At 52.3% G+C, this 253,855-nt stretch overlaps 6 protein-coding genes and 1 pseudogene across 37 annotated transcripts; 4 read left to right on the top strand and 3 right to left on the bottom strand.

Moving 5' to 3' along the window:
- Positions 1–11,467: 11,467 nt before the first annotated feature.
- On the top strand, positions 11,468–100,993 carry PPP1R13B (protein phosphatase 1 regulatory subunit 13B). Of its 5 annotated transcripts, none has more exons than XM_080808375.1 (18): positions 11,468–11,619; positions 46,242–46,389; positions 55,081–55,200; positions 60,180–60,256; positions 81,781–81,882; positions 83,670–83,844; positions 84,582–84,778; positions 87,035–87,175; positions 90,360–90,540; positions 91,684–91,788; positions 93,579–93,748; positions 94,106–94,607; positions 95,623–96,398; positions 97,024–97,164; positions 97,241–97,374; positions 98,002–98,168; positions 99,121–99,320; positions 99,990–100,993. In XM_080808375.1, the coding sequence occupies exons 1-18, from the start codon at positions 11,611–11,613 to the stop codon at positions 100,029–100,031; spliced, it is 3,387 nt and encodes a 1,128-aa protein (XP_080664501.1). In that variant the 5' UTR covers positions 11,468–11,610; the 3' UTR covers positions 100,032–100,993. The 5 variants fall into 5 exon arrangements, with proteins under 5 accessions (XP_080664501.1, XP_080664498.1, XP_080664500.1 ...); XM_080808372.1 differs by having other exon boundaries at positions 11,509–11,619; positions 97,027–97,164; XM_080808374.1 differs by lacking the exon at positions 91,684–91,788 and having other exon boundaries at positions 11,509–11,619; positions 97,027–97,164.
- LOC308346057 (single-stranded DNA-binding protein, mitochondrial-like) lies at positions 71,865–73,346 on the top strand (annotated as a pseudogene). Its single transcript has 2 exons — positions 71,865–71,912; positions 72,888–73,346. The product of its transcript is annotated as a single-stranded DNA-binding protein, mitochondrial-like (transcript).
- Positions 100,994–101,250: 257 nt separating the features above from the next.
- ZFYVE21 (zinc finger FYVE-type containing 21) lies at positions 101,251–112,889 on the bottom strand. Of its 2 annotated transcripts, XM_080808378.1 has the most exons (8): positions 112,704–112,889; positions 105,817–105,867; positions 105,343–105,511; positions 104,896–104,971; positions 104,722–104,813; positions 104,158–104,211; positions 101,987–102,129; positions 101,251–101,809 (listed from the first exon to the last, which is right to left on the bottom strand). In XM_080808378.1, the coding sequence occupies exons 1-8, from the start codon at positions 112,839–112,841 to the stop codon at positions 101,774–101,776; spliced, it is 759 nt and encodes a 252-aa protein (XP_080664504.1). In that variant the 5' UTR covers positions 112,842–112,889; the 3' UTR covers positions 101,251–101,773. The 2 variants fall into 2 exon arrangements, with proteins under 2 accessions (XP_080664504.1, XP_080664503.1); XM_080808377.1 differs by lacking the exon at positions 104,158–104,211 and having other exon boundaries at positions 101,254–101,809.
- A 289-nt stretch (positions 112,890–113,178) lies between these two features.
- On the top strand, positions 113,179–125,975 carry XRCC3 (X-ray repair cross complementing 3). Its single transcript, XM_080809354.1, has 9 exons — positions 113,179–113,205; positions 114,944–115,058; positions 115,482–115,737; positions 117,531–117,668; positions 118,034–118,246; positions 122,324–122,478; positions 124,654–124,866; positions 124,987–125,033; positions 125,133–125,975. Exons 3-9 carry the CDS (start codon positions 115,683–115,685, stop codon positions 125,359–125,361), a joined length of 1,050 nt encoding a protein of 349 aa, XP_080665480.1. The 5' UTR covers positions 113,179–113,205; positions 114,944–115,058; positions 115,482–115,682; the 3' UTR covers positions 125,362–125,975.
- Positions 123,411–185,043, bottom strand: KLC1 (kinesin light chain 1). Of its 22 annotated transcripts, none has more exons than XM_080809349.1 (17): positions 184,776–185,043; positions 160,190–160,451; positions 157,578–157,808; positions 154,743–154,821; positions 154,041–154,266; positions 150,130–150,217; positions 149,430–149,531; positions 146,800–146,973; positions 146,560–146,659; positions 144,207–144,256; positions 144,060–144,127; positions 142,044–142,152; positions 140,218–140,379; positions 133,498–133,628; positions 129,841–129,907; positions 124,042–124,114; positions 123,411–123,842 (listed from the first exon to the last, which is right to left on the bottom strand). In XM_080809349.1, exons 2-16 carry the CDS (start codon positions 160,448–160,450, stop codon positions 124,079–124,081), a joined length of 1,884 nt encoding a protein of 627 aa, XP_080665475.1. In that variant the 5' UTR covers position 160,451; positions 184,776–185,043; the 3' UTR covers positions 123,411–123,842; positions 124,042–124,078. The 22 variants fall into 22 exon arrangements, 21 of the variants coding, with proteins under 21 accessions (XP_080665475.1, XP_080665477.1, XP_080665479.1 ...); XM_080809351.1 differs by having other exon boundaries at positions 140,245–140,379; XM_080809353.1 differs by having other exon boundaries at positions 140,245–140,355.
- Positions 185,044–205,154: 20,111 nt separating this feature from the next.
- Positions 205,155–233,279, bottom strand: COA8 (cytochrome c oxidase assembly factor 8). 3 transcript variants are annotated; one of them, XR_013967118.1, is made up of 6 exons: positions 233,114–233,279; positions 220,672–220,869; positions 219,892–219,955; positions 215,317–215,669; positions 210,065–210,155; positions 205,555–205,940 (listed from the first exon to the last, which is right to left on the bottom strand). XR_013967118.1 is itself a non-coding variant. In XM_080808429.1 (5 exons), exons 1-5 carry the CDS (start codon positions 233,234–233,236, stop codon positions 205,823–205,825), a joined length of 594 nt encoding a protein of 197 aa, XP_080664555.1. In that variant the 5' UTR covers positions 233,237–233,279; the 3' UTR covers positions 205,155–205,822. The 3 variants fall into 3 exon arrangements, 1 of the variants encoding a protein (XP_080664555.1); XR_013967119.1 differs by lacking the exon at positions 215,317–215,669 and having other exon boundaries at positions 205,555–205,653; positions 205,711–205,940; XM_080808429.1 differs by lacking the exon at positions 215,317–215,669 and having other exon boundaries at positions 205,155–205,940.
- Positions 231,654–239,388, top strand: BAG5 (BAG cochaperone 5). 3 transcript variants are annotated; one of them, XM_080808428.1, is made up of 3 exons: positions 231,654–231,859; positions 231,947–232,090; positions 235,236–238,872. In XM_080808428.1, exon 3 carries the CDS (start codon positions 235,264–235,266, stop codon positions 236,605–236,607), a length of 1,344 nt encoding a protein of 447 aa, XP_080664554.1. In that variant the 5' UTR covers positions 231,654–231,859; positions 231,947–232,090; positions 235,236–235,263; the 3' UTR covers positions 236,608–238,872. The 3 variants fall into 3 exon arrangements, with proteins under 3 accessions (XP_080664554.1, XP_080664553.1, XP_080664552.1); XM_080808427.1 differs by lacking the exons at positions 231,654–231,859; positions 231,947–232,090 and adding an exon at positions 232,584–232,806 and having other exon boundaries at positions 235,236–237,402; XM_080808426.1 differs by lacking the exons at positions 231,654–231,859; positions 231,947–232,090 and adding an exon at positions 233,530–233,609 and having other exon boundaries at positions 235,236–239,388.
- Positions 239,389–253,855: the final 14,467 nt, after the last annotated feature.

The raw sequence follows: 253,855 nt of genomic DNA, 5'->3' as shown, positions 1-253,855 counted from the left end.
AGCGACTGAGCCGCCCAGGCGCCCTGCACAAGGGTTCTTTTCTCTCCACATCCTCGCCAACATTTGTTCTCTCTTGCCTTTTTGATACCAGCCATTCTGACAGGTGTGAGGTGAGATCTCATTGCGGTTTTGACTTGCCTTCCCTGATGCGGAGTGATGCCGAGCGTCTCTCCGTGGCTGTCTCTCCGTGGCCGTCTCTCCGTGGCCGTCTGCGTGTCTTCGCTGGAAAATGTCTGTTCAGGTCTTCCGCCGTGTTTTAACTGGACTGCTTGTTTGTTTGGTGCTGAGTTACGTAAGTACTTCATGTATTTTGGGTATTAACCCCTTATCAGATATATGATTGCAAATATCCTCTCCCATTCTGCACGTGGCCTTTTTGTTTTGCAGATGGTTTCTTTTTCTGTGCAAAAGCTTTTCAGTTGGCGCAGTCCCAAGTGTCTATTTTTGCTTTTATTTTCCTTGTCTGGGGAGACATACCTGGAAAAAAAAGTGTTGCTAAGGCTGATGTCAAAGAAATTATTGGGGCGCCTGGATGGCTCAGTTGGTTAAGCGTCTGCCTTCGGCTCAGGTCATGATCCCAGCATCCTGGGATCAAGCCCCGCATTGGGAGTGGGGGGGGGGTGTGTCCCTGCTCAGCGGGGAGTCTGCCTCTCCTTCTCCCTCTGCCCCCCTCCCCCCGCTCACGTTCTCTTTTTCTCTCTCAAATAAATAAACTCTTTAAAAAAATAAAAGAAATTACTGCTAAGGCCCTCTTTTCAATTGTTGGCATATTTGCCCCTGATGACTTCAAAACTTTCCCACACTGGGAACATTCGTCCATGAGCAGGAGAGTAAGACGGCTCAATTCTCACCCATCAGAGTAGACAGCCCGCCAAGAGTGTCTAGAACTGAAAGTCAACCAACAACTGTCTGAGCGTAATATTTACAAACATGATGGTTCCACACACGCACACAGACGGTGGGAGAGTAGAAGGCATCGCCCCCAGGGCTCATGACGCAGAGATGGGCCTGGACCTGCTGTCTTATCTCAGAAGTCTTTGCAAACCATTTGTCTGGTTAAGAATCGAGACCATGGAGGGGCACCTGCGCCGCTCAGTCGGTTAAGCATCCAACTCTTTATTTCGGCTCAGGTCAGGTCCTGGTCTCAGGGTCGTGGTCTCAGTCTCCTGAGAAGGAGTCCCAAATCGGGCTCCGTGGTCGGCATGGAGTCTGCTTGAGATTCTCTCCCTCTCCCTCTGCCCCTCCCCACACCATTTGTGCTCGCTCTTTCTCTCTCTAAAATAAATAAGTAAACCTTAAAAAAATAATCAAGTCCAGGGACGCCTGGGTGGCTCAGTTGGTTAAGCAGCTGCCTTCGGCTCAGGTCATGATCCCAGCGTCCTGGGATCGAGTCCCACATCAGGCTCCTTGCTCCGCAGGGAGCCTGCTTCTCCCTCTGCCACTCTGTCTGCCTGTGCTCACTCTCTCTCTCTCTCTATCTCTGGCAAATAAATAAATAAAATCTTTTAAAAAAATCAAGTCCAGGGGCACCTGGGTGGCTCAGTGGGTTAAAGCCTCTGCCTTCGGCTCAGGTCATGATCCCAGGTCCTGGGATCGAGCCCCGCATCGGGCTCTCTGCTCGCCAGGGAGCCTGCTTCCTCCTCTCTCTCTGCCTGCCTCTCTGCATACTTGTGATCTCTGTCTGTCAAATAAATAAATAAAATCTTTAAAAAAAAAAAAAAAAAAATCAAGTCCATAGATTATTTCTATAAGCATAAGAACTACAGGGGCGCCTGAGTGGCTCAGTTGGTTAAGGATCTGACTCTTGATCTTTCAGGTCTTGATCTTGGGGTTGTGAGATCAAGCCCTGAGTTGGCCTCCATGCTCAGCATGGTGTCTGCTTGAACATTCTCTCTCCCTCTGCCTCTGCCCCCTCCCTGCTGCTTGCCCTTGCTTCCTCTCCCTCAACATAAATAAATAAAATCTTAAAAAAAAAAAAGAATAAGAATTACAGTTGACCTTTGAACAATACAGGTTTGAAATATACAGATCCCTGGGACGCCTGGGTGGCTCAGTTGGTTAAGCCGCTGCCTTCGGCTCAGGTCATGATCCCAGGGTCCTGGGATCGAGTCCCACATCGGGCTCCTTGCTCAGCAGGGAGCCTGCTTCTCTCGCTGCCTCTGCCTGCCTCTCTGTCTACTTGTGTGTACTCTCTCTGACAAATAAATAAATAAAATCTTTAATTTAAAAAAAAAAAGAAATATGCAGATCCTTTTTTTTAATAGATACAGAATAGTACTGTTAACGTATCCTCTCTTATGATTTTCTTTAAGTGTTTTCTCCAGTTTTCTTAACTGTAAGAATACAGTATATAATACATACAACAGACAAAACATGTGTTAATTGACATTTTATGTTATTGGTAAGGCTTCCGGGCAACAGTAACTATTAGCTAGTAGTTATGTTTTGGGGGAGTCAAAAGTTACATGCAGATTATCAACCACATGAGGGTGTCAGTGCCCCTTCCATCCGTGTTATTCAAGGATCAACTGTATTTTTTTTTAAAGATTTTACTTATTTATTTGACAGAGATCACAAGTAGCAGAGAGGCAGGCAGAGAGAGAGGAGGAAGCAGGCTCCCCGCTGAGCAGAAAGCCCGATGCGGGGCTCGATCCCAGGACCCTGAGACCAGGACCTGAGCCGAAGTCAGAGGCTTAACCCACTGAGCCACCCAGGCGCCCCCAACTGTCATTTTAAACATAAAGAGAATTGGGTGTTTGGTCCCATTTTGTCCCCACTTTTGCATGTTTGGGTTTTGACTTGGAATTTGAATCAGGCCTTTCTGACTCTGATCACTAAGTTACACGTAAAGAGCATTAGAAGCCCATTTGGGAGGAGACAGGAAGGGAGTGCGGGGGCTGCATCCTATACGTGCGCGCACGTGCGCCCACGGCCTGATCTCCCTCGTGGCCCAGCCACACCCATCTTTCAAGAGCAGCATTCTCCAACAAGGCTCCCGCATGACCTTGACATACCCATCCCACCTCAATCGGCTGCCCCTCCCGCCTTGCTCAGCCAGGCAGGCTAACAGGTGGGCATTTCCCAGAGGGGGCACCGGAAGGTCTGTCTGGTGCCGTCCCCGTTCACTTGGAGGGGTTTCCTGAACTTGCCCGTAACTGTCTCAGGCACCCCAGTACAAAGCACTGTAACCAGCCACGTTGTCTCCACATGCCGGGAGGGCCAGCCCCACTGCCGGCTGGCTTCTCTGGTGCTGGCAAAAAGGACAGATCACCCTGTTCTAGCTTGTGTTCACGTCTGCATGGAGGAGGCTGCGGTGGGCGAGTGAGAGAGGAAAGACACTGCCACGCAGCCGGTCTTTCAGCTGTGGGCATTTCAAGGTCAGGCTGGCATGCCTGAGCACCTGAGGCTGCACATCAGTAGCTGCTGAGCGTGGTGCCTCATCCAGGGATCAGGAACCCTCCCTGCCTGCCAGCAACGTCTCACCCGGGACAGGGGAACAGTAAATGCCCGCCTGCCCTTCCCTGTGTGCCACAGCGATCGTTTCCTGTAATCCAGGCAGAAATCCTTGCAGTAGACCCTGTTATCCCCATTTTACAGAGGAGCAAAGTGAGGCACAGAAAGGTTGTGTAACTTGGCCAAAATCACACAGCTGAACTAAGTAGCAGGTGGTCTAGCTTCACAGTCCAAGCTCACAGGTACTATGTGAAAGCATATTTTGTTAACTTCTAGCTACAAAATATCTAATGTGTTATAGCAAAATGGATTCTAAGTTCATAGAACAATGGGAAGTGTGACAGAGGGCAGGATTTAAAGTGATAACTGGGTTTCAAATTTGGATCCCTGCCTGGGGAGCCCATCACCATGAACTGCATGCATCCACAGACCCACAGACCCTCCAGGTAGGAGGGCGGGGAACAGACCCCAGCTCCTCCCAGTGGGGGGCCTTGGACAGGTCACTTGCTCTCAAGGTCAGGCCTCCTCTTGGGGACTCCTTTGCTGGAGATCTCCCCTTCCACTTCCCTCCAGCCCTGGGGGAGGTAACTGCCCCCCCCGCCCCCCCCCCCCCCCCCCGTGCTGGCCCTGGAGTCCTGCCCTCTCTCTATGGTTCCGTTACTCCCTCTTCTGTAAGCAGTGCCCCTTTGTAAATAACCCTCCTGGAATTTCCCTAATTTGCGGAAGCCATCTGTTTTCCCACGGGACCCTGACTGATGTGACAGCATCATGAATAATGGTGGAAACTGGAAGCACCTGAAATATAGGAGAGCACAGTGAGGGGGTGGGGGCCGTTTAGGACTCCCTGTAGCGGCTTGCCAGGAGGTGATGCAGCCCGCAGAAAGGCAGGCGTTCGGACAAAACCATTACGGTGGAGTGGGGGAAGGGCATGCCTAGGGTAGGACGCTTGGGGAAGAACAAAAGACCCGGGACTAAACTGCTTTTATGGCAAGACCTCTGACAGCTCCGTGCGGGCAGGGAATGCAACTTGGTAGCCTCAAGATCAGAAATCAATGAATCAACAGCAAAGGCCTCTCTCCTTCCCATCAGAGCCCCAGGAGGATCCCAGGAGGAGGGGAAGATGTGGTTTAGGCCTCAGACCAGGACAAGGATGTATGTGTGTGTGTGTGTTTGTACCTGGCCTCAGACCAGGACCGGGGTGAAAGTGTGTGTGCACACATACATGTGTGTATGTGCATGCGTGTGTGTGTGTGTACGTACCTGGCCTCAGACCAGGACCAGGGTGTGTGTTTGTATGTCTGTATCTGCATGTGTGCACGCGTGTCTGCATACGGGTGTGTGGGGGGTGTATATGCGTGCGTGTGTAACTGGCCTCAGACCAGGACCAGGGTGTGTGCGCGCGCGTACACGCACCTGGCTTCGCCGAGGGGAAGCCCCGTCCCTCCGAGGACGCCCCGCCCGTCCGGGGCGGAGCCGGCCGCGCGGAGGGGAGGAGCGCGCCCCGCGCCGCCGCCCGGACTCCGACCCCGCGGGGCTCCGGTTCCCGCCCCCGCTGCCTTAGGTTCCCGCGGGGTGGCCGCGGACGAGTGGCGGTCCCTCCCGGGGCTTCAGGGAGACCGGCCTCACGCAGTCCCCGCAGGGAGGCGTGGAGGCCCCCGGGTGCTGAGCCACTGCCGTGTCCCCCACAGGCCGCACCCCGCACCCCGGGGCGGTGACCCGGCAGCTCGGCCCCGGCGGCGGCCACTCTCCTGGGTGGGCGCACCCCAGCTCCCGAGACCCCGCCCGCGGCCCCCAGCTCCTGGCGGGGGGCGGCGGCCGGGGCGCGGGGCCGCGCGTGCAGGCGCAGCTCCCCGGTGGCGGACCGCGGCCCCCCGCGGGCCGGGCGCCCCCCCCCCTGCCCGCCGCTGGGGCCCGGGGGCCGCCCCACCCCGCCCGGCCCCGCGAGCCCCGAGGAGCGCAGGGCGCTGGCCGTGTTCTCCTCTTCCAGCCTTGACGACGGAGGGGTCACTTCAGGCGCCGGCAGAGAAACGGAACCGCGGCTGGTTCGCGGCCGACACTCGTGGAAACAGGTTTCCCCGGGAACCGGGAGGGTGGAGCCCGAGCCTCCCCGCGCCGCCCCCGCCTCCACCCTGGGCGGGAGCGGGATGGGGGCCCTCGGGCTGCCCGCGGGCGGAGCGCGAGCGGGAGGGGTTGGCCCGGGGTGGGGGAAGGTGGGCGAGGGTCTGGCAGGGGAGCCGGACAGGCTGGGCTGCGGGAGCTCCCGAGCCCCCCCCTCCCCCGCCCCGGGGCTTTAACTACGCTAGCAGGGTGTGGGGAGCCCTGAGGGCTGCGGGGAGCCACTGGGGAGGCGGCCGCTGTGATTTCCACTTTGGAAACCCCCTTCTGGCCCTAGAGCCGCTAAATCAGCGAGAGCGGCTCAGGTTGGGGTGCAGTGGGAAACAGGGTTGGCTGGCCCAGACGGAGAGAGGCCTAGGCCATGCCCAAAGTCTGGTTGGAGGAGGGCTGAGTAGATGGCAAGGGGGGGTGGCCCAAGCTGGACAGAGGAAGGGGGTCCCGAAGTGTGGCCCTCCCCAGGGACAGCATGGCAAAGTAGGACCCCAGCACTGCACTTTCCAGTGCCAGTTCCCTAGGCCTGCATGGAGCTCTGCGCATGGGGCAGGCTGGTCGCCACCCCCCCCCCCCCACCGGCAATGGGCCGAAGCTTCCGGGGCCATCCCAGGTCCTTTCTTAACTATCTAAGAACCCCCTCTTCAAAGCACATCCGAAAGGAGGTCCCTTCCCCAATCTGCCACCTCCACCTTGGTTCTCCTAAGGGGTTTCCCTCCTCCAGTCTTGCCACCCTCCCCATGGTAGCCACTGGGCATTGGAAAGCCTAAATCAGGTCCCTCTACTCCCCTGGAAAACCACTAATTTAAAATCCAGACTCTCCTGGCCCACAAACCCAAACTGGACCTCATCTCCCTTCACTCTCCCCGGCTCCACCCTTAAGCCCCCCAGTGCTTTGCCCCCAGAGTTGCCCCAGTTCGTGCCTTTCTCACCTGCTCTTTAGCTTTCTTGACATGGTCTACCTCCTGAGTGTTTGGGTCTCAAATGTCACCTTCTTCTAGAAAAAGCAGTCACATTATCGGACTTTACTGGTTTTTTAATACACTTAACCGGTGTTTGAAGTCATTTTCTTTGTGTTCTTGCTTAGCATCTTCTCCCCTGACAAGAATATAAGCTCCATGGATTTAGGAGCCGTGTTTGTCTTGCTCGAGTTTCTGTCCCCACAGCCTAGACCAGGGCTCGGCACCCAGGAGAAAACCAGTCAACTTCTGTTAGCTGAGGGCACTGACCCCTAGGCCAAATAGGTGTGTTGCCAGCTCTAAGGCGACAGGTTGTGACAGGTGACGTAGGACTGAGCAGTCTGGGAGAAGGTGGTCGAGAGGAGTTCTCCTGGAGGGATCTGGGAAAACCTTGAAGAGGAGGACGGATTTGAATTGTGACAAACAAGTAGCACTTCGGGAGGAAATGGACAGAGTGCTTCTGCAGGCACGGGAAGGTGGGGAGGGAATGGCTAGGGTTTGGGGTGGCAGGGGTATACAAATCCCTGCTGGGAGGTGCTAGGGGCATGGGAGGTTAACTTGAAAAAGTGGGTTGTGGCCCTACTGAGGGGTCTTGTTATAGACTGAATTATGCCCCTACCCCCCCCCCCCAAGATTCATATGTCGAAGTCCTAACCCTTCCAAAACCTCCCGATGTGACTGTTTGGAGATAGCGCCTTTACAGAGGGACTCAAGTTTAAAGAGAGGACATACGGGTGAACTCTACTCCAATATGACTGGTGTCCTTACAGGAAGAGGGAAAGACAGCAGGGATGTAGGCACAATGAGAAAAGAGCCAGCAAGGGAATGGCCATCTGCAAGGAGAGAGACCTTAGAAGAACCCAACCCTGCCCCCACTTGATCTGGGACTTCCAGCCCCCAGGATGGTGAGAAAATAAATTTATGTTGTTTAAGCCCCCCATTCTGTAATCTTTCATTTTGGCAGCCCCTGCAAACTCATGTAGGTCTTAAGATCTTTATATTTTAATTTTAAATCATGGTATATTCATCTAGTTCCAGAATCCAACATAAAAAGTAATAATGAGGGGCGCCTGGGTGGCTCAGTGGGTTAAGCCTCTGCCTTCGGCTCAGGTCATGATCTCAGGGTCTTGGGATGGAGCCCCATGTCGGGCTTTCTGCTCAGTGGGGAGCCTGCTTCCCTTCCTCTCTCTCTGCCTGCCTCTCTGCCTACTTGTGATCTCTGTCTGTCAAATGAATAAACAAAATCTTTTAAAAAATTTAAAAAAAAAGTAATAATGATCAGAAGATCAAGGTCATGAACGGTGATGCATCATGTTGATAGCGTGTGCCCTTGGTACGATGTGGTGAAAATGGCACTTTACCCATGTGGCCTTCCCCCAAGAATCCCCTAAGCTCAGTCTAATGATAAGAAAAACATTAGGTAGGGGGCCCGGGTGGCTCAGTGGGTTAAGCCTCTGCCTTCGGCTCAGGTCATGATCTCAGGGTCCTACAATCGAGTCCCACATCGGGCTCTCTGCTTGGCAGGGAGCCTTCTTCCTCCTCTCTCTCTCTCTCTGCCTGCCTTTCTGCCTCCTTGATCTCTGCCTGTCAAATAAATAAATAAAATACTAAAAAAAAAAAAAGAAAAACATTAGGTAAATCTCAAATGAGGAATATTCTACAAAACACCCAACTTATACTCCTCAAAACTGTCAAGGTCACTAAAAAAAAAAACAAAGAAACTCTGGGAAACTGTCACAGCCCAGAGGAGCCTAGGGATACACGACATCTGAGGGTAACGTGGTATCTTGGATGGGGTCCTGCAACAAAGGACATTGGGTAAGACTAAGGAAATCTGAATGAAGTATGGACTTCCGTTATCGTGCTGTATTGACCTAGGTCCGCTGGTTGTAACCAACGTAGCATCCTCATGCAAGATACTGATGAGACAGAAAACAGGGAGGCGAGGGAGGCTATGAGAACTGTTTATATTATCTTTGAAATTTTGTAAATTTAAAATGGTTCTAAAAATAAAGTCTATTTTTTAAAAACAGTGAAAAGTCTCGCTCAGATTTCTGTCCATTGTCTGTGTAGTGCCTGTTCCTACCCACAGCCTCTACTTCAAGAATCCTTCATGCAGGGGCGCCTGGGTGGCTCAGTCGTTAAGCGTCTGACTTCAGCTCAGGTCATGATCCTGGGGTCCTGGGATTGAGCCCGGCATCGTGCTCCCTGCTTGGCTGGAAGCCTGCTTCTCCCTCTCCCTCTCCCCCTGCTTGTGTTCCCTGTCTCGCTGTGTCTCTCTCCATCAAATAAATAAATAAATAAATAAATAACTTTAAAAAAAAAAGAATCCTTCATGCAGATACGAATCTATACTGCTTTTCTTCCAAATGGCCTTTGTGTTTGCTTTAAAGAGCACTGAATCATTTTTACTATGAAGTATTCCAAACATAGCAGATAGAGGGACGAATACAATCCCCCCCGTATGCCCACCGCCCATATTCAGCACTTACCAGGAATTTGCCTGTATGCTTCAACCATCCCTCCCTGCCTCGCCCTCCCCTTTTTGCTCAATTGTTTCCAAGCAAATTTCAGCCCTCATACATATATATGCTAGTGTGCATCTCTGTGTAACCTGCCCATCTTCTTATATTACACTAAAGCCCATACCCACCCCCCCATCAGGAGTGGTTCCTGAAGGGCCTCTTGTGAACTTGAGTCTTGGTGACAGAAGAGCTTTATAGGGCAGGCATGTGTACATATGACCTAATTATGTCTGTGTGGGGGATGATTTGGGCGTGGAGGTCGGAGCAGGGAGGCCAATTATCGACACATTTGGTCTGGATGCGTGGCGGGTGCAGCAGGGTGGAGAGAAAGAACTAGCCTTCTGGGGGACTGGGAGGGGAGCCTCTGAGGAACGGGGTCACTAAACAGCCTGGCCTGGGAGGCATGCCTGCCTAGAGGATAGATGGGGCCTTGGATGGAGGCGGGGCAGATGCCACTCTCTGTACCTAAGGGTCCTACAGGCAAGAGTGGGACCCCAATGGCTAGGCTTTCCTTCTCAGAAGACTGGGCTCACTTTGACTCCCTCCAGGCAGGGGCCACATCTTCGCAGTGCTCTGGCAAAGCGCGTCCCCTTACCTGGCTTGGTGGGCCAGCACCCTCCCCACCATTCATGAACATTAGCATGGCAGAGCTGGAAAGGCATTGGATACCACAGAAGCTAATCCCTCTCTGGTTACGCAGAGAGAAATGGAGCCCCAGTGGACCGGGTGCCAGTTGCTTAGGACCACGCACAGAGTGAGAAGCAGAGCTGGGATTAGAATCCGGGTCCCGACTTCATCCCATTACCCAGAGCTTTCTCTTCTCTCTCCAAACCCTGGTCCCAGAAGAGATGTGTCACTAGCCATTACTGCCCACGTGTGTAACTTTAAAACTTCCTGGGCAATCCCTCTCCCAGGGACATAGGTACAATAAGCCGGCCTGCTAATGATAGCGTAACTACAGGAAACTATTTATGGAGCCCTTACCACCTACCACAAACTGTGCTAGGAGCTTTTCATACCTCATGTCTGACCCTCCCCAAATCCCATGAGGCAGCCACCATTATCTCTGTAATGGCCCATTATAGGGATGGGTAAACTGAGATTTAGAGAGAAGATGTAGCTTGTCTAGGATTGTGCAGTGAGGGCGTGGCAGAGGCTGTCTGTCTAACTGGAAAGTCTACACTCTTAAATACCAACCGCTGTGGCCTCTGAAGACCAGGGGTGGCTTCCCATGAAGGGGACAGCGCTTACTGCCTGGCCTTCTCCCTCCTTGCCCCCCCGCAGCCCCACCCACCGGCCTTGAGCCTCTCAGAGGACGGGACAGGCTACAGATGAATGGCCCCCGGGACCTGCTGCCGTCTCCACGCAGCCGGGCCCATGGCAGGGCGGCTGACGGCCCTTTCTGCGGCCTTCGCTACACTGCGCGTGCCATGCCCTGCGCCGGGCTCTGGACGCGGGGCCCTGGTCTCCGTCCCCCAGGCGCTCAGGCCAGAAGGAGGTGTCGGGGGAGACAAGGCTGTAGGAAGAGACCCGGGCCCTACAGATGGGGCCTGGGCTCGAACCCGGGTCGTCCGAGCAGCACCGACGCTGGCACAGGTGGGCACAGGCGTTCGAGGCCGAGGGTATCGCGGGCGTGAAGGCCGCGAATGGAGTGCGGGCACGAGCCCCGGGAAGCCGGCGGGAGCAGGGCGCCGCGGGCCGCTGAAGCCGCGGGGGCGGGCCGCGGAGCGGGGCCCCGGGGGCCGGAGCGCAGGGCGGGTCCCGGGGTCCATCCCGAGCGCCGCGGGGCCGAGTCACGCGGATGTCTGGGGGCGCGCCACGCCCCTCCGACCGGGACCCCGGCTACAGCCGCGCCCGGCGCGGGGAGCCCGGGGTCAGGCCGCGGTCAGACGCGGCCGCGCGCCGTCGCCGCGGGATGCGCCCCGCCCCGCGGCGGCCATCTGGAGCCCAAGGTTCGAGTCCCTGCGGAGCCGCGCCCGGGCCCTGCCCTCTTCCCGCCTCCGTTTTCCCTTTCCCGAGGTCTCGGAGAACCCGCGCTCTCGGTCGCGCGCGGCCCGGAGCCCGCAGGCCTCCACGCGGGGCGGGGCAGCGGCGAGGCGTCCGCAGCGCGCCCGCCCTCGGGAGCGCGGACGCGCACGGGCGCGCTCTCACCTGGCCGCCGCGAGAGCGGCTTTGGGCGGGCGGGGCCGGGAAGCCCCGCCCCCGGCCCCGCCCCCGGCCCCGCCGAGCCAATCGGAGGGGGTGGCTGGCCCCGTGTGGGGCGACGCGCTGGGGGCGGGGCCTGCGGGGGCTGAGGAGAGAGCCCGAGGGCCGGCGGCGCGAGGCGGTCGGGCGGAGGCGGCGGCGGCGGCGGCGGCCGCTCCCGGGACAGCGACGCAGCGCGCCGGCGGCCGCGACAGGGCCGGTCAGGCTCCGCAGCCCGCCGCAGCCGCAGCCGCCGCCTCGCCGCTGAGGGCCCGAGAGCGCGGCGGCGGGCGCGCGGCCTGCGAGGACGGCCGGAGCGGCGGGCGCGGCGCGGCGCCGAGCGTCCTGTCAGGCGGCCGAGGGCGCCGCGGACCCGCGCCGAGATGATGCCGGTGGGTGCGGGCGGCGGCGGCTTCCTCCGCGGGCGGCCGGCCAAGCCTCCTTCCTCCCGCGGCTCCCCGCCCCCGGGGCCCGCGCGAGGCCGGGCGGGCGGGCGGGCGGGGAAGGAAGTGGCCTGGCGGGCGCGCCCCGGCCCCGGCGCCCCCCGGGCGGGCAGGTGGGGGCGGCGCCGGGGCTGTCAGCGCGGGCCGGGCGGGGAACCGGGGCCCAGGGCCGGGGGTCGGCGGCCGGGGCCGCGGCGAGGATCGCGGCGGGCCCCTCACCTCCGGCGCCCCCTCGGCCGCGGCTCGGCCCTTCCTGCCGACCCTCCGAAGCTGGGGGCTGCCCGGGAGGGGAGGCCCGTCCTGGCGGGTGGCCCGACGGGGGGTGTCGTTTGGCGCCCGCTCGGTTTCGGGGTCTCGCGGCGCCCCCGTGACCCCCCTCCCGCCTGCCATTCGCTGGGCTCGCGTTCGGAGCCGGCGGTGTGGACTCCCCGTGTGGCGTTCCCACGCCGGGCGCCCCACGGATCTCCGCAGCCCTGCCCGGGGTGGGAAATTCGGTTGTATTTAGGAATTGACCCAGGGCATGGACGCGGGGGGCCATCTTGGGAACCCCCTCGCGCGCGGCTCGGGGGCGGGTGCGTTTCGCGTTCCCCGGCCTGCGGTCGCTGTGAGCCCCGGAGGTGGAGCGAGGTTCGTCCGCGGCGGTGCCGCCTTTGTCCTGTCCTCCAAGACGCGCTCTGCCGGGGGGTGGGCCCTTGCCTTCACCTGCGGTCCGGACCGCGGAGCGCGCCGAGTTACCGGGTTTCCGATCGCGCTGCTTGGGGGGTGGACGTCAGGACCTACGAAGAGATGTAGGACTGCCGGTGTCCGGCGCGATGTCCTGGTTTCCTGAGCGCCTTCATTTTACGTGAAATCCTCGAACGCGCTTATAGCAAACTGACGACAGAATCACTGCTTTAAGCGACAGCTTCTGCCCTGGAAGTCACGTTTCTGACGGAAAGCGCCGTTTCTCTGCATTTTCTGCTTGAACACTGCTCTCGTGCGGTGCTGCCCTCAAGGACGTTTAGATTAGACACCCCCCCCCCATCTTTCAAGTCATTTCCTGTCTCTTGATAATCTCTTCTCCCCTTTTTGAACTCGGTCCAGCACATCGTGTTTACAGAGTCTTAAGCTTTGACCTCATTGATCCTTAGATCCTTCTTTGGCATCAGGGCCTGTTGGGTTTCTGAGTATTTGGTTTTAAATGCGTGCTCGTCTTGTCGTGGAAGGAGAGCTGGAGGAGCATCCGAAGATGCGGAGTGCTGCTTCTGCTACTTTTTAGCTGTATGACCTTGAACAAGTCAAGGTCTCAAGCCTGGAATTACCTCTGAAATAGGAATAAAAACGGACCAGTGTCTGAGGGCTGTCCTGAGGATCAAAAAGGGTGATGTGTCCAAAAGTGCTGTCAAACAGAATGCCGTGCCAATATTTATTATTGTTAACATGGCTCTGAATTGTCAGTTTCTAATTTTAACGTCTGCAAGATAAGGCATTTGGAAGCTGTTCCCGCTCTAATTCTCGCTGGCTAGATTTGGAAAATCTAGACTTGGAATTCTGAAAGCCGTGTTAGTTAAATCACGTGATAGTTGATTTCACTATGTACTACAGTAAGTAATACTGAAGGGCAGTTATAAAATTTTGATTGGTTTCATCATTGTGCAGTGTTTAATTGTGAATACCCTGTTAAGGAACTGGCTTACATTTTCCATATGGTACACTCAGACGTTTTACCTCTGTTGCACACGGTTAGTGTTTCTAGTCTCCTCTTTATCAGGTTTCTTTTTTAAGAAGTTTGCTTACAGTTGGGAAATTTCTTCATGATACTCAAAGTAATCAAATACCACTTTAGAAAAAACAGATAAGTCTATTAACTATTTAAAACACACTGCTTTTGTTTTAAAATGCCTTCTAGAAACAGATGGTATTTCTCTTGGTCTCTCTTTTGTGGACTTTGGGGCTGTATTTCTTCTAGATCCCTAAAAAATTCTACTTGGAGGATTGAGTCCTTCCTCCATTAACACAGTTGAGGCTGGTTGTAGATCTAATACAGTTCTAGGGACATGCCATTCTTTCTTGGTCCTGTCTTAAACTGTGTATCCAAGATATAAATAAGATTTTTCTTATTTATTTGATGATGAATCATCAAAGGAAGATTAACTCATATTTTGCATACTTTATATAGAGCAGTACTTCTTAATAGGAATGTAACGTGAGCCACACAAATGTGATTTTAAATTTTCTAGAAACTACGTAAGAAGATGATATTTTAGTAATGTCTTTTATTAACTCATTATATCAGAAGTATTATTTTAACAAGTAATCAACAGGAAGAAGTTTACTAATGTGGTGTTTTACTTTTTTATTTTTTAACACTAAATCATTGAAATCCAGTGTGAAACTGGTGAAGTTTTACATTTATAGTACACCTCAGTTTACAGTAGCATGTTTCAAGTACTCAGTAGCCACATGCGGTCAGTGGCTACCATCTTGGGCAACATAGGTTTAAATTTTTTTTTTTTTAGTTATTTGCAAATTGGTAGTTAGTGTGTATTGTCTGTGGTAACTTTTAATTGATCAGATGGTTTACTGTAGCACCCAGTCTCTCAGCTGTTGGGAATAAATGGGAGTATCCTGCCACGTTTTCATCTGACACAATAAAGTCTTTGTAGAGGACTTCAATTTGCCTGTTATGGGAAGTTCCGTGACTATTTACTTTTTTTTTCTTTTAAGTGGGCTCCATGCCCAGCATGGAGCCCAGTGTGGGGCTTGAACTCGTGACCCTGATATCAAGAGTCGGTCACTTAACAGACTGAGCCACCCAGATGCCCCTGGGACTATCTACTTTTAAACAAAGTTATATTTTGGAATTTTCCCTTATTAAAATAGTATTGCGTTCTGATGTCCATAGTCATTCACCTTTTTGTCAGTGGATGACATTTTAACAATGTTTTCCCAAGAAGAAAGTGGGCTGTACTTTAAAAAGATTATTCGTTGGGTCCTCCCCAAGATCCGGACCTGAAAGCATTTAGGCCATGCCTCGATAACTTTGATAGAAGTAAAAATATTAATAAAAATAGCCTGATTCAGACCATGGAAGTATGAAAACTGCCTTGCTCATTGGTCAGCAATTGGCCACGCTCTTTTCAAAAGAGAGCGAGCACTTCGCAGCTGGCAAAACTTCCCGTGCAGAGGCGAAACATGTATCCGGGGAATGGCGCTAAGGGTACTTTCTTCCCTTCCAAAGGAGTGTTAACGTGAGTAAAGGAAGTTCAGTGGTTCTACAGTGTGTTTTGTTCATACGACAGGCACTCTGTTGGTAGTGTTTCTGTCATGTTGGTAGTGACTTCTTACCTGCAGTGTACACCACGTACGTAGTGTGACCAGCTGATTCCACTCCTTTCTGTCCCGGGAGCCGTTTCAGCTAGGGGTTAAATGAATTTGTACTTAACATTTAGTTCTCATTAAACAAACGTTCACTTATTTTGGGTATTCATTTCTTCCCAACTATGAACAAAGATATCTGAGGTACTAGAATAGGTCTTTCTTTTCTTAACCCATCAGCTGTCCTGTAATTGATACAACAAATTAGAAGTAGGGAGATTCAGGTTCTAGTCCCCACTTCTTAGTAACCTTGTGACCTTTGGACTTAATTTGTTTGGGCTTCAGTTTCTCACCTGTGAAGTGAGTTGGTCTTGGTGATTTCCAGCTGTTTATGGTTGGTCCGGCAGTTGATACGTAGCAGATACTTTCATGAAGTGCAATAATCAGGCTGCATCAGAGGCTGAGGCAACCGGACACTTGTTTTGACAGCCCTGATAGTAAGCTTGTTCACTGCCCAAGTATCTTTGTACCATAGAGCAGATAAGAGCTCCGTAGGTGTTCACTATTATTGTGAATTAATAATTTAGTCACTTGATAGGCTTGAATGTGTAGCCTAATGCAGTAGCCAAAACCCTGAAGACTGGAGATTTTCTTTTTAACTCTAGTTTCTTTCTTTATTTTTTTTTTAAGTTTTTATTTTGCCAAGAGAGAGAAAACCAGCTGGGGGGAGGGGCAGAGGGAGAAGCCTACTCCTGGCTGAGCAGGGAGCCCCAGGCCGGACTGGATCCCAGCACCCTGGGATCATGACCAGAGCGGGAGACAGCTCTCAAGCCGCTGAGCACCCAGGTGCCCTTTTTTTTTTTTTTAAGATTTTATTTTTGCAAGAGAGAGAAAACTAGTTTCTTTAAAACAAAAATTACAGGCATAATATTGTCATTTAACGTAATTCTAGCCTTTAGATTGCCCAGAAATTCATAAAAGGGAAAGCAAAGCCTTGGTCATACAAAGATGTGTATTTAAAAGCTTGCATTATTACGACTTTATTGAACTTAAAAATCGTCTTTGTGGACGACTCTTCTGAAGGCTGCAGTGTGAAGTGGAGCCATAAAGTGGCAGCTCTGGCTTCTTCCTGCAGCTCAGTCTGGTGATCGTGAGTAGCTTTGGTATTTGTCATTAGGTGCTGAGGCCCTGTGTCACAGGTTTTGTGGCGGTATCTCTGTTTTTTATGGAGAACTGAGGCTCAAGAGGTAGAGAAACTTGGCTAAGGTCCTCCAGCTGGTAAGCAGTAGAGCAAGGTTTGAAAACAAACAAGCTGACTCGAAGCCTTTGCTCCTAATCTTTGTGCCAGTCACTTAGGGAAGTTTATTGTAGTCCAAGCACTTTGCGGGGGGTGCTAGTGAATTGAATTTGGCAAAATTTTTCCTGTTATGCTCAGCTCAAACAGAGCTTATTATTTAAAAGAATCCTGAGGTGAATTTTTTTAAAATTCCGGTATAGTTAACATACGGTGTTGTATTAGTTTCAGGTGTACAGTAAGTGAGTCAACAATTCTCACATTATTCAATGTTCGCATAAGTATACTCTTCTTCACCCGTTTTATTCACCCCCTGCCTCTGGTGACCATCCGCGTGTTCTCTCTAGAGTTAAGAGTCTGTTTCTTGGTTTGTCTCTTTTTTTCGTTGTTCCTTTGTTTTGTGTTTTAAATTCTACATATGAGTAAAATCATTTAGTATTTGTCTTTCTTTGACTTATTTCACTTAGCATCATATCCTCTAGCTCCATCCATTTGTTGCAAAGGGCAAGATTCCTTTTTTTGGCTAAGTAATATTCCATTTTGTGTGTGTGTGTGTGTGTGTGTGTGTACACACACACACACAGCATCTTCTTTATTCACTCATCTATTGATGGCCACTTGGGCTGCTTCCATAATTGGCTATGGGCAGATAATGCTGCAGTAAACATAAGAGTGCATGCATCTTTTCAAATTTGTGTTTTCATATTCTTTGGGTAAATATCCAGGGGTAGAATTTTTAATCATATGTTAGTTCTATTTTTAATTTTTTGAGAAAACTCTGTAGTGTTTTCCAGAGTGGCTGCCCAGTTTACATTCTCACCAACAGTGTTTAAGGTTTCTATTCTTAACATCCTCACCACCACTTGTTGTTTCTTGTGTTTTTTATTTTAGCCAACTGACCGGTGTGAGGTGATATCTCATTGTGGTTTGGATTGGCATGTTCCTGATGCCAAGTGATGCTGAGCATCTTTCCATGTGTCTCTTGGCTGTCTGTGTGTCTTTGGAGAAACGTCTGTTCATGTCTTTTGCCCATTTTAAATTAGATTATTTGGGATTTTTTTTTCCCCCTTTGGTGTTACGAAGGTAAATCTTATTGATAAAAAGTGATAATTTCCATCATCTTGAGTTTGGGGACAATTCTTATTTGAATGTAAATGTAATTTTCCTTTCTTAGCATCCACTTTGAATAGTCTGTGCCAATATATATGCTTAAGAGTTACTTAGGATTTTTAGCATGACAGGAACTTAAATTGTCATCATGTTATTGTGTTGAAGTTATATAACTGGTTGTGGACATGTATTTTTGTGTGTGTTTGCACAGATGGGCAATGGTTTTCAGCAAAATTCGGTGGTATTTTGGTGCCCTGAAGTGTTGTTGCCATAGTTATTTCACAAACTGTGGTTCTGGAAATGAACTTAGGAATGGTGGTAATCAAGTTCTATTGTGACACTTTCTTGGCTTAATTGCTTTGTTTTATTTTGCTGCAAATGTAGCTGTATGATTGTTCATACTAATTGGTAAGCAAAATCTACTGTTACTGGATTTTGTAAAATAAAAATCTTTGTATGGTGACATCATGTAGAACAATAAAAGACTGGGAAAATGAGGTTGTTTTAAAATTAATGACATTCAAAATATTAGTGTATAGTTCAGTACAGGATCTTGCTAGTACTATTGTTAGTATAGCTACAGAAAATGTTAACTGAAGATTTGGCAGAATCATGATTTAAAATATATGTCATGGGGCGCCTGGGTGGCTCAGTGGGTTAAAGCCTCTGCCTTCGGCTCAGGTCATGGTCTCAGGGTCCTGGGTTCGAGCCCCACATCAGGCTCTCTGCTCCATGGGGAGCCTGCTTCCTCCTCTCTGCCTGCCTTTCTGCCTACTTGTGATCTCTGTCTGTCAAATAAATAAATAAAATCGTTTTTTTTTTAAAGATTTTATTTTTATTTGACAGACAACACAAGCAGGCAGAGAGGCAGACAGAAAGAGAGGGGGAAGCAGGCTCCCCGCTGAGCAGAGAGCCCGATGCGGGGCTCGATCCCAGGACCCTGAGATCATGACCCGAGCTTAAGGCAGCGGCTTAACCCACTGAGCCACCCAGGCGCCCCTAAATAAATAAAATCTTAAAAAAATATATGTCATGATTGTAATCATCATAGCTCAGGCAGATGTAAAGGCTCTGTGGCAGGACCAGGCCCAGCATACTGGAGAAAGGAAAGGAGGCCTATATGGCTGGAGCAGAGTGTGTGAGGGAGAGAGGGAGAGATATAATCAGAAAGGTGATGGTGGTGGGAGAGTTGAGGATCTTGTAGGACTTTACAGTTTATTCATTTAGGCTTCTTTTTTAAAAGATTCTTAAAATTTATTTGAGAGAGAGTGAGTGTGAGCAGGAAAAGGGGGAGAGAATCCCAAGCAGACTCCCTGCTAAGCTAGGAGCCCGACACCGGGCTTGATCTCAAGACCCTGAGCTCATGACCCGGAATCAAGAGTCAGGCGCTTAACCGACTGAGCCACCCAGGCAGCGTTCATATAGGCTATTTTAAAGATAGAAGTTATGATAAATTTCTACTGAAGGGAATGAAACAGTGATTTATTTTTTATATCATAAGTAGTTCTGAGTAGTAGGCATTGCCTAGATATAGCAGGTAGGAGTGTGGGTCATGGTGTCAGTTGGCCTGAGTGTGGATTCTGTCATCACCATTCGGCTCTCTGACTTGGGTAAAGTTACCTGGACCTTCAGTTCTTAAACTGAGGGTAATAGCAACTTTGTAGGGTAGTCAGGAGGATCAGGTTGATTATTCCAGTGAAAGGGGCCTGTTGTGTAGTAGATGCTCTGTAAATGTTAGTTATTTGTGGTAAGTTTTGTTTTTTTTCTGGGAAGCTTTCACCATCTGTGCGTTGGCCAGATATACCAATAGAGGTATGCAACCCAGTGCATCGTCTTCTCTTAAGCTATAATTTATATGCCATAAATTCACCTCGTAACCTGTACAGTTCAGGGGGTTTTAACATCATCATAGGGTTGTCCAACCATCACCACTGCCTCCTTCAGAACACTTTGCCTGATGTGTCTTTGTGGTACTTGCTGTAGTTGTAGTGTTAAACACTCGTTCGTGTGACTGCTTAATGTCTCTTCTTGTCTTAGACTGTAAGTTTCATGAGGGCAGAAGCTGTCTCCTTTTATGCCACTTACCACCAGCGCCTGTGCCAGGGATTGATCACACAGTTGGCGTTCAGTGACAATTTGTTGAATGAAAGAAGATGTAATGTGGAGAGTAGCAAGGGATCCCTGGTGAAAAGGGTTGTGTGTGATGTAGTGGGGTTCACACGTGATCCTGTAGGTCATCAAAAACCACCAAATATTTATAAAAAGTGGAATGGTGTGATCAGATTTGTTTGAAAGAGGGATAATTCGGAAGCCAGAGAGAGTGGACTGTGGAGTAAGCGAGATTAAAAAGAAGCAGGAAGAGCGGGTAGGAGACCAGTTGGTGCAAACCAGCTTTGACCTGCAGAAGAGAATGATCCAGTCAGTAGGTAAAACAGATCGGATGGGCTGTGTGATTGCTTGTGCGCGCATGTATGTGTGAGTGTGTATGCAAGTTGAGAGAGGCAGGAAGGAAGTCCAGCGGCTGGCGTTGAGGATAACCAGTTTATTGCTTCAGCAGCCAGGCTTGTCTTTCCTTTAAGATAAAGGCCACTTGAGAAGGAATAGGTTTTCAGGGCTTAAGGGGACCATTGAGTTTTATTTTGGTTGTATGGAGCTTGAGATGCCTGCTGTACCGAGAAAGAGGTTACTCTTAGGTCTTAGGGTAAAATAAACACACCCAGTAAAAAAAAAATCACTTGCCCAATATTAAGTGGTTTTTAATGCTGTGGTTGAGGCATTCTAGGTCGCTGCCTGGCATCTGTGGCATACCACACACATCGTGCCCTGTACTTGTCAGTCAGCCGCACCCTAAGCCCCCACTAGACCCGATGGAGCTTCCGGGGGCGGGGGCTGGCCGGATCCTCCGTCTTTGTGCTCTCAGCACCTGGAAGGCTTCACATGCGCATGCACACTGTGTGTAGCTGTGTGATCTGTCTTTGCACTGATACTTTGGATTCTGCTTTCTACTCTAGGCTATGTGTACATTTCTAATGGCAGTCTTGAAAATAAAATTAGTAAGTAATCAACCTCACAAATGATCAACATATAAACAGAGATTTTTGTGGTAGGCCCGGAAATGAGAAATGAGGTTTGGGCAAAATGTGAAGAAAGATGAAGACAAATTTGACAATTTTAGGATTAACAAGAAAACAAACCCACCCGACAGTAAGAACAAAGTGTTTTGTTATAGGAAATACTTGTGAAACAGACAGCCTAGTGGTTGTCATCTCAGACTCTAGAGCCCAGGTTTCACATTCTGGCGTTGCCACTTGCTAGTCCATGACTTCTGACAGGTTATTTAACCTCTTCATGCTTATTTTCCTCTTTAAAATGAGTCTAATAACAGGATGTTTCAAAAAGCCATTGCGAGGATTGTCAAATGCTGAGAGCATTCTGTTAACAGACAGAATAAGTACTCAATAAATGTTCTCTTAAGTTTTCTCTAGCAACCAGAAGGCTTCACGGTGGGCAGGATTCAGTCAGAAAAGGACCCTAAGTGCATTTTATCCCACTGAGGTGGAATGCTTATGTTCTTCATGCTGAGAGAACGTGGTAGTAATGGCAAAATCTATCAAGTTGCTAGGACAGAGAGGGGATGATTGGCTTGCTTTTCTTGGAAATTAAAGTTTACCTTCTCTTTCCAGTACCTTCTGCTTTCTAGACCACAGTTTAGAACCAGGATAAGTTTCAGTTCACTCGTGTTCTACCAGTGAGCTGAAAAAAACCCCTTCTTTCTGGTCTGTACTTAGAAGGCACCTTCCAGACCACCCCATATAAAATGCCACTCCCTTTGCTTTATTTTCTTTATAGTACTTATGTCCCCCTGGCCTTTATGGCATTTGTGGGATGTCTTCATGCAAGCAGGGTTTTGTTTCCACTGCAGTAGCCCCAGTGCTTGGGATGGGGCCTCCCTGATAAGCATTCAGTAAGTACTTGTTTACTGAATGGCCTCAACAGGCATTTAGGGCAGCGCTTATATGCTGGCTCTGTGCCAGGGCAGGGCATGGGCCTGCTCTCCATGAGCTCCCAGTGGGGAACAGTCATGTAAACAGAAGTGTCATTCCAACAAGGTAAAAATCGTTAAGAGTGGTGGAGCACAGGGTACAGCAGAGCACAGCAGCAAGAGGAGTCCTCCCAACCTTGGGATGTCGGGGGGAATTTTCAGAGAGGAGGTGATGTTTGCGTGGAATTTCCAAGGATGAGGGAGAGGGGTAGAGATGATGGGGAAAGGCTTTAGGTAGGAGTTGAACACGTGCAAGGAATTGAGATCTGAGTCTGCATGCATGATGTGTTGGGGGAGATGGCCTGGAGAATGAGGCCAGTTGAAATGAGGGAGGCTAGAAAGGTGGGTACAGGTCAGTTTCAGAGGGCCATGTGTGACCTGCATAAGAGTTTGAACTTGATCTTAAGAGAGATATGAAACTGTTGTGGGTTTTTTTTAAATTGTGGTAAAATACACATAACATAAAATTTACCAGTTTAGCCGTGTTTAAGTGTGCAGTTCTGTGGCGTTAAGTACATTGACAGTGTTGAGCAACCGTCACCACCGTCTGTCTCCAGAATGTGCTCATCTTCTCAAGAGGAGACCACTGTTGCGGGACTTTGAGCTGAGCTGTAAAGTCCTCCATTCTAAGTTCAAGTTGGTACTACTACGTGTGTAGAGCCTTTGCGAGGACTCAGGTAGTCGAGGCAGAAAAGGGCCTCTGCTCAGTCAAAAGAGTCACGGAAGAATCTAGCACTGAAGCCGGTGTGTGGGAGACCCTCTTCAGGCCTTCCCGCACTCGTGTTGCACAACCCTGATTCACCTGGCTTCTCAGTCTTCAGACGCTGTATCTGAGGTTGCTGGGGGGAGTGTAGCTGAGGGCAGTCTGCTGGGAACCATAGAAAGACACACTTTAAGCACAACCTACGGTTGTGGTCTGAGGGTGGGCAGCCTGACCTCCGTCAACACCAAAGATAATCACAATTACAGATTACAGATTACACACAGGGTGGTGGTTAAAGTTCCTCCTGATGACTGAGTCATCAAGAAAAGAGTAAATAATACCAGTGATGTAGACAGCGGCTGGGTACATTTTACGTGAGCTCTCTCCAGTAGAAACATATTGGGAGCCACAAGGCGATTTTTAAATTTCTAATAGCATGTTAAAAAAGTGTAAAGAAACAAATATAACTTGCTATATCCAAAATTGTGTAAGCATGTAGTTAATATTAAAACCTTATTAGTGAGAGACTTTACATTCCTTTTTCATACAGAGCCTCTCAAATTCAGAACATTTTATACATCCAGCACATTTCATCTCAGACCAGTCACCTTTCAAGTTCTCAGTAGCTCTGTGGCTGGCTGGCTGGTGTGGCCATTTCATGGACAGGCTCGGATTCAGATTTGACCTCAAAGGAACTAGACTCTCAGTTACTCAGAGTGCCATCATTCAAAACATACCTCAAGGATTATAGGTGGCTGGTGTTTCATTGTAATTTTTATTTACTAGTTTTTGGTTTCATATTTGAAGAACTGTTGAGAGGCAATATAGTGCAGGAGTTCGCAGGATTTGGGGGCAGACCGTCTGGCTCCGCGCATTTCCTACCTGTGTGATCTTGGGTGAGTTCCTTAACGTGTCTGTGTCTCAGTGTCCTCATCTGTAAAGTTGGGATTGTCGCAGTGCCCACCTCATCGGGTTTTGTGAGCACTACATGAGCTGTTCTGTACAAAGAACCTATGACAGTGCCTGGCGTACGCGAAGCCGTATGGGTGTGTGCTGTTATCCCCGAAATGTTAAATGATTTCCATGCAGTACATTTTAAAGACATTCTTGCTTTGGAGGCTGCTTAACTTCAGATAGACATTTAACATTTTTCACAGTGAAGAAAAAAATGTGAATTGCAGTTTGGTGGGGATACTTTCTAATTGATGTCTTTGAGTAACTTTCCTGTTTGCTGCAACATTGAGGATGCTTAATAACCACAGAAATGGTGTCATAATAATTAAAGAATTTTAGGATTGCAGTCAAAATTAGGAAAATGTGAAGGGATGATTTTAGTATTGTTGTAATTAAATTCTCTTGAAAATACTTCATGAACCGTACTATGTCTGGGGAGACTACCTAGTTCTAATTTTTTTCCCCTTGGTCTTTTGCAACACTGGATTATTTTGAGAGTTTTACCTTATTGCTATTATTTGTAAGTAGAGTGGAAGGGTAACAAAAGTAAAACCAAAATATGAAAAGATCGTTATGTAGAAAGTCGAAGGCATTTAAGAGGAGGTCCTTTATCACCTTCTAGAGTAAAGTGCAACTGGAAACATAACCAGATTATGGTTTGGGTATTTAAATGTCAAGTTCCTGGCATAGAAGAAAACAGTGCCTGATGAGGGGGTTCCTTAATCACAGCTGTTTTCATCTTCCTGCCCAGTCAGTGGGACAGTTAAACAGATTCTCTCCATTTAGAACCATTTAGAACACAGTCAGTCTACCCATATCCTGGCTCCCATACCCATTTGCCACTCCTCTCCACGGCGAACTCCTTTGTCTCAGCCTACATGTTGCTTCCTTTGGGAAGTATGTGCTGACGCTGGCATCTGGATCAGGCAGTCCTTCCGTGGAACCTCCTGGCGCTCTGCAGTTTCCCGCTGTCTGTCTCTCAGGGCACGCGTAGTCAACATCTCCACTGTCACTGAACTTGGAGCTGAGAGAGACAGAGGGCCAGGGCCAGGTTGGGCTGTGTAAAATGCGCTAAATGAATGAGTGATTCTGTAAATGTGTGCAATTTGTGTTCTTTACAAAGTAGCACTTTGCTTCACAAGATGGGATTTGGCTTCTTGTGCCTCTTCTACTGCAGTGTTTTGTGGTAAAACAAGCCAACCTGAGAGCCTAATTCTAATGTCTTTATGTGGTTGTTGGCCTCACGAATTAAATCCTCGAATATCATTGTTAATAGAAAATACCGTATGGTCCAACCGTGTCTCATATTCCTTTTGGGGAGTTGCTAGTAATTAGATTCTAAAGTTTATATGGGGTAACTGGGAGGAGAAAATGGGATATTTTAATTTTTTTTAAGATTTTATTTATTTGACAGAGAGATCACAAGAAGGCAGAGAGGCAGGCAGAGGGGGAGGGAGAAGCAGGCTCTCTGTGGACATGGGGCTCAGTCCCAGGACCCTGAGATCATGACCTGAGCCAAAGGCAGAGGCTCAACCCACTGAGCCACCCAGGTGCCCCGAAAATGGAGTATTTTTATAGTAGCAGTAATAGTAGGTGTTCATGCTTTTGGTAGTAAAGTCAAAGTAGCTAAGTTCTATGACTAAATTTAATGGAAAAATGAACTTTTGTTTTTACTTTGCCTGCTTTTTTATTATGCAAAAACTGTTATTAAAGTCTTCTAATCTGAAGTTCTGTGATTAATGATACACAGAAGAACCTGTTTCTAGCAGTTTATGAGGTATTGGCTAATAGAGGAGAAATCTGGTGCTAGAGTTTACCAAGATCAAAATTCTGCACTGCTGTGGAGTCAGGCAGGACAAGACTGTAAACTCAGGATTCTCAGTTTTTCCAGACTCAAACTGACATGTAGATCTTTGCAAAATTTCACTGCTTTCATATCTTTTCTCCCTCTCCCAGTAATATCTAGCATAATCTACACTGAAGTGCTTTAGACTTCTGTTTCGAAAATTTCAATTTCTTGTGGGTTGAAGCCTTACTTGTTTGTTATAAAATCATGGTTTACAATCTCTGTTACTATAAAGTAAGAGGGGGTCAGACAAGTAACTTTCCTAGGGCTGACTTCTCACGATGTGAGCTTAGAGCTGAGTTAGAGGGCATATGAAAGGGAAGCTCCTAGAGAAGCAGGTGGGCTCGGAGCCTGAGTTGCACATGAGTTCTGAGAATGAGAGAGGCCAAGGGACCAGGCCGAGAGTGGGGGGCAGTTCTGTGCTGGTGTTGGGCCTAGACTTTCAACAGATACGGTTGTGTCCCATTGTATGCCAGGGCACTGTGAAGGATATGAGTGATACAGTAGGGAAGCTAAACATTGTACAAAACAAGTGACACTCAGCAGATAATTATACACCAAATATTAACCTTTATTATTTGCTGACACAGTGCTAGGCACTACACACTTAGAAAAACTGATCTGCTGCCTACAGGGGGTTCATCGTCCAGCTAACGGAAACTCGCAGAACAGTTAGGCTGTGGAACAGGACTGTGAGTACACAGACTGTGCCATCAGGCCTGGTTTCGACCCTGAGCCTACCACTCACTGGTTGTGTGACCTTAGGCAGGTTATATAACCTGTGGGAGCTTGTCTACTCATTTGTAAAATGAAAGGAACGATGCCTGTCTTTAAATAAATTATGCTATAGCCATGTAGAGAAAATAATATATAACCTAAAAAAAGAGTGAAGTAGAACTGTGTATATTCTTATGGAAAAATGCCCAGAATATAGTGCTGGCTGAAAACCCAACACTCTGCTTACTGTGGTCTTACTGTAAGAACAGAAGAAGAGAGTTTTATGGTGTAGAAAACATCCGAAGGGATATATACCAGTTGTTTCAAGTGCAGGTCCTTAGGAGGACTATTTTTTATTTCCTCTGTTGTTAGACTCACAAAAAATTATATGTTAATTTGCCACCCCCAAAACAATAAGGATAATAGTTTAAAAAGAACAAAAACCTTCTTTTTTTTTTTTTTTAAGATTTTATTTATTTATTTGACACAGAGAGAGAGATCACAAGTAGGCAGAGAGGCAGGCAGAGAAAGAGGGGGAAGCAGGCTCCCCGCTGAGCAGAGAGCCCGATGTGGGGCTCGATCCCAGGACCCTGGGATCATGACCCGAGCCGAAGGCAGAGGCTTAACCCACTGAGCCACCCAGGCGCCCCAGAACAAAAACCTTCTTGCCAGGATTCTGGCAGGCTTGAGTGATACGCATGGAGAGCGCATGAGGTCTGACACATACTGTCGGGAAGTAGGTGCCATTACTGTCACTGGTAGACGTGGCAGCTGAGGAGGAAGAAGACAACAGAATCCTTGAAGGTTGAATTTGGGTTCTACAGTTTGAATTGCCAAGGTCAGTTGATTCCTCAGGGTAGGATCTTGGTTATCCTGTGGAGCCACATCGGGGGACCAGAGTCGTCGTGATCCATGACCTCTTGCTGTCCTTGGGTGAAAGAGCCAAGACCTGCAGCTGGACCGAGTGTGCTAAGTGCCCGTGAATACCTCTCCGTCCGTCCCTTCCCTCGTCCTCCCTTGAGAGTAGGACCGTTGTCCTCCATTTCCCGAAGGCAGGGAGAGGTGGCCTGCCAAGTTGTGATGCCTGTTCCAGAAGAAACCTGGGATTTTCATGGATGGGCAGTGTGCTGTGGGAGGCGTTTGGAGTCATCCCTGGGTTTGGAATCAGACCTGGAGCAAGCTATCAAGCCTCTCTTGGACCCTGTTTCATTTGTAAAATGGGGTTAATGCACCCGCCTCTTTCACTTGCATAAATGGTTCTTTTCCTTGACCCTCTTGGGTGAAGGATAGGACAATCCTTTTTTTTTTTTTGAGGTAGGATTGGTAGGTCATAAGGTTTACTTTTCATCTTGCCAGTAAAATAGATAGTTGGAATGAATCTTATTGGGAAAAATAATCTATTCTGTGGGGTTTTATTTTCTCTTTAGATCTGATTTTTTTTTACAAATTTTTTTAAAAGATTTTATTTATTTGACAGAGAGAGAGGGAACACAAAACAGGGGGAGTGGGAGAGGGAGAAGCAGGCCTCCCGCCCAGCAGGGAGCTCCTCATGGGCCTCTATCGCAGGATCCTGGGTTCATGACCTGAGCCACCCAGGCGCCCTCTTTAGACCTGATTTTTAAAAGATTTGTTGCTTTGTCGTAACTTGTCTCTTGGGATTTTGTTGTGTATTAAACAATGTACTTTTTCTCAGGAATGACTTATGTTGGACGCTTATACATCCGGATATGCAAGGGAAGGTCTTGGTTTTTGTCTGTTGTCCTGGTTGTCTGTCTCATTAGCTCCTTTTTTCACTCAGAGTGGCCATGTTTGGTTCTTAATTATATGGTTACCTCAGTTACATCCCAATTGAGTCCTTGGACTTATTTATTTATTTATAAAGTGTTTTTTTTTTTTAAGATTTTATTTATTTGACAGAGAGATCAGAAGGAGGCAGAGAGGCAGGCAGAGAGAGGGAGAAGCAGCCTCCCTGCTGAGCAGAGAGCCCGATGTGGGGCTTGATCTCTGGACCCTAAGATCATGACCTGAGCCGAAGGCGGAGGCTTAACCCACTGAGCCACCCAGGCGCCCCTGTTTATAAAGATTTGTATTTATTTATTTGACAGAAAGACACAGCAAGAGAGGGAACACAAGCAGGGGGAGTGGGAGAGGGAGAAGCAGGCTTCCTGCCGAGCAGGGAGCTGATGCCCGATGTGGGGCTTGCGTGACCTGAGCTGAAGGCAGATGCTTAACAATTGAGCCACCCAGGTACCCCAGACTTATTTTTAACAAAATCATGTCACTTAGCTTACATTTTCCAGGATCGCATTGATATTTAGGGAGCCCTCTTGTAATATTTTCAAGGTGTATTATAGGTCTGTGTTATGATCAGCTACCCTTTATAGTTTACATTTGATTATGTGTTCCTATGTGTTGATTTTGTTTCATGGTTCTCTTTTGTGACTTAATTTTAGTTGATTTCTATAATTTTAAAAGTTCTGGGGGTTTTCCTAACCTTTTTAGTGCCCCAAATTGGTATCAGGTATTTAAATAAGAGAGGGAGGAAATTAGATTTGAGAGAATATTGTATGTCAGACTTCTTACTGGACCTTTTTCAGACCTTGTCATTTAATATTATGTAAACAGTGTAATGATGACAAAAACAACAACAAAACAGTGGAATGAGATCAAGCGCTGAGAGGGAGGCAGCCTGCTGAGCTGAGAATCAGGAGAGCTGATTTCAGTCTTGGTTTTGTTACTCATAAGATTTATTAACCTAACAAATTAGTTCCTTTCCTGGGCTTCTGCTTCCTCATCCATAAAATGGGAAAGAATGGTGGTTAGATGATATTCCTTCTGGCTCTAAGATTTGATGACTGATCTTTATGATGCCTTAAATGTGAATCTCTCAACATGCCCCTTTTAGTTGAATGCTTACGAAAGGATTAAGAAGCAAGTGGTCACTTAATTTAAAATAACTCAAATTACCACAAAAATTTTCTATCTTTTCTTTTTTCCCCAAACAACTTTAGTGACTGTTGAAGAAAAAAATACGAGGCCCTTATGTACTGTCATCTCAGATTTGCAGCTTAAAATCTATGCTTTTAGTAGGACTAATATGAATGTTACCTTAGAGAAACACTATTTTATTTTTGTGTTAAAATATGGATCCTTGTGAGAACATCCTGAGTGCTCAACCAGCAGTAATACACGAGCTGTTTTTGAGATCAGAGGGGAAAGAAAACTGTTCTGTGGTGGTATGGGCAGACCGTAAGACTACAGGAAAGATGGTCTGTCAACCTGAACTCCTTTTTCCCTCCTCGTTGGTAGAAACAGCCAGAGCTTTCAACTTGGTCCGGAGCTGAGACTTCCCCATGTTTGCCAAACGGAGTTGCTGTGGTTCTTGACCCTATGGGATGGGGGGAGAAGAGAGGCGTTCTTCTAGTGGGGGACCCCTGCTTCTCCTGCCTGGTGACGTGTTGGGCCTGCAGGCGCGTTCTCGCTGACCTTTGCTCCCCCGCACCTGCCCTGTTGCTTTTGTTTTAGGGTTAAGCCCTCTGTGCCTGCTTGCCGCTGGAGGGGACCGGGTCACGGCCGGGAGCCCCTCGGTGTGGTGGAGCGAGCAAGGCTTCGGAGCCAGTCATATGTGCGTTCATAGGCGGTCTCTGCTACCTGGTAACTGGTGCCTTGGAGGAGAGCCGAGCACTTTCTCTTTCTTCTCTTCTTTCTGAATAGTTGATTTTCAGGTTTACCAAATATCAAACTAACACTTCGATTTTTTTTTTTTTTGACTAGTTGATGAGTACGGAACCTTTCTCTACCTCAGGCTTCTCATTTGTGAAATGATCATCATTTTAGTAATTAAGGTCATTTTGGTTGTAGGTGGCAAAAACCCAACTCTTGCTTTCAGCATCTTAGAAAAGAGGGGCTTTATCGGACGGACGTGATGGGAGCGCTGAGCCGCTGACCTGGCACAGGCCTCCTTGCCGGGGCACAGCCTCTGTCTCCTGCCGTCCACGTCCATTCTGTCAGCAGGTCTTGTCAGAGCACCCTCGCGGTCCGCCAGCTTCTGTTCCGCACCACCTCCACGACGCTCACCGTCTGCGGGATTCTGACGTTTGCCTCCCGAGCGGCCTTCTTAGTTCTGTGCTCTTTCCCCTCCGCGTGTTGTCGGCAGAGCAGCCAGGGTGCGCCTGCAAGTCGCTACGGTAAAACATGCCGCTTCGCAGCTCCCAGCCCTCTGAGCTCGTTGTGATCTTCCTCTGAGCAAAAGCCTAATTAGTAGTTTCCCTGTGGTCCCCCACTCTCCTCGCTTTGATTTCTCTGCTCCAGCCGAGCTGACTCCTCGATTCTGAACCTTACCGAGCATTCCCTCCGCCCTGGGGCTTGTGCGCTCTTTCCTCCGCCTGCTTGCTCTTCCTTCGGGCTTTCCGCAGGCTTAGGACTCCCTCACCCGCAGGGAGGCCTTCTCTAACACCTTATTTAAGATTGTCCTCTTCTCTGTCTCCTTTGGCTATTTTGTTTTTCTTCAGAGGGTATATCACAGCCATACTATGTTTTAGATCTACTTATTTTGTCTCCGTCCCCAGACTATAATCAGATCCCCCCAAGTGCAGGAACCCTGTCTGCTTTGTCAGCACTGAATCTCCAGCATGAAGTGGGTGCTCAGTGATACTCGTGGAATAAAAAACATTTTCTGTCGTGTTTTCCTTCATTGAGCCCGCAGTGGCAAGAGAGATGGGCATGTAAAATAACTGTGCCCCCCTGGCAACTTGCCCAGGTGTAGGCCCCAGAGAGGAGGGGAGGGAATTGCCGCCTGAAAACTCTCGCAGTTGTGAGATTGAGTCCCCCATCCATGCCCAGCATGGAGCCTGCTTAAGACTCTCTCTTCCTCTCCAGCGACGCCACGCCCGCCCCCCGTCCAGGGAAAAAAATTGGTGTATGATTGTCTAGTAGGTGCTGAGAGAGTGCTCATTCTTTTCCCTTTTTGAAAATGCATAACTTCCTGACAATATGAACATTCAGAAATTGAGTCATTCTCTAAAATAGAAGTTATTGATATTGTTTGGAAAGGTAAAAATTATAGTCCTATAATAAGAAAACTCCTCTGCAGCCTGATGTTTTTAGTGAGTGATGGAATACACAATTCTGTCTTCAAAAGGAATGCTATTGAAATTTTGCAAATTGTCCTCATGTTTTTGTAAATGCTCTTCTGGTATCTGAGCAGACCCAAACCTCAGGTGAATCGTCATGATCCACATCTTTTTTTTTTTTTTTTAAAGATTTTATTTATCCATTTGACAGAGATCACAAGTAGGCAGAGAGGCAGGCAGAGAGAGAGAGAGAAAGGAGGAAGCAGGCTCCCCGCCGAGCAGAGTGCCTGATGCGGGGCCCAATCCCAGGACTCTGGGACGATGACCTGAGCCGAAGGCAGAGGCCTTAACCCACTGAGCCACCCAGGCGCCCCATGATCCACATCTTTATGAACCCATGCCAGGTTCATAAAAGAGGTGAATTCATATGAGTGCCAAGGCATCAAAGTTTTCCTTTTAGCCTTTATTCAGTAAGGTTTTTTTTTGTTTTTGTTTCTGTTTTTGTTTTTGTTTTTGGCCTGGTGGCAGTTCAGGCTGTTGAGTACATTCATATTGGTTTTTTTTTTTTTTTTAATTTTTTATTTCTTTTCAGCGTAACAGTATTCATTGTTTTTTTCACCACACCCAGTGCTCCATGCAATCCGTGCCCTCCCTAATACCCACCACCTGGTTCCCCCAACCTCCCACCCCCTGCCCCTTCAAATATTGGGTTTTACAATGAATCTCTACAATTCACCCTGAAATTCATACTTAATAATGTTTTGCTTTTCAAAGGTACATGTAAATTATATGTATGAAGTGAATTCTTCCATTATAAAAAGTAGTTGGAGTTTACGTTCTTATCTGATAACTTTTGGATAAAGATTGTTTCTTACACTTTCATCAAGATGAAGAACTCAAAAAGTGTGTGTGTGTAAGTGTTCATGAATTTTAGCACTGTTTTATTCTTGAACTATTAGAGTAGAAACTTAAGCTTTGGAGTCAGACATTCCTGGGTCAGACATTCTGGCTCTTCTTAGTCATGTGTCCTTGGGCAATCCTTTGTTCTGTCTGCAGTGGCAGGATCATCTTAGCACCCTGCTCTCTAGGTCTGTTGGGAGAATCGAAAGATATAATATGGGTAAACAAATGGTGTGTCCATGAACATAGTAAGCATGGAAATAATAGCTGTTCTTATTATCAATAAGTTGTTGAAGTCTTGTATGTTAAATATCTTGTTATAAACCTTATTCTCATTTTAAGCATCTAAAGTATGTCAATATCAAAAACTTGTGTACCATATGCTGGCTAATTGAACATAAGTAAGTAAATAAATAGTCAATACTACGGGTGCCTGGCTGACTCAGTCAGAAGAGCGTGCAACTCTTGATCTCAAGGTCATGAGTACAAACCCTATATTGCGTATAGAGATGACACAGATAGATAGATAAACAAACTTTAAAATAGGTCAGTACTGGGACGCCTGGGTGGCTCAGTTGGTTGAGCATCTGCCTTCGGCTCAGGTCATGATCCCAAGGTCCTGGGATCGAGCCCCACATCAGGCTCCCTGCTCTGCAGGAGCCTTCTTCTCCCTTCCCTTCTGCCTGCTGTTCCCCCCTGCTTGTTCTCTCTCTGTCAAATAAATAAATTAAAAACAAAACAAAAGGGCGCTTGGGTGGCTCAGTGGGTTAAAACCTCTGCCTTCGGCTCAGGTCATGATCTCAGGGTCCTGGGATCGAGCCCCGCATCGGACTCTCTGCTCAGCGGGGAGCCTGCTTCTCCCTCTCTCTCTCTGCCTGCCTCTCTTCCTACTTGTAATCTCTCTCTGTCAAATAAATAAATAAAATCTTAAAAAAAAATAGGTCAGTACTTGAGGGGCACATGGGTGCCTCAGTTAGGTGTTCACCTCTTGATTTCAGCTTAGGTCATGGTCTCAGGGTCATGAGATTGAGCGCCGTGTCAGGCTCAATGCTCAGCAGGGAGTCTGCTTGAAATTCTCTCTCTCTCCCTCCACTGTGTGTGTGTGTGTGTGTGTGTGTGTGTGTGTGTCTTTGAAAAAATAAATCTTTTAAACAATATTTTAAAATACTAGTAGAATTTGAAAAAAGAAATGTGTAGCTCTGTGTGTTTACCCTACCTCCAACAAGCAATTTTTCTAAACATAAAATATGAGCAAGGCATTTATTGTGCAAACTTAAAATGTTGAGGTTTCACTTTTTAAAGTTGTTAACAGAGCTTCAGCAGTCTTTTTTATGACAAGCTTTATATGGAGATTAGTAAATTAAGTTCAGTTTTCCTTTTCATAGTGATTTCTAGGTCCTGGTTACAGTTGTTATTGAACAATGCTAACACTGAACTTTTCTTCCTTGGAACTCACCAAATTAGGTGAAACTTTATCTACCGTCTCACTGTGCTGTAACAACGGTGGTCTGTCTTGTCTCATTAGGACGTCTTATCATGGCTCATGTCATTACTGCCTGGATTTAGATTCCACAAAGCCCAAGGGACATCTATTTAAGTATTTTTCCTTTGTAAATGGCATAGATAATCTCTAGGCAATGGGACTTTTGTTTTCCACACTTCACTTTTGCTTAGTTTTCTTAAGATGAGAAGAAACATTTCGAGAATGGTAACTCAGAGCATTATAAGCAAATTCAAAGTAGGATCGTGGTATTCAAGAGCTGGCTCAAACCTGAAAGAGAAAATGGATAGTCATTTGTAGAAGGATAGGAGTATTATTAGAGTTGTGTTTCCTTTGTAATCTGTATTCTGATTTTATATCATGAGATGAATAGAATTGACTGTGGTACATCTATACACATGATTATATTAAAGTGTTCTCCAGACACCTTATTTTGCTAAATATCTTTGTTTTAAGCTTTTTTCCCCTATTAACAAAAGAATTAGTACTTTTGATATTGATAGATTTGAAAAAACCATTTGTACAAATATAAATGTTTATTAGTCAAGAAAAGAAAAATATAGAGAGATAATGTGTTTATTTAAAGTTATTTCCATTGGTAAAAATATTTTACTGATTGTATAGGTTATATAGGTTGGATAATTGGCATAGCTAGATATGTTTTCCCCCCTTAAATAGCAACTAGACTGATATATAATTCACATACAATAAAATTCACCCTTTTAAAGTGTACAATTCATTTGTTTTAATACATTCACAGAATTAGGTAGCCATCATCATGCCTAATTAGAGCACATTTTCATTGCCTCAGAAAGAAGAAACTCTGTACCCCTTAGCAGTCCCTCCCCATTTCTCACTGCCCACCCCCACCGCCAGCCCCAGGCAAGCAGACTGTTGTCCTTTCTGCCTCTGTAGATTTGCCTAGTCTGGACGCCTCATGTAAATAAAATAATCTGTGATTTTTGTATATGGCTGCATCCATTTGGCATTATATTTCTAAAGTTTATCCATGTTGTAGCACTCTCTTCATACCTTTTTATGCCCGAGCAGTGTTCCATTCTATAACTACATCGCATTGGCTTATTCATTCTTCAGTCTGGACTGTTTACACTTTGTGGCTATTGTGAATAAAGCTACTGTAAACATTCCTGTTCAAGTTTTTGTGTGAGACAGTTTTTAATTCTGTTGGATATGTACCTAGGAGTAGATAGATATGTTTTAAGAAATACATATAAGAATGTATTTTCTTGAACTTCACAAAGCAATATAGAGATGGAAGAAATCGTATTCTGAAAATTTAGGGTATACCTAATTTAAATTTTTGAAAGCTTAAGAAAATTTAGTTAGAACATTTACATGGTTTTAACCAGATACTCTATACAGTTAGTTGATTAATTAGGGGGGAAAATGCATGATTCTTTGTTCTGGTTCCCTTATATAATGATTAACTTTGCGTTTCAGAGAGTTTCAAATATAAACAGTAGGTAAAACATAGTTAATTGAGAAATTATTAAATAATGGGGAGTATATTATAAGTAGGAAGGTATTTATGAAAACATTTGCTCTTTCCTTCTGTATTTTATAGCAAGCCATTTAAAGTCGTGGTTCAGAGCAGAACTTGAGAGTGAGACCAGGGTCACTTCTCACCCTGGTATTAATTAGCTCAGTGATCTTGGACAAGTTATTTAACCTCTGCACACCTCGTTGCCTCGTTCTGTAAAATGAAGGGTGGTGTCTGTCTTGCAGAGTTGGTGTGAGAATTGAGAATGTGTGAAGTGCATATCAGAGCCTGATAATAAGCACCGATAAATGGTGATGGCAGTACAGACAGTGAGTGTTCATGTAGTTGGGTGTTGTGAGGCCCTGAGAGCAGTATCTTTTAATCTTCTTCTACCATGACCCACCTTCGACCATGACCCACAGTACCCAGTCTTACACACACACACACACACACACGCACGCATGCATCTCTCTGTGTAAATATATATAGTTGGAAGTTTAGGAGACCACACTTACCTTACCATGTGTGGTGTACTGTTTCACTTTGTATTTTATGCTAATAGACTTTTTTTTTTTTAAGAAAAATTGAGCCCCAACAGTTTCCTGTATTTTTTTTTTTTACAGATTGCATTTATTTATTTGAAAGAGAGAGTGCATGTGCACAGTGCAAGCTGAGGGGAGGGAAAGAGGGAGCGGGAGAAGCAGACTCCTATTTGAGCAGGGAGCCTGATGAAGGGCTCGATCGCAAGACCCTGAGATCATGATGTGAGATGAAGGCAGATGCTCAACTGACCGACGCACCCAGGCGCCCAAGTTTCCCCTGTTATTACTATCTTGCATTAATGTGCTACATTTGCTATAATTGATGAACTCATGTTGAAAAATTATTATTAACTAAAGGCCAAAGTTTACATGCGGTTCACTCTTTGTATCGTATAGTTGTGTGGATTTGGACAAATGTTAATGTTATCTGTCCACCGTTACAGTATCATATGGAGTATTTTCACTGCCTTAGAAACCCTTTACGCTCTGCTTATTCATCCCTCCCTGTCCCCCAAGCCCCTGGCAACCACTGGTCTTTTTACTGTTTCCATAATTTCTGCTCTTCCAGAACTGTCATATAGTTGGAACCGTACAGTGTGTAGCCTTTTCACACTGGTGGTTTTCACTTAGCAGTATGAGTGAAGAGTCCTCTGTTTCTTTTTGTGATTTGATACCTCATTTCTTTTTATTGCTCAATAATATTCCATCATCTGGGTGAACCACTGTTCCTTTACCCATTCACCTACTGAAGGACATCCTGGTGGCTTCCGAGTTTGGACTGTTATGAATAAAGCTGCTATACACGTTCCTGTGTAGGTTTTTGTATGTAAGTTTCAAACTCATTTGGGTAAACATCAGGGAGCTCCACTGCTGAATCATATGGTAAGAGTATGTTTAGTTTCGTAAGAAACAGCCAGGCTGCCTTCCAGAGTGGCTGCATCATTTCACATTCCCACCAGCGAGCTCTTGTTCTGCCTCCTCACGGCATTTAGTGCTGGCAGCGTGCTGGGGGGTGGCCTTTCTAGTAGGTGCGTGGTGCCATTATTGTTTGAATGTGGAGTTCCCTGGTGATCTGTGATGTTGAGCATCTTTTCTGTTTGTTTGCCATCTGTATGTCTTAATTGATCTTTTGTCCATATTTTGATTGATTTGTTTTCTTATTAAGTTATAAGGGTTCCTTGTATATTTAGGATGTAAGTCCATTATCAGATATGTATTTTGTAAATATTTTCTCCCAGTCCATGGTTTGTCCTTTTGTTCTCTTAACACTGTTTTGCATCGTTCTGTTATATTTCATTAAAAACCAAAACTGGCCCTTGAGGCGCTGATTGATTTTACAGCCTACTAGTAGGTCACAGCCTGTGGTTTGAAGATCTGTGTTTTTCTGCTTCCCCAATGTCCACGTGGACAGTGTCAGTAAAGCAACCACCATTCTGGGCAATGAGTCCTACACTGATCAGCAGGAGCTCAGAGCTGATACTGTCCTTGCCCTGTTGGGCCCTTAACCGCTTAACCAACTGAGCCACCCAGGTGCCCCTGGACATTTAACTTTGAATAGATGCTACTCAGATATTCAAATATATCTGTCCTCTCAAGAGAGTTAAATATGTACCCTTGCAGTTTTATACTTCTCATTTATTAGAAAAAAATTTCATTGCTCTCCAAAGGCCAGTTCTGGTTCTTTTCCAAACTAATGCAAATCCCAGTTTTGGAAATTGAACTTAACATGATCTTATTAAACTATTCCTCTGTTTTCTTTGGAGGTAATCTTATTCCTCCCAAATCTGAGAGGGGCAGGAAGTCACTCCCTGGTACTCTGCAGTGCCACCTTGTGGTAGGAGGGAAGCTTGAGCGAGGGCCGCCCATGCATCTCCAGGTTTGAGTGAAATCTGCCAAGGCAGTATCACGTGTGTGTATAGGCTCCAGACTTTCACACTAGCATTTTTCAAAGATCTTTTTTCCTTCTCTCTGATGTCGACTAACTCACTGATTAGAGGGGTAAACTATTGTCAGTCTCTTTCTGAAGAGACCTTGATGAGAAGGCAGGCGCCTACCCTTCATAACTCAACCTATTGAAAAAAATTTTATATATAATTGGAGAAGTTTATTGCATGCCTACTGTGATCTGAGCAGTGCTGCAGGCACTAGTGATACAGCAGTAAACTAAAATTTCTGTTCTCAGGCAGCTTGTGTTCCAGTGGAAAGAGACATAAGAAGATAAACATAAATATATAACATAGTTTAGGTGGTGGTGAGTGCTAATAAGGAAAGTAAAAGCAGAATAGTAAAGGGACTGAGTGATAGAATAGTGTTGTGTTAAATAGATTGATTAGGGAAAGCTTCTCTGATAAGGTGACATTGGAGCCGAGGCCCGAAAGAGGAGAGAGAATAATACAGCCATGCTAGTAGCTGAAGGGAAGCATGGTCTAGGTAGAGAACAGCCGGTACAAAGGCCCTGAGGCAGGAATTGGCTTCCTCTGTTGGAAGAACAGTGAAAATGTGTTCTTCCCCTGTGGCTGGGATAGGGCAGTGAAGGGTGAGGTGTGGTGAGAGGTAAGATCCATGTGGTGTGTATGTGATGCAGATCGTGTAGGACCTTGGAGACAGGATTTAGGACTTTAGATTTTATTCTGAGAAAGGTAGGAAACCACTTGAGGGCATTGAATGAAGTGATGTATCTGAAGGGCGAGAATGGGAAAATGGGCCAGTTCGGGTCCTCTGGCAGCTGTCCGGCGGGGTGGTAGTGATGGCGTGGGCCAGGGGAGTCGCGACAAACAGGAGCAGTCAGAGTCTGGGCATGCTTTAAAATTAGGGTCCACAGTGTTACTGATGTGGTGTTTGTGGAGGGTCAGAGAGAAGGGAGTCAAGGGCACCTCCCTGGTCTGTTTCATTTTATGTTCCTTCCTCTGTGTGAGTGGGCAAGGGACCCCTCACATGTGTTTTTCAGTCTTTGAGAGGCTGACTTAAGGAAGTGGGATGAGACATTCAAGGGGAGGTCTTCGACTTAGTTTTCCCTACAGCCCTAATGTTTCTGAGATTCTTAACTGGTGAATTGGTGAACAGTGTTACAATATGTTAGGGTCAGAAGGGAGCAAAGGTTGATTCTCATAGTGGGGCACATAGCCCACTGGAAAACGTGAAAGGGTCTTCTGATGTTCCTTTACCCCCACTCCAGCTGGTGCTTTCTGTGACTTTTATGAGCTACTTACTTGTAAGCTCCTGGGTGAGGTCTTGATAACCTACAGTAGCTGCAGGGTGGTATAGCTCTTGTCATTTTATTCCTCCTGTTATCTTTGTTGTCTCTGCATTCTTTTTCCACTAGATATGAAAGTAGGTGGGGTTGGTGGGCTAAGGGATCTAAGGTTTTTCCTGAGTGGGTGAGGGCCAGCAAATTCGGAGAAACATGTCCTAAAGGGTATATCCTATCCGTATTGTCTCCTGAGTTGCTGGTGAGAAGCCATGGCCCAGAGAGGCAGGAGGGGGTGCTTCCGCAGGCAGTCACAGCAAAGGCAGTGGTAGAACCAGTGACAGGATTTCATTTATTTCAGGCTTCTTTGTAGCACATAAGTAGAATTTCCCATTTCCTTTTCTGGATGCTGATAGTTTTGACATTTCCTTTATCTGGGGGCATAATTTATATACCATAAAAATGAACAATTCAGTGATCTGTAGTAAATTTACAGAGTTGTGCCACCATCACCACAGTCTAATTTTAGAACATTTCCGTCACCCTAAAAAGAAATGTTGTGCCTGTTTAAAATCTCTCCATTTCACCTAGCTTCTATCTCTGTGGGTTTACCTGTTACGGAGATTTCACATAAATGGAGTCATATAATATGTGATTTTTTTTGTGTAATCATTGTTTTTTTTCACGTAGCATAATGCGTTTAAGGTCCCTCCATTTTGCAGCCTGGTTAGGTCAGTACTTTGTTTATTTTTATGGCTGAATAATATTCCATTGTACAATAATACCACGTTTATTGGCTGATGGACATTTGGATTGTGTACTCTTTTTTTTTTAAGATTTTATTTATTTATTTGACAGAGATCACAAGTAGACAGAGAGGCAGGCAGAGAGAGAGGGGGAAGCAGGTCTCTGCTGAGCAGAGAGCCCGATGTGGGGCTTGATCCCAGGACCCCAAGATCATGACCTGAGCCAAAGGCAGAGGCTTTAACCCACTGAGCCACCCAGGCGCCCCTGGATTGTTTACTCTTTTCTGGTTATTATGAATAATGCTGCTTAACGAACATTTCCACACAAGCCTTTGTATGGACATATATTTTTATTCACTAAAGACAGGTATCTAGGAGAGGAATGGCTGGGTCCAGTGGTAGATCTGTGTTTCACATTTTAAACTGAACGAATGGTTTCTCAGAATGGCTATACTAGTTTATATTCCCATACTAGTGCGTGAGAGTTTCCGTTTCTCCACATCCTCCACACTGGTTATTACCTGACTTTTCCATTATAGGATAGTTCCTTTTTTGTTGTTAAGGATCATTTCTCCCCCAGCTTTACTGAGACACAATTGACGTAGAATATTGCATCATTCTATAATGGACATGTAACATTGTATAACATTGTGTACATTGTATAACATTGTGTACAGTGTGATAATTTGATACATATGTATATTGCAGGTAGTTCCTGTTTTATAAAGTCTTATACATCCCTACTTTGTGCTTTGTTTGATTTCCTTAGGCCAGGAACATCCTTTAAATACCAAGTTTGTAAACATTTTAAAGGATATATGTAGATGTATGTAGATATATAAATTTGTGGTTATTAGTGATTTGTTGATTTTCTTTATGTAGCACCAGTGTTCTTGAAAGGGTACAGCGGCCTCTCAGATTACTCACGACGGTTATGCAGTTCCCTGCCTGCCGGCCTGTCCTCACTCACCGAGCACGTTTATGAGGCCCCCATTGTATTCGGGCTCTGAGTTCCAGCACACTAGTCCTGCCATCACTGGCCTTATGGATATTTCTGGGGGTTTTGATTAAAAATAATAATAAGGGGCACCTGCTTCCCCTTCTGTCTCTGCCTGCCTCTCTGCCTACTTGTGATCTCTGTCAAATAAATAAATAAATAAATCTTTAAAAAAAAGAATAATAAGTATACATGCAGCTTGATTTCAAAACCTGGCAATGGGTTACAAGTCACTCCCATGAGTCACAGTGTTCCAGTAGAGGATGTAATCAAGAAAACACCCATTATGTAGTGTAAGAATGCGGCACTGGAAATAGCTGCAGTCTGTCATCAGCAGAATAGGAGGCTCTCGCTCAGGTTGGTTCAGGAAGGGCAAACATTGGTGTCGGAAAAGCTTCCAAGAGGCGGCGGACGTGTGTGGGTGATTGAGGAGGGGAAGCAGGGCGCGCAGGGTCTGTGAGCCGTGGCTCGTCTGGGCTGAAGGGGTGGTTGGGGCCGGTAGGTGTCTGGTCCTCACCTGCTGTTTGTATTACCGCCACAGTATGAAAACCTTTGCAGGTTTCTCTAAGCGTGGCTAACCAAATCTCTTTTTTTAATTTAAATATGTTATTTATTTATTTGACAGAGAGAGGGAGCACAAGGAGATGGAGCGGCCGGCGGGGTGGGGGGTGGGGTGGGAAGCAGGCTCCCTGCTGAGCAGAGAGCCCGATGCTGGGCTCAATGCTGGGCTTGATCCCAGGACCCTGGGACCATGACCTGAGTCGAACCTAGAGGCTTAACCCACTGAGCCACCGAGGTGCCCCTGAAATCTCCTCTTTTCAGCATACTCATCTTTAATGAAGGATAAGCTTTAACTTCTTTTCTTTTTCTCTGTACTTGTTTTCTTTTAAAGATATTTTTTATTTATTTGACAGAGAGAGAGAGAGAGAGAGGTCACAAGTAGGCAGAGAGGGAGGGGGAAGCAGGCTCCCCACCGAGCAGAGAGCCCGATGCAGGGCTCGATCCCAGCACCCTGGGATCATGACCTGAGCCGAAAGCAGAGGCTTTAACCCACTGAGCCACCCAGGCGCCCCTGTACTTGTTTTCTTTAGTTCCCCAATCCTATTGCGTTTCTTCTTTCTGTCTTATAGTTATTATTTTTTTAAAGATTTTTATTTAATTAACAGGCAGAGATCACAAGTAGGAAGAGAGGCAGGCAGAGAGAGAGAGAGGGAGAAGCAGGCTCCCCGCTGAGCAGAGAGCCCGACATGGGGCTCGATCCCAGAACCCTGGGATCACGACCCGAGCCGAAGGCAGAGGCCTTAACCCACTGAGCCACCCAGGCGCCCCTGTACTTGTTTTCTTTAGTTCCCCAATCCTATTGCGTTTCTTCTTTCTGTCTTATAGTTATTATTAAGAGAAAAAAAATAACACTACCTGTCAGATTGTGACATGCTATCAGTTCTAAGGTATGTTGTGGTTTCAGAGATGTTAAAATGTAAACAAAACAAAATGTGCTTCTAGGATCCATAAAAAATAATATTTTTGTTGGAAATATTTAGTTGTTTTTTTTTTAATTTATTTGAGAGAGAGCGAGAGCAGGTGAGGGAGAGATCATGAGCAGGGGGAGGGGCAGAGGGAGAAGCAGACTCCCCGCTGAGCAGGGAGCCCATTGGGGCTGGATCCCAGGACCCCGGGATCATGACCTGAGCGGAAGGCAGACGTTTAACCCGACTGAGCCACCCAGGCCCCCCAAGATGTTTGGTTTCTTAAGTGAAGGAAATCTTGCTAGAATAATGGCAGTCACAGGCCTTTTCAGTTTAATTTTAGGTGATGGTTTAGGGAAGTCTGTACCATCCAGGTCAATGCCAACTTCGTTTATCTGGAAAGCTTCTAAATCTGTCATGATTGTAATGAAATTAGCTTTGATTGGATAATTGGAGATTAGAGGAAATGAATTTTGCTAAGATTAGAAAAGATAGGGTTTACTAAAGATTATAACAGAAAGCTTAAAAGCTGAGGTAATGCTTAGTGAATTTTGGATGAATTAGCTTTTACAGTTAAATGTCCAGCCTCCTAACTGTGCCATTCTGCCTCTCCTCCCCCACCCCACCATGTTGATCTTACTCGTGAGCTGAAAAGTCTGTGTAATTCAAAAGTGTCCCAAAATAGCGTCGTCCCATCCTTCACTCTGACAGCAGGTTCGTCGGGGACGGTGCTGCTCAGAGCAAGTGAGCCCGGGCCCTGCGCGTGCTGACGGAGCCGCGTGGCGCCCGTGGTCTGTGCCCATCCCAGTTCTTGCTGTCTTCCAGAAGCAAATGATGGTGTCAACACTCCCTGCCTCGTGGTGTTGCGAACACAGCACTGGGCGCTGCAGCTGCAAGGGGGTGAGGAATCAGTGCTCTGAGGAGCTGAGGGAAGCAGGGCACAGACTCTGCCGCTTGCCAGTGGGCAGCGGTGTTAGCGTTTAAAGAGAAGGTAGTAGAGAAAAGAAAAAAATAGTCTCACTAATTCAAAGTTTTGATTTATAAAGCATGATTTAGGAAACTATATTATTAGATCTTGAAAACCATTTTCTCTAAAATGATGGAATGTATCATTAGAAGTATAAAATATGTGTAAACAAGAGCAAAAATGCATTCCAATTCTGTTGAAACTGTGAAAGCATTAAGGCCCTTCAGTTGTGGACTTGTTTGTACTGGATCGAGGAATTACTATTTTATTCCAAATTCTATAGATTCCAGGCCGTTTATTTCAGTATTCAGAAGCCCCCAGTTTAATCATTTCCTCTTATGGGTTAGTGAGCAGAAGTAACTATTTAACTGCTTGTAAAAATTGAAATACATGTGTAATATGCGAGAGGAGCCGGCAGGGCAGTGCTTGCCTACTGAACAGGCGACTGGAGGTTACCGGCCGCAGTGCCCCATCATCCGGTGCGGCAGGGGCTTTGTATTCCATGTGGTTCGTGCAGTCAGCGGGATGTTCGTGTGCCGACCGCCGGGCTCGGGTACTGCGTAGGCCCTGGGAAATGACGGGTCCCGAAGTGGGTCGCTTGGAGCCTGGTGAGCAGGGGGGAGACCTCGTAGTGCTGTGATGTAATAAAGATAGGTGTGAGAGTAACTGGGTCACAGAGGACAGAGCACGTCGTCTCCCCGGTGAGAGGAGGTGGTGAAGGGAGGTTTTGCAAAGGCGGTGGCCTGTGAACTGAATTTTGGGGGGTGAATTGGAGTTTGCAGGCGAGCAGGTGGGGCCTCGGGCAGGGACAGCAGCCGGAGAGAACTTGGACTGGAGTTGAGGGAGCAAGGCTCAGCGTGTGTAGGAACAGGACCTGGGAGGCCAGGCAGGTTTGTACAACCGGGTCTGCTCTGCTGGGAGCCGGAGCTTAGCCGGTAGTCTGGAGGCCTTCTCAGAGGGCATTCCACGGAAATCCAGGCCCCAGAAGAGTCTCTGGGGGGAAAAGTCCAGATACACATGAACATTCAACTCCTAAGTGCTCAGTAAAGAAACCTGTTTCCTGTTTATATACTAGAAAAAAACTTCTTTGGGAAGGGCTGCTGTTTAGCCTTATGGAGCTCCTGAGTATTTTAAGCTGGGGGATGACTTCATTTGATTTACATTCAGAAAGTGAACCGACAGAGCCAGAGGCTAGGCTGGACTGAGGGGAGGTTTGTGGCAAGGAAACCAGTTGAAAGCTGTTACCAATTTCGGTTATGTACCATCTGATCATCAATCTAAAGATGTTTAATTTCAAAATTTAGGAATTTGGGACACTGCTAAGAAAAAAACTACTTGAACAATGAACTAAAATACTTAACTGACGGCTGAGATTTTTTATTTTTTTATTTTTTTATTTTTTTTTATTTTTTAAAGATTTTATTTATTTTTTTATTTATTTGTCAGAGAGAGTGAGCACAGGCAGACAGAGAGGCAGGCAGAGGCAGAGGGAGAAGCAGGCTCCCTGCTGAGCAAGGAGCCCGATGTGGGACTCGATCCCAGGACGCTGGGATCATGACCTGAGCCGAAGGCAGCCGCTTAACCAACTGAGCCACCCAGGCGTCCCAAACTGACGGCTGAGATTTTAAGTGAGAGGAGGATTTGGGGACAAATGGAGCTTTTGTTTCTGACTTTGAACAAAGAATAAACAAATATTTCATAATGCTGATTAAGAAAATCTTTGGTTTAAATTGTATTTTAGGAGGGGCGCCTGGGTGGCTCAGTGGGTTAAAGCCTCTGCCTTCGGCTCGGGTCATGATCTCAGGGTCCTGGGATCCAGCCCCACATCAGGCTCTCTGCTCAGCAGGGAGCCTTCTTCCCCCCACCCCACTCTCTCTCTCTCTCTCTGCCTACTTGTGATCTCTGTCTGTCAAATAAATAAATAAAATCTTAAAAAAAAAAAAAAAATTGTATTTTAGGAGTAATGTTTTAAAGAAATCCCATTATGATTGCTTTAGATCTTAGGTCAAAATGGTAGGATTTTTTTTTTAAAGATTAAAAAAAAAAAATACTAGCCGCCTGGGTGACTCAGTCGGTTAAGTGTCTGCCTTTGGCTCAGGTCATGATCCCGGGGTTCTGGGATCGAGCCTCCCATCGGGCTCCCTGCTCAGCAGGAAGCCTGCTTCTCCCTCTCCCCTTGCCCTTCTACCCTGCATGCTCTCTCTCTTGCTCACTCTGTCTCTCAATAAATGAAATCTTTTTTTTAAATGTTGGACAGTTTCTTTTATTTTTTTAATTTATTTTTATTTTTTTAAAGATTTTATTTATTTATTTATTTGTCAGAGAGATTGAGAGAGAAGTGCACAAGCAGGCAGAGTGGCAGGCAGAGGCAGAGAGAGAAGCAGGTTCCCCGCAGAGCAAGGAGCCGGGTGCAGGACTTGATCCCAGGATCTTGGGATCATGACCCGAGCCGAAGGCAGCGGCTTAACCGACTGAGCCACCCATGCGTCCCGGACAGTTTCTTTTAATACATGATACTATATTTTCATGTTTAAGGACCATTTGCATTTTATTCTGATATATTGTTGTAGTTTCCCAGACAGTTTTTTAAACTTTTTTTTTTTTTAATTAGACTCTATTCCCAACATGGGGCTTGAACTCATGACCCCAGGATCTAGAGTTACAGGCTCCACTGATGGAATCAGCCAGGCGTCTCTTCCTCAGCCAATTTTTAAAAATAAATTGGATATTTGGTCTTTTTGTTATCAATTTTTAGGAGCCTTTATTTATTTTTAAAGATTTTATTTATTTATTTGACAGAGCACAAATAGGCAGAGACAGAGGGAGAGGGAGATTCAGGCTTTCCGCTGTGCAGGGCTCAGGGCTGTGCTGGATCCCAGGACACTGAGATCATGACCCAAGCCAAGCACAACCAACTGAGCCACCCAGGGCCCCCTTGAGGGGCCTTTTATATGTTAAGGAGGTTAGCCTGTTATTTGTAACATGCACTGCAGAAGTTTTTCCCTCAGTTTGTCTTTTTTGCTTGAATATATCAATCTTTTTTTTATAGTGCCTTGTTTTTGAGCTGTAGCTAGAACAAGCTTCAGTACTCCAAGGTTATAAAAAGGAATTTACCTGATTTTATTCTAGAACTCTTATAAATTTATGATTTAGATTTAAATATTTGATCTTGTAGGAGTCTCTCCTGGTAAATGATATGCAATATGAATCCAGTTTTTTTCCCAGATGGGAATATTAATTGTTCAACGTCACTCATTGCAGTCTTTTCCTTCCTCAATTCTGAGGTATCTCCTTCGTCATTTACCATTTCCTGTTTCTGGACTTCATATTTGTTCCATTGATATATTTATTTACTACTGCGATACCGTTTTGAGGCTTTATTGTATCTGGTAATGCTAGTTTCCTTCTAATGTTATTTTCTTTTGGAATATTCCTGACTTGTTTTACATTTTAATTTTTCTACATGATTTTTTTAATTTTAACTTTATTTCTTATTTGTGTAAGTGGTCTCTACACCCAGTGTGGGGTTTGAACTCACAGCCCCAAGATCAAGAGTCGCTGCTGTTTCAGCTGAACCAGCCATGATTTTTAGAATTAGCCTGTTTCCCAAAACTGATCCTGTAGGCATTTTGGTGTGCATGGGGGGAGAGGGAGGTAGAGGGGATTGCTTTAAATTTACAGACTTATGGTAATGACTCAAAGTTGTATCTTTAATCTTTTCTCTTACAGATGATATTAACCGTGTTCTTGAGCAACAACGAACAGATTCTAACAGAAGTTCCTATAACACCAGAAACAACATGTCGAGATGTTGTAGAATTTTGCAAGGAACCTGGAGAAGGCGGTTGCCATTTAGCTGAAGTGTGGAGGGGAAATGGTACGTATTAAGCTCTGTGGGGATGACACGTACATAAAACGTAGTATTTATCCAATGCAAAATTTTGCTTCTGGTTCTTAGTTATCTGTGGTAATGAGGAACTGACTAATTAAAATCACATTACATGGGGATAAGATTTTAGATGCGTTTCGTAAAAGATGCATAATCGGACCCTCACTGGTGCGGTCTGAGATAAGCAGGAAAATAGACAGGGCCCTCCCGCGAGACCTTTCTTGACTCACTGCGAACCACGCAAGTTCTCTGTCCTCAGATTGTACAGTTGTGCTTGATATGTACCGAGTTGCTCATCAGCTTTCCCCCGGCACTTCAAGGCAGAAACACTGTTTTCTTTCCCTCCGTATAAAACCCGTTAAACAGTAGGCCCTTGGTAAATATTTATTAAATTGTGAAGAGCAAATACAGTTGACCCTTGAATAACACGGATTTGAACTGCTGGGGTCCACTTGTATGTGGATTTTTTTTTTCAGTAAATATATTGGAAAATTTGGGGGCATTTGCAACAATTTGAAAAAACTCGCAGATGAACCACATAGCAAATACCAAAAAAATGAAGAAGTTAGCTATTGCTGTAAGAACACAGTATGGAATACCTGTAACATAAAAAATACGTGTGAATCAGCTGTTTATGATGTCAGTAAGGCTACTGTCCACCAGTAGGCTGTTAGCAGTTAAGTTCTCGGGGAGTCAAAAGTTACATGTGAATTTTTGACTGCACACAGCGTCAGCGTTCCTAACCTCTGTGTTGTTCGAGGGCTGACTCTACTGGCTCTTACTCGAAGCTGGGCAGAGAAGATCAGCATAAATAATATGATTACTGAATACAAAAAATTCTGCAGAATAACTTGGATTCTAAAGGAGAGGTTGAATGTAGATAGGCCCTACTCAGCAAGGGAGGCGACGGGAAGGAAGGACGAGGGAAGAACGCAGACATGGTGTGCTTCTTAGGTAGCTGAGGGACTGGTAGCGAGAGAAGGTAGGCTGCAGGGAAGAGCCTAGAGCTAGCTTGCACAAAGACCTTCAGTACCGGCGGATTTCTGTGGTAGGAAAACAGGTGGTGGGCATGGACCGGTCTGAGTTGGAAAGGACAAGAGTGATCACCTGGAACACGCTGAGTCTGGGGTGATCATGAGAGCATCCAAATGTTAGAGTTTAAAGGGGACTAGGAACAATCACTGAAGGCTTACACTTCTTTTAAGTAGCTTTATTAAGATAAAAGCCACATACCATACTACTCACCCACGGAAAGTGTGCAATTCAGTCATGTCAGTGCACTCAGAGTTGTGAGCAGTATCTCATTGTGGTTCTGATTTGCATTTCCGGAGTGACTAGTGCTATGTAGTATCTTTTCACGTGCTCATTGGCCATTTGCATATCTTCTTTAGAGAAATGTTTATTTAGAACATTTGCCCATTTTTTAATTGTTGTCTTTTTTTTTTTTAAGATTTTATTTATTTACTTGACACAGAGAGGGAGAGGGCAAACACAAGCGGGGAGAGTGGCAGTTAGGGGAGAAGCAGGCTCCCCACTGAGCAAGCAGCCTGATATGGGGCTCGATCCCAGGACCCTGGAATCGTGACCTGAGCTAAAGGCAGACACTTACCCAACTGAACCACCCAGGCGCCCCAATTGAGTTGCCTTTTTATTACTGAGTTATAAGAGTTTTGGGTTTTAATTGAGGTATAATTCATATATAACATATTCGTTTCACATACCTAATGATATTTGTATATATTGTGAAATGATCACTTCAGTAAGTCTAGTTAACACCCATCACAACACAGTTACAAAAAAATTTTTTCTTGTGATGAGAACTTTCAAGATCTATTCTTTTAGCAACTTTCAAATATGCATCACATTATTAACTAAAGTCACCATGCTGTACAGTACATCCCCAGTAAGAGTTCTTTATATATTCTAGACACAAATCCCTTATTGGGTATATGATTTTTAAATATTTTCTTCCAAAGTCTTGTGCTTTTAATGTTATCCTTAGAATTCAGAGCAAAGATTTTTTTTTGTTAATTTTATTTATTTATTTATTTATTTATTCGACAGAGAGAGAGACACACAGTGAGAGAGGGAACACAAGTAGGGGGAGTTGGAGGGGGAGCAGCAGGCTTCCCACCAACCAGGGAACACAATGCGGGGCTTGATCTCAGAACCCTGGGATCGTGACCTGAGCTGAAGGCAGACACTTAATGACTGAGTCACCCAGGTACCCCCAGAGCAAAGATTTAAGGGCACAGTGAGAGGAATTTGACTTTGATAAATGTTGGAGTATTACTAAACCAGAGGTAGGAGGGTAGGTCCTCAGTTATCAGTGATAACACTGATAACAGTGACAGGAAGCTGGCCATGGGGAGTGGGAACAGTTAAGTAATGACAGTTTGTTGGGGGACCGCTATGAGAGCCTAATCATTGTCCCACTGTTGCTTCTTCCCCAGCCTCTTAGCACTCTTGTTCGTTGTTACTTGTTACCACTTCTAAGTCTTCACCTCCCTCTCCCCTTCTTTTGCCTTCTCTGGGAGGGAATAATCTCCTTCAGAGTGTCATTGCCCCAGAAGGTCCCCGGCCATCGAGAATGCTGGTCGCTCTCAGAGGAGTCTTTTGGTTGGTGCTCTCCTTGTCCCCAGGCCCACCTGAAATCATAACCGTGTTGTTTTACGTCATCAGGAATGAGGACTAGCACCTCACAGCAGAGGGTCACGGCATGCTGGCCTACTGTATTTGCCTTGGCTTTTGTGTAAGCTCTTGTCATTGTCTAGAACAATCCCTAGCACCTGCCTCCCTTTGCTTGCTAACTTCTGTTCATTCTTTGCCTCTCATCCTTCCTTGAGTCTCAGCGGGTGTTAAGTGTACCTCCCCTGTGCTGCAATGCTGTCATAGTATTTATCAGAACAGAACACGGTAGTTTTCGTATCTTTCATTGGACTACAGTTCCTGGAGGCAGGAACTTGTCCTTGGCTTCATATTTCCCTCAGTAAATTCATAAATCACTGAGTAAAACAGACGGCAAAGCTGGGTCTCAAAGAGGTACTTTCTGGTGGGTAAGAGTCAGAGGAAGAGGGAAAGCACTTAGAATAGCCATTCTCTATCTTTTTACCCTAGAGAAACCCTTACAGAAATTTTCAGGTTTCAGAGAATCCTTGCATGAAAATTCTCACATCTACAGCTCGTGGTGTATGAGTGTGATCAGTGTGCCAGAAGTATATGCTCCACTGGCATTGTCCGTGCATTGGAGAAGGGACTGTCTGCGGATCTGTAGAGTTGTTCGCTAGCGCTGCGGTAGCGCGGTACTACAGCCTCGGGGACTTAAACACCAGGCGTTCACTCTCCCGTCTGAGGTCAGAGTGTTGACAGGCTACGTTTTTCCTGAGGCCTCTCTCTTTGGCTTACAGATGCCATCTTCTCTCTGTGTCTTCCCTCTGTGCATGTCTGCATCTCAATCTCTTCTAGTCTCTTCTTCATATGAGGACACATTGGAATCAAGCCCACCCTGGTGACCTCATTTTTACTTATTACGTCCTTAAAGATCCAGTCTCCAGAGGATTGCATTCTGAAGTTCTGGGGTTAAAACTTCTGCATATGGGGCGCTTGGGTGACTCAGTGGGTTAAGCCTCTGCCTTCGGCTCAGGTCATGATCTCAGGATCCTGGGATCGAGCCCCCCATCGGGCTCTCTGCTCAGCGGGGAGCCTGCTTCCCCCCACCCCCGCCTGTCCCTCTGCCTACTTGTGATCTCTCTGTCAAATAAATAAATAAAATCTAAAAAATTAAAAAAAAATAGAGTTCTGCATATGAATTAGTGGGGGGACACAGGTCAGCCCATCACAATCTGTCAGGTTGGCTAGCTTATCATATTAGCCTGCCATACTTGTGCTTCTCTCCCCACACAGGGCCAGCTCTATTGTGAAGTAGGTGTGGAGGTAGAACCTTCAGCTTTTCCTTTTGTTAAGTTTCCTACTCGATTTTATTTTTGCCTTATCCAAGAATGCCTGAAAGTCTTATCATAGATTCCCATTATGTGAGAAACTGTTATGTAGAATGCATAGGGCAGTTTTGCTTCCCCTTTCACTTGAGCATGATGTTGTAGGGAGCCTTTATTATTTAAAACAAGGGCAGTGAAGCTTAGCTTACTTTTCTTGAAAATAATCTTTTCTTTGAAATTTTTAATTCATAAATGGAACCAACAAATTTGTTAAATAACTGACTTAGGACAAAATTGGATTTAATTGTTATAAAGTGATCCTCAGGGGTGTCTGGGTGGCTCAGTGAGCTGAGTGTCAGAGTCTTGGTTTCAGCTCGGGTCATGATCTCAGGGTCCTGGGATCAAGCCCCATGTCAGGCTCTGTGCTCAGTGAGGAGTCTGCTGGAAATTCTCTTTCTCTGCCTCTCCCTCTGCTCCTCCCCCTTCTCATGTGCTCTCTCTCTAAAAGAAAGAAAGAAAATCTTTAAAAAAATCTTTTTTTATAGGCCTGTATACATTAAAAGTGTTACTTTTTTTTAATAAAGATTTTATTTATTTGACAGAGATCACAAGTAGGCAGAGAGTCAGGCAGAAAGAGAGCGGGGGAAGCAGGCTCCCCACCGAGCAGAGAGCCCGATGCGAGGCTCGATCCCAGGACCCCGAGATCATGACCTGAGCTGAAGGCAGAGGCTTTACCCACTGAGCCACCCAGGCGCCCCTAAAAGTGTTACTTTTAAAACTAATTTACTTCTTTAAAGTTTACTTTGTGCTTGGGGTTTTTGTGCAAATAATTGTGTGCAGAACTTGAGCTAAGCAAACACAGATAGCATCTTCAACTGAGATGAGACCATTTCTGTCTTTGCCCTGACGTTTGAGGAACAAGACATCGCTTGCCTGCACGTGCAGGACGGTGTGAGTTAGCAGCACGGTACGTGTTACATTGCCGGGGATGGCAGGATCCTTTATAGAAATGTTGAACTTGTCTGGGGCAGAGCAGTACATCACACAGTGAAGTTTGATTAGGCTACAGCCCGTAAAGTTCTCTCTCTGTCTCAAAGTCCACTTCTCGGGGTAGATTTAGAGAAAGTCCACTTCTCAGAGCACATTTAGAGAAAGGTTTCTTGTGCAGCCGTACGCTCATGTTGACAGTGAACCGTGCTGCTCACTGTCCCGCCACGCTCCCGAGTCACTGCCTGGGAGCCCCTCGTCTTTCTGATATCCTTCCTCATGTCCAAGCACAAGCAGCAGTGGGAATATTTCAGTATTTCCTTTTTCCCCTTCAACTTGAGATAAAATTCACACATCATAAGAATCACTATTTGAAAGTTGTGTAGCCATCGCCAAACTCTGTTCCTTTCCATTCCTTCCTCCCCTGGGCACTGGCAACCACTGTATGGCTATCTGGCCCTCGGTGTTTGACTATTCTTGGTACCTCCTATTTGGAATCATGTAATATGTGGCTTTTGGGGCTAGCTTTTCCATAGCATAATAGTTTCAAGGTTCATCCATGTTGTAACATGTCTCAGTACTTAATTTCTTTCTTTGGTTTAGTAATACCGATTGCATGATAGACCATGTTTCATTTATCCATCAGCAGGTGATGGACGTTTGGGTTGTTTCCACTTTCTGATTGTGAGAATGCTGCTGTGAACATTCACATGCAAGTGTTTATGTGGGCACATGTTTTCACTTCTCTTCAGTGTGGACCTACATTTAGAATTTCTCTTGTTGGGTGCCTGGGTGGTTCAGTGGGTTAAACCTCTGTCTTCAGCTCAGGTTATGATCTCAGGGTCCTTGTCTTCAAAAATTGCTGCTTTGGGCTTCCAGGAATGTTTGTAAAACACAGACATTAATAAAATATAAAACAGAAAGGTATAATTAATAATTAAGCAAGAAATTACCCCAAAGGGGCACCTGGGTAGCTCAGTTCTTGTACGTCTGCCTTTGGCTCAGGTCATGATCCCAGGTCACGATCCCATGATCGACCTGGGATCGAGCCCCGCATCGGGCTCCCTGCTCGGCAGGAGGCCTGCTTCTCCTTCTCCTACTCCCTCTGCTTGGGTTCCCTCTCTTGCTGTATCTCTCTGTCAGGTAAATAAAATCTTAAAAAGAAAAAAGAAATTACCCCCAAAATATGAAAATTTCACAATACAATTTACTTTTCATCTACACAAACCACATTTGTTAATGTTGGTAACAGCAAACAGTGGGGGTGGGGATAGCTCCTGAGGTATTAAACTCTTGAGAATGAGAAATTCCCTCCCATTTCCTATTACAGAGCTAGAGGATATAATAGGTCTCATGAATCAGTTGTTGGCATGTAAGGAAGTGTTGGGGGAATGTTTCTGGAGAAAGAGGCTAATGTCCTCAGCTGCAGTCCTCCCCTCCACACATCATAGCACTCAGCATTTGCCAACTGCCTGCTTGAGAATCGGGTAGTTGTTGGGGTGGGGGGTGCCTGGCAGACACCACCACAGCTCAGTGGTCGAGCCCAGCATCACAGTCATCTGTCATGGTGATGGCACGCACACCCTGGTGTGGTGAAAGGAGAAGGTACCTCAGCTCTGTGGAGTTCCCCCCAAAACCCGTCACCTCAGTCTAACCATGAGAGAAACATTAGACAAGTCAAAATTAGGGACTTTCTATAAATTACCTGACCAGAACTCAAAACTGTCAAGGCCATTAAAAAAAGGGCGGAGGGGAAGGAATGAGCTGTCATTGACCAGCAGAGACCCAGGGTTTCAGACAAATAAATGCAGCGTCATTTTCTGGTTCTGTTCCTGGAACAGAAAGAGGACATTAGGGGAGAAACTGATGGAATGCAGATAAAGCCTGGAATTTAATTAACAGTAATGTACCAGAGTCAGTTTCTTAGTTTTGACAAAGATACCATAGTTGAGATATTAGCATTAAAGGGAATGGATGAGCTCTATACGGTCTTGGCTACTTTTCTAGAGGATGGCAATCATTCTAAAATGAAAGTTATTTTTATATATTATGTAGACCAAAAAAAATCTGTAAGGTACAAAGGAATAGATTAAGATTTCTAGACCTTTAGGGGCACCTGGGTGGCTCAGTGGGTTAAGCCTCTGCCTTCGGCTCAGGTCATGATCTCAGGGTCCTGGGATTGAGCCCCGCATCGGGCTCTCTACTCAGTGGGGAGTCTGCTTCTCCCCCTCTCTCTGCCTGCCTCTCTGCCTACTTGTGATCTCTGTCTCTGTCAAATAAATAAATAAAATCTTAAAAAAAAATAAAAATAAAAGATATATGAGAGCAAAGGACCGAGCAGTGCCAAGACAGTTTTATTTTAAAGATAAGCCATGTGAGGGGACCTCAGCTAGCAGACGCAGTGATAAAGCAGTAGCAGTGAAGATCGGCATTGCACCGAGAAGGAGTGATAGCTCACAGAACAGAACAGAACAGAACGGAAGAGACTGGGGCCACTGGAGCCTGAGCCGGCCAGAGGTGGCGATCACCAGTCTCCAGGGGAAGCAGACTCAGAGTGAGCGTATGATGCTGTAACAATTGACGATTCAAGGATGAAACACAAAATCAGATCAGTTCCATAAAGACAATGAAAAGCAATACTTTATAATTTGTAGGAAAAAAATATGGACTATACTTTTGACCTTGGAGTAGAGAGGATTTATTGTACAAAAAAATTCAAAATCAGAAAAGATTGATAATTGCTTACATTTAAAATTTTTAAACTTCTGTCTAACAGAAGACACCAACGAAATTAAAAGACAAGCCTATTTTCTTTTTTTTTAAGATTTTATTTATTTATTTGACAGATCACAAGTAGGCAGAGAGGCAGGCAGAGAGAGAAGGGAGGAAGCAGGCTCCCTGCTGAGCAGAGAGCCCCATGCAATGCGGGGCTTGATCCCAGGACGCTGGGATCATGACCTGAGCTGAAGGCAGAGGCTTTAATCCACTGAGCCACCCAGGTGCCCCGACAAGCCTATTTTCAATATAACCAACCCAGGATTAGTATCCAAAATATAAATAGTTCTTCAAATACCTAAGAAAAAGGCAAACAACCCAGGTTTTTGGCTTCTGTTTGTACGTGATGCGGTTCTAAGCGGCCTAGTGTGAAACCTATGAAGTGGTGCCTCATACATTTAACAGCTGTGTTCGTGCCCTTCTCAAGTGACGGGTGTCACTGCTCTGTGAGCGAGGGGGTTTTTAGCTTTGTTTTACTATTTGAAGTACATTAGTGCATTTGATTCTGTAGAATTTCATTTTTATTATCAACTGGGTAATTTTTGGTCTCTGCGGGTGCTGGCCACACTCACGACACTGGTACCTGAGCTGCCAGCAGGTGCCCAGTCCATCCTGCGTAGGTCTGACCGCCACACGCAACCCTTTAATGAATGGCGAGGCTGAACCACTGTGTTAATGTGTTTCTTTGAAGAGTGGGAGGCACAGTTCCTCCTGATAAATAAATATTATAGAGGCCGTTTTTCTGTGTTCCCAATTTAATGTTGCAAAATCGCTTTTATGTACACTTCCTATGCTTACGTGTTACCTAAATTATTTCCCAGGAACTCATACTCCTGCTTTCACTTCATTAAAGTTAAAATTTAATGCTTACAATATCTTTGAGTTCTAATACATGTGTATACACTTATTTAAATCTGTATTTTTTACTTGTGGTTGGAGTCATTTTGTTTCTGGAATAAGTAAAATGTGTTTTTTTTTCTAGAGCGTCCCATACCCTTTGATCACATGATGTATGAACATCTTCAGAAGTGGGGGCCGCGCCGGGAGGAAGTGAAGTTCTTCCTCCGACATGAGGATTCCCCCACCGAGAGCAGTGAGCAAGGTAGATGAGCGCTTTCCCCGTTTGTTAATTCCCGCCATAGAAGTTCATTTAAATAAAATAGGAATAAATGTTAAAATAAATTACATCCTTGTTTTCCCTTCACTCCCAAGTGGTGGGAGGGAGAGTTGGCGTCCCGCGGTTCTGTGACCTTGGCTACGGCGGGCCGCAGCTGCTCTACACTGTGTGGCCGTCCCGGCCTCGCTTGGTTCCCTGGGCCGCAGGCCGGTCAGGCGATAGACTCAGACACGTGAGGAGGCCTGCTGATTAAAGACATTGTTTTATTGCTTTTAACAAATATTGGATGGATCAAATATTGAGATTTTAAGAATAATTAAAACCATGAAAGGATTAGAAAAATTCTGAGAAGTATTTTTTAAAAAAAATTCTTGGAGTGAACAAGACCTTTCTAAGTATAACACTAAGCTGTAGAAGACTAGAAAACCAAATTATTGAGAAAAGAAGAAACCCCCCCCCCAAAAGAAAACCTGTGTGGCAATAACTACCCTAAGCAAAGTCAAAAGACAAAGTATAACCTGGGAAACAGCATTTACAGCTCGTAGTGCAAGGGCTAACTACATTTATATATGAGTTCCTAAAAATTGATAAGGAAAATCAGTTTTTTTTTAAAAAGGTCACAGAAAAGCAAATACACTTGGCCCTAGGTTATGTGAAAGGATGTTCAGCCTTACTCCTAGTGAAAGAAATGTAGGGAAAACAGCGAATCTGTTTCACCCGTTGTGCTGGCGAGCACGAGCGCATTGACTAACGCGGTGCTGGCGGGGAGGTCCGTGATGCTGCGGTAGTGCCAGTTGGCAGCTGCTGCGGAGAGGCAAGTTAGCAACCTCTGTTAAACTCCCCAAAGAACCAAACCTTTCACCTAGCAGTCTCACTTCTGAGAACTTACCCTAAAGCTACGCCTGCACACGTGCAAAATGAGGCCAACGTAACGTTGCTCGCAGAGCACGGCCGCTCTCTGAGCACTGCCAGGAGGGGTGGCCTGATGCCCGCCGTGGGCGCCGTGGGCATCAGGTTAAAGAGGAGGCGGTGCGTGCGTGTGGTAGGCTGCCGCCCAGCCCGAAGTAAGGAAGCGCCTCTGTGCCCTGACCCGCACCATCTGAACAGCTAAGTGAATAAGCACAGTGCAAAACCTCGTGCCCATTGTGCCGCCTTCTGTGTGACGGAGACAGAAGCCTAAGTCTGTGCGCCTATTTTGGCTCGTACATGGGTTAAATGTCTTTGGAAGCGCTTGTAAGAAACTGGTTGCATTGCTAGCTTCGGGGGAAGGTTGCAGGGGAGGGAGGGCAAATTGTTAATTGTATACTTATTTGTTCCTTTGGAATTTTAAACCATGGGAATATGCTACCTATTTCTGAATTAGAATTTAAACAAAATAAGAGAATCTTTTTGTAAAAGCCTGTATATACATTGTGCGCTTAAGACCTTTAACTTGTTATTTAACTGTGATTGTGGCTTACTTCTGGTATTTAAAAAAATAAACAGGGACATCCTTTTGTAAAAGGGTTCCTTTATTGCAAATTATCCCCTTTTATTTCTATTTTATCATAAAGGACATTTTGCCCCTAGGATGAGCTACTAGCTACTTTAAAACCATCTTTCCATAGTAGTAAATATTGTTCCGGTGCTGTTTTTGACAGCGTATCACTACTTCTGGCTCTTAGCCCATCCGCCGGTGGTCTTCCTGGGTCAGGAGGCCGGGCTCCAGGTCCAGCTCTTTATCTCCCTTTACCTTAGACAGGAGCCCAGCCTCGCAGGACAAAAGCCCCCCGGGGAGGAGGGCTAGGTGAGCTGACCGCTGAGTGCTATTCTAGCGCCAAGAATGTATTTTAGCTCTCTGCCTGAGCTCCCCAAGTACTTTACCCCTCCTGTACCTAGCTATTTTTTTTTTAAGATTTATGTATTTATTTGACAGAGAGAGACAGCACAAGCAGGGGGAGTGGCAGGCAAAGGGAGAAGCAGGCTTCCCACCGAGCAGGGAGTCCCATGCAGTGCTCAATCCCAGGACCCTGGGATCATGACCGAAGCTGAAGGCAGATGCTTAATGACTGAGCCAGCCAGATGCCCCGTACTTAACTATACTTAAATTAAAAGTTTTATATTTTACTTTTACTGATACAATATGTGTGCATAACTGTTAATGTCCTGGGTGGTGGGCTGGGAGGAAGGTCTTATTCTCACTTTATAATGTTTGAAAGTGTTAGGGATACTTAGAACCGTTCAGAGTCCTGAGGAAGGTGACAGCGCTGACCTTCCCGGTTCGGCCGCGGCCTCCCCGCGCAGTGTGGCTCCGCCTTGCGGTGCTGACACAGCAGGCCCCGCGGATCCTGCGCGGAGGGGATGCTGAGCTGCGCGGTGCCGAGAGGACCACTGTCAGCACAGAGCCGCGTGTTTGCAAAAGGTGGACTGGGGACCTTGAAGGGTCGAGCAGGATGTGGAGGGAGTTCCCAGGAAGGAGACTCTTAGGGACCATCAGTCAGGACTGAAGAACCAAATTCATCACAGCTTGCACTGATTTGTCGAACCTTCCAGTAAAGTCCCTGCCTCCCTGCTTGACCCTCCTCAGCCTGGCTTAGATGGCATTTGTAATAGGACCCTACCATCTCTTCAGCCTCCTCGTCCCTTCTTTTTCCCTTCAGTCCCGTCCCTTCTCGCACCTTCATATTCTGTGGGCCCCGACTCACAAGAGACCCCCACAGTGCTCTCCCCTCTGCCGGGTTTCCTCTGCCTGTGCTTATGTATACTGCACCTGTGTCTCAGAGCCCAAGGAGTAAGGTGGTGGGTCCTTCGGGGGGCGCCTGGGTGGCTCAGTCAGTTGGGTGTCCGGCTCTTGTTTTCCACTCAGGTCATGATCCCATGGGCCATGGGATCGAGCCCCGAGTAAGGCTCCACTCTCCGTGGAGAGTCTGCTTAAAAGATTCTCTCCCTCTGCCTCTCCCCACTGCCCCAACCACCCCACCGTCTCAAGTAAGTAAACCTTTTTTTTTTTCAAGGGTGCTTTGTTCCCTCCTTTGTTCGCTGAGCTTCTCCGGTTCACAGCCAGAGTTGAGGATCCAAGAACATGATTCCTCTGTGCTTCCCACAGAGCTAAGTGGAAGGCAGTTGTCACCGACTGATAGTATTTGAAGGGGATGACATTGGAGTGTTTATTGTGTAGAACTGTAGGACACATCGCGAGAAGGGAAGGAGCCCCCCTCGCCAGAGTGATGAGAATTCTGTATTTGGAAGCTAGAGGAGAGCATAGAGGACGTTCACTTCGGTCACCTCCTACACTTGGGGGAGCAAGCTTGGAGTGTAAAGTACCTCAGTGAGGGCCACGGCCAGAGCATAAAGCAGGACCCGGGAGCCAGCGTGCTGGAGGTGGGGGCGAGGCTGCCTTCTTGGTGTGCGTCATGGGCAAGTGACTTCCCAGCCCTCCACCCCCGTGTCCTCCTCGGCGCGCTGCATGGGGTCGTGACTGCAGCTGGTGAGGTGTTCCGGTGAAGGGTTCAGTGGGGCTAATGCCCCAGGAGCACTCGCCAGATGTCACCCCTTACTGTTCGCTGTCTGCTGCCTCCAAACCGGAAGGCCGTCCGTACCGTGGAGACGGAGCAGCACTCGGTAAAACTCTGATGTTGGACGTTTCGTAGTACTCTAACTGCTCGGTAGCTTGTTGTTGGGAAGGGGCAGACATTCTAGAACATTAAATTAGCCTGAATACCTTATTCCTTAAAAATACCAAGAATAACTAAGAGTTTAATTTACCTTGTGAACTGACAGATGCCATAGTCTAAGGGAAGCCTGTGGCTGTGTGTGTGTGTGAGAGAGAGAGAGAGAGAGAGAGAGAATGAATCCTGCTACTAGGAAACTGGACTCTGTAAAGAGGCTGTTGTGGCTGTAGGACTATGCTTGGCCGCACGCCATGCCCCTCACGTCTGTTTAACTCCTTTTGAATTTTCTCTCTCTTTTTTCCAACATTCTGTTCTTGTCCGTCATCTTTCCCCATCAGATGTACCATGTATTTGTTTATGCACTGTGCATCTTTGCTGTGTACATAAAAAGAGTAAGATATTTTCTATTCCCTAAGGACCAGTCTTTGCCCCTTGGGGACAATATCACTGGCTTTGAGAATGCATGCCTTAAGGTGAAGCAGGCCATACTTCCATTATAGCATTTTTCCTCAAATGTTTCCGAGTAATAGGAAAGAGAAGAAAAAAGTGTTTTCCTGTGTTTTATTTTGTTTTTTTAACATGAAGTTCTTGTGCCTTTGAAGTCAGGGATTTCAGGTAGTAAGGCAGGCTATGAGGTGTGATAATTCTCAGATGACATTAGGTAATGGCTGTAGAGATGAGCAGGCTGGGGCGGGCGCTGCGCACATCAAAGGCTTCGGCTGCTGTGACTTCAGAGTCACCAGGTGCACCAGCGTGCAGCACACTTCATTTTGTTTAAAAAATACGACAGGGCATATAACTTCTACAGTTTAAGTCTGAAGCCTTTTTTGGGCAGTATTTTAATTTTTATGGAGCAAGGGAGAATTCTTAAGACTGCCTGATTTGGGTTGATGCCCCATGTCAGTTGTGAGCCTGCCAGTGAAGACCAGTTCTGCGCACCGATGTTTTTACTGCTGGATTTTAAGTTCTGTTTTAGTCCCTGCTATAATAAAAAAAAGTCTTTTTAAAATGTTTAATAAAAATTCGTTGTGGTAAAATACATGTGATATAAAACTTGCCATCTTGGCCATTTTTAAGTCTTAGAAATCTTTTGATATAAGTCAGTTTCAAGATTCTGAAACAGAAGAAGAAATTTCATTTAAACAACTTTATAAAAATTAACTATAAAGCATTTTTTCAACTGTATCAAGGGTTGAGTTGTTCAACCTGGTATATTGTACTTGTGTTGCATAAATAATTAAATAAGTGAAGAGATGGGAGGGTGTCCTCTTACTAGCCTGTCTCTTAGTAAGTCTGGCCCTTTCATTTCTCTAGGCGGCCGTCAGCCCCAAGAGCAGAGAACTCAGAGGAATGTAATGAATGTACCTGCAGAGAAACGCACAGAAAATGGCGTAAGTACTAGTGAATCTAGGTGAAATTTTGGAATTGCTTTTTATGGTACCAATGAGTTTGGGTTATAATTTATTTTTGAGGTCTTATTTTGGGGGTAGATTGGCATTTCTGTTGAGTATTTCACAAGGTTCTGTGAAGTTCTGCAGGCCACAGAGTGGTTCTGGCAGTCTGCAGTCTGGCCCACACCCTGGCTGGTCTCTGGTCCCCGGCCTAGCCCCGGCCTCGGCACCCTCCGCAGGCTGTGGCCTCAGCCTGTCCCCACGCAGCAGCTGCTCACCTTGTGCTCGGGGCCCGGCCCCCAGAAGCCGGTGGTCTCAGTCTAGACTAAGAGATGAGCAGGCAGGCTCACCACGCGTCTTGTGTGGATCTCTTCATCCTTCTGTCGGGTCTTGAAAGACAAAATGGCTGGGGGGTGGGAGTCTTCATAGTTGCCTCCAGCAGAGAGAACTTGCTCTGTCAGCTGGTGTAGCTCTGGAGAACAGGCCTGATGTGGAGGGGAAGGGAGGAAGTGGGTCTCAGTAGAGGAGCTCCTTTTAAGAAGCGGCGTGTGTGTGTGAGAGAGAGAGAGAGAGAAAAGAAAGAGCAGGAATGAAGGAATGAACGAGGAGCGAATGAGAGAAATTTTCAACATGGTCTTTCCTGGAAATTTTAGGAATAACTTTTCCAAATAATTTTTAGGCTAGAGAATTAGTTTCTTTTCTTTTTTTCTTATTTTTCTTTTAAAGATTTCATTTATTTGAGGGGGAGAGAGGGTGAGAGAGCACGAGAAGGGGAAGGGTCAGAAAGAGAAGCAGGCTCCCCGCCGAGCATGGAGCCCGATGCGGGACTTGATCCAGGGACTCCAGGATCATGACCTGAACCAAAGGCAGTCGCTAAACCAACTGAGCCACAGAGGCGTCCCGAGAATTAGTTTCTTTTTCTGGCTCTGCTGCTAAGCAGGTGTGTGACGTTGGGCAGGTTACTTCCTGGCACAGTGCTTGGCACAGTCCGAGGCTGGAGCGTGCAGGACCCGTAGTCACATCTCCTCGCTGGCTAAACTTGAGCAAATTGACTCTGCCTCTCTGCTTCCCAACTTCGTATTATTGAACTGTGAGTTTATTTCTTTTATTGGCTACTGTTATGACTTTAAATGTTACCTTATATCTCTGTTTCTTTGTACTATCAACTTTAAACCGGATCTCCAGGCCTCTCTCCTTTTAAGAGGAGGGTGTTAGCACCCGTCCCCTTTATCCACTTCCTCATTCCCTCCTACCTTCCAGTTCTTTCAGTTGTACTTTTATGTTAAGTTTAATAATATCTGTACTACTACCTGACTAATTAAGCCTTCTGAAAACCATTCAGTAGGGTTTATAATTTTAGACTTTGCAGATATTATTCACCGCATAGGCAAGTGGCGCACTAAGTTATACTTTCTTCTCTTTGGCTCCAATGTCATAGTCCTTGTGCCACTCAGGACTATTTGTGATGTCAAGATTGTGAATTCTCCTGGGACAGCTTGGTGGCTCAGTCAGTTGAGTGTCTGCCTTCAGCTCAGAGAGCCTCAAATCGGGCTCCCTGCTCAGCGGGCAGCCTGCTGCTCCCTCTCTTCCCCATGCTCTCTCTTGAGATCTCTCTCTCTCTCTCAAATAAATAAACAAGATCTTAAAAAAAATAAAAATTAAAAAAAGAGGGGCACCCGGGTGGCTCAGTCAGTGAAGTGTCTGCCTTTGGCTCGGGTCATGGTCTCAGGGTCCTGGGATCGAGCCCCACGTCGGGCTCCCTGCTCAGCGGGGAGTCTGCTGCTCCCGCTTCTTGTGCACTCTCTCTCTCTTTCTCTCTCTCTAACAAATAAATAAATAAAATGTTAAAAAAAAAAAAGATTATGAATTCTCATTCCTTAGCCTCGAATTTCTAAAGACCATTCCACAAGTCCTCTTCACCTGCCTGCCTTGTGACATGCTTGTTCACACCAAATCTAGAGCCTCTGTGGGGTTCTGCCAGGCATATCTGCTTCAGAAAGTCAAGAAAAAAAAGGCCCACACGCCACTGGCAGGACTTTTGATTCAGTGAGTCTGGGCAGGCCTGCAGAACTCCCCATCTGCCCTCCCGTGTTGCCCTGCCAGGTTTGGGGACCTCCAGGTCACATGCACACACTGTCCTGAGCATTCAGAACGTACTTGTCCAACTGAATTTTGAAGATTCTTTTGAGTTCTAAGATTGCCCATGACCTGAGGGGCCCTCGGGAAGGTGAAACAAGTATATTGTTACAGGACAGTGCCATGTGCTGGGGGGCGGGGGGTACAGGGAAGGGGCTCAGGAGGAAAGGATGCCAGTCATAAGGTGAGTTCTTTTTAAAAAAAAAAGATTTTATTTATTTATTGGATAGAAAGTATGCAAGAGAGAGCATGAACGGGGAGGGGCAGAAAGAGAGGGAGAAGCAGACCGAGGGAGCCCGATGCAGGGCTCAGTTCCAGGACCCTGAGATCATGACCGAGCCGAAGGCAGACGCTTCCTCAGCTGAGCCGCCCAGGCGCCCCTGTAAAGTGAGTTCTGATGTTTAAATGTGAGGTGTCTGTGATCTTTCCCTGATGAAGTTATTTATTTTATTTTTTTTAAGATTTTATTTATTTAATTGACAGACAGAAGATCACAAGTAGTCAGAGAGGCAGGCAGAGAGAGAGAGAGAGGAGGAAGCAGGCTCCCTGTGGAGCAGAGAGCCCGACGTGGGGCTCGATCCCAGGACCCTGGGATCATGACCCGAGCCGAAGGCAAAGGTCTTAACCCACTGAGCCACCCAGGCACCCCTGATGAAGTTATTTCTTAACATGGAGATAATACTTATATCTCAAGATCAACAAAGCTGAAATCTGAAACCAAAGTTAAAAGTGTGCCTGTAGCCTTTATGTGAGTTTTTAATTAGAGGAGGGCAGAGAGCTGTCAGGAAGTGTAACTTTGCCCTGGAAGCATCACATCAAAGACACTGCTGTATTTTATGGTGCACACATCTGCCTGTTAAGCCCAGTAATATAGTATGTTCGTAAAGTTCTTAACATCTACAAGGCACTTTTACGTGCATGTTTAAAGTTCATAAGATACTAAAAACATCTTTCTAGGGGCGCCTGAGTGGCTCAGTGGGTTGGGCCTCTGCCTTCTGCTCAGGTCATGGTCTCAGGGTCCTGGGATCGAGCCCCACATTGGGCTCTCTGCTCAGTGGGGAGCCTCCTTCCTTCTCTCTCTCTGCCTGCCTCTCTGCCTACTTGTAATCTCTGTCAAATAAATAAATAAAATCTTTAAAAAAAATCCTTCTCCAACACTGTTTCTTTATATACCCTAGATATAGAATAATGGCACTGAACCTGGTTTGTGGGCCCCAGCAGCAAGGACTGGACCAAGCTGCAGCCGAGGGAGGAGGGCGTGTATGGGTTGGAAGAGGACAGGAAGCTGAGCTGGTGTGATTCATGCCCATTAGCAGCTGCTGGGGCAAGAAGTTCAGGAAGTCCTGCTCTACGACAGTTGCAGGTCAACAAGTCAGGTTTTCTAAGAAATAAATGCCCAGCTGGGGCGCCTGTGTGGCTCAGTGGGTTAAAGCCTCTGCCTTCGGCTCAGGTCATGATCCCAGGGTCCTGGGAGCCTGCTTCCCCTCCTTCTCTCTCTGCCTGCCTCTCTGCCTGCTTGTGATCTCTGTCTGTCAAATAAATAAATAAAAATAAAAAAGAAATGCCCAGCCACTGGCCGAACTTTTGGATGCAGTGAGTCTGGGGTGAGCCTGGAAACTCCCAAATGCCCGTGTTGCCCTGCCAAGTTTGGGGGCCTCCGGGTCACATGCACACACTGTCCTAAGCATTCAGAACGTACTTGTCCAGTAGAATTCTAGGAATCTGGTTTGACCATATTCTACCAAAAAGCAAATGGATTTCTCTTAGTATATAGTTGCGGCATGGGTCCTCAGGACCACCCCTAGTTTCAGCGGTTTTATTTATTTGTTTTCTTTTTTTAAGATTTTATTTATTTATTTGACAGAGATCACAAGTAGGCAGAGAGGCAGGCAGAGAGAGAGAGGAGGAGGAATCAGGCTCCCTGCGGAGCAGAGAGCCCGATGTGGGGCTCGATCCCAGGACCCTGGGATCATGACCCGAGCTGAAGGCAGACGCTTAACACCTGAGCCCCCCAGGCGCCCCTAGTTTCAGTGATTTGCCAGGAGGACTCACAGGACTCAGGAGCTGGTTGTACTCACAGCTCTGCTCGACCGCCGTGAGGGGCTATGGGGCGAGCTCAGCGAAGGGGAAAGGCGTGTGCGGTGAAGTCTGAGGACCCCAGGCACCGGCCTCCAAGAGGCCTTCCCCAGTGGAGTCACACAGGACGTGCTCAGTCTGCCACAACCGGCTATGACAACAGGTGTGACATACTGTCGGCCGGTGCAGCTCAGTGGAGCCCCAAGTGCACAAGTTCAGGTTCAGCGAGCTTCTCTCATCACTTCTGGGAATGGTGGGAACCCTCCCAAAATCTGAGTTCCCAGAGGACAGCCCAGGGCTTCCCTTCAAACCAGTCTGTAAGGAGAGGGTGTCAGGTCTGCCATGCAAACGCTTCTGCGCGGCACCACTTTCCTTGGGTGTCCTGGAAGTGCTTTTCCTGTTTTCTCAGCCAGCCGCACTAAGCTGTGAGTCAGTTCCTGCTTTATTCCTGCTTGCGCAGTCAACTGCCAAGGCCAGTTAATCCGGCCCCTCTGCTTTCTTCTAAGAGCTTTATAGTTGTAGCTCTCAACGACTGGGGCTATGATCCATTGTGAGTTGACTTTTGGTTTTGGTATGAAGCAGGGATCCAGATTTATTCTCTTGCCTGTTAATATCTAGTTATCCCTGCAGCATTTGGTGAAAAGACTATTCCTCGGATGCCTGGGTGGCTCAGTGGGTTAAAGCCTCTGCCTTCGGCTCAGGTCATGATTCCAGGGTCCTGGGATCAAGCTCCGCATCGGGCTCTCTGCTCAGTGGGGAGCCTGCTTCCCCCCCCACCCGCCTGCCTCTCTGCCTACTTGTGATCTCTGTCTGTCAAATAAATAAATAAAATCTTCAAAAAAAAAGATTATTAAAAGAAAAGAAAAGACTATTCCTTCTCCATTGAATTGTCTTGGTACCTTTGTCAGAGCAACTGGCCATAACTGTGAGAGTTTCTTCAAGAGTTTGTTACTAATATGGGGACTTGGTCATGCTGTTTAACATATGGTGCCTGCCCTCAGCTGTGCCTCCTGTCTCCAGATCAGGTAACGTTTCAAGTGTCTGGAGAATAAATATGTAGAATTCTGCTGCTTCTAGAATCAGAAAGTGTTGCCAGTTCTCAAGACAAATACTCTGTGATGTGCCAGGGCTCATCGAGTCGTAGCTCTTCTAGCTTGAGGTAGTCACAGGCCCACTCGAGTGCCTTTCCCATTCATTTTCTTTTCAGCTCCAAACATTTTTGTGGTCTCCTCTCCTGCTAGTTCATTTCTATGATTTTCTATTATTCAATGTCAAAATGGCTTTACTGTAGTTTAGTGGTTTGGGGTTTAATGAAATTAGGATTTTTTTTTAAGATTTTATTTATTTATTTGTCAGAAGTCACAAGTAGGCAGAGGGGCAGGCAGAGAGAGAGGGAGAAGCAGGCGCCCCGCTGAGCAGAGAGCCCGATGCGGGGCTCGATCCCAGGACCCTGGAATCATGACCTGAGCCGAAGGCAGAGGCTTAACCCACTGAGCCAACCAGGTGCCCCTGAAATTAGGATTAAATAATCCTCCACTATAAGAAAAAAGGAGATGTGGATTTCTTTAACTTTCCCCTGTGGTATTTGTTGAATTTACCGATTGTGAGGATCAGCATTTATCAGCATGTCTGAAAAATTCTCTGCAATTATCTGTACAGGTATTTCTTTTTCTACATTCTTTTTATTTTTGCCTTCTGGAGTGCTTATTAGACATATGCTATATCTTTCATTTTATTCTCCTTGTCTCTTAATTTCTCTTTTATGCTTTTACTTTTTTTATCTCTTTGTACTCTGTTTTGCATGGTTTCTTATATCTTTCAGTTAATAAATTCTGTCATTAGCTCTGTTTGGCTGTTTAGTACATATAATATGCTTTTTAAATATTATTTGTTATAAAAAGACAAGACACAGTCTGGGAGGAAGGTAGAAGCCAGACCACGGAGTACGTACTGCTTGATTCCCTCTGTATAAAACTCTAGGAAACGTAGGGGCGCCTGGGTGGCTCAGTCGGTTAAGTGTCCGACTTGATTTTGGCTCAGGCCATGATCTCAGGGTCGTGACATCAAGCCCCTTACCAGGCTGGAGCCTGCTTAAGATTGTCTCTCCCTCCCCCTCTGCCCTTATCACCCTTTACCCTTAAAAAAAGAAAAAAAAATCCTCTAGGAAATGTAAACTGACTAGTAGTAGCAGAAGGTAGACCAGCAGTCGCCTGTGTACCTGGGAGCCAGGCACAAGGAGGTGATAGGGCCGCAGAGGCACAGACCTACAGGACGGCGCAAGCCAGCCGCAGCATTCCCTTGTGACCCAGAACTTCTGGTACCTGCCCCTGGAACTTCCTTACCATTGTGGCAGCCCAGTGGCGGTTTAAAAAGTAGGTGTTTGTGTTTTATCTTGCCTCGTAGATGTTATGATCAGGAGCATAGTTCTGTGTGTCTTGGGGGCTGTACTGTGGGAAACGGCAGTTCCCACGGTGTTTTGCTTTGTAGCTCTTGTGGTGGATGTGGTGGTTTTTCCCTTAGTGTTATCTGTGTTCATCCATAGCCCTACTTTCCTCCTGGTCTTTCCAACCCTCATCGTTCTTAGCCACTTGCTTTGGGTATAAACATGGGTCAAACCAAACTTTGACTTTATATGGGTGAATTTTATTTATTTATTTATTCAAACAGAAGAGAGGAAGTTCTTTTTTTTAAAGATTTTGTCAGAGAAAGAGAGAGAGAGATCACAAGTAGGCAGAGAGGCAGGAAGAGAGAGAGAGAAGCAGGCTCCCTGCTGAGCAAGGAGCCCAATGTGGGACTCAATCCCAGGACCCTGGGATCATGACCTGAGCTGAAGGCAGCCGTTTAACCCACTGAGCACCTAGGTATCCCTATGGGAGAATTTTAATCATAAGAGTAATTCACTTTATCAGATAAAATAGCATATTATAGTATTATTACAGGTATTGGGGAGTATTTTGGATACTAATTGACTCCTATTTGTGAGGCTTAATAATTGTTGGAATATGAAATGTTGGACTCAATTTTACTGAGTATTTTTTGTGATACAAATAAGTCTCCATGTTTATAATCTATCTTGACATCATTATCAGGTGTTTTCTTTTGTTTGCTAATAAGTAAGCTGGTAAAAATACTCTCCAAACCTGAACATTTCCAACTGTGGTGAGATATGCAAAAAGAGGAATGACTAAAGGATCTAGACTATTATGTGGGGATAAATAGATCTTATCCTAATTATTTTGTCAGTTTCATTTTTGACATGTTTGTCATTTTTGGAGTGATGTCATACTGAGAATCCTGTTATACTTTAAAAAAATCAGTTATACCAAAAAAATAAAAATAAATAAAACAATAGTTATAGTTTTAAACAAATATCTTGTTAAATTACCAGAAAGGATCCTGGCTGATTGATCTAATTCTTTATTTTTTTACCATTGTAGTGTGAAATATACAGAGAATGTGTGAAATATGCACAGGTTAAAGAATTACTAAAAAAAACCCACTCAGATAACAACTACCTAGGCTTAAAATTTCTTTCTTTATTCTTTTTAAAACAATTCTATCCAATTTATTTTGGTTTTAGACCAAAGACATACAAGCAAAGTGTTCGGTGGTGGCTACTTGAAGTCTGATTCACATTCCACAGTGAATGAAAGGGTGTTTTTAGAGATAGGTGGGTAAACAAATCACAGTACAGCGTGAGAAGTGCAGGAAAAGTAGAACAAGACACCGAAATAATCGGATTTGATCTGATTAACTTCCTGAGGTGGCTCTTAGGAGAGATTTCCGGGAGCTGGAGATCAGAGGCATCTGCTAGGGACAGGGAAGAACGTGAAGCGCTGTGGGTGGCAGAGAGTGGAAAACACGTTGGTAACAATGGAGCGTAAGATGTGGGGACGAGGAGGGCACCTGGGCGGCTCAGTGGGATAGGCCTCTGCCTTCGGCTCAGGTCATGGTCTCAGGGTCCTGGGATCGAGCCCCGCATCGGGCTCTCTGCACAGCTGGGAGCCTGCTTCCTCCCCTCTCTTGGCCTGCCTCCCTGCCTGCTTGTGATCTCTGTCAAATAAGTAAATAAAATCTTAAAAAAAAAAAGATGTGGCAACGAGGAACGTGGGGGTGACGCTGAGCGGGGACTAGAGCTGACCTCTACTGGTCAGGGGAAGGGCCGGGTCCTCACTGCGCTGAGCCTGGACTTATTCTTGCAGGGTAGTAAGCAAGAGAAAGGATGAGCTGCATTTTAGAGGGAGCCTCTGGTGCTGATGTGAGAGTTCGGTGTCTGGCATAGGGCCGGGAGTGAGACTGGAGACGGGGAGGCCTGTGCGGTCACTGCGGAATGTATACTTGACAGTAGACTCACAACTGGGGTCCCAGAGAGAGACTTACTTCCAAAGGAAATATCGGAAAAGAAGAATTTCAAGGTCATGGAGACACAAGCTCAAAAGGCATACGTCTGTAATACAATTTAGAAGAAAGGAGGTTTTAATTCATTCCTTCTTTAAAAAAAAAAGATTTTTTTAAAAGATTTTATTTATTTATTTGACAGAGAGAGAGATCACAAGTAGGCAGAGAGGCAGGCAGAGAGAGAGGAGGAAGCAGGCTCCCCGCAGAGCCTGATGCAGGGCTCGATCCCAGAACCCCAGGAACATGACCTGAGCTGAAGGCAGAGGCCTTAACCCACTGAGCCACCCAGGCGCCCCCCAAAAAAAAGATTTATTAATTTGAGACAGAGCATGAGCAGGGAGAAGGATCAGAAGGAGAGGGAGAGGGCGCCTGAGTGACTCAGTGGGTTAAAGCCTCTGCCTTTGGCTCAGGTCATGATCTCAGGGTCCTGGGATGGAGCCTCACATCTGGCTTTCTGCTCAGCGGGGAGCCTGCTTCCCCCTCTCTCTCTGCCTGCTTCTCTGCCTACTTGTGATCTCTCTCTGTGTGTCAAATAAATAAAATCTTAAAAAAAAGAGGGGGGGGGAGCAGACTCCCCACTGAGCAGGGAGCCTAACACAGGGCTCAGTCCCAGGACCCTGGGATCATGACCTGAGCCAAAGGCAGACGCTTAACCGACTGAGTCACCCAGGTGCCACTAATTCATTCCTTCTTATAATTCACATGTATCTGCTTATATGAGATTATCCCAAGAAAGTCAAAGACAGGCTCTCTGAGACTTTCTCTGGAATAATTTAAGCAGTGATTAGCAAGCCGCCTCCAGGAAGCCTTCCACTGTTGCTGGTAAGGTGGCATTATCTATTTGGTCATTTCTCATAATCTTCCAAAACTAAAGAGTAGCCTAGAGTTCTCGTTCTTCTCTTTATTTTCTTTATTATTAATGCTACAATCAAATTATCCTTAGCTTTTGTGTTTTTCAAGGGGGGAATCAATCTTTTCCTGTTAGGTTGAACCATATGAAGTTGTTGATGTTTGGCCATTTTTGATGTACAAAAACAGCATTTTTTAAAGACTTTTTATTTATTTATTTGACAGAGAGAGAGACAGTGAGAGAGGGGACACAAGCAGGGGGAGTGGAAGAGGAAGAAGCAGCCTCCCTGCCCAGGTGGGAGCCCGACACAGGGCTCAGTCCCAGGACCCCAGGATCACGACCTGAGCTGAAGGCAGATGCTTAACAACTGAGCCACCCAGGCGCCCCTAAAAACAGCATTTTCATCCGATTCAGACTAATAATCAGCAGATGGCATCTGGTAGAACATTTACCCTTTGAAACACTAGACGACTGGTAGTCGGAGCAGTCCTCTGTGTGTGTGCTGCAGCCTGCGCTGAGAGCAGCGGGGGCCGGCGCGTCCCATGCAAGGGGACAGCGCGTCCCATGCGAGGGGACAGCATCCACTAAGCCGCAGCCCCGGGCTGAGCTGCTGGCGCTGCTGCTCCTGCACCGCTGGAGTGGAGAGCCCCTCAACCAGCTGCCAGAGCTCAGCTCTCTCCTCTGTGCGGCTGCGGAGCTTCCCCCGGAGGGGCTGGGTACGCGGTCAGTAAGATAGCCACCAGCTCGGGTTAACTAGACGACGTGCGAGTGCGTGTTCCATGCGGTTGCATCTCTAGAATACGGAACTCGTTAGGAAAGAGTTCTCTCACGTCTCTGGAAGTGATGTCAGATCCTGAGGGTCAGAACAGTTGTAGGAGAGATTATCTGTAGAGGATCAGGAAAAGCTTCGGGAAGCAGATGGCATAGCCACAGAGCCTGGAAGCACAGGTAGAGTTTAGGAAGTGGGGGGAAGGGCTTTGCAGCCAGAAGGAATAACGTGGGCAAAAATAGGAAGGTGGGAAGTGTCAGCTCTGGAATGGAGAGGAAAGCTGGATATGAGAGCGATCAGGAGCCACGTGGGCTGAAATCACAGGTGAGGCCAAGGTTCTTGGGGGAAATGTTGTAGCCATTGATGACAGTAAGACGTTGAGGGAGGAAGCTGGGGTTGGAGGGAAGGGAGAGTTTGGTTTTAGACATGCTGGGGAGAAGTGCTGGCATGGCCTACAAATCAAAGTGTGAATCTGTCTCATCATGACTTGAAAGCTTGGGGAATTTTCTTTGCCCAAGTAATAGTACAATGACATTCTTGTCTGTTATAGCCAAGGGTGAAGTTACTTAGTTGAGTATTAAAATCAGCATATCAGGATTAGGGCTGACATCTGAGATGACCCAGTAGCCAATAGGTGTTTAATTGCTGACAAAATCCACTAGTCTTTTCTGTTGACTGACTGCCAAGGAATTTAGGTTAGTCATTGAGGATAAAAGCAGCATTTATTAAAAAAAAAAAAAAAAAAAAAGCAGCATTTATGGTTAAAACCTCTACTGATTGCATTGTTAGCTAGTTCCCTGAAACATAGACCCATAAACGTAAATATTCCCTCTCCTTGTAGGGGACAGTACTGTTGGGAATAACAACCGAACTCCTGCAAGTAGCCAGTAACAGAATGAGAGAAGTATAGAGTAGAAGTATAGAGACTTTACAGTAAATGGATGTGGCAGTTTTAAAAATATGTCTGCAGATTCTTTAAAATGCCTCTCTTTGGGGTGCCTGGGTGGCTCAATTGATAAGCGTCTGCCTTTGGCTCAGGTCATGATCCCAGGGTCCTGGGATCGAGCCCCACATTGGGCTCCCTGCTCAAGCTGGGAGGCTGCTTCTCCCTCTCCTGTTCCCCCTGCTTGTGTTCGCCTCTCTTGCTGTCTCTCTGTCAAATAAATAAACAAAATCTTAAAATAAATAAATAAATAAATAAATAAAATGCCTGTCTTCCAAAGATGGAGTCTAATTCCCCTCTTCTCACAGACATAATGACTTGCTCCTAACAGAATTTGGAGGAAGGGATACTATGTAACTTCTGAGGCTAATTCATTTAAGATAGCTTCCCGTGGCGTTCTCTCTTGGACTGTTTGCTCCGGGGGACATCAGCCACCATGTTGTGGGTGCACTCAAGCAAGCAGCTCTTTGAAGAGGTCCTCTTGGTAGCCATGTGAGTGTGCCATCTTGGAACAGATTCTCCAGCTCATCAAGCCTTAAGCCCTAACATTCAACTCAACCTCATGAGAAATCTTTTTTTTTTTTTTTCCAAGATTTCATTTATTTATTTGACAGAGAGAGACACAGTGAGAGAGGGAGTACAAGCAAGGGGAGAGGGAGAGGGAGAAGCAGGCTTCCTACCGAGCAGGCAGCCTGATGCGGGGCTTGATCCCAGGACCCTGGGATCATGACCTGAGCCAAAGGCAGACGCTTAATGACTGAGCCACCCAGGCACCCCGAGGAAGAGAATCTTAAGCAGGCTCTATGCCCAGCACAGAGCCTGATGCAGGGCTTGATCTCGCAACCCAGAGATCGTGACCCGAGCAGAAATCAAGAGTCGGATACTTAACCAAATGAGCCATCCAGGAGCCTCAGGCTCATGAGAAATCTTAAGCCAGAACTGCCCACCCAAGCTGCTCCTTGATCCTTTACCCACAGAAACTGTGAGCCATAATGACTATTGGTTGTGTTTTAAGCCCCTGAATTTAGACGTGATCTAGTATCAGCAACGGAGAACTACTAATACATAGCCTTGGAATGAATAACGTGGGCTCTTGACTCCCAAATCGTTTTCACAAGTGTACAATGTATGAATTGAACAATGAAGATTTTCTTACATAAATAGTAAACAACACATAGATACATTTGAAAACTAAAATGTCATGTACTGAGAGTGTGTTGTACTTGCCAAAGGAGGTGAAGAAGGCTTCATGGCATGGGTGGTGGAGGTGGGGAATGTGAAGGCGTCCCTCTGGGGAATGGCTTTGAGGTGTAAGTTTTTCCTTTCACATCATTTTCTTCACCAGTTTTTCAACTTTGGGGGAGATTGCACTCAAACTGATCTTAAAAATAAAGTTAGGGAGGGAGGGAGTGAGCCGGAAGTTCCTTGCTACGTGGAAAGACCAAAGACTAGATTGTAGGAAAAGCAAATAGAAGCCATATTTCGAAAACCTGTCTTACAGGTGTTTCATCAGTTTGTAAGACATGAGTCTGAAATACTAGCAGCTTGGTTCTTGAAAGATCTCTGAACTGTGTGCAGCTGCTGGGGCGAGTGGGTCAGGACCCCGTCATGAGACAGGTGGAAGGGAAAACCCAGTCACAATATTTTCTCTAGCGACAAATGAGACGCGGCGGTCCGGGGCGAGTGAAGCATACCAGATGGGTGATGTCAGTCAAAAGACAACGTGGCGCAGAAGATCAGTATTTGGCCCAGGCCTCAGAGATGCGGCGCACCAGTATGTGAGAAAGGGCTCCCGGGTCTATGTGGAAGGGAAAGTGAACCACGGTGAATACACAGGTAGAAATAACACGAGGTGGCAAGCAACAGCATCATAGCTGGTAACGTGTTTCTGAGTGACCAGACCAAAGAGAAGGCATAGAGTGGAAGAGTCTCCTTTGGCCATTGTTTGGTACAGTCTCATTTCCAAATCCTGTATGGTCTTTATAGTTCCTAAGGACAAGAATTAAAATATTTTATATTAAAAAAAATTAAGTTACAGTACAGGAACGCATCATTAGGGTAGCACAAGCCAAACGAGAGAGCACTTCAAACCGACAGAGTTAACCCACGAGCGCAGTGGACCAGAGGGGCAGAGGAGACGGCCACCCTTTGTCCCCTCACAGCACAGCACTGGGGCTCGTCTGGGCAAGGCACGTCCTCTCCTCTGACGAGCGGCTGGGTTGAGTAAATTGGCGGCTGTTTGCCTGAAACTGTAATGTCAAAATATGTCTCTTTAGAGGACATTTAGTGAGTTTTTTTGTTTGTTTTGTTTTTGCATTTAGTGTGTTTTTGAATGAAAATCATTTATACCAGAAAAAAAAGTCTGGCAAAAGCATAATTTTTCAGGAACTGCTGTGTGAAGTCATTAACAGAAGGGACACCGTGCCAGGTGATTGAGTCCTTTTGTTTCCATAAATAAAATCGCCGCCTCTGATAAGTTCTTTGCACATGTTAGAAAAAGACACCGGGCACCTGTTGACAGACTGCATTGCTGGTGCGTGGGAAGACACAGCGAGGTCTTCCCAGTATGACTGGCGTGGGGCGGGAGACGTGCATGTATCGCGTAATTGTCCGCAGTGGCTTGTTTGTTTTTAATGCCTGAGTCATTGTATCACCAGTTTCAAAGTTCTATTTATAACATTACCTGAAGAGACAAAAGAATACCTTTGATTAAAGCCGTGTTACCTGTTGACTTGTGATCCAGAGATTTCAACCGTAATTATCAAGTGAGACATAGTCTTTCTGAGTATCTTAGTTGTGACAGCCTGGTTTTCAGGCATATGGTAGCTTCGGGAGCCATGGCTTAGTACAAATGAGATATTAGCCTGGGAAATAAGCCCCTTTCCCTTATCTACCTTTTTTTTTTAAGGTTTTATTTATTCATGAGAGACAGACAGAGAAGGGGAGGGCAGAGGGAGAAACTGACTCCCTGCAGAGCAGAGAGCCCGATGCGGGACTCGATCCCAGGACCCTGGGATCATGACCTGAGCCAAAAGCAGTTAACTGACTGAGCCACCCAGGCGCTCTCCTTATCTAACTTTTGACTAGTCTTATTTATTGTTAGCTTATTTATTAAAAATCTGGTCACAGTATGTTTGGAGTTGATCACTTTTTTGGACATTTTTATGCTTTTTAAAATCACTTATCTAGGGTCACCTGGGTGGCTCAGTGGGTTGGGCCTCTACGTTCAGCTCAGGTCATGATCTCAGGGTTCTGGGATTGAGCCCCGTATCGGGCTCTCTGCTCAGCAGGGAGCCTGCTTCTCCCTTTCTCTCTGCCTGCCTCTCTGCCTACTTGTGATCTCGGTCAAATAAATGAATAAAATCTTTTTAAAAATAAATAAAATCACTTATTTAGGGGCGCCTGGGTGGCTCAGTCGGTTAAGCATCAGGCTCCCTGCTCACCAGGGAGTCTGCTTCTCCCTCTGCCCTTCCCCCTGCTTGTGCCCTTTCTCTCTCAGATAAATGAATAAAATCTTTCTAAAAAATTAAAAAATAAAATTACTTATCAAAATGCTATTTATGGAACACTTTCTTTGCCAAGAGGTTTTTTTGTTTAAAAAGAGGATAATTAAAATGTAAACATTGACACCACCAAGTGTTGGGTAAAGATGTAAAGAACCTAGAACTTGCCTTGTGCCTGTAGGGTTATAAAATGGCAGGCTTCACTTTGGAAAACAATGTGGCAGTTTCTGTAAGTCAAACACACAAGTACCACGCAGCCCACCTGTTCTGCTTTCTTGACGCTGGTTACCCAAGAGAAGCCAGAACACTTGTCCACATAGATACCGGCACGGGAATACTCAAGACAGCTTTATTCATCCCAGTCCAAAAGCAGGCACAGCCCACATGTCCATTAACAGGTGAATGGACTGACAGAGTGTGGTCTATCCAGACAGCAGGATCTTACCCAGCAGTAAAAAGGAACAAATTACTGATGCGTGTAGCAACATGGATGAGACCAGAAGCACTGTGGGGGTGAGAGAAGCCGGCCCACAGCAGCACACTGCCCAGTCCCTTTGTGCGGAATTCTCGGGCACACAGACGAGGCTGTCAGGACACAATGACAGGCCCCACATCTGTGCTTGCGGGGGCGTGGGGAGGGGTTGGTGGTGTGAGGAGTGCAGGGGACCAGACGGTGTCAAAACTCATCCAGTGGTGTACCTCACGCGGGTGTGTTTTATTGTCTGTGAGCTGTACCTCAATAAAGCTGATAAAAAAGTGAACATAGGGGCATCTGGACGGCTCAGTTAAGCATCCAGCTCTTAATTTTGGTTCAGGTCATGATCTCAGGGTCTTGATTTGAGCCCTGTTGGCCTCTGCACTGGGCATGGAATGTGTTCAAGGTTCTCTCTCTCCCTCTCCCCTGCCCCCCCATGATAATAATAATAATAATTAAAAGTAAACATTGGTTTCACTGTGTATTTGTTAAACTGGTTAGTCGTCATTTCATTTTGTTTACCTCTCAGTATGGATAGTTTGGGTTTGTTTTTTTTTAAGCCCAACATTGGGACAGAAAATACAGTATGGATATTTTTGAAGCTTTGTGTATGAAATGGACTAGAATATGCTTATCAATTTTTTAAAGTTGCTAATATCTTAAATTTAAGACCATAAAAAATGAAACGTTTTTATTATTTTTGCTTTTTTTTTTTTTTAAGATTATTTATTGAGGGGCGCCTGGGTGGCTCAGTCGTTAAGCATCTGCTTTTGGCTCAGGTCATGATCCCAGGGTCCTGGGATCCCGCCCTGGGTCAGGCTTCCTGCTCCATAGGAGTCTGCTTCTCCCTCTCCCGCTCCCTCTGCTTGTGTTCCCTCTCTTGCTGTGTCTCTCTCTGTCAAATAAATAAATTTTTTTAAAAGTCTTTATAAAAAAAAAAAAGATTATTTGAGAGAGCATGAGTGGGAAAGGGCTGAGGACCAGGGAGAGGGACTCCCCACTGAGCAGGGACTGGACCGGGGCTCAATCCCAGGACCCCAAGATCATGACCTGAGCCAAAGGCAGACGCTTGACCACCCACGTGCCCCTATGTTTGGTTATTTGGAGTGCTATGAAATAACACCTTTATTTGAAATTTTCGTAAAGTCAGGAATAATGTACAGAGGGCTTAGCTGCTTGCTTGGGTTCGTTGTTTGGGGAAGGGAGGTCTTAAGAGAATCCTTTTATCTGCAGCCTCACGGTTCCCATATTTTAGCCCCTCGGTTCCCGCGAGGACTCGGCCAGTCGCGGGGGGGGGGGGGGGGGGGGCGCTGCCTGCGGCGGCTGCGAGCTCCCGCGGGGCGGGCTCGGCCGCTCGGGGTCAGGGTCCTCGTGCGCCGGGTCGGGCGCGAAGCTGTCGCGGCGCGCGTGTGAGTATAAGGGGGGACTGGGCTCGGGCTCTGGCGCTCGAGGTCGATCTGAGGAGCGACCTGATGGCTTCCGTTGCGAGATCGTTTCTCCGTCGGTCAGACTCCCCGCGAGCAGCGAGAAACCGCGCTTCACTTGCCTCCGACGTGAGCCTCCGCGGCCGGGACGGCGGCGGGCGTGGCGAGGGCCGCGCGTTGTCCTGGCCGGTGGGGCACGTGCGCCGCGTCCGGACGGCGCCAGCTCGCGGGAGCCCGTCGCACGGCCCTGCCGCGTCCCCGTCCCCCACTCGCGCGGGTGCCCCGGCCGAGCTGCTGCGTGGCCCGCTGCTTCCGGCCGCCCGGGACCGCGGCCCGCGGGAAGGCGGGAAGGGCCGGGCGAGGCGGGGGCGCCGCGGTGGAGAGGGGAGGCGGGGCGCCGGCCGGCGCAGTGCGGGCGCGGGTGCGGGAAGGGGGAGGCAGCCGCGGGGGGGTTTATAAACCCGGTCCGGAGACCGTGGTCGTTGTCGCGGCTGGGGCTGGGGCCTGGGCGGGGGGGGGGGGGGGGGGGGGGGGCCTGGGCGCCGGGTGCGCAGGAGCCGCCATGGGCCGGGCCACGGGGCTCTCGAGTCTCTCATCAGGGAGAGGGAGCCTGGGAGAAGCCTTCCGTCCGCTAGATACTTGGTGGGGGCGCCGGGCAGGTCATGGCCCCGGGGTCCTGGGATCGCGCCCCGCTCAGCAGGGGGCCTGCTTCTCCCCCACCCCGCCTGCTGCTCCGCTTACTTGTGATCTCTCTCTGTCAGATAAATAAATGAGTAATCTTTAAAAAAAATTTGTGTGTAAAAGCACTGTAAGAGCGGTCTCTCGATGTATCCTTTTGTGAGTAGATTGTGGAAGTTTGGAGACAGAAACGGACACGACCGGTGAAGCGATCGTGGGCGCGGGGCGGCAGAGGCTTCGGTGTTTCTCTGCTTTTGGGGGGCGGGGGGCGCTAGATGGGGAGGTGGGGGGCCACGTGTGTTGGGGGCGATGGGAGCGCGGGGGAACATGGACCCTCTCCCCGGAGCGCGGAGCTGACGTGCAGTGCTGCGGGAGGGCCTGCGCCCCGGCCGGTCGCGACCCGGCGGACGGACGGCGCCGGCGCGGGCTGCCGCTGCCCGGGGCGTCCTCTGCGCCGCGTTGGTCGCCGCCCGCGGGGCTGCCCCCAGGGAGCGCGCGCCGCGCTTCTGCCGCTCGCGGAGGCGGCCGGTCCTCTCGGGCGCCTGGTGCTGAACTCACGAGGTGACTGCGGGACGCACTCCGTAAGCCCGGGGAGCGCCTTCTGACTTCTTACTCCGTGCGGCGAAGAGAAAGCAGCAGGGAATTCGGCCATAGGTTTGAAGCCCGAGTGCGTCCGCGGATCGAAACTCGCCGGGAGGCGCGCGTTGGCCGGGGGAGAATCCACCGTGATCAGCCCCTGATAAAAGGATTGAATTTGCACTAAGGTTTTCGTTTTCTTAAATAACTGAAAAGGAGCTTTTGGCTTAATTTTCACATTGGACAGTTAAGGAGTACATGCTAACAGGTTAAATGTTGCATATTTGTTGACTTATAAGTTGACGGCGGCTGGTGCTTTTCTCACCCGTTGGAAGGACAGGGAAGTCGCGCAGGCTGGTGCTGGTTTTGGCGGCGCGTCTGCGGGGAAGAGCGGAGCCATCCAGAGACCGGCGTGGGCCCTGGAGGACATGCGGACGCGTGAAGCCGTCCTTATTTTTTATGTTAATTGTTACTGGAGCTAAAATGAAATATTAAATAAAAAACAAAGTTACACAGGGATGTTCACTTTGAAAGGATTTATTAAGCTATACAATATATAGTTTTCTGTATGTAAGATCTATTCAATACAATATTTTTAAATTACAGTGTATAGGGGCGCCTGGGTGGCTCAGTGGGTTAAGCCTCTGCCTTCAGCTCGGGTCATGGTCTCAGGGTCGTAGGATTGAGCCCGGCATCGGGCTCTTTGCTCAGTAGGGAGCCTGCTTACCCCTCTCTCTCTGCCTGCCTCTCTGCCTACTTGTGATCTCTCTCTGTCAAATAAATAAATAAAACCTTTAAAAAAATTATAGTGTATATTAGCATATATGGAAGATATTCCTGAATTATTACAGCAGTTTAGTGTTGCCATAAACAACACAACACGAGCATTTGAATGTCTCCTTGTGATCTTTTCGTTGTTACTATAAGCCACTGGCATAGGGAGGAGAGCCCAAAGACTGTTTAAGTTGTAAAATTATGAAATTAATGTAAATTGAAAGAGTTGGTGAATGGACATAGCTTTTTTTTTTGTCAGAAATACTTCTAACAAGTAAAAGTTCTGGAGGTTTCTAAAAATACCTTCTGTTATAGTGATTAGAAAATCTAGTAGGTGGAAATTAGCGACCCATTATTAGAGTTAAAACAAAGTTCAGGTATTTTGATGGTTCTGCCGGGGCGTTGGTTTTTTGTTGTTTTGTAGAATAAACAAATTTCTCATCACATGGAACTCTCTGTATTGGGCAGTTTGCAGTGTCTGGTCTTGAAAAGGGGCAGGGGGTTCCAGTAGAGATTGTTGAACAAATGCTGATTCCGTTTTTCAAGAACGTGCTTGAGCATCTGAAGATATGGGGACGCCTGGAGTCAGCGAAACGGGGGTCACCAGAGACCGGAAGGGGAAAGAGTTGTGAGAGCGCAGATGAACCTGGAAGCAAGAGTGGTGGTCTGGGGACGGACTGGCGCCCCCACGGTTCGAGCGGAAGGGGCTGGGGGAAGAGAAGCGCGGCTGGGACCACAGCTCGGCCCCCTCGCGGTTCTGTGCCCCATGCGTGTCCCTTCACCTTCCCCCATGATGCGTCACCCAGCGTAGGGCTCCTCCTGTCCCCACACGGACGTGTTTAAAACCAGGCCATACACTTTGTGTAACGCGGGGAGTTCCGTGCAGGTAGTGTGCGCGGTCAAGCGGAGCGTGCCGCCCTGTTGGTGGAGAACAAGGGCTCTGCGTCCTGCTCGGCCAGGCGGGCCGTCACACCTGTGACACACGGGGCGAACTTCTCTCTGCTTGTTCTCTCGTCTCTAGTGTGGGCCTACAGTAGTGCTTCCCTGAGAGTGTCCCTGTGAGGCTCACGACAGGCTCATTAATAGAGGGTACCTAGTCCGGTGTGTGACACAGGATGAACATGGTAAAAACGCCTGATGTTATGGTTTGTCATCATGAACAGAGGACAGGGACATGCCGTCCAGTTCCATCAGCCACCACTCCTCTAGATCTTACCTTTGTGTATTCATTTCACAGATATAATTCTGTCAATAATGGGTCAGTCCTTGGCTTAAACCGGATATATGGCATTTTTAGTGAGGTATTTGTATTTTTAGAATGTTCCGTATATTTCGGCTTCTCAAGACCAGGCTGCGGTGAAGATGACATTTGTCCTCAGGAGTCACCTGTACTCTTTTTAGGTTGTGTTTCCTCAAAACATTTGACATCCCCATTTATTCAAATATATCCTTAAATAATCAGTCCAAAAAGAGGAGAAGAGGGCGCCTGGGTGGCTCAGTGGGTTAAGCCTCTGCCTTCGGCTCGGGTCATGATCTCAGGGTCCTGGGACCGAGCCCCACATTGGGCTCTCTGCTCGGCGGGGAGTCTGCTTCCCCCTCTCTCTCTGCCTGCCTCTGTGCCTACTTGTGATCTCTGTCAAATAAATAAATAAAAATCTTAAAAAAAAAAAAGGAAAAGAAATGTCATTTTTAATACACATTTGCAAAGTTTGCTTAAAGTTGGGTCCCTTTTTTAAAAATCCAGTATAATTAACATACAGTGTTATGTTAGCTTCAAGTATATGATACAGGGGTTCAGCAGTCCTGCCCGTGACCCAGTGCTCATCAGAGTAACTGCACTCTTACTCCATCACCTGTTTACCCCTCCCCTCTGGTAACCACCAGTTTGTTCTCTATAGTTAAGAGTCTGTCTTGGGCTTGTCTCTTTTTTTCTTTGTTCTTTTGTTTCTTAAATTCCACATATGACTGAAATCATAGAACATTTGTCTTTCTCTGACTAATTTTACTTAGCATTATACTCTCTAAGTCCATCCATGTTGTTGCAAATGGCAAAGTTTCGTTCTTTTTTATGGCTGAATAATATTCCATTATGTGTATACCACAGCTTTATGCGTTCCTCTGTCAATGAACATTTGGGCTGTTTCTATATCTTGGCTGTTGTAAATAAAGCTGCTTTAAACATAGGGGTCAATATATCTTTTTGAATTAGTGTTTTCATATTCTCTGGGGGATTACACAGTAGCAAAATAGTATGTATGTACATATGGATGGATGGATGGATCATATGGTAGTTCTATTTTTATTTTTTATTTATTTTCTTAGCATGAGATGGGGGGCAGGGAGGGGCAGTGGCAGAGGGCAAATCTTTTTTTGTTTGTTTTTGTTTTTGTGGTGGGCAGCAAAGCAAGGTTTATTGAGTGCTAGCAAAGTGATAGTACGAAGCTCCCAAGGAGGGAGGGGACTAAGAATGTTGCCTGAGAGGGAGACTCTAAACAGGCTCCATATTTAGCCCAGAGTCTGATGCAAGGCTCAAGCTCACAATTTTGAGATCATGACCTGAGTGGAAGTCAAGAGTTGAGACACTTAACTGACTGAGCCATCCAGGTGCCCCAATGGTGATTCTATTTTTCATTTTTTGAGGAAACTCCACACTGTTTTCCATAGTGGCTGTACCAGTTTGCGTTCCCACAAGTTGGGTCCCTTTTTAATACAGTATCTGGCGTATTTTTAAAAGCTGCTATTTAATAGAAGCTGAACAAGTAAGAAAAGTTCTCTGTACAATTAATTTGTATTATCCTAACTTCTAGAAGGGAAGCTGTTTTAAGATCCTGATGTGTACGTGTTCTGACACTAGAGAAGAGCGGTTATGCAGATCTGCAGGTAAACCTCCATTCCAGCCTGAGCGCGTTTTGTTCCCTGTAGGTTGGAAACCCACGTGTAGAGCTTACCCTCTCCGAGCTCCAGGATATGGCAGCCAGGCAACAACAGCAAATTGAAAATCAGCAGCAAATGTTGGTTGCCAAGGTGAGTTGCAAAAGCAGAGGTGGGAAATTGTTCAAAAAGGGTGTTCTTTAATGGTGGTTTTTGATTGGAGTTACTGCATTCATGGGTATCACTTGTAAGTAGGACCGTATCATGGGAAGTGTTGAAAATAATGTCTTTCTGTCTCTGTGACCTCTTCTGTAATGAGAAATGGATATTGTAGCTTCTTAAAGTTGGGAAGGTATCAGAGCAAGACCCTTCACATGCTCATTCAGACAACCCAGAATAGGAAACGGTTGACCTTCGTTCTCCAACTGGTGATGAAATTTGGGTGAAGACACTGGTCGGGGGCCCCTGAGAAAATGACAGTTGGTTATCCAGGCTTCCCCTCATGCCACTCTACACGCACTATGTTTGGTTTATTATGATACCAAGCAGTTAATGCTTTTTTTATATACTGAGTTCTGCATTTTTCAGGGAAATGCTATAACCAGATTTGAAATTTTTCTTGTCATGGACTAAAAAAATCAGATCTGTCACTCGTGCGTGCTGGAGAATATTCATGTTGTAATGATCTCGAATGTTCTGAAACTGCTATGAAAAACTGCGATACAAAGAGAATATGAAAACATTTCTGCCTGGGTTCCTGTTGCTTTCTCATAGAGAGATTGACCTGAAAGCCACATGTTCTCACTTATCAGGCGGCCATATGTACTTCATTGTACTAGCCACTGTTTTGTGGGTATGTAACAGCATCAGTTGGGCATGTTTTTAGAAGTTGTCTTACAAGGTTTATTGGATTTACAATAAAAGACAAGAGTTAAGTAAATTGGGAAGTATCTCATCCCCTTAACAAGATTTCTAAGATGAAATGTACATAGTATTACACAATTATAACATTTTCTAGTTTGCCTTTTAATTTCCTTTTCAAATATTGATCCAAGAGTATTACTAATAAAAAGATTCTTGGGTATTTTCAGCAGTGTGTATTACAGGTTAATGCTAGCACAAGTGTGTGTTTTACATATCAGGTATGTGTTTCCTGACTTTAGAATCCTGTCACTCCTGTATTATCACACTTAGTCCCCTCCTTACTTAGGTCTGTTCTATGCATACGTGTAGGACCATGAGTATTTCCTGTCAACTCTTAGCCTCAAAGTGGGTCTTCACATGAATTGGGAAAGACTATTGAAGAGTATTACACATATTCTTATTTTAGGACTGTCCTGTTCTTATTTGACTGTGGAGTGCTCCATTAGTTTTGAAGAAACTATCTGTAAAGAAAACAGGCATTTCTTGACTGTCCATTGTTAACTCAGGAAATCAGAGGGTTATTTCCTTACCGATCACCTTGTCTGTTTTCGATACAAGACCCTGTGCTGGTCAGTGCCCATTTCCTTTCAGAGGTAACTAAGGGACCTTGGGAAGCTGCTTTCTGGCAGCAGGAAACGTTAACCTGACAGCAGGAAACGAGGGCTGGACGGGGCTTCCCACCCAGGAAGGAGAGGAAGTTGTGTGAGCGCAGGGGACACGCAGGCTTGACGTTCTCCTGCTGGGAGATGTTCTGAGGATGCGTCTGTGTTAGCTGAGCGGTGTAGTCAGCGTGCATGGTAAATGGCACCTGGAAACATCTTCACACACTCACCACCGCTCACCGATGTGTGCCCAGCAATGTCGGTTCTGTGTGGGCTGGTGTTTGCAAGGTGGCGCAGGCATTTCTCTAATATTCATTAAGATGGGTGGTCCTGTGGGAGCCGCACAGACCTCTCTCGTGTGTGACGGTGATCGTGTCTTCAGTTCTCGCAGTGCCCTGTTTCCTCTTTTGCTAGGAGCAGCGTTTACATTTCCTAAAGCAGCAGGAACGCCGCCAGCAGCAGTCTATTTCTGAGAACGAGAAGCTTCAGAAATTGAAAGAACGAGTCGAAGCCCAGGAAAATAAGCTGAAGAAAATTCGTGCCATGAGAGGACAAGTAGACTACAGCAAAATTATGAACGGCAATCTGTGTACGCTTGCGCGGCCTTGCTCAGCACCCACACTCGGGCACGGATAGAATGAAAGAGTCCAGCTCCGGACACTTTCACACAGACCTGTGTCCGGTCTTGCTATAGGAAGTGCCCTGAAGCTTTGCTCTGTTACCTGCATCTAAAAGGACGGGGTCAGTTAGGTCAAATAGTCTGGGAAGATCCTTGGTGACATTTGTCATTTATTAGCTGCCCTCTGGACTAGGGCTGCAGGGCCACAAGACTGCGCTCATTACGAAGGTCTGTTGTAATTGAACAGCTTAACCTTCATCTGGGTAGTAAGATAAACCATACAAATGCTCACTTTTTTTTTTCTGAGCGTATAGATTTTTTGTTGTTTTATCAATTCAGTTAGTGCCTACTTTGTGTTATGTTGACAGGCAAGACAGACTTGGATTCCTGCCCTTACGAAGCCTTTGCTTGTGGGTGCTCTGAGATTCCTAAGTGGCCTGGCCAGGCTAGCCTCTGGACTGGTCGTCAGTGCACCTGGAGTCGGCCAAGTGGGCAGTCACATCATGTGCTCCAGAGGCGTGTTGAAAAGTGTGTTGGATTTTGCATATCACAGTTCTCCCCCAAGGTTTGGCCATAGATGTTGGTAGAGCTGAGTTGAACGTATAGAAATGAAGACGAAATCACAGAGCCAAAATGACAGAATGCTACAAAAACAAAGCATATTAACTAAATGATGTTTTTTATTCTTTATTGCTGGAAAATTGTAGCTGCTGAGATAGAAAGGTTCAGCGCCATGTTCCAGGAGAAGAAGCAGGAAGTACAGACTGCGATTTTACGAGTTGATCAGCTCAGTCAGCAGCTGGAAGATTTAAAGAGAGGCAAGCTGAGCGGGCTCCCTGCGTACAGCGGCAAGCTGGCGGGACCGGCGGCGGCGGAATTGAAGAGACTGTGCCAGGAGCTACAGGTGACCTGCTGGGTATGGGGAGCGGTGACGTTAAACATCTCTCAGGCTTTCTTCCCAGTGTGGGCGGAAGCCTCAGAAACTGAAAACAAGCGAATGGATCCTAGGGTAATAGTAGGCACAAACTGTACTCAGTACAAGGAATTCTTAAAACCACTTTGAGAAATAATTTACGTAGCATGGTTCGTCCGTATGCCGGGTACCATGAAGCGGGTTTTAGTGTCTTCACTGGAGCTCTGCATCCACCACCACGATCAACTTTAGAACATCTTCATCATCCCCAAAAGAAGCCACGTGCCTCTTTGCCATCACTGCACTACCCCTCCCCCTAAGCAACCATGAATCTTTCTGTCTCTCTGGATTTGCCTATTCTGGAAATTTCATGTGAGCAAACCATGCAATATGTCATTTTTTGTGACAGACATTTTTCACCTAGCATGTTTTCAGTACAGAAATTCAGTACAGAATTTAATTGGCATTGCAATGAACTAGGGAAAAAATTAAGCTTTAGATGATATTCAGGGTTTCTGTGTACACTGTGTTTTGATGAGATGGGTGTCTCTGTCCCACTCAGCTGGGGCTGCTCTAACAGACCTCACAGCCCAGGAGACTGAAGCACAGACGTGGATTTTTCACAGCCCCAGGGGCTGGGAGTCCCAAGATTGGGTTCCTGGTGAGAGTCTGCTTCCTGGCTTCTTGCTGTGTCCCCACAGCTTGCTTTCTCTCCCCCTTCTTACAAGGGTGCTAATCCCGTCACGAAGCGCCGCCCTCAGGACCTCACCTTGGCCTGATCACCCCAAAGGCCCCACCTCCCAGACGATCACCTGAAATGTTAGAGCAACATACGAATTTTAGGGAGGACACAAGCATTCAGTTCAGAACAGTCCTCAAGATTTCCATTTCTCAGAAGTTGTCATTTAGCAGGTGATTTTTCAAGCCAGGAACAAGTTTTTGGAGTTATATTAGCACTTGCTAGAGAAATTATTATATCATTTTGTGAAATGAAAATATATAATTACAGGGCTCCTGGGTGGCTTAGTGGGTTAAAGCCTCTGCCTTTGGCTCAAGTCGTGATTCCAGGGTGCTGGGATCGAGCCCCGCATTGGGCTCTGTGCTCAGCAGGGAGCCTGCTTCCTCCTCTCTCTCTCTGCCTACTTGTCTGTCAAATAAAATCTTTATATATCTATATATGTGTGTGTGTGTGTGTGTGTGTGTGTGTGTGTATGTATATATAATTACAAAGAGTAAAATTGCTTTTGTTGCTGTTAAGTTCTCTAACATAAATGCATAGAAATAAAATACAGGAACTTAAGACTTTCACATTTTAAGCAATTGTTAGAAGTGCAGAGTTTTTAAGGATATCTTGGGTGATGAGAGTGGTGAATTTACTCATACGAGTCCATTTGCTAGGCTTTCTGACTGCAGCTTGGACCTCACAGTGCACTGCCTCCAGTCTGGTGCACACACGCAAATGCATGTTCTAGCACACATGTGCACCTGGGAGAGCTTCTCAAGACTTAACCTTGTGTGTACAGTGCATGCTGATGCCTTCTGTAGTTCTTTTTTTTTCTTTTTAATTTTTATTTATTTTTAAAGATTTTATTTACTTATTTGACAGAGAGATCACAAGTAGGCAGAGAGGCAGACAGAGAAGGGGGAAGCAGGCTCCCCACTGAGCAGAGATCCCAGTGTGGGGTTCCATCCCAGGACCCTGAGATCATGACCTGAGCCGAAGGCAGAGGCTCAACCCACTGAGCCACCCAGGCGCCCCTGTGCTTCATTTTTTTAAGTGCTGGCTGCAGTCCGCCAGAATGATAGCCATACATCCCAGTGGACGAGCAAGGTCGTCCTTCCTGAATTTCCTGCTGCCTCCACCTAAGGCTCTCATTCAGTGGACTGTGTTTGATGGGGCACACACCTGTGCTTGGGTCCTGGAGGATGTGCCCGGGGTGGGGCTGGGGGGTGTCCGTGACACACCATTTCCAGGGTCTCTCGCAGTCATCACAGGCACGAGTTGCTCCAGGTGCTCCTGAGAACGTGTGTGTGCAGATACAGAAGAACTCTGTCCTGGCCCCATCTGTGCAGTACCCGTGAACTGCTCTGTGCGTGGGCGACAGCGCACACACACGTGCATAAATACACATAAGTACTTGATGTTGCTTTTTCTTCTTTCCTTTTTTTTTTTTTTTTTGCTTTCTCTGGGAATGAGCATATGACTGTTTAATGCAAATCATAAAAGTTGTATTTTTTAATTTGCAGATTCGTAACCAGCTTAACCAGGAACAGACTTCAAAGCTCCAGCAGCAGAAGGAACTCTTGAATAAACGCAACATGGAGGTGGCCGTGATGGACAAGCGGATCAGTGAGCTGCGTGAACGTCTCTATGGGAAGAAAATTCAGGCATGTGAGAAAGAAAATATTTGTGTGAGATAAACTAGGAATGATTGGATGTGCGGGGGCACATCTTCACTGTGATGGCATTTTGCGGCCCTCATTTGCCACAGCTGATGAAACATACATAAAAATGACAGCAGCTAAAGGCTCTCCTTCCAAGCCACGTTTGTTTCCTGGTGGGTGGAATCCAAACCACCCCTGTCTGCAGCCACAGCTGGTGTTCCCCGGCCCCCGCCCCCTGCCCTGTGCAGTTCTGTCCCCTCCATGGAGGGGTTATGGCTCTGGCATTGCAGCCCCGGCTTGTCCCGCTCTGCCACTGTACGCTGTGCCATGTGGGCACACTCCCTGACCTGTGTAGACGCGTGTCCTTGCTGTAAACTGGTATGTCCTGCCTGCCCCAGCAGTCATCATGTGGAATCTTAGAATAACCCTGTGGGAGGGCTTTGTAAACTTTCAAGCAAAGTGCTATGTAAAGGATTAGTGCTTGTTTTTTCAAATTGAAATTCAGCTAATTAACATGTATTTGTTTCAGGGGTATAGATCTGTGATTCATTAGTCTTATGTAACACCCAATATTCATTACAACACCTACCCTCTCCAATGTCCATCACCCAGTTACCTCACCCCTCCAGCAGCCCTCTCTGTCTGTTAAGCAAAATAAGTTAATCAGAGAAAGATAGTTATCATAGGATCTCAGTGATATGTGGAATTTAAGAAACAAGGAGGCAGAGGATCATAGGGGAAGAGAGGAAAAAATGAAAGAAGATGAAACCAGAGAGGGAGACAAACCATAAGACACCTTTTTTTTTTTTAAGATTTTGTTTATTTGACAGAGGGAGACAGAGGGAGAGAGGGAACACAAGCAGGGGGAGTGGGAGAGGGAGAAGCAGGCTCCCCACGGAGCAGGGAGCCTGACGCTGGGCTTGATCCCAGGAGCCCGGGATCATGACCTGAGCCAAAAGCAGCCACTTAATGACTGAGCCACCCAGGTGCCCCTATAAGACACTCTTGATCATAGGAAACAAACTGAGGGTTAGTGCTTTTTAAAAACCTTTATTTGGTATTTCAAAGGTATAAATACTCTGAAAAATTAAGACAGTACAGAAATACTTGAAGGAAACTATGAAAGTCCACCCTGCGCTCATTCTCCAAGGATGATAGTTTTAAGGATTCTAGTCTTTTTCTTGATACAGACAATAAGGTATTTAATTTTTCATTGAAAATGGAATTGTAGGAATGATATCATTCACACCGTTCTCCTCCTCTTTTGTTTTAACTGCAACATGGGTATCTTCCCAGGCCATAACCTCGCTCCTTTTGCAGCTTGAGTAGAACACACATGTCCCAAGGCCTGCGGCCCCTTTCCCCAACCCCCTTACCGGGCCGGGTGCCCCCACGTCCTGCCATCGCTCTCGGCACTAGAGTGAGCATGAGCATCCCGAGAGCTTGTGGGAGAAGGGACCCCTGTGCGCCAAGTCTGGCTGGACGTGGCACCTCGTCTGCCTTCCACGGGTGGCATCAGGATTGGAAGGAGCAGGCTGTCAGCTAGCTGGGACGTTGCTCCCCACCCACGCTCCATAATTAGCGCTTTCGCAGGGTGACAGGTGGCCTCTTGTCAGCCGCTGCTGCACTGAGCGGCTCTCGGGAAGCGATTGTGGGCTCTGGGGCTTAGCCAGGGCCAGGGGCCTGGTGGGGGCCTGGTTAGGAGGCGCCGAAGGAGGGCACTGCCCCTTGTTTGAGTGTCCTATTCAGTGGTGGCAGGTGAAAGCTCTTCTCTGAAATCAGTCTGATCTTGTTCCTAACCAGAGGGTCAGTGGGTAATCCGGGTAACTCTGTTTTCCAGATAATGGTTTTCCTTTTTGTCTCGGTGAGGAAAACGAGGCTGTGGGAGAGGAAGTGTGTGTGCCGTCTGTGCCTGCTCAGCCGGCACTCTCCAGCTGCGTGCTCTGGCGGTCGGGGCTCTCTGGGGAAGCGAACGAGGGGGCACGGGGAGAGTGATGGGCGGGTGTGGAGATGGAGTCGGAGTGATGGGCTCCCAGAGGGCGCGCACCTGCCGCCCGCAGCCTGGACACGTGGGACCACACGTGCCACCGCTCCCGTTGGCAGGCCACCTGCAGGCCCGGTTCCCTCCTTGTCCCAGCACCTCAGTCGTTGTCTCCCAAGGCCTTTCACCGAAGGCCTGTGTTATGGAGAGCGATCGCTTCCCTCGGAGTCTGTCGCTGTAAATGTCTCAGCTGAGCGTATCCTCACAGCAACCTTCAGACACGTTTACCTAAACCTCTGGGTATCCTGGCCTCGGCAAGCTGACACACAAAGTTGAGCGTCACAGACGGCTGGGTACATGTTCCTTCTTGCCTCCCACGGGACACTGCAAGTGATCGTGAAGAAGGTGGTGCCTCGGCATACATGCGTCTCCACCCAAAGTTCCTAGGCACCTTTGGGCAGTTGGGAAAGTCCTGGACCCTCTCCCCGAAATGGCGCATGCTCACGTGTGCAGAATTTTGCAATCATAAGAGATTATGGATCTCACAGCCTATTTGGGGGCCCCTGAGGCGTCAGTGACTCCAGTGCAGTCCCTGTTATGGACCCTCATGTTGTCAGCCTCACGTGATCACTGTTGTTGGCTGTAGCGCCGTGTCCTTGCTGAGAATGGCAGAATCGTCTTCGGGGCTGGCCAAAGCCTTGCCTGGTGCCAGGCCCAGTCATTGTGCCCAGCATGGCTTGTTCAGTCCTTACAAGAAGCCGTGTCTCAACTTTACAGAGGGTTAAAGAGGCCAAGTCATTGCACTGGCCCAGGGCAGCACAGTGAGTGGCAAAGCAGGATTTGAAGGCAGCTCAGAGTCCAGGCTGTGACCGTCGCCTCTGCCCGCCTCGGGGACAGAGAGTATCTCCCAGTAGAGAGGGCTCCGTGGAGATGTCCTGGGAGGCTGCGCTGTCCTGCCGTCAGCTGCTGTCTCTCCTCGCTCACAGGTGGTGGGGGAGCTCAAAGAGCGGATCGCTCACATGGGACTGGGGGGTGTGGCCCTCCTTTCAGCACTTGCCCGTTGTAGATACCGGTGGCTCAGATGACGGGGCTTCCTCAGTTGGGCACATGATTCAGTGAGTGGTTCACATGAGAGCAGACTGTCCCACTAGGCTTGTGATTTCTTTTCATTTAGAACCTTAACTCTTGTTTCTTCCCGTTCTGCAGCTGAGCCGGGTGAATGGCACGTCGTCGCCACAGTCGCCGCTGAGCACACCTGGCAGGGTCGCCGCGGTGGGGCCTTACATCCAGGTGCCCAGCGCCGGCAGCTACTCTGTCCCGGGGGACCCCATAAAGCCCCAGTCTCTCACTATTGCCTCGAGCGCTGCCCACGGAAGATCCAAATCCGGTGAGTGGCCTGCGTCCTCGTCTTGGGGGAGAGCCCTGGAGGTCAGCAGCCTCGGAGGAGGTCCCCACAGTGCACCCCGGGCTCCGCCCACACTCTGTCTCCCCCAGGGCACTTTGTCTTCTGGCCGGTTTGGGAGCTGTGTGCCACCCTAGTAATAATATGACCCTAAACTGAGCCAAACGTCTTTACTCCGTGGCTTTTCAAAACACGAATTACTTAAGACCGGATCCTCTGCGCCACGGGCAGACCTGCTGCTCCCCCGGCGGAGGGGCACCTGTCCGTAAACCGTGCACGAGGGCTGCCCTTGCTTCCCCGCTCAGCACCGTCATAAGCGATGCAGAAGCCGACAGACCGTCGCTTTGGCCCTCGGCGTGACCGGCACGTGCTAGCGTAGCTCTCCTGCTGGGCTGCTTCCCGGCCAAGGGCAGGTCAGGCTCCCCCGTGAGAGTCTTTCCCAGCAGCGCACGGAATCCCGGGGCGCGGTCCCGACGGGACGGCGCTACTTCGCTCAGTGCCGGGGGCTGACGTCGGTACGTCTGTGCAGTCTTCAGTGTGCCCGTGGCCTCTTGGCCGGCACCTGGTCTGCGCAGCAGCAGCTCTCCCACGCTGGCTGGGGGCCGCGGGGCTGCTTCTGACCCGGGCAGGAGGGGCCGCGCACCCCGGCTCGGCTCTGTCCGGGGCCGTGTCTCGGCGGACGCTTGGGGCGCCTGGTCCGTGCGAAGCGCTAATGGCAGCTTTCCTGGGGAAGCTGTGATTTGGAGTTCGGACCACTCTGTGGTGGGAGTGGAGGCGTGTCTGTTTCCGACGGTGGATAGTGAGCACAGCTGGCTCTTTCTCTGCTGACTCCCCTCTGAACACTTCCGAAGCCGAGGACATCTCCCGATCCCCGCTCTTTGTGGGGGTGTGCCGGGCCCCCTCACAGGGGTTGCCGGGGGGAGACACCCTTACAGGACCTGGAGAACGAGTCCCTCAGAAGTTTAGCCGCAGCCTAGGTCTTTTCCGCTGCCGTGCAGGGTGACCGGACACAAGCTGTGCCGCCCACGCCGGGGAAGGTCAGCCCAGGCGCGGAGCGGGGAGGAGCGGTCTCCCCCCGGGGACTCGGACTCACGCTGTCGACTGTCCTTGTGGTTCCGTGTCACACAGATGGCCACGGGAAGCCCAAAGTGACCAGCTTGTGGACAGTATCCGACCTCGACGTCGGGCCCGACTGCAGCTCCTCAGGGCGCTCTGCAGACCCGTTTGCAAACCGTACGTCGGCTGGCCGGCCCGGTGGGGGCTCCGGCTTCTCTGATGCCGCTAACCCAGCAATCATTTGTTTTCCAAACTGATGAAGGTCTGCTCGTCCCATCTAGATTTGAGGAAAATGCCACACTTCCTTCCACAGGCAGGTGTGAGGTTTGGGCTGGGCCTCGCACGCTGGCTCCTCCTCAGGTCCGGTTCGCCCGAGGCCAGCACAGCAAGGCCTTGTCAGTTTGGTTTGGAAGAAATTAAGATGATTTCCCGAGTTCGTTAAAGACTCTAGATTTAACTCCTATACAAGAACCTCCTGTCATGCTTGAAGGGAACTGTCCCTTTAGAGTCCTTCATAAGGAAAACAAAACTTACAGAAAAACAGGAAGGAAAGAAGGAAAAAGGCGCCCCTGCCTCATCCTGAAGAAGCAAGTTCCCGGTTCTGTCCGCAGCGCCTCTGCGGCTGATTTCCCCCCTGCTCCCGAGTCTGCTGGGGCGCGGTTTGTTTCCCCATCAGCCCAGCGTGGCCACCGCTGAGTGTCCTTGACCCGTGTGCTTCTGGCCCACATATCCCCCATTGCTAAAGTACATGACATGAAGGTACACGTGCTTCTTGCCTGGAAGAGGCTGACCAGTCACGCAGAGCGAGGGGGTGGTTTGGACCGGGGCCTTGGAAGGCCTCACCAGCACCCTTGCAGCCTGGTCGGAACTTTCTGGACCCTGCTGCCTGGAGCCACAGGAGGGCACCCCTGACTGGGTGCCACAGGGCGCCCGGAGGCTCTGCCCCCCTCACTGCACAGGAGCCACCGTCCGCACCTGCGGTCAGAGCGCACGGGAGCGTTGACTCCTCCTGCCTCATGAGTCACAGCTCTTCTCGGGCACCGTCCTGAGGATGAGTTTTCTCCCGCTGCTTCTGCCTTGTCCCCACCTGCTTGCGCTGGCGGGTGGGGTGAGGAAAGAGGTGCCGTTCCTGGTAGAAGGGCCCAAAGCAGTCCCTTCTGACTTCTCTCTGTCCTGTGTGGCTGATAGCTGGGGTCTCTCCCACTTCGGTCCAGTCCCACACCACTGCCTGCCCTGGAGACGAATGGAAGCCCGAGTCAGAGGCTATAACCCGTCCCCTGCAGATGCTGTCACTTCTTTATGCCACTGTGACTGCTAGGAGAGATTGCTTCTGCAGCCTTTCTCAGTTTGGAAAATGCTTTAAGGAAAAAAAAAACTTTTCAGTGGCTTTCCTAAAACATGGGTTCTGCTAGCTTTCCAATCACTGCAATGGGATGATGGCTTGCTGCTCCAATCAGTTGGAACTTGTACTGGCTTCTTGTGATCTTGAATTATTCTAACAGATTAAAATCAAATTTTTCTTTTACCATGCAGGTGGTACAGGTCAAACCTGTTACAAAGTCAGAAGACAAAATTTTTCAATTGCTGTATGTAATTGGTTTTATAAGTCAAGTTGGAAAAGTGGTGATGCTTACTTATTGGTGTCGATGTAGCAGATTTGACCTGTATTTAGATAGGGGCCTAGGAAGGTTTCCACGGTCCTCTGGCCCCTCGCCGGCGTCGCAGCAGCCCCGTGCACAGCCATCGAGTCTCTGCACGTGAGAGCGATGCTGGCCAGCACACGCCACCCTCGGGCTTGCCGTGTGCCCACCCGTGTGTGGGGAGGGGTGCTCTGCCACCTGGCTCGTGGAACCCCCAGCCAGTGTGGTCTCCCAGAAGGTGACCTTTGCTTCTGGCAAGGGGTTATTCTTAGATTAGTTCAGCTGATCCCAGGAAGACTTGCACTCAAATGCTGTGTTCTCTTCAAGCCAATGATGGAAGCTGGCCGGCACTGAAGCCGAGCTCGAGCTCTTCAGCGAAGCCCACGCAGGTTGCCGGCGCGGACTGGAAGGACTCAAGTGTGGAGGGTTCTCTCAAGCAGGGGCCCGTTTCCAGCCAGCCAGCGCCCTTGTCAACTTTAGGAGCCACGGAGAAGCTGGTAGGCTGTTTGTCTTTATCACAAAACACCAGTAAGATCCTCACGATGCCCCTGTTCAGCCTTCAGTCTTCACGTAAGCAGGGAGAGGCATCATGAGGCACATTAGTCCCGTGTCTAAACATGAACCAGTCTGAGGAGGTTCGGGGAGCCCGAGGCCCTGCGCGGCGAGTGCTGTAAGCGCTTGTGTCGGGGCGCTTCCGGCCTGCCGCCTCTCAGTCCCGCAGCGTGGCTGTGCCCGGTCACATGCTGATTGGAAGGATTACAAGTCCTACTTTGTATCCTCTTGTGACTGTGGATAGAAATATGCTTAACTTTTCAAAGGGTGACTTTGTTTTTCTTCTTAACATCTAAATTTAGGGCATGGAGATGGGTAAAGTGCCACCCCCCATCCCCGGTGTCGGCAAGCAGCCGCCTCCGAGCTATGGGACGTACCCGAGTCCTGCGCCTGTGGGCCCAGGCTCCACGAACTCGCTGGAGAGGAGGAAGGAAGGCAGCTTGCCCAGGCCTGGCGCCGGCCTGCCCAGTCGGCAGAAGCCCGGCCCGCTGCCCCCTGCAGTCAGCGGCCCCCCACCGGGCTCCTCGCAGCAGATCCAGCAGAGGATTTCTGTGCCGCCGAGTCCCACGTACCCACCGGTGGGGCCGCCTGCCTTTCCAGCTGGAGACAGCAAACCTGACCTCCCACTGACTGTGGCTATTAGGCCCTTTCTGGCTGATAAAGGGTCAAGGCCACAGTCCCCCAGGAAAGGACCCCAGACAGTGAATTCAAGTTCCATATACTCCATGTACCTCCAGCAAGCCACACCTCCTAAGAATTACCAGCCAGCAGCGCACAGCACCTTAAATAAGTCTGTGAAAGCAGGTATGGTGGGTTCATACTCTTGTCTTGGGGCCAACAAATTAGACTTAAAATGCCAACCCGTGGCCTTACGTGTGGACCACGCACTATATAGGATTAAAGCTTGGGTTCTTGCGTACAGTGTGGCCTTAGATGCCCGTGTGGGATTGGGGTGGAGGACGGCATGCGCCGGACAGCTTTGCAGCGGGCTCACGTAGGAAGCTCTCCCTTTCTCTCGAAGCACCTGCTGTACTTGGGAAGCCTAGTTCCCAGAAATGCCTCGTTTTCTCCTGCTTCGTGGAAACGTGTGCTTTCCAGGGCCTGGTGGGGGCTCTGCCCGGATGTGGTCCTCCTGGCCACCTGGCAGAGGCTGAGCCAAGCCCCTGGACACGAGGCAAGGGTGTGTCTGCTGCTGGGGGAGCCCTACTGTACAGCCCTCGGGGGAGAAGAGCCCGGCCGTGGTGAGGGGCAGACAACAGAGCCTGGTCTCTCCCATCCTAGGGCAGGTGGGGACTGTGACCTGCACAGCAGGGTCTTAGGAGTCACAGCTGGGCTCGGCCTCGTCACGCGTTCTTGGGCGTGGGCCGCAGCCTCCAGGCCCCGGGGAGTGCCCAGCGACCTGAGCCCCGGCGGAAGCTCACTGTGCGGAAGCTCTGCCGCAGCGGGGCTCTGGCTCCCTTCTCCACTGCTCCTCGGCTGGCAGGCGGAGCCTTCTTGTGTTCCACGGCCCAAGACCACCTGAGGGGCAGATGGTGTTCGGGGATGGTGTCTCCTCCTTGGCCAGGAAACAAGGAGGGTTGGTTTGGAGTGGGGAGGCCGGGTCTGCAACCACTTTTTCTTTTCATCTGAAAAAACGCAGAGTCTGGAAGCCCAACTATAGAAACCAGTGAGAGGGGCGGTCTGCCTTCCAGAAGGAGTCAGCAGGGGGAGGGGGCTGTGTGATCAGAGGGTTCCCGGGGGATTTACGATGGGCCACAGCTGCGCCACGGCCGTGCGGTCACAGGGGCTTTGTGGCCCCCGCCCTCCATGTCTCCTCCAGTGTATGGCAAACCCGTGCTGCCCTCCGGCTCGACGTCCCCGTCGCCGCTGCCGTTTCTCCACGGGTCGTTGGCCACAAGCACGTCGCAGTCCCAGCCACCTTCAGAAAGCGCTGAGAAAGAGCCAGAGCAGGACAGCCCCGCGCCCCCCGGAGACGGCGGCCCGGGCACGGGCGCCGTGGAGAGCCTGCCGCGGCCGCTCAGCCCCACCAAGCTCACCCCCATCGTGCACTCGCCGCTGCGCTACCAGAGCGACGCCGACCTGGAGGCCCTGCGCCGGAAGCTGGCCAACGCGCCGCGGCCCCTGAAGAAGCGCAGCTCCATCACCGAGCCCGAGGGGCCCGGCGGGCCCAACATCCAGAAGCTGCTGTACCAGCGCTTCAACACCCTGGCGGGGGGCATGGAGGGCACCCCTTTCTACCAGCCCAGCCCCTCGCAGGACTTCATGGGCACGCTGGCCGACGTGGACAACGGAAACACCACCAATGGGAACCTGGGAGAGGCCGGCCCTGCCCAGCCCACGGCCCCGCCCCTCGCTGAGCCAGCCCCGTCTTCCGACGCCAATGACAACGAGCTCCTTTCTCCTGAACCGGAGGGCCTCATCTGTCCCCAGAGCACCCGCCAAACGACCGAACCTGCTGAAGATGACAACAACAACGTGGCCACGGCCCCACCCACGGAGCAGGTCCCTAGCCCTGGGGCCGAGGCCCCCTCGCCGGGGGAGGACCGAGCCCCCCCAGCACCGCCCCCCGCCATGCCCCCACCAGGAGCCTCTACGGTGGGTGTCGTCCTAGACCAGGGCCACGGCTTCCTAGTCAGCTTGCCTGTGTTTGTAGAACACCTGTCTGTGTTAGCCGTAGTGCTGGGGGGGGTGGGGCTTGCCAGACCCTTGTGCCTTCCCCCCCTGCGGCCGAGGGGGAGGATAGTACAGCAGTACGCAGCCGGGGCTCTGAAGAAGTACGCGGGGTGGCGGGGCTCTCACTAGAGGACCCAGATTTCCCCCAGGACAGGAAGCTGCTGCTGGAATTTGAAGGGCAGGCCAGAAGAAGAACCTTCTAGACAGGCTCCCTGGTGGGAGGTCAGTGTTGGGGCAGGGAGCGGGGAGTGGGAGTCTGCTGTGTTGGGAGGAATGCGCTGCCCGGGAGGACCCGAGCTTGGCTGTCACCCGCCTCACTCGCCGGCACGGGTCCTCTGAGGAGCCCGGCCCTGGCCCCGGCCGCTGAGCTGCTCTCCCCCGGAGCGCGCTGGCTGGGCCCGGGAGCGGGCGCTCCTCTCAACGCCAGGGGCTGCTCGGTGCCACTGGTACACGCACTGGCCCTGCCTTCCGTCCCCGTCCCTCCTTCCCACTGGGGCCGGGTGCCTTGGCACATGACTTTTAAATCAAAAGTGTGCTTCCCTCCCAGCAGAGCAAACGGACCAACCTGAAGAAACCAAACTCGGAGCGGACGGGGCACGGGCTGAGGGTCCGGTTCAATCCGCTGGCGCTGCTCCTAGATGCTTCTCTGGAAGGGGAGTTCGACTTGGTGCAAAGGATCATCTATGAGGTGAGCTGGGCCGCAGCCACAGGCCGGGCTGCCCCGTGTGCTGGGAAGCGGGGCTCACGGCGCCCCGTGTCCGTAGGTGGAAGACCCCAGCAAGCCCAACGACGAAGGGATCACGCCCCTGCACAACGCCGTCTGCGCCGGCCACCACCACATCGTCAAGTTCCTCCTGGACTTCGGGGTCAACGTGAACGCCGCCGACAGCGATGGCTGGTGAGGGCCCCCAGGGCGCTCGGGCTGCGCTCAGGCCCCGGGGAGGCGCGGGGGCAGGAAGGGGCCGGCCGCCGCCCACCCGGCTGCCCTCCGGGTCCCCAGGTCAGAGGCTCTGCTGTCGCCGAGCTTTGGGCAGAGTGGATCGAGGACGGCGCGGGCTGCGCGTTGGGTTGGGCGGGTCGTTACTCTGCAGCTGGTCAGGCGGTCGGACGCCCGGGCGGAAAGGGAGCGCCAAGGCCCGCTTCGGTTGCACATTGGCGTTGCCGCTTGCAGGGCCCTCCCGCCGCGGGGCCGGCCCCTGGGTCTCCTGTAGATTTGGTTGTGAACGTCAGGCACCTGTGTCGGGGGTTTGAACACCTGGGTCTTTTACATCGTGGCGAAATAGAGCTGACGGCTTTGTGCCGCCGCCCCGCCAGGGCACGGGCAGCCCTGGGCCGTGCGTTCCCGCCGCCCTGGGGCCCTGGGGCACGTCGCGGGCTGCTCTGCAGGCCGCTCGGCGCCCGGCCTGTGGGGCAGCACACGTGCGGTCTGAGACGTCGGGTGAGGAGACACCAGGCCATGACAAAGGCCGAGGCCGACGCCCGTGGGACCGGAGGCCGCGGGCGGCTCACCCACTCTCCGTTCCAGGACGCCGCTGCACTGCGCCGCCTCTTGCAACAGCGTCCACCTCTGCAAACAGCTGGTGGAGAGCGGCGCCGCGATCTTCGCCTCCACCATCAGCGACATCGAAACGGCCGCGGACAAGTGTGAGGAGATGGAGGAAGGCTACATCCAGTGCTCCCAGTTCCTGTATGGTACGTGGGGGCGCGGCGCCCGCCTGTGCTTGCCGCCGCCGCCGCCGCCGCCCAGGAGAAGCTGGTTTCGGCTCGGGAGGCAGCCTCCCCGCCCCCGTCGCCGGTCTCGTCAGAACGGAGGTCACACTGTCCCTTGGGCCCGTTCCTAAAAACCTCTTTGAAAATCCACGTCGTTAGAAAGATTCTTGCCAAATCGCTAAAGACGAACAGCACTTCCCTCTGTGTCGATGGGCCCCTGGCTGGAGCCGCTGGTGGGTGCGGGGGGCTCGGCAGCAGCCGTCTGTCCGCTTCTGGGGCGCACCAGGGCACTCCAGCCAGGGTGGGAGCCCCTGTCCCCATCCTGTGGTGATGGGCGGCGACGAGTGTGCCGCTTGAGGAGCAAGCCTCGTTGCGGTGTAAGCCACTTGAGCAGGGGGTCAAACTTTGGGATCTGGAGCAGCATCTCTGCCCTGGGGTTAAACACCTGCGGGTCGTCTCCTCCACACCTAACTCGAGAACCTTCGGGCCTAGCCCTGCACTTCACCCTGGGGACACCGTGACAAAGGGAAGTGGGCCCCAGGCTCCCGAGGCCCCAGTCACAGGAATAGCCACGCCAGGAGAAGGACGGCAGCAGGTGGTGGGGCCATCAGCCCCCTGGCTCTTCTCAGGGACCCTGCAGTCACTCCAGGCAGGAGCCGGCTTAGTGGCCGTGGTGTGGCGGCGGGGAGCGGCGGCCGCCACTGTGGGGGCTCCCCATACCCAGGGGCCGTCAGGCGACGGCTTGGTTGACTTTTGGAAATTGTCCCCTGTGGGAGTTGTAAGGATGACGTTAGGGAGCCCCTCATCCAGCAACACACCTTTGCCTCAGGCCCCAGCACTCCAGGAGCCAGACTCCTGCCGCGCAGAGACCGGGTGGGGAGAGTGCGGGGGGCCCCTGCCGCCCCCTAACCACTTGCTTGCTCTCTCATCCCAGGGGTGCAGGAGAAGCTAGGCGTGATGAACAAAGGAGTGGTGTACGCCCTGTGGGGCTACGAGGCCCAGAACAGCGATGAGCTGTCCTTCCACGAGGGGGACGCCATCACCATCCTGCGGCGCAAGGACGAGAGCGAGACAGAGTGGTGGTGGGCTCGCCTCGGGGACCGGGAGGGCTACGTGCCCAAGAACCTCCTGGGGGTGAGCACTGTGCGCTCGCTGCTCTGGGGTCGGCCTGGGCAGCCCGGGGGTCCTGTCCCCTTCTTCCCATCTGGGGTTCCGTGTGGGGGCAGATCCTGCGGGGAGAGATGGCCATTCGCCACCCTCAGTGTCACCTGTGTTAGTGGGTGAATCTGCAGCGGCGGCAGGAGGCTCTGGCTGGTGGGGACCCCACACCATGGGGGCCGTGGGGGTGGGTGCTATGGAGCCACAAGCACCCTGACACAGGAGCTTTGGCAAGCAGCCCCCCCTGCCCCATCACAACTGTCCACGGTCCCAACACGTCTCTGGGTGGGAGCGTCCCTGGGTGGGGAGTGGGCGGCTGCTCCCTCTGTTGCGTTGGTAACTGTCCTCCACCCCGCGACGGAGCAGGTGCCCCTGCACTCAGCCCACGTGCCTAGCTGGGCGGGCGGGTGCGCCTTTCCTTGTGCCGAAGTGCACCCGCTGCGGAGCCTTCCAGCCAGCAGCACAGGTTCTCGGTGGTGCCCGGTGCTGGGAGAGGCTGCCCTCGGCAGGGGCATAGCTTACAAAGGGGGTCAGGACCTGGGGTGGCGGGTGGCCTGACAGGCAGCCAACCGTGCGGCCCTCCGGGCGCCCCTTCCTGCTCAGTGGGACCATGGCCTCGTCCTGACTGTCCCCGTTGATTCCCAGCTGTATCCGCGGATCAAACCCCGACAGCGCACGCTGGCCTGAACTTGCCGTTGGAGCACTGCCCGGGCTCGCCAGCGAGGGGCCGCCGGAAAGGTCGCTCTGCCGTTTCTCCAGGAAAGCTGAAGCCGGACACGGTTGATAATGGTGCTCACTTTAGCAGACGGCGTCCGCGATGTGAAATTCCCGCAGCTTCTGGGTGAGGCCCTGTCTTCAGTTTGCCCATAACTGGGAGAGGTACTTTTGCCTCCAGGAAGACTGAATTTTGCCAATTACTGTAAATCCAAATAAATATCCAGCTTTCTAAACAACTGTCCCTTTTGCCAATAAGCAGCCCTATAATTTATCCCTGGTTGGTTGCCAATGAAGACGAACCCTCTTACTGACTTGGCCCCAAGGCCGTCCCTCGTTCCCAGTGTCACCCCCACCCCAGCACTGAAAACTTGCAACCACAGTGAGGTGTGCCCTCTGCTCGAGCCTGCCCTCCTGTCACCGAAGTCCTAGCAACCCCACCGCCCTTCCCTCCCACCCTCACCACGCCCATTTCTTCCTCACCCTACCAAAGGAGCCCCTGTATGGAAACTTCTGTCAGTGGTGGTGCTTGGTGCGTGTGCCCCGGGCATTGCTGTCAGTCACCCTCATGCAGGCCGATGGTGCTGGACCGGGCTGGCACGGCCCAGGCGCCAGAGCCCTTAATACCAAGCGGCAAACAGTCAGGAGCCTCCAGATGGCACTGTCCCCTCCTCTGCTCACAGCACTGCCTTCCCTGCAGCAGCCCACAGGCCGGGCCGGGGCAGACGTGGGGGGGGGGGGGGTGCACAGCAGGGGGGCAGCGTGGGCCTGCTGTGATGCGATAACCTTGGCCCAGTCCAGACTCCAGGCGGAACTGTACGGACAGACTTTTCTATACCAAAAGTATTTTTTGACTAGACCATTCGAAACTACCAGAATAATACTGGAAATGTTTTTTTCTCATTAAAAGCCAGGCCCTTAGGCTTTATTTTCCATGTATGAGTCCTGTGTGTAATTTAACTGTAGAGCCGCTGCTGTAGCCAGGCCCCCTCAGGCACGGACTGTGTGCCGGGCCGCCACCCCCCTACCAGGACCCCCCCCTCACCGCGAGCCCCCCGCCGCGGCCGCCCTGTAACGACGCCCAATAAAGCCTGTCTCTGCCCGGCGGCTGCGAGTCTTGTGTTCGGGAGCCCGACGGGGCGGCAGCGGGAAGGCGCGGGGGCTTCCGGGACATGGTGAGGCGAGACCCGATCCGTATTTTCAAAATAGGTTTTAATCATAAGCTTTATATACAAATTGTTGTACAATTACTTTAATAAAGTGAAACGGTAAGTGAAAAGTACAAAAAGCAAAGCTGGCTCCTCCCCCTCAGTGAGTATCAAAGGTTTGCTCGTAGCCCCGGGTTAGTGATGCGGGAAGCGAGCGGCCTATGATCGGGCTCTGGCCACCCAGAAAGCAGCGTGTGTCCTCGTGCTGAGGGGCCAGAACCTTCTAGTAAACCTGGGCGCCCATAAAAACATGGTTTAAGTTATGCTACAAATAGTTTGGCAGTAGTGTGACTCAACCTCTCCCACCTCCCGTTAAGTATCGACAAGGTAACGAACTCTAAAGCGTGAGGCCGGTCAGAGCATCAGTGAACAGTGAACCTGCCCTGGCTAAGCAAGCGCTCGTGTCCCCGACACTCGAGCTGCGCTGCCCAGCCCGTGGCGGGTGAGTTGCCTGTGCGCGCGGAGAGCAGGCTCCGCGGTTCCACGCCCACGGGCCGTCTTGCACGGTCACTGGTCCCGTGACTCGTAGAGGAGCTTGGTGGCCTAGAACGGGACCAGAGAAGCGTGCTTGGGCCTGTGCCTGGTTGGAGCTGGCGTGGGCACCCCCTCCCCGGCTGGCAGGGCCGCCTCGGGGAAAGGTGGGCCCACGCTCGAAGCAGAACGGTCCAGGCCCCGCCCCCACCCCACCGCACACGCCCCTGCCTGCCGCGGCCCAAGTACCTTGTGCATGGCCGCCAGCCACGCTGTCGACTGCCTTCTGCCGGCGCTGGCGTCCTCCCCGGCCGTCAGCTTCAGCTGGGTCGTGCCCTCTGCCCCTGGTGCTGTGTACTGCAGGGACATGCCTGTGGCCCGTGCGTTGCCTCCTGGAAAAGGGAGACAAGGTAAGAAAGCCCACGGGGACCCCAACCACCCAGGGTTCCCCACCCCGGACTCCACCTGGCCTCGCGTGCCTGCCTCCCACCCCTCAGGCTGGCGCCGGAGGCCCTCTGGCGGGTGACCCTAGAGTCACAGGATGGGCAAGAAATCTCCCGGACTGGCCCTCCAGGGCCCGGGATGCCTCCTACCACGTCACTGAGCCCAGTGAAACACAACTGCGCCGGCCAGTCCCACGTGGGGACGCCTGCGGGCGGGAGGCCCCCACAGTTGGCTGGCTCCGTGCGCGTACCAGTCCCGCGCGGCCGCAGCACACGGGCCGTCAGCAAGGCCCCGAGCAGCGCCGACGCCCCCGAGACCCCCCCCACCCCGAGCGCGCGAGCGCCTGCGAAGGTGCCATGGCGGGGAGCAGCCCCCGCCAGGCCAGGCCAGCAGCTCAAGGACCCGCCACTCACGAACAGGCCGGCGCGCTCAGTCGCGACTAGTCAGACACGTCCGCGCACACCAAGCCTCGCGGCGAGGTCTACCTGCAGCTTTTCTACTTTGCGACAGCAGGATGAGAACTCGGTTCCGAGCAGGAGTCCGGCCCACGGAAGATTCCTTCCGTCAGACACGGATCTCGGGGTCCGACCCGAGCGCCTGCCTCTCCCCCAGGCCTGTGGACCGGGGACGGCACCGGACGGCCGAGGGGGCCCGGCCACCGGACGACGGCAACGGTCAAGCACTGTCCCGGCCACCTCAGCTGACCTCTCACGAGCCCCGTTCCGTCTGTGCGTGTCGCCAGGCTGGTCCCTGACCGGGCCCCTATGGGAGTGCCCGCTTCCATGGGAACCGGGCACCAACCAGGGCTCTGGCCACCGCCTGCTTTTGCAAGTGAGCTTTCCGTGGCGCACAGCCCCAGCTCGGTTTCCCGGCGCCTCTGGCTGCTCCTGCCCTTTGTGAGAGTCCGCGGAGCTGGCAAAGCTGAGAACGGCGACCGCCCAGCAGCTCCTCGCGCCGCCGCCCGCTGGGAACTCTGCCACCCCCGCCACCCACCCCTGGAGGAAGACCGGGTTCGCAGCTTTTAAAAAACTTCCGGCAGGGAGCCTGCTTCCTCCTCTCTCTCCGCCTACTTGTGATCTCTCTCTCTGTCAAATAAATAGTCTTTAAAAAAAAAAAACAAACTTCCAGCAGAGCAAGGCTCACTGCGCCCCCAAAACTGCCGGAAGGGGGCATGTGGCCCCAGAAGGCCCAGGGCCCTGCCAAGGACGACGAGGCTTCAGCAGGCCGCGAGGGGGCGGCCTTCTCCCTGGCCTGGGAGGGGCTCTGGCCAGGGACGTTCCGAGCCCCGGCTCCCTAGCAGGAGGCAGGCAGAGGGGCACCCGGGCTGCCCCCCGGCTTCTGCACACCCTCCCTTTGTACCTGGGTGTCTGCGACTCCCACCTGCCCCAGGCAGCCGGTGTGGTGCTGGCGTCACACCCTGTGCACGGGGCAGAGGCAGGGAACACTGCCCACTCGGGGGCTCACACAGAGGCGCAGAGCAGGCTGAGGAGGCGCAGGAACATCCAGGAGGGAGGCCGCCCCCAGCGCCCTGCTGCCCTGGACTTGGCCAGCTCGGGGACGCACGGCTGTGAGATACCGGGGAAAGCTGCGCCCTTGGGATTGTGAAACGGAGCAAATGAACTACGTTCCTGCCACTGGGCTACCTTCATTCACGCGGCGCACACCCACGTCTTGGGCCCAACCCCTTTCAAGTCCACTGACACGAGCAGCTGCCTTCGGCTCATGTCGTGATCCCGGGGTCCCGGGATCGAGCCCCGCATCGGGCTCCTCGCTGGGCAGGGAGCCTGCTTCCCCCTCTCCCTCTGCCCTGCCCCCTGCTCATGCGCTCTCGCTCGCTCGCTCTCCGAGATCTTATTTCAGAAGACTGCGCGTACATACACACGCATAATTGTGTGCACACATAAAAGAGCCCGGGGCGCGATCTCGGAGCTGCGGCGTGGCCTGCGGGGGAGAGTGGCACACGGTGTGGGGCTGACCTTCAGAGACGGGCTGGCTCCCGAGGAGGCTGGTGTAAGCGTGAGTGTCTTTTTCTACGTCAAGAAGGTAGGCAGGCAGGAGAGAGGAACGAGAGCCCGTCAGAAAACAGAGCGAGAGGGAGTCCGTCGCGTGGGCGCTCCGCACTCTGCGCGGCGCGGACGCGGACTCCCCCGCGGAAAGCCGGCTGCCGAAGCGCAGAAGCGAGATGGAAAGATCCAGACGGGCGGAAAGGCTCTGGAAGCTCCCCAAGGAAGCGTAAGGGGACCTCACTTCAGACACCTGACAGGAGCAGAAGGCCCGGTTCCCAACGAGCCACCGCTCAGGCCTTCTGAGCACGAGGGTGACGCCAGCGGCGCCGGGAGCCTGAGCCCCGGTGCGAGGCCAACAACAGCGGGGCACGTCCGGGCGGATTCTCCTTCGTTCTCGGACACATTCAGCCCCGTTTACCTGGCGGGTTCCTGAAGACACTAAACCCAAGCCCAGCAGGACGCCGGGCAGGCCCCCCCGGGACCCGCGGCCGGGCCGAGCCCGAGGCCGCGAGACCCGCTCCGCGCGGCGCTCACCTGCGGCCGGGAAGCCTTCCGTGAGGACCTGCACGGCCGAGATGCGCGCGATTTCGATCTCGTGGCGGCTGTCCCCTTCCAGAAGCAAGTACCTAGGGAGCAGAGCGGCCACAGCACGTCACCCGGGGTCACGGCGACAGCACCGTCCGCGCCGAGCGGCGCCCCGCCTCTTACCTCTGGTTGCCGGACAGACGGCAAACCATCGTCTCTGGTTTCTCGGCGTCTCCCAGGGTCACGAGGAAGGTGGCTCCTGGGGGCAGAAGAACAAACGTGAGAGCACGGCCGCTCCTCTCACGCCTCGCCCTCCCTGGCCGGGCCCGGCCGCCCCCGGGACGCGCGCCCCCGGGCAAGACCACAGCCGGGGCTGCGCCCACGGGTCCCCCACCCCCGACCCGGCTGGGGCAGCAGAGCCGCGACGGAGGACGAGCAGGGGCACTGCTGTCGGGAGAGGCTCTGTGCACCCCGAAAGCTCCGAGGAACCGTCCGTCCTTTCCCAGAAGGCCCCGGGGGCTCCATCCCCATGCCAGGCCCCAGCCCCGGAGGCAGGGGGCACGGGGCACGGGGCGGGGGCGGGGGCGGGGGCGGGGGGAGGCGGGAGGAGGCCCGCAGGCCCCGGCTTACCGCTCAGGAGCACCTTGAGCTGCTTGTCGTAGAACTCGGCCTCCTTGTGGGACACGAGGGCGCACTCGGCGCACTGCCGCACGGGGTCCACGAAGCACATGCGCCGCAGCGGCACCTTCTGGCCGCAACACTTGTCGCAGAAGCACTTCCCACACCGGCGACAGTGGTGCTGCAGACGGGGTGGCGGTGAGGGGGCAGAGGGCCGCCCCCCCATCAAGTGATGAGGTCGCCGTGAGGGCCCCTCTGCGTGCCACTGCCCACCCGCCGGGACGCCCCACCTCCACGGAGGGGACACCCCTCGGAGGGCGAGACCCGCGCGTGTGGCTGCGCCCGGCATGGTCACAAGGGTGTGCAAGCTGCGCTCGGCCCCGGGCCGAGTCACAGTCCGCTCTCCTCAGGCGGACACGCGGCACCCCCCGCCCCCCGCAGTGGCGCGATGCGGCCTGGGCCCCCCGCCCAGTGGCCTCAGCTCACCTTTCTGGTGAGAAAGTCAAACTTGGCGTCACACTGCATACACCTCGAGCACTGGGAGGGAAGACGACCAAGTGTCAGGCCCCAGCTCTGAGCGGCGGGGACAGCGCCCCTCCCGCCCCTCCCAGCCCAGATGCTGGGGTGGCTTCCAGCGCGACGGAGACAGGGCGACAGGCTCGGCCACCAGCTCAGGAGCCCCACAGGCCGGGTGGCCCCCCCCAGCCGCAGGCCGTGGGGGCTCGTGGGGGGACACCGAGAGCCCGAGCAGCTACGGGCAGGGAATGGCTCAGATGGCATCTTGGGGACCCTGGAGCACGCTCGAGCCGGGGCAGTGGTCAGAGCCCAAACGGCCACACGGGCCGTCCTGGTGCCGGAAGCAAGGATTGTGTCACGGCAGGACCACGAGACGGCAGGGCCAGGAGCAGCCGCTGCGGCTACGTTGGGGGCAGGCCCGGCCGGCGGCAGCCCGCACGCGGCCACACGCGTGTGCGGAAGAGCCTGCATGGGACGGGAGACGGTGTGGGCTGGAGGCGGGTTCGCCACGGTCACTGCCAGGCCTGGAAATGCTCCCGGACGCTCCTCGGAGGAAAGAACCCGAGGGAACGACAGCAGCCAGGCTGGGGCTCAGGGCAACGGGCGCCCCAGAAGGCAGAGACGCCCTTCTCCCAGGGGGCTGGGCACGGAGGGGAGGCCTTCCTCCCCCATGCACTCCCGGGACAGGAGGCCCTGCTTCGGGCACCAAGGACAGAGGACGAGCTCGGGCCTCTCTGTTAACACAAGCGAACACAAGAGCTGGTTCTGGTTTTGCCAAAAGCCCCAAAAGGCGGTCCCGGCGCGGAGGCAGCTCAGCTCCCTGCAGCGGGAAAGCCAGTCCCGCACCCGCAGGGAGCGTCAGCCCCGCGGGGCAGCCACAGGGAGCCAGTCCTGCCCAGCCGGGCCTTCCCTCGTCCCCACCGACCGTCTTCACTCTGGTCAGATGCCCTCAGCCACAGGGGCGGCCGGGCCACTCGCCAGCCCGTGCCACCCCCAGGCTCAACCCCCCCACCCCCGCAACCTGCTCTGCGAGTGCCTCTGGGCCTCGGCCTCCCCCAAGCCGGGCAAACAGCGAGCTCCAGGGAGACTCCAGCCCCGCCGGTCTGTGTGGCTCCGGAGTCCAGCGGCGCCGGCCTTGTGCAGCCGCTCCCGGAGGGGCCTGGGCCCTCGTCCTTCCCAGACGCCACCCTGCGGCCACAGCCCCTGCACCGCGAGTGGTGTCTGAGCCTTTTGAGATCCCATGACTCACATTCTCTCATTTCCTCTTTGTCCTCACGTTGCCTTCTGGACTGGGACACAGGTCTTGGTCCACCTTGGCCTTCCAGAACCATCTACAGGGTCTCCCGCGGCTTTGAGTGTGAGCTGGCTGCTCACCGCACCGTGGCCGCATCCGCCCATCCCCGGCACTGCCTCTCCCTCCTGTGAGTTCTGGAAGGCTACCTTCAGCAGGGCCCGGGCTCTACGTGGCCCCCGCAGTGCCAGCCACAGAACCCACGGAGAAAGCCTCCAGCGAGGCCGAGGCCAGGGCGCACGGGGAAGCCTGTGCCGCCCTCCCTCTCCCTCCCCATTGCCTCCGTCGCACACTTCCTAGCGTAAGGCTGGGGTGTTCGGGCAAGTTGAAGGGCCAACTTTTGAACTAAATCACATCCAGAATTGAAAACGTGCTCCTTAACAGTGTAAGTGACACGGAAGTTCATTAGACAAGCAATGAGGAGATTGAGAAAACTGGTCCTTAAACAAGGTAGTTTACTGACCACATAACAGAAAAGACACTTTGAAAATGGCCAGCGGAGCAATTTAATCTAAAGAAAATGAAATAAAGAAAGCAACAGGCACGGAGACCAAAGTAAAAATACGGCTAAACACCAGATGCCCCGTCTGAGAAACTGTCCCCAGAGCAAGCAAACACGACAGGCACCAGCCCAGCCCCGCAGCGGTGACACCAAACTAGACAGGGCGACTCCAAGGCCCGGAGCCCTGGAAACCACGTGCGGCCCGCCCTCGCCCCCCACGCCCTGGCCTGCGTGGTCCCCACCAGGGTGGGAGGGGGCTGAGGCTCCGGCACGCGGGATCTCCAGGGCAGGCCCCCCATGAGGGACTGAGGGAGGGTCATGCATGCGGTGCACACGCGCCCACAGCCCCCTGTGCTGCCTGAGCCCTTGCACAGTCCGCCCACCGCGACCCCCCCCTCCCGGGGACACAGCCCGGGGAACAGGAGGCTCCAGCCTGGCCTCCTGGGGCCCCACGCTCAGTCCAAGGGCCTCTCACCCGGCGGACTGGACGGAGGAAGCTGGTGGCGAGGGGTGGCCTCTAGAGGGGCGCTGGGCACCGCGGAGGAGGGGGCGGCTGGGGCCAGAATTCCCAGCCCCGCACCCACTCTGGGGCCTCGGACTCCTGGCAGGGTGGGTGGCCCCGTGGCGGACGCAGGAGCCAAGAGCGGCCCGGGCCCTGGAACAGGTACGCCTCGGGAACCCCAGGGTCCCCCTGCCGCGTGGCCGAGAGGTCTGCCACACTGCCCGACCCTCAAAGGAGGAGCCCCCAGAGGCGCGAGGGGCCACTCCAGAAGCAGCCCCAGCGCACAGGTGACAGAGGGTCTCCCCTCCACATCAAAACAGTCACAAAACATGGCGCTCAGAGCCTCTGAAGGGATGTCAACAAAGGCGACTGTACAAGAAGAGCCCCCGGGGGCCGGGGGACTGCCGCGCCACAGCCCGTGACCCCCACAACCCGCCGCCAGGACCAGACCCTCCGACCCTCACACAGCACCGTGTCTTAGGTTCCTCAGACACAAACAGATCCTGAAATTAAAATTTAAAACTTGTACTGAAAGATAACCCTGTCTAGGGGCACCTGGCTGGCTCGGCGGGGAGAGCCTGAGATTCTGATCTGGGAGTCACGAGTTTGGGCCTCACGCTGGGTGTAGACATTGCTTAAAAGAAAATGTTTAATTAAAAAAAAAAATAATCCCTGGGTGGCTCAGTGGGTTAAGCCTCTGCCTTTGGCTCAGGTCATGGTCTCAGGGTCTGGGATCGAGCCCCCCATCGGGCTCTCTGCTCCGCGGGGAGCCTGCTTCCCCCTCTCTCTCTGCCTGCCTCTCTGCCTACTTGTGATCTGTGTCTGTCAAATAAATAAATAAATAAATAAAATCCTTTAAAAATAATAATAATAATAATCCCTTCTAAAGAGTAAAAGCGTAACTCCTAAAATATAAATTGACCCATTTAAAGATTTAACTGCTTAACTAACAAGGGACCAGCAAACTGTTAAATCCCCCGCCCAAAGGGGTGGGGGAACACACGAGATCACGGGAACAAGATGACGGGGCCAGAGAGGCCAAACAGCAGGTATCACAGGAGACGAGTGCACCCCCCCGGGACAGAGCCCATCTGCGTCCCCCACCCAGACCCCCACTGCCACCGGTTCCTGGAAGAGACGCAGAGCCTACTGACACAAGCGCACCCCAGAAGCACCAGCCGCGGCCCTCGCTCAGGGGCCCTCCACTGTGGCATTTCCGTCAGCACCTGCCAACGACAGAGAGGTCCTGGGGGGGTCTAGGGGCACCCCCTGGGGTCCCGGAGAGCAAGTATCAACACCCTCTCCACCTTGACTGCTGGGAAAGTTTCCGCAGAGAAGCCCTTGCCATGTAACTTAGATGACCCGGTTGCCCCCGATCACCCATGATAAGGCCGGACACGGACCCCAAATTCACCGCATTCTTCACCCTGTTCTTGACCAGCTGACCTGTCTGTCCGGGCTCATCGATCAGAGCAGACGCGTCAACCTCACTCGGTCCGTCCTTCAGGCCCATAGACGACGACCCACCCCGCGCCGGAGACAGGCTGACCCGCGGTGATGCTTCCCCCGACGTCGGGTCACGCCACCCGCGCCTCCACGTGGGCCTCCGCCCACCCCCACCCGTTCTGGTCCAGCCGGGGTCCCTCCCGCCCGGCCTGAGACGCTGGTGGACCCCGAGGTCTCCCTCCCGCAGGCGCGGCTCTTTCCCACGCCGCCAACAGCCCCATCCGGCACCACCTCTCCTAGCTCAGGGTCGTCTGCCCGCCGCGTGCTCCCTCCCAAGTTCCGTGTCTACAGAGAATCCAAGCGTCAGAACAAGAACACAGAGGGGCCGTCGTCGCTGGTCACACTCGGGGCTGAAGATTGGGCGGGGGGTGAGGGGCGGGGGCAGGTGCAGGGTTCTTAAGGGTTAAACTCAGCATCTCCATCTGCTCGCGACAAGTCCCTCGGGCCGCGCGCCCAGGGAGCCCACCACGAGCCCATCTCCACCACCGTCCACGCGAGTCCGGGGCCGCGGCCAGGCTCCCCGCGAACCTGCCAGCCCCCCGCCGGCGGGGTTTAGCAATGCTTATTTCGCAGGAACCCCCAGGGGAAGCGGAGGGCTACAGACCATCTCTCTGTGCATGCACAGCACACACAGCCCCCAAATTTTTAACACTTTTAAAGGATGTCCCCACAGGCCCAAACTAACTACCTGGCACGGGCTCAGGCAGCTACAAAGTACAAGAGACGGGGACCGGACTGGCCTCAGGGTGACCCAGGGGAAAACAGAGCCACGATGACACTCGGAGGGCCGCCCACTAACACGTCGATGCCGCTAACTGAAGTGGAGGGTCTACGGGACACCGTCCAGCCCCGTCTGCCCAACCCTAACTCCCCACCCCCAGCCCCACCCACCACGGATAAACAAACCGGTTTCTCAGCACGAGCACCGCAAGCTCTGTCCCCCCTGCACACGAAAGGGGCCCAGAAGCGCAGCGGGCAGTGCGCAGCAGGGGGGCGTCCCTTCCACCGTGCCAGGCCCAGGGCTGGTGGCAGAGCAGGGGCTGCCGCACCCCTCCCCAAGGCTTCTGGAGGCTCCTAGCCCACACTGCCTGCCCCAGGCCCACTTTCTTTTCCTCCAGAACACTCTCTGCTAAAAACTCTTGGACGATGCCCCAGGAGGCTGCAAGCTCTACTTCCTGAAACTCAGACAACCCCCCACTCCCCCCACCCCTGCACCCACAGGAAGGCCTCCAGGGCCTGGCCTGACTCTTCCATGGACAAACGGGGGAGAGGGGGGCAGGGGGCGCTCTGGAGCGACGCCCCCCACCCTTTCAGCTCTGGAACCAACCTCCTGCTGAAGGAGGGACACCTCCCGGATTCAAGTGTTCCCACCCAGTGCACCAGCACCCCGCCAGAAGACCCCTCTTGTCACTTTGTGGTCAGCAGTGGCCAAGAGGCAGGAAAACACAGGCGGTGTCTCCGGGAAACGGCACACTGCAGGAGAGCGAGCCAGGGGGACAGCAGTCACCCCAGCCGCTAACCCAGTGTGGCCGCCCACAGCGCTTCCGTCCAGATGGCTCTCGCTGCCGGCCACCAGGTCCCTGAGCGATGGGGGGGGCCTACTGGTGCTGTTGAAATTCACGGGGGGTTGGTCAGGGACAGAATGTCTCCTGTGGCTACCGGGGGGGGGGGGGTCCTTGACGGAAAAATTCTGCCTCCCACTCCCTCACCTCCGTGACACATGGGCGACCACCTGGTGATCTGGCCACAGGTGATGTGTGCACAAGTGCAGAGTCCGGCCTCCAGCAGGTCACCACCACCCCTCCCCCACGGCGGAAGCGAGCAATTCCCCCGTCCGCACGTTGGGTCACCTGCCTGTCCCCACCTCGAGCCATGCTACTTCCACTTCCCGGAGCGGTAACTTTCGCACTCACGTAGGACCAGGAGACGCGATACTTTCAACCTTGCACACCACTAACCAAGCAGGCCCTGCGAGCAAAGGTACACGCCGCTCCGAGGAGGGCGCCGAGGGCACAACGGGAAAGAACGCGCTCACACAGGGCACCACGGGGCCGAGGCCGGGGAGGCCCAACGCAGGGCCACTGACCTCCAGGCGGGCCCCTCCTCCCCGCGGCCCTGCACTGGGCCCCTCCCCAGCTGCTGGCCGCTTGCCCTCCTCCCACACCAGACACCTACTTCACTCCTACGCGGAAGGCCTGCGGCCCCAACAGCCATTATGGGGGCTGGGGGGCTGACGAGACACAGGGGGTCACTTGGCGCAGTCCCAACAGTCAGCGGCTGCCAACTTCGTCCGGCGCCTGTGATTTACAGGACGCACGGACGTCTGTGCCCGGGCCCGGAACCAACAGCTGCTGGCTCGCGGACACCGCACCCACCCGGCCCACAGGGACAGCTCAGCGCCTCCCCGGCCTCGCCCTCCCGCCACAGCTGCTCCCGCCTCTCCAAGCCGGCGCGTCCCCTAACCGGGACGCCCTCCTCGCCGTCCACCCGGAGCCTCCTGCTCAAACCCCGCGCTCCGCTCGCACCGCGCAAGGGCCCCCCCAGGGCGCGCAGGGGGCCTGGCCGCCGTTCCCCCCGCGGAGTGCGGCCCCGCTCGGCCGCTCAACCAACAAGTGGAACCCCCGCCGGACCTCGCGCGTGGGCAGAGCCCGCACCCGGCGGGAGGGGCTGTCCGTGCCCGGCGCCCTCCGCGCGGGGGGTGGGGGCGCGCGCGCCTGGGCGCCCCGAGAGGGAACCAGGCGGAGGGCGCAGTGCCCAAGGCCCCGGAAGGGCTGGAGCGCGCGCGGCGGGAGCCCGGGGGGCCGAGGGCAGCCGTGGGGGGGCCCGGGAGGCCAGCAGGAGCCAGAGAAGCGGTGCGGGCTGCAGGGACGCGGACGCGGGTCCCGCGCGCGGAAGAGGGTCCCGGCCCGCAGACGGGGGTTGCGGGGGCGCCCGGGGCGCGTATACGGGGCGCTCGGGCTCGGAAGGGGGTCCCGGGGCGCGGGCGAGGGTGCGGGGGTCCCGGGCGAGCGGAGCGCGGACGGGGGGCGGGAAGCCGGCGGACGGCGGCGACCCACCTCCTTGTCCGGGACCCACTGCGGCTCCTCCAGGCCGAAGGGGCTGCCAAGGGCGCGGTGCTCGGGTACCATGCGCAGGCCGCTCGGGGAGCGCACCAGCTTCTTGGCATCGCGGCGCGCGGCCACCTCGGAGGACATGACGCCGCCACAGCGCTCGCCAGCCGCCCGGACCCCCGCCCCGCCAGGAGCCCCGCCCTGCCCGCGTGGATGACAAGGGCCGCGTCCAATCGCCACGCCCGGCCCGGAGCGCGGGCCAATCGGAGCCCGGGATCCGCCCCACAGCCGCGGTCTTCGGCCCTGCCGTCGGCCACCAATCGGCAGAGAGGACGCGCCCAAGCACGGCCCGCCCCCTGGGACGACTGAGACTTTGGATTGGTCCGTTAGTCTACGTCGTAGCGCCGCTTCCTCTCTGATTGGCAATTCCGGTGCGGGACGCCCGGCTCGTATTGGAAAGGGAGGTTGCGAGGGGCGGGGCAGCGCGAGGCGGCGAGCGCGGCGCGGGGTGAGCGGGCGGCTGGCCGCGGGGGCGCGGTGCGGGGTGGGCGCGCGGCGGGCGGGGCCCCGGGCGGGGTCGCGGGTCGTCCACGCCGGCGAAGCTCGCGAGCGGGCGGAGGGCGCTGCGGGGCCCGCGGCGGTGCGGGCGGCCGGCGGGGGGTCGCGCGGAGCCGGGGGCGGGGGCCGGCCCTGGAGCAGGTTCGGGTCCCCCGGCCGCGCCTTCCTGCAGGCTCCGGCGGCTGCTGGACACCCACGTCGCGGCCCGGAGTGCGGCTGGGCCGGTCCGAGCTCCGAGCTCGCTTGTGGGACCCGCTGCCCCGTGAGTCCCCTGAAGCGGGAGGGAGGGAGCCCGGGGACAGGGGCGTCCCCGCAGGGCTCTCCGCAGCCCCACGGACCCTGACGCTCAGGCAGACCGTGGCTCCCCGGGGCGGCTCTGCGCCCCTCACCCAGCGGCCGTGGTGGTCCCTGTCCCCCCTAAGCGGTGACCGAAGCGCTCCCGAAGCCGCCGGTCGGAGAAGCACGGGGCCCGGAGGGCTGGCTCAGCCCCTACCCCTCAGGGAGGCGGGGGTCGGGGCGCCCACCTGCCCCCCAGCCCGTGGTCACGCTGCTGGCCGGTGCCCTGCTCCCCCACCACGAGGCTCGTCTCCCTGCCCCCGCGACCTCCCGGGCTTTCCCCGGGTCTAGGGGAAGGACACGCGCTTTCTCCGGAATTTGTTAACAGCGGGCTCGGTGTTCCGTCCGGGTGTTCTGTTGACCTGGAGGTGGTTGGGGGTGGTACCTCCCTGAGTCTCCCCTTCCCGGTCTCCGCCTCGGGACTCCTGGAGCTCGTCACCCTGCCCGGCCAGGAGGGCGCCCGCGGCTCCTCTGACAACTTCCTGCTGCTTCTGCAGCGGACACTCTTGCTTGTTTCTGTCCTTAGAAATCTGACGTCACACCTTCCCCACACTCAGGGCACCTCTTGGAGCGGGTCGAAGTCCCCGTCACCTCTCCCTGTGCGTAGCCGGCCCTAGGGCCCTGCGTTTAGGCGCCTCTTTCCGGCGGAGACTCAAACATCCTTCTCCAGTTTGTGGTCCTGGCGGCCGCAGGGGGCCGGGGCCTCTGCGGTGTCCTCACCAGCGTCCCCCACGTTTGTTTCAGCCCTGGCCCGGGAGCGCTGCCGCAGGCCGGGGTGCGGCCCGGAGCGTGAGCGCCTTCCTGCAGCCGCGGTCCTGATCACAGGGTGGGGTCACGCCTGGGCATCAGGCTCCGTGGCCATCCCTGACCAGTATCATCAGTTCTGGGTGCCAGACCTGTTTCCCTGGGTGGCCTGCAAATGGGACGGTGCGAGTGACGTGGTTCTTGGAGCTCTAAAATCAACGTGGTGATGTCTACGTCAGTCACACCCTGAGCACTGCCAGGGCCAGTGACCTTCCCCTCAGTGGAGGCCTTGCTGGTAGACGTCGACACTGGGTCGACTGAGTGGCTGCGGGCCTGGGCCTTCCTGCACGCCCCGCTGCACTCTCGGCCTCGCTGCTCTGGGGGTCCCGGGCTGAGTGAGGCTGCCAGCAGGGGAGGGGGCGGGCTTACGCTCTGCGGCATTTAGGGCTTGGGCCAGGGAAGGGTTACCGGCCAGGGGACGGGCGGGGCAGTCTCCACTGTCCTCCTCCAAAACAGCTTGGTGGTTGTGGAGCTTCCAACTCGCGAGCATCCTACAAGATTCAAAATTCACTTTCCCGGAGGAAAAGTGGATCTGGATCTCTTTCCAGATCCTCCATGGAGACACAGTTGGGGGAGATGGAACTGGAGAACACAGAAGACACTTCACTCCCGCGAGCGCCGCACGCGTGATCTCCACCTGCCTGTGTCGTCCTCTCCAAAGAGGTGGGTCCAGGCAGGGTGCTCGCCTGGACACCGGGTCCCCGGGCTGGGCCTCGGGGCGGGAGCACGTGCTCATTTCTACCCCTCTGCAGGGACTGGAGCGGGCCTGCCGTGGATGGTGTGGGCCTTTAGGACTCCGGTGACCTGGGGGCATTTCTTTAAACACATCCATCTGTGTGTTGGAATGCACGGTTTATTTTATTTTATTTACTTATTTGACACAGAGAGAGATCACAAGTAGGCAGAGAGAGGAGGAAGCAGGCTCCCCGCTGAGCAGAGAGCCCGACGCGGGGCTCGATCCCAGGACCCTGAGATCATGACCCGAGCCGAAGGCAGAGGCTTTAACCCACTGGGCCCCCCAGGCGCCCCTGGAATTCATGGTTTCTAAGTTACCAAATAGTTGCTCAAACAAACGCTTTGCCTTAGGCTTACCTCGGTGGTTCTCCTGCGACCGTGAAGCCTCTCCTCCAGCCTCGGGGCTGACGGGGAACCCGTCTCACAGAAGACTGTGTACCCAGGCCACCCTCAGTCTGCTGCGCTCGGCTTCTGGGCACTTTGCGGTGACAGCGAGCACGTTGGAATTCGTGTCCCTGGGAAGTTACACACCTTTGTGGTCAAGCCCTTGAGATGGATTTGGGTCAACTGGACCTGAACCCCAGAACCATCGCCGCCGTCAGGAAGGGTACGTAACTGATGTTCGGGTCAGGCAGCTGAACGAGACGCGCGCAGGGGCGCGTGCACAGGGCACACGACGCAAGTCCACAGGAGTGCCTGTCCAAGTCCCCTTCCCCAAGACAGCTGGTCCTCGTCAGTGACAGATGCTGGAGCACGCTGCGGGTGTTTAGGGGGTGTGTGTGTGTGTGTGTGTGTGTGTGTTTCATCGAGGGCCTTTTTAAAGTTAATTTTATTTTCAAAGGAAATACGTGTTTATTGTCTAAAAAGTGAGAGGGAACCCCGCACACCACTTACGAGTCTCTTACCGATTTCTTGTGTTTGCGGTCGGATTTCTAAACGTGTGGTTGTGTCGCCGTGCTCAGTCTGTCAGCGCCAGGATCACTCACAGGGTATGTGTCACGTTGATGGCGACTGGCTTGCTTGTGACCCTGCTCCTTCCACTCCCCCCCTCACACCTGGAACGGTTTGGGCCGTTGGGGTTTTGACTGGGGACGGAACAACTGCTGCTGAACTGGGAGGCTAAGACCGTTTCCTTTCTTGTACCATCTTTGTTCTTTTCCCCCCGAGTTGTGAGTTGCCTCCCCTTTTCCAGCGCTGTTTTTGCGTACGTCTTACTGCCTTTCCCCTCGTGGTCCGCTATGTCCATCAAGGACCCGGCCCTCGTTCTTGAATGCTCGAAGGGCTGGACAGCTCACCCGTCCTGTTTGTCTCCTGGCGCACCCACCCGGCTGCCCTGCACCAGCCGGGATCCTGGGCTCCCTCCGCCCCTGCCGTCCCCTGGGGCGTCCGCCGGGGAAGCGTCAGCATCAGGATGCTTCTTGGTCGTATCACACGGACGCCTAAGGACACGTGGGCGCCGGTGCGGCGCGCGGTGATGTCCTACCCGGGCGCGGTCTCCCGGTCCTGTTTCTTCGTCCTTGGCTCTTGGTTTCTTCAGAGCCCGTGGGTGGTTTGGCTTTGTCTTCCCTCTCACGCAGTCTGTCTGTCTGAACCGCAGCGTCCGTGCGTGCTTACCTACGGTAATTCCTGGTAGCGTGGGGTTGAGTCTGCCTTATTACGCGGAGCTGTTTTTCCTGTTTCTTTTTGTGGTAGTTTCCCATTTCTGGCTTCTTCTGGATCGACTGGGTATATTTTCAGCATATTTTTTTTCTACTAGTTTGAAGTATTGTATTTATCCAAGCTCAAAATTAATTTATGCACTCTCCTGCCCAAATACCAGACCTTTTGGACACATTCACTCCGTAACGCTCCCCACCCAGCTGCTGCCCACTGGCATCGTAACCCTCACGGCTGCTTTGCTGTTTGTCCCACCGGCCATCCCGCCTTCCCCACCATGCCAGAGGTCCGGTACCAGGGATGCGTGTTTGGAAGCCGGCGCAGCTTTCCCTCCTGCGCCCCTTCCCTCACGCATGGTCCTCACCCTGCCCTGGGATTGTCCTCTGGCCTTGCCTTACCTGTGGGCCTGCCTGGCCACAGAAACCCCCTTTCTTGAGAGGTGTTTCCGGGGTGGGGAACTGTGGCAGCCACTGCTCCGGGCCCTCTGGAGAGGCCCCTTATCTCTTGCGCCTGCTGCTCCTGCTGTGACGTGGGACACCCCCCCCCCCGGCCCCCTCCGTCTTCCTTGTTGTCATCACACTTTACCCAGGGGCTCCCAGAGCCTCGGGGAGTGGACAGATGGGCCTGCCCGTCAGGTGCCTGGATTTGGAGGACAGTAGCCCTGAAAATACCGGTTGTCGTTGCTGTGTTGCCTTGTATTACTGTAGTCTGAGCCCGTCCTGTAATTTATTTGTATAATTTCAGCCAAATTGAAGTCGGCGAAGGAGGTTTTGCGTTATTCCGGACCAGACTTGCAGAGACTGACCAGCCTGTCCAGCCTCGACGTGCAGCAGCTGCTGAGAACGGCCTCGTTACAGCTGCGCGGCAGCGGCGTCTTCACAGGTGGGCGCGGAGAGCGTCTGCTCTGCCCTGGTGCCTGCGGAGGACTGACTGCAGGCCTGGGTCACAGCGTCAGGGTGGGGACCTATCAGGCGGACGGGGGAGCCTTGGGGACCGTCGCTTCGGAGAGTCAGCTCTGGGGCCAAAAGAGATGGGACCCGGCACAGGGGTGCGGGAAGCAGGGCTGAGTGGGCTCTTAGAGCCCAGAGCCTACGGGTGCCACACGGCACTGCCGCTAGAAGCTTCCTGGCCAGGACCACCTCCTCCCTGCCCACCGGCACCCTGCCCCCACCCCCTATGTGACCGAGGTCCCCCGTCCTCCCACCACGTGCTGCCTGACACCCCCTGCGACCCCCCTGCGTTCCCAGCGCTGCATCTGTACCGGCAGAACCAGAGCTGCCCCGCGCGGTCCCAGCGCCTGAGCCTGGGCTGCCCCGTGCTCGACGGGCTTCTCCGCGGCGGCCTGCCCTCCGACGGCCTCACCGAGCTGGCCGGCCCCAGCTCCGCCGGGAAGACCCAGCTGGCCCTGCAGCTCTGCCTGACCGTGCAGTTCCCGCGGCGCCACGGGGGCCTGGAGGCCGGTGAGTGGCTGCCCCCCGCCGCCGAGGCGGGGGACGGAATTTGGGGGGGCCCTGCCCAGTAGCTCTCGGGGGGCCACACTGCACTCCACGGAACCTGTGCCCGACGTGCCTCCGGGGTCTTCCCAATTTCCGCCTTCCTCTTCACATCTGCGAGTGGGGGCCCCAGGGCCACGGGCGCGGCAGCCTGTCCGCTCTGGGAGCGGCCCGCTCACCTGCTCCTGCTCGCTGGTGGCCCGCAGGGCCGGCTCCGGCTGGGCACCGTCCCCTTGCAGGCTGCGGGCCTGGCCCGAGGCTTCCTGGGCCCTCGCTCACACGCTCGTACACACGCACTCACACACACATACACACTACCAGGCTTCACACACGTGCTCGTATACACGCGCTCACTCCACCAGGCTGCGCACACGTGGCTCATACACACGCTCATATACATGCTCACACCACCAGGCTACACAGACACACGCTCGTACACATGCGCTCACTGCACCAGGCTGCGCACACACGCTCGTGCACACACACTCACACCAGCAGCCTGCCAGCCATCTGGGGCACAGAGGCAGAGACCCGGCGAGCGGTATTTCGCTCCTCCACTTCCGGGGCAGGCGTGTGGGCTGGAGCCCCAGGGTAGCGGGGGCTGGACCGGGCCCCTTGCACTGCTCGCTGCACGGGTGACATGTGCACAAGCGAAGCGGCAGGGGGACATTCTCAGGCTGCCCGTGCAGGTCTCCCAAGCGCTCAGAATCTACGTTGTTTTTACCAAGCATGAGGTAACCAGGGTGCACGTGACATGGCTGCCTCGCCGCCCGGCACTCCAGGCTCCCTCCTGGCCACACCACCGTGCTCACCCTGCTGCCTGGACAGGCTGGGCCACATGGTGGGCTGGGGACGCGGCCGGGGCCAGACCTCTGGTGCCGGGAACACACACCGGTCCGTGTGGCTGCGGGCGGGGGCACGGGCCGCCCGGTCTGCAGTCTGTCCCACTTCCCGTTAGCACCGTGAACTGTGAGGGACAGGGTCCCCCGGCCACGGGCAGGGCTCTCCCGACCATGTGTAGTGGCTGCTCCCACCAGAGCCGGGTGTTTGTGTGTCACTCTTGTCCTTACGTCTCTGGGCGAGGGCACAGCCCAGGAGGGCCTAAGGGGCAGGCGCCTGGCACTGGGGCCGGGTGGATGCACTTGGCCTCGGAAGTGGGTCGTCCGTTTACCCCACGAAAGCGCCGCGGTGATTCCAGACTTGCGTCTGCTCAGAGATGAGCTGGGAGCCCCCCACCCCCGTGCTCACCAGCACGTCCGCTGGGCTCAGTGGGGGGCTGCGCCCCAGACAGGCTGGGGGTGGAGGGCAGGGCTGGCCATGCAGTCTGGACCCCGAAGGTCTCCCAGCCTGGTCTCCTTCACTCCACGGTGGTCTGCGCCGGTCTGCCCCGGCGGGGTCCCTGCAGATCCATTTCCTCCCGGACGGGTCACGCGAGCAGTTACCGTTGGCGTCTGTGTCCAGGCTGGGTCCGTATTCGGTGCAGGCCGGATTGGGGGTGTGGGAAGGGCACTGCAAGGGCGGGTCCTCAGAGCTGCACCCGTCCTGGCGCCGGAGCCCCGAAGATGTCCCGCAGCGGAGCCTGTGCCCCATTCCGAGACACGACAGGCCCGGCGTGGCCCCTCAGCGGCCTGCACGCTCGCTCCAAGCCGGGCATGAGGCGGCCCTGCTGCCGGAGAAGCCTGCCTCGTCCACCGCTGGCCTGGGGGGTGCGGGGGTGTCTCAATCCACCGCCACCATGCCACCCAGGGACTCTCGGTGACAGCCATGTCACATCACGTGGGCTGCCCTGGAGTTCAGGGGGCACGGAGCCCCCCACGTCTGCCAGACAGAAGCGCGCCCAGAACCAAGAGCTGGCGGACATGAGGCTGTGGGGAGCCGAGCTGCTGGGTGGCCGAGGCGGCTCTGGGGATGGCAGTCAGACGCCGGGCCGTGGGCCGCCCACACAGGTGTCTCAGGGAGGCACGTCCCCGAGGCGGCCCCGAGGTTACCAACATTAAATGTTGGGTCCAAGATGCCCATTTTCCTGACAAAATAACTCCTTTAACCCAGTGAGATCTGAAAGCCCTCATCTTGTCAAGGATGCCGAAGATCCTCCAGACTTGAATCCTGCACTTAACGGAGCCTCCCTCCCCCGGCCCGCCACCGTGCGCTGCGGCCACCCCAGAGAAGCCGCCGCAGCCTGTCGCGGGTGAGCGCGGCGAGGCCCCGTGCCCTTCCCAGCCGCACGCCCAGGCGGGTGAAGGGCCTTCGGAGCTGCACACAGACTCGGTTCTGCTCAGAAGCTCCCGTCCAGACCGCTCCCTGCGGACAGGCCAGTGCGCTCACTCCCGGCGGCCCCGGAGCAGGCAGCGTCTCCGCCGAAGTACAGTCTGGAACGTGCCCAGAGAGGTTAAGGAGAGGCTGACGGTCAGGCGCTCGCTCCGGACAGATTGGGTGGTTCTCGTCCCGCCACGCATCCGTCCGCAGGCCTGAGATTCTGCTGAAACACGGTTACATCGGAGTTAAAAGTCAGGCACACACGGGGCGCGGCGTGTGCTGTGCGTCCTCCGGCTCCTCCGGGTCCCCTGCCCGGGTCTGTAGGGACCGATGCAGGTGAGGGACACAAAGGTCCGCTGGGGATCCTGGGGGCCACGGCCAGTGCTCCACCAGACACCGGCCATTTCATTTTTTAAAAGAGGAGACGGGGTTCGCATACCATAAAATCAAACGTACAATGCGGTGCTTTTTAGTGTACGCACAAAGCCGTGCTTCTGTCACGACTGCCTAATTCCAGACCGTTTCACGGGCCTCCCCACTGCCCACTGGCGGCGCCGGCTCGGCTTCCCACTCCAGGGACTCGCCCGTTCGGGATGTCTCGCGGACGTGGACTCCTGCGTCGTGGCCTCCCCGGGCTCCCCTCTCCCGGCGCGACATGTATACGGTTCTGTCGGAACATGTCATTTGCCGCGTGCCCGGGCTTCTGTGGCCACCGCTGCCCTGAGCATGAGCGTTCACGGCTCTCGGGAGCACACGCACGCCCAGGACCGTGCGGTCCCGTGTGAGTGCCACGTCCGAGCGGGTGAGGGGCTGCCGGACGGGTGCCAGCCCCGTCACGTGCTGTCCTCGCCGACGCGGGACGTGGGGATTTGAGCCACAGTCGTGGGCAGGCGGTTGCGTCCCACGGTGGATCTGATTGGCATTTCCAGTGACCCGGGACGTCCGGCCTCTGCTTGTGGGCCCGCCGGCCCTCCGCACGGCTCCGGGGGAGAAAGGTCTGCTCAGGTCCTTGCCTGGCTTCTGATTCGGGGTGGGCTTTGTGGTGAGCGTGAGAACTGTGTGCGCTGCGGCCGCTCGGGTCCTCCCGGGTGCGGGGTTTACAGCGTCGTCTCCTCCGTGTGGGTCGTCCCTTCGTTTCCTTGACGGTACCGTGTTGCTCGGGTCCGGTTTCTGCCTTTGCTCCCCGGCGCTGTTGTGTCACGTCTGAGAAGCCGGGGGCGCGGAGGCTTCCCCGTGTCGTCTTCAGAGCCCGGGGCACGTCGGCAGCCCCCGCGCAGGCCGAGGGAGGAGGGTCTGGTCTCGTCCTCCGGCTGCACTGACCCGGCTGTCCCAGCGCCACTTGCGGGAGAGACTGTTCTTTCTGTCGTTGAACTGCCGGGGACCTTGGTTGAAAATCTGTTCCCACCAGCGCTCAGGTTGACTTCAGACGGCCCCCGGTTCTTTCTCGTTGTGGTCTCGGGGTCCGTTCCCCGTGCGCGGATCCAGGCCTGGGCCGGGCGGCTGCCCCCGGGTGTCTGGGCTGTCAGGAGCCCGGGGCCTGCTGTTTGCTCGCCCGCTTTTCCAGTCACACACAGGCGTGCTCGTCACCGTATGGCCCAGGATGGCGGGAGGAGCCCTGAGTGGGGCCTCAGAGCGAGCAACCCCTTGTGTGTGGGGTGGTGGGGGGGGCGGTAATCGCCAAGAGGCCCCGCTCACTTCCACTCGAGATGGGCCGGGGGCAGGCCCCGGGGGTGCATCCTGTCAGCAGGGGGCAGGGTGTCCGAGAGGAGGGGCCCTTTGCCTCCCCAGGGGCCGTGTACATCTGCACGGAAGATGTCTTCCCCGACCTGCGTCTGCAGCAGCTCATCGCTCAGCAGCGGCGCCTGCGGACGGACGTCCCGGGAGACGTGGTCGACAGGATGAAATTTGGCGACCAGATCTTCATCGAGCACGTGGCCGATGTGGTGAGTGTCACTCTGGCCCCAAGTTCCAAGGGGAAGTCAGTCCAGTGGGAGAGCCACACTCGAGAGCCGGGCCACCCCATGTAGCCGTCAGCAGAGAGGCCCGTGCCACGGGCCACACGTGTAAGTCCACGTGCTCGGGTACTCGAAATTCAGGTCAGACTGGGCATTCTGGAGGACTCGTCCCCCCACCCACAGGGAGTGGGGGAGGGCAGCCCATGAGCGAGGATGCCCAGCACGCCACCTCCAGACCCTGACGCGCGCCCCTGGCCACGGCCCTGTGTTCCCTTGAAAAGGCCGCAGCTGCGGGGGACCCCCTCCCACCGCCTCCTGCCCTCCGGCCACCCCGCGACACCCATGGCCAGCCGTCCCAGCCAGAGCAGTCTGTGTTGGGTCTTACTTCTGCCTCTGACCGAGCGGAAAGCCCTCTGTCAGGACACGGGAGCCCCCCTCAACCTGGCCAGGACCTGGCAGGCCCCCAGCCCCAACAAGCCCCTCGGATGGCTGACTGCCACCTGGCCACAGCACCGGGGGGCGGGGGGGAGGGGAGGCCAGGTCTGGAAGCATCACCAAGAGACACACCCCTGCCTATGGACAGATAAAGAGTGCGGGAGCCCTCTGGGAGAGGGCCGAGGGCCAGGGGCTCAGGGCGGGTCCAGCAGGCAGGGAGAGCGGCTCCAGGGCCCGGCCAGCTTCCGCCTGGCGCACTAGCTGGTGGAGGAATGGCCGGGAGGGGACAGGATCGCAAGGGAAGGGGGGAGACTAAACCAGCACACCAGGAAAGAGTAAAGCAGGCCTCTGCGTGGAGGCCTCCCCGCGCAGCCCGGCCTCCTGAGCACACGGCTCCCCCGAACGTCCGCTCGGCTGGAGGGAGCCCCCAGATCCCAGTGGGCCTTCCCCCCACTTAAGGATTGTTATAAAAATTGCAAAGAAAGGATAAGGCATATAAACTTTTAATTTTTAAAAAATTTACAATAAAGGATCTCACACATAGCTTGGGGAAGTAACACGGAACGCTGTAGCCCATGGGCCCACAGCTGCAGCCTCCTCCAGGGGGGGCCAGGACACGGATGGCCTGCGGGTCTCCCCAGAACCGCGGCCCAGGAGGGAGGCCACGCCCACCCCGTCATCCTGTAGGGGCCGAGCGAGGCCGTGGCTTTGCAAGCGACACGCAGCCCGCCAAGCAGCGCGGTTATTAGTAGGACTGTGCGCGCCGGGGCCCGGGGACGCGGGAGACGAGGTTAGTGCTGCGGGCTCCCAGCTCCAGGCCCTCCAGCCTCGGTGGCTGTCCTCTGGCCGTCACAGAGCTGGCTCTGGCTGCACACGAGCAGCATGGTCCTGGGTCTCCCAGGCTGGATGTGGCTTCACTGCGAGAGGAGACCGCAGTCAGGGCCAGGGCCACCGAGACCCATGGTGGCCTGAGTGTGGTTCCAGAAACAGCTCAGAGCAGAAGGCTCGCACCGTTTTGCCGTGTCGCCTGGCGGGGGGCTGGTGGTGCTGGTAGGCCCTCCCTTGCTGTGGGGGACAGGCTGGGGCACCCGTGGGGACAGGGGGGGGGGGACTCACATTACCGCTGGCGTCCTCGAGACCACTGCTGCTGCTGTCATTTTCCACAAAAAGAGGCTCTACTGGGGATGCCCTAGAGACAGAAGCATAGAACGGGGTTTCACTTGGTACACAGCCAGTGTGTGGTCACCTGGCACCAGGCCCGGAGTACAAGCCAGCAGGGCAGGTGGCCCCAAAGGGACAGGCCTGAGGCCCCGGAGGATGGGCAGGGCTGGCGGGGGGCCTTCTGCACCTGCCCCCCCCCCCGGCTTGGGCACAGCCCAGGGGTCTTCCCAGTAGAGACAGCTCCACCCCACTGTCTCCCTCCTCCCTCCACGGGGGGTGGGAGGGACCCTGGGCATGGGGCAGGGCTGCCCCCACACCTGCCTGACAGCAGTATGACCCCAGGACCATGGCGGTCACAAGTCCGCCTTCCGGTGGGGCTGCATCCAGTGTCAGTGCCTGGCATGGGGCCACGGGAGAAGGGCAAGTCACGGTGATGGCCCGGGGGCTGTCGACCCCATGGGGGACTTGAGAAGTGGAAGGGGATGGACATGAGGGGTCCCTTGGCACAGGGCAGAAGGGGAGACACGGGCGGCAAAGGCGGTGACACCATCTACCGTCGGCTTGCAGGACGCCCTGCTGGAGTGCGTGAGGAAGAAGGTGCCTGTGCTGCTCTCTCGGGGGATGGCCCGTTTGGTGGTCATCGACTCCGTGGCAGCCCCGTTCCGCTGTGAGTTTGACAGCGCGGCCTCGGTCCCCAGGGCCAAGCGTCTGCAGGCACTGGGTGGTGCCCTGCGCTGGCTGAGCTGCACCTTCCAGAGCCCAGTGCTCTGCATCAACCAGGTGGGCGCCCTCACCAGCACCCCAGACCACAGACGGCCTCAGCCGATCGTTTAGGGGAGACGCTGTGAGGGGGAAGCAGTGCGGTCTTCGCAGCAATTGACCCCGGTCTACATGTTCCAGGTGACAGAAGCCACAGAGGAGCAGGGCGTGGCACCTGGGCCACAGGGGTGAGCGGAGAGGGGCAGGAGGGCAGTGCGGGGCAGTGGGACTGGGACTGGGACCCTCATGGTTCTGTAAGTAATGACTGGGCTTGTCTTCCATCTCAGCCCCTGGGACGAGCGCGTCTCCCCGGCTCTCGGAATGACCTGGTCCCACCAGCTCCTGATGAGGCTGATGGCCAGCCGACATCGCCTGGAGGAGGGGCGGGGCGCCGCGCCTGGCCGCCCGGACCGCACCCTGAGGGTGCTCTTCGCCCCCCACCTGCCCCCCTCATCCTGCTCCTACACAGTCAACGCAGAGGGAGTGCGAGGGACTCCGGGGACCGAGTCCTGCTGACCCAGCACCCATGGAGTGCATGGCCAGATCGGTGGCAGATGCTGGCCGAGCCCTCCCCGCTCTGCAGGCACCAGGGCCTGACAGGGACTCGGTACGCCCATCGCCTGGTCTAGGTGGGCGACCTCCACCACGGCAGGGAGGCAGTGCACACAGAGGAGCCCCCGGCGAGGCCTCCCCACGGTGGGTCCTGCACCCCTTCACCACATCTCATACTCTGCTGGGCTCTGGCCTAGGTAGTAAGTCCTCCCCACAGCTGCGGGTCCTCTCCACCGCCCCTGGGGCGGTCTCGGGGCCACTGAGGCACAGAAGTCAAGTAACTTGGCCATGATCCTGTCTGGGCTAGTGCTGGGAAGACAGGCACACGCCTGACCCAGTACTGGAGGTGGAGGCAGAGGTCCCTGGAACTGGGCAGACTCTTTCTGTTTGGACATTTTCTAGAGCAGAAACATTTGTAATTTCTATCCCATTTTTAAAATAGTCTGTGGCCCTCAAAAGGTCAGGAATGGCTGGTATAAATAGGAAAAAGGCCTTTTAGGGTTGCAGTTTTATAAAAGAGCCTTTGTACAAGTGCAGGAACTTCACAGCAGGAAATAAACAATTTTATTTTTGTAATTAAATATAAACAATCCCACATTATTTTCTAAGCAAATCACACTAACAGCGAGAAAACTACGATAGAAGACTGTATGTACACGTGCCAGACGGGCCTCCCCCTGGGGGGGCGCACACCACACACGCTCGTCAGTACTGGGGCCCCCTGCCCACCCATCCCAGAGGGACGCCCCTGCAGTAGCGCGGTCTCTCGGTGACACACGCGGCCTGGGCCCCGCACCGTCCCCTCCATCCCATGCTCTCCTCAAGGCTCGTCGCACGGGCCTCGCAGACCTGGCCTCCCTCCGGGGGGTTCTCCCCTAGGACAACGGGGACAAACGTGGAATAGTGCACGTCTTTCTGCCTGCCCCAGGCACGCCCCGACGAGACTCCCTCGGCTGACGGGAAGCTCCCCCTTGGTCGCTGCTTCAGCGCACTCGAGTTTTCGGGAGTTTGAGGCCTACCCGGAGCGGCGGTCGGGAGCAAGGGCAGACAGACACGTCTCAGAAGTCAGCCTCATCTATGCAATGTGCCTCCAGAAACATCCTATAAAGTTACAGTGATGGACGATACATTCTGGGAACCGTAAAGGATGTTTTGGAGCAATATCAGTATGTCACCATAAACGCTGAATTTCTCTTACATGATATTTCTAGCAGCTTTCTGAACAAATGACAGGAATTTCTTAATTCCAGGAAATAACAGACTCCCTCCGATACCGTAAACACAACGCGAGCGCCACAGGCTGCCAGGCCGGCTGCCGTGGGTAAGTCGGGAGGGTCAGGAGGCCCAGGCCCCCCACCGCTTCTCCCGCTTTGACAAGCCGTGGAGGGGGCTCTGCAGACGGTGGCCAGCTCCTGTCTGTCCTCTGGCCGGGGGCTCGAACTGGACAAGAAGCACGTACAGTGGGTGCAGACTCGCACTCTAAGGGTCCCCTCACTGGGAAAGGAAAACATTGTGGAGGAGGGACAGCCACCCCCACTGCTGCTCTCTTGGAGAATGTTCGAACCCACAAAGTAGGGATAACGGGGCTCATTCCGTTTTGATGCAAGTTCAGAAATCAGACATCACAGATTTCCGGGCAGCAACCCCAGAGACATGGAAGTTTCGATGACCTGGGTTTCGGGAGGCCATCTGGCTTCCCTTACCCTGGCTACGTTTCCTCACAGCCCCACAAGGCAACGTCAGCCTCAGAGAACCAAGGGCCAAGGGCTCCCAGGCGGGGAGGGTACAACAAAGGCTCCGCTGCTGAGAGTGGGACGTTAAATCCCGTTCTCAGCCCCACGTACTCCAGACACGAGTGTCACTAAGGGAAACGCATTAGGTTTCCAATGCACCAGATCAGCTTCATGGCCTGAGAAGAGCACTTCGGACAGAGGGGACAGGGCAGCCCCCAGGGCCCTCCCCACCGGCCACACCATGCCCCAGCAGCCCCTGCACCTCGAAGGGAAGCGAGGACACGGCTCTGCTGTTCTCTAGGCTTGAGCATCTCACAACCCATCCTACGTGCAAACCAACACAGGAGAGCATTCCCGGCCCATCAGAAGCGGCAACGCCGGACAGTCGGGCGCTGCGGAAAGCGGGGGCGGCCGTGGAAGCCCCCCAGCCAGACCCACGGGCACCTGCAGGTGGAACACAGAGCACCGATCTCTGGGCAGGAACAGGCACACGGCCACACCATACCGGCGCGCAAGGCCACATGCTCCTGTGGTCTTAAATGATGGGACGCTCCGCAAGTTCCCAGTCCGCAGCCCCCAAAGGACATGTGTAGTATCGGGGGACCCCCAGGAAGACCCCTCACACGTACCCAGGCAGAGAGCAATTCAGGAGGAAGAGGTGGCTGGGGACAGGCAAAAGCATGTGTCCTGGCGGTGACACCACATAACATTAAAGTCACAACCTGCAGCATGTCACCGGGAAGCACCACGTCTCCTAGACCCCCTCCCCTGCAGGCTGCATCTCCCTGCTCCCGCCCGCTGGCCTGGACGTCCCCCTTCTCACCGCCACTGCCATCTGGAGTCACAAACCCCGTCATCTGCTCAGAATGTTCTGAACCTACGAGGGAGCCTCACGCAGCCCCTCCCGGGAAAAGCTGCAGGGTGGACCGGGAAACGTTCCCGTCAAAACCTATCCCGTGCTACTTAACACTACAAAGAAAACCTTTTTAAAAAATAAACCCACATCCCTGTGTGCTTGGCTCAGGGGCCGACACGGGAACACGGGCTCCGCAGGGCCGGGCGTGGGAGCCCATGGCGCACAGGGCAGAGCGCGTGGAGTGGGGACTCAGCCGAGACCCAAACCTACCGGTGCGTCACCCATCTCTCCCGCTCCCGAGCACCCACTCTGAATTCCGGGGGCGCAGCCAGAGGCCATCAGATGCATAGTGTAGAAGGGTGCAGTGTGAGGTTCCAGAGTCTGAATTTACAGCCTTAATACAGTGTGAACATTTACAACGGATCCTGGTGTAGTAGCAGAGAGTATAAGCATCCCGGGAGCAGCGGCCGGTTCCCAACAAGCTGCAGCCACCTGCCGGGGCCTCCGCGCCCAGCCGATCTCACGCTCACACTTCGGCCCCTCTTGGTCGCTAGTAGCGCTGACAGCTTAACAGAATTCGGGGCAAACCTCCAACAGGCAGCAGACAGCACTAGCTAGAAAAGGAAGCAACCCCGAAGGGGGAAGCCCCTGCTCAGTGGGGAGGGGCGTGGCAAAGCCCGCGGGCCTCAGTGCTTCCTTAGTCTCGGGGGTTCTAGCTAGCTCTGCCTCGACCCTCAGTGGGCCAGGTCAGTGTGGCTGGCACTCAGAGCTCGCGAGTCTGCCAGACAAGTATTTCGTTCCTGCGTGAAAAAACAAATGAAAAAATTACACTTCACCCGTACTCCAGAGGGCAAGGATGCCGGCGAAAGGGGTCTGAGCACTAACCATCATGGCAGGACACCTCCTAAGTCAGCGCTCGGGCACCGTGACGCTCCCGGGCACAGGCCAGCACTGAGACATGAGCACGGGACCGCTGGGAAAACCACACCTTCCGCTCTCATGAGCAGGCGTGCTCTGGGCGCAAGGCCCAGCGCTACCAGCACCTCACGTCTCCCTGGGGGCCTGGCAGAAAGCACCTGGGAACAGCCAGCTCCTGAGGTGCTGGAGGCTGAGGAGGGAGGCCTGCGACCGCCAGCGAGTGTCCAAGAGGTGAGCAGCCGGACCGGGGCTGCTAAGAGGTGCAACGGCCAGGAATTCTGGTCACTGGCGGACGAGCAGTAACCGCTCCGTCACAAGGCTCTCCCTGCCGGAAGTTCGGCTGCCGGTTCAGCTGCCTGGTCCGCCCGGCACCCTTGGCCGCACCCGGACAGTCACACCAGATGTTGAAAGAAATGGAACATCAGAATAGAAGGGCCAACGGTTTTAAATGTGAAGGGGACAGGTTCATGCAAGCCTTGGGACACCAAAAAAAGTGCTCGAGACTGGGTGTGAAAGTGACAATATGTCAGTTACATTAGTAAAGGTCTAATAGTTTTAAAACACCGAACAACAGCTTAACTGGACAATGAATTAGTTACAAACTTACCAGAAGCTAAAAATCATACAAATTAACAATGCACATTAAGTGGCCAAGTTTTGATACTACTTTATCAGAATATTTAAATTTTAATTAGCTTAATCAAACTATTTAAAGATCGCGAATATGTTGAGAATGCTCATGACAGGCACATTCCCACAATTCACGTAATCAAATTAACGCAGAATCCGGAAATATCATTATGCCACCTAAGACCCAGAGACACTTAAGTGTCCCCAAGGCCGTCGGAGGTGGCAGTGGTGCCGGGAAGGGCCTGCGGCTGCCCAGCGAGCCTCGGCCAGGTAGTCAAGGGCACTGAGTGGGGCAGGGCTCCTTACTTGGAAATGGTCTTCAGCGGCCTTGCCACCCACGTTAAGGACATTCAGGGAACTGGCCCGCTTCATGCTGTGAACAGGGCAGTGGACATGCAAAAGGACAAACCAGCGTGTCAGTCAACCAAGAGCAGCAAACACAGCAAAGACACCCCTCCAAGGCCTCTGTCACCGTGGGGGAGTCCCTGGAGCCATCCCTCATGGAGCATGGGCCTTTATCTCACTGGGACTGGGGTGTCTGCCCAGTTCTTAACATGGACGCCCCAGGCGTATCCGTATGTAAACCCCAGTAGAGAAAAATCAGTTTCCCTGCATCTGTCTCAGCAAAGTATTGTCTGAAACACTGTGTGTAAACCTCACACGTGGTTACACGTCCCCCGTGTGACGCCTGGCTCGCGGAGGAGCTGAGCAGCTCTGCCCGTCCAGCCCTCTGGCTGGGCCTGAGTCTGCAGGGCACGTCAGGTCAGTTTTAAGAAGGGAGCCTGGTGCTTCCCCCAAAACTCACCGCTCACCCTAAGTGACCATGTAAAAGACCTCTTGAAGCTCCGTGTTAAGATCTGATACATATCTATATGCTCGTGTACTTTATATGTTTTTATATTAAAAGGAAACAATTTTTTATTACCCAAATAAATTCAGAAGCTAGGATTTCTCTGCTTTCAAACCAAAATTTAAAACAAATTTCGTGGCTTTACCTTCAAGGAAATCTAGTAATTTAAATGTGTATTTACTTTTTTCTCCCACTTGACACCTTTAGAATACCTGATGAACTATCCTGCAAATAACCTAAAGCCTGAACGCAATGGGGGCCAGCCACGTTACCATTCTCGCCTACCGCCAAGCAGGCAGGCCCTCCAACAGAAAACCACCCTAGCTTTGAAAGATTAAATAACTGATATTCAGGATTCTTTCCAAACGTCTCCAACAGGAACTACAACGGTGAAGCAGCTTCGACACGAGCAGTGCGCGCGAGCATTTGCTCTGGGAGCTGACGCGCGGTGGTGAGGCTCGAGAGCGCACATGAAGGGTCAGCACGACCAGATGCGTCGGCGCGCCGGGAACGGGCACGAGGGCCCAGGTCCCCACCCGAGTGGCCGCCAGCACCACGGGCACCGCGTCCGGCAAACGGTAGCTACTTACCAAGTTCTCACTGAATGAGCTCCACCAAAAGCAAAGCCTTAATTCACTTAACCTCAAGTAAAATTCACTCCCAAAATTCCCGAGCCAGGACAAACACAAACACGACAACCCCACAAAGTCTACGTAAGTGCAGCTAGATCCTGCACAAGCTTCCTCTACACAGCACTACTCAAGAACAAAGGAAAAATCAAACCAAATCACACTGGTGCACTTGCACACTTAATTCTTATTATTTAAGTGGCCAATGGACTTTTTCTAAGAGTTATAGAAACCTCTTCCTCACACTCTCTTTTCCTTACGAGACACAAGTAAAAACAATTTGACCTTGCCGGCAAGTCTCCCCCTGGCACAGCGAGCTAGCTACATCCACACCCCTCCCTTCCACCGTGGTGAACAGAACAGGAAAAACACCAACTTGGGGGTTCTCAAAATGTGGTCTTGGACCAGCAGCGCTGGCACGAGCTGGGAACTTGCTAGAAAGGTCAGTGGTGTGAAGGGTAGGGGGTGCAGGCCCATTGCACCATAAACTGAAGGCTGGGGCCCCAGCGGTCTGTTCAGACCCCGTCGGAGATGCTGATGCTCAGGTCTAAGAACCACTGGTCCAGTGAATACACAGTAGTCACTCTTACCTGGACAGATGACTCAGTTTTATGCATTTTATGAGACAAAATTCCTAGAGCCGTTGATGTTTTAATCAAGTTCAGTGAGGGACCACCTCCAGTATTACACATGATGACGTGCGTGCACGCGTGTGGCCAGCCCCACGCCGGGGAGCGCTGGCACGGCTACGTCACAGCCGAGACGGAAGGCGGCACAGGAGGGAGAGACAGAACTGAGCTCTGTCACGTGGGAAGGAAGGGCCATGTCACAGACTTAGTGCCAGAACTGGACTCTGCATTTTAAAAAGCTTCAGAACATCCAGATCCGCCAAGGGCCACAGCGTGTCTGGCCTGGAGGAGCCAATCGATGGTGCATGGAGAGCACCGTGGGGACAGGTCACTTCCGCACATCAGATCCAGTCCAGGAACATAAGCTACGCAACTGTTCAACTGTTTGTTCAGATCCTTGTAACGTGGCCAGAAAACAAACAAAAAACAAAACAAAAATGGGGCAGAGAGTGACCTATGATTTAGTTCTGTAAATATTTTAAAACAAGCACTTTATCCCAAAGGCAATTTCCGTTCCCGGATGCACATTCATCCATCAGGCGGCAGGCTCTGGTGCCGAGAGCAGGACAGAACAACAACAAAAAAAGGACAGGACGGCAGTCTGCTGCTCAGCCCCACATCCTTCCAGAAGCCCCGGCTGGCTTTCAACACTGCATCTCCCAGGCAGTTTCACAACAAACATGTGGCGCTCACAGACTCCCTCTTCAGAAACGGGCTTGGAAACGCCCTTGAGAAGCAGGGTGACAGCCACCTATACAAATCCAATTCCTCGTCCTGCCTCACACGCCATCAAAAAAATGTGTGTGTCCACCAGCAGAGACACCTGGGGGCACAGGGCGGACAGCAGACCTGGGCCTCTGCTCCCCAGCTGGGGGGCTGAGCCTGCAGGGCAGCGCTGGGGGGCCCAGGGGTGCAAGAGGCAGGCCTTCACTGACAGAGACCAGAGCGAGACGGGACGCCCCTCAAAATGACACAGCAGGCGGCTGGAAGAGCAGCGATCTCCGAAGGGGTCTCCGACACGCTGTGCGAAGGGGCCCCGATTCCCAGGCCGGCAGCGGGAGACTCCTTGCCCGTGGATGGGGAAGTGGAGTCACTTGGACAACGGAGTTTTACTCAGACTCAATCTTTAAAAAGGAGGCACCACTTAGGCATTCAGAGTTTCACAAAACAGCTGACAAGAGTGCCTCTGTGAGAAACGCATCCCAAACAAGATGCTGTTCACGCCAGAAATAACCCAGAAATGGGGGCAGACTGTTAACACTCCGCTGCATCCTGCAAAGAACAGAATGCCTCCGACCCAAATTCCTTTGACAACTTCAATGTTATTGTTCAAAAGACTCTAAGACTCGTGAGTCTAACTTCTTTTAAACACACGGAAAATCCGGGCTGTTGTTCTCAATTCCTAAAGGAACTCCTTCCACTCCAGTTCTCCAACTACGGTCCTACTTAAAACCATTACTCTCCCTGAATTAATGCCTGTGAGTCTCATACAGTCATAGCTACCGTACGATTTTAAAAAGATTTTAAAAGCTAATTTTAAAGGATTTACACTAATTTAAAAAGAGAAGGAACAGCTATCTCGAGTCACCAAGTGAACGTGCTCAGTGTTTTCATACAAAGCTCCCACCGGTGGATGCTACGGCTCTTCTGAACGCGCAGCAACAAAACCGCAGAACCGCACAGGTCGGGAAGGCCCCCGCCCCTCCAGCCTCTGCACGGAAGCTGCACGGTGCTTCTCTGCCAGCCCCAGAGGAGACAGACCGGGAGCCGCTCCAGTCCCCGGGCCGGGGACGTGAGGAGCAGCGGGGACGCCGCGCGGCGGGGCGGTCAGCAGGGGCTGCAGGGAGATAGTTACCCGGGGTTCTTTGGGTCACTCTCTCGAGAGCTTCCTCCCTTCAGCTTCCTAACCAGCTTCTCACTGCTGCGTCTAATTGAAGCCCGGAGTTTGCTAAAGGAGCCACTGCGCTTTAAAGATCCCGTGCCGTCCTGAAAGAGACGTGAACACATGTGAGACCGCAGACGGCCCCGCCCTGGCCTCCTGAGAGGCGAAGCTGAATGCAAACAAGAGCTCACATCACGGTTGGCCTACTTGTCTGTGACCTGCTGGCAATACGGTTGCTACAGAAATTACGTTTGCCGTGTCTATAAATACACTTTAAATAGAAATCTACCCACTTTAAATTTCAGTCAAGACAATCCAATGATCACGAAAACCTCTGACCAGGAAGAAGTTCAAACAAAAAATAATATCCCCAAAAATCATATTGCTGTTTTGAAAGAAAAGGTCACACACGGAAAAAGTCTCAAGAAAATTAAGGCTGCTTCTTGGAAGATCATCCAAATCAAATTCCACATTTAATAAAAACAGAAGCATCTGGTCCCCATTTAACAGTACTGGACCCACACCAGTGAGGGCTGACAGAGTTTTTTTTTTTTTAACACTTTCGTGTACAGGCAGCACTTAGGTGTACCGCTTCTTCCGTAAATTTCACGTTTACTGAGGCATGTACGTGTGCGTTCTCTGCACCCGATGTGGGCTTGCGCTCACAGCCCCACAGATCAAAAGCCACATGCTTTTCCGACTGAGCCCGCCAGGCGCCCCTTCGGTACATTTTAAAGAAGTTTTATTAAATGTTGACTGTAAGTGTGGTTGGAAATTAAATAAAACGGTCATTCCATACAGTAACTGAACCCCCCTGACACCTCGTAGGAGGTGTCCAGCTGTCATCGTAAGTGGCCCAGGCACTCAGTGAAACATTTGGCGGTATCTGGGTATGAAAATCAAAAACCAGAGTTTGAAAAACTGTGTCTGTGAGCAACTTTTATTCTCAGAATGAATCACTCAGTGAGATTAAGAGCAGTCCCGTTCCTTCAAGAAGCTACGCAGTGCCGCATTCCACGGAGAGAGTGAGACGTTCTACCGGGCAGACAGACACCAAGACACGGGTCAGTTGGAGTGAGTTTATTAGAAGTTAGAAAGACACAAATCACTGAACACTTAAAGATTAGTGGAGAAAAGCAAAATTGCCAAAATGTCACAGAGACTACACAGCAAATGCTACTTGAGCGAGATCCTAAGGGGAGAGCCCGGGGCACGGGCAGCCCCGCCGGGTCTCAGAGGGCAACAGGAGCAGCACATGCCCTATTCCTACGGCCTAGCGAGTTCCACGGTCACTGTCATGCCACGGCGTTAACACCTGCAGGAGACTTCTAACTACCTTTGATCAAAGCGAACGACTAATCGCTCTTAATTCTTAAACTCGTGTATCACACAGTAAATGGTTTTTATTAACACAGTTGATAGTAATTACTAAGTACATATCTGGCAAAGCTACATGTATACAGAGATAAGGAACCCCCCAAAAAGGACAGCAGCACCGAAAGGAATGGCCAGTCACAGAGAGGTGGCGCTCTGACAAGAATCCTAGGGGGTTGCTAAACACAGCAGTCAGCACTGGAGAGAGAAGGAAAGCTGGAGGAGGAGCCGCCCGTCATGCAGGAGACAGTGGGAGCGTCACATGAGGCAGCTAGGCCTGTCAGACAGAAACGGAGAGAGAGAGCCCAGTGAGCCCGCTGTGAGAACAGAGCCAGCCCCCACGGAACGCAGCGTGGCTTACAGTATTTCTAGGTCACAGATCTCGGCAGTGCTTCTCATCCCTTTAGTATCCGGGATCACCTTCCGCCTGCTTCTATCAGCCCAGTACCAAGAGGTACTGGGGCCGTCTGCTGCCTTTTACTAGTCACTCTTGTCATCAAAGTAACACTCCGCGCCCAGAGCGTGGATTAGCACTGTGCTAGAAATCTCCAGGATACTTACTATCACGAGGTCCAGGAACTGTACAGAAAGGAGATTCCATATTGAGAAACATCGACAGTGACCAAAAGATAAAGGCTGCACATAAGAAGAGGCCGTTCATCAAACCTTTAACTTCATCAGAAATCCTTTCACACCCCTGAACTCTTGTGGAGTTCTCTCTGACATCAGAGAGGACGTTCTCTTAAGAGCTCTAACCGTTTAGACAGTTCAAAAACTTGAAAAAACCAATGACTTTAGTCTTTAGCACATTTTAAACATGCAGTTGATAATCCAAAATAAGATTAACTCTAGAAAATGGATTTCCAGAGGCAGCAGTGCACCCCGGGTCTCAGCAGACCGGAACCCCAGTGGTCCCGTACGGAAGCCCCGGATAGCAGGGGCCGAGCCCCCGCCCGCTCTGACTCACCATGGGACGCTCAGCAAATCATTTAACCAGCCCGAGCTTCATTTTTCTCATCTTTAAAATGGAAAAATAAGATTTGTTACCAACTCCCCGCAAATGTTGGGAGGACAAGAAAACATAAGTTCTTGTTGCTCTTTCAGAGAAAGGACATTAAACTGTTAATTCCACAAACAGTACAATTCTGCAGTTCGTTTCAGAACTCGCTACACTACAGCAGTGCTCCTTATCCCTGCCGGCCACTCAGCAGACTACGGGGGAGTGACCAGATTCCGGAAACACTTCATGTGGGACACACACAGGCTCCCCCGGCCCCATCCCTCGCCCCACAGCAGGTGCACAGGAGCTGGGCTCTGGAGGCAGCACCTGGCTGGGGAAGGGGGGGTGGGGAGCAGGCTGCCCACCCCCTTCCTTGCACTCACCCTCCAGAACCAGTGGGAGCAACAGCAGAAACCCACCCCAAACCCCACCCCAAACCCGGATGGATTTCTATTCAGTAAAAGCTGGAGAGTTGGGAGGTCTCCCACATTCTACCTCTTTCAAAAACCGTCTACTTCTCTCTGTTGCCAGGAAAGAACACTTAACATCAGAGAAGTGGGTTTCGGAACAGAAATGAACACTGCAGCGTATAAGCTAAGAAACGAAAGGCAGTAACTCTTTGTTCTTTTTCTTTGTTAGACTCTAGTTGTCTTCCTAATACAATTTTTTAAAAGATTTTATTTAGTAAAAGAGAAGATTTTATTTATTTGGCAGAGATCACAAGCAGAGGCAGAGAGGCAGGCAGAGGGAGAAGCAGGCTCCCCACTGAGCAGGGAGCCCGATGCAGGGCTCGATCCCAGGCCCAGGGATCACGACCCCAGCCAAAGGCAGAAGCTCAACCGACTGATGCTTAGGAAGGCGCCCCTTCCTAATAGTTTTTAAAACTAACTCCGTTTCTAATTAACAGTCTATACTATCCCATCCCTCGGTCATCTCGGGCATGAGTTCAGTGTCTTTGGGAAAACAAGCACTCCCAGGGTGCAGGAGAGGCAGGCTCCTCCGGAAGGGCCCTGCTGGGAACTGGGAAGTCAGGAACAGTAAGGACAGAGTGGAGAAGACGGAATGGAGGATGTGATGCTTCCTGGGGCCCTAGTGGGACAGCTGCATAATGGCACAGCTCAGGAATCCCACACATACGAGAGGCCCAGACTCCAGGGACGTGGCCACAGCCCTCAGAGGGGATGGCAGCCATGTGCACAGCGGGTAAAGTAAAGGGAATCCAATCTGGCCAAATAGGATTCCTGCGCACACAGCATTTCCATCTTTAATGGGACCAGAAGAAAGAACTCAGACTTATCTTGACAATGACTTTCAGCTCTGTGTACTTTATACAAAAGTAAGCGTGAGGCAGTTACATTTTCCAGTCCTTTAATCACCATCTTAATGGTATGTACTTAACAGAACTGCACTTCCCTAAAAACTTGATCAGAAATTTCATATGAATGATTACAGTATATTTAGTAACCTTACTTTTCCAGTATTTTAACAGCACAGAATTCTGTGCGGACCCAGACTCTTGGCAGCCGCAGGGCACAATCAGAACCCAGGCCGCCGGACCTCCGCCCACACTGCCCCACTGGTTTTCATGTTACTTCTGAATGCTGGGACCAACCTCACCCACTCACATACCCGGGTTCCTGCACACGGCTATGCCAACAGAACGGGACTGCTGTCCTCCCCACCGCAGGAGCGCCTGCCCCACAGGGTAACACAAGGCTTCTCTATGTGATAGCAGTTTTTTAACTTTTTTTTTTAAGTCTTTTTTTTTTTTTTTTTTTTTAGTTTTTTAACTTTTTAAAGGACACCGAAATCCTTTTTTAAAAACTTAAAATCTAATGCAGAACCCCAACATAAGATACAATCCAGGTGGCACTTTCTCACTGTAAGCGTGTGACAAGTTCTTAGAATAACATGCACCAGTGAGAACCGTGAAGCCACCTTTAGAGAAGGTGGGTCTAGCCTCGGCACCTAAGCTCCCAGTTTGTTCCCAGTTGGTCTGGACGGCCTGGCACCCAAATCGTGCACAGGTAAATGACTGCGGGTGGCAGCCGCTCTCAACCACATGCCTCGTCACCACACGGAACGCCTTAACTCCCACTCTGAGGGCCTGAGTCGCTCAGTCTCACGCCAGGGCAAAGCCTAACATGGGGGCGCAGGGCAGACATCCAGGCTGAAGGCGACAGCCACATGGGGCTCTTTCAGCTGCAGACACCTGCACCTCCGTCAGGCGGACTTGAAAAAAGTCCTGCTGTGCGTACTGCCTGTATCGCCTCTTCTTAAACCATCACAGTACGCTCTGAAAATCAAAGTCCGGCCTGAAGTCGGGAGAGCTCAGCACCACCTCCTCAGAACCTGCGAGCCGGGCCTTCCCGTGAAGGCTGGGCCGGGCCGGGTCTGAGCAGGGGCCACAGGGGCCAGCGGAGGGCACAGCAGCCCAGGCGCTACCCCAGGGCAGTTCCGGAGTCGCCTGCTGCTTGATCTCAGACTCTCTGGGAAGAAAGGGCCCCTTCTGCGCCTTAAGGGAAGTCCGGAACACTGTACGGGATGACCTAAGATCTGGGATCTACGTTTTTTCATCCCGTGGACCACCGCCACCCACCGATAAGCCCTGCGATGGCCTCTGGAGAAGACGCAGAGCCTCTAGTGTCCAAGAGTCAAGTAAAAAGGTGTCCAAACCCCCGTGTGAGTGTGCTAAGTGAGCATGTCCAAAGCGAGACAGAAAATGTGAAATGGAAGGAGGTTCAAGAATGCACTCAGAGGAGGGATGGCTTCTGCCCCCTGCATCCATGATGCTGGCGGCGGGCTGGCAGGAAGCCCACAGGGAGCTGCCTACCAGCCCTGCCCACTGGGCGGAAACCAGCTCTTCCTCACCCGAGTCTCAGCCCTGAAGACGGTAACAGAACTCTGCACTGTAAATTATTTTATGACAGGACTGACCTAGAAATACTGTCTCAAGGAAAAGCTCCTCCAGAACCTCATTCAAGAGAACCAAAACCTGCAGCCTGGTGTCTACAGACCAGGGAAGGGATGCGACCCTCTACGCGAGGCATGCAGGGCGGCAGGAACCACAGGGCAGCACAGTACACAGTGTGGCCAGGCGCGGGAGAGAGGAGGCCTGGCCGTCGTCGTCGATGTGTTAGACGACTGCCCGCTGGGGGAACGGTAAAGCAGATGCTGATTGGTTGTCTTGGCACAGGAAACACCAAAGCAAGGCAGCTGCCAGATAAAGACGGTCAAAAAGACGCTCTCCCTCAAATTCTGACCTCTAATGTTATGTAGAAAATGCCGTAACCTTACCAAACCACTGCAGCTACAGAAAATCCCCCAAATAAATACACTCAAAAAGGTAAGAGTATAGGAAAGCCCAAGATTACTATTTGGCAAAACATCTGCAAAATTACCTAATCGAACTGCACCTACGGCAACTTCAAAGAAAAATAATACAATATTTTGATGGGGCACCTAATCCTGCACTCAGCTCTCCCTGGTAAAAGCCAAATTCCAAAGACGCCAGCTCAACATACAAAAGCGTTGCCCCGTGTGACCAACATTCGCTAGAAACAATGTCCGGGAGGCCACACACTCTCTGGCGACCACTGGGGAAACTGCAGGGGCAAGAACCTTCACAAGGGCAAATGAGCGAACCCCGGAGGCGGAGCCTGGCCAGGAGCGACATGTTCCAAACCCGGGCACGTGTTCTGGATCCGAAAACCTCTAGCAGAGGACTGTGCAGACGGATGAGCCACGGGACCCTCAGCGGGGCACAGCGGTCAGCACCGAGGGGGGCCGTGGAGAGCGGCCGCCCCAAATGGTCTTATCTAGAGGCCAGCTCTGTTTGAAATATTACTTGCCCTTAAGGAATTTAAAGTAATTCTCACAAATCTACAGCAGCCTGGTCAGTGACATTAGGAGCACTGGAGTTAGCAATGAAAATGGGTAAGTGAAAAAAGCAAGTTAGTTTTCTGCCACATTAATCCTAGTATTAAAATAAAACCAGGTTACGGATTATGGCTCATGGCTCTAAGTAACCAGGACACTCAATCAGCATTTCAGTGCTCAAAGTGAAGGCAAACGGCTTTCATGGGTCCCTACGGAGAAGAGAATGACCACTTCAAACAAATAACAGACTTCATTATTAGCAGAAGGTAAGCACTTACAAAAAGCTTAATTCATACTTAATTTGAGAAAAGGACAGTGTCTAGCACGTGAGCCAGAGGAAACTGCAGGACAGCAGTCCTGCCGGGCGCCTGGGCCAGGCGGCCTCCCGGCGACAGACCGGCGCCCGCCTGAGCACGCCGGCGGCTGTGTACTGTACTTACCCCGTTCCACTCTACGCTCATACTCACTTCCTCCCCTCCGTCAGGGCCGCTCTCGTACTTGACCACGTCCACGTTCAGACTCTCCCGGCTTCTCCGCTTCTCCATGTTCTCAGGGTCGTTCAGCACTTCGGCTACTCTCTGTTTGTGAACATTGTCAAGACCCTGTGAGCCAGGCAAGGGGGGAAGGGTTGGAGCCATTAGAAGGAAGCTTGACGAAGGACTTCTAGGACAGCTGAGCTTCTCCCGGGGAAGAAACAACCCAGAAACAGCACTTAAACACAGAAGAGTGATTCTCAGAAACAGACACTTAAGACATTTCACTCTTCATAAAGCTTACCTCAAATTTAAAAAAAAACAGCAAATATTGGGCCCCCGTGAGTGATCTGCACACTTAAGTATTTACAAGGAAACGTAGTGATGCACACAAATTTGAAATGCTGTGCGCAGAACAGGCCCGGTGGACAGAGCAGTGGGGGTGTTGTGCCCGAGAGCAACGAACATCCACGACGGGATCTGGGAGGCAGGCACACGAGCGCGCAATTCCCTCCACTTCTCTGCTTCCCGGTAAAGCATGGTCAACCCCTTCCTTTAAATTCCTGCAACTCCTGACCCCAGACTTGACTCATTTGATACATACTATCCCAGCACTTGAGAACAAAGCCCGGATTATTGGCAAGACTCCTGAAGACGAGCGCTGGGCACTCTCCGGCCAGGATGAGCACCAGGACAGTCTAAGCCACCCGGCCTCCCCAGCAGGGCCCGCACACAGCCAGGCCCCCAGCAGGCTGCCGGCGCCACAGGGCGCGCTCCCCCACGCAGCCCTCCAGAGCCGGAGGACCCCCGAAAGGTGTCAGGCCTGAAGAAAGGGGCCCGGGCGGGAGACAGCGTTGCTACCGGGTCTCCTCTCATCACTCTGCACAGATCCTTTTGAAAGAAAAGAGCTCTCAGGCATATATGGACGATTTTAATCTCAAACAAAAAGTGGCCATAAACAAGCACACGATAACCAACATATATACCGAGGAAGGGGAAAAACTCACACCTGCCTCTCCGATCCTCCAAAGAGATACAGAAACCAAACCCCGCTTTAGGAAGTCTTGCCTGCTGCCACACGCGCGCGTGCGCAGAGTAACGCCCTCACTCGTTACCCGGCAGCCTCGTCACGGGGCAGCAAGCACGCCGTTCCCGAGCCTCCACAGATGGCATCTCGGCCCAGTCCAACCTCTCAGCGGACCGCCGAGTGCGCAGTGACCGCACCAGCCCACGACACCCCACCGGCGGCGCACGGGGGCTCCCGCCACTCCGTCCAGCCCTCACCCCTGCTACTTCTGTCTGCTTTGGACTCGCGCCGTCCCCACCTCGGCGGCTGTGAAGTGGTCGGATCTGCATGTCCCTGCTGATGAGGGACGCGGAGCATCTCTTCACACGCGTGTGGGCATTCGTGTGCCGTCAGCAAAGAAATGTCTATCCAGCTCCGTTGCTCATTTTTAAACTAGGAGATCCTTCTATCTTTACACATTCTGGGTACTAGGTCCTCATCAGATGTGATCTGCAAATACTTCCACCCATTTCTGTGGGGGTCTTCACTTTCCTGTGTCCTAAGTGCACCAACATTTCTAATTCGTGTTGGTGAATCTAACTGCGTTTTTTCTTTTGCGGCTTGTGCTTTTGGTGTCACAGTTAAGCCTTTTAAACAATATAACTTTCTTTGTGCAAACTAAAATATTTTCTATTTCCAAATCGAGCTTTTGACAAGTCATATAAAAGAGAGTCATTACACTCAAAAGCCCAACAGGTGAGTTCAAAACGGAAGGCAGGTCACTGACCTGTTTCCGGGACCTCATGGCAGCTTCTTCCAATGTCTCTGCAGCTTCAAACTTGCCTTGACGTCTGTAAAGTGCCCCCAGGTTTTTCAAAGTAGTTGTAACAGTGGGACTATAAGAAAGCATAAGATACACAGACCTACTAAATAAAAGTTTTAGAACTACTATTAACCGCATAAAATCTAAGGCACTAACAAACATGTTTGTGCGAAGTATTTTTTAAATTTCTACAGTACTTTTTTAAACTATAAAATTCCAGTAAGTTCTTTTTTTCTTTTTTTTTTTTAAAGCAGGCTCCATGCCAAGCATGGAGCCCAACTCAGGACTTGAACTCAAGACCCTGAGATTAAGACCTGAGCTGAGATTAAGAGTTGGATACTTGACTAACTGAGCCACCAGGCATCGCTCTGAAAAGTCCTTCTCTCCCAAAGGACCACCTGCCTACTTTTCAGCAGTGGGGCTGCCCCCGACACTCCCGTGGGACCCTCTGCAGAGCCAGGGCCCGCTGTGCTGAGCCCCGCAGCCAGCACGACATGCTCGTGTGCTCTTTGCAGGCCACAGCCGCTCTCACCATCCGCCAGCCCCTCTGGCAACAGAAGCGTGTGTGCTGGGTCTGTCTGAGGACCATCATGCCTGCCCCGGAGCAGAGCTACTCTGTCACTGGGCAGTAAAGAGGACACGGTGTTTGATGCTGCTATACATCTCCCTCCTGTCCACAAGCAGAGGGGAAGCAGAGCTAGAGCAAAGGGTCGGAGGCAGGCGAGTACCGCACACGTGAAGAGCAAACGGTGTGCACGGGGTGGGGCGCTGCTGCACTCCTCACAGCAGTCTTAGAAAAAGCTAGAAATAAACCCAGAAATACACCTAGGTGCTTTTCGTATACATACGTCCTTCAACAGTTCTCTTTTCTTATTCATGACAAGTGCTTACGGCACAGAAATAAAGAAGCTATACCCCAGGTCTCTGAGACATTTACGCAGCAATGGAAAATACAAAGCCTATAAATTTCGGTTCTTATGGTAAGTGCTATGGGAAACCCAGAAGAGGGTTCAGAGAACTTTCCGGGAACAGATGACCGGCAGACTGGTCTTCTAGGGGAAGTTACAGTTATAAGAGGGAAAAGTCTGCCAGGAAGGTGTTCAAGTCAGGAGACAAACAGAGGTACGGGCAGCCCAGGCTCACAGGGCCAGCAGGGGAGGGCCTCACATTGCCCCAGCCGCAGAGGCCCCAGAGGTGCCAAGGGCTGCGAGGAGGGGAGTGGGGGTCTGCCTCGTGCCAGACACATGACTGCAGAGTCTCCGGAGTCCGCTCCAAGGCCACGCTGCATACTGGCTTCCTAAGGAGGTCATTACCTCCTCCTCCTGCGTTTTGGCAGCTGGCCTCGGGCAGAGCCGTGGTACTGGACAGAAGCCGAATTTCACCAACACTGCAGTGAGCTGTGTGTAGGTACATGGCCTCATTACGAAGTTACGGGTTTCCTGACCGGAATCTGGGAACAACGTGGGAGACTGTGCACACGTACCACCTGAAGGAACTTTCCATGTTCAGTCATTTACAAGGTGATCTTAAAGCACAAGCACCTTCCAGGACAGTTCTGTTTCTTCAGTTCAAAGGACATACCTACTGGGGCGCCCTGGTGGCTCCTTGATTTCGGCTCAGGTCATGATCTCAGGGTCGTGAGATCGAGCCCTGTGTCAGGCTCTGCGCTCAGCACGGGGTCTGCTTGTCATTCCCTCCTTGTCTGCCCCTCCCCCTGCTCACTTGCTTACTCTTGCTCTATCTAATCTAAAGTAAATAAAATTTTATAATTTTTTTTCAGATTTTACTTCTTTGAGAGAGAAAATGAGAGAGAGAGAGCCTAAGAAGGGGGAGGGTCAGAGAGAGAAGCAGACTCCCTGCCAAGCAGTCTCTCGGCTCCAGGATCATGACTTGAGCTGAAGGTAGTTGCTTAACCAACTGAGCCACCCAGGCACCTCACAAAATAAATAAAAATTTTTGTAAAGAAAAAAAAAGACATACCTGTCAACTTTGCAGGCTTTGTACCAGCCGCCATACTCTCCAAAAGATGTCCCGTCCTTTTGCTTTCCCTAAATCATAACAAATGAATATTTACCTTAAAAACAATATACCCAATTTAGAAAACCTCTCAAAATAGTATATTCTTACTTTGCATTCTTCTCTTTCTTCAGCGTGCATCCAAATGGGTTTATTTTCATCTAGGGGAGAAAAAATACCATACTATGAAAGTGCGGCATGACAGGGCCCATGAGCAGAGGCTGTCAAGTTTCAGCGACTGCAAGTTCTCGTTTCTCACATGATCCTCCTTTGGCGTTACTTTTTAGGACCTGGACAGAGGAAGTTCACAGTGGAGCCTACGAGGGCAAGAAGAAACAAGCAGATGGCCATCCACGTGCAGCGCCGTGAACAGACACATGTAGACACACAATCCCATGTACCCACGCAGGGCAGGCAGCCGTCAAAGAAGCAGACAAATACGCCAGGGCTCCTAAAATGCTCGCACACCGCTGGGGGGTACTCCGAACTTCCAAATTTCCAAACACCAGCATTAAACAGGGGCTAAGAGAAGGGTAAGATGTTGGGAGCAGAGTGGAGAAAGATACTGATCAATATTCTCTTAAAGTCGTCTTAACTTTTGAGAACCTTAACCATGACACTCCGTACGTTTCTACACGACCACCGTGCCCACACCACAGAGCACATGCAAGCTCAATTTCTGACAAATTTTTATGATAAGGAAAATGCTTGAGGTGCAAGTATGAAGGAAGATAAGTAAACATGACTGTAAGTGAAGTATGGCTTAAGCACGTAAATCAACCAGCACAGAAAGACAGACACTACAATGACAGAAGGTGTATCTGGGTGCTGGAATCACGGGTGATTTTCACGTGCCATCTCTGCGTGAACTTTCAAGGATTCCCGCCACGAGCACCAATCTCAAGTCCCAGAGGCAGAAACCGGTGCTCACACCGTCCTCACTAACAATCAGACCTCGGACAAGCCACTTTGGCTACCGTGTCCTCACTCCTGAAATGCACCAGACTGTTCGAAAAACTAAACATGCTCACACACTGAGACTGCCTCTCGGGAAGACCTTTCCACGGCTCCTCCTGTGATCAGGACTCGCCACGTCACAGGAGAAAGCTGAAACCCGATTCCAATACCGGCTTTAGGAGAGCGAACGGTATCCGAGGCCAACGAACAGCACGGAGTGCAGTCGGAGCTATTGAGCGACGCGAACTGCTACGGCGGCCAGCCCGCAGCGAGCTAAGGGCGCACGGGCGTGGAGCACACGGGTGACACCGGTGCGCAGGCACGCCGTGAGCAGCAGGCCCGGGAGCCTGAAGGGCACCCGCAGATGGCAACAGGACACCTCTGCCTCTCGTGTCCTACATGTGACATCTGTACGGAGGGCAAACACAGGAAAGCCGCTTTCACCAGAACTCAACTGGACTCTACGCTTCTGTCTTTAGAAAAGAAGCCAGCAAATAGTAAGGAAACAAGTATCCCCCAAGAAGAGAGCTTTTTTAAAAAAGCATCAAGGAAATGCCCTGGAATTGCTACACGATGCACCAGCCTCTGCGGCCGGGGGCGGGCTGTGGCCCCCGCCCACGACTCCCGTGCTGTGCCCGCGGCCTCCCGCGCACGGAGGGTGAAAGGGACCTGCTGTTCCACTTAGTAAAGGAGGGAAAAAACTAATACTCTCCAAAGACTTTTCCTAAGTGGTTTCTAGAAACTCTCAACAAACAAAAACATTTATTAAGCAAAACTGCTCTCCCTGTGCAGCCTCAGGTTTCCTGCACACCAGTAACAACACTCCTCACTCCCAACGCCTTACGGAACACCTGACGCAGGGGGAGATGCCTTACTCAACACACAAATAAAACTGTTGCATTAAACATTTTAACTCTTTTAAAATATTTATCCCAACTGTATATTAAGTACCCATAGCACTTTAAGAAATATGGAGACAGGCGTTGGCTCTTTTAGACAGTCAAATAACCCAACAGGCCTGGGATGGGGTCAACCCTTTGCATTTCCAACAGGTCCCACATGGTGCTGATGCTACTATCCCTGCTGGCACTGGGAGAACCAGGATAACAGTAAATCCAGAGAGCACCGATGCCTCCAGAGAGGTTTTCTGGGGTTAGTGCTCTGAGTTGTGCAAGAGCGAAGCCTGGACTCCGGAGAGGGCAACGCAGAAAGACAGGGGGCAGCTGGCCCATCACCCCTGACCACAAGGCACACAACCCACTGAGTACCTGGTGACCACGCCGTGTTTACTGGATGGCAGATGAACGAATGAATGAGCCCATGACACTCAGACTGTGTCACATCCTCTCCTCTAAGTGCTATCGACAAAATCACTTCTAAAATTCAATTAAATTCTACCTTGAAAATGAGATGATGACTTGGGTATTACTGAGTTCCAGCTGGGAATCGCCATTTTTAATGCACGCTAACAACCGTGTCTGCTCAGAAGCGACAGCAGAGTCCTTACCATCTACAGAGCCAAACTCCCTTTCGTGTGCACGAGTGAGAATCTCTTTGTACAGTGTTTCTGCTTGCTTGAATTTTCCTTGCTTCAGATAGCAGGATGCCTTAAAATAAAATAAAGTACTTAGTAACTTCATATGTAAAGAAGACACATTCCTGTCTACAGGTTAAATGACACAAAGCTCAGGGGTCCAAAAGGCAGCATTTGGGGCTCTACCTACAGAGGGCACCTCTGTCCACATACCAGGTTATTTTTTGTTTTGGCCACATTGGGGTCATCGGGCCCCAGTTTTGTTTGGTAGATCTCGAGGGCTCTTTGATAATAATATTCTACTTCCTCGTACTTGCCCTGATTCTGGCACAGTAAGGCCAAGTTATTTAACTGCTTGGCAACGTCAGGGTGATCCTTTCCCAAAACCTGCGGAAAAAAAAGTATATTAGAAACACCGATTTGTTTTAGTGCCATCCAGTCCGTTCTCACCCACTATGAGAAGGGTCCTTTCTCAACACAACCATGGCTGTGCCCACCGTCCAGGCCCACAGTCCGCGCTATACACAAAGAAAAAAAAAACAGACGGGCGCCTGGGTGGCTCAGTCATTAAGCGGCTGCCTTCAGCTCAGGTCATGATCCCAAGGTCTTGGGATGGAGTCCCATGTTGGGCTCCCTGCTCAGTGGGGAGCCTGCTTTTCCCTCTGCCTCTGCCCCTGCTTCCTCTACTTGGGCTCTCTGTCAAATAAATGAATAAAATCTTTAAAAAAAAAAAAAGAAAGAAAGAAAAGAAAAAAAAAAAACAGCCAGAACTCATACTCTTGTTGGGTAGAAAGAGACTGTACTGTTTTCCCTACACACTCTCAACCTTTCATCCTTACAGTAAGCCCACACGGGGGCTGGCACAGGTGCCATTAGAACTCATGGCCTGAAACCAGGAAATGGCTGTATAAAGATTCTATCGGTATGACCCCCAAGTTCTGAAAGAGCCCTTTCTGACCCAAGCTATCGCACCAGACTCTCTCCTATGCGTGCAAACCTTCAAAAGGAATCTCCAGCTCTCGAATTCAGCCTACATATCCCTTCCCACTAAGACCTGAGGGTCCTCTGCACTCACCCCAAACCACAGCCCTCACATTTCAAACGCCACCTTCAGGGCTCCTGGAGCTCCCGTCCCACATGCCTGGTGCCCTTCTCCCAGGCCCCCCAGCTATACCCACCACCAACTGCTCAACCCTCAGAGGGACACCTCCTTCCATCCAGCTCGAGGGAGCCTCAGCCCATCTCTACCCAGGTTAACTCACGGGGACCCTGGTTGTTCTTTCTTTGCAAGTATCACCACCCGAAACTATCTTATTTATCTGTGTAGTCCGGCACTGCCCAGTGTAATGTAATGTAAGCCACAACAGTAAAATTCTATCTCCTACACCAATGTAACCCCAGTACCTAGAAAAGTGTTGACTCACAGATGAATAAATACTAAACCACCTCCCTACTACCTTGAAAAAACAATTCATTCTCTCAACCCTATGCCCTCCCCGATGTCCCCAAGGCAGCATGCTGCCTGCCCATCCCTCTCGGCATGCCCTTCCCCTCCCTGCCTGTTGGACTTACATAAGACCCAGCTCCAACATGCAGCACTTGTGGGAAGCCGCCCCCGGGTCCACCCGCACGGCCTGGACTTGCAGGAGCCCCTGCTCTGCGCGCTCCCAGAGCCCTAACCCGGAAGCCCGTGCAGCCGAGCCCCATGGAAGGAGCAGGCCCACCAGCTCTCACCAACCAGAGCCCTCCGCACACATTACTAAATGAGTGAACGAAAGCAACTATGCATGAATAAACCTGGCAGGTGACTGAATAGAGCTCATAATCCTTCATCGGATACTTATGTGTTCTCTTTGACTTTACCCCAGTCCGCTCAAAATCTGACCATTTTAATTCGTAGGTATCATGCAGATGGTGGTAGGAGAAAAGTTTTCCTGTATAATTTGATGAGCAGCCCCTTTTATTTCCCCTTTCCCAATTTCACCATATGGCCAAAAATCAAATGACCTTGCAGTATCACTGGTAAATAATCACAGAAAATATCAATTTAAAATACTACCCCTGGTCATTCATGGCCTGGACCTAACACCAGAGCCTCCTGCCTGATGAGATTACCAAGCCACGTTTCCCTAACACCTAATTAGCACAGGTTGCAGCCGCTGGACTAATATCCAGGAGAGCGAGTACTAAATCTGTACTTCTCAGCCAAACTTTAGTTCTAAAAATCACTTCATTTTTTAAGCTTTATAAGCATATTTGGTGACTTCGTTTTTCAATTTCAATATTTCTCATATCCACAAGTACATGCCCCGTTGTCAAATGGTAGATGCCCTCCACGTCCAGTCCTCAGGGGCTCCTCCTCCTGCAGTCATTTCTAGGCCGTATCAGGTGGACAGGGCACGAAGACCGAACCCACTCCCCCAACCCTTTATTTTTTTTTTTTTTAAAGATTTACGTATTTGTTTCTGAGAGCAAGAGAGCAGCACGTGCGCACGAGTGGGAAGGGCAGAGAACGGCAAGCAGACTGAGCACAGAACCCGATGGAGGGCTCGATCTCACGACCCTGAGATCACAACCCGAGCCAAAAACAAGAGGTGGACGCTTACAGGACTACACCACGCAGTGTCCCTGAACATCCACTCACTCCTTTGGAACCCCAGTCTCAGTGGGCTCGTCTGGCTGCGTTTTGTGGGCTGTCCGCCTCAGCCTTTACCAGGTGAGTTCCTTCCAGGAAATGGTCAGTCACGACATACCACAGGGGTCATTCCTCAAAACACAAAACCTGAAATACTTAGAAAGCACAAACGCGGCCTCTCAAGATGAGCACGTGTCTTTGCCCGCACCTTCTCTCGGATCTCCAGCGCTCTCTTACACAGCGGTTCGGCCTCTTTGTACTTCCCTCTCTTGCCGTAAAGCACCGCAAGGTTATTCAGAGTCGCCGCCACCTGCCAACGGAGGGACCAGCAGAGACCAGTAAGCAGCGGCAGCCGTAGGACCTCAGTCTCACGCACCCGGCGACGTGCTCTCCATGGAGCGAGGGGACAGGACTTCAGTGAAAAGCAAAGGGCAGTTCACGACACACTACAGGTTACACTAAGTGAACCAGAGACACTAAAATTAAACAATCAACGACACCATGATCTTGATTTTTTTTTTTTTTTAATTTCACTGGAAGCCACAAAGCCAACCCAAACACAGATCTGCTTGCAAATCTGGCCAGATTTTAAGAAAAATATAAATTCTTCAGAAAAAAATTTATAGAAGTACATGCAATTTGATTTCGGATTAAAAAAAATACAGTACGTGATCCACGGGAAGTAGTGGTGATGAACAGATTAACGTGCGCGGGCACAGGCCGAGCGTCAGAGCCTCCAGGGCCAGAGCTCAGCACAGGGACTGAGCGAGTGAGGACTCCTACCTGCACCTCTAGTCAAAGGGCAGCTCTTAAACCTTCCCTGTTGAGTTTAATATTAAAATGAGTTGGGTTAAAAAAAAATATTAGGGAAAATGAAATATAAAAAGGAAAGAACCAGATATACAAACCGCAGGATGATCTTTGCCCAAAGTCTTCTCGCGGATGGCCAAGGCATCGTTCAGTAGATTAGCGGCATCTTTGTATTTATTCTGGTCTCTAAATTGAAAAGCACCCGTTAAGTGTTTTGGATATAACTTACGTCTTTTTTAAAATGCAATTTTGAAACTACAGAAATAAAAGTTAAACTAGAGCTATTTAAAAAATAAAAGTCCACTATTAAAATGATCAGAAATACCCCCAGTGCAGAAGAAAAAGACTCCACCAATAAACGGGAACTTGGAATCAGACCCAATTAGCTCTGGAACCTGGCCCTCCCGTCCAGGTTTCAGGGACGACACTGCCCCCACACCACAGCACTGTATTGTAGAGTATGGGAGCCGGTCCAGAAGGCCGGGCAGAGCTTCACCTGCTATCAGACAGAACTGATCCCAGGGTTCGATCCCAGGCTCTGCCAGCTAAGGCCTGCAAGGCCTTGGGACATTAAGCACCCTCCCACAGTCCCAGTCAACCCGTCTAGGAAGTATCTTACCTAACTCACAGAGTTGCTCTAAGAAGCTAAGGATATGCTGTGCGTATAATGAAAAACCTTGTTAAAAATAAATACATTACAGTGTGTTCATCTGGTACACACTTTCCCACTGTTTGCTTGAGGAAGGAGGAAGGAGGAGGCTCCTGACTGCAGTAAGACAGAAAGCCCAGCCCCAGCCTCTGCCCTCCTTGCTTTGGTACCGACAACGTGATCACAGAAGTTATTCGCTCTTTGAGACCAGCACGCATGTTCCTTAACTGTGGGATACACAAAGGGTCAGTGCGCCCCCAGAACCTCTGAAGCACACTAACTCTGGCCAAGGGTACTGAGGTTGTTTTCTTCCAATACCCTACAACACACGACAAGCTGGCTCAAACATTTTGTGAAAATCAGCAGGTATGACAGAAAGTCTCGAGAACTACTACACTTAAAACCAGTAACAAGAACTACCTAAAAGCCTGCGGCAGCTAAAAGAGACAAGGGGTACCAAGCACTTTACCGAACTGTGGCAGGCCCTAAAATATCAGCAGCTATTAACTAATTAGCCAAAGCGAGATCACACCAAGAGCAACAGCACTGGTTCTCAGGCGTGGCCCCAAACCGACGACCGTCGCCCTCAGCCGGAACACGCAGAAACCAGCCGCGCCCCAGGAACTCTGGTGCTGGGGCCTGCACTCAACTGACCAGGAAATTCAAACCGAAAATGAAAACAGAAGTACACCACCGCACGCGGGAAAAGCCTAACAGAAAAATGCACAACACAAATGACTAAAAATACCCAACCAGGGAAACACGAAGGCAACCACAAGACCGTGCTTCGCATTACTGAAGCGCGGGGACAAGCCGGGAAACGCGGCTGGAGCGGGAGTGGGAAAGGGGACGCCCCCTGCCTGAGGAGTCTGGCCACAGGTACCAGGCGTAGGCTGTGAAGACACTAACCCACTACAGGAACCAATTCTCAAAAAATCCAAAATCTCAGACAAAACTTCTAAAGACGTTTATCAGTATATTATGCTCTTCCCCCAAAGACTTAAAATTAAACGTCCCCTAACACAAGAAAGCGGAGAAGGTTACAGGCCAGCCCCGGGGTGCGGTCCTGAACGTGAATGTGAGTGTGAGGACGGCTATGCACTTGTTTCTGACTTCTGACAGACTGCAGCGAGGCCCGGAAATTCCCGCTGCCTGACACTGTAAACTAGGAACCAGCACACCTACAACCAACAACAGAAACCCTACGTGCATTTTTTTATTTAACTCATTTATAATAGTAATGTCTATTGTTAGCCAAAAGTTTTCATGTTAGCACACACGAATTGCTCTAAGCTTCATTTATTTGAATGACCTCTACTCCCAACACGGGGCTCGAACTCACGACCCTGAGATCAGGAGTCAGATGCTCTACTGCCTGAGCCAGCCAGCGCCCCAGTGCAGACACATTTAAAAAACTTTTGGAATGAAAGCGGCATCATCCGTCAAGATTTTAAATGTAAATCCCCGAGTCCCTACGCTACGATAACAGTGAAGATCTGCAAACCACCTCAACGTCCGCCGGCAGGGCAACTCAGAAAGTCCGGACCACCCACGAGCGCGCGCTACGCTGCCCAGAAGACCTCGGCTGACCACGGCCAGGGTTGCGGACATGCTGTAAAAGGCCGCTTGCTTCCTGGTGTTGTGTTGTTTCGTGAAGAAATCACTCATCTCTATGAATGGCTGCAACAGTTTGTTTCTCTTCCCTGAGCCCCTCTCTGTCCTCTCCCTCTGCACCGTCCCGTCCCTGCTCAGACCCCAGCTCCGTATCCCTAGGATCCTGCCCTGCCTCCAGGCCTCAGTCACCACGCCATCCTACGCACAAGGCCAAAGGGACTCTGGTGACACCCGAGTAGGGGCCCACTGCTCCCCACCAGCACCCCTCAGCACTGCCCGCAGGGCCTCCGCGGTCAGGCCCCGCTTCTCCCTGCCCCGTCTCTTACCACTGTCCTTCGGGTGCCGTCAAGCTTTGCCAGCAAGGGTCAGGAGTAAGCCCCAAACACACTCAACACCGCACACCATCCCCCCCGCCCCGGGCTAAAATGCCACCCGCCCTCCGAGGCCTGGCCCAGTGCTGCTCCCGCCCTTCCATCCATCCTTCCCTTAGCCTCTCAACTGGAAGGAATCTCTCTGCTCCATGAAAACTTTTGTGTTATTCTATCAGCAGAACCCAGTCTCCTGCTCCTCTAACTGCACACGAATGTAAAGAGCCTCTCTTCGACACGAGGCCGTCAGTTCCTTGAGAATGTCCTGCAAGCGTTTCACGCCTGCCAGGCAACCCCACGCGTCACATGCCCCCAGTCCTCCCCTGGACCTCTGAGCGGACAGTACCACGGCCTCCATTTCAGATATAAGAAAACTGAGGCTCAGGAAAGCTAAGGGCTCTGGACAACGTCCTGTCTTGTGGCCATCTAGCAGAGACAGAACCTGAATTCTCCTGACTTGAAACTCAATGTCCTGCTTTCTCCCAGGGCAGGAACTATACACTCACTCATCTCTAGGGCCTCACGGGAAGCAGCCGAGTCTGGCCCACACTTGGGGGTCCAGAAACGCCGAATGCGGACAATCACACCAGGGAAGAAACACCGATGTGTTAATCCCAACCCACAGAACTGGAAGGGCCACAGGGAACCGACCCTGCTGTGCCTTCGAAGAACTGCTCCCTTCTCCAACCCGACTCACTGCAGCTGAGTTCAGCTCAAAGACACACACAAAAGGCTCCAACACATCACTCCCTGCGCCCAAGGGCAAATTCCTTAGTTCCCCGCAAGGTGTTCACCAAGGGCTCCTGAGAGAGGAAGCACGCTAACGTGAGGTGAGAAGTGCAGACAGGACACAAGCTGGTCCCCAACTTTCAGGGACACTGTTCTGGGAGAAGAGAGAACAAAATTCAAAGAACTCCAACGCCAAGCACAGTGAGAAGTGCCAGAGAAGAGGCAAGGGTTAAGGGCTCTGGGGGCACAACAGAGGCAAAGGGCAAGTGGGACCTGAGACTCAGAACAGGGCGGGAGCTAACAAGGCCCTAGAAGGGTGGGAAGGCTATTCTGGACCAAAGAAACGTGGTACACAGGACCTGGCGGAAAAAGGCGAGAGTTCAGTCTGGCCTGAGTGAAGGGCGCATGTGGGCGACTGCCGGCGGCCGACGGGGGTTGTTCCGGGCAGTCTGTGTCGCGCGGGGCGCTAACTCTGCCACAGAGCTTGCTCGGTATTTTGAATTTAACCCCACGGCTGTGTGAAGAGACGTGACCGATGAAGGCAGCAAAGCAGGCTTCTACAGGTTTATAGAAACATCTTTCAAACCCTCTAAGTTCATTAGAAATACCGTGGGTAAAGGAGACAAGGGCAGAGAAGGAGAGTACTAGCCTGTACACCAGGGCCAGGATGTTCAGCATGGTGGCCACATCCGGGTGGTCATGGCCGGACGTCTTCTCCAGGTCCTCCAGGGCCTGCTTGCAGAGCGGCACAGCCACCTCGTAGCGCCCCTGCGAGGCGTACTGGATGACCAGGTTGTGAAGCGTGCGCAGCCGCGCCGGGATCTCGTAGCCGCCCTGCTGCGCGGCCGCCGCCGCACTACTGTGCTGCTGCTGGACTGCACACAAGGGACACGAGCCGGGTGACATGGTCGGTCAGGCCCCTCCTCCCGAGCTCCGGTCCCGGGGGACGCCCAGCCCCCACACTGCGCAAACCCCTGTAGCGCTGCCCCGGCAGGCGGGGGGCCGTGAGTCACGTGTCAGGGGTGGTGTGATGCCCCCAACAGTGCAGGGAGGCTCCCCTCAGCACCGGACCAACTCTGCCTGTCTCCCTCTGCGAGAATGCACACACCACACGCGAACTGCTGGTTCGGGCCCCAGGTTCGTCGTAGGGGCTGGTCCAACATCTACCGCGTCCCGGTAAGAAACACCTGAAGTTGTCTTGGGAAATGCTGGGTGACCGGTGTGCACGTGCCTCTGGGCGGCAGCTACCGGCACCAGGACGCCCACTAATTACGGCAATCACATCAGGACAGGACAAGCCACCTTCTGTTTGTACATGCTGCCATGTAACCGCTCCCCCTCGCCAACTTACTTCCTTGACCCGGATCGTCGTCGTCATTTGGGAAAAGGTCATCCAGAGGCTCTTTGGTGGAATCGGTGTCTTTGTCCTCCTATAAAACCAACCCGGGAGAACTTCAGCCTCACCAGTACTACAAATCCTGTACCAGAAATCCTTCGTACAAATAACAGTTTAACAAAACAATCTCAGAAAGGATAACCAGTTTTAAAAATCAAATATAGGGACGTCTGGGTGGCTGTCGGTAGAGTGTGCCTTCCGCTTGGGTCATGATCCAGTCCTGGATTGGCAGACCCCCTGCTTCTCCCTCTGCCCCTCACCCTGCTCATGCTCTCTCGGTCTCTCCTTCTCTCTCAATAAATAAATAAAATCGTTAAAAAATAAAGTAAATCAAATATGGGATTAACCACAGTTTGGCTCATCTACCAATTTAGAAGAGAGTACTAAAAGGCCTGCTAGACCAGAACTCAAACTAGAAATGCAGGCCACAGGGCAGCCAACGGACCGTGACGGCATTTCTATGCCTCAGGTTCTTCACTACATTCTGAGGAAGTTCAAATACAGCAGGGAAACTCTTCCTTGAAATAAATTTTATTTGGAAGCCAAATATGTAAAAACAGACTAAAACGGCCCATCGCTGAACACCACAGAACTGGAGGGCTCAAGTCCCTCTTCCCTGCACAGCACCACCACAAGACTCCTAAGAGCAACCTAAAACCTGCCAGCTTTTTTTTTTTTTTTTTTGAAGATTTTACTTATTTATTTACTGGAAGAGAAAGAGAGAATCCCGCATAGGCTCCACGACCAGTGCAGAGCCCGATGCAGGGCTGGATCCCTTGCCTAAGATCCCCTGAGCCCATGACCTGACCCAAAAGCAAGAATGAGACACCCGACCGACCGAGCCACCAGGTGCCCCGGAAACCTGCGGGCTTTAAGTCTGTGCCTCGAGTCTCCCCACAGATCCCTGATTAGTGCAGGGATAAAAACCATGCCGACACAATGGGAGAGAAGAGACAACAGCCTGACCAAATGGAAAGTCAGCACCATCCTCCCTTGCCTCTGGAAGGGGTCATCTGAGAAGTACACAGACTCATCCTGATACTGGTCCTGTCTGGGACGCATGATCTAAACACAGAGAGAGACATGAGACAAACCCAGACTGAGGAACAACCCATGAAGTAACCGATTCGTGTACTCTTCACAAACATCTGCATCATGAAAGGCAGAGAAAGACTGTTTTCTCTGTTTGAAAAGGACCCATTTCAGATGAAAGCCATCCGAGGAGACGTGATAGCTGAGTGCCACATACGGTCACGGACCAGCTCCTGGCACGGTGAAAGGAGGCCACGACGGGCTGAGACGAGGAGGACACAGTGCAGACGAGCACCGCGCCCGTGTGAAACCTCCGGACCAGAGCCGGCCCCGCCTGCACACGAGCACGTCCCCGTGCCACGGAAGCGCGCCCAGCAGCAGCCGGGGAGTGTGCCGTGACCTGGGCCGCCTACTCCAATGCCGTTCAGAAGAAAACATCATTCAGGTACACCCCGAAAGGACAGGCAGAATGAGCTCTCTGTTAGCTCTCTTCTCCAAGCTCGGTATTTTCTCAAAATAACAAGTTTTAAAAGTCTCCGATTCAACGAAACCCTGCATCACCCAGTATTCTAGGCGAATCACGGGCTGCCATCTGTAGCTCATTTATTCTTATTCCCACAGCAACCCCCAGCAATACGTCTTCTAAATCAAAAGCAAGGGAGAATTACAGTCAGGCTAATAAAGCCAGGTGTTGTGGGCTAACGTGTCCCCCAGAAACCACATATGGAAGCCCTCGCCCTCCAGGTGATGGCATGTGGAGGTGGCCTTTAGGAGGTCATGTGGGTCAGACGGAGTCACGGGGATGGGGCCACCACGACAGGACTAGTCTCCTTAACAAAAAGGAAAAGACACTAGATACCTCCCTCTCTCTGCACGCACCAAGGAAGGCCACGTGAGGACACAACCAGGATAAAGGCCCTCACCAAGAACCCAACCATGCCGACATCCTGACCTTGAACTGTGGAAATAAGCCACGCAACCGTGGTATTCCGTCGCAATGGCCCGAGCTGATGAAGACCCGCACTCTGGCAATGGGAGATGTAACATGAGGAGAGTCTGGGTGAAGGATGTATGGAAATTCTCTTTACTATCTTTTTTTTACTATCAATTTTTCTGTGAATCTAAAATTACTCCAAAATTTGTCTTTAAAAAGTTGTTTTTCAGTTAACTGAATCAGATATAAACAGTAGATGAAAAACAAGACCAAGAAGAACAGCCTGAGAGCCAAGAGAAAAAGGAGAAAACCAAGCTCCTTCGGGAACATTCCAAACACACGGTAAGTTGGCAAGAGAGACCAAGGAGGAAGCATGAGTGAGGTGGCAAGAGAACCAGGTAGAGTCCCGGCAGCAGGAGAATGAGAGTTTCAGAGAGAAAGGTGTCCACAGCACCAATGGCTACAGGGTGAGTCCCAAATCTGGATTCTAGATGACTGGATGGGAGGCACACTGACCTGAGGAAAGTTCCAGCAACGTGATGAGCTTGGAAGCCAGACTCAATGGGTTCTCAAGCGGGGAAAACCTCATGAGGTGCCTCTCTGCATCATGCCTTACACGTACAAGGTTGTGTGCACGTGTCTGACCACTGCTCTAAAACACACCTGTGAAAAGCACGTGACTTGCCCAGGGACTAAGCCCCAAGACCCATAACCTCTGGCGGCTCAACGCAACCATCAGAGGAGGGAAACACAGCTGGACTAAAACAGCCGACCGCCAACAACATGGTCAGCTGTCAGCACTCCACTCCTACGGAGCCACTTACGGATGGAGAGATGTCGTCATCGTATTTCTTTAACTGATTCATGAACTCCAGGTGCTTCTTCTCCTCCTCCAGCTGAGCCACGGACTGCTCGCTCTTCTGCAACTTCTGCTGCGTGTTGGCCAGCTCGTCCCGCAGCCACTGATTCTCCTGGCACAGCCGACGAACCTGCGCGCGCAGTTTCTGCTTCTCGGACTCCACAGCGTTCAGGTGGTTGGACAGAGCCATCATAACCTGGGGAGACAGAAACGCTGACGGCCTGCAGCGTCCCTCCCACGCTTCTCAGCCCCCGCCGACGCAGGCACGCTGGGCCCGCAGCTCTCGCTTCTACTGCACACATGTGCTCCGACACAGACAGGTACAAATGCCAGTGACTCCCCTTGTCACCCTCAGTCTCAGGCTACAGAGGGGGCCACAGTAAAGAATATCACGTGCTGGGCGCCTGGGCGGCTCAGTGGGTTAAGCCTCTGTCTTCGACTCAGGTCATGATCCCAGGGTCCTGGGATCGAGCCCCGCATCAGGCTCTCTGCTCAGCAGGGAGCCTGCTTCCCCCCCTGTCTGCCTGCCTCTCTGCCTGCTTGTGATCTCTGTCAAATAAATAAAATCTTTCAAAAAAAAAAAGAGTATCACGTGCTCAGAATATCTACAGAAACTAGATGCTGTTCTCATGTTTGACAGCATCTCAAATGGACCGGTAATGGACACACAGCTACTCTTCTGACAAGACTGTACGTTCTTTCCTTCTATCTAGGTGGCTCCGACATCATTTCTCAGAGGCGCTTTTCCATGTAAGAGTGTGTGCACAAGCATGCACTGCGTACAGAGTGCCGGTCCCTCCAGGAGGGGCAGGTGACAGAGCTAAGGAAGGGCATGCAGACAATCTTTGATGTTCCAAGGTAAGGGAAGAAATCTTTAGCTAGCCGCCTAATCAGAACACACTGGTGCATCCCTAAGCTTAGGGCCACGTCACAAAATCCCGTGACTGTCCCAGGGCTCTGCCTGCGGTGCACCAGACCTGCCTGAGGCATCAGCACGCCCCTGGGAAGTGTAGGAACAGAAACACCTGGGCAAAGCTGGCTCCAGTCTGTTCTCTCTTTAGACGACGCAGCTGCCCTGCCCTCTACTATCCTCCTACCTTTCAGACCTAAACTCCAGAAAGTGAGGCTCTTTCCTCCTCCTTCTCTTAACTCTAATATCTGCCCAACTAAAAAGGAAGTCCGTATTCACATCACTTTTCAGCAACAGAAAATGCCATATAATACTTTCACAATAGCCAAGCAAAGTTGAAATTCTACAGTGAGGTCTTTCACACAGTCGGGACGAAGAACTCTAAAATCAGGCTCTGGACGGTTACTATGACAAACGGTGTTCTCTACATGAAAGTGCAAACTAGTGACCCAGCAGCCCTATTCAGCTTTCATCACTTCCAAGTGAAAAGCTAAGGGGCACCTGGGGGGGGGAGCAACAGGTTAAATGTCTGACTCTTGGTTTCAGCTCAGGTCATGATCTCAGGGTCCTGGGATCGAGGCCTCCCCGCCCCCAGCGGAATCTGCTTGAGATTCTCTTCCTCTCCCTCTGCCCCACCATCGACGCAGGCGCTCTCTCAAATAAATAAATCTTAAAAAAAAAAAAAAAAAAAGAGGAAAGCTAAGAAGAAGGAAGCGAAATTTTACCGTATGTGATTTTGTCTAAAATATGCGGGCAGAACCACACATTACCAAGGGGTAGGGCTACCACAAGAGGTTTCTTTTCTTTTCGGATTGACTGATCCTAGTGGGAAGGGTGAGGGAAAGGGAGACTCTCAAGCAGACTCCCCCCAGCGCCGCGGGGCTCGATCTCACGATGACATCACAACCTGAGCTGAAACCAAGAGCTCGATGCTCAACCGACTGTGCCCCCCACCTAGATGTTTCTAATTTTTTCACCTCTATGTCTAGCATGATATAAACAAAGGTTTAGTCAAATACATATAGCAATGTCGTCTTGGAGAACTGCAGAAACTATTAGCTGTTAGCCAATATCCATTCTCCCTTCTTCCTTAGGCCTAAGAACGTGGACCTTGAAGTAGGCAGAACAATACTCCCCAGGCTCCCTCACAACGGGGTGTGGCGACAGAACCACGGTCTGGCCAGTGAAACGTAAGCAGTGTTGTGCACCAGCTGGAGGAAGTAAAGGGAGGAGGTACACCCTTCCTGTCCTAGAATGGGGTCAGGTGGCTGTGGCTGGAGCTCCACCTTAGTCCACAAAAAAGACTGTGTGCACCGCAATGCAGAGGCCTGCGTGTCCCTGATGACCATGCAGCTACACAACCCATCCAGGCGCAGCCTACCTCGGTATTTCTTTACATACGTCTACGATGTTTAACCCACTGATTTCGTTTTTGGATACATGCAGCCAAATCAAATCCGAAATGACAAGGTTACCTCTATTTTGGCTCTACTTTTTAAAATTTAGACATGCCCAAATCAATCATCATTTATATACCATACAAGCTGATCTCTGTTATCCTAGAAGTATCTTCCCTCTAGTTTCATTAAACCACATATTTCAAAACAAAATCTCCATTCTCCAAACTGTCAAGCTCCTATTCTTGTCGAAGGCGACTTCTTTCATACCTGTGCCTCACTCAGGCCAAGCTCCAACATTTCCAGAGACTTTCGGATCATGTTTGATTTCTCTTCCACCAGATTACTTTCGTCATCTTTCTTCAAACACTTCAGTGTCTCAAGTAAACTTTGTAAGATGGAATTGTGCTCGTTCTTCAGAGCTTCCAGCCCCTGAATCACTTGCTTTGTCTTAGAAATAATCTCATCCTGTGTCAGCTTCTCCAACTTGTCTTCCTTTATATACACCATCGTGGACATGTTGTCGTACATTCTAGAATGGAGAAAGGAAAACAGATGAGGCATCTCGTCACAGGTGTCATTTATGTTACACCTCTAATAAAATACACTGTGTGAAGACTTTTAGATTAACATTTTTATAGGTGAATAACAAATGTGTGTATCTGTGACTTGCTGAAATACTGTACTGTTTCTCTTTTCCCTCTGCAGACCAATTTAATTACTTTTCTGGCTTATGCCTGAATTCTTTTTAATGGGAGAAATGACAGCACTTGAAATTAATGCCAAAGATTAAAAGCACCAAAACATTCAAATGCCATTTCTACAGCACAAAGCCTCAGTGAACAGGAGTTCTCTGAATGTCTGCAAGCTTTTTCCCCCTTAAAGAAAAGTAGAAGGGACAGTAAATTCTTGGTAACATATTTACCAGACAAAGCCTTGAGAAGTGGTCACAGTTGGAAGAAGGAAGAAAACCAGCAAAGGAACATGGGAACAACCAGAGTGGCAGGAGAAGGACTAGGTCCGTCTGAAACACGGCAAGAGAGTGGCGTGAGCAGGACGGTCAGCACTGTAAAGACGCAAGGAGGACGAGGGCTAGGCATGCCTATGGGATCCGACTAGCCGAGAGGCCACCAAATTCCAGTGTCTGGAACTGGCTTTAAAATAATAAAATGAGGACGAAAAAGGAAAGGGGCATATAAAACAGTGTCAGCACCCCCGTGACTGCTGAAACTAGTAGGTCTTAAACCCCCTAATTAAGTTAAACAGAAGAAAAGGTCACAGTGAGCATGAAAGCGGCTCAGGAGGCTGACAGGGCACTGAAGTCCGACTGCGCATCAGCGTGACTCCCTCCAGAGCACTGAGCACTCCTCGAGGTCCTCCTGTACGCTGTCACGCATCGTTCGTATCGCCCTGAACGCAAGCCCTGTCGGAAAGGCAAGGCCTCGATCTTGTACCCGTCCCACTACGTCACATCCCCTGGACGGCGCCGAGCCCTGGCCGACCGCGCGGTGCAGGCCTAGACCGACAGACGCCCATGCAGGGAAGCAGCGGCGAAGCACCAAACAGGCGCTGAAGGAGCGCACGGGTGCGGAGCCCCTACAGTGTTCCATCAGCACGTCGTCCGCCTGAAGCAGAACACTGGCTAACCATGCTGTAATTAAAATTCAAAACTTTACTAAAAAACATTAAATCCTATCAACTATGAGGACAGTCAGCGTCCTCTCTCTGGAAAGAAGGGAAGAGAGGGAGTTCTGTTTACAAAGAGAAAAGAAAGGGAAGGGGCAGAGGGTCCCCCCCACCCACCGCACAGGAAAAATTTTATTTACTTTTTGCCCCACTCCACTCCCCACCAGCAACTCTCATTTGCTTCCCGTGACTAAGTGCCTCTCACAGTTTGTCTCCCATTCTGATTTCCCCTTATTTTTTTCTCCCTTCCCGTGTGATCCTGTTTTGTTTCTTAAATTCCACACGAATGAGATCACATGACAACTGTCTTTCTCTGGCTGACTTATTTCGCTCAGCATAATACCCTCTAGTTCCATTCACATCGTTGCAAACGGCAAGATTTCAATTTTTGATGGCTGAGTAGTATTCCACACCCCCATCTTCTTTATCCATTCATTCATGCACATCTGGGCTCTCTCCAGTTTGGCTATTGTGGACGCTGCTGCTATCAACACCGGGGTGCACGTGCCCCTTTGGATCACTACATCTGTATCTTTTAGTTATGTACCCAGTAGTACAATTGCTGGGTGGTAGGGTAGCTCTATTTTCAACTTTTGAGGAAACTCCATAGTGTTTTCCAGAGCAGCTGCACCAGCTGGCGCAGGTTTATAGAGGAGTAGCAAGGGACGCCAGGGTGGCGCAGTTCAGTTAAACATCGACTCTTGGTTTTGGCTTGGGTTGTGACCTCAGGGTCCTTAGATTGACACACCCCCCCCCAGTCAGGTTTAGCTGAGCCTGCTTGGGACTTTCTCCCTCTCCCTTCCCTTGCCCCACTCACGCACACACTCTCTCTCTCCTAAAATAAGTAAGTAAAATCTTAAAACAAGGGGTGACTGAGTGGCTCAGTGGGTTAAGCCTCTGCCTTCGGTTCAGGTCATGATCTCGGGGTCCTGGGATCGAGCCCCAAATCGGGCTCTCTGCTCAGCAGGGAGCCTGCCTCCCCCTCTCTCTCTGCCTGCCTCTCAGCCTACTTGTGATCTCTGTCAAATAAATAAATAAAATCTTTTTTTTTTGAAGATTTTATTTGCCCCTAAATAAAATCTTTTAAAAAAAAATCTTAAAACAAAAACGGGAGTAGCAAAACCATAACAGGTAGGATTTACATATAGGAAAAAAATCAAAACACAATGGGAAAGACTTAATCACTTGAATGAGGGGATGCCTCAGTTAAGTAAACACATTTAAAGAAATTCAGGGGGCGCCTGGGTGGCTCAGTTGGTTCAGCATCTGCCTTCAGCTCGGGTCATGATTCCAGGATCCTGGGATCGAGCCCTACGTCGGGCTCCTTGGTCAGTGGGGAATCTGCTTCTCCCTCTGGCCCTGCCCCCCACCCTGCCATGCTTATGCACACATGTTATCTCACTTCCTCTCAAAAATAAAATACTTCAAAAAAATTTTTTTAATTTAAATAAAATAAACAAAATGGCAAAAAACTCAAAGAAAACATGGATAAGAGTTCACCAAGTAAGAAACTTCTCAAGCTTGCTATTTAAACTCCCAGTTGAAAGGGTCATGGTAGTGGTTACACGGATTTCTAAAGGGTAAAAATACTGGGAATGTAGGTCCGCACAAACATCATACTTCGTCAGCCTGGCAACCACATCGTCCCTAAGACTTTCTTCTAACTCTTGGGCTGTGTATGCCTCCCAACAGCCTGGAACAACAAATGGGCCAGAACCATGACTGGCAATCCACAGGCATGTCTGCGGCAAGTATGTGCTCAATAAACGAACGAGCCAGCAACGGAGCCAGCAACGGAGCCGGCGCCTTTGAACCCAGTATCTTTTTATTCCCTCGCCTACTATGGGACCTCACAAATCCACGGTTCAACAGGCAAAGCCATTGTGGCCTAATTATTACACTGTATGTCTCAGATTCCAATTCCCTTTAACATAATAACCTGTCCTTTATGTCAAGACTGAGTTGTTTTTGTTTTTGTTTTAATTTTATTTACTTAAGTAATCTCTACACCCAACACGGTGCCCCAAAGATTTCTCTTAATCACTGGTGTGTTACAGCAAGTAAAACAGTCAAGTCTTGGGGCTCCTGGCTGGCTCAGTTAGAAGAGCAGGTAACTCTTTATCTTGGAGTCCTTTTGAGTTGAGCCTCAGGCTGTACTCAAGAGACTGATTACATAAACAAACAGAGGAATCTTCAGCATTACAAGAAAGTCCCCCGGGGAATGATGGACACTGACAGACGTAAAGGGGACAATTCCAATTCCGTGCAGTGCGAGGTTGATGTTTTAAACTGAGAAGCTGGAACTCTGTGTCCCCTGAGGCATGGTTGGGGAACTACAAGAACTCTCCTCCGCAACACAAAAGAGAAGTGGGAGGACCCAACCCTCAACCACAACCTGGCCTGTAGGACACCAACAGCCAGGCCTTTACCTCCAAAGGGGGAGGTAAGAGATCAAACCACCTCAAAGACAGAAACAGCCACTCACTAGGTTAAATACTTATTGAGCACCAACTCTATGTCAGACCCTATTCAAGGCATAGGAGTGGACTTCCCCCCCTCCACAAAAAAAAAAAAAAAAACTTTTTAAAGAAAATAAAAATATGGTGACAAAAGACTATCCTACATGCTACTAGGGGGTTGAGGTCATGCAGACAGAATTAAAATAATCAGAATGGATTCAGACTTCTCAAAAGCAACAGAGGAAATAAAAAGCAATTAAACAAATGCCTCCAAAATTATCAAGGAAAATTATTCCCAATTTAGAATTTCATAGCCAGGGGCATCTGGGTGGCTCATGATCTCAGGATCCTGGGGTCAAGCCCCGAATCGGGCTCTCTGCTCAGCAGGGAGCCTGCCTCCCCCCCTCTCTCTGCCTGCCTCTCTGCCTGCTTGTGATCTATCAAATAAATAAAATCTTAAAAAAAAGAATTCCGTAGCCAGCCAAACTCTCAATCAACTGTAGGAATAGGAGAATAACATTTTTAGACATACCAGGTCTCAAAAACTTCTACCTCTCATGTTCCCTCAGGTTCAGGAAGATGAGTGCAAGCAAAATGATAAGTCAAGAAAAAAACATGGGAAAAAAAAAAAGAGAGAGAAAACATGGACTACGGGGCGCAGGGCTCACGGTGGGGAAGACAGAGCTCTGTACCAACCTAGGGACAAGTGCTGAAGACCAGGATGGATTAGAACCAATTTAAAAAGGAAACGAAAACAAGATAATTAATTAGCTCCTGAGGAAAACAAAAGGTCAAATAGGAAAAGTAATCATCGTTTATTATATAGCTCAGCTCTTACATTTATAGAGTCTAAAGATATAAATGGTTAAGACTGATCTAAACAGGGGTGCCGGGGTGGCTCAGTGGGTTAAAGCGTCTGCCTTCGGCTCAGGTCATGATCCCAGGGTCGTGCGGAGCCCCGCATCCGGCTCTCTGCTCGGTGGGAGGCCTGCTCTCCCCTCTCCCTCTCTGCCTGCCTCTCTGCCTACTTGTGTTCTCGGTCTGTCAAATAAATAAATAAAATCTTAAAAAAAAAAAAAGACTGATCTAAACAAAATTAAAATTTTATTGGGAGATTCTGGAGCTGCAAAGGGTGCACCTGTGTGGTGAAGAGAAGCAAAGAAAGACTAAGTCTTAAGTATCCAGAACGGGAAGTCAAACAGTAAAAATCTTCAGGGGGCCTGGCTGGCTGTCAGTGGAGCACGCGACTCTCGGTCTCAGGGCTGTACGTCCGAGCCCCTCACTGGGCGTAGGGATCACTTAAAAAAACAAAATCTTAAAAAGCAATAATCTGGTAATATAATAAGCCTGTTACTCAGAAACATGAGAAACGGTGGTAATTATGGAAAAAGGATGATTTCACTTAAAAGTAGTAAAAACATTACTTCTAGGGAGAGGGAAAGGGGGAGCAAGGGAGTGGCAAAAACCCACACTTACAAAACCATCTGTGAAAACTGGATGTGTACCATTCTCATCACATCACAGCAAGAGCGCATGCGCCCCCCGACTTCACGACTGACCAAGCCAAGTCCTGACCACCTGGCTGAGGCGGTCTGTGCAGGCTTCCATCCGCTCCACACATCCACTCCTCCCCACACTCTGTCTTTAGAAAGCAGCCCACACTCAGAGAGCTGGGCAGAGCTCAGCTGGGCAGAGTGGGCAGAGCCGATCTCCTGAAGAGGGAGGACGAGGTGTCTGGAGTTCTGTATGGGACAGTGTTTTTTCTCTGCCTCGTCCTTCATTTATTTACTTACCCATCTACGTCAACACAGACTGTGGGTATTTGAGCCCAACATAGGACTCCATCCAAGGACCCTGGGACCACGACCTGAGCTGAAGGCAGACACGTAACTGACTAAGCCACCCAGGTGCCCCTGGATATTTGTTTTATAGTTTAAATTATACCTAAAGGTTACTAATTATTAAAAATACTATATTAAGGGAGCACCAGGGTGACTCAGTCCATCAAAAACAAGGGAAGTCTAAGAAATTCCACAACCCAGGAAAAACGATGGTTAAACGTGACATGATGCGGTATCCTGGATGGAGTTTTGGAACAGAACAAGGATATTAGGAGAAAACTAGTAAAATCCAAATAAAATGGGGAGTTCTGGGGGGCGCCGGGGTGGCTCAGTCATTAAAGAGTTTGCCTTTGGCTCCCTGCTTGGTGGGAAGCCTGCTTCTCCCTCTCCCACTCCCCCTGCCTGTGTTCCCTCTCTTGCTGTGTCTCTCTGTCAAATAAATAAATAAAATCTTTAAAAAAATAAATAAGGGGCACCTGGGTCACTCAGATGTTAAGTGTCTGCCTTCCCCTCAGGTCATGACTCCAACGTCCTGGGACAGAGCCCCACATCGGGCTCCCTGCTCCTGGGAGCCTGCTTCTCCCTCTCCAGCTTCCCTGTGCTTGTGTTCCCTCTCTCACTATCTCTATCATAAATATATAAGATCTTAAAAATATATAAATATAAATAAATAAAATGGGAAGTTTGGTTAAAATTATATATCAACGCTGGTTCCTTAATTGTCACAAATGTGCCATAATCATTTAGGGTATTAGCTTTAGGAGAAACCAGAGTGCAGGTATGCAGGGACTTCGTACTGCCTTTGCAACTTTTCTGCAAACCTAAGGCTATCCTAAAAAGTTTGTTTTTAAAAATCTACGTACAGGGACCCTTGGGTGACTCAATCAGTTAAGCATCTGCCTTCAGCTGGGGTCAGGATTCCAGGGTCCTGGGATTGAGTCCCGCATGAGGCTCCCTGCTTGGCAGGGAGCCTGCTTCTCCCTCTGCCTGCCGCTCCCCCCTGCTTGTGCGCTCTGTCTCAAATAATAAATAAAATCTATCTTTAAAAAAAAAAAAAAACTACCCACCAAGAATACAAAAAAGTGCATGTGTAATTTTGATAAAAATGGAACCAGAAAAGTGTATGTGCCATCTGTACAGTGAGAATGCACACCTTTGAGTTTTAGTTCCTGGAGCATTTTCCTGACTGTATTGTCTTAGGAAAACGAACCCAAGTCTGCAGTGAGTTTAGTGAGCCATCGCTGCAGTTTCCACCAGCAGCAAGGAGACAGACCGTTGAGGAAATGGAAGCCAAACGGCGCATGGCAAGGCCCTGGCTCCTGATCGCTCACCCACCAGACGACAAATACCTAACTGGACGGCCTGGCGCGGCTGGCAAAGGAACTTCTCAAACCCCAGATACAGAAGGGATTTGAAACTCCTGCCGTAACAAAGATAGACTAACCTAACAGTGAGACAAGAATAGAAATGCTGAATACGCTGAATATTTTATAAAACAGAAAAATTGGGACACCTGGGTGGCTCAGTCAGTTAATGTCTGCCTTGGACTCGGTCATCTCAGGGTCCTGGGATCCAGGACCTGGATCCTGCTCAGCAGGGAGTCCGCTTCTCCCTCTGCCACTCCCCTGCTCACACACTCTCTCAATTTAACAAAATCTTTTTAAATTTTTTAAAAAATAAAACAGAAAAATTAAACCAGAACTGGTTAGACTCAAAACGTATTTTTTTTTTTAAGATTTTATTTATTTATTTGACTGACAGAGAACACAAGCAGGCAGAGGGGCAGGCGGCGGGTTGGGGGGGGTAGTTAAGCAGACTCCCCGCTGAGCAGAGAGCCCGATGCGGGGCTCGATCCCATGACACCGAAACCACAACCCAAGCCGAAGACAGAGGCTTAACCCACTGAGCCACCCAGGCGCCCCTAAACGTACTTTTTAAGTATTTTACTAGACCACGCATACTGCATTTTTGTCATGTCAGATTATCAATTTTCATGTAATGCTCTCATTTCCCATCTCTACCACCTCTTATTTTCATATATATTTATATTCCATTTATATTCACCACAATGAGATTTATAGTGACTACAGACAACGAGATTATACACACACAATGAGTCCATTAATTAGCAGGCTATAGCAGCACCTGGGTGGCTCAATCGTTAAGCCTCTGCCTTCGGCTCAGGTCATGATCCCAGCATCCTGGGATCGAGCCCCGCATCAGGCTCCCTGTTCGGCAGGGAGCCTGCTTCTCCCTCTCCCACTCCCCCTGCTTGTGTTCCCTCTCTCGCTGTCTCTCTGTCAAATACACAAATAAAATCTTTAAAAAAAAAAAATTAACAGGCAATACAATTTTCAACAGTGTGACAAATTTTACTGAACCTTACCCCCCTCTCAAAAATTAACAACGAGAGGGGCAGCTGGGTGGCTCAGTCAGCTGAGCAGCCGACTCTCGATTCTGGCTCCGGTTGTGATTCCGGGGTCATGGGACTGCCCCCACACCCCCGACTGGGCCACACTTGGGAAGAGTCTGCTTGGCCCTCTCCCTCTTCCCTAACCCCTCCCCAGCTCAAGTGTGTGAAAACACACAAGTGCTCTCTCTCTCTCTCAAATAAATAAATAAAATCCTTAAAAAAAAAAAAAAAAGAATTAACGGGGCGCCTGTGTGGCTCAGTCAGTAAAGCATCTGCCTTCGGCTCAGGTCATGATCCTTCAGTCCAAGGACTGAGCCCCACCTCGGGCTTCCTGCTCAGCGGGGAGTCTGCTTCTCCCTCTGCCCCTCCCCCACCTAGCTCCTGTTCTCTCTTTTGCTCACCCTCTTTTTTCCTAAACAAATAATTAAAATCTTTAAATATATATATATATATTTTTTTAAAGGGAATGTATGGAGTTAGTTTAGTGGTGGTGGCTGCCCAACACAGAGAACATACTAAAAAATGCACTGAATTGTACGCTTTAAAATGGTCACTACAACGTTACATGACTTACATCTCTATTTTTTATTTTTTCATCTTTTTTCAAAGATTTTATTTATTTGGGGCACCTGGGTGGCTCAGTGGGTTAAAGCCTCTGCCTCCGGCTCCGGTCATGATCCCAGGGTCCTGGGATCCAGCCCCGCCCGCATCGGGCTCTCTGCTCCGTAGGGAGCCTGCTTCCCCCTCTCTCTCTGCCTACCTCTCTGCCTACTTGTGATCTCTGTCTGTCAAATAAATAAAAATCTTTAAAAAAAAAAAAAAGATTTTATTTATTTGACAGAGAGACACAGCAAGAGAATGAACACACGCAGGAGGAGCAGCAGGCAGAGGGAGAAGCAGGCTTCCCGACTAGGTGGGGGCCTGATGCAGGGCTCATCATGACCTGAGCCGAAGGTAGATGCTTAACGACTGAGCCCCCCAGGCGCCCCATCTCAATTTTTTAAAAGAATGTGATAGAGGGATGCCTGGGTAGCTCAGTGGGTTAAGTGTCCGCCTTTGGCTCGGGTTGGGATCGAGTCCCGCATCAGGCTCCCTGCTCAATAGGAAGCCTGCTTCTCCCTCTCCCTCTGCTGCTTCTCCTGCTTGTGCTCTCTTTCTCCGACAAATAAAAATAAATAAAATCTATTTTTTTAAGATTTTATTTATTTTTTTGACAGAGATCACAAGTAGGCAGGGAGGCAGGCAGAGAGAGGGGGGAAAGCAGGCTTCCGCTGAGCAGAGAGCCTGAAGCGGGGCTCTATCCCAGGACCCTGGGATCATGACCTGGGCTGAAGGCAGAGGCTTAACCTTACACTGAGCCACCCAGGCGCCCCGCAGAACTTTTACACCCATACTTTGGCATTATTCAATGTGGAAATAACCCAAATTCTATCAACTGATGAATGGATACACAAAATGTGGTCCATCCATACACTGGAAATAGTATTTGGCTTAAAAAAAAAAAAAAGGGAACAAAATACTGATACAAACTTCAACACGGCTGGACCTCACAAAACATTTACTTAAGTGAACCACGCCAGACACAGAAGGCCACATACTGGGGCTCCAGGGCGGCTCAGTCCTTCAAGCATCTGCCTTCCGCTTGGATCATGATCCCAGAGTCCTAGGATCAAGCCCCAAGTCTCCCTGATCAGCTGAGAGCCTGCTTCTCCCTCTCCCTCTCTCCCCTGCTCATTCTCTCTCAAAATAAGTAAATAAATAAAATCTTTTAAGAAAAAAAAAAAGGCCTGAGGGTTGCCAGGGGGAGAGGGGTAGGGAGAGGGTGGTGGGGTTATGGACATTGGGGAGGGTATGTGCTATGGTGAGTGCTGTGAAGTGTGTAAACCTGGTGATTCACAGACCTGTACCCCTGGGGCTAATAATACATTACAGGTTTATAAGAAAAATTTAAAAATTATTTTTAAAAAGAAAAAAAAAAGGCCACATATTACATAATGCCACTGATATGAAATGTCCACAGAGACAGGAAGCAGATCAGAGGCGCCAAGGGCTGGAGGGAGAAGGGTGGTGAGTGACTGCTAACAGGTTCAGGGTTTCTTTGGGGGGTTTGAGTAACCTGGTGAATTCTTTCATATATAAATATTTCAGTAAGACATACAGAAGTTGTGTTGTTGTTGTTGTTGTTTTTAAATTAATGATGCACACCAAAGAAAACAAAACATAAAACCCAACTTTGGGACGTAATCTATTTTAGCTTTGTCTTGAAATCACAGAAAACTTCATTTCTCAATCTTTTTAATCCCATGCTCCCCTTCAAATGAAAGTCTCAAGCCCTCTTCAATTTATTTAGAAATTTCCAAATATATAATACCTTACCTATTGTGACTAAAAAGCAAAGTAACCAATGGTAATATTACAAGTAAAAATGTACATATGTTTTTGGTTCTGAAGTTTCAGAACAAAAACTATATATACATACTTTATTGGGGGGGAGGGGCAGGCTCCACACCCAGCACGGAGCCTGACGCAGGGCTCCATCTCACAACCCTGAGATCACAACCTGAGCCCAAATCAAGAGTCAGACACTGAACCTACCGAGCCACCCAGGTGCCCAGAACAAAAAATTACATAATGCAAAGTCAAAAGAAGAATATTACTTGCTTAAGAGGAGGTAAAACTGGGGCACCTGGCTGGTTGGAAAATCATGTGACTCTTGATCTTGGGGTTGTGAGTTCAAGCCCCACGTTGGGTGTAGGAATTACTTTAAAAAAAAGTGGAAAGGGGGCACCTGGGTGGCTCAGGGGGTTAAGCCACTGCCTTCAGCTCAGGTCATGATCTCAGGGTCCTGGGATTAAGCCCCACATCGGGACTCTTTGCTCAGCAGGGAGCCTGCCCCTCTCTCTCTCTCTCTCTGCCTGCCTCTCTTCCTACTTGTGATCTTTCTTTGTCAAATCAATAAATAAAAATCTTTAAAAAAAAGTGGAAAAAAAACCAATTCTTGAATTTTCTGATGTTTAGTTTTTGTTTTGGTGAAAGCAGGTAAGGCTACAGAGTATGGAGGAGGAGTGTCACTCCCCCAGCTTACATAACAAAGTTTAGGTTCATATTTTAACCCAAATCCAAAAAGGTCTCCTAGGGGGTCTCAATCATTTTCAAAACATGACATTTTTGGGTAAAAATAGAAATGGGGGCGCCTGGGTGGCTCAGTGGGTTAAAGCCTCTGCCTTCAGCTCAGGTCATGATCCCAGGGTCCTGGGATCGAGCCCCACATCAGGCTCTCTGGTCTGCAGGGAGCCTGCTTCCCCCTCTCTCTCTGCCTGCCTCTCTGCCTACTTGTGATTTCTGTCTGTCAAATAAATAAATGAAATCTTTAAAAAAAAAAAAAAGAAATGTTATACCCCTTTGTAGGCTTACAATAGTGAGTCACTTTATTTTCTAAATATAACACTGTATTATAATAACAAACATACTTATCCAACTATACACTGCCTACTCTTTCCCAAATAAGAATCACGAAATTCTACTCAAGGGAGGATGTGCTCCATCAGGGAAGTCCTGATCAGAAACCTCATCCATGGACCACAAACTGCCAGAGGCAGCGGAGAGACAGAGCTGGCCACAAAGCAGTTCCAGAATGGAAATACTATCAACTCATCATCTTCTACCTGTACCACTGTATCTCCTCCAATCTCATCTTCCTCAAACCTAACCTAACCTAACCCTTTTATCTCTTCTTCTACACTTAAATCACAAGAATAAAATGAATGAATGAATCATACTGGTCTAAAAATCACAAAAATCTCTAAGGTGTATTCAACTGATGAATCACTAAATTCTATCCCTGAAACTAGTAACACAGTATATGTTAACTAAATTGAATTTAAATTAAAAAAAAAAAAAAGGCATAACTCTCAGCAGATGCCAGCACAGAATGCCAAACACCTTCCTTATGTATGTTCCTGGAACTTAAATCATGCCCAAAGGAACATGAAAAAGATTAGAAAATCCTGAGTTGTTTGAGTATGACTAAGAGAAACACTGATGTGACTTAATGCAAGTTTACTTGTGGAGCAATAAATTTATACTTTTTGCACACACACGAAAAAAGGCAAAATGTTTTAATACTGAAGACTCCGTAAGTAAAGGGGTGCCTGGGTGGCTCAGTGGGTTAAAGCCTCTGCCTTCGGCTCAGGTCATAATCCCAGGGTCCTGGGATTGAGCCCCACATCGGGCTCTCTGCTGGGCAGGGAGCCTGCTTCCCTTCCTCTCTCTCTGCCTGCCTCTCTGCCTACTTGTGATCTCTGTCTGTCAAATAAATAAATAATATCTTAAAAAAGAAAAAAAAAAAGACTCCATAAGTACAGCAGCTATTCTGAACCTGTTTCCATCCTAAAACTATAATCCACTGGATAAAACAAAAGCTTGCCTTTGCCTCTTGGATGAGTCTGTCGCCCACGCCCTTGCAGAACCCGAGGAATAAAGGCAGTCAGGACTCCCTGGGTCCATTTCCCAGTCAGGCTCAGGAGGCGGCTGCGTGCGGCTGTTCTGAAATCCGCCACCTCTACGTACTCCACGGTAACCTAACCACACTACTCTGTGACGTGTGCAAGTAGCCCAGGGAGAGTTCACTTCACTTGTCAATGACCATGCTGCACCTAAGGAGAATTTTCAAGGCGGCCATGTCCCCCACAGCTGATCAGGTGCCTAACACCCCACCACCACCACTGCACCCCTGAGCAACGGCTCCTGGCCATAGCCAGACAGTGGACTAAGTAATTCAATCTGCCCCACAGAGCCATCTCTTCAGAAGCAAATTTTAAGCATGACAAACTACAGGGAACTACATGAAAACAGAGAACATGCTTCTTCCTAAGTCATGACTGAGTAAGCCCAAATGCTGCGGATGTCTCTATTACAAGTCCCTGGCTGAGCCAACAAAAAGGAAAAACACCTTCATCGGACAGTGTGACTAAGAGATTACAAAACAGGGTGTTATGGGAGTCCGGGGCAAAAAAATATAAATACAGAGAGTAAGGGCAGGGAGAGTGGCGGGGTGACGGACACTGGGGAGGGCACGTGCTATGGCGAGTGCTGTGAATGGTGTAAGACTAATGATTCACAGACCTGTACCCCTGAAGCAAATAATACAAATAATACATTATACGTTAGTAAAATAAAATAAAATAAAAAATAAATATAGAGAGTATTCATTATGTAGTTAAAAAGCACCATTTTTCTTTCAAAATGAAAAACAAATTAACATAGTATCGTAACAGGGTGGCTCAGTCATTAAGCCTCTGCCTTCGGCTCAGATCATGGTCCCAGGGTCCTGGGATCGAACCCCGCATCAGGCTCCCTGCTGTGGGGAACCTGCTTCTCCCTCTCCCACTCGCCCTGTTTGTGTTCCCTCTGTCGCTGTGTCTCTCCCTGTCAAATAAATAAATAAAATCTTAAAACAAACAAAAAAGACTTCAAGGGTCTCTTACTGAACAGTGAATAAAAATAAAACATAGTATCATAACGCGAAATTTATATATTTAAGTGCTAATCAAAGATACATATATGGAATAGTTTTCTTTCCTAACTAAAGAAAGGCAACTAACATATTTTTAAGGGGTGGCTGGCTGGCTCAGTCAGGAACATGAGACTTTTTTTTTTTTAGATTTATTTTTGTATTTTGAAAGAGAAACACATGCGCACACACATGTGGTGGGAGGTGCAGAATGTCAAGCAGACTCCCCACTGCGCACACAGCCTAACACAGGGCTCCATCGCACCGCCCTGAGATCACCACCTAGCAGACACTTAAGAGAATGAGTCACCCAGGCACCCTGAGCATGCTGGGGTTGTGAGTTCAAGCCCCACACTGAGTGTAGAGATTACTTAAAAATAAAAACTTAAAGGGCGCCTGGGTGGCTCAGTTGGTCAGGCGTCTGCCTTCGGCTCGGTCATGATCCTGGAGTCCCGGGATGCAGTCCCATGTCAGGTTCCCCGCTCAGCTGGGAGTCTGCTTCTCCCTCTAACCCTCTCCCTCTCATGATCTCCATCTCTCTCATTCTCTCTCTCAAATAAATAAATAAAATCTTTAAAAAAATAAAATAAAATCTTAAAATACATATATATGTATATATAAATATATATATGGGGAGGGATGCCTGCACTGTTCAGTCGGTGAAGTGCTTGCCTTCAGCTGAGGTCATGATCACAGGGTCTGGAGATCTTCAAGGGCTCCCTTGAGGAATCTCTTGCTCCTCAAGGCTCCCTGCTCTGCCGGGAATTTGCTTCTCCCTCTCCTTCTGCCCCTCCCTGCCAACTTGTACTCACTCTTTCATGCACTTGTCTCTCTCAAACAAAGGCTTTTAAAATATATGTATTTTGGGGCTCCTGGATGGCTCAGTGGGTTGAGCCTCTGCCTTCAGCTCGGGTCATGACCTCAGGGTCCTGGGATAGAGCCCTGCATCGGGCTCACTGCTCAGTGGGGAGCCTGCTTCCTCCTCTCTCTCTGCCTGCCTCTCTGCCTACTTGCGATCTCTGTCAAATAAATAAATAAAATCTTTAAAAAAATAAAAATTAAAAATTAAAAAAAATTAAAAATCAATTCTCTCAGGAAAAAGAAAATGAGAGGGGCACCTGGGTGGCTCAGTGGGTTAAGGCCTCTGCCTTCAGCTCGGGCCATGGTCCCGGGATCCTGGGATCGAGCCCAGCATCGGGCTCTCTGCTCTGCAGGGAGCCTGCTTCTCCCTCTCTCTCTGCCTGCCTCTCTGCCTACTGTGATCTCTGTCTGTCAAATAAATGAATAAAATCTTAAAAAGAAAGAAAAACTTAAAAAAAAAAGAAAGAAAATGAGAAAACAGACAACTCACACCTTTGTATCTTTTTGAACCATGAGTTTTTCCAAAAGAGCGTTCATCTTTTAATGATTTCAAAACAGACAAAATAGAAAGCAGGAACCATATAAAAAATTTAAAAATAGATAAAGTGGAATTCATCAAAATTTAGAATTATTAAAAGGCATAGCCAAAAAGCATATATTGGGAAACAATATTTGCAACATATGTACCTGGCAAAAAGACTCATACTCAAATCCATAAGGAATTCCTATACTCAATAATAAAATGACAACCTGACTTTGTAAAAAGGTAAAAGATGCAAGACACTTCAAAAAAGCAGGTAGGGACGCCTGGGTGGCTCAGTGGATTGAGCCTCTGCCTTTGGCTGAGGTCATGATCTCAGGATCCTGGGATCAAGCCCCGCGTCGGGCTCTCTGCTCAGCGGGGAGCCTGCTTCCCCCTCTCTCTGCCTGCCTCTCTGCCTGCTTGTGATCTGTCAAATAAATAAATAAAATCTAAAAAAAAAAAAAAAAGGCCAATAAGCATGTGCATAAGGGCTTGTTACCAGTCATCAAGGAAATGCTCATGAAACCCACCTGACAAGATGCCACTATGCATCCACTAGAATGTGAAGACGACACAAACAATACCAAGTGCTAAGGAGGACCCGGAGCCACCGCAAGAACACGTACACACTGCCGCTCCAAGCACAAAATGCACACGCTACTCTGAGTTTCTTTCTTTAAAAATTAATGATACATCCAGGCTCTGCTCACCTGCATGTAGAGCCTGCTTGAGTGTCTCTCTCCCTCTGCTCAGGCACCAGCTCTCTACATAAATATAGAGAGTTGGGGCGCCTGGGTGGCTCAGTGGGTTAAAGCCTCTGCCTTCGGCTCAGGTCATGATCTCAGGGTCCTGGGATTGAGCCCCGCATCGGGCTCTCTGCTGGGCAGGGAGCCTGCTTCCCTTCCTCTCTCTCTGCCTGCCTCTCTGCCTAGTTGTGATCTCTGTCTGTCAAATGAATAAATAAAATCTTAAAAAAAAAAAATAGAGAGTGAGTTAATGCTGCATCTATTCTGAGAGCAATCTCACACGTAGGTATTTATGCAGAAGAAACTCAAATGTTTGTCCACATGATCTCCCACAAGAACAAGGGCCCCCCAAGACGTGCTTCAGGCTTAACTGTATAGGTCCATACAGCACAACACTACTCAGGACTAGAAAGGGACCAACCACTGACACAGGCAACAACATGTATGAATTTCAAAAATGTTATGCTGAATGAAAGAAGCAGGATGAATATATATTGTATAATCTCATTTATATGAAATTCTAGAATAGGCAGAACTAACCTGTGGTTATAAAAACCAGATCACTGTTGCCAAGGAGTGGTGGGGGGTGACGGATGATTGGCAAGGGGCATGAGGGAATTTTCTGGGCCGTATCTTGATACGCATTTATCGAAACAATGAACAATATATTTAAGATCTTGGCACTTCACTGTATGTAAATTATACCTCAATTTTTTTAAAAAAGCAGAACTTGCTAACATTAATGTTGAACATATTTAGAGATCGCGTTAAGGGTGGTATGGCTGTAGACTGTTGTACATATTCAGCAATCATAACTCCCAACAGCAACTGAAAGATGGTTAAGAATGGTTTTGTTCGGGTGCCTGGGGGGCTCAGTGGGTTAAAGCCTCTGCCTTCAGCTCAGGTCATGATCCCAGGATCCTGGGATCGAGCCCCACATCGGGCTCTCTGCTCAACAGGGAGCCTACCTACTTCCTCCTCTCTCTGCCTGTCTCTCTGCCTACTTGTGATCTCTGCCTGTCAAATAAATAAAAATCTTTAAAAAATATAAAACAAATTTTAAAAATTTAAAAAAAAGAATGGCTTTGTTCATGGACGCCTGGGTGGCTCAGTCAGTTGGTTAAGCATCTGCCTTCAGCTCAGGTCATGAGCCCAAAGGTCCTGGGATGGAGCCCCGCATTGGGATCCTTGCTCAGCAGGAAGCCCGCTTCTCCCTCTGCCTGCCACTAACCCTGCTTGTGTTCTTTCTCTCTGACAAATAAATAAAGCAAAAATTTTTTTAAAAAATGGTTTTGTTTCGAGAACAGAATAAAATCAGATGTGGTACACAGATGCCTCGTGTCCCTCAAGATTCCTGGGCCCTTATGTACACACATCTCCCAGTTCATCAAGTCCCTCTAGGTACTGCTGTAAAGGGATTTTGTAGCAGATGTAATTAAGGCCCCAAATCACTTGACCTTAAGACAGGGAGATTAGGGGTGCCTGAGTTAAAGCCTCTGTCTTCGGCTCAGGTTATGATCCCAGGGTCCTGGGACTGAGCCCCACATTGGGCTCTCTGATCGTCGGGGAGCCTGCTCCCTCCTCTCTCTCTGCCTGCCTCTCTGCCTACTTGTGATCTCTGTCTGTCAAATAAATAAATAATAAAATATTTAAAAAAAAAAAAACCAGACAGGGAAGATTATCCTGGTAGACCTGACCTAATCACATGCCCCTTTATGTATTTTTTAAGCTTTTTTTTTTTAAGATTTTATTTATTTATCTGACAGACAGAGATCACAAGTAGGCAGAGAGGCAGGCAGAGAGAGGGGGAAGCAGGCTCCCCACGTGGAGCAGAGCCCGATGTGGGACTCAACCCCAAGACCCCAGGATCATGACCGGAGCTGAAGGCAGAGGCTTTAACTGAGCCACCCAAGTGCCCCAGGCTTTTTTTTTTTAATAATTTTATTTTTAAGTAATCTCTATACCCAGCATGGGACTCAAACTCATGACCCCGAGAACAAAAGTCTCATGCTCTTCTGACTGAGCCACCTAGGCATCCCTCATATAAGCCCTTTATTTATTTTTTTCATATAAGGCTTTTAAATCTGGGTCTAGAAGCCACAAAAGGAGAGAAGTCAGAGATTCAAAGTGTGAGAGGAATTCAGGGTGTGGGAGCTTTTCCACTCTGCTTCGAAGACGGAGGCGGCCACCTCAAGGAGCTGAGAGAGCCCCCAGCTGACAGCCAGGAAACAAGGAAAGTAGGGTATCAACCCCACAACCAGAAGAACTGAATTCTGCCACAACCCCAAGAGCCTACGAGAGCCCCGTGAGCTTCGGAAGACAAATGCAGCCCTACACACAACTGTAGACACGTGAGCCGCTCATCCACAGTTAACTGGAATAAACGTGACTGTTTCAAGCCACTAAATTTATAATAATCTGTTCCATAATAAGAAATCTAATACATGCGGCACCTCGGTGGCTCAGTGGGGTAAAGCCTCTGCCTTCGGCTCAGGTCATGATCTCAGGATCCTGGGATCGAGCCCCACATCGGGCTCTCTGCTCATTGGGAGGCCTGCTTCTCCCTCTCTCTCTGCCTGCCTCTCTGCCAACTTGTGGTCTCTGTCTGTCAAATGAATAAATAAAATCTTTAAAAAAAAAAAAAAAAGAAATCTAATACAAATTTCATACTACAAAAGCTTTAGAACTTAATTGATACTTTAGTTAAAAAAATAGAAATTATGGATGAACCTTGAGGACAATATGCTAAATCATAAATAGTCAGAAAAGAACAAATGCTCTACTCTTCATTCTGGGACTGTGAGTTCGAGCCCCATGTTGGGTGTAAAGATTACTAAAAAAAAAAAAATAAGCTTAAAAAAAAGACAAATACTGTATGATTCTACTTACATGAGTTATCTAAAGTAGACAAATTCATTGCTCAGAAAGTAGAACTGTGTTTGGGGGTAGGGGTAGAGGATGGGAAGTTATTTAGTGGACACAGAGTTTCAGTTTTGCAAGATGAAAAAGTTCTTGAGATCTGTTGCACAACCCTGCAAATATACTTAATTTTTTGCCACAATTGTAAAAGAATAGAAATTAACATTTCCTCCCCTGTTTGAGTAATACAAATCCTTTTTAAATAGGCGGAGTAAGTGAATTTAAGAAAACACCCCCTTGTGGATTCACCACAGAAATGAAGGCTCGATCAGCTTTTACCGATCACCTACTCTAAGCCAGCCTCAGTGAAGAACACAAGTACAGTGACGAGGCGGTGCCTGGAACAGTCCACGTGAGACCGCAAGCCCACGGAGTCACCGCAGCCACGCGGCATCACCTGGGCTTCTGAAATGGAAGAGCTGGCCAAGGACTTCCCAGATGAAGGCAACCGGAGCTTGGCGTTATCGTGATTCCTGACAGCAAGGTGGTTCCGCTTGAAACGTGCGTGCAGAAAGATGTGAATTAGAAGTCTGACATCACAGCTGTTTGACTCTGGCTTAAGTAACTTGCCCTCTCTGACCTCAGTTTCACCCACAGTAGAATGGGGGGGGGGGGGTTACAGCACCGATTTTACCTGGTGCAGTCTTAACGTCACTATTACCGGTTTCATTAGTTGTGGTATAGTGAGCTTCAGAGAAGCTGGGACATAAATTTCCATGTTATGCAATCAGCCAGGGAACAATCCATGTTTAAAACTGAGGTAACTTGGGACGCCTGGGTGGCTCAGTTGGTTGGGCGGCTGCCTTCGGCTCAGGTCATGATCCCAGGGTCTTGGGATCGAGTCCCACATCGGGCTCCTTGCTCAGCGGGGAGCCTGCTTCTCCCTCTGCCTGCCTGTCTGTCTGCCTGTGCTCACTTTCTCTGACAAATGAATAAATAAAATCTTAAAAAACAAAAAACTGAGGTAACTGGAATATTTTAGAACAAGGAAATAATGTCTACTTTACATACGCACTTAACTCAGCTTAAAATGCTTGTTCTACTGATATTCACCTACTCACTTTATTAAGTATGGGCAACATACTAAATGTATTTAAAAGTACAGACCCGGGCACCTGGGTGGCTCAGTGGGTTGATCCTCTGCCTTCGGTTCAGGTCATGGTCTCAGGGTCCTGGGATCAAGCCCTGCATCCAGCTCTCTTGCTCGGCGGGGAGCCTGTTTCCCCCCTCTCTCTCTGCCTGCCTGTCTGCCTACTTGTGATCTCTGTCAAATAAATAAATAAAACCTTTTTTAAATAAATAAAATAAAAGCACACACCCAAATTGCTTTCATCTGCATTCAAAAATTAATTAAAACATGGGGCGCCTGGGTGGCTCAGTGGGTTAAAGCCTCTGCCTTTGGCTCAGGTCATGATCTCAGGGTCCTGGGATCGAGCCTCGAATTGGGCTCTCTGCTCAGCAGGGAGCCTGCTTCCTCCTCTCTCTCTCTGCCTGCCTCTCTGCCTACTTATAATCTCTGTCAAATAAATAAATTAAAAATCTTTTAAAAAATTAATTAAAACATAATATTGTAATAACTCTGTATGTTGACAGATGGTAACTATGCTTCTCATGGTGAACATGTTGTAATATCCATAACTGTTGAATATGCCGTGCACTTGAAACTAATACAATACTGTATGTCAACTAAACTTCAATTAAAATAAATACTTTATTTTTATTTTCTTTTTAATTTCATCTATTTATTTGACAGAGAGACACAGCAAGAGAGGGAGCACAAGCAGGGGGAGTGGGAGAGGGAGAAGCAGGCTTCCCGCTGAGCAGGGAGCCTGATGCAGGGCTCGATCCCAGGACCCTGGGATCATGACCTGAGCCAAAGGCAGATGCCTAACGACTGAGCCACCCAGGTGTCCCAAAATAAGTACATTTTTTTAAAAATAGTTAAGACAAAAGTAAATTCTGAATTAATTTTGAGGGAAGAATATATTAACTGTGAGGCTGCAGGGCCAAAAGACAGAAGGATGCCTTAGCACACCGGCCTTGGTTGGTAATATTCTGAGGAAAAATTTAAAAGGTCACTAATAACCTCCTAGAAGCCAAATCCAAGAGCTCTGCCCATCCAAATCTTCCTTGATCTCTTAGCCAATTTGACACCGACTCCTCCTCCACCTGCACACCGGGCGACTCTGCCGTCTTTAAGTGTCGGAAGCTCTCGGAAGAGCCCCTGGCTTTCAACAAGGTGATGAGGTCTCCCCAATCTTGATCTCCAGCCTAAACATTTGTCTTGAACGCCAGACCTCCATCTCCAACTACCTACCGGTCCACCTGGGCACCCCAAAAGCACTTCCGATTTAATCTATTCAAAACCAAGCTCACCATCTCCCCCTCCTCCTGTTTTCCCCATCTTGATGGGTGTCACCAGCCAGTGAGCCACCCAAGTTAGAGAAAGGGAAGTAATTCTAGATGCATTCGTTCAATAAACATTTATCAAGCATTTATAAAATCCCTGCCCCGGCGGAGATCATGGGTGTTAAGTGAAAGAGACCAACAGTAAAACGATAAGGAACACTGTAGTGTGAAGTGCTACGGTGCACGGGGAGGTGGAGACCCAGTGACCCGCAGAAGAGCAGGCTCGGGATGAGCCTGGTGTGCGTACCTGAGGGAAGACATGGGAGCCGAGTGCTTTTAGGACACGGCCAAAACTTAGCAGAAAGTGACACGTCACTCCAACTTAGATCTAGCAGCTCGCTCTGGCTGTGAACCCGGCCTCTCCATCTCTTGCGGACTGCAGCCCTACCCTTACTCTAGGCTGGTCACTCCCAAGTCAGGGCGTCTGTAACTCATGAAGCCCTCTCTAGCCCATCTGTATCACTGCTCCTATCGTCCCTGCCTTAAGTCAGGAGCTCTCAGTCCTCACTTGGGGCCAATGGCTTCTCATCAAGTCTCATTTGGTTCAAATCACCTGCCATACTAGCTCTGTTACCGCACTCAAGAATCCACCAATCTTTTACACGCACAAAAAGAGAAAAAAAAAAAAAAAGAATCCCCAATCCTCCTTGCCTTCCTTCCCTGATCTTTCCTTTCCACTCTCACCCTTCCTAAATTCAGTCCCCTATATGCCAGCACTGCTTCAAGGCCTATGTCCTCCAGAATGGCCACTACCAAATCCCACCCCTCAAATTTGGCCAACTGTTGTTTTCTTCGTGTCTCATACCCAGAACCACCTTCTCAGGGCACTCAGCACAGTATCTAACCTCACCTGCGGTCCCCAAGCACTTCCTTTCTCCCACCAGACTATGAGCTCCTAGAGGCCAGCAACGGGTCTTTTATCTCTGTGTCCCCAACTACTTAGCACAGCATGGGCCATTCAGTTGGTTCTCAACAGCCACTTAAGACCATGCTTTCAGGGACGCCTGGGTGGCTCAGTTGGTTAAGCAGCTGCCTTCGGCTCAGGTCATGATCCCAGCGTCCTGGGATCAAGTCCCACATCGGGCTCCTTGCTCGGCAGGGAGCCTGCTTCTCCCTCTGCCTGTGCCTACCACTCTGTCTGCCTGTGCTTGCTCTCTCTCTCTCTCTAACAAATAAATAAATTTAAAAAAAAAAAAAAAAGACCATGCTTTCACCATTAAATATGCTAATAATTTTTACTCTACGTCCTGAAATCTGACACTTAAAACCTGCCTGTACTTCTGTTTGGGATATTACTGATCACTTCCTTGTTTTATAAAGTTCTGGTTTCTTATCATATTTCATTTATGTCTCCATGTTACACAAATCCTTCAAATTAATCAATTTTTGACTTTTATAGTCCCATATGGAAACCTACACACTGGCTTATCTATTATCAACATTATGAAACATGCTTAAAAATATATACTTTTGGGGCACCTGGGTGGCTCAGTGGGTTAAAGCCTCTGCCTTCAGCTCAGGTCATGATCCTAGGGTCCTGGGATCGAGCCCTGCATCGGGCTCTCTGCTCAGCGGGGAGCCTGCTTCCTCCTCTCTCTCTGCCTGCCTCCCTGCCTACTTGTGATCTCCTTCAATAAATAAATAAATAAATAAATAAATAAAATCTTTAAATATATATATATATATATACTTTTTTAAAACATATAATTTTAGGGGTGCCTGGATGACTCAGTGGGTTAAGCCTCTGCCTTTGGCTCAGGTCATGATCTCAGGGTCCTGGGATCGAGCCCCGCATCAGGCTCTCTGCTCAGCAGGGAGCCTTCTTCCCCCTCTCTCTCTGCCTGTCTCTCTGCCTACTTGCGACCTCTCTCTCTTTGAAATAAATAAAAAATCTTTAAAAAATTAAAGAATTAAAAAACAAAATGTACAATTTTAAATAACTACAGCTAAGCTTTAATTTATTTTAAAATACTTAAGATACTATCTGGCCCTCCACAGCGGCATCTTCCCCCTCATCCGTCCTGGAGGTACGACTGTCCTGACTCCCATGCTGGTCCTTCCACCTTCTCTTGAGTTGTCTAGTGTTTCCAGAAGACACCTCCAGGCAGAGTGAATGCGCCAGGTCACGGTGAAGTTACCACCCCGGGGCCCTCCGCCCGCCTGGCTAACACCCCAGTGCTGTCAGGCTCCACTGCACCATGATGTTGCATTCTCTGATGAGGGAGAAACGGGCTCTTAGGAGTGCCTGGCCTCCCACATGCAGCTCCCCACAATCTGAACTTTCTAATATTTAGTATCATTGTATGCTTACACATAGGTAGGAAACAGAACAATGAAACCACATTTCCCATCCTAATGGAGGCTTGCTGCCCATCCCTGGAAGAGGTAAATCCAGAACTGTAACAAGATCAGGAGACTTAAGAACCTCGCCCCAGTTTCCCATCGGGTCTTCACCGAACCAGTGCCATGTATGCTGAGCTAAGGATTCTGATCAATAGCTTAGTCACGCTATACCCAGAAATCCTCAGAATCTAACCAAAGCAGGGAATCAAAGAACTGCCCTTCTCTATGCCAGTGTAAACAGAGTACCCCAATTTCCCGTTGTTCTCACACTTTTTACAGACGTTTCTGCAAGTACTCCTTATCAAACGCTTAACACGAATTCCCGACGTGCTGTTTCAACAGCTCCATCACGGAACTGCCCGGTCTACAAATCTTACGTTCTTCAGGAAACCACCCCGACCCCCGGGCATTGAGGCTACTTTTCCGATGCTGTCGGGTTTCCCGGGCAGGGGCGCACCGAGTTGGCCACCGCGTCGGGGCTGCCGCAAGCGCAGCGGCGCGAGCGACGCCAGCCCAGGTGGACACCGGACGAAGCGTTTCGCGTCTGGCAATTCGAAGACGGAGATCGCCGAGGAGGCTCGCGAAGCCGGCCCCGCGCCAGGGACCCCGCCCCGCGCCAGGGACCCCGCGCGCTCCCCGCCCGCCCGGCTGCCGGTCCCCGCGAGCTGACAGGCGCGCCCGCCCAGGGCGGTGCCGCGGGAGAGGGCGGGGGCCGGAAGGAAGAGGGAGGACTCGGACAAAGCCACCCGGCCGGCCGCCCCTCCCCGCGCGCCGCGCTCCCGGGGGCGGCTGCACCCCCCCCCCAGTCGCGCGGCCCGGGGGTCCGCAGCTGTTCCCGCGAGCCGCCGCCCCGCGCGCAGCGCCGCCGAGCCGGGGTGCGGGGCCGGGAACGCGCCGAAGGGACTGTCCACGCGCAGAGGCCGGGGCCGGAGACCGGGTTGGGGAAGGGGCTGTGGACGCGGGTGAAGTCTCGGAGGGGCCGCGCCGCGGGGGAGGACCGCGGAGGAGGACCCGGGCGGGGCCGGGCCGGGGAAGGGACCCGCCGCGGAAGGGGTCAGGGCGGGGGCCGAGCGACTGCAGTCGGGACGGCCGTGCGGGAGGACGGAGGACCGGGGCGCGGCCGGGAAGCGGGCCGAGGACTCACCGTGCTGCTCCCGCGGGGCCGCGCGCTCGCGCTGTCAGCTCCGGGAGGTCGCGGGGCGCGTGCGCGGAGCAGGACCGCGCGGGGCCCGCCGCCTCGGCTGCCTCAGACGCGGCGCCGCGGTCACGAACGAGGGGCCCCGGCGCGGCCGCCCCGCAGCATCCTCGGCCGCCCGCGAGCGCTGTCCCCCGCGGCTCCTCCCCGCAGCCGCCGCCCCGCGCCCGCCGGCTCCGCTCCGCTCCTGCTCCGCCGCTCCCGCCGCCGAAAATGGCGTCTCGGCGTCCCTCCCCCGGCTCGGCGCTCCCGCCCCACAATGCCGCGCGCCGCCGTGACGTCACCGGCCCGCCGCCGGGGGGCGGGGCGCGGCGCGGAGCCCTGCGGATGCACAGGAAGGGGGCGCTGGGGCGGGGCGGCGCCGCCCTGGACCGCCGCGCCCGCGCCCTTCGCTCCTGCGCGCCCGTCTCCCCAGAGCGGGTCACGGTGTGCCAAGCCCCGCCTTCACGCGTCCGACTCCCGGGAGCCCGAAGGAGGGGCCCTGAGGGGCCGGCTAGCCCGCAGGCCTCTCCCGGGAAGCGAGTCGGGGTCGAGACCCGGGCCGCGCGCATCTCGTTGGTCCCTCGCTGCCCCAGGATCCTCGCGAGTCAGAGCTCCAGAGGAGCCTCCGGGCGCCCCCCTCGGCCACTCAGGCCTCGCACGAGCCGCCCCGCCAGGGCCTGGCCGGGGCAGAGCTGCCGGCCCCGCAGCCGCACCCCGCGCGTGGCCGCCGCGCCCCGACCTCCGGCCCCCGCCTGAAGGGCAGCCCTGGCAGGCCGGAGAGCGCGCCCGGCCTCGGCCGCGGCACCCCCGCGCGGCAGGCCTGACTCAGCAGCCAGCGCGGAGCACGCAGGCCGGCTCCGGGGAGGGCGCGGCGGAGCTCGCCCGACCACGCCCCGGCGCTGCGGCCGCGCCAGGTGCCGGGCCCTGCGGCATGGTTCGCCGGGAGGCCTCGGCCGCGCGCTTGCTGTCCGACCGCGGCGCTCTTCAAACGGGCCACCCCGGCCCCCGCGGCCGTTCCGACCCTGGAGTGACACAGTCTCCGCGCGAGTCAGGGGGTGCGACCGCGGCGCTATCGGTGCCACGGTGTCCGCGCGGAAAGGCCAGCCTGGGACGGCGAGGGGGAAGCAGTCAGACCACCTTCCCACGCTCCCTTCGTGATCTGGCCCCACGCAGCGAGGCTGCCACCTGCTCCTCGACAGGCCCCGAGCGGCTGGGCACTCAGCGCCATCAGGTGCTCTAGAGAAGAGGGGAGCAGGGAGGCTCCTTTCTCTCTGACTCTGGGCTTAGCGACTGTCCCGTCCACTCCCCCAGAAACCTGAGATGCCTGATGTCCTCTTCTAATGAGTCGTCTCCTGCATGTTGCTGCGCCCCATCCCTCTCGGCCCCACAGCTGTCACTCTGTTTAGGCTTTATTATTATCTTGTTCTTGTATTGTCTCAACAAATACTTGTTGAGGGCCGTGATCCCCACCATAAGAGCCAAGGTGTGCTGGGAAAGAGGATAGGTAAGACCCCGCTCCCGCTGGCACAGTGCCTGCTGCGGGGAGAAAAGTAAGGTAGGGCAGGGCGGAGTGAACGCCTAAGTGGCCGGAAGGGGCCTAAACGGAGCTAAACGGGGAGGGAGAGCAGGCCAGGCAAAGGTCCTCAGGCAGGGATGAGTCTGGAGGGATGGGGAGAGGGAGAAAAGACCCATTCACCCAGCACTGCTGTGGGTCCCCTGAGTGGGATCCTGCTACTTCCCTCTGGAAATGCTGTCATGTGCCCATGGTCCAGGGCAAGGGGCTGGGGCACAGGCATTTTGGGCCATCCTCACTCAGAGTCTCACACTGACACGAACAATCATCGGCCATCGCTGCGCAGCCCTGGGCATTCTCAGCGGCTTTCCATCCTCTGACCCTCAGGAACTCCGAGAGAGGCACTGCCATCTCCATTTACAGAGGTTCCCTGGCTTGCCTGCTGCTTCCAAGGATTAACTCAGCTCTGGGAACCGGAAGGGAGCCTCTCTGCACTTCCCACGTGGGCACTAGCAGAGCTGAGGAGAGCCTTTGTGCTGGAAAGCCTCAGCAAGGCTACTCAGGGGTGGCAAATCCAAATTCTCTGTCCTCCCCACAAACCTAGAGGACCAGGGCCCTGGGAAGCACACGCCGGTCGGCAAGAGTCCTGGTGGCCTTGAGCAACCTTCTTACCAACAGCCCGCTGGGCTAGCCAGGGTCCCAGAGGGTCAACCGTGGCCCTGGAGGGTGGGGCTGTGGTGCACAGGGCAGCACTGGACCTTTGGAGCAGGCTCCCTTAAGTGCTCTTCCCTTTTGAAAAAGGCGGCCTGCATGGGTGGGCCACCTCCGTCTCCTCCTCTGCCTCTCCTTCCTCCTGCTTTCCCCAAACGTAGATGCCTTGTTCTCCACCCTCCTTCCCCTCCTTCTCTGACCCTTTCATTTCCCAGTTGTGAAAGCAGAGGGATCAGCAGACAGCCTGGAGACTGAGACTGGGGCTGGGGCTGTACAGGGTACCGATTTGGAGGCGCCTGCAGGACCCAGATGAAGCCAAGGCTGAAGTCCCCTGGTCAAGGAAGAGTGAAAACAGCCACGTGCCAGACTCCTGCTGCTGACCAGGCACCCGGGAGTCAAAGATGACTCAGGAGCGAACAGTCTCCATTTCCGAGATTTACTGAGTCCCGCTGGTGTCGGGTGTGAAGCTGGGCAGTGGGAGAACAGACACCCCTACACTGGCCAGCCACTGTGGGGCTGACACGGAAAACTCAGCACTGGCTCGGATGCTGTGGGGGTGGCTCTATGACCCTCAAGGGCCAGGGGATTCCTTGGAAGAAGGACGTTGACATGGCAAGTGGGAAGGACCCAGAGCTGAAGCCCAGGTGATGGAACTGTAGGGAGAAAACCGTGTCCAACACAGAACAAAGCACACAATCAATCGTCTGTCTCATTTGGAGCATGGAGAGGGGTCCTGCTTCTCACTGTAAACGTCTGTGGATGTCTCTATCCAGGAGCAGCCCTTTGGAGGAGAATGGGATGCTGGGATTTCCCTTTGATCCCCAGGGGTCTGCTGCCCAGTGGCTACCCCAGTCCATTAGGGTCTAAGGAGGAGAGGGTGGGGGGAAGGAGTCCCGAACCCTGCAGCGTGGAGGGGTGGGAGGTCATTCTTGGGTGAGTGTCCTTGATCCAGAGGGGGCCACCTGTCCGGGCGGTCCCGGCCAGACGGGGGGGGGGGGGGGGAGGGGCGCCGCGCACCCCTGGAGAGACGGGCAAGGAAGAGGGTAAGCGCAGGTTGCGTGGCCGGTACCCCCCAGGGTAAGCGCAGGTCGCGTGGCCGGTACCCCCCAGCTTCCCGCGGGTCCCGCTGTGCTTCCTCCCCGACGCTCCCACCCGGCTCCGCCCCATTTCAGCCTGGGCCCCGCCCCCCACCCCTGACCTGGGAACCTCCCCTCGCCCCCTCCAGCATGGGCACCGCCCACATGCACACCTCGGACCTAGGAGCCTCTCCCACGACCCCTTCAGCCAGGGCACCGCCCCACCATGCCCCTCCAGCATGGAAACCGCCCCCCACGCCCTCTCCAGCCTGGGCGCCGCCCCCACACTCACCCATGATCTGGGGGCCTCCCCCCGCCCGCTCCAGCCTGAGTACCGCCCCCCCCCACGTCCCCTCCAGCACGGGAGCCGTCACCACCACCTCCCACCCCACCCCGGTCCAGGCTGAGTCTGGCCACCCTCAGGTCTCCGCGAGGCTCGGACACGGTGGCCGGCACGCCCGGCGGGGGAGGGGCGGCCTGGCCTGGCACCGGGCCCGGAACCCCGGACCCCGGGGCTACTCTGGGCTGGGCAGCCTCGCTCTCCGCCCAAGTCACACCCTCTCTGGCCCTGAGGCTCAGCTTCGGGAAAACAACCTTTCCCGGATCCGCGGGGTGTTTTTCCTTTAAGGAGCTGATCCGGAGCCAGGACCTTAAGCTGCGGGCACTGCTGTCGGAGGCCACCGAGCCTAGCAGCACTTTGGGTGGAAGGAGGAGGACCCTGAGCCTCTCTCGCTCCCATTTTTCTCTGAATGTAGGGCGAGTTAGGCCTGGTCCTGCTTGGGGAAGCCTGACTTCCCAGGGGTGCCCAGGGTCCCCAGAGAGAATGACCCAGGCCCAGGGCACTGCTGACTCGCCCCTGCCCTCCTGCAGTCACGCCAGCCTGTTTCCCCAGGGTGAGGCTGCCCATTCCTGGCCCCAGCCAGGAGCTCTTCACTGTTGTGAAACCCCTGCACTGCCCTGCGGAGAGGCCCAGCCATCCTGGCGCCCGGAGCCCGTTTCCCGCTGGCCCTGGGGACACCAGGCCATAAGGGAAGCTATCCTGGATGGTCCAGCCCCTCACACAGCCCTGTGTGTAGGGCCCAGGATGTCTCCAGATGGGGACTGACGCTCGGAAGCAGGCAGGAAGGGCAACGGTCCTGCTCGGGAAGCAGCACCACGGCCGAGTGTGTGTTTGCACACTCAGCACCCACCGGGGAGCCCAAATGTGTCTCTGCACCAGAGCCGTGACACTCCCAGTGCCCAGGAGACTAGCCTATGACATGGCCTCTCACGGAACCACGAGGCAAATGAGAAGACGTGCTGGGTTTCCACAGTACGTGGCCTGCAGACCTGAGCCATTTTATGTGGCCGTCTAAAAGGGGTAACACCCGCACCTGGGAGAGGGCAGCGCGTGTGTTACAGAAACAATGGGGTCTAGTGTGATGGACATGATGAGAAACCAGCACTGGGGGCTGGGCACCTGGGATTAGGCACAGGTCGTGGAAAACGGACATTCTCCTTGGGGATCCCCCCATTTTATTTTGAAAATATTCAAACGTGTAGATAAATAAGTAGAGTGCACACTGTGCGCTACAGTCAACATCTCGCCCCGTTTATCCCGTCCCTGATTTCTCCAGCCCTCCCGCTCCACCCCTACACCCGGCATGTGCGTCTCATGAATGGAGCCCGGTGTTTGTTTCTCGGGGAGCATTTCCACGATGATCGTGTGTGAAACACACACGTCCAAAGATACCATCCAGCTGACATGTGTCCCTGAAGCCTATCGGGAGGTGGGCTGCTGACCCCTCCCTCACGCCCCTTCGCAGTCACTGTTCTGTTCTCTGTTTTGTCTACTGTAGTTTAGTTTTGCCTGCTGGGGCGTTTTACAGAAAGAGAATCCCACAGTGTGTGCCTTGTGGGCCCCGCCCCTGTCACTCAGCCTGCAGCGTTCGTGCCCACCCGTCCTGCCACTCCCCTGTATATGGTCCTGCTCTGGTTAACAAGAATAGAGCTGACCGGGGCGCCTGGGTGGCTCAGTGGGTTAAGCCGCTGCCTTCGGCTCAGGTCATTATCTCGGGGTCCCGGGATCGAGTCCTGCATCGGGCTCTCTGCTCCGCGGGAAGCTGCTTCCCTTCCTCTCTCTCTGTCTGCTGCTCTGCCTACTTGTGTTCTCTCTCTGTCAAAGAAATAAATAAAATCTCTAAAAAAAAAAAAAAAAAAAGAATAGAGCTGATCTGAGCTCCCTTGCCTGAGTCTCTGGGAAACACACGTTTTCATTTCTCCGGAGTGAATTTCGGGGAGCGGAGCTACTAGCCACCAGTAGGTGTATGTTTCGTTTTCTCAGAGACTTCCAGACCTTTTCCCTAAGCAACTGGCAGTCTCCCGCCCCGGCGGTGACGCAGAAGCTGTCCACACATGGCAGCTTGCTGTACGGGACATCCTAGAAGAGATGTCCTGCCCAAGGAGTAGTCAGCACCTCCTCTCCCAAGGCTCCCAAGCAGGTAGGAATGGAAGAGACTCGGGGGGCTGCCTCTCCGCGGCGGGGGCAGGGTCACCACCCCCGGACGACACACATGGCGGCTGGGAGCCTGGAAGCTTCCTATAGGAAGGGACAGATTCCCTCAGTGGTAGCCCAGCCCCTGAGGTACAGAAGCCCTTGCCAAGACATCCTGCAAAGCCATGATTTAAAATGTTGGACTACGTGCTCCACCAGCCACCGTCTTGGGAGAGAAGACAGAGAACGAGTGGGCGGACTTAGGATGGTCCCTCCGGCGGGGACCGTTCAAAGGCTCCGACACTCCCATGCCTGACATCTTCCAAACATGGCCAGGTCCATCATCTTCCATCCCACACGTTCTTCTTACAATGGGACTTGGAAACGCCTCCCATGGAGAGGTGGCGTCTCTGTCCCCTTCCTCGACTCTGGGTAAGCCCGCGTACAGTGGAAGTGACACAGTTAAAGGGGGCCCCTGTCTCCAGCTGGTTCTCTGGGGAAGCTCGCTCTTGGGAGTCAGTCACCGCGCTGCTGGGAGGCAGCCCATGCAGGCACACGGGGAGGCCACGTAGAGATCACCTGTGCGGGTGCTCCGCTGACAGCCAGTGTCACCGTCAGAGACGTGAGAGAACATGCCCGCCGTTGTTGTGTCACCCCGGCCTTTGAGACAGAGGAGCAGTCCTCGATGTGTCCACTCCAAATCCCTGACCACGCAGTCTGAGCCCAACAAACTCAGAGGAATGGTTTGGGATGGTTTGTTACACAGAGGCAGTAGCTGGCACGTTGTCTGACGGTCTCCGTTCCCCCAGCAAACTCCCAGCACGTGGCCCTTCATAGGCCGCCACCTGGGGGTTCGGGGACATCCATTAGGAATACAAATAACCCTGTCACATGCCCCAACACCTTTTTTTTTTTTTTTAAGATTTTACGTATTTATTTGACACACAGAGAGAGAGATGGCACAAGTAGGGGGAGTGGCAGGCAGAGAGAGAGGGAGAAGCAGACTCCCCGCTGAACATGGAGCCCCCCGAGGGGCTGGATCCCAGGACCCCAGGATCATGACCTGAGCCGAAGGCAGACACTTCAAGACTGAGCCGCCCAGATGCCCCAACCCCAGCAACTTCCTCCCTGCCGCGGCGGAGGTGAGGCTGATCTCTGTGGCTTCCATCAAGATGCGTGGTGCGGTGATGGGCACAGAAAGTGTTAAAGGAGGCAGCAGGGGGAAGAGAAAGGAACCGAATTCCATCCTGAATTAGGACCTGTGAGGACCCACACTTGACCGGAATCAGGAGATCGGGCCACGGCCCTAGTTGTCCATGGTGTGATCTCATCTGTTCCCCTGTAAAGTGGGGGTGATCACCCTGTCCACCCGCCTCCTAGGAACATCATGAGGGTCTGTGGGCAGGAACTGGCCGTGGGTCCACCCCAATCCCTGGGGGGCACCTGTGCCAATGGCTGAGACTTGGGGGTGCCTTCTGGGGAAAGGGGCTCAGCCAGAAGCTGGAGTCTCCTATGGCCACCGCACCACTGGGGCAGGCTGGGGCTGCTCTTTGTCTAGGGGCCCAGAGCCCAAGCACGGCAGGAGGTTCCAAAGCCTGGGCTATTGCCCCAACTGCCCTGCACCCTTTGCCTCCAAGGTCACAGATGGACTCATGGGCCTCACTGTGGTGGGTCCTCTCCCGGCTCTGCTCCTATCTACCTCCTCCAGGCAGCCTCCCAGTCCTCTCCCCCAGGGACCCTGCTGGCCTCAGCTCCGCACTCCCCACAGAAGGCCGCCCCAGAGGGTGGTCACCAAGGCTTTCCAGAGAGGATTCTCCTGCTTGTCGGGCACCCCACAGGCCCTGCTTCTGCAGAACTCTGGAGCCCAAGCCCCCACAATATGTCGGCCACCCCCGTCTCCACCGTCGATGGCTGTGATTCCAGACGGGGCAGTGTCTGCTCAGGGACAGAACGGGGCTCTTCAGACGCGCAGATGGAGAGCTCCTTCCCGTCTTTAGACAAAAATAGCCACGCAGGTGCCAAGTCTGTCCCCGAATCAGCACAGGCTGCTCCTGGCCCGGCTGCAATCCCCCTCTAGGAATGGGAGACTTCGGGGGGCTTTAATCCCTGGGTGCCTGACAGCTGCCGACCACACGGCTCCAGGTGCTCCCTCCGCAGCACACAGCCTCCTCCCTGCTCTTCCGGGTCCTCAGACCAGGTCCCTCCCAGCTGTTCAGCCTCCTGGGGCACGGACCACACGTAATCCCTTTGCTATCTCCTGCCCCTCCCCAGGGCCTAGCGCAGCTTCTCAGTAAGTGGAGCTCAGCTGAATAAAAAGGGGAACAAGGACACCCCAGGAGGTGGATTTCACACCTGCCGATGGAAATCCTGGTCTTCATCTGCCTCACCCCTCCCCAGTTCCACCTGCAGGGGACCTTGAACTTCTGGATCCTGCCAAGGGGGTGGGGGGCTCTGTGTCCTGTGGCTTTCTAGCCTCTGCCTCTAGCTGGTTTGTTATCAAGTCTCAGCCCGGCTCCCTTCGTGGGAGCAGTTCCAGCATCACACCTTTGCACCTCAAACCAGAAGGAAGGAGCCTCCCACCCCCCACCCATCAATCAATGTCCCAGGTGAGAAGCCCACTGGGACCCCCGCCTGGCCAGGAGCACAGCTTGGCACTGCTTGACTTAGCTGATGGGGGCCCACCCTGGGAAGGGGCTGCTGCAGGGTGGGGACCGGGGAGCGGAGGCTGGGGGCAGCCACAGTCCTCCCTGCAGGTGGCTCTCTGAGCTCACTCAGCCCTGTTCCCTCGGGCAGCATCCCAGGGGCGGGGGTGCAGCAGGGCACCTCCAAGACCAGACTGTCCACGCCGACACTGGTCTGGCTCACCCAACCGGGTTGTTAAAGCTCCCTGGGGCCTGTGTCCCACCCTGAGCTGGCTTCCTCCTTCCCTCCCGCAGCTCCTGCCTGCTTGTCACGCCTGTCTACATAGGAAGTGCAATTATGAACACTGGTTTGTTTTTTTTTTAAGATTTTATTTATTTATTTGACAGAGAGATCACAAATAAGCAGAGAGGCAGGCAGAGAGAGAGGGGGAACCAGGCTCCCTGCTGAGCAGAGAGCCCGATGCAGGACTCAATCCTAGGACCCCGAGATCATGACCTGAGCCAAAGGCAGAGGCTTTAACCCCCTGAGCCACCCAGGCGCCCATGAACACCGTTCACACAAGTTTCTTCTCTTAGTAGATGTCCTGGTCCCCGTATGCTCTGGTGGATTCACAATCATGTTTGGAAGAAGAGGGTCACTTACCTCCTCCCACCAGAATGTCTCTGTGTTGGCCGAGCCCGGGCCACATGACTCCAGAAATGCTCTGGAGGAAGGGGGCCTGGGGGCAGGAGGCCAGCCAGAGATGGGCTTTGAGGGTCACCCTGGGAGCAGTGGACTCCCAGCCCACCCAGGCAGCCACTGCACCCGTCCCCTGCGCGGAGGTAAAGGCCAGGCCTGGGGAGACCAAGCCAGGCCCAGCCGCCCCCAGAGAAGGCTGGCTGTCAGCCCAGCATGCATTTGGTATCCTGGGATGAATTCTGCCAGGCTCTGCTCAGTTCTGCGGGGCAGAAGGGGGAACGAGGTCGACACCAAGGAAGGAAATGCACAAATGCATATATCCTCACAATGGGCTAAAAAGGAAAAACCCCAGCCTTCAGAGAATCTGGGGGTGAGCATCCCTTGGCTAGGCTGTGCCTGGGCCCCTGTCCACTTCCAGAACACAGAAGCTCTGCACAGACAACCCTTGTCCTGTGTGCTCACACCCTTTCTCCATAAGCACCATCCCACTTCACAGATGGAGAAACTGAAGGTAGGAGAGGGGAGACTGGTCGCTGGACCAAAGTCGAGGGCCCACTTCAGTGGTTCAGGAAGATTAAATCATTTCCCCACGCCCTCAGCTCTGGAGGCGAGATTCAGAAAGAGATCTGGCAGGGCTCGTGGAAATTTTCATCTATTGATTCCTTCTAGAAGCTGCTGATCCATTAGACATAAATCTCGTTCCCCTTTTCCAGGACTACACATCAACTCCACCTTGCTCCAAAACGCAGTGAGCTCCTTCTGCCACGCTCCTTAGCTCTAAGTCGGGAACCTGTCAGAGTAGGCCTGCAGGAGCTGCCGTGACAAATGGCCACAAACGGGGGGACCCAAACAACAGCTGTCTCTCCTCTCACAGTTCTGGAGGCCGGACCTCAGAGACCAAGCTGCAGGCAGGGCTGGTGCCCTCTGAGGCTCGAAGTGAGGAGCGTTCCAGGCCCGTCCACTTCCTGGTGGTGCCACAAGCCCCTTGGCTCGAAGACTCATCAGTGCAGCCTCTCTCCTTGTCACGTGGCCTTCCGTGGGCCTGTGTCACAGATCTCCCTCTCCTTTCTAAGGACACTTGTTGTTGGATGTTGGGCCCCTCCTAAATCCAGAATGATCTCATCCCAATATCCTTAATTACATCTGCAGAGTCCCTGTTTCCCAGTGAGGGCATGCTCCTGGGTACAAGGACTCAGGACAGGGACACATCTGGGAGTCCCACTGTGGCCAGCCCATCTCCGGGAAGCAGACTGCTGACGCTTCATTCTACAGATGAGGCAAATGAGGGGTGGAAGGTTCTCAGTGTGGATCTGTCCTAGAGCCTGGGACGTGCCCTGTCCCCGGCTTGTCCTGGCAGATGTTGTTTTGGGGACAGTCAAGACGGGTCAGATGCTACCTTGCCTGCTCCGGGAAGGTGAGCCAAGGGCTGCTTTTCCTGTGTTGGCCACGCCCGTGGAGTAAACTCCTAGGAGAAACTGAGAGTAGACTGCCAGGGGCTGGGGTGGGAGACTCGTTCCGGAAATGTTCAGTGACGGGCAAAGGAGCTCACCTGCCGAAGCCCGGCTGGAGTGTCACTCCGTGAGGCCAAGCCCTCCTGCAGCTCAGTCCTGGTGTCGGGTGAGAGTTCTCTGGGGCGAGGGCTCTCTGTGCGGGTCACGCTCGCCCAGCCTCTCCAGCAGCACCGCCCAGTGGGAAACTCCTGCGAGCCACAGTGTCATTTAAAGTGGCCTTGTAGGGGGGCCTGGGTGGCTCAGTGGGTTAAAGCCTCTGCCTTCGGCTCAGGTCATGATCTCAGGGCCCTGGGATCGAGCCCCGCATCGGGCTCTCTGCTCACTGGGAGGCCTGCTTCCCTCTCTCTCTCTCTCTGCCTGCCTCTCTGCCTACTTGTGATCTCTGTCTGTCAAATAAATAAATAAAATCTTTTTTAAAATAAATAAACAAATAAATAAAGTGGCCTTGTAGCCACAGTAAAGAAGGTACAGCAAGTGAAATTAACTTTAGTAATATATATACATGTTGTTTCTTCAGCAAATTTTACCAGAATTTTTTTTAAAGATTTTATTTATTTATTTGACAGAGATCACAAGCAGGCAGAGAGGCAGGCAGAGAGAGAGGCGCCCCCAGAATTTTTTCTAAAGTAGGTTCCATGCCCAGCATGTTGCCCAACGCGGGGCTCGAACTCGCAACCCTGAGATCAAGACCTGAGCTGAGATCGAGTCGTCCGCCTAACCAACTGAGCCACCCAGGAGGCCCACCCTTATCAGAGTCAGCTCTACGCCCCGTGTGGGCCTCGAACACACAGCCCTGAGCCCGAGTCGCATGCTCTGCCGCCTGAGCCAGCCCGTGCCCACAGCCTTGACTCCGCGCTGCAGCTGGATGGAGGGGTCTGGCCAGGGGCCCCGGGCTCGGTGGAGAGGCCCCCAGGACGCCTCTGGGGATTCCGGAGGTGCCCCGACTGCACGTAAATAAAGCTCTGAGAATGGGGCCTGGCAGAGAGCAACAGCTTCTTCCTGTTCCCGTAACTGGTAATGGGGTCAGGGGCCACAGCTGCATTCCTCGAGCGCATCTAATGGCCAAGGTCCACTGTGCCAGACAGCCCAGGCAGCTCACGGAGGCCGGAGTGGGGCGGGGAAGACAGAGGTGAAGGCGGCCACAACTGTGCCCCCACAGGATCCGTGTCCTCCGGGCTGGACGCCTCCATGACCAGATGGTCAGATTCTGGAGGCCGCCAGATGCAGCGGGACCCTGTGCCGGCACAAGGTCCCACCTTCTGTCCACGGTGCAGGAGCTGGGTCTGGGCAGGTGGCTCTGAGAGGTGTCCTGCCATGTTCCCGTCAGAGCGGACATCCCGACCACCGCAGCCAGGCTTGGGGAGGCATCGAGGACAGACTGGGGTGGTGCTTTCTTTCTAAAATAAAAATCTTGGGGCACCTGGGTGGCTCAGCCATTTGAGCATCTGACTCTTGGTTTCAGCTCGGGTCATGATCTCAAGGGGCCAGAGGTGGAGCCCCGCGCTGGGCTCCGCATTGGGCTCCGCGCTTAGCAAAGCCTGATGGAGATTCTCGTCTCCCTCCGCCCCTCCCCCTGCACGCACTGTCGGGCTCTCTCTTATTTACTGACTGTGGGAGACAGAGAGAGAGTTCCGAGTGAGAGCGTGAGCGGGCGAGAAGCAGAGGGAGAGGGAGAGGCGGGAGACGCAGCCGACTCCCTGCTGAGCTCGGAGCCCAAAAGGGCCTTGATCCCCGGACTCTGTGATCATGACCTGAACCAAAACCAAGAGTCAGCCGCTTAATCAAGCGAGCCACCCAGGCGTCCTAAATAAATCCACAATACATATGCATGTACATAAAATAAATAAAAGTCTCGTTTGCCCACTGGTTTTCCTGGCAAATGGACTAACCTTTCACAAGCCTGTGCCCACAGCCTACAGCTCCGGCCCCGTGTTCATCTTCCTACTCTGCACCAAACCGTGCATCTGTTCTGACGGCAAACTCATCTGTGGGTGTGTGCTGCGGGGTGGGGGCAAGGCTCACGGCCCCCAGACACCTGCAAGGAAATCCCGTCCGGAAATCTACCGACCTCATCCACCTCTCTCAGTCCCTCCTCCCGGGGCTCTTCCTGTACTTTTCCACCCCAGGACGGACTGGGGACAAAGTGGACGCTCATCACTGCAAATCAATAGCCAAGCGGCTACAAATGCGGCTTCCGACAGCCTGAACGTTCCTGCAAGACCGATCAATTCCTTCTCAACGGTGAAAGGACAGAAATGAGTTTCCTGAAAGACCGTCTGAGAAGGGGCATCACCCCGCAGGGAGCATGGCTGTCCCCATCACGTGGGCACGGGACACTGGGGGCACAAGACGGGCAGGGAGGCCCAGGATGGTGCCTGGCACCCAGGAGGTGCTCATGAGCATTTGTGGAGGAAATGAGGACGCGAAGACCATGCCATCCGCACAGAACTCCGAGCGGAATGTCTGAGGCTTGGGGGTTAGAGGCCAGAGCAGAGACGGGGGCCCAGTCGGCCGATCTGTAGACAAACCCGTCTCCACACTACAACCTGGGGGACTCTGAGGACGCCATGCTAAGTGCAATAAGCCAGTCCTGAAAGAACAAATACTGGGGGAGCCTGGCTGGCCAAGTGAGTAGAGCACGCAACTCTCGATCTCAGGGTCATGAGTTCAAGTCCCGAGTTGGGTGCAGAGCTTACTTAAAAAAGAAATAAACATAAAAGAACAAATACTGTGTGATTGCACTCCCATGAGGTCCTTAGCATGTTCAAATTCACAGAGAAAGTGGGAGTGTGGGTGGCCAGGGGCTGGGGGAGGGGAGGGGGACAGGGGTTAGTGTTTAATGGGGACAGAGTTTCAATTTGGGGAGAAGGAGACAGTTCAGGGGAGGCGGCTGCACGACAGCATGAACGGGCCTCGCACCACCGACTGTGCTGAGAGGGGATCTCACAGGACTTCCCGGCAGCGGGGGGAATGTGGCCATGACACGAGCCCGCAGTTCCCAGCGGGTCCCCCGTCATGTGAGCTCTGTGAGCAAGAACCCCCAGCCTCCCGTCCGGGGAACCTGGTTCCGTAAAGGACGCTCCCCCTTGCGGTCTACACCTTCCTGCACATCTCCTCACCGGAGACCTTGCTAAAGGGTCAGCAGAACAGGACTAATCGTGTTTTACTTTGTTTATAAAAAAAGAAAAAAGCAGCGATGCCGGTCTGGCTCAGGTGGTAGAGCACGTGACTCTGGATCTCTGGATTGCTAATTTGGGCCCCAAGGCGGGTGCAGAGATTACTTAAAAATAAAACCGTAGCAGTCCCTGGGTGGTTCAGTTGGTGGGGCATCTGTCTGCCCTTGGCTCAGGTCATGACCCCAGGGTCCTGGGACTGAGTCCCATTTCTGGCTCCCCACTCAGTGGGGAGTCTGGGTCCCTCTCTAGCTCTGCTCCTCCCCCACTCGTGCTCTCTGTCTCAAATAAATAGAAAAAAATCTTTAAACACACACACACACACACACACACACACACAAACAGAAAAAAGCAAGGTGTCTTGTCATGGGGGAAAGAAAATCATCGAATAGAAAACATTACCATACAATTGCCGGCAAGTTTTGCTATTTCCCCATTAATCCGAAGTCTGAAATAGTCTTCGGAAACACACAGAACAGCGAGCTGCTGTGCAGGACCCGGGACGGTCCTCTGCTCTCCGCCTCCTCCGGCGGAAGCCTCTCCCACAAAGACAGCGCTGCCCCTCCAGGGACCAGCCTCGAGGGCTGGCCAGAAAAAGGGCTCGTCCGAGCTGCGCCCTGGGAGGGACAGAGACTTTGATCACGCAAAGCCAAAGCCAGTTAAGCCCGATGCCTGAGCACAAGGCTTCTCTGCAACCGGGACGAGGTTTTTCTAGAAAGAGCTGGTGTGACGTCGCCAGCACAGAGTGAGTGCAAGCGTGGGGACACTGGGGGACGGGCTAACAGGAGCGTCTCCCACACTCTGCTACTTGGTGGGTGATTCCTGACGATCCACTGTGCGCTGACAGCTCTGGGACACACGGGAGAGCAACGGTGTATCCTGCTTGAACTCTGGACTGGCGCCAGGCCTCCTGACTCTTGCCAGGAGCTGGCTTTCCACCCTCCCCTGCTCAGGAACCAGCCCCCTGGCACAGCTCTATTAGTCACTCGACAGTGAGCGTTTGTGGGAAGGCTGCTGAACGCCAGACACGTACCCGCACACCAGGGCAGCCCTGCCGGCCGGTCAGCCAGCCGCGTACCCCCCCAGCCCGGGGAGCCGAGGCCTGCTGATGAGCGCTGGGGCCAATGAGTCTGCGGAAGGCCAGTCCGGTGGCACAGTGTTACAAGGACACGTCACTGTACCTCTCGGAGGCAGACTTGTCCAAGACACCAGGACTACGACCCAACAAGAAACAACACTGCACTCAGACTTCCTGTTGTCAGTGACCCCCAAGTCCCCGCACTTCTGACGGCTACACCTGGATTTTCTGTTCTTGGGGAAATCGGAGCAAACAGGAAACCAGCGCGGGGGCACCAGGCTGGCTCAGTCGGTAGAACACGTGACTCGATGTTTGCGTTTTAAGTTTGAGCCCCACGTTGGGTGTAGAGGGTACTCAAAAATAAAATCTTGGGGCACCTGGGTGGCTCAGTTGGTTAAGCATCTGACTCTTGATTTCCGCTCAGGTTATGATCTTAGGGCATGAGATCGAGCCCCACATCAGGCTCTGTGCAGGGCATGGGGCCTGCTTGGGATTCTCTCTCCCGCTGCCCCCCCCAGCCCATGCTCTCTGCAGCTCTCTCTCTAAAAAAATCAATCAAATAAAATCTAATCTAATCTAAAACAAAACAAAACACAATGTCTACAAATAGCACCTAACACATAGAGGGGGAGAAACTCAATTTTATTTTACTTTTTATCTCAGAAAACAGAAACATTAATTTTTTAAATATTTTATTTATTTATTTATTTATCAGTCAGAGAGAGAGAGAGAGAGAGCACAAGAAGGGGAAGCGGCAGGCAGAGGGAGAAGCAGACCCTGCTGAGCAGGGAGCCCGATGCGGGGCTCGATCCCAGGACCCCGGGATCATGACCTGAGCCGAAGGCAGAGGTTTAACCGACTAAGCCACCCAGGTGCCCCCAGAAACATTAATTTATCAGAGACACATTCAGGGAAAAGCAGTATAAAATACATCACAGAGATAATCTTCATTCTATAATTATTTAAAGCCTACAAAAATACTTTACTTGAATATGGCTAGGGTAGAAAATTATTTTAAGGGGCACCTGAGTGGCTCAGTCAGTTAAGCGTCTGCCTTCATCTCGGGTCAGGATCCCAGTGTCCTGGGATCGAGTCCGGCATCAGGGTCCCTGCTCAGCGAGGAGCCTGCTTCTCCCTCTACGGGCTGTTCCCCTTCCTTGTGCTCTGCCTCTGTCTTCTCTCTGTGAAATAAATAAAATCTAAAAAAAAAGAAAAAAGAAAATCATCTTAAAACAACCTAATTTTTTTTAACTGAATATACATATCTTAGGGTCAAAATCACCTTAACAATGAAACATTTGCATTTATTTGTGACCTAAAGTAACGTTTACCACAATCATTTAAACTTACATGTCTAAGATCCAAGAAAGAAACGAGCACCGTTGTTTCCCGTTCGTTCACTCAGAGCACTAAAGAACCTCGCGACAGGTAAACAGTACGCGTCGGGTTAAGCGTGACTGTAGCCGCCGGACAGGACCCAGATCTCCAGGAGGGCGGCTGCCTTCGGTCCTGAGCCGCGTGGACTCCGCCGCCAGCGCTCACCGCCTAACCACCATGTAATTTATGTCAAGTGGAAACAATTAAAGAGAAGCCCTTGGGTCGGTGGAAATGGACCTGTGGGCGCTCCGTGGCTCCGTTCTTAAGCTGCAGCTGACCGGCACCCCCCCCAGCGCCCCCACCATCCCATCCCAGAGGTGTGGAGATGCAGCGAGCCTCCTGCCCCTCCCAGCCCAGGGCGCTGCTCCCACCAGTGACTGTCAAAGGAAGCTTCACTTTTACAATTTTCACTTTTTTTTTTTTAAGATTTTATTTTATTTTTTAAAGAGTTTATTTATTTGACAGAGAGAGACACAGCGAGAGAGGGAACACAGCAGGGGGAGTGGGAGAGGGAGAAGCAGGCTTCCCGCCGAGCAGGGAGCCCAACAGGGGCCTTGATCCCAGGACCCTGGGATCATGACCTGAGCTGAAAGCAGATGCCTCATGACTGAGCCACGCAGGCGCCCCTCAAGTCACTCTTAAAAGCAAGCATCCTTGGAACTATGACAGGGTCCTGTGGCCTCAGAGCTGAGGGGTCCTGATGGGGACAGGACCTGGAGTCTACGCACGGCACTCTGTCACCTCGGTCGCTCTGCCTGCCCTGTACCCGCCCCAGGCCTGCCCACTCTTAGAAGGCAGCAGCTGGCCCAAGAGATCCATGCTCCTGACAGACACTGGGGCATCGCACGTTCCCACTACAGAGGTCTGGGTGGTCTGTTTCTGGAGATCTCTGGCTGTTGCTGCTTCTTTTAAGTTTGTTTGTTTTGTTTGTTTGTTTGTTTGTTTGTTTGTTTGAAGTAATCTCTATGAGCCCAAAGTGGGGCTCAAACTCACAACCCTGAGATCGAAAGTCCCACGCTCTTCTGACTAAGTCAGCCAGGCGCCCCTGGAGATCTCTGGCTTCTAATGGTCACCTACCCCCTCTGCCTGTGACCAGAGCTCATTTGAGTACGTTTCTGTTCCTTGAAATCCCAAGACACTTGCCCCACGAGGATGTCAGGGAGTAAACTGGGAAGACGGCCGAGCAGAGCGCTCGCTGGGGACAGCTCTCGCACAAGGGAAATAGGGACGCTGGAGCTCTACACCAGCAGCCGAAAGGCAGCGGCCGTGGGCTCAAGGTCCGGGAAACAAGCTTTCTGGAACACCGGGCTAACTAAGAACCCCGAGACAACATGACCTCAACAGCTCAGAGGAGGATCCAGGACACACCAGTGTCTGAAAGGCCTTTCACCAACAGCACACACGTATGGCTGTTCAACAGTCCCGCAGGCTACAAGATACATGAGCTTTGCAAACTGTCCCTCTGCCTTCGCAGAGTCACACAGAACATGGCGTGTCTTGCACCATCCGTGACGCTGCGCTCACCCACACAGCTCGACCGCCCGCTGGAACTCAACTTCCTGAAAGACCGATTTTCTTTCAGATGATCCACTTGTCTTTTTTTTTTTTTTTTAGATTTTTTTTTAAAGGTTTTATTTATTTATTGACAGAGAGAGAGAGAGATCACAAGTCGGCAGAGAGGCAGGCAGAGAGGGGAAGCAGGCTCACTGCTGAGCAGAGAGCCCGATGCGGGACTCGATCCCAGAACCCTGAGATCATGACCTGAGCCGAAGGCAGAGGCTCAACCCACTGAGCCACCCAGGCGCCCCTAAGATTTACTTTTTTTTTTTTTTAAAGGTTTTCTTTATTTTTTTTTTTTTATTTATTTGTCAGAGAGAGAGAGGAGCGAGAGTGAGCACAAGTAGACAGAGTGGCAGGCAGAGGCAGAGGGAGAAGCAGGCTCCCTGCCGAGCAAGGAGCCCGATGTGGGACTCGATCCCAGGACGCTGGGATCATGACCTGAGCCGAAGGCAGCTGCTTAACCAACTGAGCCACCCAGGCGTCCCTAAGATTTACTTTTTTTAAGATTTATTTATTTGAGAGAGAGAGAGAGAGAGAGCAGCAGACTCCCCACTGAGCTCGGAGCCTTGATCCTGAGCTGAGACCAAGAGCTGGATGCCCAACTGACTGAGCGCCCCAAGGGCCCAGATGGTCCACTTGGCTTCGCTGTTCCCACGGAAAGTCACCCTCAGAGTCCTGAGGAACTGACATGCGAGGAGAAGGGGGGAGGAGGAGGAGGAGCAGCAACACACCGCAGGCTGCCGTGCATGCCACTGCGACGCCGTCCCGGACAGAGACGACCTTCATACAACCTTCAGGGCAGCCGGTGAAGCTGATGGGCTGCGCGCCCTGCCAGTTCTCGCTCTCCGCGGTCTCTGAGGACGCACCCAGCACCACATGCTCTGGTGACGGGCTGAGAATCTGAGCTCCGCAGTATGGTGTGAAGGAAGGACCCGGGCGTTTCTACGGAACCCCAGGCTCCACGCGGTCTGGTGCACACGTGCCACCCTCTGGGCACCCGGGTTAGAGCTCGGGGCATGGCTGTGCCCACGCAGCTTCCCAGGGAGACGCCACGGCATTGGCGGCGTGCAGCACCACGGCCCTCCTGGGCAGACACACACCCCATTCAGCCACGGGCCCTTGAAAGTGTCCCTGGAAGGAGGGGGGGACATGCTTCCTTTGTGTTCTGAGTTTTCTCCATGGAAATAATCTTTGCTCCCAGCACCTTAGAAGCCACAGAAGAAATCGGGGCTTAAGACTGTATTATCATGCTCCGCTCTGCAACAGAAACCGCTCGCCAGGTAGCTTCTGGTTAATTCCACTTAACTCATCAGTCCTCAGAGGGCAGGCCTGCTAACAAGGCCTGGCTCTGAAGACCCACTCCCTGCTGTCGAGGCAGGTGTCTTCTTCTCCTGCAGGCTGTGACGCCCCCATGTCACAGGGCTCCAGGATCTAATACAAAGAAAGCCTCAGCATTTTATAATATGCAATCTTTTTTTTTTTTAAAGATTTTATTTATTTATTTGACAGACAGAGATCACAAGTAGGCACAGAGGCAGGCAGAGAGAGAGGGGGAAGCAGGCTCCCCGCTGAGCAGTGAGCCCGATGTGGGGCTCGATCCCAGGACCCTGAGATCATGACCTGAGCTGAAGGCAGAGGCTTTAACCCACTGAGCCACCCAGGTGCCCCTGCAATCTTATTTTTTTTAAGTAAACTCTACCCCCAACGTGGGGCTCGAATTCACAACCCCAAGATCAAGAACCACACACTCTACCAATGATGCCAGACAGATACCTCCATACACTCCTATTTTAAATAATACTGATTTCAAAAGAATTTAAGGGCCACTGGCTGGTTCAATCAGTAAGCATGTGACTTTTATCTCGAGATCCTGAATTCAAGCCCTATGCTGAGTTTATAACTTACTTTAAAAAAACAGATAAATGAAATAAAAATACAAAGATTTTGAGAGGTGCCTCAGTGGCTCAGTCAGTCTGACTCCTGGTTTTGGCTCAGTTCATGACCTCAGGGTCATGATATCGAGCCCTGTCTCAGGCTCTGCACTCAGCAGGGAGTCTGCTTAACATTCTCTCTCTCCTTCACCCTCTGCCTACACCCTTACTTGCTCTCTCTCTCGAGCAAATAAATAAATCTTTTAAAAAAATGTTTTAGGGGCACTTGGGTGGCTTAGTGGGTTAAGCCTCTGCCTTCGGCTTGGGTCATGATCTCAGGGTCCTGGGATCGAGCCCCGCATCGGGCTCTCTGCTCAGCAGGGAGCCTGCTTCCCCCTCTCTCTCTGCCTGCCTCTCAGCCTACTTGTGATCTCTCTCTCTGTGTCTAATAAATAAATAAAATTTAAAAAATTTTTTTAAGATTTTTAAAATCATGTATTTAAGGGGAACAGAATGAGAGAGAGGAGAGAGCATGTGCACATGAGATGGGGGAGGGTCAGAGGGGGAAGCAGACTCGACGCGGGACTCGATCCTGGGACTCCAGGATCAAAACTTGAGTTGAAAGCAGTTGCTTAACCGACTGAGCCACCCAGGCACCGCCCCCCAATTTTTTTTTTTATTTGAAAACCAGAGGGACATGATCCAGTAGCAAGCTGTTCAGTGAAGCTGTGGAAACTGAGGCTCTACCTCACTAGAGTAAATGGATGAAAGTGCTCCAAGGGGCCTCTACCGTCACCTGAGGTCTCTCTGACAGAGGAGCCGCACTTGCTTCCACGTCCACAGGTGCGAGCGTCCCCAGACAGCTACGGTTCACTAGGGCACGGACCGCGGTGTCCAGGACTCACAGCCCGCTGGGCCCAGGACAGCACACTGCGTATGACTGCAGCCAGCTCCTGGTGCACTCAGCGGCCAGCTTCCAAATCATTCCCATCAGTGGAGTCGAACATGCAGGTCAGCATGCACTACTATTTTTATACTGTTCTACTTCAAACTGATAAATTAAAAAACACAGAACACGGGTACACGGTGCTTGGGTTTTATTTAACATCATGTCCGTGACCCAGGGCCGGCTTGGAAACCACAGTCAGGACAGTCACACAGCCCGTGGCTCACCAGGCCCCCTGTTCTATCAGTCCACCCTGTGCTGACAGAAGCCAAGGGGCCCCTATAAAGCAGGCGTGGGACTCAGCTCACTTACAGGTTTCTAGAGCCCTTGTGGAATGGATTCCCAAAGCAGCCGCTTCTCCAGGAAACTCGGACACCGGCGGTAGGTGGGTCAGGGTGGGCGGGTCAGGGTGGGCTCCTAGGTGCTGTCTTCTTTGGTTTTGGCCTAAGCTTGTTCCAAACCCTCTCCAGGGCCACTTTTCCCATGCAGAAGGTGATGGCAAAATTACGCTTGTACCAGTCTCTACAGAGAAACAGGAGACACATGTGACATCCCCCCAGGAACTGAGGACTAGCGCCCAGACCTCTGAGGGGAGTTCCCAGCCCCCAGGCAAGTCCTTCCGACTACCCTCCACCTCTCCCCGACTACCCTCCACCTCTCCCCGGTGTCTCTTCCCTTTTCTGCCCTCATTAACACTAAATGGGCCATAAGAGCCTTCCTTCCCCCACTGGGATTGAATAAGACCAAGAATAAGGCTCAACAAAGTGAATGCCCCGTGTGCCCCAACCCCCACCTTTTCCCATTCTGCTGCAGTCCTCTAGTTTTTGCTAAAAGACTCCAAGAGAGAAGCCTGGGGCGTCCAGATTTTATTTGTGTATTTGACAGAGAGACAGCGAGAGAGGGAACACAAGCAGGGGGAGTGGGAGAGGGAGAAGCAGGCTCCCTGCCAAGCAGAGAGCCCGATGCGGGGCTCCATCCCAGGACCCCGGGATCATGACCTGAGCCGAAGGCAGAGGCTTAACCCAGGGAGCCCCCCAGGCGCCCCTCCAGACTCTTCTGATGCTAAGGCCCCTGGAAGCTGAAATGCCAATAAGTACCAGTGCTTTTCAGTCAAATGAGCTAGCGAGGGCACGTGGGACTTTTATTTCAGACCAGACTCCGAGAGTTTACTGGGTCTCAGCACAGAAGGAGACGGACCAAGGGCTCCAAAGAAGCAATGGCAAGAGGTAAAAGCACTTGTTTTCTGGAGCCTTTGCCCTGGCTGGATAGAAAGCCCCTCTCCTCAGAACGACCTTATGCGTCTGTCCCCTTCAGTGATGTGAATGGGAAGCAGTGCCCTAAATGAACAAGAAAGGCTTCGAGATGACAGTTCTTACGTCACTAAGGAAGAGCCAGGTCCACCCCACCAATGCTCTGACAAGTGCAGGGAAACTCAACTCTTCCCGTTTCCATAGGGAAGGCAGGGGCAGGAGCCGGCGAGAGCACAGGAGGGGATGCTGAGGCTCCTCGGCTACCCGCCCTCGGGTAAGGCTGGTCCTCTCTGCTCTGAACCCCACACGGAGCGCACCCAGCTCACCGGAGACGAGGCGTGCCGCAAACACGCTACGGGGCCACATCAGAAATCAAAGGTCCAGAGAAACAGAACCAATACTGGCTCGACTGAGTAACTTGGCGAGCTCAGGGTAACATGACTGCACTAGCCCCACTATGCACATGCTGAGAGACTGATCTCACCGCCCGCGTGTTGGTCCCGTGGGCTTGCCCGGCCTCAACCACTACCACCCTTCTCTAGATTTTACCGCCCCTGCCCATCCTGACACCGCCACTATTACCTTTTAAAGCAAATCTCAAACATCATAGCCTATCATTTCATCTGAAAATACATATTATGTATCATTAAAACACTTTTTAGGGGCGCCTGGGTGGCTCAATGGGTTAAAGCCTCTGCCTTCGGCTCGGGTCATGATCTTAGGGTCCTGGGATCGAGCCCCGCCTCGGGCTCTCTGCTCAGCGGGGAGCCTGCTTCCTCCTTTCTCTCTGCCTGCCTCTCTGCCTACTTATGATCTCTATCTGTCAAATAAATAAATAAAATTTTTTAAAAAAGATTCTCTTTAAAAAAACACACACACTTTTTAAAAACATGTAACCACAATACTACCACTGCATCTGATCAAATGAACAATAATGTATCAGTACAGACTAATATACAGCCACTGTTCAATTTCCTCTAATGGAGTATCTTCTATAGTGGTTTGTTTGCATCAGGACCCAAAGAAGGACTGTACACTGCACGAAGCCTCTTTTAACCTGAAGTAGATCCCCCTCCTGTTTAAAATTCTAGTTACATGTCTGTCTTCGGCTCAGGTCATGATCCTAGTATCCTGGGATCAAGTCCTACATTGGGCTCCTTGCTCTGCAGGGAGTCTGCTTCTCCCTCTCCCTCCACCTGCTTGTGTTCTCTCTCTCTCAAATAAAAAAAACTTCATAAAAAAATAAATAAAATACTAGTTATCTGTTGAAACTAGATCATTTGTTCTTCCAGAATTTCCAACATTTTGCAACTGTATCTTCAGGCTATCATTTTAAACACGATCTTCTACGAACCCCTCACCCCCAACCCCATACACCCTTTACTTTTTTCCTGTGAACTGGTATTAAGTCTGGAGGTCTGCCTAGAGTCCTCTCCATTTTTTTCGTAAGGACATGTCACAGGTGGTACCCCCACTTCCTCCTGCACCTCACAGAGGCGCAGTGGCAGATGCCCCACTGTGTACGACGAGAAGACGTGCCAGGGTTCAGGAGCTGTCACCCTGACCCCGTGTTATAAAGCCCCACCAGCTTTCCTACCCGATGGTTACAGCAGCTGTGAGTGACTGTGACCCAGATCCATTATTTCACTGGGAAAATGTTAATTTGTTTTAAAAGATTTTAAAATTAAAAAAAATTAATTTTAAATTTTAAAAAATTCAAAAAATTTTTTAAAAATTTAAAAAATGGGGGTGCCTGGGTGGCTCAGTGAGTTAAACCTCTGCCTTCAGCTCAGGTCATGATCTCAGAGTCCTGGGATCGAGCCCCGCATCGGGCTCTCTGCTCAGCGGGGAGCCTGCTTCCCCCTCTCTCTGCCTGCTGCTCTGCCTACTTGTGATCTCTGTCTGTCAAATTAATGAATAAAATCTTAAAAAAATTTTTTTAAAAATGTTTTTAAAGATTTTATTTACTTTACAGAGAGAGACAGTGAGAGAGGGAACACAAGCAGTTGGGGAGAAAGAGGGAGAAGCAGGCTTCGTGCTCAACAGGGAGCCTGATGTGGGGCTCAATTCCAAGACCCTGGGATCATGACCTGAGCCGAAGGCAGATCTTAATGACTGAGCCACCCAGGCACCCCTGGAAAATGTTAACTTTCTAATTCCACCACTCCTTCTGCATTAGCTGTCATCCTTCTACAAAGAAAAATGCTCCGGGGCGCCTGGGTGGCTCAGTGGGTTAAAGCCTCTGCCTTCGGCTCGGGTTGTGATCCCAGCGTCCTGGGATCAAGCCCCACATCGGGCTCTCTGCTCGGCAGGGAGCCTGCTTCCTCCCTTCTCTCTGCCTGCCTCTCTGCCTACTTGTGATCTGTCTGTCAAATGAATAAATAAAATCTTTAAAAAAAAAAAAAAAAGAAAAAGAAAAATGCTCCTTCATGGGGTTACCCAGAAATACAGATGATCTAGGAAAGGTATGTTTTCTTTGGATTCTTTTATATATGAATTTTTATTTATTTATTTTTTAAAGATTTTATTTATTTATTTGACAGAGAGAGAGATCACAAGTATGGCAGAGAGGCGGCGGGGGTGGGGGGTGGCAGGCTGCCTGCCGAGCAGAGAGCCCGATGCGGGGCTCGATCCCAGGACCCCGGGATCATGACCTGAGCCGAAGGCAGAGGCTTAACCCACTGAGCCACCCACGCGCCCCATTTATGAATTTTTAGAATCCAAAGAATACAGCTGGCTGCCTAGCTATACCCAGAGGTGACTGAGCTTTACAATATTGTTATGACTGCAAAGATGTTTGTATATTGGATGTATATTCTAATCCACAGTGGTCATTTCCTTTATGCAGCTGAAGTGGCTTTAACCCTGGCCTACGGGAGCCCCTCCAGTTGGCTCCTGTGCTGCTCTCCTGTAACCCTGCTGGTCTCTAAGCCTCCACGCTGGGACACACAAGGTGTCTCAACTCATCCTGTGCTGTTCCCACCTCAGACCAGCTTCTCCAAGGAGCTCAGGTTCCCTTTAGTGGAAAGCACTGTCCAAGCACAAGGGGTATAGACTGTCATAGGGTTGCCACACGAGTATCTTTAAGCTATCAATTTTATTTAAAAGTGTAAAAACTGGGCCACCTGGGTGGCTCAGTGAGTTAAAGCCTCTGCCTTCTGCTCAGGTCATGATCCCAGGGTCCTGGGATCGAGCCCCGCATCTGCCTGCTTCTCTGCCTACTTGTGATCTCTGTCTGCCAAATAAATAAATAAAATTAAGAAAAAAAAAGTGTAAAAACTAAATTTATGGCAACATCTATCTTTAATATAAACATAAATGTCACTAAATACAAATAAGAAAATAATCCTACCCTATACAGATATAATATTCAGATTTTAAGAAAAAAATACTTACCTGTTATAATACATGTGCTTCAGAAAATTTTTACTTAAAAATTCCTTGTAGAAGTCAGCCATTTCTTCTGCATCTAATGTTGCTTTTTGGCCTGAAAATTAATTTCAATTTAAACATTAAGATTTAATGGGGAGTGACCCACAAACTACTATTGATCTAACAGAGGTCAGCAAGGTTACAGGATATAAGATCAAAATACATACATCAACTGTATTTTTTACACACCAGCAATAAACAAGCCAAAAATGAAATTAAGAAAGCAATTCCAGGGGTGCCTGGCTGACTCAGTGAAGCAGCCAACTCTTGATCTGGGGGTCATGAGTCTGAACCCCATGCTGGGCACAGTTTACTTAATTGAAACATATATACATATACATATATATATATATATATATATATAAGAAAACTATTCCATTTATAATAGCATCAAAAATAATAAAGGACCCAGGAATAAATTTGAGAGGAAGTGTAAGACTTACACACTGAAAACTACAAAACACAGCTAAAAGAAATTAAAGAAGACACAAATAAATGGAAAGACATTCCAATGTTCACGGTTTTAAAGACTTCACACCGCTGAGATGAACCTGACACACAGGTTCAATACAATCCCTCTCGAATCCCAGCTGGATTTTGGCAAAAACTGACAACCAGATCCTAAAATTCATGTAAAAATGCAAGGAAGCGGGGCGCCTGGGTGGCTCAGTGGGTTAAGCCTCTGCCTTCAGCTCAGGTCATGATCCTGGGGTCCTGGGATTGAGCGCCACATCGGGCTCTGTGCTTAGCAGGGAGCCTGCTTCCTCCTCTCCCTCTGCCTCTCTGCCTACTTGTGATCTCTCTCTCTCTCAAACAAAGAAATAAGTAAAATCTTTTAAAAAATAAAATAAAATGTACTGACTAAATCAAGGAGATGAAAATTTGTCCCTGTTTTCTTCTAAGAGATTTTTAGTTTTATCTTTCACTTTTAGGTCTTTGACCCATTTTGAGGTTGTGTTTGTATATGGTGTGAGGTAGGGAATCAACTTTATATTTTTGTATGTGGCCTTCAAGTATTCCAGAACCATTTGTTGAAGAGGCTGCTCCACACACAACCACCCGCTGCACTGAACTGTTTTGTTACCTTCGCTGAAAATCAGTTGCTCGTGAATGTTTGTGGTTATTTCTGGACTCTGAGGCCTGTCCTTGTGTCAGCACCACACGGTCATTTTTTAAAATTTATTTATTTGACAGACAGAGATCACAGAGACTGGCTCAGTCAGTTAAGTCTCTGCCTTCAGCTTGGGTCATGATCCCAGGGTCCTGGGATCGAGCCCCGCATTGGGCTCTCTGCTCAGTGGGGAGCCCGCTTCTCCCTTTCCCTCTACCTGCTACTCCACCTGCTTGTGCGCGTGCTGTCTCTCTCTATGTCAAATAAATAAATAAAAATTCTTGGAGCACCTGCGTGGCTTAGTGGGTTAAATCTCTGCCTCCAGCTCCAGTCATGATCTCAAGGTCCTGGGATTGAGCCCCGTATTGGGCTCCGAGACTGCTTCTCCCTCTCTCTCTGCCTGTCTCTCTGCCTACTTGTGATCTATCTCTCTGTCAAATAAATAAATAAGATCTTTTAAAAAAAATTCTTTAAAAAACAAAAAAACCCATCACAACAACAACAAAAAAGAATAACCCACTTTAAAAATGGGCAAATTACCTGAATAGATATTTCTCCAAAAAGCACAAAAGAGACTTGGTATCGCTAGTCATCGGGGAAATTCAAATAATAAAGACAATAAGATACCATCCACGCCCACCAGGACAGCTATAATCATAGACTGTAATTTAGGATGGTTAAACAGACAGTAGTAAGACGTGTTGGGGAGGACATGGGGAATCCGGAACCCTCATATACTGCCGGGGGGGAACGTAATACAGGGCAGCCACTATGGCAAGTAGCCTGGCGGTTCCTCAAAAAGGCAAACACAGAGTTACCACATGACCCAGCGACTCGGCTTGTAGGTATGACACACAGTCGCTCACAGCAGCAGTCTTCATAAAAGCCAAAAAAGCAGAAACAACCCAAATGTCCATCAACTGATGGATAAACAAAATGTGGTCTATCCATACCACAGAATATTATTCAGCCGTAAAAAATCTTTGAAATCCTGGTCCATGCTACAACATGGACAGAACCGGAAAACGTGCGCTTAAGTGAAAGAAGGCGGACACACAGGCGCCTGGGTGGCTAAGCTGGCTAAATGTCCGACTCTTGGTTTTGGTTCAAGTCATGATCTTAAGATCATGGGATCGAGCCCCACAGCAGGCCCTGTGCTCAGCACGGAGTCTGCATGTCCCCTTCCCTCTGCTCCCCCCGCTGCCCTGTTATTCACACGCACTCTCCCTCTTTCAAATAAATAAACACAATCTTAGAAAGAAAGAAAGAAAGAACGAACGAGCGAAAGCAGACACAAAGGACCACATATTGTATGTTTCCATTTATCTGGAAAGGTCCAGAACAGGCAAGTCCATAAGGACAGAAAGTAGGTAAGTGGCCGTTGGGACCTGGTGGGAGGAAGAGAGACGGGAGTGACGGACAGTGGGAATGGGGTTTCTCGTGGGGGATGAAAATGTTCTGGAATGAAATATGGTGATGGTCGCACAACCTTGTGAATGCTGACTACTACTAATTGTAAAGAAAATGTGAATTTTAGGGGTGCCTGGGTGGCTTAGTTGTGAAGCGTCTGCCTTTGGCTCAGGTCATGATCTCAGGGTCCTGGGATCAAGGCCACATCGGGGTCCCTGCTTCTCCCTCTGCCTGCTGCTCCCCCTGCTTGTGCTCTCTCTCAAATAAATTTTTTTTTTAAATCTGAATTTTAAGGCATGTGAATTCTATCTCAGAAAAGGAAAAAGGCTCAGGGAGCAAACAGCCTCCTCCTCTCAGCCGACGGGACAGGCCAGTGCAGCTCAATGGCCTCAGGACTAACCGAGCGAGGTGGGCACCCGCCAGGGCATGTCCCGTGGGATCCCCCTCACTGTGTCTACTCCAGCGCCTTCTGAAGCTTCCGACAAGGGAGGCGAGCACCCGTGAGAGGGAGACGGAAGGCTACCTTGCTCTGAACGCACCCTGGCCTGGGGCAGGTCCCGGCCTCACGGAGCCATCTCTGAGCCCGTGAGCACACTGAACCCGGTGATGCGGCAGGTGCTGGTGGGCACTGGTGACACCCAAGGACTGACCAGGCCACCCCCATGGGGCTGTGTGGGGGGGAGGTATCAACCATGGCGCCCACCCTCAGGGCACCCCACCAGATGTAAAAAGGCCACAGAGGACAGGAATCAGCCTGCCACCAGGGGCAGAGGGCAGCCCACAGGCCGGTGTCAGAACAGGGAGCGATGGCCCAGAGGCAAGGCCCCCTGGCTGAGCCCTGAGCCCCAGACAGGCCCCCCGGTCTGCACAGGAGCCGGATCCGCCCCAGGGGTTCCCGCAGGCGCAGGGAGGCCCACGTTCACGCTCCGGGCCCAGCTCTAGCAGGCTCGCCCTTGCCGATGCTGTCTCCAGGGGGAGGCCGTGCTTGCCCGCGGCAAGATGAGGTACATGCTCCAACCCTACTGGGATCTCGGGGAGACAGGCTGGGAAGGCGACCCAAGGGCACATTTCCATGGAAGCAGGAGGGATCGTGGCCGACCTCTTACACATACAACAGGCGCCCACATGCAGATGGCGCGGCACAAGCACGCGTCTGTCCCCTCAGAGAGGACGCGCACACGCGCCTTCTCAACCTCAACCGAGCGAACGGCAGCGAGTCGCACGCGTCCTCACTCCTCTGACCCAGCCTCCTGCGGCTCCTCAACACCTTCATCTGCGGGAGCCGCCACGTCTCCCCTCGCTGCCATCTCTGAGGCCCTGTCCGAGGCCCAACTCCCCCCCACCCCGTTCTTCATGCTCTAGGAGTGCAGCAGGCGCCCGCCGGGCTGCCCGTCTGTGGGCCACACTCCCAGCCCACGCGAGCAGGGCCGCGGCCCTGCCTCCTCCGTTACGCGGTCCTGGTGCCTGGCTTGGCGCAGGGAGACTACTGGGTCAACACCGTGAAGCAACGAATGGACAGATGATAACGGACAAGAAAGAGAACCGCCGGCTGCCGGAGGAGAGGAGGGAGCCGGAGGTCCCAGGAAAGTGACATTAAGCCGGGTCTTACGGGATAAACACGAGCCCACGGGGTAGAGAAGGGAGGAGACGGGTCACAGCCCATGCACCAGCACGGAGGAAAGGAAGGGTCTGGAGAGGCACAGATGTGACTGAGCAGAGCGAGTGAGGAGGGTGGGGAGGGTCTGAGTGTGGTGACGGGGCCAAGGAACGGAGCCCCGGACTCAGGCAGCAGCGCGAGAGCACTAGCGTCTTCCGGACAGCGAGTCTTGGAGGGAGAGGCACGCGTGCACCCTCGGCTCGGCTTCCCAGCACGCCTCTCTGTGACCTCGCAGCAGCACACCACGAACACAGATGCGCCCCCAGCAGCGGCCCCGCTGCAACGAGCTCTGGCCCTCGCCGGCGGATGGCTCGGGACCGTAACCCCTCTCCGGTCTAGAGCAGGCCCCGCGGCAGCGCGCGTCACAGGGCTGCTCTGAGGCAAGCTGAGCCGCGGCCAGTGTGGATGGGACGGGGCCTGGCACGGCCAGTGTGCGGGATGGGACGGGGCCTGGCACGCCGTGCTCACTTGTCACCACCGCGGGTCAGACAGCAGGAGCCCCAGGGTCCTAAGGACAGGTCAGGCACCGTCTTCAGCTGCTGGTCTGGGGGGGTGTCCTGCCCACACCCCCCAAAGCCAGAGCGCAGCATAAAGCAGAAGCACCAGATACGTCCACTAAGTAATTCCGATTCCGTGCCCACCAACACTGCAACGTGCTGCTGAGCTCTAAGGAAAGGCAGCACAGGACGGGAGGCAGCCAAGCCCCCTCATCCCACGTTTGCTGCAAACCCAGTGGGGGGCTCACAAACACCAGCCAGCTCAAAGTAAACCCTCCTCGACGGCACACTTTCCCCCATTGCATGAAAACTTACTTTCGTGGGGCGCCTGGGTGGCTCAGTGGGTTAAGCCTCTGCCTTCGGCTCAGGTCATGATCCCAGGGTCCTGGGATGGAGCCCCGCATCGGGCTCTCTGCTCAGCGGGGAGCCTGCTTCCTCCCCTCTCTCTCTCTCTCTGCCTGCCTCTCTGCCTACCTGTGATCTCCCTCTGTGTCAAATAAATAAATAAAATCTTTAAAAAAAAAAAAGAAAGAAAACTTACTTTTGCAACAGAAGAAATTAGAGGCAAGAATCCCCCCAGTGCACGGCTGCTCTACAACACGGGGACAGGTAGAGCTGAAATCGGGGTGTTCCGCTTCTTGCACTGGAAATTCAGTAATCTTCTCCACTGCTGAATATTCCAGCGAACATCCACCAGGCGGAAGGGCCACTACTCTAACCTCTGAGTACTGGAATTTAGACACTCTGCCCAGCCCCTTTTTTTTTTTCCCTGCAATTAAAGCTAATGCTGTGGGGGTGCCTGGGCGGCTCCGTGGGTTGAGCATCCAACTCCTGATCTCAGTGATCTCAGCTCAGGTCTTGATCTCGGGGTTTGAGTTCGAGTCCCGCTAGCTCCTTTAAAAGAAAAAAAGAAGGTAATGCTGCAAGAACAGACGGCTGACTCTTCTCGTCTTCCTCTAGGATGCGTTCTTAGATGTTCTGTGACCCAAATCCTCCTGCTTCTTGGCATACAGCTGGAGCCTGCAGTCACGTCCTTCCGGGAAGAGGGCTGGAGACCTGCCGCTGACCGCCCGCGGGCGCTGTGCTGTGCCATCCCCCCAGCAGCAGCGAGTGAGCTCCCGGAAGACACCTGCAGTCCCGCGAGCACGAGCCAGCGCCGGGGAGCTGGTCACGCACGCACCGTCGTCTGCGGCCACACCCCTCACCCGCACGCACGCAGTCATTTCTACAAACGGGTTCACGCTCTTCACCAAGACTTCCCCCATCTCTGCTCTACCAGCTGGTTCATGCGTCACTTGTTCCCTGGACGCAGACCCTCTGTGCAGCCCCTGGTTTACACGGGCCTGGTGCTGCCTCCAGGCCCCGTTTCCACAGCAGCAGCCCCGCTCACTCAACACAGCCCCAAGCCTGGGCCTCGCCTCATGGCCCAGGGCCCTGAGGTCCCACCAGGGGAGAGCCTCTAGTGGCTATGCCCTGCCCTTGAACTAGGGAGGTATACTGAGAAATGGAGAAAGTCCATTCACGGCAAGAGAAGGCTGAGGCCTGGGGTGGAGAGCTGTTTATGGCTCTAGCAACTGAGGGCAGGCCATGCCTGAGCCACCTGTATCCCCTCAGCACACTCCTTTACTGACAGATCAAAAGGAGTCTTCCCTGGGGCGCCTGGGTGGCTCAGTGGGTTAAAGCCTCTGCCTTTGGCTCAGGTCATGATCCCAGAATCCTGGGATCAAGCCCCGCATCGGGCTCTCTGCTCAGCGGGGAGCCTGCTTCCTCCTCTCTCTCTGCCTGCCTCTCTGCCTGCTTGTGATCTCTCTCTCTCTGTCAAATAAATAAATAAATAATCTTTAAAAAAAAAAAAAAAAAAGGAGTCCTCCCAGGGTGCCTGGCTGACTCAGTGGAGTGTGTGACTCTTATCTCAGGGTTGTGGGTTCAAGCCCCACACTGGGTATACAGAATGCTTAAAAACAAAATCTTTTTTTTTTTTTTTAAGATTTTATTTATTCATTTGAGAGAGAGCACAAGCAGGGCGGAGAGGGACAGGGAGAAGCAGGCTCCCCACCGAGCAGGGAGCCCGATGCGAAACTTGATCCCAGGACCCTGAGATCATGACCTCAGCCGAAGGCAGACACTTAACCAACTGAGCCACCCAAGTGCCCCACTTAAAAATCTTAAGAAAAAAAAAAAGTCCTCTCTAACACAGATGTCAGTTTTCCTGTTCTCCTGTCACTCTACTTCTACCGTCAAGTTTAAGGAACCATCACTTCTCTAGGCACTGGAGAGTCAGCTGTGTTAAGACTTTCTACAATCGAGGGCGCCTGGGTGGCTCAGTGGGTTAAGCCTCTGCTTTCGGCTCAGATCATGATCTCAGGGTCCTGGGATCTGAGCCCCACATCGCGCTCTCCGCTCAGCAGGGAGCCTGCTTCCCCTCCCCGGGACCTGCCTGCCTCTCTGCCTACATGTGATCTCTGTCTGTCAGACAAATAAATGAAATCTTTAAAAAAAAAAAAAAAGACTTTCTACAATCGAGAATACCGTATTTAACTTTTAATCCATAAATAACTGATTTTTTTTTTTTTTTTTTTTTTTTAAAGATTTTATTTATTTACTTGACAGAGAGAGAGAGAGATCACAAGTAGGCAGAGAGGAAGAGAGAGGGGGAAGCAGGCTCCCTGCTGAGCAGAGAGCCCGATGTGGGGCTCGATCCCAGGACTCTGGGATCATGACCTGAGCTGAAGGCAGAGGCTTTAGCCCACTGAGCCACCCAGGCGCCCCCATAAATAACTGATTTTTAATAATTAACTTCTTCAAACATTTGGAATCTATTTGTATTATAGGGGCCATGAATCTAAATTTACTGTTTGGGGCCAGAAGCAGATTCTCCATCATTGTTAATTAAAACAGACTTCCTCCTCCCTCAGTCTGCAGGACCCCTATACTCCTGTACTCTGGTCCCATGGAGGCGACACGCCTGTGTTACCCCCCACATTACCATCACCACAGCCTGGAAACTGTTGAAATGCTAACAGAGTGGGTGCCTCCCCTCACGTGTCCCTTTCCTTGATATATTCTTTCCTGTTTCATTACCACGTTAATTAAAAAATCTGATTTAAGCCCAGCCTTTCAGTACATGGTAATGCCATCAACAGGAACTCTGTGATATTAATAACAAGACTCAAAACCACCTCTCCCATCTGTTAAGAGAGTGGTTATGTCACGGCCTCCCTGACCCTGGCCATCCTGACGGCACACTCCTGAGGCTGGCATGCCCCTCCCTTAGGGCTGCGGCAACTGTGACCACGGTCCGGGGCCAGGACAGCACAGGGCAAGCTGAGAGCCACTGTGGCAAGGTGACGTCAGACAGGCGCCAGGAACCCGAGTCACTAGGCCAGAATCTAGGCCCCTCCACTTACTGTGTCATTTTGGTTATATACCTTGCCCTCAGGTTCCTCATCTCTAAAATGGCAAAAGTAGCAGGACCCACTTCGTTGGGTCACTGTGGGAACTAAAACACATGATGCGGGCAAAGGACTTAGCGTAGTACCGAGCACAGCCGGGGTCTGAAATTATGAGCCGTTACTCTACACTTACTGTTAGGACCCAGCAACCTTTCCCGCCGGCTCCAGCCCGCCAAGACAGCACCTTGATGACAGCCAACGGCAGAGCCCGCCACCAGTGCGGTCCAGCTTTCCCAGCTCTCTATCCTGAACAGATCCTGGCCAGGCTAAGGGTTAGCAGGGAGAGAGGGATGGTGCTTTAGCCCAATGAGAGACATGGCTTTTAGGGTCAATGGTTTTCTGATTTTCCATGAGAATCATGTTTTGACAGTAGAAATCTGTTTAACAAACAGTATGAAGTGTTATTCAGGCCTAACACCAACGGCAAGAGAAAATGATCAAAGTTACTCTGAGCACTGGATCTTCTATCCAGAAAAGAGCAGGCGGCTCAGGGGGCAGAAACTGAAGGAGCACAGCGTTCTCGCCGCATCGAGCACATGGCATGGGGGACGAGGTGCGGAGAGTAGCCAGGCAGGGCCGCGGCGGCCTTCAATCCAGACCCAGAGCACAGCCGCCATTCTGTAGTCATGCGGAGTCTAAAAACCTAAGCTAAGCAACAAATGTCAAATTTGCCCTTGGGGAAGGATGGTCTGGCTACATTGCAGAGTGAATTTGAGGCAGGAGTTGATAAACTACACCCGGCAGGCCAAATGCAGCCCACCGCCCGTCCTCCCGGAAATAAAGTTTTTCTGGAACACATTCGTGCTCATTAGTCTACGTATTTTCCATGGCCGCTTTCACACAGTGGCAGAGCTGAGCAGCCGAGACGGAGACCCCACACGGCCCAGAAAATGAGACTATTTACTATCTCGCCCTCTACAGGAAGTTTGCCGACCCCTGATTTAAAGACTGGAGGTCACGGAACCCATCAGAAAGCTACCGCCGCGGTCACAGAATTAGCAAGCGCCAGAACAAAAGCCATGTATCAAACTCAGGAAGCGGTCCGAGTGCTGGGAAATGTGCAAGAGGAAACCCTCGCAGAGAAATGGGGGGGGGGGCTCTGAGGAGGACTTCCGTGACGTTTGGGACTCCCGGGGGCTGGTGGGCGCCAGCCTGAGCTGAGGTCAGAAGGCAGGCAGTGGAGCTGGTCTAGGGGAGAAACGGCGCTCTCCCGCAGAAAAGGCTGCAGAACCATGGGACCTTGGGACAAAAGTTCAAAGGTCAGAGGGAAGACATCGGTCAGAAAGACCTAAAATCAGGAGAGGGATGATCTCCCCCAAAGGGAAAAGAGGGAGCAGGAGGAGGGCAGACCCACCATACATACTCAGAGCACCTGTCCCAAAGGAGACAACTCACCCCCTGGGTTTTCTCTCCTTCCTCGGACATCCTTTCTTTGGGGGGAGGGGCACGGAGGAGGGGCAGAGGGAGGAAGAGGGTCTCTAGCAGACTACCCACCAAGTGTGGAGCCCGACGGTAAGGGGCTGGGTCTCACCGCCCCGAGATCATGACCAAGAGTCGGACTCGACCAGCTGCGCCACACAGGCGCCGCTCACATCCTTTCTTTTTATCTTCCGCAGTTCCTCAAACACGCACCACGTTAGCACAGTAAGGACAAAGGAACAAACCTGATCCAGCTCTCGGTTCCAGGCCTTTAGCTTTTAGTCTTGAGCGAATAAATTCTTCTTTTTCCTAAAAGAAGACAACTATCAGAATGCCCTTTCTTCATCTTGCCGTCGTTCCGGGGCTGGGACGCAGCTCGAAGTGTTCCGGAGATTTCTGCGAAACGACCCATCTCCAAACCTGGGTTAACTCATCTGAATTTGGTTCAAAGTCCCATGCTTGAAGCAGGACTTGAAAACAAGATGTTTGATAAACTTTGGGAGGTTCTGTTTGTTTATAAATCCACAGAGTGAGATGAATATAGTCCATCTGACATAGCCTGCCCCAACAGGTGGACATATAAAGCTTAAATATGTTCCTTCTGGATTCAAGCATTTCTACTTCTTTCTCATACAGTTCATTAACAATATGCTGTTAAGAGTTCTGAATTCTCAGAATGAAATCACATCACAAAAACCCCTATTTTCATAAACACACACACATATTCTAGTTCTGGCTCTGCTACTTCTTTTAATACTTGAAAGTCTCAAAATCTGTGATTTTACAATGATCACTATTTCTGAGGTACAGTTACAATACTGACTTAAAAATCATATGCATACGTACATGCACATACATTTGCATGGATGAGAGAGGGTGGGGAGAGAAAGGAGAGAGAGGGAGCGAGGGAAGAGGGGGAGAGGAAGGCAGGACCAAGTGACAGAAAAGCAAAGACCAAGGATTTAGTGCCCCCACGTGGCCACACTTGTTCGTTCTTTCTCACGCAGCCTCTGATCTAAACTTACCTTGCGAAATGTCAAATTCTGGTTTGCCCAGAACTGTTGGTTCCACTCTTGTGTTTCTTGTCTTAATTGTCTTAGCTTTTGTTCCAACGGTGATTCGTTTTCAGGGACGTAAAAGTGAACGGGTCGAAGGTTTGAATGTTTATCTGGGGGTCCTATCCAATCATGGCAAGATTTTCTTGGAGGGCAGAATCCTGAGACCTTTAACAAAATGCACAGGATTTTAACATAAACTAAATGAATCCCTAGCATTTTATAAGGAACAGTCCAGACTTATTAAAGTCCCTCATTGGCTTCCTCTGTTTAAGACCATGTGTCAGAGGACATCCAAGTTGAGAGAACCATAACACTACTAACATGAGCACTGCGCACAGCACACTCAACCACGGCTCTGGGCTAGTTCAGTCTGAACGCAGAAAAACCATCTCGGGCTTACTTTGCACCGTATACAAAACTAACTCAAAATGGGTCACTCTAAAACTATAACAACCTCTAACTTCTAAAACAGTAGAAAGTGTCTACAACCTTACCCTAGGCAATGACCGTTTAGCTACACCACCAAAAGCACAAGCCACAGACTGGGAGAAAACACACGCAAATCTGAAAGAGGATTTGTTCCCAGAATATATAAAATTTCTCAAAACTCAATAACAAGAAAACAGACAATCCAATTTAAGAATGGGCAAATCAGCCAAATAAAATTTTCTTCAAAGGAGATATAGATAGCAAATAAGCACATAAAGCATGGCCAGCATCACTGCCCTCAGGTATATGTGCTGCCGAAGCGAGCACATCACTGCCCTCAGGGAAATGCCAATCCAAACCACGATGAGGTACCACCACACATCTTTTTTTTAAAAGATTTTATTTATTCATTTGACAGACAGAGATCACAAGTAGGCAGAGAGGCAGGCGGGGAGAGAGGAGGAAGCAGGCTCCCCACTGAGCAGAGAGCCTGATGTGGGGCTCGATCCCAAGACCCTGGGATCACGACCTGAGCCGAAGGCAGAGGCTTTAACCCGCTGAGCCACCCAGACGCCCACCACACATCTTTCAATACGGCAAAGACTGCCCCGGAAGTGCCCGGCAACGCTGCAGGGCTGCTGAAGACGCGGGCCACCTGAGCTCTTCCACGACTCAGGGTGGGAATGCAAACCACGCTTCACACACAACACAGCGACCCGCTCCTACCTACTCATCCCAGACGAACAAATACGTATGTTCACACAAACACCTGTCCCATCTGTGACTGCGAGAAGTGGCTTTATTTTTAAATGCCCCAAGCTGGAAACAGCCTGGTGAGTGGAAAACAAAGTACGGCGTGTCCACGCGATGGGTGCTCTTCAACAGCGGAGAACTACGTGCAACACACGTGAATCTCAGATGCTTCGTGTTCTCTGAAAAAGCCACATCAAGACCATCAAGGCATTGTGTACCACAGGATTCTACTCATAGGACACTGTGGGGAGACAGGTGCTGGGATGGAGGGAGGGGCTGACTACAAAGGAACTTCCCGGGCTGATGAAAACGTTCTCCACCTTGAATTGCAGTGTGGTGCACACCGCTGTCAGCAGGGAGTATTGCTGTATATAAACCGGGCTTCAACAAACTTGATATTAAAATAAAAAGATCACTTGAATAATCAAAAGACTAGCCTTCCATGTGTCCATTAAAAGATCAATGTAACCAAAACTCATGGGGAAAATACCACTCAATTTAGAAATCTCTTCTAAACCCTTTTTTTAAAAATTTTATTTATTTATTTGACAGAGATCACAAGTAGGCAGAGAGGCAGGCAGAGAGGGGGAAGCAGAGGCTTAACCCACGGAGCCACCCAGGTGGCCGCAGAAATCTCTTCTAAGCTATTCAAAACAACAAGATGCTGCTGACCGTGCCTTCTACCTCCACAGAGTGTCTCCCGTGCACCCTCCCTGCAGCAGCAGAAGGAGCACGGAGGAGGCAGCAAACAATACACAGACTGGAAGAGCTAGGCACGGAGACCATGTGCTCTGGGACTGCACCGCGCGGCATTCCAGAAAAAATCAGATCAGTGGTTGCTAGAGATAAGGGTGGGGGGGCTCGCTCTTTTACTGGGGCGAAAACTGCAAAGATTCATGTTTGTCAACACTCATAAAGGGGCGCCTGGGTGGCTCAGTGGGTTAAGCCTCTGCCTTCGGCTTGGGTCATGATCTCAGGGTCCTGGGATCGAGCCCCGCATCGGGCTCTCTGCTCAGCGGCGAGCCTGCTTCCTCCTCTCTCTGCCTGCTGCTCTGCCTACTTGTGATCTGTCTGTCAAATAAATAAATAAAATCTTAAAAAAAAAAGTGACAAGATAAAAGTGAAACAAGCCCTATTTGCCAATGTTACATGAGAAATTTCTTTGTTTCTGAATGCTAGAAGAGTACTTCCTCAGTTGCGGCTTCTCACAGTGTAATGGTAACAGACAGGACACACCTGTTAACTCAAGCTCTCTTCCTAGCTTTTCTCCCTCACTTCCCTGGTCAAGTCAATCAACCAAGTAATAAATTGAGCCCTGATTTAGCACATTTGGGGATTTCCATGGTGTAAATACCTCCACCGTAGACAGTTTCGAGCAGCCTACTATTATTTGGTGTTTCTACTGTGTAGCTAGAACAGTCATAAACAAGCTCACAAGCAGAGAACATTTAAAATGTAGTAAAATAAACAGAAGTGATAGAGTTTAAGTACATATTATCTTTGCTTTTAATAGAATTTATTTCAGTATATAATTATCAGTAACGGCCATTTATTAGCAAAATTCCTGAAAACGCAGCAAGTGGCTCTCTTCACAGTGGGGTGTGAGTGCTAACTGCTTCCTTGAACACGTGCCTGCACACACTCCCCACTCTGGATCCCATCACAAATTCACTCGCCTGGTCACCCCAGTTCCCCACTGCCTTTCTTCAAAAGGGCGCATAACACACCCTGCACACCACCTTAACCAGGTTACTCAAGAAGATTTATGGAAATATAGCAGTTTAAATATAGTTTTGTACCGTGCAGAAGGTTTAGCCTTCCCTCCCGTACCCCGCTTGCGGTCTGCAGCTGGACCTGAGAGTTAAATTGATCCAAGACAAATCCCCACAAGACACCCAAGTCTCACGTGTGCCCAAGCCCTCCGGGGAAATGAGGACCCAGACAGCGGCCTGGGCTGATACACCAGGTTGAACAAAAAGCACCAACTGTGGAAAAGTAACTGAAATACATGGGAGACTAGAGGAAGATGAGAATTATTTTAATCAAGAAGGTTCCTTCCGTCCTGGGAGAGGGAGGGCATCTTTCACCAGGAGCTTGAGCTTGGGCCTTTTGGAAGAACAGAAGGGGTCAGGCCACCCTTTCTAGCACCTACTGCTTCTCTGATACCAGATGCCAAGTGGCCTGGAGAGCGGCATGTCCCCCCACCCCCACCCCCAGCACCGTGGAGAACCACCGCTCACACCGTTCGCTCACATACCTAGAATGGTTTCATCTTCCTAAATAGAATTTATGAGAAAACAGATGAAACCAAACAGAACTTCCAAAATTATCAACATAATGGCAAAGTTTGTTTCCTGTATGTCTTCTAGAAGCAAGCAAACATTAAGTGTATGTGTATTAGAAAAACAGGGGCGCCTGGGGGGCTCAGTGGGTTAAGCCTCTGCCTTCGGCTCAGGTCATGATCCCAAGGTCCTGGGATCGAGCCCTGCATCGGGCTCTCTGCTCATCGGGGAGCCTGCTTCCCCCTCTCTCTCTGCCTCCCTACTTGTGATGTCTGTCAAATAAATAGATAAAATCTTAAAAAAAATAAAAGAAAAGAAAAAGAATAAGGAAAAACATTTTTAAAGATACAGTTCTAAAACTCACTGTGCGGTTTCTGCCTTAAAAGCTCTGCCCAACTAACCTCACGTTTTGGGCAATGCCTCTCAGCACGCTCTGCAGCTTCCCCCAACACTTCTCCTGTTACCACCTTTGGGGTTCTAGAGCATGACGCTAGGAGACTGACAGCTTTCCGTTTCAAGTCAGCTTACAGCACTTACGTAACTTTCTCACAGCCACAGAGGCAAGGCCTCTGATCAAAGTTAGAGTCACATGAAAAAAAAAAAAAAGAGTCACATGCTATCCTTCTAGAAGCCTTAGTGTCTAGGGCTGGAGCAGTAAGCTTTGCAGATTCTGGCCTGGGTTCTGCCCTGGCCCCAGGCGACACTGAACGCGTGGCATTTCCGCCCCCCCCCCCACCCCCCACACCAGGACTCAAGTATTCAAACAGCCGCACCCAGCTTCTCCTGAGGTTTACTGCGTGTGAGCCAGCAATCACGAGCACCAGGTTTCTGCCCCCTGGACAATTCTGGGATGGGCTGGTCTGAGCCGCTCCAGCTGCCTGAGGACCACACCCTCCCGTCTACTCGGGCTCCACACCCACCGAGACAGCGAAGCAATCTCTCCAAACCCCCATTAAACCATGCTCCCCCTTCCCTTAAAACCTTCAGTGGTTACTCATTACCCTCGGGACAGAGTCTAGCCCCTCCTGTGGCCTGGCAGTCTGGGTTTTTGCCCCCACCCACAGGAGCCTCCTTCAATGACACCCCAGCCTGTTTCAGTCCCTCCCGACCCTGTGCACGTTCTCCCTGCATCCTTCCCTCCTGCTCATGGTCACAGACCTCAGGTTCAAGGACAGGTCTCCAGGCACTCCCGAGGCTCCCCACAGCTCTTGTTCGTTCCTGCTTCTCCCACCAGACTGTGAGCCCGTGGCAGCCCCGACTGCATCTGTCTGTTCTCCAGTCAGAACACGCACTTGTCAGAACAATGTTCTTCCCAGTCTTAATCATTCCTGCTGACTCTCTGTTTATGCAAGAAATCCACTCCATCTTCAAAAAGCTCAATTTAGGGGCGCCTGGGTGGCTCAGTCATTGGGCATCTGCCTTCAGCTCAGGTCATGATCCCAGCGTCCTGGGATTGAGCCCCACATTGGGCTCCCTGCTCGGCGGGAGGCCTGCTTCTCCCTCTCCCGCTCCTCCTGCTGTGTTCCCTCTCTAGCTGCGTCTCTCTCTGTCAAATAAACAAATAAAATCTTAAAAAAAAAAAAACCTCAATTTTTATGAACTGTCTGGTGGAAGGACAGCCAACAAGTTAGAGGTCGCAATTACTGAACCAGCAGCGATGTCCAGAAGTTCTGAGGCGCCAAATACCATCGCTGTCGAGTGTTCCTTACATCTTGCATCCTTTTCTTTTTTTTCTAGATTTTATTTATTTACTTGACAGAGAGAGAGGGAACACAAGCACGGGGAGTGGGAGAGGGAGAAGCAGGCCTTCTGCCGAGCAGGGAACCCGATGCGGGGCTTGATCCCAGGACCCCAGGATCATAACCTGAGCCGAAGGCAGACGCTTAACGACTGAGCCCCCCAGGTGCCCATATATTTTGGGTTCCTGCGGACGGTTAACTGTTAGTTCCTGACAAGTTCCCAGACTTTCTGAAGTCTGGATAGTCAGAGAAGCGGAACCTCGGTGAGCATTCTGGAGTAAGATTCACACACGGTGGGAGAACAGGGCAGGGCTGGTGTAGGCGGACCGGTCAGAGCTGCAGGGGATGTGGGAGCCAGACGGACCGGCGGACTAGGGGTGGGGAGGCACGATGGGAGAAGCCCAGCCACTGCTGTCACCCCTGCGTGGCCACGACTGCTGCAGGTCCCCAGTGCACTGTGGACCGCTGCGCCCCCGCCGGGGTCGGCCGGACTTCACGCTGCATCCCTTCCTTGCCGCGGTTCTGACATCCCCCACTGGATCATGTTTACTTTGGCCTCGTAGTTCTGAAGTGCTTCTCTCGTGCAGTTGGACGCCTCACAAGAGACAGGGCCGAGGTGGAAAGTTCCAGATGAAGGGCCGGCGACTCCACAGAGGGGACTGAATTCCTGCTTGCTGGGAGAGAGCAGCAGGGCGCTGCTGGCAGAAAGACACCCTGATCTGCTTCCCTAAGCCCTGAAACTGCTGCTTGTCACCTGACACGGATCTGATACTAACCTGGCCTGACAGTCCTCAGCTACAGCGAGACGGCGCGCCGCCGATCTTTAACATTTCATCCACATTCTAAGAACAATACGTATCTCTGTGGTTTCCACTGTTTCGGAAAAAGCCTTTAAAAGAAAAACCCTCCATGAATATTTCTGGGCTTCTGCCCCAAAGCCTTTAGTCTTAGAAACTAAAGGTGATTCATACAAAGGGACCCAGTGGGTGGAAACAGAGATGGCCAGCCCAGGCTCAGCCCTGCAGACTTCCATCCCAAGCCGGGGGTTCCTCCCCTCCCCCAAGCTGACGGAGGATACTGACGGACAGCAGCACGGGGACAGATGGACAGGCGTCACCCTAACCGTGCTTCACCAGTTCTACCACCGTCCAGACCTGTACCCCCGCCTCTCCTTCTTGCAGGCTGCCTATCAGGAAGCGTCAAGGAGTCACCCCGACAATTCCTGGCTTTTCTGAGCGACCCACACGGGATGAAGGCAGCTCGAAGAGGCCCCAGGAGAGCTCAGGTCCTCCTCGTCTGTAGCTTCGCGATGGCGCACGTGCTGCGGGCGAGGGGCGGGCTCTGTCCGCCGGGCTCGGCTCTCCACCATCATCCCAGAGATTCTATCTCAACTGCAGCAGGGGCAGCTCTTCCGCTCTCCCCTATAAATACATGTTCTGTCTCTGCACATCCAAGAGCTGCTATTTAAAAGGGAGGAGAAGGGGCTTGGGGGAGGAAAAAGTCCTCCTGGAAAAGGAAGAATGTCTCTGAGGTCAGAGTCACCACTGTAATTTATGGTTCTCACAGCATGGGCGTGTAAGCTCAGTCAGCTCAAAGCGCCGCGGCCGTCTCAGCGCGGGGCGGGAGGCGGGCCGTGCAAGCTGGAACCTAGCGGCGCTGCTGCCAAGCAGCCCGACGTCGTTCCCTCTTCACAGAGGAGGGAGCGTGCAAGCACCTGCTTGTCAGACTGTTTCCGCCACCGTGCCTGGTGGGGCACTCATCTTCGGCATTTTCCCGAGTGCAGACTGCCAGCCAGGCAGCCCCGTGCCGGGCTCTGTCCCGCTGAGTGGCCCCGCCTCATTCTCCATCCCTCCCACTTTACAGCAGGCCCTGAGCTCTCCCCACACACTCCTGCTCTGCCTGCGCACGACCCCCGAGCCAGGATCTGGAACGGAAGACTTTCCCCCAAGCCCTCCTTCCCGGACGGGCCACACATAACACAACGCTCCTGAGTTAAAGTGTCGCACTATCGGCCACCGGGGCAACCAGCGGGCAAAGGTGAAAGGAGCAAATGTTGGCAAATTTCAGTGTTCCTGCAGGTGTTTCCTGGTCTGTCGTGCTGACACATCTCCCATCCAGACAGAGGCTAGACACATCAGCACACCACAGTCAGCAGTACCTAAAAAGACCAGCACATCAGGACCAAACGCATTTATACTGGGTGTGAAAACTTAACATCAGAAAATCAGTCAGTCCTAAGGGAAGAAGACAGATGAAGCAGTCGTCTCAAAAAAAAAAAAGTCAAATGTGAACGTGGTCAAGGCTCTCGATTACAGTTTTCCATTTACAGAAAACACACAGATGGAAGGACATAAATCAGACCAGGGGACGCCAAGAGCAAGGTGCGGACTGTGGGGACTCCACAGGACACATCCTGCCCCTGCTCCCAAATAAACTGCTTTGAAGAACGGAAGCGGATGGTCAAAACCTACAGAGTAAAAGAGAACTAAAAGATTATCAATCAACTGCAACGCACAGACCTTGTCTGCATCCTTTTTTCTCTTTTTTCTTTTTTTTATTTGCATCCTTAACACAACTGGAAAAACCTGAACACTGAATATTTGCTGGAATTAAGGAATTTTAATATTTTAGTTATTACATATGGAAATAGTTACAAATGAAACATGCATTCCGGTATTCACCACAAAATGGTCTGGGAGGGGGGTGGGTGGGGCAAAGATGAGATCAACCCCCCGGCGGAGCTCCCTGTACAGGGAGCAATTCTTTATATTCTTCCATTTACATGGTTGTGTTTTTCTTTTTTTAAGATTGTACTTATTTATTTATTTATTTACTTGACAGAGAGACACAGCAAGAGAGGGAACACAGCAGGGAGAATGGGAGAGGGAGAAGCAGGCTTCCTGCTGAGCAGGGAGCCCGATGCGGGGCTCGATCCCAGGACCCCGGGATCATGACCTGAGCCCAAGGCAGACGCTTAACAACTGAGCCACCCCAGGGGCCCATTCTGCATGTTTTAAATTTCCTGTAAGTAACAAGAAAAGAAATGAGTGCAACTGTGCACATTAACAGAATAAGGGGAAACCCTGTAATTGCTTCACTTGATGAAAAAGCACATGGGGACATGACAACACCAGACTGAGAGTGAGAACAGCTCCCTTTAGCCCTGTTGGGTAACACCAGGCCAGTCACTCCACCTCTCTGGGCCCTGGGCCCTTGTCTTGAGAATAATGGAGTTTAATCACATAATTGTTTCTTAAGATTTATTTATGTATTTGAGAGAGGGGAGGGGCAAAGGGAGAGGGAGAGAGAAAATTCACAGGCAGACTACTCACCGAGCCTAGAGCCTGACAGGATGTGGGGTTCAATCCCAGGACTCTGACATCATGACCTGAACCAAAATCAAGAGTCAGAAGCTCAACTGACTGAGCCACCCAGGGGCCCCTAACCACACGATTTGAAAGTCCTCTGCCGCAGTTTTCATTTTTCCCCAACAAAAATACTAAAAGCTTTTTAAATACTAGAAATATCCATGTTAATTTTAAAATCCTCTCACCAGTGTCTCATTTATCTGGCACTTACTTCCCCCTTATATTTACTGGGAATCTACACTTGTGTGTTGGGGGTATGGGCTGAAGATCATTCTCTTTAATGAAAACGGAAGCAAAACAGGGGATCAGTACATCTACTGTTCATTTGTAAATACTGCCTCTCCATGCTGAGGGCGTGTTCATTATTTTTTTTAATCCAAAATTACTGGAAGAAAAATTTTACTTCATTATCTTCCAGATACAGGAAGTATAACACAGAGACTCCCTATGTACAAGCACCGTGATCCTGAGGACATTTTTCAATCTATCCATGCTTTAAATTTTCTCATGTGTAAAATGGGGATGATAAAAGCATTTCCTTCATTGATATGTGAAAATAAATAAACTAAAATATGCAAAGCTCTGCCTTCGGCTCGGGTCATGGTCCTAGGGTCCTGGGATCGAGGCCCACATCAGGCTCTCTGCTCAGCAGGAAGCCTGCTTTCCCCTCTCCCTCTCTGCCTCTCTGCCTACTTGCGATCTCTGTCTGTCAAATAAACAAATAAAATCTTAAAAAAAAAGAAAAGAAAGAAAAGAAAAAGAGGAAAGCCTTTACTACCCACTACCTACCCAGGGAGCTAACAGAAGAAACAGCATTCATGATCCCACAACTGAATACTACATAGACAAATAATCAGAGAACAAGAAAGAGCTGGGAGAGGGGCGCCTGGGTGGCAGCTCAGTGGGTTGGGCATCTGCCTTCAGCTCTGGTCGTGGTCTCAGGGTCCTGGGATCAAGTTCTGCATCCGGCTCCTTGCTCAGCGGGGAGAGGGCTTCTCCCTCTGCCTGCTGCTCCCCCTGCTTGGGTGCACACTCTCTCTCTCTCTCTCTCTCTGTCAAATAAATAATTAAATAAAATCTTTAGAATAAAATAAAATTTTAAAACTACGCAAAGCTTTTAGAGCAGGGTATGCAAATGCGCAATAAATGTTAATTATTACTGTGTTAATGAGATTCAGGACTACAAGCGAATATGAATGCATACCATGTAACCAGTGGTTCTCTAACTTGTGACCCGTATTAGACTCCCCCGTAAAATCCTGATGTTATACTTCAATGAACCTGGTTGGGAGAGGGGCGTGGAAACTAGCCAAACCAAGAAAATAAATAAATATCTTGAGGCCAGGGCCACATCCCAGACCAATCACATCTTTTTTTAGTCTTCCGATGTGCAAACAAGTTTAGGAGCCAAAGATGTAACCTCCGTAGATAAGGAATAAAGGGGTGTGAAGTGATTAGAGAACACTTAATTTAAGAGCTGACTTGTTTTGTAATTTATTTATTTATTCTAAAACTAGATAGGGCGCCTCAGTGGCTCAGTTGGTTAAGCCACATGCCTCAGGTCACGGTCCCGGAGTACCGGGATTGAGTCCCATATGGGGCCTCCCTTGCTCTGCAGGGAGCCTGCATCTCCCTCTCCCTCGGCCTTCCCCGTGCTTGTGCTCTCTCTCTCTCTGTCAAATATACATAAAATCTTAAAAATAAGTCAATAAATAGGGGCACCTGGGTGGCTCAGTTGGTTAAGCTACTGCCTTCGGCTCAGGTCATGATCCCGGAGTTCCGGGATCGAGTCCCACGTCGGGCTCTCTGCTTGCCAAGGAGTCAGTTTCTCCCACTGACCTCTCTCCTCTCACACTCTCTCTCTCTCAAATAAATAAAATATTAAAAAAAAAAAAAAAAGGTAGTGAGCAGAGGAAAGAAAAAAGAGGCAGACAAACCAAGAAACAGACTCTTAATTACAGAGAGCAAATCAATGGTTACCAGGGGAGAGGTGGGTGGGGAATGGGGCTTAAGGAGCACACTCGTGATGAGCTCCGGGTCACGTGTGGACGTGCTGAATCACTGTATTATATCATGAAGCTAATAACACGTATGGTGACTGTACTGGAATTAAAAACTTAATTAAAAATATGTTGTGTGAACTAAAGGTACAGGATTAAAATATATCTACTTATATAAAGAAAACAGAAGGTTTACAACATGTTACTTTTGAGAAGACCTAACATTTAAAATCAAAGTCTGAAAGACAACAATCTCTCCGTGCTGCAGGAATTTAATTATCTGGAGAATCAGCCGTGCACTCAGCAAACACTCAAAAGTAAGACTAAACACAAAGGAGCACAGAATGCCCTTAAGTAAGAGCTGCTCCTTTAAGTTCCATACACACGTAGCGTAACAGGGCACACATCCTAAAACCCCAAAAACACACACCACCACAAGTCACAATGCTAGAACAGGACGAGGTCTGAGTCCTGGGCCAGCTGCTCCACATCATCACAATCAACACCATCACAGGCTTAGACACCAGCTCCTTAGTCACCTGGGACTACAACAGGAAGGTCTCACCCTGAGGGTTAGACCCACGGTAAGATTTACTTTAACCAAAGGCTAGGGGGCAATAAAGAAAACTGTGTGCGGTGTTCTACGTTCTTTTTTTTTTTTTTTCCCCAAGATTTTATTTCTAAGTAATGTCTACACTCAACGTGGGGGCTCCAACTCACAGTCCCGAGATCCAGAGTCGCATGCTCCACTGACGGAGCCAGCCAGGAGCCCCTGGTGTGTTTTCTTCCAGCACTGGTTCACGGAATAAGCGAAGGTAAGGCCTCACCCTCGGGACAGCTGGTGATGCGGTTTCGAATACACGTAGAATATGCTCCTGCCCAAAGACCGAGACGCTGGGCAGGCTTCTATGCTGCAGGAATGTAAGTCACAGCTGTGGCCACTCTAACAGGGAACTGAGCCGGTGGCCAGTCCTCCTGCTAACTTCTTGGGGAAACTGGAAACTAGACGGAACTTCAAAGCTGGGTCTACAGAAGCACGCTAACCGCAGCAAACTCAGGGAAATGAAAACGTACAGGCGGACGCCTTCCGGACTTCTTCCCCGGCTCTCTTTACCCCAGGTTCTCCCGCCTCCATCCTTAGGCTGTTGGCACAGGTGGGCTTTGTCCGAATAGCTTATCTGCAGCCCATTCCGCGCCTCGGGGAGCACTGCCACGGGTGGCTGGACTCAAAGCCCAGGACCCCGCAGACACAACATCCCTCCCCAAAGACGTGCGACTCGTGAGAACTGTCATTCTTTGTCGCTGCAGGCAAGGACAGGACCCTGCCATCCGCGACACGCACGCAGGCAGCTTCCGGACAAGGAAAACTATCCGAGCGGCCCTCCCACAAGCCGCGGCGAGAAGCTGTGCCACCGCTTGCAGGGAGCCACTAGCAGCCTGGAGGACGTCAAAACGCAGACCAAGACGACAGAACGCGCCGCGCCCATGAGGCGCTCTTCCACTCCAACCACCGTCTTCGAGAAGAGAGAAGGTGCGCACACACTCGCCAGCGGACTGCGCCGCAACGGCGGAAGTTCCGTCAACAGTCCCCGGGCTGGCGGCGACACCCTCGGCTCCAGACCCTCCAGACCCGGGGGCTCCGAGGCCGGGAGGTCGGGCGCCCCTCACGCGGCCGACTGCTCCCTCTGCGCGCCCCCGCCCCCGCGGGCCCGGCTCCCTGAGAGCTCGGCTGACGGCGCAGCCGGGCACAAAGGGGTGTGGGGCCCACAGGTGTCCCTGGGTCCGTCGCCACTGGCGGTCCGCCCTCCCGGTCCGCCCTCTGCAGGACCCCCGCTTACCCGGCCGGACGCCGCATCCCTGCGCTCCGCGCCGCGCTCGGGGGCGAGCTGACAGCCGGGGCCAGCGAAGGCGCGGCAGAGCGGAGGGACAAGTGCCCTCCTCGAGGGCCGAAGGGCCGCCATGGCCAGCGTCCCCCGACGGCCGCAGCGCACGGCAGAGCCGCGACGGCGCGAGGGGCTGCCTTACGGCACGGTCGCAAAGCCGGCGGGAGAGAGCGGCGCGGCCGACCGTGCGCTTTCCCCGCGTGAGACCGGCCTCGCGGGCGACGCGGCGCGGGGGCGGGAGGCCGGCGGCTGCTCTTGCCCTGCGGGCCTTTCCGGGCGGTGGGGCCAAGCGGTAGTGGCGGGCTCGGCGCGGGCGCGGCGCGGCGCCGGAGGACGTTTTCCCAGGGCGAGTGCTGCTCGGCCCGGGGCGGGGCCGCGGGGCGGCCGACGGCGGGAGCGGCGGAGTCGCTGGGCGTCAGCGGCGCAGCGCGCGATGGCGCGGGCGGCACAGGTGAGCGCGGCGCGGCGGCCTGAGGGCCCGCGAGCCACCCCTGCGCCGGCGCGCCCCCCGCGCCCGCCCGACGGGGCCTCGGCCAGGCGCCGCGTCCTGCCTGCGTCCGACGCGGGCCGGCCCGCTCGCCCCCCCTATCGGGGCTCCCGCCCGCCCGGGGGGCTCGGCGGCCCGGCCGAGCGCGGCCCTCCCCTCCCCGCGCGGGCCATTGTGAGGTCAGGGCCGGCGGGCGCATCGGGGGTCCGGGCGAGACCCCCGGAGCGGCCGCTGCGGCCAGTAGCTGCCGCGCCACCGCCGGCCCCTTCACCGGCCGCCCGGTTCAGACCTAGCCGGCAGGGGTGAGAGGGATGCAGCTAGGGGCCCAGCTCCGGTGCCGCACCCCGTAAAGGGCTGACCTTCCATCTCGCCACCTCACCCACGGGAAGCCAAGAACAAACCAGCTTAGACCTCTTCTGGGTAAAGTGCTGGCAGGGGAGGGCGAGAAGGGGGCAAGGAAGCCGGGCAGCCCGCCCTTTGGGGGCCTCCGGAGGCCTGTTCTGGCCGGGACACCCACAAGGGATCGGTGTCAGCTGATCGTCCGTCCTCCTCCGTGAGCCGGCCGGTAGAAACTCAGAGCTTGGGGGGATGCGTTGAGCCACTCCGGCCTCTCAGTGCGAGGCCAATGAACGGACTGTCGCATCTGACGGGTGGGGGGTGGGGAAGGGAGCATGGCGGGGCCTGGGGAGGTCCTAGCCCTCCAGAGGCCAAGGTGGCCCTTCGAACACGGTGCCAGTCACCTTTCCTTTCCAGCGGAGGGACGATCTGTGAGCGACTCAGCGGGCCGGGAGAAACAGGGTCGCTTTGCAGAAGCGTGTGAAGGGTGGGGAGGAACGCCGAAGCGGAACTTTTTCCGGGGTGACTGGGATCCGCTGCTAATTGTTTGACCTAGAGTCCCTTTTTCTGGAAACTAGGAATAGCTCTTGGGCCAGGGGGGTGCTGGGATGGCACGGTTAGCTTTGAAGGTGAAACGAGCTGCTGTTGTACATCGACAAAGGTGCCCAGCTCCTGCCAACAACCAGGGCCGAAGTTAATGTTACCTGAGATTCCTGTACTGTTTCCAAGCTGGGGGTTGATCTCCTGCGCACAGATGCTACTCCGCTCCGGCTGAGGACACAGGAAATTCACAGGCTCAGAGCTCCAGCTCATTCCCCACTGCAGTATCCTGTCCGCTTTTTTACTTTTTTAAGATTTTATTTACTTATTTGATAGAGACACAGCGAGAGAGGGAACACAAGCAGAGGGAGTGAGAGAGGGAGAAGCAGGCTCCCCCTGAGCAGGGAGCCAGATGTGGAGCTAGATCCCGGGACCCTGGGACCATGACCCAAGCCGAAGGCAGAGGCTTAACGACTGAGCCACCCAGGCGCCCCTCCTGTCTGCTCTTAATCACGGCTGTGTGAAGGTGCTTTTCAGCAAAGTGGATTAGTCACTCTCTCTACTTGAGTATGGCTGCTTAGATCACAGTAATGATGGGCCCTTTTTCTTGAATATATCTTTTTAAAAAGAGAATTTCAGAATAAATGAATATACGGCTACCTTTCTGTAGCAACGTTGTGTAATTTGGCATTCTCGTCAATTTTTTTTTTATAGTGCTTGTAAAACCGAACACAACAAAAGTATGGATATGGGAAACCAACATCCTGCTATCAGTAGGCTTCAGGAAATCCAAAAGGAAGTAAAAAGCATAGAACAGCAAGTAATCGGCTTCAGTGGTCTATCAGATGACAAGAATTACAAGAAACTGGAGAGGTTTCTAACAAAACAACTTTTTGAAATAGATTCTGTAGATACTGAAGGAAAAGGAGATATTCAGCAAGCGAGGAAGAGGGCGGCCCAGGAGACAGAGCGTCTTCTCAAAGAGCTGGAGCAGAACGCAAACCACCCCCACCGGATCGAAATAGAGAACATCTTTCAAGAAGCCCAGTCCCTGGTGAAGGAGAAGATTGTGCCCTTTTACAGTGGCGGCAACCGCGTGACTGACGAATTTGAAGAAGGCATCCAGGATATCATCCTGAGGCTGACACACGTCAAAACCGGAGGGAAGATCTCCTTGCGGAAAGCGAGGTATCACACTTTAACCAAAATCTGTGCGGTGCAGGAGATCATCGAAGACTGCGTGAAGAAGCAGCCTTCTCTGCCGCTCTCCGAGGACGCCCATCCTTCCGTGGCCAAAATCAACTCGGTGATGTGTGAGGTGAACAAGGCCAGGGGCACCCTGATCGCTCTGCTCATGGGAGTGAACAGCAACGAGACCTGCAGGCACTTGTCGTGTGTGCTCTCGGGCCTGATCGCGGACCTGGACGCGCTGGACGTGTGCGGGCGGACGGAGATCAGGAACTACCGGCGCGAGGTGGTGGAAGATATCAACAAATTACTGAAATACTTGGATTTGGAAGAGGAAGCAGATACTACTTACGCGTTCGACCTGGGACAGAATCATTCCATTTTAAAAATAGAAAAGGTCCTCAAGAGAATGAGAGAAATAAAAAACGAACTTCTTCAAGCACAGAATCCTCCCGAGCTGTACCTGAGCTCCAAGACGGAATTGCAGGGTCTGATCGGGCAGTTGGATGAGGTCAGTCTCGAGAAGAACCCTTGCATCCGGGAGGCTCGGAGGAGGGCGGTCATTGAGGTGCAAACCCTGATAACCTACATCGACCTGAAGGAGGCCCTGGAGAAGAGGAAGACGCTGGCTTGCGAGGAGCACCCGTCCCATAAAGCGGTCTGGGACATCCTGGGCAACTTGTCCGAGATCCAGGGCGAAGTTCTCTCGTTTGATGGCAACCGAACCGATAAGAACTACATCCGGCTGGAAGAGCTGCTCACCAAGCAGCTGCTGGCCCTGGACGCCGTGGACCCGCGAGGAGAAGAGAAGTGTAAGGCCGCCAGGAGGCAGGCGGTGAGGCTGGCCCAGAACATCCTCAGCTATCTGGACCTCAAGTCCGACGAGTGGGAGTACTAGACGCCGCCCGCCTCGCGGGTGGTACTTCCTGTTTTGCACTTTATGTATACTTCTACGTGTTTATGGAGAGCTGTCAGTTCGTGGAGCCTAGATGTGATTTATACATGCGGATTTCGGTCTCCGTTTCTATGATTTAAGCAAATTATATTCAGTATCTGCTGCTTTTGATGTTGCGAAACAAATGTCATTACAGCACGTTAACTTTTCCATTTGGATCATTATCCGTATGTTGTGGTGTGGTTTTTGGGGGTTTTTTTTAAGTCAGTGGAACGGGCCGCTTTTGTCATTTTTAAGCACTGGAGTGCAGATCTTTCAGGTTCTAGATACGGACATAGGCTGACAGGACGCTGGAACGATTATGAGACGGGAGATTTTTGGTTAGAAGTAAGGTCCAAACACAAAGCAGACCATGGTATGTTCCGCTGCGCTACCTACAGCAGAGGGCTTGGGGGCTCTTTCCTTTGTTTCTGAGGCCTGATTGGTTCAACCCAAGTTAATAGGGTGAGGGGTTTTTTGTTTTTGGATTTTCTGTTTTTCTCATAAGGATTTTTTGTTTGGAAAATGGTGTCTGTATTTTCCCCCATACTCTGCGTTTAGAGGGGAAACTCTTTTATTTCCTGTGCAACGTAAGAAAATTATGAAAATTAGTAGCAAAAAAAAAAAATCTTTGAGACTGCCCTGAGGAAGGGATAAAACACCAGGTTATCACCTTCAGGTTTTTGTGGTGAACTGAATCCACAGCTCTCAGTGGTCATCAGTAAGGCTGGGAACATTTAAGTGACGTTAGGAGACCTTAAAAAAAAAAAAAGGAAAAAAGGAAATACCCATCCCCGTGGCAAGATCACGAAAGCTGGAGATTAGTTGCCACTGTCAGGTCTCGCTAAGCCTCCCGGAAGTGCCTGCGTGTGGCCGACAGACTCCCTGCGCGCACCTCGTGCTGTTCCCTAGCGGCGGCGAGTAGCTCTGCGGGACCAGACCGCGCCAGCTTGCCCGAGGAGGGGCGCGGCCCCGGCATCCGAACATCTCCCGCCCAGGCCGAGCGGTGACAGCAGCCCTGAGCACCCGCTGGGCTTCGGAGCTCACTGTCAGTGGCACATGGAGGTGTCTCAAGGGCCGGAAAGAGCCAGTAAGGTCTGTCCGCGCGTGGTGGGTTCCCTTTTGCTAAAGGGCGTGCGGGTGTGTATACTTGGCTTTCTGAGGACCCGGTTCTGTGGCTGCCAGTTGATGGGAAGAAAAGAATTTCCCAGTGTTCTCAAGTGCCTTGATAACGTGTCGGTGCCCGCGTGGTGGCGAACACACTTGCTGTTGTCACCTCTCACCCAATAACCCTGCTAGAGGACGGCTCTTGGACTCGGGCAGCCTGTCATTTTCTTTCAGAGATACTGATTTGGTAACTGTGTAAGCAGCTAAAAATAAGAGATAAGGGAATAGCCCTAACTACCGAAAGGAGGATAAAATGTGGCCCTCGAGATTTCCGCTTTGTCTCCGCGTTGCCCGATAACTAAAAGCCCTCGATGTGTCTCTCCTGCTAGAACTGTTGCAGTAGGATTCAGCGGGTTGTGGAGTCAAAGGGCATTTTGGTGTCTTTGGGCTTTGAGCACCTCCCATGTGCCCATCCCACCCCTGGCGCCGGCAGGTCCCGGGGCAGCCCACTGGGAGCTCACTTTGGCCAAAGCCCTTTTAGGACCGCCCTCCTGTATCCTCGCTCTCAGGTGGTCTTAAAATCTTGGAGTTTCTAAACTCAAGTGCCTGAGGCCTGTCCTGCCCCAGGCTTGACTTCGTTTTCAAAGTCAGATTTGAAAGTTAAGTGCCGGCGTTCCCTTTTAAAGTGTCCACTGTTTCGTTTCAAACAAGGTGATTTCTAGCTTTTCCAGAGACGCGAGCTCTGAGCGCGCCTGCGAGTGAGGGGCAGTCTGGAGGGCCAGCGCGAGTTCTCGTGTGGGTTCTTCCGGTCGTGGAGATGATCACATCATCCTCGCGTGACTTAAGGCATGACGTCTCCTGTCCGACCTGTTCTAGTTCCTTGCACCTGATGACTCTCCCGTAAGGAATGCTGGCGACACCGGACTGAGCTTTCCTTGTCCCCAGCTGGGAGCTGTCTGTGTTCCCAGGGGGCTGCCGCATGTAACTTGAAATCGGGCTCGTGACACTGTATTGTATTTTTATGATCTTACATGAAGAGAACCTGTAATGGAAGTAAAACCTACCCCCCAAAAAAATGTTTGGCCTTGGGTCTGCATTAAACAGTACAATCCATGTTCACGCAAAAACTGGCTGGGAATGTTTGCTTTCTTTACCTCACGTGAGACAGCTTTGCTCTCGGGTCAGTCCTGACCCAAATTAGACTAAAGTCAGTCTACCTGTAATGAAGTAGTCATGAAGACATGGGACGAACAAGTCTCCTATGGGCGGTGGGCGCTTTATTTTGCTACAATGCCTTAGTACAGTATCTGCTGCCGGTGTTTCTCATGTGTTTTACTTTGCCAATTTTTATCTGGTTTTTGAAGGTCTAAGCTTATCCTGTATATGCAGGTTGTTTTTAAGCAAAGCTTTTCAGCTTCTAATGTGTCTAGTATTTTTCTAAGAATAATCGGAGAAATATTTGCCATTGATTTTGATGTACAATACGGATGTGCTCCCCCACCGTGCTGGTTCCTGTCCCCACTCTGTTCGTTGTATGACTATTGTAATCGTATGTCTGAAATAATTCAGTATTTTGAGATATTAGTATACCCTTAATTATTAATGCAATAAAAATCTCTTAGCTTATCTTTGCAGTGGAGAAAGGATGTGAGTCCGAGGTGTGAGTTCTGTTCTGATTCACCTTCATTTGCTGTCCGGCCTGGGTGAGGAATGATGTCTTGGCAGAACGGGCCAGGCATGGGGAAGGGGCTCGCAGGTCTAGTTGGTGGCAGTGGCCTAAGGAGGTGACAGCACGGAGCACGGATCAGAGTCCTGTGGCAGAGGAAGGGGTGGCTGTTCACGTAAGCAATCCCAGAAGTGTGGGGACCAGAGAACGGCCCAGGGGAGATGTGGCCTCCCGTTCTGCCCCCGAGCCCATGCACGCAGGAGGTGACCTGACCTGTAGCAAAGCGCGGAAGCTCCTCTCCCTGGAGAAAAGGCGTGAGTTAAGGTGTGCTGTTGAAGCTCATCTTCTCGTTAGAGAGTTGGTATTTCTGACCAGGTAGTTCCAGAGCTCCTGAGCCCTCGGCCACCTCCCTGCTCCGCCTCCAGCAAGGACGAGTCCCACTCACTTGGGACCGTTTCCCTGCCCGTTGTCCGCCTGTTACGTGAAAGCAGGACCTTGTTCTGCTTCTAGCCTCCTGCCAGCGCGTTTCTGCTGCCTCCTCGCCTGCGAAGGTCTTCCCGGTGACCCACATAGAGACGGGGGCAGCCGACTCAGCCATGCAAATGAGCCCGAGGCCCAGAAGTGACAAGAAACAAACTGTACAGGTTAAAAAAGGATACTTTGGGGGAAACTGGAAATTTTTAAATAAATGCTCTGCCACACACACAGAGGCACTGTAGCACACTAGGCTTTCACTGCTCGTGGACATCAGAACCCGTGCATCAAGCTCCCACTGTGTGCTTCGTGCTGTACTGCCGGTCGGAGCGGGTCTGTCACCGTGCGGCCCCGAAGAAACCACAGTCCGGCCAAGGTGGCAGAGGGCGTCCCGTGCTGGGCGCTCCGATCTGACTGGGTCGTGAGCTGGGAGGGTGCTAAGTGTGCTCTGGGGAGGCCAGGGGGTGTCATGGGCCAGGGAGGCTGAGGGAGGGGGCTCGGGAGGAACCCCGGAGGTCCCAGATTGGGCCCCTGGGTGCGAGTCTGAGGGTACCCAGGTGGTCAGGACGTGTGTGATGATGGCTTCTGCTGTGACTGGTCCCAGAGCGAGCAAGGAGGGGCAGGAGCAGAGGGCGAATCTCCCTGGCAGACGTCTGCCGAGCTCAGTCAAGACTCGAGCTGAGATCCAGTCAGACGCTTAGCTGATCGCGCCACCCAGGCACCCCCGCTTCTGCTGTAAAAGCTTCATTTTCCAAACCATCCCGGACCGAGCCCCCATGCCAGGCCCTGTGTGAGGCGTGTTTCGCACACGCTTCATTCTCAGGAGCGCCCCAAGTCAGCTTTAGTGTTGTCTCCTGGATGAGTCAGACCCTCCCAGATTACCTGCCCAGGGGACTCCCCTGGGTCCAGGTCACCTAGGAAAGGCACATGTCTGGGACAGCGCCTGCTCAGAACTTCCTGCCCCGGTTCACCTGGAGGGCAGGTCCTACCCACAGGCGCACCTGGGCGCACTGTGCACAGCCCAGGAACTCGGCGGCCCGCCTGGGGGATCCGCTGAGAGCTCGGACTGGGGCCGGAATCTCAGCTCTCCGGCTGAGTTTCAGTGTATTCCCGCAACGTGGGCCCTTAGCGCTGAAGGCTGAGGAGGCCTCTGGCTCATGAGCACCACATTAGGCTCCAAACATCAATAAACCCTGTGGCCTTTTTTTTTAAGGGGTGCCTGTGTGGCTCGGTCATTAAGCCTCTGCCTTCGACGCTGCCAGGGTCCTGGGATCGAGCCCCGCATCAGGCTCCCTGCTCAGCGGGAGTCTGCTTCTCCTGCTCCCGCTCCCCCTGCTTGTGTTCCCTCTCTCTTTCAAAAAAATAAAATCTTTAAAAAAAATATATATATATAGGGGCGCCTGGGTGGCTCAGTGGGTTAAAGCCTCTGCCTTTGGCTCAGGTCATGATCTCAGGGTGCTGGGATCGAGCGCCACATCGGGCTCTCTGCTCTGCAGGGAGCCTGCTTCCTCCTCTCTCTCTGCCTGCCTCTCTGCCTAGTTGTGATTTCTCTCTGTCAAATAAATAAAATATTTTTAAAAATATATATATATGTGTATATATATGTATATATACGTATATATGTGTATATGTGTGTGTGTGTGTGTATATATATATATATATGTATAATTTTTTTTTTAAGTAATCTCTATACCCAGCATGGAGATATACAGCAGCTCAGAGATCAAGAGTGGCGTGCTCTACTGACCGCCAGCCAGGCTCCCTGCCCCACCCTGCATCCCTTTTAATGGGAAAACGGCAAAAGAAATACTGTCTCAAACCAGTGTCTTATTCTGTCCTCATGGCTCTTCATTGTGCATTATAACCAGAAAAATACCTCCTTCGTACTTCTCTTTGGATCCGAACACGTTCCTGAGCTGCCAGGAGGCCATGGCTTCCAGTTCGAGCAGCACCACCTGCTCCCACATCTCGTCTTCGCTCCACGGTCACAACACAGGCCATTTGATTTACACAATAATCCTTTAAACTTGAGCCATTTCGGAGCGCCTGGGTGGCCCAGTCAGTTGAGCGTCTCACTCTTGGTTTCGGCTCAGGTCATGATCTCAGAGTCGTGGGATCGAGCCCCGAGTCTGGTTCCGCGCTCCACAACGGAGTCCGCTTGAGACTCCGTCTCTCTCCCGCTACCCCTCCCCGTGCTCACATGCTCTCTCAGAATAAAATCTTTAAACTCTTGAGCCTTTCCCCTGTAGCCTGTTTCCCAAGCGAACATGGCCAGTCCTCACGCTGACATGCGTGTCCCGGTCCCAGTCCTCCAGGGGCCTGGGACGCAGAGCTGGATGGTCCCGTCACCTTCTTACCTGGCCAGACTGCGACCGTGACTTCTGCACCGGCCCTTCCTCCCACAGCTCCCCGGCCTCTGGCTCCCTCGTCACCCTCGCCAGGCCACCCCACACTGCCTCCCAGACTCACCATGTCCTTTCAGTGAACCCTTCTTGGGAAGTAGTGTTCTGTGCATAATACATGTTCAAGAACACTGGACGCCTGGGTGGCTCAGTTGGTTAAGCGGCTGCCTTCGGCTCAGGTCATGATCCCAGCGTCCTGGGATCGAGCCCCGCATCGGGCTCCTTGCTTGGCGGGGAGCCTGCTTCTCCCTCTGCCTCTGCCTGCCACTCTGTCTGCCTGTGCTCGCTCTCTCTCTAACAAATAAATAAATTTAAAAAAAATTAAAAAAAAATACATGTTCAAGAACAGACAGACTGTCTGCTGAGCTGAATACGAGGGGAAAGTCCCAGATTTCAGCAGCTCCGCGGGCTATTCACGATCAGCTGCCTCGGGGTGCCTGGCGGCGGAGTGGGTAGGGCAGACGACGCTTGCGCTCAGGCACATGAGTGAGCACCACGTTGCAAAAAGAAAAAAAAATTAAAGGATTTTTATTTTATTTATTTGACAGACACAGATCACAAGTAGGCAGAGAGGCAGGCAGAGAGGTGGGGGGAAGCAGGCTCCCTGCTGAGCAGGGAGCCCGATGTGGGGCTTGATCCCAGGACCCTGAGATCATGACCTGAGCTGAAGGCAGAGGCTTAACCCACTGAGCCACCCAGGCGCCCCTTAAAAAGTGAATCTTAAAATCACCTGCTTTTCTGCTCATCAGGATTCAAAGAACCTTGGTCTACTGCACCTGCAGCTGGGATCCTGGTGTCACGGTCAGGAACTTGCCCTATAGCCACCACTTCATCCCCCTGCACAGGGCCCCCCCCCACAACCAGGGCCTGTGTGGTGAGAGGACTGGCCAGGCTGCTGTGTTGCCACCCCCGCCACCGACCAACTGCCCTTGGCTGAGCACCTAGCCGGGTGAGGAGCCGAAGGGACACAGGCAGCCCTCACACAAGGGAGCCCCCTCCCCCAGGAGAGCACGCTGTGGCCTCCTTGGTCTTGCCTTCTTCCTGGCCAGTCCGGGGCCGGACAGCAATGTGCCCAAGGTCCAGGGTGTCAGGCAGAGGCAGGAACCCTCTGCCAAGGGGGACACTGCACCAGAGCTCACGGGGGTGGGAATGGGCTTGGAGGGTCCCACTAGGACCCCAGAGGTCTGGGTGCGGGCCACCCTTCTCTCTCACTGTCTGGGTCACTCTGTTTCCCTGGGGAGGGCAGAGAATGGAACTGTTTCCATCCTGTGCCTGGTTACAGGCAGCCCTGCGACCTCCTGGTGCCTGGCCCTGCAGAAAGGATCGGCTCCTTGGCTCCGGTCCCGGGTCCTCGGCACGTCCGGTCTGACCACTGAGCGGCCAGTAGCAGCGGGAACCGACAGCACGCACCACCTGCCAAGACTAGTGGCGACCCAGCCCGCCGGGCTTGGCGGGGAGTCCCGCACCCGAAGCCACAGCACATGGCCGGTCACTCTTGTCTGCGTATGGACTCTAAGGTCACAGAACTGGTTTCTTCCTGATCATCAGTCCCTAGAACAGCACCCGACCACCCCATAACTATTTGTTGGAGTGAATGACTGCAAATGGCCCCCACCGAAGCTGGCAGGAGGACAGCGGAGAGGGATGGGGTGACCTCCTGGGTCCGGGAGGGCCTCCTGCGTTCGTGCAGCACACGTCCATGAGGCCCTGGCCTGGGGGACCTGGGAGGTCAGCAGCACCAGCCCCAGGAGTGTCCCCGTGTCCAGGGGGAAGGCAGACGAGGGTCATGGGGCACACAGCTCAGGGTGGGTGCGTGTACTGCACGTGTGCCCCTGGTGGGGGCGTCGGAGGACGTCCCTGGAGGGGCACCCCTTTTACACCACGCCCCTCGGGGGGTGAGGGAGCAGCAGGGGCAGAGCGCAGAGCCTGGTGCCAGGCATACCCGAGGGGAGCGGGCACGGAGCCGCTGGATGGCAGCCCCCTGGGAGCCGCGGGAGCCTCCGGGGCTTTCAGGACTGGCTGCTCCGTTGGGTATTCACCCTGGTGGCAGGGGCGGGCGCTGAACTGGGAGCAGTGGGGCGAGGGCAAGGGGCCTGCGGGGGGGCAGTAAGAGCAGCGGGCAGAATGAGGGACCCGGGGAGAGGATCTGGGGTGCCACAGTGAGGGCAGCCCCAGAGGTGGGGACTCCCAGGGGTCTGGCCTGCCTGACCAGAGGGAATAGGTGTGGGGACAGAATCACAGAAGCAGGTGAGCGGGAGAACTCCCCGGGTCTGGCTCACTAACAAAAGGAGCTGGTTATTATAGGCGCAAAGATGCGGGGCGCCTGGGTGGCTCAGTGGGTTAAGCCTTCAGCTCAGGTCATGATCCTGGAGTCCCGGGATCGAGTCCCACATCCGGCTCCCTGCTGAGCAAGGAGTCTGCTTCTCCCTCTGACTTGTTGCATCTCATGCTCTCTCTCAAATAAATAAATAAAATCTTAAAAAAAAAAAAAGAAGAAGAAGAAGAAGGGGTGCCTGGGTGGCTCAGCGGGTTAAGCCTCTGCCTTCGGCTCAGGTCATGATCCCAGGGTCCTGGGATCGAGCCCCGCATCGGGCTCTCTGCTCAGCGGGGAGCCTGCTTTCCCCCCTCTCTCTGCCTGCCTCTCTGCCTGCCTGTGATCTGTCTGTCCAATAAATAAATAAATAATCTTTTAAAAATAAAAATAAAAATAAAGGCACAAAGATGCAATGGGCACAGGGCACTTGTCCCTTGGGCCTGGGGCAGTGAGTCACCGGCCGCGGCCCTCACCCTGAGGTCTGGCGTGGGCACCCCCCTACAGCTTCCTCATGCCTCTCTCCAGGTGGGCCGGCTTCGGCAGGCCCAGGGCACTCCCCGCGGCCCTCGGCTCCCCGCTGCAGATGCCTCACTTGCCCTGGGACACCCAGCTTTCGGCCCTCCCCGCCCACCCGGACACTTGGAAGAAAGGAAGTTGCCCCTGAACCAACACGGCTGGTGGGGCGGGCCTGTGAGCCGAACGGGATCCGGGGGAGCGCGTGCGGGCAGACCACAGCCCGGGCAAAGGCCTTGAGGTGCGTGACCGTGACCGCAGGTCCGGTGAGAGGCGGCCTTGTTGGCTGTTGGGGGAGCTGGGGCGCCTTGAGGGGCCGGACTGCGTCCTGAATCAGAAAGCCCCCAAGAACAGAGAGCCAGGTGCGATCCAGCAACTCAGGTGGCCCTCGGGGACCCGGCGCTTTCCCCGAGGCCTGACCCGCCACAGCTCCACCCAGCCTAGCAGTGACTTGTCCCGTGGGCGCCCCTCCCTATGCGAAGCCCGGGCAACGGCAGGCTCGGGAGGGCGCCTCAGGGGACCCCTCCCGGTGAGAGCTCTCGGGGACGAGGAGGCCGGACCCAACCAAACCCTCCGCCACCCCCGCCCCCTCCCCACAGCCAGCCCGCTCTGCCCCGCACCCGCTCGGCCCGCGGCCCCCCTGGCCTCGGCGGGCTCCGGCGCCGGTCGTGCCCTGCGGTGGGGAGAGCGGCCGCCAGGGGGCGCCCGCGACGCGGCCTCCGGGACCCGGGGCCTCCCCGGGAGGGGGGAACCGCGGAGAGCGAGGCGGCCGCGCAGCTGTCGCTCCTGGGTCCCCGCTGAGCGCACCTGCCCTCGCGCTGGTGGACAGGTGGCCGCGGCTCCCGGCCCGAGCTGGTTGCCCGCGGGGGCTCCGCGACCCGTCCACGCCACAACCATGCGCCGCGGCGGAAGGTCGGCGCGGAGCCCCGTGGTTCTCGAGGCTTCGCCGCCCCTCGGAGCTGGGTCTGGCCGACCGGCCTCAGGGCCCCACGTGGTGCCACGCCGTCAGGGTGGGCCCCCCGCCCGGCGGACGAGGGGGCCCGCGCTGCCTGTGCCCTTCTGCCTGCGGCGGGTCCCCCCTCCCGGGGAACCCCAGCTCCGCCTTCCCGCCCCCAGCACCATGTGCTGGCCCCTTGGGGCTCTGTGGTGCTCCGGCCTTGGAGAGACAGCCCTGGAGCTGGGTAATCTCCACCCCTCCTCTGTCCTCAGGCCCCACTACAGCTCCTGCGTTTGGGGCTCTAGGGGAACAGGGTAGAGAAGGTCAAGAAAAACGCTGAAAAGAAGGAAGGAGCCCATAGATGTACCTGGGCTGCGGTCTGGACCCGCAGGGTCAGGAAGGGCTGCTGTGAGAAGGGAAGGTGCTCCTCCCCCTTCCTGGGCCTCCCCCTGGTTGCTTTGGGGGCTTACGGAGCCCTGCCATCCTCTTCTTCTCCGGCCTGTTTCCCCCAGCAGGCCTCCCAGGGCTGTCCCCAGGCCGACAGGGCCCCCACATGGCACTGTGGGGTCAGCAGCAAGCAGGACAGCACAGGTGATGGTGAACCAGACAAAGAGCACCTGTCACCAAGCACGGCAGGCCGGGGCCAGGGAGGAGCAGGGTATAGGGGGTGATGGCCCCCGCCCTAGCATGACCTCCTGGTGACCCAGGGTACAGCTGGCAGGTGGAGGACCGTAACTCCTGGCCTCCAGTGTGGCCTCCACACAGGGAAGCCTCCTTGCCATCAGTTCTGCCCCTGGAGAAAGGAAGGCTTTCTTCCTGCCTCCTCCCCTGACGCCCGCTGACTCCTGCCCTGCCCCAGTGCCCCGGCTCCAGCCCCTGCCCCAGGAAGCCTTCTGGAGCCTCCCAGCAGCCACTGCCTCTGCCCCTGCCCACCCTCAGTGGGGTCCTGCAGAGGCTCACGGACCCTGGGTCCCTTCCCTGATGTCCAGACCCCACTCTTTGACATCAGCTGACAATGGGAGTCCGGGCCAGCTGCCCAGGGCCCCAGGGCCTCTCTGTGCTCCACTGGCCCCGGTGACAGCCCGAGGCCTTGGCCAAGGCAGCTACCCACCCGTGTGTCGCTGGGCCACTATCTGTGAAGGGGGCCCATGTGGAGCCCTGGGGGTGACCGCAGCCATCATGGGGCAAGGAGCCCAGTAGGTCCCAATGCCTCCTGGAGGCAGACCTCATCTGAACTCAGAGCCACTCATGTCCTCCTTTTAGACCAGGGTGTCCCCTAAGTCCTAGTCCAGCAGAGCCTCCTCTCCTCCGCACCACTGGCAAGCAGAGGAGGCCAAGACCCCCGAAGCCCCGCTCCAGGAGCCCGGGGGGGTCTGGGAACTGAAGCTCCGCGGGACATCTTGCCTCCCGCTTCGCCTGGGGGTGGATGGGAAGCTCCTGGGGACTCCAGGGCGGTGGCTCCCGCCGCTCCGCGGAGCCCCTCGTGCGGCTGGGCACGTGTGTGCACGTGTGTGCTCTGCGCGTGCATGCGTGCACGTGTACGCGGCGCTTTGTGTGTGTGCGCGCGCGCGCGACGAGGTGGGACAGACGCGTTGGGCCCTGGGCCCCCGGGCAGACGCAGGTGGGCCGGGGCCTGGGGCTGGAGCGGGGCTGGGAGACTGGGAGCAGCCCCTGACCCGGCCCGGAGCCGGAGCCCTGGCAGCGGCGGGAGGTGTCCCGGGAACACGCACGAGGCGGCCGCGACGGCGCCATGGCAACGCGGCCCAAAGCGCGGGCCTGCTCCCCCCTCCCGTCCCGGGGTGCGCCGGCTGCCGGCTCCCGCTTCCGCTCCCAGCCTCGGAACGGGCGCAGGGCTTCCCGGCCTGGGGCGGGGGAGCAGGGCTGCACGCCCCGGCGTTTGCGGGCCCCCTCCTGGCCGGCCGCCCGCCCCTGGGTGCTGGGCCCAGCCCGTGGGTATTCAGTCTCCTGTTCCATAGAAGGGAGAGGTGGGTGCAGAAATGCCCAGCACCCAGTCGGTGCCCAGCCGCACCAGTGTCCTCCCCGCTTCCTGGTGGGCTGTGGTCTCCGGGGGTGCAAAAGAGCTTTGGAGCCTCCCAGAAATCTCAGGGCTCTCTGCGCTGCTGTGAGGACAGCAAGCTTCGAAGTTCTCTGGACCCGGACCATAGGCCTCAGGTCAAGGCTTCCCAGTGTGGGAGGGGCGGCCGGGAGCACTGTGAACAGAGCCCTGAGCTGCACATACGTCCCCTCAAGGGAAGGGACCCATGGGAGGGCCAGTGCCCTTCACCGGCTCTGACGCCTTCTCAGCGTCGGGCATCAGCACGGGCAGGACACCAGGGCCAAGACTGCACTCACGGCAGGCAGGGCCACCATTCTCTGAGGGAGAGCCCCTGGGCCTGACAGCAGCTGTGCCTGCCTCTGGGACCCAGCTGACCGTCCAGGGCCAGCTCCAAGCCCACTGCCTCCGCCGGGGGGAAGCTTGCCTGGCCTGGAGCTGTGGGGATGGGGACGAGTGTTTCCAGCGCGCAGCGAGGCTAAGCAAGTTGCCGTAGGACACCTGGTGCATTTGTGAGGCGGCCTGAGCGACAGTGTGGTTGACCCATGCTGGCTGAGCCTCGTGACGTCCACATGGGCCTGTTGCCGTTGGCCTCCCTGGACCCCTTCCCCCCCATCCCGAGGGTCTCACACAGGAGTCATCCCTGGGGCAGGGGCAGTGCCCTGGGCAGGGAGGGCTGAGGGCCAAAACGGCTGTGAGGATACTTTGTGGAGCAGGAGGGACCCTGGAGACAGGAAGCCCTTGGCCCCCCAGGGGGTGGGTGTCGCAAGACATCACTCATCTGAGACCAGTTGTTTCCCTGGCCTCACCTGTGAGCTGGAAGGCCGAGGGACCCGCCGTGGGATCTCGGGCCGGGGCACCTGCAGGACCTCAGACACCTGCAGACTCAGTCCCAGCCCTGCGACCCGTGTGTCCCAGCTCCCCCTGGGGACCAGAGTCCCTGTCCAGTGCCCAGCAGACGTCCTCACTGCTTCACCAGCAGATGCCCTCTGTGTCCCCAGGCCAGCGCGCCCCACGCGGGAGGAATGAATGAATGAGGCTTGGACGGGGGATAGCCCCATGCACCCGTCTGTGAGTGGGAGGGTGAGGCTGTCCGTCTATATGTTTGCACATGAGAATGGGTGTGCTCTGCCCCGGGTGCCAGCTGCAGCTGCCCTCCCCTCCTCCACCTCAGGCCCCCTAATTTATGCCATGAGGGGGGCCGTCCACTCACTTGTTCCCCGCCTGGCAGCGGCTTTGTCCCCAGGCGGATTCCCAACAGCCGCCTTTGGGAAGAAAGGGCCCTTCACTGGCCGGCAGTGAGGTCACCAAGAGGGGCCGGACGCGCACAAAGGCCGCCGTGCCCCCCCCCCCCCCGCTGGCAGCTGCTTCTTTGTCCCCAGCTCTCAGCCTAAAAGAGACCCCAAGGGGCCCCAACTCAGCCTAGGCCAGGCCCAGCCTTCCTCCTAGGAAAGTGAATGGCATGGGGGAGGGGCGGGAGCCGCCCGTCCCTGGGCTTGGCTCCCGAGGAGTGACAGCACCGGCTGGGGTGCAGACCCCACCCCAAACGCTATGCTGGGCCTGGGGCAGCTGTAGGGGCCTCAGCTTTGTTGGGGGGTGTCTGTATCTGGGTGTTCCCGGGGTTAGGCAGGCCGCCAGGCTTCAGGGGTGGGGGCCGCAGGAAGGGGAGAGAGCCGGGGTGTTAGGAGGCCGTCCTGAGGGAGGCGCAGGCAGCTATGCCACTGGCCTGGGGCGGGGCTTGCTCGTGGGGGGAGGCTCGAGGCAGAGCTCCTTGCACTCTGCCACCAAAACCGGCTCCTCCCGGGATCCCGTGATGCCTGGCCTGTGCGTGTATGTGTGTGTGTGTGTGTGTGTGTGTGCTCGCGTGTGCACATGCGCGCACGTGCCTGGGAGTGTAGTGGGGTGAGAGGGGCTGGCGGCCCCCGTTGGTCTCTCCAGGCTGTGAGAGGAGCCGGGGGAGACCTGGTGCAGGGCCCCAAGGGGGAGAAGGCGCTGGGTGGGGGAGACGCGTGGGCAAAGGTCTGGTGGCCTGACCTAGGGGTTCAGTAAGGGATGTGGGGTGGGAAGCCAGCCGCGTGGACACGTGGACCTCCCTCCCTAGCCTGCTGAGTCGTTCCCCCCCCCCCCCCCCGCCAGCTGGTGGCACTTGGGCCCAGAGCTCCTTAGCAGTCTCTCCGCGGAGGGAGGAAGTGGAGCCCGAAGGGAGCAAAACAAAAGCCCTTGGCTTGTCCCAGACAAACAGAGGCCAGGCTGGACACTGGGGACAGCCGCTGGGGGCCCACGAGGCCCTGCCAGACGTGGTTGCGAGCAGAGCCCGCCCTGGCCAGACTCGAGGTGGGGGTGCCAAGCCCAAGAGCCAGGGACAAAAAGCAGATGGCAGAGGACTGGTCTCCCACCAAAACCCCAAAGATCTGCCCAGGGCCCCCTGAAGTCCCTGCATCCGGACTCCGGGGTGGGGGGACCAGCCAGGAAGCATAAGCAGAGGAGAAAGAGGCTGGGGGCAGGCAGGGAGGGCTGGGTCACCCCATGTTGCAGGAGCCCAGCTAGTGGGCCTGGGTCAGGGAGGACGAGGCCGCAGGGGGTCAGGCACTGGGAAGAGGCTGCACTCTCCCCTGAGGGGCCAGGAACCCGGTGCACCTTCAGGTTGGGGGGCCTCAGAGCTGGTGGATAGGGGAGGCCGGGGCCTCTGGTTCCTACCCCTCCCCGGGAAAGAGCTCCTGCCCCGTTGCCTAGTGCCCGGAATGTCCATTGTGCGGGTAGCTTAGCAACACGCCTCGGTCACCCCTGCCGCCCCCGCCCCACAGCCCGCGGCCCGCATTCCTGCGCCCCGAGTCTCCGCAGGCCTCCCGTGTATCCAGCAGCCCGGAGCCCTCCCCGCCTCCGCGCCCAGCACCTGGGAGCCGGCGGCCACGGGCACAGGCGGGGGGGGGGGGGGGGGAGGGGCGCGCTGCTCCCTGCCACGTGCTGCCTCCCGGCTCCGCCCCTGCCTCTGAGGCCACAGCCCCAGGTTCCCAGCTCGCTTCCTTCGCGCTTCAGCCCCACTTAGGTCCACCTTCTCGCGAATGTGGTGACTGTAGGGAGAGCCACAAGCGGCTGCTGGGGAGGGCAGGGGTGGGGGGGTAGGGACGGGAAAGGGGCATGGGTTCCAGGGGACTCCCGAGTCAGGAGAATTGCCTGGGTGCCACCCACTGCCTGCCCATTACACTGCGATGCAATGGATTTCTGAGCCATTTTCTGGGGGACAGTTCAGACCTGCTGGCAGCAGTGGAGCAGGGGCGGGGGTCCAGGGCTGAGGGGAGGGTCTGGGAGGAGGAGACAGGGTGCACCGGGAGCTGAGAAGCCAGGACGGACGCTGCCTCCGGGGTGTGGGGCCTTCTCTGGGGCGGGAAGCAAGGGGCCCCGCTGCCCCCACCTCCTTCCCCTCTCCCACGCTCCGCACTGGGGCCCCTCTGCCAGCCCCAAACCCACGTCTGGGTCTGCGGCCGCTGGATCCGTGCCGCGGCGGGGAGCAGAGAACCGACGGCTCCGCGTCGCCCTGCCAAGGACCAGCTCACTGCCTCCTGCCTGCCCTACAGCGCGTGACCCGCTGGCCGCCACCCCCCACCCTTGCCCAGGCTGGGAAGCCCTAGAGAAGCGCCAGGGCCCTGACCCCAGGAGGGGAGGCTGCGAGCAGGAGTCTGAGCCCCCACAGGGCCAGGGCTGCTGCCCCAGAACCCAGGGCGACCAACTGGCTGAAGCAGCCCTGGGCATTTTCTCTTTAAAAGAAGGTGTCGTGGAAAATGGCAGGGACATGCAAACGCCGAGGAAATGCTCAGCCTTCCAGGTCCAAGGAGGGCCTGGCCTTGCGCTCTCCCGGCTCGACCTCCCCTGCCCCGTGCCCGGCCACGCTCCGGTGCACGGACTCGTTATCGCACCCAGAGAGCGCTGGTTCCTTCAACCCACGGACTAGCCACGCAGGCGTCCCCTTTCCCAAATGTCTCATTTTGTGAAATGAGCCGGAGACACAGTCGTCTCAGGGGACGGATTTGGGGACTTGACACAAACATTCCAGCCAGGCTGAGGCAAAACGAAGCCCGGACTGACAACAGCATGGCCTTGGGGGGGGGGGGGTCAATGGTCTGGAAGCTTCCCTGGAGCCGGCTGGGCTGCTTGCGCTCTGGATGTGCCGGGTTTGCGGTGGGAGACGCCAGTTCCCCTGGCGGAGGTCCCCGCGCCCCCGCCCCGGGTTCCAGGTCCTGTAGGTCCGCGGTGGTGTGCTGGTCCCCGGCGGCAGCGGGAGGGTCGCGGCCCCACGGAGGGTTCCTGGACCCGCGAGCCGCCAGAGTGGGGACGGGCCGTGCCACGGGGGACAGGAGAACCGCGGAGTGGGTTTGCGAGGCGGGCCCGGCCCGCACAGAGCTCGGAGTCGGCCTTGCGGAGGACACGGCCTTCCTCCACCGGGAAGGAAGGGGGGCCCTGGGGGGGTCACGGGGGTCTCCGGAGGCAAAGGGCAAGGTGGGCCAGCGAGCAGGGGCAGGGCGGAGCTCCCTGATCCGCCCGCGGGCCGGCGCGGTGGTGGTGGGGCTGCCGCGGGTGGGGGGGGCGGCAGGTGGCCAGGGGGGATGGGGGTGGCCCGCCGGGCGGGGAGGGGGTGCGGGGCCGACCCGTTCGCCGACCCTTCTCCCCGCCCCGGCCCCTCTGCTTCTTCTAAAAATGGGCGTGCGCCAGCCCGTCCCCCTCTGCAGGGACAGATGTCAGGGAGAAAGCTGATTACTGTCGGAGGCTGCAGGCTGTGACCGGAGCTCCGGGTGAGGGTGACCCAATTCCGAGCTATTCTCGGCCTGGTGGGAGCCGAGCTATTCCCTCCCGCCGACGCCGCGGCTCCGGGGGCGGCCTGACTTTGAAACGCCCTCCTCGCTCCGCGGGGCCCGGGTCCCTCCGCCCGCCCCGCCCGCCCCGCCGCACCCAGCCCGCGGGGTCTCCCTCCCCACCGCGCCGGCGGGCGGGCCGCGTGACCGGGGCCGCGGCTCGGAGAGGGCCCGGTCGCCCCGCCCGCCCCGCTCGCCCCCCTGCGCCGAGCCCGCGGCCGCCGCCGAGCAGGGCGCCCCCGAGAAGGGAGGAGCGCGCGGCCGGGGCGGGGGGCGCCGCGCCAAGGTCACGGCGGACCTGGGAGGGCGGGAGAGGCCGGGAGCCCGCGAGGCGCGTTGGGTGGGGGTCGGCGTCTGGGGGGTCCCCGAGGTGCTCGCGGTGCCTGACTTCGCGCTTGCCTCGGAGCGCAGGGGGCACGAGGGCGGGGACGTCTCGCTCGTCGTCCTCAAGCGCCCCTGGGGCCAACCGCCGTTCAAGGCCTGCCTCAGGTCGCAAAGGACATGCTCAGATGGACCCAGAAGCAGCGGCCGAATTGTGGCCGCCTCGGACTCTGCCGCAGGGCCTGGGGGCTTCCTGGAGGCGGCAGGGAGAACAATCAGACGTTCTAGGGCACCGGGCAGCTCCGGCGGACGAGGGCTCCAGCGCGCGACTCCTGATCTCGGGGCCATGCGTTTGAGCCCCACAATGGGTGCAGACATTATTTTTAAAAATAAATTTTAACTTAAAAAAATCGAAGAGAAATGTTCTGTGAGGACCGGCGGAGCAAATGATGACATGATACTTCCTCTCGTGGCAGCTCCTCCCCACCCCCACCCCAAGGCAGGCACTGTGTCGTCCTCCTCTGCCAGGAGGAGGGAGGTGACTTGTCACCATGGCGCCAGAGGGAGGACGGGAAGCA

Source organism: Martes martes (genome assembly GCF_963455335.1).
Source record: "Martes martes genome assembly, chromosome: 7".
Taxonomy (NCBI): domain Eukaryota; kingdom Metazoa; phylum Chordata; class Mammalia; order Carnivora; family Mustelidae; genus Martes; species Martes martes.
Note: the sequence above shows the minus strand (reverse complement) of the source record. Positions and strands in the feature narration are given on the sequence as shown.

Excerpts from the sequence above, each read along its gene's own strand:
- PPP1R13B (XM_080808375.1), top strand. Across the intron at positions 87,176-90,359 it reads TCTATGGGAAGAAAATTCAG|CTGAGCCGGGTGAATGGCAC; the intron begins GCATGTGAGAAA and ends CCCGTTCTGCAG. Across the intron at positions 91,789-93,578 it reads TGCAGACCCGTTTGCAAACC|CCAATGATGGAAGCTGGCCG; the intron begins GTACGTCGGCTG and ends GTTCTCTTCAAG.
- ZFYVE21 (XM_080808378.1), bottom strand. The coding sequence starts at position 112,841 with ATGTCCTCCGAGGTGGCCGCGCGCCGCGATGCCAAGAAGCTGGTGCGC. Across the intron at positions 105,512-105,816 it reads TTGACTTTCTCACCAGAAAG|CACCACTGTCGCCGGTGTGG; the intron begins GTGAGCTGAGGC and ends CCCCGTCTGCAG. Across the intron at positions 104,212-104,721 it reads GGAAGGCTTCCCGGCCGCAG|AAAAAGACACTCACGCTTAC; the intron begins GTGAGCGCCGCG and ends TTCTTGACGTAG.
- XRCC3 (XM_080809354.1), top strand. The coding sequence starts at position 115,683 with ATGGATTTGGGTCAACTGGACCTGAACCCCAGAACCATCGCCGCCGTC. Across the intron at positions 117,669-118,033 it reads CGGCAGCGGCGTCTTCACAG|CGCTGCATCTGTACCGGCAG; the intron begins GTGGGCGCGGAG and ends CTGCGTTCCCAG. Across the intron at positions 118,247-122,323 it reads CCACGGGGGCCTGGAGGCCG|GGGCCGTGTACATCTGCACG; the intron begins GTGAGTGGCTGC and ends TTGCCTCCCCAG.
- KLC1 (XM_080809333.1), bottom strand. The coding sequence starts at position 160,450 with ATGTACGACAACATGTCCACGATGGTGTATATAAAGGAAGACAAGTTG. Across the intron at positions 157,809-160,189 it reads TTGGCCTGAGTGAGGCACAG|GTTATGATGGCTCTGTCCAA; the intron begins GTATGAAAGAAG and ends CTGTCTCCCCAG. Across the intron at positions 144,128-144,206 it reads AAGAAAGAGAAGAATGCAAA|GGAAAGCAAAAGGACGGGAC; the intron begins GTAAGAATATAC and ends GTTATGATTTAG.
- COA8 (XM_080808429.1), bottom strand. The coding sequence starts at position 233,236 with ATGGCGGCCCTTCGGCCCTCGAGGAGGGCACTTGTCCCTCCGCTCTGC. Across the intron at positions 220,870-233,113 it reads GGGATGCGGCGTCCGGCCGG|GTCTCAGGATTCTGCCCTCC; the intron begins GTAAGCGGGGGT and ends ATTTTGTTAAAG. Across the intron at positions 205,941-210,064 it reads AAGCACATGTATTATAACAG|AGACTGGTACAAGCGTAATT; the intron begins GTAAGTATTTTT and ends GTTTCTCTGTAG.
- BAG5 (XM_080808426.1), top strand. The coding sequence starts at position 235,264 with ATGGATATGGGAAACCAACATCCTGCTATCAGTAGGCTTCAGGAAATC.